We start from the raw sequence: 288,358 nt of genomic DNA on the forward strand, positions 1-288,358 counted from the left end.
AATAGTAAGAGTAATAGAAGTTCAATTCTTCTATCCAGTCATTCATTCATTCCACCATTTCTTTCAACATATATTTATCAAGACCCTGCTTCATGTCAAGTGCTGTTCTAGACACTAGTAACACAGCTATGAACAAATTTGCTGACTATATGGAACTAACAACCTAGTGGGGACCAGAGCAAATACATAAATAGATAAATGACAATCATAGTTCAGATAAATGACAGTTGTACGTTCTGCAAAGAAACATAAAGCAGGGTAAATGGCCAGAGAGTGAAGGTGGTTCCATTTCGGACATGGTGAACAGAAAACTTCTCTAAGGAGGTAACTAATTAGGGACCTGAAAGGACGAGGGAGTAAAAAATTCAATTTCCTGGGCCAGTGCTTTCCCAGCAGTGGAAACTGCAATTGCAAAGCCCTAAGGTTAAAGGGATACCTGTTGTGTTCTGGGCATGCCAAGAAGACCAGGGTAGCTGAAACAAGTGAGCAAATTCTACGGGTGTGGTAGGAGATTAGGCTGGTGGTGGATGGGGCACCTGGAACCTGGGATGCTAGAAAGCACAGAGCTGACAACAAAGTTAATTTCACTAAATATTAAACTGCTGAGCATACACATTATTGAAGGATAACATGTGCTACAACACTATTTTGAGAAAGAAAAACAGGAATAATGGGGGTACCAGTGAGAGGAGAGAAGGAGGGAAGATTAAGAATGTACAGTCCTTGGAATCGTCTGGGGCTCTTTGCTCCGCAGTTATTGCAGCTCTTGCCTGCCAGCCATGGATCAGCTAGTCAGCAGGCAGACCAAAACAAAGGTCTGTGAGGCCTTGGGTCTCCGCTTTCCATACGGGCAACATGCCACGCTTCACAGAGGTGGTCCTGACCTGGCATTTCCCATCCTAGGACTTTATCATATGGAGATCCTCTCATGAAACATCACTTTTCTTCAAATCACTTCTAAGCCTTCATTGGTTGAGACTGGTGTTCAAAAATGATAATCAAAAGTTTTTGTTGTTTTATTTTTAAATACTTTTATTGAGAAATATCCACACATGTACAGTCCAACCATATTATATGATCAGTGGCTCACAATATCATTACACAGTTGTTTATTCACCACTATGGTCACTTTTAGAAGATTTACAACACTGAGGAAAAGAAATAAAAAGAAAAAAAGGAACACACACATCCTACCCCCCTTACCCCTCCCTCTCATTGACCCACAATATTTCAATCTACCCAACTTTTTACCCTTTATCTCCGCCTATTATTTATTAATTTTTGTCCTTTTTTTAAACTCATCTGTCCATATCCTGGATAAAAGAAGCAGATTATCAAGGTTGTGTCTTAGTGGCTGTGGATATAAAACTATCCCCATCCTTCCACCACAAGGGAGCATGGTGCCATAGCTTTTTATGCCTTAGCTTAGACTCATTTAACTTTATGGTAGACTCAAACAATGGGCCACCTCTGTAATTAGAAAGGAGCACACTTCCTGGACCCATCCACAAATGAAGTCTTTTGTTTTCATTCACCTGACATGTGGCTGAATCATAGTTTCTGCCCAGCAAGCTGCTTATTTACCTGGATCCATAGATGACAACTGCCTGAATACAATACAGTACAAGCTGGGCAGGAGAGTCAAAGCTCTGGATTGTGAGATTGGTGTTCTGGGAGGAAGGAGTGTTGAATTCACCTTAAATTCTGCCTCACCGAGACCACCTCCAAAATGCTAATTCTGAAAAACTGTTAAACCCAAATTAAGATTTGACCAGACTAATGAAGTCTGGGAAGTTACAAATATTGGTCTGTTGATAGAGATTGTCCAACCTGTTTTGTTTTTTTAAATTATTATTTATAGATTGTGTAACAGTGTGTGGCAGTGTTTTATTGAAACCAGCACTTCCTGACTGGTAATAAAAATACTGTGCCCTAATAGCAAAGCCAGGCATGGTTCCAAACATTATTGTGTCAACACTCTAAAATTCTATGGAAAAGTGTTCTAGGCCCATAACTGGTGGTTCAATTAGATTCGAGATAGAAAAAATAACCTGAAAAGGCCAAGTGAAGATAGGATCTCTCTGTGTTCCCAACAAGTCCTCTACTGCTACTTTGGACTTACACCTGTGGGTCAGCATGACTGTCACACCTCTCAGGCTCTAAGCATCCTCCTGGGAGGGACTATTTGTTCAAAGAGGAGGAGTTTTTCTTTTTTTTTATAGCTGTCTGTCAAAGGGCTTTGTCTTCTGGTTGAAAAAAATCGGATTTCCTTATTTCCTTGATAAAATTAAACCTGTATTATTTTCATTGACAGTAACTTTAAAGTTACACAGAGGCCTCTCTGCTGTCTGCATTCTATGCAGCAGTTTCAGGCTGAGGAGACTGTACAGGTGTCAGACACATGCGAGAAAGATCCTGCTTGTGCTGACTATTGACCTGCTTGAGCTTACATCACACTTTACAAAAATAAAATCTTAAAAGTGAATTGGTCCATGGATGGATTTCATATCCTCTTTGGGGCACTACGTCATTAATTGCACATCAGTCAACATATATAAATGAGCCATATGAGGAAAATACTAAGACAAAGGCTGTGGGGGGAAACAAACAAACAAACAGAAGTTCCCTGCCTCTTTAAAAAAAAATTTATTAATAAAATTGATCAACATACAATGTGAACATTCTTAACATATGAACAGTCCATGCTTGGTGTGTAATCAGTGGCTCACAATATCATCATCACATAGTTGTATATTCATCACCATGAGCATTTCTCAGAACATTTACATCACTTCAGAAAAAGAAATAAAAAGAAAAAGCTCATACACACCCCTTTCCCCTCCCTCTCCATGACCACTAGTATTTCCTTCTACTCAATTTATTTTAACATTTGTTCCCCTTATTATTTATTTATTTTCAATCCATATGTTTTACTCATCTGTCTATACTGTAGATGAAAGGAGCATCAGAGGGCCACGGTGGCTCAGCAGGTAAGAATGCTTGCCTGCCATGCCCGAGGACCCGGGTTCGATTCCCGGTGCCTGCCCATGTAAAAAAAATGGAGCATCAGAACAAGGTTAGAAGTTCCTGTCCTAAGGAGCCTGGTCTAATAGTTCAATTAAGTAAGTTATTTGTATGAAGAAAGTGAACAGTACAAAGCAGTGTTTGATGAGGTGCCTAGTGAGCTGTCAACCCTCAGCGCCTAGGAGACCATGGGAGATGGAAAGTGTCATGGAGAATGCACCTGTCAGAGGGAGGGGCAAGCAAGGAACCAATGCTGAAGAACAAAGAACACAGGATAGAGGATATCTAAGAGAGGTTATTTTTACTTGCGCATACTCATATGTTCCATCGGCAAAAGATATTGGGGTTTTATCATTGTTGTTGTTCTTGTTTGGTTTGGTTTTGCAATTTTCTTGTGGTAACATATTTCCCATTTTAGCCACTTAAATGTGAACTTCAGTAGCATTAGTTCCATTCAGTGTTGTGCCTCCATCACCACCATCCATTCATCACCCAAACTTTTGTGTCACCCCAGACAGGAACTCGACCCATTAAGCAGTAACTCCCCATTCTCTCCCACCCCCAGGTGGCATCTAGTCTACTTTCTGTCTCTGTGGATTTTCTGGAAAGATATTGTGTGGGTGGCATGATGCAGACACATGCACCATGGTCTTTTAAGCAGTAAGTGAGGGCATTGAGACCACACACACAGTTAGGCAAGCAGTGCCCTCACCAAAGGCACTGTCCACAAAGGGGTGAAGCCAGGAGGGGATGAGGTCCAGCCCGAGCCTTGCTGAATTTGCATCTTGGTGCTAAGCCATTCTGCCCAGAATGAGGGGCACCTTTTCTCTGCCCGGCACCTTTGAGCAGAGCTAAATCCAAGCACAGGGGCACCTTTACTGAGAAATTGTCATAGGAGTGATGCCAGACAGCCCTGGAAGTCCTCAGAGAAAGTGACACTTCACCAAGGGCTGGTGCTGTGAGGGTGCTTGACTCAGTCACAGGAAAGAATTCAAGGATGAGTCAGTGTGTACAGCCAAATAATTTAATAAACTCGATGCTGGAGAGCCCGGGGAGTTCTCAGAGAAGTGGAGACCTCGACCAGGGGCTGACGCCTTGAAGGCTCTTGACTCAGCTGCAGAAAAGAACTCAAGGATAGTCGATGTGTACAGCCAAAGATTCCGAAGGCAAGTCAGTGTGTATAGCTCAGAAATTTAATGGGTGGCAAAAGTACACCTTCAAAGGGAGTGAGTGTGAGCATTCCGCAAAGGAGGAGAGGCAATCTGAGGTTGGGATTCCTGCATTATGAGGACTTAGAGGGGCCCTTCCCTCTCTGGTTATGCTAATAAGGCACTGATGAGCTGTCCTTTACATTGGTTCTTCTCAGATGCTGAACTGAGTGAGGGCTGGGTGTGCTCACACCAAAAGGAGCTTCTTGTTATGGGCCTTAGGGTCACTTCCACTCTCTGCTTCCCTATGCACCCCCCACTCTCCTTTCCCCACACCACCCAGCTCCTTTCCTGCCTCAGGAGTGCTTCACTCTTTGTACACAGAGGTGCTGTATATGACAGCTACAACTCTGCCTATAAACTGTAATCTGACACTGAATAAGTCAGCCAATATCTGAATAAGTGCAGCTGAGATGGATTATTGAAGTTCCATAATGAGTCTCCCTACATAAAGATGAGCTCTTAAGTAGATTCCTGCCTATTGATTTTGAAGATTAAGCATGGGGTCTGTGTGTGTGTATGTGTGTGTGTTTGGGAGGAGGGAGAAAGTAGAAATGCAGTAGAAGATCTTTCAACAGTTCTAAATTTTTGATTCCAAAAACTAAAAAGCTTGATGCTAAGTTTTAATAAAGTTCTCTTTATTTTAAACCACAGCAGTGTTTTCCTAATATTTCAAGGCATTCCATGTTTTTTTGCCACATAATGCAATTCAATTATGGACTGAGTCCTCTAATGTACTCTGGTGCTTTAAGTACTGATGAGCAGAACTGAAGAAGGCCAGGCCTCTGTCCTCAGACATTTATCTACTTAGGAAAAGAGAAATGCTAACCATAAAAGGAGAGCATTGGCCTTTCATAGGGTTGATTCATTATTGGATACCTTGTCAGGTATATTCTTGATTTTGACACAGTAAGTCTCCAAGTGTTACCTGGAATTTTCATAGGCTGGCTAAGTGGTAAGCAAACAACCACAAATGCTTACACTAACATAACATTTCCCACCTTTGTGGTCATTTTCAGGTGAATTAGGATTAAAATTAATCAGTTACAGCGATGCCATTTTAATGTCTTGCTTTGTACTCAGTCACCATGGGGTTTTCACATCCGCAAAGGAGGAGAGGCAATCTGAGGTTGGGATTCCTGCATTATGAGGTATATATTTTGTGAGTTTTTTGCTGTGTGGGCTGACACCAAAGAAGGTCTGACCCATGGATAACACACTTTGTCTCCCCTCACCACGTTCCTTCCTTCCTCTGCCTTCCATGTTGGAAATGGCTAAAGGCCTCTGTTGTGAGAGGTCTGCCACTGCCAATTGAGGGAATGCACCACAAAGCCACCCTGTCTGCCTCTGTTCATTAGCCATTCAATGTACACACCCTCTTGCCTCTCCTTTCTATTCCCTCTTTCATCAACTTCAGCCTCATTGTGATCAAAGCTATTGATCACAACTGTATACAATTACTACCTTGGACCTTGTGGTCAGTATGAAGGTGAGTAAGACTCCCTCCCCATCCTAGAGCTGTCAAGTTGAAGAGCTAATAAGGAGGATGGATGGATGGATGGAGAGAGATGGAGATTGGGAGAGCTAGTATAGATTATGGGTTATAGTTGCTAAGTGTGCCCAAAGATAGACAGAAATGAATTTGAATCCCAGCTCAGGCAGAAACTAGCTCCATGACCTTCTGAGAGCTTCAGATCCCTCATCTGCAAAATGGAGGTAATAATGCCTTCCTAGCTTGGGTTGCTGTGGATATTAGAGACTGGGTATTTAAACTGCACAGCATAGTGCTTGGTTAAAACAACAAAGAGGGACTCAGATAACTACCACAAAAGGTAGTAAGTGACATAAGAGAAGTACAAACACAGAGTTGTGGGGTTTCCCAGCAGGAAGGCTCACACCTGGCAGGAGGCTGCATGTGAGTAAGTGCTGGAGCCTCCCAGCCTCCAGGTAATCCACCACCCCAGCACATGGCTAGGCAGGGCAGGCAGGGCCCACGGGGTACAGACTGGGTGGCCAGGCAAAGAGGAACCCAGCAAGTCCTGGCACAGAGGGACTTTTACAGTGAAGCAGGCCTGACCTACAGCTCCTGCCCTCATAGCCTTTACCCAAGAGGGGTCAGAATGGGGACTTGGAAAGGGCACAGCTGTCAACATTGACTTAGCCTGCTGGTGAAGGTTGAAGATCATCCCACTCTCCAGAAAGTGTGGTTCCTTCATCATTTTTCTTCACCCCCAGTCTGGATGTCTAAGGTGAAGAGTTTTTCCTTCTTCTCCAGCTCCAAGGCTGAGAATGGTGTGGAGGAGAAAAAGAAGGCCAGCAGGTCATGAGCAGCCCAGTCTCCAACCCTGTCCAGCGAGGCTGAGTCTCCAGACCAGAAAAGAATCATTTCCTGAGGTGAGTCCCCATGTTAACCCTCTTTGTTCTTTTTCCCTTTTGAAATAAAACAGGTTGCTGGGAGGACATGTTTTATGGTGGTTGTTAAGACTAGGAAGCTACTATAGGCAAAAAATACATACCCCTAAGAAAGAAGAGGGAGTGTTTTCATTGACACCCATGGACTAGAGCTTGAATTCCTCTCACCTCTCCATGGCAGCATCTTTTTGTTTCCTGCCCTAGGCTTCTGCAAGAATGTTGGCCCTTTCTTAAAGCACTCATTTTGCCCACTCTTAGTCAAAGATTTGCAAAGTGCTGGGAAGGCTGGCCGGTTTGCTAAAGGGGCCTTCCTGGGTTGGGGTGCCTGCTCAGCCTTGGGGCATGCACCCCTGGCATCTCACTTTCCTGGCAGCCATTCAAGCAGTGCAGAAGCTGTCCCAGTCTTGAAAGGAGACCCATAGGGCTGGTGTTGGAAAGGAAGGTAGATTTAGTTGTAGAAGTGTGTGGGGCCATGGGGGAAGGAGTGGATTATTTTTAAAAATTATTTGTCTTTTATTAACATATATTTTATATTCACATACCATGTGATCATGGAAGGAGTGGTTTTGAGGTGTGTAGCTCTAGTACCCTCACTCTAGGAAGCAACAATTAGGTGCTTTCTTCCACATGAAAGGAAGAAGTAGAGACTTAAAGTCACTTTTCAGCCCTTGAGAGAGAGTGGTTAAACCAATGGTCAGTTAGGGGTAAATGTCACACTTTATCTATACCGAGTAGAGAGTGATTGCCCTCCTTCACCCATTATGAGGGCCATTAGAGGGGTTACCTTCTATTTCTTTTGGCCTTTGTTAAGGGATTGATTAAATGATTCCTGTTCTTCTCTTCTTTCCTGGCTATTCAGCTTATACCTTCTTTCCAAATCTATCCTTCTTTCAGGACCAAGTGTCTTCCCCCAAGCTTTTCTTTTCTGACTGCAACTCCCAACCATGTCCCCATCTTCTCTGCATGCCTGTTCTGTGGCATTTTGCCCACAGCCATTCCCCCACCCCCAGAGTAGTTTCCTATCAGAGCATCCTGCCTCACGCACCAAGTCATTGTCTCCACCAAGGCCCAAAGCTTGTTGTTTCTTTTGTCTTCCACCACTGTTGACTCGCTACAGCAGGCACTTTAAAAGCACTGTTGGTTTTATCCCAGCTTCCCTGGACTTTGGATGAGGTTTTATGTGCTCATTGCCAGGGCTGGCTTCATGAATGTGTGATCTGTGCAATAGCCTGGGACCCTGTGCTTGGTTTAATGCTCTGCTGTCACTGTCTTGAAATTCTGCATAGTTTGAAAATAAGGGGACTTACATTTTTATCTTGCACTGGACTCCCAGTGCAAGAGCTGATAATCACCTTAGAAAGTGAGAATAGCATGGGAAGAACTGAAAAAATCAATACTGTATAAATAAGCAACCACCCCCATCCAGAGGTCAGTGCTATGCAGACAACCTCCTGTAATGCTTATGCCTATTGAAATTATCAAGGTGGAAACACCCTATTTATCACATTTGTTTATACCCGTGGATTCTCAGAAGTTTTAATCATTTTCTCAGCAATTCCACTAGCATTTATCAACTTGAATCAGTAAAGATGATAAATTCAGATTAGTGAATGATAGAAATAATGTGTACTTTGAATTTTTAAAACAAATTTTATTTTCAAGTAGAGTATAGATGTTTACTGATTTTCAAAAAAAATCCCTGGAGTTTAAAGGGAATTTGTATCTGTGAATAGGTTAACTAGTCTATAGCTGAATCAAAATTCACTTACCATGAAATGCTGAGAGGTATTTTGTGATTTTTAGCTCCACAGAGTTGGGAACTGTTGGGGATTGGAGGGGCCTAGACATCACAGCGTTCTTCATTTCACAGCTGGGAAAACCAGAGCCTAAATTCTCCCAAACTTCAGTTATTCCAATTCCTCAGCCATGTCTGTAGACCATCTGAACTACTTCAGATTCTTCTTAAATGTTTTAAAGCTGAGACTCATTCTGCGGAGTAATTTGAAATCATGGATTTCATATACCATTTCCCCCAGTAAACAATAAAAACAAGTACATAATTATGTAATAAAACTTGTCCACCTATACACCGCTAAAAATCATGCATGCATTCCACTTTGAAATGACTTTTTTCACTGTAGGGCAGAATTCATACATCTGAGATAGAGGGTCGGAGCTGGAATCACCTTAGGAAGAAGTCCCGGTGCTCTGCCCTGTCCCTAAGGAACAAAGGATGATTCACTTCCAGACAGGCTCCTCTTTTCTTCCTATTTTCATGTCTACCTTTTCCCCAGTCTGAGACGGGTCTTGTTGTCATTGTTGCTATGGTATTTTTGTTGTAGTTGATACGTTTTTGTTTTTTTTCTGAGATATTTTTGTCTCTCTTTTCATCCTACCCAATTCCAGCTCATCCTGTAGACCCAGCATATTAAACACACACTGATTTCTTCTCTTACCTCTTGTTAGACTTGCTATCTCTATATCTTCTCCTAACTCCCATTGTTTTGCTGCTGAACCATGTACTACCTCTTTAAAAATATCTCTGATGAGCACCCAGACTCCTAAAGGATGAAGATTCTCTTGGATACCCCTGAGGCATTTAACACAATGCCTCACTCTACTTACACTTGTTAAAAATTAATAAAATTATGAAACAAAAATATCTTTGATTGAGCTAGAGCTGCAATTTTATTTAATAATTTTCCTCCTTTACTCCTCTTTACACTGATTAAAATAGTTTCAAAATGATAAAATTACTTTCACAGCTTGGTGGTTATTTCTCCTTTCCATAATTTACTGTTTCTGCAGTTTGAGATTAGAGCCTGCTGAAGTCATTCCCACTTCCTAAATATCTGCTACACCCTTAGAGTATTATGAATGATTATTGATGTCTAGAGGAGTAAAACAAATGTCAGGATTTCTCATGAGATGGTGTAGTAATCAAGGTTTACTACAATAAAACTCTAATGAAGTGGCATAAAATGTTTCATCTTATAGAGTCCCTGGATTTTCTTTTTTCAGGTCAAAATCCAGTTTTGATGGTGCCTCTTTAGTCAGTGATAAGAATGACTGTAAAGCAGAAAGCAAAAATGACTTCAAAACTGAAAGGAAAAAATCTTTGTCTTCCACCCAGGTAATTTGGGAATGCAGTATCTCAGGGTGACAGATGTATTGGGGCCAATGGGAAAAAAGAGCCCCCAAGTATGCAGCTTTCTTCTGATCAGAACTAATCAAAGCATTGGTTTTAAATTATATAGAGGAACAGATAGGCTGCAGTTCTTTTCATCACTATATCAATACTGTATTTCACACCTGACCTTTCAACACACATTGAGTGCTGTGTTAGGCAGTGACCCCTGGCTTCCACAAGTACCCACAGAGCAGGGACAAGCACAGAAAGCCACCTGCCTTGCTTGGGCAGTCATGACTGTCCTCCAGAAGTAATTCTGGTTCTGTTCTGAAATAAGGCTCAGTTCTCTGTCACAGAACATGATGCATTTAGCGGAGCCAGGTATATATATATATATAGTTTTTGACACTTCACCCCTAAATACTTGAACACATGTCTCCTGAGAAGTAGAACTAAAACTGTTGACCCCCAACAACCCCTTCCAACATGAAAAAGTTAGAATCGGCATATCCCAAATAACCCCCCCAAAATTGGAAAATGATCAAAAGTGGTGGTGGAGTTATACAGAGAAAGTCAGGTTTAACAAATGAGTATGAGTACTGAATCATTAAACTGATATTTCTTTTAGCCTCCAGTACCTTAGAGCAGTTAGAAATAAAAACCTAAACTTATGAAATTGTAACCCATACTAACCTCTGAAATCTGTTCTACAATTAATTGTTGCAAGGAACTTTGATGTTTATTGCTTTTATGTATATATGTTATTTAGAGAGAAGAAGGAGTACAATAGAGAAGATAGGATTTTACAAGTGAGTATGACTGCTAAATCATTGTATTAATATTTCTGTTGTCTCCAGTTCTTGGAGCATCTAGAAGAAAAAACAAAAAATTATGGACCTGTCACCCATACCAAAGTTTAAAATCTGTTCTATAATTACTTGTTAAAATATACTTGGAAATTTACTGTTTTTTTTCGTATATATGTTATATTTCAAACACACACAAAAAATAGAAAAAACTATTGATACCCCCAAGAAATTTAAATAATAAAAGTGCAGAAAATATTATTACTAGAAATTCCATATTCAGTTTTCACAGTACTCCCATTAATGAACATTCTTTTAAAAAGTTTCTTTTCTTATTCAGGATCTAATCAAGAGTCATATACCACATTTATTTGTGAGGTCTAAATTTAAATCAGTCCCCTACCTTTTTTGCCTTTCATTATATTGATATTTTTGAAAAGTCCATAGGCTGGGATTTTTTTTCACTCCCTATTTTTTGTATTTATTTTTTTCTGTGTTTCAACAAATTAATCACCCCACATGCATGGCAATAATATTTACAGAGTCTGAACGCCACAGCTCTGTTTTCATTGCTTCCCAGAAGATAAATGGTGTTCAGCAAAATGTGGAAAAAATGGTTATACCTGTCATCTTTCCCAAATATGCTTTCTTCTTTTTTATCAGATTTAATCAATGTTTGTATATGTATTTTCTCTCTTTGAGTAAAGAAAGAGTAAATTTTTGTGACTCCAGTAGTTCACTATAGGCTGGGATAATTTTAAATTAACTATGTATCCAACTCTTGCTATAGCCATTGAAGTAAGAATCTCAGTACAGCCCTCATAGAATACTTAGCTTTAATCAAGGTGACTTTGTGGGGGTAGAATGTACTCCTAGAAGCAGATGAAGTAACTTCCTTTATAAGGCATTTAGCTATAAAATAGCTGATCTGTGGGGGACTTCTCTTGTCTTAAAGACCTGGCCTGTAGCTGTTCTTTACGGCAATTAGTAGGGCCAGTTTAACCATGGAGACTTCTTCCAATTTGAATTATAAAGGCATATTTGTGCCTACCTGTTTGCTCTCCTTATGAGACTTTTTTCATCAAAAGCCTTCTATGAGGCAAAGAGGTCCTGTGAAAGGAGAACTCAGAGTCTTCTCTTAATAGCTGTGTGTCCTTTAAGAAACAATCTCCTTGAAGCATCATGTCCTTATCCATGGGATGAGGACATCAGGTTCACAGTGTTATTGTGAGGGACAGTATCTGTGAAAGCATTTTACAAACTGTAAATTGCTGCCTACACATAGCTGCTGTGAATTGTAGAAGCAGATGCCTCAAGAATGACACAGTATTTCAGACTCATGGGCCCTGTCCTTGAATTAACTCATTAACTCAGCTGGAGAGTTAAGTTGTGTGATTTTCCACTTGTCTTGATGGTCCTCTACCCCTGACACTAGCTAAGGAAAAACATTCATAAGAATAGTAAGGCTGTAAGTTTTTTAGAACAGCACCTCACTTAAACTGATGGCACCCCCATGAGATAGGTACTATTTTGTCCTCTGGCACAGAAGAGAAACCTTAGTCCAGGTCATACACTGAGTGGTAGAACAAGATTTAACCTCAGGTCCATCGGACCACAAAGCTTTCAACCACTATCAGTCTCCACATCTGACTCACCTGTGTCACTGGTCCCCTGAGCTGCAGCTCCTTCCCTTGTGAGACTCCTTGGAATTTCATCTCATATCTTAGGGATGTTCTTATCCTATTACCTCAACAGAAGTTGACTACCAGCTGCATCCTTATTACAAATTTATACTCAACAGTGACTTACTACCCTGGTTGGGAGATGAAACTTTTGTGCTCTGCCTTCAACTGGTTTCATTTAAGGGTTGTATGGGAGATCAGATGAGAGAGAAGGAATTCATGAAGATAGTATTAAGAGAGGGGAAATGTCTTATTTAATTGAAATTGAAATTGAAAAGTGTGATGTTTCACCCAAAACAGTGAGAGCAGTGATGCCTGTGTTTTCTCATTGCAGTACAAGGCAAATATGCACTTTCACAAGTTGTTTCTCCATGTCTCAATGGAGTAACCACTGAGGCAAAGTAAGTTCTGACCTGTTCTTATTTTTTCATCCATATATTTGAAAAGATGCTGATTAGTTTTGGGGGAAAGAGGAGATGTGGTCTGGGGACTTAAATCCCAAGGGGAATGGGTTTCTGCAAGTCATGGTGTAAAAATAATGCCAGCTTCACTCAGCTCTCCCCGAGGGCCTTAAAGGGTGAGAGTAGAATGGGAAACTGAATCTCTCCATGGTATGGGGTAATAAAAGATGATCCCAGAATGAGGTCCTTGCCTGCCATAGTCTCTGCTGAGATGAAAGTGATTGGATTCAAGGTAACAATCTTGGGGCAAAAGAGGTCACTAGAAGAAAACTAAAAGGCAACACAAATCTAAGTTGGCGGATGTGTGGAGTACCTGTAATATGCAGTGTGATGATCACACCCATTCACCTTCTCCAGCTCACCAGGTAAGCTCCTCCTCCCCTGACCAGTGGTTTGGAGAGGGTGGCCACATTCGGCTCTAGCCTTTCTCAGCACACAGAGGTTCAGGCAAGATGCTGGATTCCTCTCCTGACCTCCAGAGAGGAAGGTGGGGGCCAAGTGCTCTTCCCCCAGGAAGACCACGTGTTTACAAAAGGAGTCAAAGGCAAGAATTCCAGGGAGGGAGGGGCAGAAGCACTAATTCTAGCACATACCTTCCTATGGAGAGGAAATTTTTGGGAAAAACCACTTGTGATCTCTTATAAGGGATGGTAGACTTGCCTTTCCATGTTGATTTCCATTTGTATCCTAAAGTTTGTACAACTTTGATTTAAACAGCAAATAAACTCTAGTCCTAGCCACTGTCCTCCACAAAAGATGACTGTGAAAGAGGTGACAGAATTTAAAAAATATATATGTGTATTATCTAATCCCATCCCTAGAGTTATCAAATATATATATATATTTTATAAAAATAAACAAATATATATATATAATTTTTGTTTTAAAAGAAATTCTAAATGATGTTATACCTGTAAATATTTTCCCAGGCTTTACCTGTGCTCTTCAGAAAGAAATACTGTACCAAGGAAAGCTCTTTGTATCAGAAAACTGGATTTGTTTTTATTCCAAGGTCTTTGGAAAAGACACTAAGGTAGGTATAATTGTTTTAAAAAAGAAAGAAAAGAAGAAAGCTAACCCTGCAATTTTGTCTTGTGAATATTAATTATTTTTGATTCAGTGATATTTTTGCAAATTTAATCATTATGTAAAGTTTCCTTTGTCATTAAGTTCCAAATTTTACAAGTTCTAAATGTCTGCAGATGATACTAACTCCTCTTTTTTCCTTAAATGTCACTATTTCATTTATTTCCTTATACACATATATGTGTTCCTCTTCTACAACCATATTTTAAATGTTTTTATCCCAATATTCACAAAGACCACTCAAAATTTTTCCAAGGGAGGGCATACCATAATTTGTTTCAAAGGCCTGCAACAAAACCAAAGAAAGTCTTTGACATAAATATTAATTTTTACATCTTATTTATGCCGGTTAACATCAAAGATGCCTAGGAAAAGGAATGTATACATAAGCTATTAGTGTACAATCACCAGCTATTAGTGTACAATGAAATGAGCAGGAATTGGACATATAAGGCCTCACCTGGGAAAGTTGCATACCCACAATCACTTGTGGGTATCTTTTCATTAAGCACATCTTTCGGGGAGTGGAGTTCCATGACACTTTGAGTCATTAGGGTGAAGAGCCTGAAAGAATTGGCAGTCTTCCTGAGGTACTGTCTTCTAAAATGAGAGCCTCAGAATAATGGCATAAGAAGTAAAAAGATGATTTCATCCCACTGATGTTCTTTTCTTTCAAGCTTTGACATCACATCAGAGTTTTTTCAGGCCACCACAAGAGGGAGTCAGAGAAACTTCTTTGGTTTCTGGGACCTCAGTGAGTTTCCAGTCATTCTTATTCATGGTTATGAATAAGCAATATCTATACTCATGAAGCAGCTGACAAAAGAGTGATAGGTTTTATTTAAATATTCTCACTAAGAAGCTTAGCCTGTCTATAGGGATGCTTAATAGTTACTTCCACAGGTCTTCTTTTGTTGCTCAGATGTGGCCTCTCTCTCTCTCTCTTTCATTCTGCAAATGAAACCATTGCTTTCCCCCTCACTGGGACATGACACCCAGGGGTGAAAGTCTCCCTGGAAATGTGGGAGATGACTCCCAGGGATGAGCCTGACCCTGGCACTGTAGGATCAACAATGCCTTCCTGTCCAAAAGGGGGAAAAGAAGTGTAACTAATAAGGTATCCGTGGCTGAGAGAGTTCAAATGGAGTTGAGAGGATGCTCTGGAGGTCACTCTACTTTTTATTAACTTTTTTCTTTTTAATATAACAACAAACAAACAAAAACATTCTTAACATATGGTCATTCCATTCTACATATATAATCAGTAATTCACAATATCATCACATAGTTGCATATTCATCATCATGATCATTTCTTAGAAAATTTGCATCAATTCTGAAAAAGAGATAAAAAGACAACAGAAAAAAATTCATACATACCATACCCCTTACCCTTCCCTTTCATTGATCACTAGCATTTCAGTCTAAGTTTATTTTAACATTTGTTCCCCCTATTATTTATTTTTATGTTGTTTGTTTTACTCATCTGTTGATAAGGTAGAAAAAAGGAGCATCAGACACAAGGTCTTCACAATCAGAGTCACACTGTGAAAGCTATATCATTATACAATCATCTTCAAGAAATGTGGCCACCAGAGCACAGCTCCACATGTTCAGGCAGTTCCCTCCAACCTCTCCACTACACCTAAACTAAAAAGGTGATATCTACATTATGCATAAGAATAACCTCCGGGATAACCTCTGTTTGGAATCTCTCAGCCACTGACACTTTATTTTGTCCCATTTCACTCTTCCCCCTTTTGGTCAAGAAGGTTTTCTTAATCCCTTGATGCTGACTCCCAGCTCATTCTAGGATTTCTGTCCCACATTACCAGGAAAGTCTGCACCCCTGGGAGTCTTGTCCCACATAGACAGATAGAGGGCAGTGAGTTTGCTTTTTATGTTGGCAGGAGAGAGAGGCCACATCTGAGCAACAAAAGAGGTTCTCTTGGTGGTGACTCTTAGGCCTAATTTTAAGTAGGCTTGACCTATCCTTTGTGGGGTTAAATTTCAGATGAACAACCCCCAAGACTGGGGGTTCAGCCTATAGCTTTGGTTGTCTGCACTGCTTGTGAGAATATCAAGAATTCTCTAACTGAGGAAGTTGAATTTTCCCCCTTTCTCACCATTCTGCCAAGGGGACTTTGCAAATACTTTTTTTACTTACTGTTCAAATCACTCTGGGATTTATTGGGCATCACTCTGGACAAGCATACAAAATCTTATGCCCTATTCAAGGTTCCATGTACTTATGGTGTTCAATTAAGCTGTCCACATAAGTTATATCAGGAAATGCACTAGTCAAAATATAAATTTTGTACCAAAAAAACATTTTTTGCTTTAGTCTCACACATAAGTAAAAATTTTAAAATATTAATTACCATCTATTTTCTTATGCCCTACTTATGCAGTAATGACCTTCCTTTGTTCTTCTTCATGCAAAAATATTTTTAAATTTGTACATTTAGTCACTATCATTGTACACCCTAAGCATTCCTAGATTATATCATCTCAGTCTTTATCATCTTGCTTTCTTTCTAATTTCATTTGTTCCCCCAGCCCTCCTCCCTCAATCGTTCCCACATTCAGCTTCATTCAGTGTTCTAACATAATTGTATTAATGTTAGATAGTATTGTGCTATCCATTTCTGAGTTTTTGTATTCAGTCCAGTTGCATAATCTGTATTCCTTCAGCTCCATGGAGGTCACTCTTACACAAGCTTCAGTTAGACATTGCTACCTACCATAACTTGCCAAACCCCAACCAAAACCATTCATGCCAATCCTAAAGAACACCTAGCACATTATATAAGATTTCAGGAAAACTTTCCAGAAACCTACAACCTCCAGATGGGCCCCTAGACTAGACAAGTCCTGAAATGCAGAGGGATCAGCCCTTCCAGAACATCAGCTAGTTCCATCCCCCGTCCCACATTATTGACAGCCCCTTCCAACATGAAAAAGTTAGAATGGGCATAGCCCAAATACCCCTAAGGAGTGGGATAGAAAGATTAAAGGTGATGGTGGAGTTACCCAGAGAAGGTAGGGTTTAAGGAGTATGATTGCTAAATCATTAAATTGGTATTTCTTTTAGTCTCCAGTATCTTAGAGCAGCTAGAAGTAAAATTGTAGAATTGTAACCCTTACCAAATTCTGAAATCTCTTCTACAACTAAGTGTTGTGATGTGCTTTGAAACTTACTGCTTTTTTGTATATATGTTACTTTTCACACACACACACACACACACACACACACACACACACACACACACACACACACACACAAAGTCTCAAAAGGCTTCCTAGAAGAGTATATATATATTCTCCCTAAAGCAACAGGCAATCTTATAAAGACCATTTAACAAATATAATAGGAAGATCTTTATTTTGGTGATGTTAGGTAAACAGGCTAGTATACCATTCTTTAGATCACACAGTCATTTTATAATGTTCCTTTATAATATAGGGTTTTGTTTATATAAATAATCTTAGATTTTTTATCTGAATCTGTGTAATGCAAAGCAATATTAAACAGCATCCCACCAGATTTCTAGACTTCTGAATTATAAGAACTGGTTTGTGGAATGGAAAGGGGAATGGGTAGTACTGATTTCCAGAGCAGTGTGATAAATGCTCAAGAATTCAGAGAGAGCCAGCACATCTGATCAAAATAACAGAGGCTGAAAAACATTAGACAAAATTAATCTCTGTTAAGGGATGGGAGAATTTACAAGGGTGGTAAATGAAATTTTATACTAATATGATTTTAGGAAGAGTTTCAAAATTCTACTTGTACCTGAGAATTGATATACAGAAACACTAAAGAGTGACCCTGTTGTTTTTAAAGGGATGGACACATTAGGATTGCTTTTACATGTACTTTATCTAATCTATAAAGATAAAAGTTTGAAAATTAGCAGTACATATGAAGATAAGAATCAGGTATGTTTCTCCGTTCTAAGGATGAAAGAAATCTGGGCTTCAGATCTGAGTCCAACATGAACCAATATGAACTGACAGAACCAAAACAAATTGCTCCAGGAAAGGGAATATTTTAAGCATGCTTTAATTTAATCAGGACTCTTTAGTCAGCCTGTTGGCATTTTCAGATGCTAGTAAAATTAGCATATGTGTCTCACATTCAAACTGAATTCAAACTGAAAATGATTTTTGTCTCATTTTGCAAATGTTATTTGTAATTATGAACTCAGAAGCGATTGATTGAAAACTTCTCTGGGTGTTCCATGCCTTAGATTATGACAAATCCATATAGTATAGTCCCTTGTCACTCCCTACATGCTTGTGTTGCTGCTCAGAAATAAAATGAGACTCATTTTTATATCATCTATCTTGGTATATCCTTAAGTTATATTTTTCCAAAGTAATCCCAACTTGCAACCTCTGAATCACCCTCTCTTTTTTTTTTGCATGAGCTGGCATCAGGAATCGAACCCAGGTCTCCAGCATGGCAGGCGAGACCTGCCTGCTGAGCCACTGTGGCCCTCTGAATCACTGCTTCCACTGCAAAACTTGGGGGTATAGATTTATTTGGCAAAATAGTCGGTTTGGATCAGCACCTCTTTCTTCCATAGTATTCCTCTCCGGAACTTTTGAGGGCCAGTAGAATAATGTCATCTTATGAATGAAAGTATTCACAATTAAAAGCTCATTTTTCTTCCTTCCAGCTGGGGTACCAATAAATAAGGCTTTATTCTTCCCTACTGTCTTTGTTGATCTCTTTCAGAATATGTGAAGCATTTTTACAAAATAAATGTTCAAGTGAGTATGTGTACCTAGGGAGAAAGTCAGATCATTTTCTTTTTACTATGGGTGAATGCGTTTTAATTTGTAAGCTGCTGGAATGCAATATATCAGAACTGGAATGGCTTTAAAAGGGAGAATTTAGTGAGTTACAAGTTTACAGTTCTAAGCCTATAAAAATGTCCAAGCTAAGGCATCCATGGAAGGGGGGATACTTTAATTCAAGGAAGGCTGATGCATCAGGAACACCTCTGTTGGCTTGGTAGTCCCATGGCTGGCATCTGCTGGTCCCTTGCTCCTGGGCTCTTTTGCTTTCAGCTCTGTTCCTGTGGGGCTTCCTCATTTTCTTCTCCAGGGTTGGCTTTCATCTCTTGGCTTCCCTTGGTTCTGTCCATGTTCTAGCTTGTTTATCATCTCATGATGATGTCTGCTGGGCTCCAAGCATCTCCAAACATCTGTGTCTCTGTTCTCCAAGTGTCGGCATCTGTGCCAGCTCTCTGTGTGTCTGTCAGCACTCTCAGATCTCTGTCATTTCTGAGGTTTCTCTGAAATGTTTCTCCTTTAATAGACTCCAGAAAAATAATCAAGACCCACCTAAAATGGGTGGAATCACATCTGCGTGAAGATAATCTAATAAAAAGTTTCTGCCCTGCATATTGAATCAGGATTAAAAGAAATGGCTGCTCCCACAAAATTGGATCAGGATTAAAACATGGCTTTTCTGCTGTATTATGTAATACTTTCAAACCGTCACAGTATGTGACTCTACTTTTAGGGACTGAAATGATGTGATCCATTTTTCTTTGTGATCAGATCTGATTGGAGGGATATAGCATAAAAGTAGCAGGAACATCTATTTGTTGTGACATCTTGTGGCACACTGTATTGAACAGGACTCACATTTGGGACCAGATGATTCAAATTCCATCTTTAATAAGAAGTAGAAAGAGGGAATTTGAATCATATATGTATGATTCATACATATACATATGATTGATACATATATATTCATATATGTATGATCCATATATGTATAGAATTTGAATCATATATGTATAGGCTTGAGGAAGTCAAGCCTATACATATAAACATTACCTTATCTCTTATAATATCTCCTTTATAGGATTTTCATAATTAAATGACATTCTCCTCCAGTAAACAGGTGTCAATAATGGTAATTTCTACCATTATCATTGTTGTTGTGCTTTCTTGTTTGAACCTGAAAAAAATTGAAGATTTTTTTTGTCACCTATCCTCATTTTATGAGATAAATGAGATGAATGAATTTTTTGAGTGCTGGTTTTTTTTTCCATATATTACCTCATTTCATCCATGCAAAACCCTGGGAAGTAGGTAAGACGATCTCCACATTACCAATCAGGAAACTGAGGTGGAGGTAGAAAAGGTTATACGATTGAGTGGGTCACATAGATAGTAACAGAACTGAGCTGAGAATTTGGTCCCAAACTTTCTGTCCAGTGATCACTGCACCCATGCGTTTCATCGTTTTTCCCACCCACCGTGCCTGAGGAGAGACGAAAGTGAATGTGTGAGGATTAGCCCAAGTGGATGACCACAGGAGGAAATTTCTTTAGAGCCTTGGGCTAATCTTTAAAGCAAGTGGAGGGCCACCATGTGGCTCTGTGTCAGAGTTCCTGCCTGCCAGATAGGAGACCCGGGTTTGATTTCCGGTGCCTACCCGTGCAAAAAAAAAAAAAACAAAAGGAAATTTGGCACTGCTATTTCTAGTTTGTTTAAAGATAAGGGTTTCCAGTCAAGGCCGTCAGTAGCATTGATGATCTAGATTTATCCTCTGGCTTTGTCAAGACCAATTTGAGGAGCATGGCAACATAAGCCATGCTGCTTTCTGAGACTCACACTTCCTGGGAGCTGGAGAGCTTGCTGCCAGTTTTGATTGATTGCTTTGTCTTTTTTTTCCCTTTAACTGTCACCTGAAAACTTACAGTACTGTTCTGCATGTGTGTTTCAGATCTCAGTTCTGGCTTTCTTGATAACCCAAATAAAGAAAACCACAACTGCCCTTCTGGTGCCAAGTGCCCTGGTTATAGCAACAGTTACAGACAGGGTGAGTACACAGCAGCGTGACGATGACTGTGTTTTGTTTCCCTGCTCCAGGCTGTGTTCACCCAGGGGCTGGGTGCCAAGGACTGGGACCCTGAACCACAAATACAACAGTAAATATCATCATCTCATGTGGTGCATCAGGAGATAAAAAGGCATACAGAGCCTTTACAGATGTAGGTAATGGTTCCCCTTACAAAGAGGTTTGTTCTAATTTCATTGTTGCCAATTTAGAATTTCCTGCTGACTTAATTATACTTGCCTGCCCAAGGTTGAAAACAATTATTCGTTTCCAACTTCCTCTTCCCTAACATGTTTGGTCAAGCTAAATGGACATATACAGTTCCTTTAATATTAAAAACAGCAAACCATCACCTTGTTGCCAGGATGAAGCAGGATAATTCTGAAAAGCCCCTGGGTGGATGTGACCAGCCTCCCCAGAGCTGTCCCGGATGTGTAAAGCCTGAGCTTGCTCTGCAGTTGCACCTGCGGGGCCTGTTTCTTGTCCTTCTTTGCTATTGGGTTGCATTAGCTCTTTTCCATGTGGAAATTCTGGAGCTACTCCAAACATGGCCAACCAGAAGTAAATTGCACTGAGAGAAGTATTTGTTTTAGCATGGCAAGGGAGTGTGAATTAATTTGGGTTACTAATTTTTCACTTGATTTTTTAAAAATATATTTTACCTACTATCTCTATGAAAACATAAAAGCTACAATCCCCTTCTAAGTGTATTTCTTAGAAATGGATCATTTGTGAAGGAAAGGATGGAAAAGGAAGGAAAAAAGAAGCAATGAGCTAGGAAACATATCAATATGTATTTTGCAGTTTGCTTTTTAACACCAGCTAACAAGCATTCAACCCTTACTCCTTGCTAGGTACTAGCTAAATGCTTTACTTACATTTTCATATTAATTCTATATACTAGGAGGAAAAAGTATTGCTAAGAAAACTGGAGCTAAAAGTGGCTAAACAATTTGCCCCATATCACCAAGTTAGTAAATGTCAGAGCCAAAATTTGCAATCAAGTCTGTGCAGAGCCAGAACACATGATGTTAATAACTTTGGAATACAATATTTGCTTAGAAATTATATCTAGCTTTCTCACTGGTGAATGAGAGTGAAAATCATAAACTTAGAGAAAGGTCTGAAAAGAGTATGGCTCAACTAGATTGAGAGAGAATGATTACTATATTTTCTGAACTCATATTTCTAAGCTTCCCTAAGACAGATGAATGTTGTTTATGGTAGAATCATTTTTCCATATTTCATGAGTCTCCAAATTATGTGTCTAGCTCTGATTTTACTCATTTCCCATAGCTTATTTATAAGCATCTACTAGAAAATCTCCATATATGAGCAATAAAGTATCTGGAAGTTGCTTGAAAAAGAACAAACTTTATTAGAGCCACTGGGAATTGTTCAGTGGAGATCTAGGTGAGAACAGAGAAAGTGGACCCTTGGGAATTCTTAAATACCTTTAAAAAAAGTAGGGGACAATGGGGAGAAACTTTAAGGTTTCTAGCAAATATCTTTTCATGCCCAATCCTTTTTCCTGTCTGTGCTTGTTTGGGGTGCTAATGTCAGAATATTGGAAACTTCCTTTGCCTTATATTTCTTAATTGCTTATATTGAGTCTGAGGGTTTTATGGCCATTGTGGAAAAGTATATTTGCTTTATTCCAGGAATGGAAAAAAAACTTGAGTGTTGGGTTAAGAGGAATGAAAATATAGACCCAGAGAATGATTTACATCATTTGAAAATGAAAAAAATATATATGTATGTATAGTTTCTGAACTCTTCTAGTCAGGCAGAATCTATAAACAATCATTTTGTTTGTTTTTCAGTACATATTTGTCTCCCTACTCTCCTGAGATTCAACTTATAAACTACTAAAATCTGTGTGTGAACACTTAGACGTGAGTATGACCTCCCTAAGCCTTAGTTACTGTCTCTCTTCTGTATTTTTTATGGTTTAGCAGTTGATCAGGTTTTTCTTTTTTCATTAATTTCAGAATACAAGTGTTGGCAACAGTCGCAATCCATCTTCTGCTGAAAACAGTTTCTGGGCGGGTTGTCCTTCATCTCTTCCTCTGGTGAGTTGTCAGTATAACTAGCTAAACACCAAAGAAAGGAAATGTGTCCCACAATTTGTCTTCTTTTTATATACTGTGACCAGGGATGCAGGAGGAATTTAGGATCATAATATTTGAAGCAGAGTTGAAGAAACAAGGCATTTCAGTAAAAAAAGAGAAGGGAACCCTAGAAGGCCATAAACTTTTTTTTAAAAGTCTTTGAAGGGTTGCCCTGCAAAAGAAAAGAAGCATGACAGTGGCCTGTCTTGGCAAGTTGCTGGTCATGAGGTGTTCCTAAACTTGCTCTGTTTGCTTGTCAGTATTGTTAGAAGGATTCACAAATCTATTTGGGGTCAGGCAAGATTCATCCCACCAGTGGTTGAATGTCTTCCATGTTAAGGCACTGGGCTAATGCAAACTATAAAGATACCAGGAAAAATCAAAAGCAGTTTTTGTTGTCAAAGACTTTACAGCTTGTTAAAGGAAATGGAGCACACCCAGAAATAACTGTAAAAGAAGAAAACTTTAATGCCTAAGCATGCAATACCCTTCTATTTTATTCTTTAGAGTAAATCTCTAGTACAGTAGGAAGTAACTTCCCATTTGTATAATATTTGAAACTATACTGGTATAACATTATCCCAAAAGATTTCTAGCTGTTTTATTCAGTAAATTATTCCCAATTTGATTATTGTTAAATGTTGACAGCCATATAAGCCCATAGTTTCAACAACTCCTACAGATTTTTTTTCAGAACTTAAAAAGTAGTAAATTGAAAACATATTGTTTCCTGGAGGTCATTTTTATACATTATATAGATAACCCATTTTAGTTTATTGTGTATTGGAGTGGCTGGAGGGAAGTGCCTGAAACTGCAGCTGTATTGCAGTAGCTTTGATTCTTGAAGATGATTGTAGAACTATATTGCTTTTGCAGTGTGCCCATGTGATTGTGAAAATCTTGTAGCCAGTGCTCCCTTTATCCAGGGTATGGATAGATGAGTAAACAAACAAAGACCCTTCATCCAGGGTATGGACAGATGAGTAAAAATAAATAAATAAATATAGTAAAAAAAAAAAAAGAAGGAAAACATATTACTTTAGTTTTCCTGGCTGCTCTAGCAAATACCTTGCAGTGGATTGGCTTGAACAATGGAAATGTAATGGCTCATCATTCTGAGGCTAAGAGAAGTCCAAATCGAGACTCATCAAGGCACTGCCTAATTCCCAAAGACTGGCATCTGGGGCTGGCTGTTGATGATTTGTGTTCCTTAGCTCCTCTTTCACATGCTTGCCTCTCCCAGCCTCGCTTTTCTCTTCCAGGTCCCACTGACTGTCAGCTCCTGGCCGTTTCTCCTGTGGCTCTTTCTGTCTGAATTTCATTCTGCTTATAGAGGACTCCTGTAGCAGGATTAAGGCCCATCCTGACTGGCCACCCTTTAACTGAAGTAACCTCATCAAAAAGCCCTTCTTGCAGCAAAAGATGCCCCCTAGGGGTGACTCTTAGGCATTATTGGTTGTCACCCCTGGAGAACCTCTTTGTTGCTCAGATGTGGCTTCTCTCTCTAAGCCAACTGGGCAGGTGAACTCACTGCCCTCCACCCTATGCAGCACATGCCTCCCAGGGGCACAAATCTCCCTGGTGGTGTGGGACAGGACATCTAGGATAAGCTGGGGCCAGACATCATGGCATTGAGAAAGCCTTCTTAGCCAGAAAAGGGGAGACAGAAATGAGACAAAATAAATTTTCAGGGGCTGAGAGGTTATCTTGGAGATTATTCTTATGCATTATATAGACATCCCTTTTCAGTTTATGGTGTATTGGAGAGGCTGGAAGGAAGTACCTGAAACTGTTGAGCTGTGTGCCAGTAGCCTTGATTCTTGAAGAAGATTGTGTAACTGTATAGCTTTTACAATGTGATTGTGTGATTATGAAAACCTATGTCTATGCTTATTTTTTCCAGGATATGGGCACATGAGTAAAAAAAAAAGGAAAAATAAATAGATAAATAATAAAGAGGAATAAGGTATAAAAAACAATTTGGGTTGATTGAAATACTAGTGGTCAATGAGGGGGAGGAGTAATGGGTATGGACTGTATGAGGTTTTTATTTTATTTCCTTTTCTGGAGTGATGCAAATATTCTAAAAAGGATTATGGTGATGAATACATGGCCATGTTGTGATATTGTGAGCACTGATTGTATACCATGTATGGAATGTATGTATGTGAAGATTTCTCAATGAAAATACTTTTTAAAAATGTCCTGCTTACAATGGGCCCACACCTACAGGAATGGACTAAGTTTAAGAACATATTTTTCTGAGGTACATAGCTCCAAACCACCATATGTATGCATAAATTTTACAAGAATATTCACAGTAGCAGTATTTAAAAAAAGAAAGAAAGAAATCTAAACAGTCCAACTATCATCAATCTGGTGAATAGGTACACAAAATGTGTGTAACCATGCAATAGATTATTCAACAATGAAAAGGAATAATGTACTGATATATGCTACATCATAAATAAACCTTGAAAATACTTTACTAACTGAAAGAAGCCAGTCACAAAAACCACATATTGTATGATTCCATTTGTATGAAATGTCCTAAATATGTAAATCTGTAGAGACAGGAAATTGATTAGTGGTGCCAGGGGCTGGAGGAGAAAGAAATTGAGAGTGACTACTAATGAATAAGGGTTTCCTTTTGAGGGTAATTGAAATATTCTGGAATATACAGTGGTGATGGTTGTATAACATTGTGAATATAGTAAAAATGACTGAGTTGTATACTTTAAAATGGTGAATTTTATGGTATGTCCATTTTATCTCAATTTAAAGAGATAGCTACCTTAAAAAAAAAGGCAGCTGGGAAGCTGTACAATAAGGAGTTAAATACATGTGATTCAGAATCCAACAAACCTGGCTTCAAATCTAGGCTCCACCCAGATAAGCTATGTCAACAGGCAAGCTCTTCAACTGTGTGGCTGTGAAAATTAAATGCAATAATGTACGTAAGGAGCTATGTGTACTCCCCGATACATGATGGACTTTCAAGAACTCATTTAATGGAATTAAATGAAAAAATCTTTAATTTTTCCATCTTTAATTTTCCATTAAATGGAAAAATCTTTAATGTTTCATATTTCCTTCTCCTATACATTTTTTCCAACCAAACTGCTCTATTTTAAGCTAGTGGGGAATATACTATTGAATTACAGAATGCTTGTCATTAAAAAACATGGAAAATTGGCTTACCAAGGTCTTTTATTTAGAAGAAAGCTGTACCTTCTAATATTGATCTGTACATTATATTCCCCTATTTTTTCCTACAAATATGTAGGTAATTATGGCTCATCTTCTTCAAAATATTAGGTTCAAATTAATTTTATGGCATAGAACTTCAGTGTATTTTATCTGAATGAATAATCTTAGCTGATCAAAAGTCAGCTAGTTCAAGTTAAAAGATAGACAATTGGACATTTTATCTTTGATAAGGCAGTCAAGCCAACTCACCTGGGACAGAACAGTCTCTTCATTAAATGGTGCCTAGAGAACTGGATATCCATATGCAAAAGAATGAAAGAAGACCATATCTCACACCCTATACAAAAGTTATCTCAAAATGGATCAAAGAGCTAAACATTAGGTCTAAGACCATAAAACAGTTAGAGGAAAATGTAGGGAGACATCTTATGAATCTTACAATTGGAGGCAGTTCTACGGACCTTAAACCTAAAGCAAGAGCACTGAAGAAGGAAATAAATAAATGGGAACTCCTCAAAATTAAACACTTTTGTGCATCAAAGAACTTCATCAAGAAAGTAGAAAGACAGCCTACACAATGGGAATCAATATTTGGAAACGACATATCAGAGAAAGGTCTAGTATCCAGAATTTATAAACAGATTGTTAAACTCAACAACAAAAAGACAGCCAACCCAATTACAAAATGGGAAAAAGACTTGAATAGACACTTCTCAGAGGAGGAAATACAAATGGCCAAAAGGCACATGAAGAGATGCTCAATGTCCCTGGCCATTAGAGAAATGCAAATCAAAACCACAATGAGATCTCATCTCACACCCACCAGAATGGCCATTATCAACAAAACAGAAAATGACAAGTTCTGGAGAGGATGCGGTGAAAGAGGCACACTTATCCACTGTTGGTGGGAATGTCAAATGGTGCAACCACTGTGGAAGGCAGTTTGGTGGCTCCTCAAAAAACTGAATATAGAATTGCCATACGACCCAGCAATACCATTGCTGGGAATCTACTCAAAGGAATTAAGGGCAAAAACTCAAACGGACATTTGCACACCAATGTTTATAGCAGCGTTATTTACAATTGCAAAGAGATGGAAACAGCCAAAATGTCCATCAACAGACGAGTGGCTAAACAAACTGTGGTATATACATATGATGGAATATTATGCAGCTTTAAGGCAGGATAAACTTATGAAGCATGTTATAACATGGATGGACCTAGAGAACATTATGCTGAGTGAGTCTAGCCAAAAACTAAAAGACAAATACTGTGTGGTCCCAATGATGTGAATCGACACTCGAGAATAAACTTGGAATATGTCATTGGTAACAGAGTTCAGCAGGAGTTAGAAACAGGGTAAGATAATGGGTAATTGGAACTGATGGGATACAGACTGTGCAATAGGACTAGATACAAAAACTCAAAAATGGACAGCACAATAATACCTAATTGTAAAGTAATCATGTTAAAACACTGAATGAAGCTGAATCCGAGCTATAGGTTTTTGTTTTGTTTTGTTTTGTTTTGTTTTGTTCTTACTATTATTACTTTTATTTTTTTTCTCTATATTAACATTCTATATCTTTTTCGGTTATATTGCTAGTTCTTCTAAACCGATGCAAATGTACTAAGAAACGATGATCATGCATCTATGTGATGATGTTAAGAATTACTGATTGCATATGTAGAATGTTATGATTTCTAAAAAAAAAAAAAATGGACAGCACAATACTACCTAATTGTAATGTAATTATGTTAAAACACTGAATGAAGCTGCATCTGAGCTATAGTTTTTTTTTCTTATATATTTTTGTATTTTTTATTTTTATTTTTATTTTTTCTCTATATTATCATTTTATTTCTTTTTCTGTTGTCCTGCTATTTCTTTTTCTAAATCTATGCAAATGTACTAAGAAATGATGATCATACATCTATGTGATGATATTAAGAATTACCGATTGCATATGTAGAATGGAATGATTTCTAAATGTTGTGTTAGTTAATTTTTTTACTTAATAAAAAAATGTTGAAAAAAGGATCAGACATTGAGTAGAAACAGGAATGAACTGATCTGGATAGGACTATGGTAAATCAGAGTACAGGGTAAAGAATAATATCATCCATAATTTAAAACTTCAACTTCGTGTGAAACTGAAGAGATAGATGTTTATTTGGTGCAAAATTTATATTTTGGGTAGCACATTACCTAATTTAACTTGTACATTCAGTTTACTTGAACACCATAAATACATGGAATCTTGAAAAGGGCATGAGATCTTGTTGGTTTGTCCACGTTATTGTTTACCCCAATATATTCCAGAGTAACTTGGGCAGAGAATAAAAAATATTTGCAAAGTCCCCTTGGGGTACTAGGGAGAAAAGAAGAAATATTCAACTTCCCCATTTAGAGAATTCCTAATATTCTTGCAAGCAGTGGGGACAACCAATTCAATAGGCTGAACTCTTGATCTTGGGAGTTGCCCCTATGAAGCTTATTCCTGCAGAAGAGAAGCTAAACCTATTTATAATTATGCCTAAGGGTCACCCCCAGAGAACCTCTTCTGTTGCCCAGATGTGGCCTCCTTCTCTAAGCTAACTCAGCAGGTGAGCTCACTATCCTCCCCTCTATGTGGGACATGACTCCCAGTGGTGTAAATCTCCTTGGCAAACTGGGACAAAAATACCACAATGAACTGGGACCCAGCATCATGGGATTGAGAAAACCTTCTTCACCAAAAGGGGGAAAAGAGAAATGAGACAAAATAAAGTTTCAGTGATTGAGAGATTTCAGAGTTGAGAGGTTATCCTGGAGGTTATTCTTATGCATTATATAGATATTCCCTTTTTAGTTTATGGTGTATTAGAGAGGCTGGAGGGAAGTGCCTGAAACTGTTTAGCTGTGTTCCAGTAGCCTTGATTCTTGAAGATCATTGTATCACAATATAGCTTTTACAATGCGACTGTGTGTTCATGAAAGACTTGTGTCTGATGCTTCTTTTATCCAAGGTATGGACAGATAAGTAAAGAAATATGGATAAAAATAAATAAATAATAAGTGGGGATAAAAAATTTAAAAGTTGGGTTTGAAATACTTGTGGTCAATGAGAGGGAGGGGTAAGGAGTATGGGATGTGAGTTTTTTCTTTGTATTTCTTTTTCTGGAGTGAGTATGGGATGTGTTTTTTCTTTTTATTTCTTTTTCTGGAGTGATGTAAATGTTCTCAAAAGTGATGAATACACAACTATGTGATGATATTGTTAGCCATTGATTGTACACCATGTATGGACAGTGTATGTGTGATGATTTCTCAATAAAAATATTAATATGATCTTAGCTCCAACTGTCCCATTTGTCCAAAATTATCTCTTCCAGCTCCCATTCTTCCCTAACTGAAAGGTAACCTGAAGTCCTTATGTTCAAGCTTTCCTTTACCTTCATAACCATCCCTCTCTTTGCCAATCTTATTCCTCTTACCAAATTCTTCTCTTATATCCAAAATAATCTGAAACTCTTCCCCCACCTCTCAACCCCCACCCTCTCCAGCTCCCTCTGAAATCCGCTCCTGAGCACAAAGCTGTCATTTACTGTCTAACCCTCCCCAGACCCTCCTACCACCATGCAAAGGCCGGTACTGAAAGCATAATCCATGGACATGTCCCATTTATTTTAGGAAATATGTCCCAAATTGACAAAAAACTATGTCTGTTTTCCACCAACCCCATTCAATATATTAAAGAATTTACATTACCTGGCAAGATGTCCACATAATTCTTACCTTCATTTTGCTTCCAGAGGAGAGGGAATCTGGCAGGTGATACAACAACATGCAGATACCCTATACACCATAACCAGCACCAAACTGCCCAGAGAATGAGCAATACTCTGAATAGACCCCAATTAGCAATATCAAATTAATCACCCTGACATAAAAAAATGTAATCACTTCCAAACCTGCATCCTTGCAGGGCTTGAAAAAGCCTCCCTAAAAAATGACTAATTTTAACAAACTGAAGTCCTGTTTCATTTCTCAGGCTATCTCAGATACAAGAGACAAACTTGAAAAGTTTGAAAAGGGTCCCACATCCCACAACTGGATGTGATGGCTGCCACCTTTAAGGTTTTTAAAAAACTGGGTGGAAATTATAAAGGAAGAAAAAAACAAAAACAAAAAACTAAGCTTCAAATGAGAGGTACGGCCCTTTCAGGTTAGCCAAACAGGTCACCTGTCTCCCTGCTGACCCCTGCTTCCAATGCAACTCTACAAGACACTGGGCAAAGCCCTGCTCCAATCCCAAACCACCCACCAGGACTTGCCCACTAAATGGTCAAGCAGGTCACTGGAAAATGGACTGTCCCCAAGCCCCTCAGCTTTGCAAACATCCTCCTAAGCTGCAGCTGCTGTTGACCTCCTAGGCACCCTCAACAAGGGCTGATGCCCCATCACCATCAATGGCCAGGAGCCTCGGGTTACTCTTCTCCTCAAAGGTAAGACTGTCACCTTTCTGTTGGACACAGGGGCCACATATTCAACTCTTAAGGCTTATTCTGACCAGACTAATGGATGAGCCATTCAGGTCAGGGGTAGAAGGAACCCCCTTTACACCTAGGTGCACCCCACCCCTTCACACACTCCTTTCTAGTCAGACCACAGTGCCATACCCACCTACTTGGTGGGGATATTCTCACCACCCTACATTCCACCATCCACATACCCCCATCACACACCCAGCTGCCAGCCGGTCTCTTCCTCCTCCTAGTTCTCATACCCCAAGTCCCTCACTCAACAACCCACCTTTCTCAGCCTGTTTGAGCCTATGTAGGAACATCCTTTCCTCTTAAGCAACCTACCTTCCCCTGAGCTCCCCCACAGGAGCTTACTTTCCCACGCTCTCTCAATTAAGAACCCTTCTCCCCCAACATGCAGAAGACAGGGCACAAATAAGGGATCTTAGAGACCTCAATACACAAGGGATAAAATTAGCTGTTCTAGTTTGCTAGCTGCCAGAATGCAAAATACCAGAAACAGAATGGCTTTTGAAAAGGGGAATTTCATAAGTTGCTACTTTACAGTTCTAGGGCCAAGAAAAGTCCCAATTAAAACAAGTCTTTACAAATGTCCACACAAAGGCATCCAGGGAAAGATACCTTGGTTCAAGAAGGCTGATGAAGTTCAGGGTTTCTCTCTCAAGTAAGAAGGCACATGGTGAACACAGTCAGGGATTTTCTGTCAGCTGGAAGGGCACATGGTGAACACGGCATCATCTGCTAGCTTTCTCTCCTGGCTTCCAGTTTCATAAAGCTCCCCGGGAGGTGTTTTCCTTCTTCATCTTCAAAGGTTGCTGGCTGGTGGACTCTCTGCTTCATGATGCTGCTATTCTCTGCTTCCTCTGAATTTCCTTCTATCTCCAAAATGTTTCCTCTTTATAAGACTCCAGAAACTAATCAAGGCCACCCAAATGGGTGGAGACACATCTCCCATAATCCAGTTTAACAACCCTCTTGATTGAATCACATAAGAAAAGGTTGCCTTCACAAAATGGGATTAGGATTAAAACATGGCTTTTTGGGTGGGCCACAGTGGCTCAGCAGGCAGGAAGGCTTGCCTGCAATGCCAGAGGACCCAGGTTCGATTCCTGGTGCCTGCCCATGTAAAAAACAAAAAACAAACAAACAAAAAACATGGCTTTTCAAGGGTACATACATCCTTTCAAACCAGCACATTAGCTATACCCAAATCTCAGGACTTAAACAAAGCCTTTAAGGTGTCTCAAGGAAGACAGAACTCCCTCTGCTTACCAGCAAAGGTTGAGAGACCAGGTAAGGAAATAAGTCAGGAATAAACCCTAATAGTCCTGTGGACCCAGCAATGCTAAACGTTAGCTGTGGGTGAAAGGGTCTTAGCCTGACATTCAGAAAAAAACCAGAAAGTAGAGGGGTGGAGAGATAAACAACTGGAGAGGTTTTTAAGAGAGTCTCAGAAAGTGTCTGTGAGACAGGAAGAGGAAACACAGATGAAGACAGGCAGAGGCGAGATAGAAAAAAGTTTGGGCCAAAGAGTGTAAAGGATAAAGAAGGACACAAGACTCAGCAGGGTGTTATCACGTCATTTGAACAGAAACTTGGTCATTTCAAAATACCACCACCTTTCAAGTGGCATTCAAATCAACACCAGAAAACCATTTATACTCAACCCGTATTTGGAACGATTCAGGCATTAACAAACCCTCCCTATGCATATAATTAGTAAAAATTACAGTGAAAATATCCTGTATTTTAACAGCTCTTATAAACAAACTGATTTAGTCAATGCCTTTTTCCCTTATAACACCATTACTAATTTTGTTTTTAATTCTTCTCTTTGGCCCTTATCTCTTACAGCCCCTCTCCCAGTTTACATACTGAACCATCTGGACAACAATGCAAGAATGCATAGGTGATGTCTCTCAATGTGAGAAAGACCAAAGACAGCGTGTACTCCTATCCCACAATTTGTCCAGTCCTGCTCCATGATGAGTACTTCTGTCAACCACCACTCCCTCAAGATAACTGCACCCCATTTTCAGCTGGAAACAGCTACAGAAGACAGACATCACCCCCATTCCCCTTATTACCAAAAAAGACCGGAATGTTAGGCCTGGAGTACAGGACCCCTTCCCCCCATAATGTGACCCAGCAAACACTTCAATCAGTTCTCCCACCCTAGCCTGCACCTTCCATGCTCCAGCAACTGCCCTCTTACAATAACTCCCATTACTCAACCTACACACACACACACTGCAGAAGACAGCTACAAGCTGCATGCTTCTGGCAGTGCTTAAATTTTAACTTTACCAGTAAAGTTAAACTAACTCCTAACTTAACCCCCTAATTCTGAAAACTAGATAATAGAACCTTAACTAATCCTTGCATCCAACCCCCAACCGTAAGCCATAAAAACCCTATCCCCTGCCACCTTGGCATGGCTGTTACCTCTCTTGAAATGCTGTTTCTCCCTGAAATAAAGCCTTTGCCTGAACTCTTCATTCTGTCTTGTTTCTGGTGCATTTGCCTTTCACTAACCAATTTTGAATTTTTCCCTTATTGGCTAATTTAAAAAAACTGATATCTTCTTTTTCCACTAAGCAATGCATGATTTAGGTCCCTTTCTAATTGGCAATACTATAAGGGAGTAAAATGCATTGCTTATTTTAGACATATTCTAGATGAGAGGTGGGGGTAATTTTAGGAAATAGTGTTAGAGATTGCTAATTTCCCCCCAATACCCATTCTTTCTTCTCTGAGCATGCTAGAACTATAACTGAGAGTTAAGAAATAACAGTTGATTATAATTACTCAAGCATTATTTAGATGTTTTTTTTTCTTACCTTCTAGTATATTGTAGAATAGCCAAAAGGAAATATCTGAAATTACCTAAACTCACTCAATTGCAAATTGTGAAATCCTCTTGATTGACCCCACCTTACCCCCTCCCCATCCTGTTTTACAACTTTAGAGTCTTATAATCACAAAGACAAAAACCCCCTGATGTTAATGAAGGAACTAGAATCAGCCCAGAAGTAACCACTGACCTGTGATTGTAATGGTTAGCTTAGATCTAGCCTAGCTGTACTCCTTCACATCTGTAAATTGCAGTTGCAATTTACAACTTGCAGTTTACAAATTGCAGTTCTGTAGTTGTAATTGTAATGGTAGTGACTCCATCTCCCTTTGTTTGAATCCATAAATTATCCTCAACTACTTAGATTTTTAGGCTAAGAGGCCATCTGATCTGCTTTGTGCTTAGCAATAGACATTTCTTCCTTTTGAAACCCTGATGTCTCAGGAATTGGTCATTTGAGTGCATGGGGCAGAGAAGCCCCAACTCTTTACTGGATACATGGCTCCCAAGAATAAAGTTTCCTTCCCCAGCCTGCCCTTAGGCTGTATATGCTACATGAGTAAAGTCTGCAGAGTGAGTGAGTGGAGTTGACAGGTACAACCTCTGGGTCACTCTCTCAAGTGGAAAGGGTGTGCCTACACTAAGTGATGGCTGAAATGTGGATGGGGCAGTGAGTCATCTTTGACTCCAGGGAATAGCAGAGAGGAACCCTGAAGCCAAGACACCAAGGAGTTACCACATCAACCCTGACCACTTACACCTGCACTATTAAATGGGGGCTAAACCACTTTGTTTATCCTCTGTTAGAGCAGCTACAATAACATCCTAAACAAAACAGTGCCCTTCACTCTTCCAGGTAGAAAGTCTGTCTTAGCCAAAAAGGGGTAGTTTGATGCATTCTTAATTCACCAGAATCTAAAGAATAAAACCATAGACTCCTTGGGCTGGATGAGACTTATAGTGTCACTTAGCCCAGATGAAGGGAAGAAAAAAGCTGGAAAAAAATGATAAGAGCTGTGGCTAACCTGTGGTCAATTGGAGAGCACAGCCTCCACTTTAAGGAATTAAAGTTCAAGGTTTAACTTTAAATTTAACTCTTTCAGGAGTTGACTCCTAAAAGAAATTAGTACTCTGGACAATTTTGCACCATGCACCAATTTTTTACTTCAGATTTGGCTCAACCCATTCTTTTGTAGGGTCAAGTTACTTCTCTAAGACCTTTCTGTGCCTTAGAAACAAAGCTGTGGCTAGGACACTTTGGTAGTTAGATTCAGTTGTCAACTTGACCAAGTGAGGGTGCCTAGTTAAATTGCTGTGGACATGAGCAAATGGCACGTGAACCTCATCTGTTGCTGATTACATCAGAAATTTACCAAGACCCACCCAAATGGGTGGAGACATGTCACCTAATCCAGTTTAACAACCGCTCTTTACCAAATCACATCTCCAGGGAGATGATCTGATTATAGTTTCAAACATACAGTATTGAATGGGGATTATTCTGCCTTTATGAAATGGGATTTAGATTGAAATATGGATTTTCTAGGGGACATACATCCTTCCAAACCAGCACAGATCTAAAGCCATGAGATGGTTGGAAAGGGCATCCCCCTGCAGGAGCAGCTGTGCTTGAGGTGGCAGAGTCTGAGTTGGGTGATGAAGACATCCACATGAGATGAGACCAGCACCTTCAGAACCATAATGAGGTAAGGAAGTCATCCTGGGTGGGGGCAGAGATGGAGATTGGTAAGATCCAGAGGGCTCCATCAACAGGAACATGCATTAAAGGTAATGGAAGGCAGGTTTCTTACAATCAGAGACAAGAGTTGCAAATTCTGAAAGGGAAAAAACTAAAATGAATCTTGTGATGTTGGATTTGACTTGGAAGTTTTGATGTGACTTCATGGTTGTCAGTATAAACAGGTGGATTTAGAAATAAATCTCAATGTATATATATTTTTGTACTTCCTAGTTCCATCCACTGCAAGAGCCTCAGAGCAGTCACATCCCCACCTCAATATTTATACCCTGAAACAGACTTTGGCTTCTAAATGTGAGTCTCTACTAAAAGGAACCAGGGATCCTTGGAAAAGTGGCTGATTCCAGGACTGGGGCAGGGAAAGTAAGGTGAGCCTGAAACATCTTATGCCAGAAAGCAAAGAAGTGCTCATAGAGGATGGGGACACATCACAGATATAAGGAAGCCAGCCTGAAGGGGGTACTGCTGGCCAAAATCAAGGACTTTAAAATTTATTTTGAGCAGCAAACTAAATAATGTAATAAACAGATTATAATGTGTTGGATAAAATAGAACATAAGTACAAACATATATATGTGAATAAATGGAAAATATGAGGGGAAGAGGACACATAAATAGCTTCAAAGTACCTCCCCACAAAAGACATATTAATTTTCAAAGAGAAAAAGAATAAGTTCACAGTGAAGAAGGCTGGCATTCACCACCTTAATCAAATGTCAGAGTTAACATCACCAGCAATGGGAGAAATAGAAATTATGCACCACCAGATGGGATGTCAGAGAAGAACACAGCATCATTTCTAATATTGTTGCCAGATTTCAGTTTCCAGGTTCTTGGCTACACTGTGAGAAGGAATTCAAGGGCACAGCACAGATAGAGCAAGTAGGTAGAAAAGTTATTGAGTATACTTGTGAGAGAACATGCAGGCCCTTCTGCAAGATGATAGAAGAGAGGGGAGAGGCCAGAGGCTGTGGTAATATGGGGCCATTTGCTCTTCTAGGTTAGCTTTACTTAATCCCCACCACTTTTTTCATTAAAAATTATTTTAAACATAACAACATACAAAGATGAACATTCTTACCGTATGATCACTCCATTCTTGGTATATAATCAATAACTCACAATATCATCACATAGTTGTGTATTCATTACTATGATAATTTATAACATTTGCATCAATTCAGAAAAAGAAATAAAAAAACTCATACATACCATACCCCTTACCCCTCCCTCTCATTGACTGCTAGTATTTCCATCTATGTGATATATTTTAGTCTTTGTTTCCCCTATTTTTTTCTATACCCCTTATCACTCCCTTTCATTGATCACTAGCATTTCAATCTACTAAATTTATTTTAACATTTGTTCCCCCTATTTGTTATTTTTATTTACTCATCTGTCCATACTGTAGACAAAAGGAGCATCAGACACAAGGTTTTCATGATCACAGTTACACTGTGAAAGCTATATCATTATACAATCATCTTCAAGAAACATGGCTACTGGAACACAGTTCTACATTTTCAGGCACTTCCCTCCGGCTTCTCCAATATACCTTAACTAAAAAGGGGATATCTATATTATGCATAAGAATATCCTCCTGGATAAAACTCTCAACTTTGTTTGGAACCTCTCAGCCACTAACACTATATTTTGTCTCATTTCTCTCTTCCCCCTTTCGGTTGAGAAGGTTTTCTCAATCCCTTGATGCTGAGTCTCAGCTCATTCTAGGATTTCTGCCCCACATTGCCAGGAAGGTCCACACCCCTGGGAGTCATGTCCCATGTAGAGAAGGGGAGGGCAGGGAGTTTGCTTGCCCTTTTGGCTGAGAGAGAACACATCTGAGCAACAAAAAAGGTTCTCTGGGGGGACTCTCAGGCCCAATCTTAAGTAGGCTTAGCCTATCCTTTTCCCCACCCCTTTTTTATTCCTGCCCTCCCCTCTCTCCAGGGTGGTACCTTGTTCCCTGTTCTAGTTTGCCTCATTAAAGTGCTGCTTAAGATGCAGATCTTAAGATGTGAATCTAATTGTGAGGAAACATCACTTCCAGGGAAACTCCACAAAAGAAATGGCTGTCAAGGTCATGAAAATTAATAAAGGACTGAAAAAAGTTCCAGACAAAGGTAACTAAAGAGATTTGATAACAAAGATCTTTTTTTTTTCTCCCATAAGCTTTTTTTTGGGGGGTCCCTGGTCTAGGAATTGAACCCAGGTCTCCCATATGTAAGGTGAGCATTCTACCACTGAACCACCCATGCACCCTCTCCCATAAACTTTTTTAAAAAATATTTTATTGACAGATCTTCACACACATACAGTCCATATGTAGTGTACAATCAATGACTCACAATATCATCACATAGTTGTGTATTCATCACCATGATCATTTTTAAAACATTTATATCACTTCAAAAAAAGAAAAGGAAAAGATAAAAAACTCATACACCCCAAACCCTGTACCCTCCCTCTCATTGATCATTAGTTTTTCAATCTACCCAACTTATTTTACCCCTTAGCCCCATTTTTATTTACTTATTCTTTATCCATTTTTTTACTCATCTGTCCATACCTTGGATAAAAGGAGCATCAGACATAATTTTTCACAATCACACGGTCACACTGTGAAAGTTATGTCTTTATACAATCAGCTTCAAGAATCAAGGCTACTGGACCACAGCTCAGCAGTTTCAGGTACTTCCCTCCAGCCACTCCAATACACCATAAATTAAAAAGGGATATCTGTATAGTGCTTAAGAATAAGCTCCAGGATAACATTTCAACTCAACACAGATCCTTTTGCTATAAAAGACATTCTCCAGACAAATGGTGAAAGTTGAATGGGATCTGAGTGTTAGATATGAGTAATGTATCAATGTGAATTTCCTGATTTTGATGGTGTACTGTGGTTAGGCAGGAAAATGCCCTTTTTTGTGGGAAATACACTAAAGTATTTGGAGGGTGATGGGACATTACATAAACAACATATTTTCAAATGGTTCCATTGGAAAAAGTTCTTTATAGTGCATTTGCAACTTTTCCTTAAGTTTGTGATTATATCAAAAATAAAAAAATTAAAGAAAAAATAGCATTTGAGAGAGGCAGGCATGACAGCAGGGTAAGACAAGAGTGCTGCAGTTTCTGAAGGCAGGATTCACATTCACAGGAGCTCAGGAACCAGGTTGCCTGGGCTCAAATTCCAGCTCCATCCTTTATCCACTGAGAGGCTTGACAAACATCATGTTACTCAACCTCTCTGTATCTCAGTTTTCCTCATCATTAAAATAAGAATCATAATAGTACCAACTTCATAGGAATAATAATATTTTTAAAAATCTTTAAATTGATAATTTTCACACACATACAGTTCATACATGCATGCATGGTGTACAATCAGTGGCTCACAATAGCATCACACAGTTGTGTATTCATCACCATGATCGTTTTTTAGAACATTTGCATCATGCCAGCAAAAGAAACAAAACAAAAAAAATACCAACTCATACATACCATTCCCTTCACCCCCCTCTCACTGACCATTAGTATTTCCATCTACCCTGTTTATTTTATCCTCTGTCCCTATTGCTTATTTACTTTTATCCATATATTTTCTACTCATCTGTCCATATTCTGGATAAAAAGAGCATCAGACGCAAGGTTTTCACAGTCACACATTTACATTGTGTGCTATATCATTATTGTGTGTTATATCGCTATACAATCCTCTTCAAGCATCAAGGCTACTGGAACACAGTTTAGCAGTTTCAGGTACTTTCCTCCAGCCACTCCAACACACCTAATGGTATTTTGAGAATTAAATGGGTTTACAAATTGTAAGTGCCTGGAGTACTCACCACACAAGTGTTAAGTAACAAAATACACCACCTCCCAGTTCTTCAAAATGGAGCAACCACAGGCAAGCTCCCCGAGGGCAAAAGGCAGGGATGAAGATTAAAGCAAGTTCATTACATTTCTCAATTTAACAGAAAAGATGCTAAGCTGCAATTATGGCCACTTTTTTTCTCTTTGACATTTTGGGGCTCACATTTTACCCCAGGAGTGTGATCATGTTCAGCTCAGGTGGTCTGTGTGGTTGCAGAAGGGCAGTGGGGAAGGAGGGTTCCCAACACTGTGGGAGGGTGAGGCTGAGTGAGCACCTCTGTCTGCTCAAGCCATGCTGACCTCCCGGTTGCCCAGCCCTGCCACCATTCCCTGTCAACCTGGGGTGCTGACTCTGACCAACAGTGACACCTAAAAGGCAACCCCTCAAAGGCAATGGGCAATGTGACAATATCCAACCCCCGAGACCAGATTTATAGATTCTTGGATTTGGCAAATAGCAAACATCGAGCAATTGGTGGATCCCGTCTCGTATCTGCAAACTAATCCATCTTGGAATATAGATGGCCTCCACATGAGTCATTTCCACCCAGAGGAGGGGGAGCGGGGATTCAATTTCATTTATGACAACTAAAACCATAAAATATGTAAGAATAAACTTAGCAAAAATTTTAAGACACTGCATGAAGTAAATTACACCATTTTGCAAGGAACCACAAAGATTTGAATAAATCAAGATACATGCCATATGCTGAGATTAAATTAAAAAGCCTGAGTCTCCAGAACAACTACTAAATAGCTAGAAACAGTACAGAACAGCTCCCAGAGCCACGACAGAGACCAGACACACAGTGTACCCCAGTCTGGAACAGTTGGACCGGCTAAGAGACTCCGCTGTGGTGAGGTACCCAAGCGGCACGTGCTTCCCCGGGCTGTGGCAGCTGGTGACTGGAGACCCTCCCTCCCTCCTTCCCGGTCCAGCTGGGAGCCTCGGATCGGCGGTTCCCCAAGCCGCGGTGGCTGGTGACAGGCGCCCCTCCCAAACACGCAGCTTCCTGGGCTGGCTGGGAGCCTCAGATCAGCGGTTCCCCAAGCTGCGGCGGCCAGCGACTGGAGCCCCTCCCATGCATGCAGCTTTCCAGGCTGGCTGGGAGCCTCAGATTGGCAGTTCCCCAAGCCACGGCGGCCAGCGCCCCTCCCCCACAGGCGACTTCCCGGAGGGAAAGGAAGGAGTCTCCAACAGTAGTAGAGACTGAGCCCAACCTAACACAAATACTGGCATTAATGAACAACTTCTGACTACTAAAAATAGGCCCTCAGCTCAGGCGAAACTGATCAAGGTGGAAGTCACCGATTGGGCTAACTGAAAAAGAGGAAAGGGGGCAAAACAGAGCCTTCTGTGGCTCTTTCTACAGAGGCTTGGTTTCCTCTGGGCTCAGCACTGGGATTACACAGGTTGCAACTGCCCCAAATGCAGAAACAGGCTGCTTTCAGGGCTCTTTACCACCTGAACCTTCCCTGCAGGAGGGGTGAAACACAACTCAGGTGGAATCCCTCTCTCAGGGAATTCAGATCCCAGGACTTCACAATTTGAAGCCATTAAAACCAACCTACAACCTTTCCTTGGTCTCCACCACACACCCAGCAGTGAGAGTCTTCCAAAGTTAAAGCAGCCACAACATCTTTTGCTGGTGGGACCCGCAGACAGACAAGCACCACATACTGGGCAAGATAAGAAAAACAGAACCCAGAGACTTCACAGGAAAGTCTTTCAACCTGCTGGGTCCCACACTCAGGGAAATCTGATTAAATGCCCAGATGCCAGCAAAAAATAACAAATCACACCAGGAAAATTGAAGCTATGACCCAGTCAAAGGAACAAACCAATAGCTCAAATGAGATACAGGAGCTGAGACAACTAATTCTGAATATACGAACAGAAATGGAAAACCTCTTCAAAAACCAAATCAATAAATTGAGGGAGGACATGAAGAAGACATGGGATGAACAAAAAGAAGAAATGGAAAGCCTGAAAAAACAAATCACAGAACTTATGGGAATGAAAGATACAGTAGAAGAGATGAAAAAAAAAATGGAAACCTACAATGGTAGATTTCAAGAGACAGAGGTTAGAGTTAGTGAACTGGAGGATGGAACATCTGAAATCCAAAAAGAAACAGAAACTATAGGAAAAAGAATGGAAAAATTTGAGCAGGGGCTCAGGGAATTGAATGATAATATGAAGCACACAAATATACATGTTGTGGGTGTCCCAGAATGAGAAGAGAAGGGAAAAGGAGGAGAAAAACTAATGGAAGAAATTATCACTGAAAATTTCCGAATTCTTATGAAAGACCTAAAATTACAGATCCAAGAAGTGCAGTGCACCACAAAGAGAATAGATCCAAATAGGCGTTCTCCAAGACACTTACAGTTAGAATGTCAGAGGTCAAAGAGAAAGAGAGGATCTTGAAAGCAGTAAGAGAAAAACAATCCATCACATACAAGGGAAACCCAATAAGACTATGTGTAGATTTCTCAGCAGAAACCATGGAAGCAAGAAGACAGTGGGATGATATACTTAAATTACTAAAAGAGAAAAACTGCCAACCAAGACTTCTATATCCAGCAAAATTGTCCTTCAAAAATGAGGGAGAAATTAAAATACTTTCAGACAAAAAGTCACTGAGAGAATCTGTGACCAAGAGACCAGCTCTACAAGAAATACTAAAGGGAGCACTAGAGTCAGATACAAAAAGACAGAAGAGAGAGGTATGGAGAAGAGTGTAGAAAGAAGGAAAATCAGACATGATATATATAATACAAAAGGCAAAATAGTAGAGGAAAGTATTACTCAAACAGTAATAACACTAAATGTTAATGGACTGAATTCCCCAATCAAAAGACATAGACTGGCAGAATGGATTAAAAAACAGGATCCTTCTATATGCTGTCTACAGGAAGCACATCTTAGACCCAAAGATAAACACAGGTTGAAAGTGAAAGGTTGGGAAAAGATATTTCATGCAAAAAACAACCAGAAAAGAGCAGGAGTAGCTATACTAATATCCAATAAATTAGACTTCAAATGTAAAACAGTTAAAAGAGACAAAGAAGGACACTATCTACTAATAAAAGGAACAATTAAACAAGAAGACATAACAATCATAAATATTTATGCACCAAATCAGAATGCCCCAAAATACGTGAGGAATACACTGCAATTACTGAAAAGGGAAATAGACATATTTACCATAATAGTTGGAGACTTCAATTTGCCACTGTCATCAATGGACAGAACATCTAGACAGAGGATCAGTAAAGAAACAGAGAATCTGAATGTTACTATAAATGAGCTAGACTTAACAGACATTTATAGGACATTACACCCCACAACAGCAGGATACACCTTTTTCTCAAGTGCTTATGGATCATTCTCAAAGATAGACCATATGCTGGGTCACAAAGCAAGTCTCAACATATTTAAAAAGATTGAAATCATACACAACACTTTCTCAGATCATAAAGGAATGAAGTTGGAAATCAATAATAGGCAGAGTGCCAGAAAATTCACAAATACGTGGAGGCTCAACAACACACTCTTAAAGAACCAGTAGGTCAAGAAAGAAATTACAAGAGAAATTAGTAAATATCTCGAGGCGAATGAAAATGAAAACACAACATATCAAAACCTATGGGATGCAGCAAAGGCAGTGCTAAGAGGGAAATTTATTGCCCCAAATGCCTATATCAGAAAAGAAGAAAGGGCAAAAATTCGGGAATTAACTGTCCACTTGGAAGAACTGGAGAAAGAACAGCAAACTAACCCCAAAGCAAGCAAAAGGAAAGAAATAACAAAGATTAGAGCAGAAATGAATGAAATTGAGGACATGAAAACAATAGAGAAAATCAATAAGACCAGAAGTTGGTTCTATGAGAAAATCAATAAGATTGATGGGCCCTTAGCAAGATTGACAAAAAGAAGAAGAGAGAGAATGCAAATAAATAAGATAAGAAATGGAAGAGGAGACATAACCACTGACCTCACAGAAATAAAGGAGTTAATAACAGGATACTATGAACAACTTTATGCTAATAAATACAACAATGTAGATGAAATGGACAAGTTCCTAGAAAGGCATGAACAACCAACTTTGACTCAAGAAGAAATAGATAACCTCAACAAACCAATCACAAGTAAAGAAATTGAATCAGTCATTCAAAAGCTTCCCAAAAAGAAAAGTCCAGGACCAGATGGCTTCACATGTGAATTCTACCAGACATTCCAGGAAGAATTAGTACCAACTCTGCTCAAACTTTTCAAAAAATCGAAGTGGAGGGAAAGCTACCTAATTCATTCCATGAAGCCAACATTACCCACATACCAAAACCGGCAAAGATATTACAAAAAAAGAAAAAGAAACCAATCTCTCTAATGAATATAGATGCAAAAATCCTCAACAAAATTCTAGCAAATCAAATCCAGCAACACATTAAAAGAATTATACATCATGACCAAGTAGGATTCATCCCAGGTACACAAGGATGGTTCAACATAAGAAAATCAATTAATGTAATACACCATATCAACAAATCAAAGCAGAAAAATCACATGATCATCTCAATTGATGCAGAGAAGGCATTTGACATGATTCAACATACTTTCTTATTGAAACACTTCAAAGGATAGAAATACAAGGGAACTTACTTAAAATGATAGAGAGAATATATGAAAAATCCACAGCTAATATCATCCTCAATGGGGAAAAATTGAAAACTTTCCCCCTAAGATCAGGAACAAGACAAGGATGTCCATTATCACCACTATTATTCAACATCATGTTGGAAGTTATAGCCAGAGCAATTAGACAAGAAAAAGAAATACAAGGCATCAAAATTGGAAAGGAAGAAGTAAAACTATCACTGTTTGCAGACGATATGATACTATACACCGAAAACCCTGAAAAATCCACAACAAAACTAATACAGCTAATAAATGAGTACAGCAAAGTAGCAGGTTAGAAGATCAACATTCAAAAATCTGTAGTGTTTCTATACACTAGTAATGAACAAGCTGAGGGGGAAATCAAGAAACAAATTCCATTTACAATTGCAACTAAAAGAATAAAATACCTAGGAATAAATTTAACTAAAGAGACAAAAGACCTATACAAAGAAAACTACAAAAAAACTGTTAAAAGAAATCACAGAAGACCTAAATAGATGGAAGGGCATACTGTATTCATGGATTGGAAGACTAAATATAGTTAAAATGTCAATTCTACGTAAATTGATTTAAAGATTCAATGCAATACCAATCAAAATCCCAACAACTTATTTTCAGAAATAGAAAAACCAATAAGCAAATTTATCTGGAAAGGCAGGGTACCCCGAATTTCTAAAAGTACCTTGAGGAAAAAAAAACGAAGCTGGAGGTCTCACGCTACTGGACTTTAAGGCATATTATGAAGCCACAGTGGTCAAAACAGCATGGCATTGGCATAAAGATAGATCTATCGACCAATGGAATCGAATAGAGTGCTCAGATATAGACCCTCTCATCTATGGACATTTGATCTTTGATAAGGCAGTCAAGCCAACTCACCTGGGACAGAACAGTCTCTTCAGTAAATGGTGCCTAGAGAACTGGATATCCATATGCAAAAGAATGAAAGAGGACCCGTATCTCACACCCTATACAAAATTTAACTCAAAATGGATTAAAGATCTAATCCATATGGTCTATGACCATAAAACATTTAGAGGAAAATATAGGGAGATTTCTTATGAATCTTTCAATTGGAGGTGGTTTTATGGACCTTAAAACTAAATCAAGAGCACTGAAGAAAGAAAGAAAAAATTGGGAGCTCCTCAAAATTAAACACTTTTGTGCATCAAAGAACTTCATCAAGAAAGTAGAAAGACAGCCTACACAATGGGAGACAATATTTGGAAATGACATATCAGATAAAGGTCTAGTATCCAGAATTTATAAAGAGATTGTTCAACTCAACAACAAAAAGACAGTCAACCCAATTACAAAATGGGAAAAAGACTTGAACAGACACCTATCAGAAGAGGAAATACAAATGGCCAAAAGGCACATGAAGAGATGCTCAATGTCCCTGGCCATTAGAGAAATGCAAATCAAAACCACAATGAGATATCATCTCACACCCACCAGAATGGCCATTATGAACAAAACAAAAAATGACAAGTGCTGGAGATGATGTGGAGAAAGAGGCACACTTATCCACTGTTGGTGGGAATGTCAAATGGTGCAACAACTGTGGAAGGCAGTTTGGCGATTCCTCAAAAAGCTGAATATAGAATTGCTATATGACCCAGCAATACCATTGCTAGGTATCTACTCAGAGGACTTAAGGGCAAAGACACAAACGGACATTTGCACACCAATGTTTATAGCAGCATTATTTACAATTGCAAAGAGATGGAAACAGCCAAAATGTCCATCAACAGACGAGTGGCTAAACAAACTGTGGTATATACATACAATGGAATATTATGCAGCTCTAAGACAGAATAAACTTATGAAGCATGTAATAATATGGATGGACCTAGAGGACATTAAGCTGAGTGAGACTAGCCAAAAACTAAAGGACAAATACTGTATGGTCCCACTGATGTGAACTGACATTAGAGAATAAACTTGGAATATGTCATTGGTAACAGAGACCATCAGGAGTTAGAAATAGGGTAAGATAATGGGTAATTGAGGCTGAAGGGATATGGACTGTGCAACAGGACTGGATATAAAAACTCAAAAATGGATAGCACAATACTACCTAATTGTAATGTAATTATGTTAAAACACTGAATGAAGCTGTATCTGAGCTATAGTTTTTTGTTTTTTTAATACATGTCTTGTATTTTTTATTTTTATTTTTTTCTCTATATTATCACTTTATTTCTTTTTCTGTTGTCTTGCTATTTCTTTTTCTAAATTGATGCAAATGTACTAAGAAATGATGATCATACATCTATGTGATGATAGTAAGAATTACTGATTGCATATGTAGAATGGAATGATTTCTAAATGCTGTGTTAGTTAATTTTTTTAATTAATAAAAAAGTCAGTAGTGTTGCTATACACTAGTAGTGAGCAATCTGAGGAATAAATCAAGAAAAAAATTCCATTAGCAATTGCAACTAAAGCAATAAAATATTTTGAAATAAATTTAACTAAGGATATAAAGACCCATATACAGAAAACTACAAGAAATTGCTAAAGGAAATAATAAAAAACCTAAATGAGTGGGAGGGCATACCACATTCATGAATTGGAAGACTAAATATAGTTAAGATGTCAATTCTGCCCAAATTAATTTATAGCCTGAATGCAATACCAATTAAAATCCAAAAAACTTACTTTGCAGAAATACAAAAACCAATAGCCACATTGATTTGGAAGGGCAGGGTGTCACTTTTGTGGCTCAGATGTGGCACTTTTCCGTGAGCCAGCATGGCAAGTGAACTCATTGCCCTACCGCTGTATGCGGGCCATGACTCCCATGGTGGTACACTTCCCTGGCACTGGGACAGAAATCCCAGGAGGAGCTAGGACCCAGCATCAAGGGATTGATGAAACCTTCTTGACCAAAAGGGGAAAAGAAAAACGAGACTATATTAGTGTCAGAGAAAATAAACTTTAAATCTATAAAAAAAGTCTGAGTATTATAAATTAGTCCTTTCCTAATTTATTTATAGATTTTACGTGATTCCAATAAAAACCCTAAAGAACTCTCCTTTTCAAAAACATGAATATGGTTCTAAATTTTATTTAGGAAAACAAAACATTTTAAACTGCAAAACTAATGTGGAGAAACCCTAATAACAAGAGCCAATTATGGAGTCCTTTCCATGGGCCAGGTACTTTGGTGAGATCATAATTTTCTCTTTCATCTTTACAGCTGTGTGGGACAGGAATTATGGCCATCCCTATACAACGGAAGTGCATCGTTTCAGCTAAGCAGCCTGCACTTTTCAAACCTTTGATGGTATCACTCCAATCCCACAATTTCCCTTAGGGGAATTATCCCCCCAGATTTCAGTATTAGGACTATTAACCAACAAACTCTCCTACCCAAGGAGTAGTTAAATGATGTAGCTGGTAAATGACCCTTACTTGGCCAATTTTTTCCCCTGGAATTTGAATTTTGAGTAGAGAAACAAAACACCTGAAAACGTGACACTCACTCATTCCAATAGTGGTGCCCGACCAAGACAGTTGATTATTTCCTGCTACATTTAGTTAGAACCCTGGAGCTAAGGAGCGGAGGAAGGAAGGCTAAGAACCAGGGAACCGTAATAGGATGCCACTTCCACTTGCAGACTTGGAGTGGAGTTAGCAGAGTCCCGCCAGAGTTGCGGACGTGGGGCCATGTGGCAGGGGCCATCATGGTGGGGAAGAATAACCACTGAGGTCACTATGAGGAGCTGGCAGAGAGGGAGAGAGACGAGTGCCTTAACCTCCCTGTCTGGCTCGCATCTGCTGCTGCCTGTGGAGCACAATCCCTAGCCAGGGAACAAAGGGAGCCCAGGAGGAGCAGGCGGTGGAGCACACAGACTGGGAAAGTCGGAGGAACGTGTGCAGTGCCTGGCTCCGGCCAGATGGTGGCGCCGCCCAGCGCCTTCTGGGTAAAGGGGCGCGGTGCGGGCGCTGGGTGAAGTGCCGGGGAGATGGGCGCTGGTTGCGGGCGCTGGGTGAAGTGCCGGGGAGATGGGCGCAGTGCGGGGGCGAGACTCGGGGACCCGGGACGTCTCCACGCTGTGGCTTCCCGCAGCCGTCACCACCAGCTCGGCAGCTCCCCAATGTGAAATCAGGAGGGATTTTTTTTTAATTTAAAATTTTAAAGTTACCTACTAAACACCCATTCTCAGGACGCTTCTGGAGGACATGCTCAAGCATAAGTATAAACGGCATGAAATAGGAAATAAAGGACCAGGAAACAAGAGGCTCTAATATAGAGGAGCAGAAGAGATCAATGACACTTGTGCCCTAGAAAGCAGTCAGTCAAATTGAAGCAATAGGCTAAAAGGCACGTGGAGAGAGGGAACCAGGAAAGGCAGGCAAACAAAGTGAAACTGGTGCCTGAGTCACTGGAAAATACTGATAGACACAGGACAGAGATCACCAAGAATTGGGGGGAAATTAGTAGCGGATACACAGGACTACGTTTATATGGAATATCCAGGATAGGAACATCCATAGACAGAGAACAGATTGGTGGTTGCCCCAGCCTGGGGAGGACTGGGTACCGGGTTTCCTCTTGGGATGATGAGTGTCCTGAATCTACGCAGTGGTGCTGGCTATACAACTTTGTGCATGTACTAAATGCCACTGCATGCTGAGATCTAAATGAAACGTAAGGTAATTCATTGAATTCATTGTGACTTTATGGGAGGAAAGGAGGCAGGGAAGGTTTACAGGGCAGGTGGCATTTTTGTGCTAAGCTTCAAAAGGCACAGGGTGTGGGAACTTGTCACTCATGGATTCCCCAGGATTCAATCCCTTTTCATAACAGCATTCTGATTTCCTTTGAGAGAACTGCCTGTCTTCTCGTATCCACAATGGGGCTTGGGGATTGTTAGCAGTAGTGGCCAGGATCCAGGATCCAGGAAGAGAGGGGCCGGACAGTCCCCAGATGCACAGCATGACCAGTAAACAGCAATACAAAACTCTCAACAACCTACAAACACATATGAATTTCAACTTCGGTGGGTAAAAATATGAATAAGCCACTTTTATTAGGGTAGTAAAAAAAAACAGGAAAATTTAAAGGCAAAAGCTTTTCATAAACATTATGACAAAAAAAGTCTGAGTCATCCTTGTTGTTAGTAGCATAAGTATAGGAAAATCATGAATGAGTTGGAGTCAGCTGTACGTGGCCCTAAGGTTAGAGCTTTCAATCACCTTCTCTACACAGTGCACTAGAGATATTATTCCAAACCAGCCACATTATCTTGTCTTTAATACTCAGGAAGGACAGTCTCCTTAAATGCCTAATTGGATATAGATTATAAATATAAAAATTAAAACACCAATGCAGCCTATATTCTGGAAGATTCATCTAAAAAGAAAATGCTGGGAAAAAATAAAATAAATACATATGTATCTTTTGAAACTTAAAAAATATATCCTAAATGTAAAATGTCAGGAATATATTTTGAAACTTTAAAAAAATTCTGGACTTAAAATGTCAGGAATATATTTTGAAACTTTAAAAAAAATATTCTAAATATAAATGTCAGGAATATATTTCAAAACTTTCTTTAAAAAATAATATGTTGGGGAAATAAGATATAAGAAAACAGGTAGATCAAAATAATTTTGTACAATTTTCCAAGCATGATTATGACTCCTAAAAATGTTTTATTTTTTCCCCACAGAATTATACTAATTAAAACAGGATTAGAAAAAAAAACAGGGTTAGAATACTTAAACATTGTGACTAAAAAAGGATTATTGGAAAGCCATAGCATAACTTTAAAACTGCATGGTTTTAACTGTGTATTTTTTAAAGGACATCTATAATTCAATATAGAATAATGTACTCAATTTTGAACTTTATGGAGGCAAATTTGGCTTTCAATAGTTTTATTTTATGAGGTATTTGTAACGTCCTTAGTTCAATTTGAGGGATTAAACAACCATGCACGCTGTATGCTGAGCAGACAGGGTGAGAAGAATTAGGAATTCTCCACATACTTTTGTTTCACTTTTCATCAAAGTTACACATTCTCTTGGTTTAAAGAAGCCAATAGTTTTACAAATCTTGTTCTGAAAAAATAGCCATCCCTCAGCTCCACATTTCCCATTTACCCTTCCCCAAAGACGATGATTCTTTTGGAATTTATCTCTATGTTCCTAAGGCTAGGTTGGTACTTCTTGCTTTTGTAACTTTAGACATAATTGATTTTCCACTATAGAAAATAAAGAACTGTCTTTCACCTGCCCTCACCACTGCCTTCCTGAGTTTCTATTAAAATCCTCTCTATAGGAAAATCAGTATTTGGCTTAACAGTCAATGGAGACATCAGTAGGCGTAGCTGAACACTATTTGCAGCTGGGCCGTAGAATCTATTATGAATACTTTTCCTTCCCTGGTTACATTTTTGATTGCCTAGTTTTTTTTTTCATTTTCTTGCTTCTCTGTGTCATAATTTAACCCAATCTCTTTGCCAGTTGTCCAAATCTCTCCAAATATTCTGATGCATTAGGTAGTCTACAAATTTCATCTTTTCTGTAGGCTTCTCCCCGATCCAGTTGGCAGCGGGTTTGTAATTGGGGGAAAGTCCACTGCCAGGGAGAAAGAAGAACTCCAAACATCAGGGTGGTGGCAGGGGGCCCAGAGCTGGATCTGTCTGAAGGCTCCTCTGGGCAGTTTCTCAATGGGCAGAAGCAAGACTTGGCAAAGGAAACTCTCTTCCACAAACTGAAGCTATTCTCTGGGAACAACCCCAAGGGCAACTTCAGAAACCAAACAGCAAAAGAAAATGGTCTAAAGAGGAAGGCACAAGCAGGTCAGAGGCACTTTCATTAGACTTTGGCACCAGCAGCTTCTGGCTCAGGGTCCTCATCAGGTGGGAGGTTCTTTTACAAGAGAAAGATCTACATCTATGCACCCATCTCTCCCATGATGACACAAGCCAACAGGAGCAAAAGGTGGCACAGCTGTGGATGAAAACTCCTAGTCATTTTAGACAAAGCAAACTATTCTACATGCGTATTTTGTGCTGTGCTCTTTGGGATACAAGGAATATCCCCAACACAGGTCACATCCTTTCCAATATATGCCAGAGGCAGGTCATATGAATCAATACTCACCACAAGAATTCTTTAATCTCTCAGAGACGTTCCTGCAACCATCAAGAACACTTCTATTTTCTTTTCTATTCTGTTCTGGATTTTCCACAATCTCTACCATCACCTGAACTTTTTTTCTAATTAGAAAATAATGATAAAGTTTATAAAAACCATGAATAACAATAACCAGTGACATAAAAATCCAATCTCTCTCTTACAAAATATGGCTATGTTATGATAATTTTATTTCTATTTTTAAAAAAATGAGTGTCTTGATTTAGTCAGGGCCTGGTGGGTATAGGGAATTAGGCACTGTTTGCATTCAAAATGATGATTTATTCAGGGTAAGTCTTAATTTTACTTGTCTTCTTCATAAGGAATAGCTGCAGGAATGCCTAAAAGCCTTGAAATAATATGAATCTCAAATATTTTCACTGAAACTTAATTCCTTGGGCCAGAGGAAAGTCTTTATTGTAGTTGTTGGTATTAGCGGGAAGGAAATGAACAAAATTAAATGAATGTGAATACATACATAATATAGAATATTTTCATGCTATTAAAAATGTAGCAGATCTGTATATGTTAACAAGGTAGAATATCCAAGTTACAAGTTGGTGAAGAAGAAAATTAGAATACAAAAAATGGATCCTCTCTTATAACAAGAGAAAGAGGGAGAAAGGCAAAGCAGAGAGGCTGGAGGGAACTGCCTGAAAATGTAGAGCTGTGTTCCAGTAGCCATGTTTCTTGAAGATGATTGTATAATGATACAGCTTTCACAATGTGACTGTGTGATTGTGAAAACCTTGTGTCTGATGCTCCTTTTAGCTACCTTATAGACAGATGAGTAAAAAATATGGATTATAAATAAATAAATTTAGTGGATTGAAAAAAAAAGAGGGAGAAAGAAAAAAATGCATATTATACATGTTATTCCATTTTATTTGGGCCCAAGAATATGGGGGCTGTAATTTTCTCTCGATAATTTGTGTTGAATCATCTGAAAAATACAGATATTTCCACCTTGATAGAAATAAAGTAAGAAACTATAATAAGTTAGAAAAAAAGGCTTTCTTATTAACTAGTCACCTGGTTTTTCTTCTGAGAGGAAAAATGTCCCCATCTAAATCTGAAAGGCCACAGCTAAATACGTTGGCTACTCTAGATCTCAATTCAGAAGAAAAGTAAAAGGCATATATCTGATTCAAAGAGCAGGAAGCAGGAAAAGAAAGTGCATGGGCTTGAGACTTAACAAGCCACAGCAGCTCAAAGACACATCAGTAATTCCTGACAGAGATAAAGCAGCTGAGGCCATAAGGAACCAGGGCTGAGAAACCCACCCGAGGTCATGGGGCTGGTGAGAAGGAGTACATAGGATGTGTACCCCGTGTCTCCTCAACCAGTGTCCCTGTTGCAGCATAATACTTCCTGGACCTGGCTCCTTATACTCTGTTTTAGTATACTTGGATAAAAGCTATTTCTTCCTAAGGGGCAGGACAAGCAGAAACAAAAAGTAAAAGGAACAATTCCTAGTTTGAATCTCCTTGAAGCAGGCTCCCTAGCCAGCTCTTCATTGCAGCTGAATGAGCTAATCCACTTTTAAGGGAAATGTTCACTGTTCTAGAGCTGGTATGCATCATTTCCTCCTCCCTCCATCTCCTACTGCTAATAAAGTTTGCAAGGGTGCTAACTGCACCCAAAGAGAAAATCAAAGGGTCGGCTTCTTTTGCTTTCTCCTGACAGGCTGACCTTCAGGTGTCTTGCTCCTATGCCATCTCCTGAATATAAATACCAACTAGAGACTTTCCTAGTCCAAGACAATGGGCACTAGCTGAAGTTAGATGAGAAGGATAGGAAAATAACAGTACAAAATGGAGCCTCTGAGAAAAGACAGCTGTGGAATGACATAAAAATAAAACCAAGTGATGGGATCTGTCCTATAACTACTTGTTGAACAGTGCTTTGAAAACTATTGTTTTTTTCTTTGCTTTTATATAGGTTATACTATGCAATAAAAAGTTTAAAAAAATCAAGTGAAAGGACATGAAAAAGGAACAAGAAGTAGCAGAGTATAAAAGCATATTCCCAATGGTTTTCAGCCCAAACCCATCTTCCCAAGGCCTTTTTTTTTCTCTGCCAGGCCCTGCCCAGCATGCTGGGGATGAACAGAGAACTTCTGAGGTTTTCTTCTTACCAAGTAGATCTTCTCATGTACTGTTTCCAGGCGTCGCTGCCAGACTCCCTGCCACCACCAGTATGCTTTTTGCCTCCTAAAGAAATACAAAATTATTTCACATCTTTTGAGCAGTTTCTTTCTGTATTGTCTCCTACTCTGTAATCATCAAAATGAAGATATTAAAAGGAGTCCAGAAAAGAGTGAACTATGGACTTCAGTTAATAAAATAATTGTAATAATTTGTTCCTCCACACTATGAAAAATGCTAATAATAGAGAAAACTGTGGGGTGTGGGGAGTATATAGGAATTTTGTATAATTTGTCTGTAAGTTTTTAACTGCTTTAAAAAATGAAGTTTAAAAAAATGGGAATAAGGGATAAAAAAATTGGGTAGATGGAAATATTAGTGGTAAATGAGTGGGAAGGGTAAGGGGTATGGGATGTATGAGTATTTTTTCTTTGTTTCTTTATATTTCTTTTGCAGGAGTGATGCAAATGTTCTAAAAATAGTCATGGTGATGAATACACAACCATGTGATGATATTGTGAGCCACTGAGTGTACACCATGTACAGACTGCATGTGTGTGAAGATTTGCCAATAAAAAATATATATTTTAAATTTCTAATAACCACATTAAAAAGTAAAAATAAATAGGTGAAATTCAAAAACCAACCAACCAAACAAAAACCCAGACTTACCCTGACCAGTAACTATATTCATTTTCCCAATGTACATTTAGATCCCAGGACCTTCTCTGTGAAACCCTGCCTTACCCTAATCACTCACTGATTCCTGGGTGCTTTCTCAGAAAGCAGCACTGTGCATAAGCATGACTGTGGGGAATCAAGAAGAGACAAGCCAGTCAAGGAAAGGAGACATGTACAAACAGCTCTGTCTCACCTTTGGTTATAGGAGAATTGTAGGGGGTATGGATAAAATGCTATAAAAGCTTCCTGGGGGAAGAAGCCACTCCTAGCTTAGTGCAAGTCACACACACACCCCTCTAGCACCAGCAGTAATTTAGTACTTATTATATGCTGGGCACTGGGCTAGTTTATACAAATTTTTTTCAGTATCCCCTCCCCTTAGAATTAACTCAAATTCAATCCCTGAAGCTGCACTTTAGAAAATCCCAGATATCTCAGCAGAATTCAAAGATTTTCCCTTCATTGTGATCTTGTAATCAACTGTTCATTAACTTCAATAGATAATCAGTGAATGCAAATTATGAGGGAGGATGAATTATTCAAACTGGGAGCTCTGAGCTGGGGGATGGGAAAGTGAGAATGTGTGAGTATGTGTGAGGTGGAAAGAGAAACTTATAGGAAAATCAGAGAACAACAGTTGCCTTTGTTTAAAAGTCACTGCCCCACATCACCCAAAAAGGGTATCTAGGCACACCAGGTTTCCCCCAGATTGACTGTGACCAGCAGTCTCCAAGTAGCAAAGGTGATCCCTATACCCTTAGGGGAAAAATGAGCTAGGCTCTGGGTGTATTCGTTCCATTTTATTATCATTCTTTATGTGCATGTCTGCCTTCTCCAAATACAGAGAAGCATGTTATTCAGCTTGGCAGCCACCCTGGTACAATGCCAGGTATTACATGGGGACTTAAGACCTATTTGTTGAATGGACAGTTAGCTAGGACAGACTGAGACCACAGAAGCAGCTTTAAGGTTCCCAGCATGGCCAACTGTAACATTGACCAAAACACTTGAAAGAGAAATCTATGTCATCAAAGCAGCCAATGTGGCATCTGAAAAGTAAACGGAATTCCAGGTTTAAGATGATGGAGTGAAGATTTTTTCCCCTTATCTCAAAAATCAACTCAATATCACTTGTCATTGGGAAAATGCAAATCAAAAACACAATGATATAATACTTGAAACTCACTATGATGGTTACTATTAAAATAAAAACAAAAACAAAATAGTTAAGGGTGGGTGAGGATCTGGAGAAACAGGAGCCTTACACATTGCTGGTGGCATTATAAATGGTGCAGGTACTGCAGAAGTCAGTTTACAGTTTCTTAGAAAATTAAAAATAGAATTACCATGAGTCAGCAGTCTCACTTTTTGATATATGTCCCAAAGAATGAAAGCAGGGCTTGAACAGAAATCTGCACACCAATGTTCACAGCAGCATGTACACAATGGCTGAAAGGTGGAAGCACTCTACATGTCCATCAACAGATGAATGGACACACAAAATGTGGATTTATCCACAAGGGTCACTCAGCTGTGAAAAAGAATTAAGTTCTGGTGCATCTTACAATATGGATGGTCCCTGAAGACATCATGGCAAGTGAAAAAAGCCAAACAAAAAAGAGAAACAGACAAATATTGTGTGATCTTGATTAAATGAAATACCTAGAAGAAGCAAATTTCACACAGACAGATAGTAGATTATAGGTTACAGTGGCTGGGGTAAAGATAAGCAGTTATCATGTAACGGGTACAGAGTTTCTCTTTGACATGATGAAAAAGTTAGGGTGATGGATTTGGTGATGGTACCACAATATTATGAATGTAATTGTTTCTGAATTGTACATTTGAAGGTGATTAAAATGAGAACTTCCAAGTTGTGTCTGTTACTACAAAAAAAAGTTTAAAACTCTAACTGAAGAAGGATTTGAACAGTGAAGAAAAAAGTATTTGCAAAGTCCCCTTGGGAGAATAGTGAGAAAGGGGGAAAATTCAACTTCCCCAACTGGAGAATTCCTGATATTCTCACAAGCAGTGGGGACAACCAAAGCAACAGGCTGAGCCCCCAATCTTGGGGTTTGTTCATATGAAACTTAACCCCACAAAGGATAGGCTAAGTCTACTTAAAATTAGGCCTAAGAGTCACCCCCAAGAAAACCTCTTTTGTTGCTCAGATGTGGTCTCTCTCAACACAGCAAGCAAACTCATGGCCTTCTCCCTCTCTACGCGGGACATGACTCTCAGGGGTGTGAACCATCCTGGCAACATGGGACAGAAATCCTAGAATGAGCTGGGACTCAGCACCAAGGGATTGAGAAAACCCCTAGAATGAGCTGAGACTCAGCATCAAGGGATTGAGAAAACCTTCTCTACCAAAAGGGGGAAGAGTGAAATGAGACAAAATAAAGTGTCAATGGCTGAGAGATTCCAGACAGAGTTGAGAGGTTATCCTGGAGTTTATTCTTATGCATTAAAAGATATCACCTTGTTAGTCAAGTTGTAATGGAGAGGCTGGAGGGAAGTGCCTGAAAATGAATGTAGAGCTGTGTTCCAGTAGCCATGTTTCTTGAAGATGATTGTATAATGATATAGCTTTCACGATGTGACTGTGTGATTGTGAAAACCTTGTGTCTGATGCTCCTTTTATCTACCTTATCAGCAGATGAGTAAAACATATGGAATAAAAATAAATAATAGGGGGAACAAATGTTAAAATAAATTTAGACTGAAACGTTAGTGATCAATGAAAGGGTGGGGTAAGGATTATGGTATGTATGATTTTTTTTCTATTGTCTTTTTATTTTTTTTCTGAATTGATGTAAATGTTCTAAGAAATGATCATGATGATGAATATGCAACTATGTGATGATATTGTGAATTATTGATTATATATGTAGAAAAGAATGATCATAAGTTCAGAATGTTTGTGTTGTTTGTTGTTATATTTTTTAACAAATTAAAAAATAAAAAAGAATAGAAACCTCTGGATGATGAAATATAACTTTACTTTCTAACTTAATGCTTATGTATATATTCTAATTTCTAAACATACACTGCTTTTATGCTAAAATATTTTAAAAGTTATTTTAATGTTCTTAGAAGTTTAAAAGAAGATATTGATTCCATAAAACAAAAAGATACTATTTAAAAGTGTACCATCCCAAGACCTTGATTTTGGGGCTTGCTCTTATGGAACTTATTTCTATAGCAAAGAAGCTAACCCTACCTATACTTATGCCTAAAAGTTGCTTCTGGAAAACCTCTTTTGTTGCTCATATGTGGCCTCTCCCTCTTTAAGCCCAACTTTGTAAGTAAAATCATCCCCCTCCCACTACATGGGGTGTGTCATCCAGGGGTGAAAGTCTCCCTGCCAATATGGGACATGACTCCCAGGGATGAGCCTGGCCTTGGCACTGCGGAATCGACAATGCCTACAAGACCAAAGGGGGGAAAGAAAGGTGACAGAATAATGTATCGGTGGATAAAAGTTTTCAGATAGATTCAAGAGGCTATTCTGGAGGGTACTTTATGCAAGCTTCAGCAAGATATTGCTAATTATGCCAAGCCCCAAACAGCATTATTCCTGAAAACCCTAAAGAATGCCCAAGGCTGTTTCTGAGACTCTATAAAAGCTTCATTCACTAAGTTTATTATTCAGAAACTTAAAATCAACAGAGAAGCCCTGAATTTCAGAATTACCAGCTACTCCTAGAGCATCAACCAGTCCTATCCCCACACCCCATAATGACGACACCCCTTTTCAACATGAAGAAGTTAGGACGGTCATTGTTCAAATATCCTTAAACATTGGGAGAATGATCAAGGAAGAAATTCCAATAGAGAAGGCAGGATTTAACAAACGAGTATGACTACTGAATCATCATGTTGATATTTCTTTTAGTCTCTAGTATCTTAGAGCAGCTAGGAGGAAATACCTGAAATTGTGGAATTGTAACCCATACCACACTTAGAAATATGTTACAATATACTCTGAAATTTATTGCTTTTTTGTATATACATTTCACAATAAACAATGTTAAACCAAACAGAAAGTGTGCCATTAAAGCACAAGAAATAGGCTTGTATTGGTATTGGTTCTAATGATGGCAGAGGATAAAAAAAAGCACTCAACATAAGCGTTAGAAGAAAAATGTGAGGAAATCTACCATGTAAAATAACAAAAAGTTTACAAAGAGATGGAAAATAGGCAATCAATCATTTGAGAGATGACAGTCAACTAATAAGATTACTAGAAATGAAAATAGAATAGTAGGGAAAAAAGTCTAAGAAATATTACAAAAAGAAAACAATGAGTCCCAAGATTGAAAGGACCATTTGATAGTGGTGATGGATAAACAAATCTGAATATTCTAAAAAAACACTGAATTGTACACTTTAAAAGGGTGAACTCTGTTGTATGTGACATATCAAGCGAAGCTGTTATAAAAAAAGAGGAAAATTCAAAGGACTGGCCAACTGATTATCAAACCACAAAAATTTTTTTTAATCTCCACTGAGACATACACTTGTGAAATTTCAAAGTGTCAGCTATAAATAGTAGCCAAAAAATATTTGAGATAAGAAAGGGTCATAAATCAAAATAGACTGAGTCCATTCCAGTAGCAATACTGAAAACCAGAAGATAAATGATTAATGTCTTGAAAATCCTGAGGGAAAATTCATTACAAACTGTAATGTAATGAAAACAGAGGGTCTGAGGAAGGCCTGCTTGTAAGGCTGGTCCTTGGCTGGCAGCTGGGACTTGACTGGTAAACAGTTCCCTATCTGATACAAAACTCTCCTTAAATGATAAGAGGGTGACTCGGCCTCAACAACACTTGTACAGGCAATGGGATTCATTCTGAACACCTGCTTTCCCTTTGGGAATCTGGAATTCTGGTATGTGCTAGGCAGAGGGGTGCCGTATGACCAGCCCCCAATAAAAGCACTGAGTAGCTGGTGAACTTTCCTAGACAGCATTTCACACTTGTTATCACAATCCTTTCTTAGATGAATTCAGCACATCCTGTGTGACTCCATTGGGAGAGGACTTTCAGGAGCTAGGGGCTGGTTTCCTTTGGACCTCACTTCAGGAGAGGATATCATACCATATTGGGAAGATAAAGGGAAAAGGAGGGTTCAAGAAGGCTAATCTATCATATCAGAAGGTCAACAGAGAATGTCTAAAGTTGTCAAATCAAGAGACAGCAGTTAAAACACACTATTTAGAAAAACTGAGGTAAATTCAAAGGTAAGTTTTCCTTCTTTCAGTAAGAAAAGTCTGAAAGGAATTGCCTCGGAAAAGAAGGAGGAGGAAGAAAGCATGGGAACTGCTCTTTCCTTTATAAGGTTTTTTTTTAAAAACTGAAAAATTTTGAAAGCATAAATGAAAGCACGTACGGGCTGGAAAATGGAATAAAACAGCAGACAGACACTCAACTTGCAGGGCAAGGCTTGTCAGGGGCAATGAACAGTAATTGCACCATTTGGTCTAATTATTTAGACCACATGCTAATCATTTAAACTTTCACGGGTATTAATGTGTGCTTATTTTGCTTTTCTCTCTCTCTTTATATAAAAAAAACAAAAAAAAAGTCATCTGTTCTTGGTATATTTTCTAACACCTTTGAAAAGTGAAGCTTAATACATGACTGGAAGGTTTTTTTCCCAGCTATTACTAAATTTATCACTAAATTTAAGCATTAAGAATCCAAAGTTTATTAAGAGAACACAGGAACAGGGTCCAGAGAAAATAAGCATTTTGCATCTCCTCTAGGAAAAATAATGTTTAACACTTACTGTGCCCACTTAGCAAAAGAAAAGTCAGAATATTTCACGTGAAGTTTTCTAGCTTTAAAACAGTGGTTCTTAATCATTTGTAGGTCTTGGGCCCTCTGCCAGAAACAGATGATGGCACCATTTCAGGGGTTCACAAAGCTCAGGCTAGTGGCACTGCACTTACATGCTGCAGCATCTGGCTAAGGGCAATGAGATGTCACCGGACAGTTTTAAGCATGAGAGTGAATCACCTAACTATATTTAAGAAGTCACTCTGGTTACTGTAGTAGGCTAAAGTGGAAGCAGAAAAATGAGTTAGGGGTCTCTGGTAGCCCTCCCTGAGAGAGGATGGAAATGGCTTGGAAAAGAAGGAATAACTAATCAAATCTCACCTATCTAAACATCAGTCAGTGGACGAGCTCTTCCAGGCCCACCCACCAGCCCACACCAAGCACTGAGGCTCTTATCCTAGGAGCAGAAGGTAGGACACCCCAAAGGCCCAACATGCTGTACAGATGCCCTTGAGTTTCTCGGGGGGTGGGGGGTGACATCTTAGGAGATCAGAAACTCTAGTACCACCAGCTGTCAACAGGGAAAATTTTTTAAAACAGAGCCAGATACTCACAGTCCCATTGGTTCCTGACACATATCTGTGCATAGGCCTTTTTTAGTCTATTTACAACTTCATCATGGATGCTTTTGTGTAAAAACTAAGTGGGAAAAAAAGAAAAAAACAAAACATTCAGGGGAATAGTAAAATTAATAAGATTTTTGGAAGTGTACAATTATTATTAATGGTTCTGAACATGTGATTTCTGAAAACACAAGCAGTGTGTTTTTTTAAATTATGTAATTTTTAATTTAATATTAACTGTCATGAAGGTAATAATTTCCTGTGACTAGAAGTTAGAATAAAATCATAAGCCACATTTTGATCACTGTTCTGAGGGATATTTGGCTAAGCTTCACAAATCAATTATTCCTGTTTCTGTTCTAGAAATGTGGCTTCTTAATTAGCAGAGAACTGCAAGATACTTATCTCAGAATATAACTGTGTGAGCCACACAGTTTTATCACTTAATGTTTAACAACAAACATAAAGCAGGTCCTTGCATATTCATGGAAGACACAAAGGAAAAATAAATAAATATTGGCTGAATACAGAAATGGTTTGCTTTCATATTTTACCATATGATTAATGGCATGCAATCTTTCAGAGCATTCCTGTTTTCTTTTTAGTGTCGATGGCATAAATGTTTAAGTTGGACTAACAATCAGTTGTAAGCATTTTATAAACATCTGATCACAGATTTTTTGAGAATTGCAACTATGATAAATATGGGAAAGGTAAAGTCTGAATTATTTATGCTTTCCCTTATTCCAGTTAATTTAGATTGTTAACTTTATTCATAAGGAATTTTCTCATGATGTTGGAGAGCAATTCAACTTTAACCTTTTTTCTTTATTAGTTAGAGGAAGAAAAATCAACTTCAATAATAAAATCTGGCAAATACAGTCAAATATTGAACCTAGTTAAACCCTGATTATAGTACATACAAATTTTCAGTTCCATAAAGGGGCCATGAAAATCAAGGTTGAATTCCATAAAACTGAATTCCAGCTAAATCTAATGGTGGAGAAGAAACTGTACAAACCCTTGCACGATGAAGCTAAACCACATCTCCTTACAGACACTTAAAAATTAATCTTTTTCTTTGCATGTATATGTAAATCCTTTTTTATTTGTACAAAAATGGGGATGCTATTTGACATATTGTTTGTAGTCATATTTTTTAGCACACAAAAAATCCACATCAGTTAATGTAATTCTACATCATCATTCTTAAATGCTCTGTGGTATGCCACAGGTATTTATGTAAGCCATCCTTTGCTTGTCAAGCATTAATTGCTTCACTGTTTTGTAATTACAGACAATGTTTCAATAAACATCACTGCACATACAGAAAAAAATCTGTCATATCTATGTATGCATACTATATACTTATAGACAAATTAAAACCTTTATAATGTTTTAATCTTGAAAATATTTTTATATGGAAGCCTATGTTGTCATTTTAGCTAATAGTTTTATATCTTTTAATATGTTTAGCTTGTTTTATTCCTGTGTGGCTTTGGATTTTGCCTATATTGTCCTAGGATTAAGACTGAGAGGTAGGGGAAGGGAGGGTCCTGGTTGATTACAACATCTGCCATGAGAATAGTAGAGTTATGTATCTCCCAATCACATCTAGAAAATACATTTTTCTAGCAGTACTTCTATGACACCTCTATAGTAATAGAACTTGTTAAAAAATGATGTTTTAAGAGCAGGACAGTTGCATGTGCCTACACAGCACACTTACCAGCCGCCTACATCTCTGGCCAGCTGTCCCCACAGCTGCAAAGAGAGCTGATGGAACAACCAAGCCAAGGTCTGCTTCCACAAAAGCTTTGAGAAGCACAAACACACACCAGTCAGCATGGTAAAGTAAGGAGACAAGGCACTTGCTAGCCAGTATAAAATGATGCCTTTACAGAGTGTGATAAGCAAACATAAAAACTATCCCTGTAAAAACCCTTGTTAATATTGCAGAGATACATATATTCATTAGAGGAAAAAGCATACTTTTTATGAGAATAAAGCCATGAGCTCTATGCTCTTTTCCCAAGTACAGATGCAAATGGAGGCTCTCACTCCTATGACCTCTTCATCTTCCATCTCTCCCCATTTCTGGCACTGGCTGGGCCTCCACTGTATCCTCATCAGTTTCTTCTCCAAGGATCTTCAGACTCTCTGTCAGCTTTATTAGCACCACTCTCGATCTCCTGGCCTGTTATGAAGCCAGCTTCTCTGAGTCTGCTGATAAATTAGAGAGAGCAACACAACCCTTCTGACTACCTCCCCCATCAACCCATGCTCTCTAGCAATTTCTATGCCCTCAGTTGCTTTGGTGGATTCCCTCGAATGGCTCTTGTCGCCACCCTGCAGAAGCTTTCCTAGATCTTCCAACACATCAAGCTCTCTACTCCTGCACCAGAGGACAGCATTGTACTTCATAGAAAACCTCCAAGTGATCACACAAAAGGCCCTTCATGCTTCCTTGGCCCCTCTGAAGACATTAACGTAAGATCACTTCCAAATATCTCTGATTTTTGTCTATTTCCTCCTCTTTTGTCCTCAGAAGAAAAAAATCAGCATAGTCTTTCCAAGATTAACCCTTTCCACTTTTATGCCTCCCAGAAATTTACAGCTGCAATTTTCTCCTGTGTCTTCAATTTTTCCCCATTTCCAATTACAACAGCTCCCTCATACTAGCATGATGGTTAAGGATGTGGTCCATGCAATCAATCAGACCAGGGTTCTTACCCAGCTCCACCATTCTTCATTCAGTTGTGTTATTGGAACTTTTTATTTTTTTACACATGGGCAGGCACCAGGAATTGAATCCAGGTCTCCAGCACAGCAGGCAAGAACTCTGCCACTGAGCCACAATGGTCTGCCCTATTTTAACTTTTTAAGCCTCAGTTTGTATAATGGGGTAATAATGCCTGGGTACTAATGGACTGTAGTAAGGATGTGAGGAGAGACCTCTGGCTCTGGTGTCTGGCTGCTGTGGCACCAGCCTCCTCTCACCTCAGCCACTCAATCTCTTTAAGCTGTGTAGTCTTACCTTTCATGGTATCTACCTCAGGAGACTGGGAGAATTCAATGAAATAAAGCATATTAAAAAAAGATTAGCACAATACAGGCACTTCCAGGTGCTAATTAAATGTTACCTGTGTGTATTTTTTTTTTTGCATGGGCAGGCACCAGGAATTGAACCTGGGTCTCTGGCATATCAAGTGAGAACTCTGCCTGCTGAACCACTTTGGCCTTCCCCTGTGTGCATTATTTAATTAACTAAAGCCCTTACTTTATTTGGATTGCTTTAGTTTTTCCTTAACATCCTTTTTCTGGCCCAGGACCCCATCCAGGATACATTCCAATTAGTTGTCACATCTCTTTAGGCTTCTTGGGGCTGTGACAGTTTCTCGGTCTCTCCTTAGTTTGGATGACCTGTGTGGTTTGAGGAGTGCTGGTCATGTATATTGAAGGAGGTCCAGCTGTCAGAATTTGTCTGTTTTTCTCACAATTAGACTGGGGTTCATAGGCTTAGGGGAGTGTACTGGTTTGAATCTGTGGTGGACCCCAGAAAAGCCATGTCCACTGATCTTCATTCAATACTGCTGGGTGTGAGCTTTTTGATTGTTTCCATGGAGGTGTGACCCACCCAATTGTGGATGGTAATTTTTGATTAGGTGGTTTCCATGGAGATGTGTCTCCACCCATTCAAGGTGGGGGTGCTCACTGGAGCCCTTTAAGTGGGAACTATTTTGGAAAAAGCTTCAGAACCAGCAAAGCCAATGGAATGGACAGAGCATGGGGGAAGCTGCTGAAGAGAAAGCAAGGAGATTTCACCATGTGCCTTTCCAGCTGAGAGAAACCTGGAACTTTATTGGCCCTCTTGAACCAAAGTATCTTTTCCTGGTTGCCTAAGGTTGGATATTTTTATAGTCTTGCCTTAATTGGACATTTTTACTTCCTCAGAACTGTAATAAATAAACTTAATAAATTCTCTTTTTAAAAGTGGGTCCATTTCTGGTATATTACATTCTGGCAGCTTTTACAAACTAAAATAGAGAGGAAGACTACAGAGGTAAAGTACCATCACCTACATTGTTTAATGAACTCTCTCTAACCAGATGAGGAGTTCATCGGAAACAATCCCTTCAATACATGCATTTTAAACCCTGAGCATCCATCACATATATAATGAATATTTAAACATAATGATGATGATGGCAAAGCAGGGATTGGTAGCAAGTCTGGCTTTTCCTCAGAAAACTCAAGCTTCTATTAAGTCTCAACCTACTTATATTCATTACATTATCCAAAAGTTAAGTTGTTCAACTATTTGTGTGCATGTGCCAAATTCAAACAATGAAAGAGAGAATCAAGTCATCTCTAAGTCTACAGATAAGGGGCTAAAAGTACTTTAATAAGGAGGTTTTCCTTCCAAATATAAAAGCACTAGATATGCCACTACAGAAAAACTAGTATTTTGAAATCCAAAGGATCAGCAAGTTGCATGAGTTATTTATTCTACAGAAACATAAGGCCAGATTATAGAAAACAAGAGAAGGGAATAACAAAGAAAAGAGATCACACTACAGTGAAAGCCTCATACACAGGTTCTAGGCTTCCAGTAAGTAACATTTTCCGCATATAAAAACAACTTACTTTTCTAGTTAATCTTGCTTTCAAACAAAGCTTTGGCCTGATCTTCAGGGAAATTCCTAAACATGGGGCTTATGTTTCAGGCACACACAGCATAGAATGTCTTACAAACATTAAAGGGACAAGCTCCTAAACAACTTCTAAATATTTGTGATGACCATGAAGATATATTTAACAGAAAACAAGGCAAAGCAAAAAAACACAGGCAGCCTTACCAATAATGGCATTGTTTCCTCCAAGCTCTAACAAACTTTAAAAATATATAAACACAAATTAATGCCTACTATAATATTTAAAGTGCCTCCATAGATAGTCTCAAAGTATAGCCTATCCCTAATTATTTTTGTTTCAAAATTATTTTAAAATTTATTTTCTGACTTAAAAAGTAGCATGAGTAATGCATCGATGTCAAATTTCCTGATTTTGATCATTGTACTGTGGTCCTATAAGAGAATATGCTTGTTCTTAATATATATATATATATATATATATATATATATATATATATATATGTTAGTTAGATTCAGTTGTCAACTTGGCCAGGTGAGCATACCTAATCTTGTTGCTGCGGACATAAGCCAACGGTATGTGAACCTCATCTGTTGCCAATTACATCTGCAGTTGGCTAGGAGGCGTGTCTGCTGCAATGAGTGACGTTTGACTTAATTGGCTGGTGCTTAAATGAGAGATTGAAACATAGCACAGCCTAGCAGCTTGGCATTCCTCATCTCAGTACTTGCAGCTCAGCCCAGGCCCTTGGAGATGGAGAAAGAAATCACCCCGGGGAAAGTTGTTGGAACCCAGGGTCCTGGAGAGAAGGCCAGCAGAGACCATCCTGTGCCTTCCACGTAAGAAAGAACCTCAGTGGAAAGTTAGCTGCTTTTCCTCTGAAGAACCAACAAAATAAATCCCCTTTTATTAAAAGCCAATCCATCTCTGGTGTGTTGTATTCCGGCAGCTAGCAAACTAGAACAGATTTGGTACCGGAGAGTGGGGTGCTGCTGCGGTTTGCAAATGCCAGATATGTTTGAACGGTGTTTTGGATGGCTAAGGGGAAGACTTTGGAGGAACTGTGAAGAGATTGATGGAGAAGTCCTGGAGGGCTTGAAGAGACTGTTGGTGTAAATGAAACCACCGCCAATCTTGACAAAGGAGGACACAAAAGGGAGAGATTGGAGTTTGCAGAGTGAGAACCGTGGAAGTTCGGGTCTGAAGCCAAGAAACCTCGGCCAGGAGAGTGGACCCACCTGTATGTGTGGAGAGGGTGAGTTTACCCTGAAGGGCAAGGATGAGTCTCCCCTCTCATTGCAGTGGAATAGTTGTGCAGCCTCGGGCCTTGGAAAAGGCATAGCACGCTCCTTGGGGGACTGGGAGAGCCTGGCTGCCACCATGTGGAGGGGTTGAGCGTGCGCCCCAGAAATGGCAGAGAGCCCAGGGGTGGCCCTGATGCCTGGAGAGAGTGGAGCCCAGAGGTGGTCTCCTCGATGTTCCCCGAGGTTGATTTGGAAAGAGGCCGGCCACTGCATAGGCCCTTGGAAGGGGTGGGACTGCCGCTTTCTACAGCCAAAGGATAAATGACTTTCAGACTTGGAAATCCAATGGTGTTTGCCTGCAGATCTTCCTTCCAATTTCTCCCTATGGAAATGACAATCTATATCCTGTGAATACCCTCCTTTGCATCTTGGCACTAGACAACTTGTTTTGAGATTCACAGGTCCACAGCAAGAACAGAATTTTTGCATCTGTTTAAGGTGATGCTTGAAGTTGCCAAGTTGACAAGGGGTGGACATGTGTTAGTTAGATTCAGTTGTCAACTTGGCCAGGTGAGCATACCTAATCTTGTTGCTGCGGACATAAGCCAACAGTACGTGAACCTCATCTGTTGCCAATTACATCTGCAGTCGGCTAGGAGGCGTGCCTGCTGCAATGAGTGGTGTTTGACTTAATTGGCTGGTGCTTAAATGAGAGATCGCAACATAGCACAGCCTAGCAGCTTGGCATTCCTCATCTCAGCACTTGCAGCTCAGCCCAGGCCCTTGGAGATGGAGAAAGAAATCACTCCGGGGAAAGTTGTTGGAACCCAGGGTCCTGGAGAGAAGGCCAGCAGAGACCATCCTGTGCCTTCCACGTAAGAAAGAACCTCAGTGGAAAGTTAGCTGCTTTTCCTCTGAAGAACCAACAAAATAAATCCCCTTTTATTAAAAGCCAATCCATCTCTGGTGTGTTGCATTCCGGCAGCTAGCAAACTAGAACAATATATACCCTGAAATATGTGGTATTAAATCTTAATATATATATATATATACCCTGAAATATCTGGTATTAAATCTTAAAATATATATATACCCTGAAATATGTGGTATTAAAGAGACACAATCTTAGATCTATACTATACATATATAATATATACAAATAGCCAAAAAACACATGAAAAGATGTTCAACATCATTAGCCTTTAGGGAAATACTAATAAAACCATAATGAGATACCATTTCACACCCAGAAGGATGGCAATGTAAAAAATGGTATAAATGTTGGAGAGAATATGTAGAAATAAGAATACTCATTCACTATTGATAGGAATGTAAAATGGTGCAGCTACTGTGGAAGACAGTTTGGCAGTTCCTCAGAAAATTAAGTATGAAATTACCATATAACCCAGCAATGCCACTTCTAGGCATATACCTAAAAGACTTAAACAGATATTTGCATGCTGATGTTCATAACAGCATTATTCACAACTACCAAAAGATGGAAGCAACCTGAGTATATATTAACAGATGACAAATAAGCAAAATGTGGTGTATATGTATAATGGAATATTATGTAGCCATGAAAAGGAACAAAGTTCTGACACATGCGACAACATGGATGAACACTGAAGACAGCATGTTCAGTGAAATAAAACACATACAACATGACAAATATTGTGTGATTTCACCAATTTGCAATAATCAAGCTAAACAAATTCATAGAATCAGAAAGTAGAACACAGGTTACCAGGGGCAGGGGTGGGGACTGGGAATGGGGTATTATTGCTAATGATTAAGAAAATTTGTTTGGGGCAATGGGAAAGTTTTGGTAGTGGATGGGGGGTAAGTGAATGTGGCTGAAAATGAAAATTTTGGATTGTATATATATAGTACTAGAAAAAAAATTTTAAGTCACACACAGAACTCTGTAACACAAACAGTGAACCCTAATGTAAGCTATGGACCACAGTTAAAAGTATAATTATGATAATATCAGTTTATCAATTGTAACAAAGGTACCCCACTAATGCAAGGTGTTAATAATAGGAAAACCTATGTGCGTGTGGTTGGTGTATTTGTGAATTTTGTATTTTCTGCTTGATTTTTCTATAGATCTATGACTTCTCTAAAAGAAGACCTTTCCCAATTTTTACTTGGATTATTCATCTTTATATTGTTGCACTGTAACAGTTCTTTGTATACTCTGGAAATTTGACTCTTATTAGATATGCTCTACAATTCTTTTCTCCCATTCTATAGGTTTTCTTTTCATTTTCTTAATAGTAGACTTTAAAGCATGAGTTTTAGTTTTAATGAAGTTTGGTTCATCTATTTCTCTTTTGTAGCTTGTGATTTTGGTGTCACATCTAAGAATCCATTGCCTAACTGAAGGTCACAAAAATTTCCTGCTATATTTTCTTCTAGGGTTTTATAATTTTAGGTTTTTTATTTAAGTCTTTGACTTATTAATTTTGAGTTAAATTTTTGTGTATGTTGTGAGGAAGAAATCCAACTTTATTCTTTGGCAATGGGTATCCAGTTGTCCTAGCACTGTTTGCTTAAAGATTATTCTTTCTCCCATTTAAATGTCTTGGCACCCTTACCAAAAACCAATCAGCAAAAAAAAAAAAAAAAAAAAAAAAAGACAAACAAAAAACAAGCAAAAAGCACAATTAGCCATAAATGTAAAAGTTTAATGTCTGGACTCTCAATTCTATTTAATTGGCTCATATGTCTTATCTTTATACCAGTACCACACTGTCTTTATTATAGCTTTGGAGTAAGTATGCTCTTTTTCAAGAATGTTTTGGCTATCCTGAGTTCATGGCATTTCCATATGAATTTTAGGATCAGCTTGTAAATTGCTGAAAAAATGGCAGCTGTTTTGATAGGGATTGCATTAAATCTTGATATCATTTAAAAACCATTACCTTATTAACAATATTAAATCTTGTAATTCATGACAAAGTCTTTCCATTTATTTAGGTCTTTAAGTTATTTCAATGATGCTTTGTAATACTCTGTATGCAAGACCTGCACTTCTTTTATTAACTGTATTAAATGTATTCAATACTTAAATGGAATTGTTCTCTAAATTTCATTTTCAGATTGCTCATTGCCAGTGTGCAAAGATACAATTAATTTTGTGTGGTGATTTTGCATCATACACTTTTGCTGAATTATTTGTTAGCTCTAATGGGTTTGGTGTTTTTTTTTTTGTATGCTGTATGGCGGGGGTCACATTTCATTCTTTTTCCATGTGAGTATCCCATTACTGCAGCACCATTTGCTGAATTTTTGTTTGCGTGTTTGTTTTGTTTTTTGGGGGAAGTACATGGGCCAGGAATTGAACCCAGGTCTCCTGCATGGCAGGCAAATAGTCTACCACTGAACTGTTCTTGCACTCCCCACCAATGGTTTTAAAAGCAATGCCTATATAGCAAATGGCCAGCAGATTAACCAGTTAAAACTCATCTTGCGTTTCATTTACAGTCTAAATTCTAAATAGATATTCTAAACAGCCAAAAATATTATTTTTGAAAAGTACAGTATACAAAGCTATGTCTACACAGCACTTTTCAGACATATACACATGAAATATGAATGAGAGAAGAGCAGATTTAAGTCTTCTATTCCACATTCACTCTAGAGCCTTTACTCACTGGTCCTGTTTAAACTGTGATTTTTCCTTTTTTAATTTGCCAAACAAGTCTGACTGAATTTAATATATGTATTTGATAGATACTAATATATTCACTTGGAGGGAAAGATTCCATTCTTTTCCATATTATGTAATATGTCCTTAATATTAATCTGCTATTAACTTCACTCTTGGGACATTCCAAAACATGGCTGGTAACTCCACTGAAAGGAACAAGAAGTAAAAACTCCAACTTCTAGATTCCACACCTAGACTTCTCAAGGAACTAAAAGCCTCATTAGAAAACCAACACTCACCGAACCACTCTTGCACCATGAGGGCCACCTGTTTCCCCACCTGTGTGCTCCCAGTGAAGGAAAGCAGGTTCACGTGCTCATCTTTGGCCATTGCTGTGTTGGGGGTTAAAAGACACAGTCACCCCATTAGAGGAACCCAGCAATGACAGCACCTGCAAGTACCTAGCAAGAAACACTAACATGGCCTCTTGAAAGGGCAGTCAGTCAAAGCTGCAAGGCAGTCCACCCCAGGGGTGCAAAGGAAGACCTGCATGAAAAACAATAGAGGCTAACTCATTCTGTGAGTTCTTGGTAAATGGAAATCACCTGATAGGAAGTTTCTCAGTTAAGGAAGAAAGTCCTCCCTACACTAAGTGGGTGACTGGATAACATAATCATAGCATCTCCTTGTTTTTCATAAATAATGAGCATTCCAGTTATTTTGCATGCTCCTAACCTATTGAATAATTCCTTTAAGAATTAAAAAATATAGGGAAACCTCCTAAGGTATCCCTCATGGAAGGTGACTTACAAGGCAGTGCCAGGACTTTCCAGTTGTTTCTAAGGAACACAGGTCATATACTACTGATTTGATCCTCTCTGCTTGGCTTCAAAGGGCCCAGTGTGGGCCAGGTAGGGCCATCTCCAGGGTGTGTAAGGCAGGGCTGGGACAGCCTGATGAAACGACCCAAGAAGGTGTCCCAGGTTCAGCACAGAAAACATGGGCATGGGCACTCTGGGTGGTTTTGACTGCATTCCTGGGTACCACTGAAACAATTATTTGAGCTATTCCAAGGCCAATGCAAAGGACTGGATGCCAAAATATAAGAATACAGCAGGTCAAAGATAGAATATCAATGCTTTAAATGACATTTTGGTTATACTTCACGATATACTGTGTATGCAGGAGCTGTACTTTCCAATATTTTCTCATTCACATGGAAACATGGACCAATTTATTGCTGTACCTTTCTGAGAGTACCTAGTAAACCCAGCGGTATGGTGAAAGTGTTTGAAGGACACTAATATTTAAAAATCCTCTCAACCCCCCACCCCAGAATGAATCATAAGTTTCAACTCCTATGAAACCACACCCAATTAAGGTTTAAGCTGGTAATGATGACTTCAATTTTCATCAGAACAATTACTGTCAGTTTCAGCTTAAAAAAGAGGCAGTATGCTAGTGAAAGAAGCCAGACACAAATATCCTGAGTAAGCAAAATCCATCAAGACAGAAAGTAGATTACCGATGCCAAAGGATGGGGGAAGGGAAGAATGGGGGAAGTGACTCCTAAAGGATATGGGGTATTTTTAGGGCTGACAAAAGTGTTCTGGACAGTGGAAGCCAAGATGGCAGCTTAGCAAGGTGTGGAATTTAGTTAGTCCTCCAGAGCAAGTAGCAAATAGCCAGGAACAGTACAGAACAACTTCTGAGGCCACGTCAGTGACTGGAATCACAATGTACCCCAGTCTGGACCAGCTGGACTGGCTGCAAGAAACCCCTGAACCGTGAGTTCCCCAAGACACAGAGGTCTGCACCCCTCCCCCACAGGCTGCTTCCCAGAGGGCAAAGAAAAGAGACTTTACCAGCAGCAGGGGCTGAGCATAACCAAACGCCAATTGTGAAATTAATTTACAAATCCTGACTACTAAAAATAGGCCCCCAGCTCAGCTGAACCTCGAGTAAAAGCAGAGGTCGCTGGTTTTTGCCCCAGTGAAAAGGTGGCAGGGCAACAGAAAAAGAGTAAAGAAGAAAAACAGAGGTTTTTGTGGATTTGAAAAGGTCTGGGTCCTGCAGCAAAGGAGGGGGCACATAGGACCTGGAGATACACAGAGCAACATACCAACTTAAGCTCTTGATATGCAAACCTGAGGAACAGGCTCCTGCTCTGAAAATGATTTTTCTTTTTCTCTTTTGCTGCTGTGTTTCTATGGATTGATTATACTTTGGATACAGCAGCAAGGTTTCTTGGGCTCCACTGTCCCAGGCATAGGAAGAATTGAACTTGTTTGAGTGTTTGTCTGGAATCTGTGCCTACCCTAGGAAAGGGGTGGGGCCCAACTCAAGTAGAATCCCTCCTTCAAGGAATTCAGACCCCAGGGTCTGGAACAGGGAAATTATTAAACCCAGCCTACACCTTCTCCTCTGTCTCCACCATGCCCCAGCAGGGAGAGTCTGTTGGAGTTAAAGGTACCACATCACCTTATGCTGGTAGGACCCGCAGACAGAAAAGCACCACATACTGGGGAGGATAAGAAAAACGGAGAGTCCAGAGACTTCATAGGAAAGACTTTCAACCTGCTGGGTCTCACCCTCAGAGAAAATGATGCAGGTGACTCTTTCCTCCTGAAACAGTTTGATCTGGGAAAATCTAATACCTAAGTAGACCCTCCTAGGGGGTGGGGGAAAGGCACCATACAGGCAGAGCAAGAAACAAACAAACAAACAAAAAACAAGAACTGAAAATTTCTGATCTATAAAACAAAACCTAAGCTAGAGGACTAGAATAAGCTGAACTGAATGTCAAAGAACAGACAGACAACAAAGTCATCCAGCAAGAATATCCTAGGGAAAAAAAAGTAGAAACAATCTGCACAGTAAGCTAATTAAGGTAATTAAATGCCTAGATGCCAGCAAAAAATAACAAATCATACTAGGAAAATTGAAGAAATGGCCCAGTCAAGGGAACAAACCAACAATTCAAATGACATACAGGAGTTGAAACAATTAATTCAGAATGTTCGAACAGACATGGAAAACCTCATAAAAAATCACATCAATGAATTGAGGGAGGCTATAAAGAAGGCAAGGAATGAACAAAAAGAAGATCGAAAGTCTGAAAAAGCAAATCACAGAACTTATGGGAATGAAAGGCAAGGTAGAAAAGATGAAAAAAACAATGGAAACCTACAATGTCAGATTTCAAGAGGCAGAAGATAGGATTAGTGAATTGGAGGACGGGCCATCTGAAATCCAACAAGCAAAAGAAAATAGAGGGAAAAGAATGGAAAAATATGAGCAGGGACTCAGGGAATTGAATGGCAACATGAAGTGCACGAATATACATGTTGTGGGCATCGCAGAAGGGGAAGAGAAGGGAGAAGGAGGAGAAAAACTAATGGAGGAAATTATCACTGAAAATTTCCCAACCCTTATGAAAGACTTAAAATAACATATATAAGAAGTGCAGCATACCCAAAAGAGAACAGATCCTAATAGACGTACTCCATGACACTTACTAATCAGAATGTCAGATGTCAAAGAGAAAGAGAGAATCTTGAAAGCAGTAAGAGAAAAACAATCCATCACATACAAGGGAAGCCCAATAGGACCAAGTGTAGATTTCTCAGTAGAAACCATAGAGGTGAGAAGACAGTGGGGTGATATATTTAAATTACTAAAAGAGAAAAACTGCCAACCAAGAATTCTATATCCAGCAAAACAGTACTTCAAAAATGAGGGGGAAATTAAAATATTTTCAGACAAAAGTTCACTGAGAGAACTTGTGACCAAGAGACTGGCTCTGCAAGAAATACTAAAGGGAGCACTACAGACAGATATGAAAAGACAGGGGAGAGAGTTGTGGAGAAGAGTGTAGAAAGGAAGACTATGAGCAAAGGTAAAAAGAAGAAAAATTAGATATGACATATAAAATCCAAAAGGCAAAATGGTAGACGAAAGTACTGCCCGTACAGTAATAACACTAAATGTTAATGGATTAAACTTCCCAATCAAAAGACACAGACTGGCAGGATGGATTAAAACAGGACCCATCTATATGCTGTTTACAGGAAACACATCTTAGATTCAAGGATAAACACAGGTTGAAAGCAAAAGGTTGGTAAAAGATATTCCATGAAAAAAACAATCAGAAAAAAGCAGGAGTACCTATACTAATATACAACAAATTAGACTTCAACTTTAAAACAGTTAAAAAAGACACTATGTATTAACAAAACGAACAATTCAACAAGAAAATATAACAATCATAAATATTTATGCACCAAGCCAGAATGCTCCAAAATATATGAGGCAAACACTGAAAAGAGAAATTGACATATCTGCCATAATAGTTGGAGACTTCAATTCCTCACTCTCATCAACGGACAGAACATCTAGACAGAGGATCAATAAAGAAACAGAGAATTTGAATAATACAATAAATGAGCTAGACTTAACAGACATTTATAGAACATTATACACAAAGCAGGATACACCTTTTTATCAAGTGTTCATGGATCATTCTCAAGGATAGACCATATGCTGGGTCATAAAGCGGGTCTCAATAAATTTAGAAAACTGAAATCATACAAAACACTTTCTCAGATCATGAAGGAATGAAGCTGGAAATAAGTAGTAGGCAGAGTGCCAGAAAATTCACAAATATATGGAGGCTCAACAACACACTCTTAAACAACCAGTGGGTCAAGGAAGAAATTACAAGAGAAATCAGTAAATATCTCAAGCCAAATGAAAATGAAAACACAACATATCAAAGCTAATGGGATGCAACAAAGGCAGTGCTAAGAGGGAAATTTATTGCCCTAAATGCATTTATCAAAAAAGAAGAAAGGGCAAAAATTGAGGAATTAACAGTCCACTTGGAAGAGCTAGAGAAAGAACAGCAAATTAATCCCAAAGCATGCAAAAGGAAAGAAATAATGATTACAGCAGAAATAAATGAAATTGAGAGCATGAAAATAGTCAAGAAAAATCAATAAAACCAGAAGTTGGTTCTATGAGAAAATCAATAAGATTGGTGGACCCTTAGTGAGTTTGACAAAAAGAAGAGAGAGAGGATGCAAACAAATTAAATCAGAAATGGAAGAGGAGACATAATGACTGACCCCACAGAAATAAAGGAAGTAATGAGAGGATTCTATGAACAACTTTATGCTAATAACATAGACAATGTAGATGAAATGGACAACTTCCTAGAAAGGCATGAACAGCCAACCTTGACTCGAGAGGAGACAGACGATCTCAACAAACTAATCACAAGTAAAGAAACTGAATCAGTCATTAAGAAGTTCCCCCAAAAGAAAAGTACAGCACGAGGTGACTTCACATGTGAATTCTACCAAACATTCAAGAAAGAATTAGCACTAATTCTGCCCAAACTCTTAAAAAAATTGAAAAAGAGGGAAAGCTAACTCATTCTATGGAGTCAACATCACCCTCATACCAAAGCCAGACAAAGATATTACAAGAAAAGAAAACTACAGACCAATCTCTGTAATGAATATAAATGCAAAAATTCTCAACAAGACTCTTACAAATCGAATCCAGCAGCACATTAAAAAAATTATACACTATGACCAAGTAGGATTAATCCCAGATATGCAAGGATGGTTCAACACAAGAAAATCAATTAATATAATACACCATATCAACAAATCAAAGCAGAAAAACCACATGATCATCTCGATTGATGCAGAAAAGGCATTTGACAAAATTCAACATCCTTTCTTGTTGAAAACACTTCAAAGGATAGGAATAAAAGGGAATGTCCTCAACATAATAAAGGGAATGTATGAAAAACCCACAGCTAACATCATCCTCAATGGGGAAAAATTGAAAACTTTCCCCCTAAGATCAGGAACGAGACAAGGATGTCCACTATCACTACTGTTATTCAACATTGTGTTGGACATTCTAGCCAGAACAATTAGAAAAGAAAAAAAAATACAAGGCATCAAAACTGGAAAGGAATAAGTAAAACTCTCACTGTTTGCAGATGATATGATACTATATGTCAAAAACCCTGAAAAATCCACAGCAAAACTATTAGAGCTAATAAGTGAATACAATAAAGTAGCAGGTTTCAAGATCAACACTCAAAAATCTGTAGGCGTGATTTCCCGAGCAGCGGCAGCTGGGTGGTCGGAACTACTCCCTCCCTCCTTCCCGGGTCGACTGAGAGTCTTGGAGAGGCAAGTTTCCCAAGCCGAGGCGGCCGGCGCCCCTCTTTTGCGGGCGGCTTCAAGTCTCGGCTTCGAGTCCGTGGCTACGAGTCTCGGATCAGAGGATTATCCAAGCCGCGGTGCCCCCCCCCGCGGGAAGATTCCTGATCCGGTGGGGAATTCTCCAGGCCGCAGCAGCCAGTGAACGACGCCCCTCCCCTGCGGGCGTCTTCCTGGTCCGGTGGCAAATTCCCCGGGCCCGCTGTGCCCGGCGACCAGCCACAGGGTCCCCTCAAGCCACAGCAGCTGATGCCCCCACCACGCACGGCACCTGAACCAACGGAGAGAATTGGATCGGAAATCCCCAGGCCACGGAGATCGGTGACCGGGGGGTTCCATTCCAAACACTTGAGACAAACGTGTGCCACGAGCGCCACCTACTGGGCAGGATAAGAAAAACAGAACCCAGAGATTTCACAGGAAAATTTTACAACCTTGTTGGGTCCGACACCCAGGGAAATCTGACTAAATGCCCAGACGCCAGCAGCAGAAGATAACTGTCCACGCTCAGAAGACTGAGAATATGGCCCAGTCAAAGGAAAAAACCAATAGTTCAAATGAGATACAAGAGCTGAGATAACTAATGCTGAATATACTAACAGAAATGGAAAACCTCTTCAAAAATGAAATCAATAAATTGAGGGAGGACATGAAGAGGACATGGGCTGAACATAAAGAAGAAATAGAAACACTGAAAAAACAAATCACAGAACATATGGAAGTGAAGGATAAAGTAGAAAAGATGGAAAAAACAATGGATACCTACAATGATAGATTTAAAGAGACAGAAGATAGAATTAGTGATTTGGAGGATGGAACATCTGAATTCCAAAAAGAAACAGAAACTATCGGGAAAAGAATGGAAAAACTTGAACAGGGTATCAGGGAACTCAAGGACAATATGAACTGCACAAATATACGTGTTGTGGGTGTCCCAGAAGGAGAAGAGAAGGGGAAAGAAGGAGAAAAACTAATGGAAGAAATTATCACTGAAAATTTCCCAACTTTTATGAAAGACATAAAATTACAGACCCAAGAAGTGCAGTGCACCCTAAAGAGATTAGACCCAAATAGGCGTTCTCCAAGACACTTACTAGTTAGAATGTCAGAGGTCAAAGAGAAAGAGAGGATCTTGAAAGCAGCAAGAGAAAAACAATCCATCACATACAAGGGAAACCCAATAAGACTATGTGTAGATTTCTCAGCAGAAACCATGGAAGCTAGAAGACAGTGGGATGATATATTTAAATTACTAAAACAGAAAAACTGCCAACCAAGACTCCTATATCCAGCAAAATTATCCTTCAAAAATGAGGGAGAAATTAAAACATTCTCAGAAAAAAAGTCACTGAGAGAATTTGTGACCAAGAGACCAGCTCTGCAAGAAATACTAAAGGGAGCACTAGAGTCAGATTCAAAAAGACAGAAGAGAGAGGTATGGAGAAGAGTGTAGAAAGAAGGAAAATCAGATATGATATATATAATACAAAAGGCAAAATGTTAGAGGAAAATATTATCCAAACAGTAATAACACTAAATGTCAATGGACTGAATTCCCCAATCAAAAGACATAGATTGGCAGAATGGATTAAAAAACAGGATCCTTCTATATGCTGTCTACAGGAAACACATCTTAGAACCAAAGATAAACATAGGTTGAAAGTGAAAGGTTGGGGAAAGATATTTCATGCAAATAACAACCAGAAAAGAGCAGGAGTGGCTATACTAATATCCAACAAATTGGACTTCAAATGTAAAACAGTTAAAAGAGACAAAGAAGGACACTATCTACTAATAAAAGGAACAATTAAACAAGAAGACATAACAATCATAAATATTTATGCACCAAACCAGAATGCCCCAAAATACATGAGGAATACACTGCAAACACTGAAAAGGGAAATAGACTCATATACCATAATAGTTGCAGACTTCAATTCACCACTCTCAGCAATGGACAGAACATCTAGACAGAGGATCAATAAAGAAATAGAGAATCTGAATATTACTATAAATGAGCTAGACTTAACAGACATTTATAGGACATTACATCCCACAACAGCAGGATACACCTTTTTCTCAAGTGCTCATGGATCATTCTAAAAGATAGACCATATGCTGGATCACAAAGCAAGTCTTAACAAATTTAAAAAGATTGAAATCATACACAAACTTTCTCGGATCACAAAGGAATGAAGTTGGAAATCAATAATAGGCGGAGTGCCAGAAAATTCACAAATACGTGGAGGCTCAACAACACACTCCTAAACAACGAGTGGGTCAAAGAAGAAATTGCTAGAGAAATTAGCAAATACCTCGAGGCGAATGAAAATGAAAACACAACATATCAAAACTTATGGGATGCATCAAAGGCCGTGCTAAGAGGGAAATTTATTGCCCTAAATGCCTATATCAGAAAAGAAGAAAAGGCAAAACTGCAGGAATTAACTATCCATTTGGAAGAACTGGAGAAAGAACAGCAAACTAATCCCAAAGCAAGCAAAAGGAAAGAAATGACAAAGATTAGAGCAGAAATAAATGAAATTGAAAACATGAAAACAATAGAGAAAATCAATAAGACCAGAAGTTGGTTCTATGAGAAAATCAATAAGATTGATGGGCCCTTAGCAAGATTGACAAAAAGAAAAAGAGAGAAGATGCAAATAAATAAGATCAGAAATGGAAGAGGAGACATAACTACTGACCTCACAGAAATAAAGGAGGTAATAACAGGATACTATGAACAACTTTACGCTAATAAATACAACAATTTAGAGGAAATGGACGGGTTCCTGGGAAGACATGAACAATCAACTTTGACTCAAGAAGACATAGATGACCTCCACAAACCAATCACAAGTAAAGAAATTGAATTAGTCATTCAAAAGCATTCTAAAAAGAAAAGTCCAGGACCAGACGGCTTCACATCTGAATTCTATCAAACATTCCAGAAAGAATTAGTACCAACTCTCCTCAAACTCTTCAAAAAAATCGAAGCGGAGGGAAAACTACCTAATTCATTCTATGAAGCCAACATCACCCTCATACCAAAACCAGGCAAAGATATTACAAAAAAAGAAAACTACAGGCCAATCTCTCTAATGAATATAGATGCAAAAATCCTCAATAAAATTCTAGCAAATCGTATGCAACAACACATTAAAAGAATTATACATCATGACCAAGTAGGATTCATCCCAGGTATGCAAGGATGGTTCAACATAAGAAATTCAATTAATGTAATACACCATATCAACAAATCAAAGCAGAAAAATCACATGATCATCTCAATTGATGCAGAGAAGGCATTTGACAAGATTCAATATCCTTTCCTGTTGAAAACACTTCAAAGGATAGGAATACAAGGGAACTTCCTTAAAATGATAGAGGGAATGTATGAAAAACCCACAGCTAATATCATCCTCAATGGGGAAAAACTGAAAACTTTCCCCCTAAGATCAGGAACAAGACAAGGATGTCCACTATCACCACTATTATTCAACATTGTGTTGGAGGTTCTAGCCAGAGCAATTAGACAAGAAAAAGAAATACAAGGCATCAAAATTGGAAAGGAAGAAGTAAAACTATCACTGTTTGCAGACGATATGATACTATACGTCGAAAACCCGGAAAAATCCACAACAAAACTACTAGAGCTAATAAATGAGTACAGCAAAGTAGCAGGTTACAAGATCAACATTCAAAAATCTGTAGCATTTCTATACACTAGCAATGAACAAGCAGAGGGGGAATTCAAGAAATGAATCCTATTTACAATTGCAACTAAAAGAATAAAATACCTAGGAATAAATTTAACTAAAGAGACAAAAAACCTATATAAAGAAAACTACAAAAAACTGTTAAAAGAAATCACAGAAGACCTAAACAGATGGAAGGGCATACCGTGTTCATGGATTGGAAGACTAAATATAGTTAAGATGTCAATCCTACCTAAATTGATTTACAGATTTAATGCAATACCAATCAAAATCCCAACAACTTATTTTTCAGAAATAGAAAAACCAATAAGAAAATTTATCTGGAAGGGCAGGGTGCCCCGAATTGCTAAAAACATCTTGAGGAAAAAAACGAAGCTGGAGGTCCTGCACTGCCTGACTTTAAGGCATATTATGAAGCCACAGTGGTCAAAACAGCATGGTATTGGCATAAAGATAGATATATCGACCAATGAAATCAAATAGAGTGCTCAGATATAGACCCTCTCATCTATGGACATTTGATCTTTGATAAGGCAGTCAAGCCAACTCACCTGGGACAGAACAGTCTCTTCAATAAATGGTGCCTAGAGAACTGGATATCCATATGCAAAAGAATGAAAGAAGACCATATCTCACACCCTATACAAAAGTTATCTCAAAATGGATCAAAGAGCTAAACATTAGGTCTAAGACCATAAAACAGTTAGAGGAAAATGTAGGGAGATATCTTATGAATCTTATAATTGGAGGCAGTTTTATGGACCTTAAACCTAAAGCAAGAGCACTGAAGAAGGAAATAAATAAATGGGAACTCCTCAAAATTAAACACTTTTGTGCATCAAAGAACTTCATCAAGAAAGTAGAAAGACAGCCTTCACAATGGGAGACAATATTTGGAAATGATATATCAGATAAAGGTCTAGTATCCAGAATTTATAAAGAGATTGTTCATCTCAACAACAAAAAGACAGCCAACCCAATTACAAAATGGGGAAAAGACTTGAACAGACACCTCTCAGAAGAGGAAATACAAATGGCCAAAAGGCACATGAAGAGATGCTCAATGTCCCTGGCCATTAGAGAAATGCAAATCAAAACCACAATGAGATATCATCTCACACCCACCAGAATGGCCATTATCAACAAAACAGGAAATGACAAGTGCTGGAGAGGATGCGGTGAAAGAGGCACACTTATCCACTGTTGGTGGGAATGTCAAATGGTGCAACCACTGTGGAAGGCAGTTTGGCGGTTCCTCAAATAGCTGAATATAGAATTGCCATACGACCCAGCAATACCATTGCTGGGAATCTACCCAAAGGACTTAAGGGCAAAAACTCAAACGGACATTTGCACACCAATGTTTATAGCAGCGTTATTTACAATTGCAAAGAGATGGAAACAGCCAAAATGTCCATCAACAGATGAGTGGCTAAACAAACTGTGGTATATACATACGATGGAATATTATGCAGCTTTCAGGCAGGATAAACTTATGAAGCCTGTAATAACATGGATGGACCTAGAGAACATTATGCTGAGTGAGTCGAGCCAAAACCTAAAAGACAAATACTGTATGGTCCCAATGATGTGAATCGACACTCGAGAATAAACTTGGAATATGTCATTGGTAACAGAGTTCAGCAGGAGTTAGAAACAGGGTAAGATAATGGGTAATTGGAGCTGATGGGATACAGACTGTGCAATAGGACTAGATACAAAAACTCAAAAATGGACAGCACAATAATACCTAATTGTAAAGTAATCATGTTAAAACACTGAATGAAGCTGAATCCGAGCTATAGGTTTTTGTTTTGTTTTGTTTTGTTTTGTTTTGTTCTTACTACTATTACTTTTATTTTTTTTCTCTATATTAACATCATATATCTTTTTCGGTTATATTGCTAGTTCTTCTAAACCAATGCAAATGTACTAAGAAACAATGATCATGCATCTATGTGATGATGTTAAGAATTACTGATTGCATATGTAGAATGGTATGATTTCTATAAAAAAAAAATGGACAGCACAATACTACCTAATTGTAATGTAATTATGTTAAAACACTGAATGAAGCTGCATCTGAGCTATAGTTTTTTTATTTTTATTTATTTTATTTTTTTCTTATATATTTTTGTATTTTTTATTTTTATTTTTATTTTTTCTCTATATTATCATTTTATTTCTTTTTCTGTTGTCCTGCTATTTCTTTTTGTAAATCGATGCATATGTACTAAGAAATGATGATCATACATCTATGTGATGATATGAAGAATTACTGATTGCATATGTAGAATGGAATGATTTCTAAATGCTGTGTTAGTTAATTTTTTTTTAATTAATAAAAAAAATCTGTAGTGCTTCTATACACTTAGTAATGAACAATCTGAGGGGGAAATCAAGAAAAAACTCCCTTTACAATTTCAACCAAAATAACAAAATATTTAGGAATAAATTTAAGTAAAGATACAAAAGAAAACTACAACAAATTGTTCAAAGAAATCACAGAAGTCCTAAATACATGGAAGGGCATACCATGTTCATGGATTGGAAGACTAAATATAGTTAAGATGTCAATTCTACAGATTCAATGCAACACCAATTAAAATCCCCAAAATTTACTTTTCAGAAAAAGAAAAACCAATGACCAAATTTATCTGGCGAGGCAGGATGCCCCAAATAGCTAAAAATATCCTGACAAAGAAAAATGAAGTTGGAGGCCTCATGTTACCTGACTTTAAGGCATATTATGAAGGTACAGTGGTCAAAACAGGCATAAAGATAGATATACCGACCAATGGAATTGAATAGAGTGTTAAGATATAGACCCTCTCATCTATGGACAATTGAACCTTGATAAATTGTTGGCTGTAAAGCCAACCCACCTGGGACAGAACAGTCTCTTCAATAAATGGTGCCTAGAGAACTGGATATCCACATGCAAAAGAATGAAAGAGGATCCATATCTCACACCCTATACAAAAATTAACTTAAAATGGATCAAAGACCTAAACATTAGAGCTAAAACCATAAAACTTTTAGAAGAAAATGCAGGGAAATATCTTATCAATCTTATAACAGGGGGCAGTTTCCTAGACCTTACACCCAAAACATGAGCATTGAAGAAAGAAAGAAAGAAATGGGAACTCCTCAAAATTAAACACTTTTGTGCATCAAAGATCTTCATCAAGAAAGTAAAAAAACAGCCTACAGACAGCCTACACAATGGGAGACAATATTTGGAAATGATATATCAGAATATATGTATAAAAATATATAAAGAGATTGTTCAGCTCAACAACAAAAAGACAGACAATCCAATTACAAAATGGGCAAAAGACTTGAACAGACACTTCTCAGAAGAGAAAATACAAATGGCCAAAGACACATGAAAAGATGCTCAACTTCCCTGGCTATTAGGGAAATGCAAATAAAAACTGCAATGAGGTATCATCTCACACCCACCAGAATGGCCATTATCAATAAAACAGAAAACAACAAGTGCTGGAGAAGATGTTGAGAAAGAGGCACACTTATCCACTGTTGGTGGGAATGTTAAATGGTACAACCACTGTAGAAGGCAGTTTGGTGGTTCTTCAGGAAGCTAAGTATAGAATTGCCATATGATCTGGCAATAGCATTGCTAGGTATGAGGGCAAGAACACAAATGGACATTTGTACACCAATGTTTATAGCAGCATTATTTACAATTGCCAAGAAATGGAAACAACCAAAATGTCCATCAACAGATAAGTGACTAAACAAGCTGTGGTATATACATACAATGGAATATTATGCAGCTGTAAGACAGAATAAAGTCATGAAGCAGATAACAACATGGATGGACCTTAAAGACATTATGCTGAGTGAGATTAGCTAGAAACAAAAGGACAAATACGGTATGGTCTCACTGATATGAACTAACATTAGCAAATGAACTTGGAAAATTTCAATTGGTAACAGCGACCATCAGGAGATAGAAATAGGGTAGATACTGGGTAATTGAAGCTAAAGGAATACTGATTGTGCAACAGGACTGACTGTAAAAATTCAGAAATGGATAGCACAATACTACCTAACTGTAATACAATAATGTTAGAACACTGAATGAAGCTGTATGTGAAAATGATAGAGGGTGGAGGCCTGGGGGTACAAATGAAATCAGAAGGAAAGATAGGCAATGAAACCTGAGATGGTATAATCTAGGAATACTTAGAGTGTATAATGATAGTGGCTAAATGTGCAAATTAAAAATGTTTCTTCATGAGGAAGTACAAAGGAATGTCAATAATGCAAAGTGTTGAAAATAGATGGTAATTAATATTTTAAAACTTTATCATATGTGTGAGACAAGCAAAAAATGTTTATTTGGTACAAAGTTTACATTTCGACTAGTGCATTTTCTAATATAACCTATGTGGACAGCTTAATCGAATACCATAGTACTTGGAACCATGCATAGGGCATGAGATTTTATAGGTTTGTCCAGAGTGATGCCCAGATAAATCCCAGAGCAATTTGAACAGTGAATAGGGAAGTATTTGCAGAGTTCCCTAGAGGGAATGGTGAGAAAGGTGGAAAATTCAACTTCCCCCAGTGGAGAATTCTTGATATTCTCACAGGCAGTGGTGACAGCCAAAGCAATATGCTGAGCCTCTAATCTTGGGGTTTGTTCATATGAAACTTAATCCTGGAAAGGATAGGCTAAGCCTACTTAAAATTAAGCCTAAGAGTCACCCCCAAGAGAACCTCTTCTGTTGCTCAGATGTGGCCTCTCTTTCTCAGCCAACACAGCAAGCAAACCCACTGTCCTCTCCCTCTCTACATGGGACATGACTCCCAGGGGTGTGGACTTTCCTGGCAACATGGGGCAGAAATCCTAGAATGAGCTGAGACTCAGCATCAAGGGATTGAGAAAATCTTCTCGACCAAAAGGGGTAAGAGTGAAATGAGGCAAAATAAATTGCCAGTGGCTGAGAGATTCCAAACAGAGTTGAGAGGTTACCCTGGAGGTTATTCTTATGCATTAGATAGATATCACCTGTTTAGTTAAGGTGTAATGGAAAGGCTGGCAGGAACTGCCTGAAAACATGGAGCTGTGCTCCAGTGGCCATGTTTCTTAAAGATAATTGTATGATGATATGGCTGTCACAGTGTGACTGTGTGGTTATGAGAGCCTTGTGTCTGATGCTCCTTTAATCTACCTTATCGATGGACAAATAAAAAATCCATTTTAATATGGATTAAAAATAAATAAATAATAGGAGGAACAAATGTTAAAATAAATTTAGTAGATTGAAATGCTGGTGACTGGTGAAGGCGAGTGGTAAGAGGTATGGTATGTATGAATTTTTTTCTGTTTTCTTTTTATTGCTTTTTCTGAATTGATGCAGATGCTCTAAGAAATTATCATGATGATGAATATACAACTATGTGATGATAGTGTGAGTTATTGATTATATAACAAGAATGGAATGATCATATGACAAAAATGTTTGTGTTTGTATGTGGTTATGTATCATAAATAAAAAATAAAATTTTAAAAAGATTTTAAAAAAGAGTTCTGGAATTAAGTCAGTGGTAATGGTTGCACAACCCCATGAATATATTAAATTGCATACTTTAAAAACATGGATATTATGGTATGCAAATTATCTCAAGTGACAAAAATTGAACCTGTGTTCCCAGGATTTCCTTTTATGATCAGCTGAAAAACTCAGACAATATGCAAAGTTCTCAGTTAAATTTACTTACTTACAAATCAAATCCACAGCTTCAATTTATAAGTAAATACCTTTGTAAATCAAGTATCAGGAAGTCATGCACTACCTATCATTACAGCAGTTTATTATTTTAGGATATAAAATTACCTTACAAACAGTAGCTCTGGGCAAGTAAAAAGATAATCTCTACCTATCTTCCAACAGATGGCATGCATTCATAAAAACAGAGACCAAAGAGGTCCATAATATCAGTGAGTCCAAAGGACCATTCTCATCTCCTCAGCTGTATGGGGTTTTGTTACTCTAGCAAAGGTGATTTTAGCTGATCAACCTGGATCCTTCAACTGAATTTATGCTCAGCCTTTTTACTTACCCAATATCTGCTCCACCACAAGTCAAGAAACAAATTGCCCTTGGCAGTTTGTTGTCCTCCAGAACCTTTGCAATTATCCTAGAAAGAAAAAAAAATATTAAGTAAGAAAACAGCATAAGCTCATAAGCAATTTTTGAGAAAAACATGAATAAATTTTAGCTACCAACTTTCCTTTTCAACTCCCATCCCTCAAATATTCAGATCTGGAGTTCTCCTCATATATTATAAATGGGGCTCCCAAACACTTATCAGCAAAGCTTTTTTTCTAAAAAATGCTTAAGAGAAAAAAAAATCCAACACATAAAGAGATAAAAGAGAGCAAGCATCTGTCAGGCAGTTCAAATGACCATTGTTTTCAAGTACCTTCTGCCAAGCTATGAAGATGAAGATCTATCCAGCTTAAGATGGCAGGCTCATCACAGGGCTTTCATTTCTCCCACCAGAGACTCACGAAAATGATGGTCAAGAAATAAAAAGGAACGAAGACCAGAAAGATGAAGAAAATGAGAAATAATCCCCTATCAGCAAATGAAAGATTTCAATGTAACCACAAGGCAGTGCTCAGAGAAAGAAGTGCTAAAGGAGAAAGCAAGGAGTTCTCCTCTCCCAAATCTAGAGTAAATGCTGGGAGAAGCCTGAACCTCGGGATTCAGGACTATTGGCCTCACACCAAACAATTTCAGTCATCAAACACCAGGACCCTCCAGGCTAACACATTGTGGACAAGCAAAGCTTTCTTAATCATGCTGTGACCGTTCAAATGAAAGCAAGGAGAACTCCTTGCTTTCTCCTTTAGCACTTCTTTCTCTGAGCACTGCCTTGTGGTTACATTGAAATCTTTCATTTGCTGATAGGGGATTATTTCTCATTTTCTTCATCTTTCTGGTCTTCGTTCCTTTTTATTTCTACCTGAATCTGATTTGGGGTTGTAAAAAAGGCTCAGTTCTTGTCTTCCTCTGAATCAAAGGTTTTTCCATGCATTTTGCACTTCCAAAAGGAGCAGCTACCTAACCAGCACAAAGTTTCTTCTCCTTATTCATCCCAACTTGCTAGCTAGTTTCTCATTTGTTTAATTTAAATTTAAAAGGATGCATTTATATACCTATTCACATAGAAAAGATCATCATCGTATCTCAGCAAAATACAATAGTTCCATATTGATACATTGTTATCTAATAAACAGCCTATATTCAAAGTTCCCTCCAATTGTCCCAAAATATGTCTTCTTTAGCTGTTTTCTTCTTTCCCTCCAATCCAGGACCCAATCCAGGATCATGCATTGCAGTTGTCATGTCTGAGGTCAGATTTCTGGTTGTACAATTCTTTCCAGGGACATCAGGAGTAGGTATTATCTGCACAAGTAGATCACATGCTCCTTAAGGGCAGTGGTTTTGCTTTATTCATGGGAATAAATGAAATTTTCTCCCCTACTGCATGAGAACCTGACCTTGGGTTAAATTCCAGCTCTGTTTCCCCAGGTTACAGGATAAAAGTCTGAATGTTACTTAGACAACATAGCTCATAGTTAAAATGACCCTGCTCCAGAACTGTGAGACAATAAATTTCTGTCATTTTAAGCCAAAAGTGAAAAAAAAAGAGTCCTGACTTGTCAACTGCCGATGGAGTGGGATAACTGTCCATCAACTATAAAACCTAATTGGAATGCCATGCTTTTTGGACTTCCTTTAGTGCACTAACTCTTGAAACTGCATGTCCTTTATGGGCAGCTGCAAGCTACACCTATCCAATTGCTACAAGATATTCAGGCCACAAAGTGACCATTTCATGAGCCCAAATATTTACTTGGATTTAAGAAAACTCCTGGTGGGCATTGCAGTTCTCTGGTTAATTTCAGCAAAATTTAGCATCACATATAGTATTTTATTTATTGACTTCCATTATAAAATCAGATGATTTCTTCAATGATCAGAAAAATATCATGCCCCAGAGAAGCTAAGAAAGGACCTCACAGATGCTTAGAGAGAGAAAATCCCTGGAATCAGAAGCTGAAAGCAACAAACTGGGAGTAAGAGCAGCAGACGCAGCCACATGTCTTCTAAACTGACAAAAGTGTTCCATATTGTGGCAGCCTTTCTTCAGAGTCTAGGTACCGTCTTGTTGATGCCTTAATTCAGCTATTTTCATGGCCTTAGAACTAAATTTGTGGACTGATAGATCCACAAACCAAATTTTAGCAAACCAAACAGTATCCAACAACCCTATCAAAATATGACTCATTCATTTCCATTAATCCAGAAAATAACTCCTCTACCTTCAATCGATACCCATATCCTCACCATAGTCAGCCATCCTCTGTCCTGATTTCTATCAGCAAATATCATTTTGGCAACTTCTTGTAACTCATAAAAATGAATAACAGTATGGACTCTTTCTTGCCTGGAACTTTAGCTCAAGTTAACGTTTTGAAATTTGTTAATGCTGTCATGTGGATCAATGGTTCCATCTTCTTTTATCACAGAGTTCCTTGACAGTACATAAGTGTGTTACAAAATGTTTATCAGCTTTCCTCTCAGTGAAATTTTGGGTTGCTTCAAGTTTAGAGGCATTATGAATAAAGAGATGTTATGAATATCTGTGTTAAAACAAGAAAGGAAAAAAAATCTGCCAGCGTATATTAAACTCCTGTTCTGTTATTTAAAAAAAATAAAAAAGCTTATCTCTTTTTAAAATTGTCTGAGGATCTTTCATCATTTTTACATGTTTGTGTATCAGAGTCCTGTTTAATTTGAATATCCCTGTATTAGAAAATATCATTTCCTCAATATCACATATTTCTTTCAAGTAAGCACTGATTCCCTCTCTCACTTTCAGCCCGCGTTTCAATTCCTAAATAAGCTGACACTAAGGACCCCCTTGCACTAGACTCCACCACAAGTTCCCTACTAATAATCCTCAAATCAGTTAACACAGATCGTGCAACCAATGGAAGCATCAAAGGCTCACACCATAACTCCACAGGGGAGGACACCCGCTTCAACCTATTCTCTACGCTCTGAAATCATAAATTAGTCACACTGGTTTTACAACCTAATCAGAGCTGTCAAAGTCTAAAAATTTAATAAATGACTAAAACAACAATTTTTTAACCCAAAGATGCAATACATGTTAGTGTTAGAAGAATCAGTACTTAGTACAAGAATAATCAATCCTTTCTGTTTTACAATAAGTCCATGTTTCAAGCAAAAGCAATACGTGTATTAGCTAAGTACAAACCTAACCTCAACACCAATAGCATGCCCTTCAACAAAAATGTCTATAAGAGTTCAAGACTTCTACTAGTAACTGGCATGTTTCTAAATAATTAAATTAATTGAGATAGCTATGAAAGAGCTCTGTAAACTACAAAGCAATATAAAAATGTTGTTATGACAACCAAAAGAGACAGAGGTTATGTAAATTCCAAGCTTAAAAATACATATTACAAGTTCACTTTGGGTAAAATTTCACTGCCTATCAATCACCCTTTCAAGATTATTCCATACCCAGTTAAAAGATATGTTACACATACTTACTTTGTGACAGCTACACTAATGAGGGAAGTTGTTGGAACACCTTCCCTTGAGTATAAAAAAAAAGAAAGAAAGCAATGTAATTTAGTGGAAATTATACTTTTTATTATCAGGCAGGCCTTTATGAGAATAAAAAGCACTGTCCAATTAAACAAATAACAAATGAGCCTACTGACAAACAGAAATCTATCCTAAGTTTGGTGTATCTGGGACTTAAGGGACCACAAACCTTTTGCCTGATGATTATAAAAATGTCACCAAACAATTTTGAACCTTTCTGCTGCACTGATCATAGGGAGCTGTTACTAACTCCTTCCAAGTATGAGATCTGATTGCAACAGAAATCTACCAAATCTTCACTGAAAATCTAAGGAGAACTGTAGTTAGCCTTTTTGGATTTGAATGCTGAAAAGCATGGTGCCCTTTGACTACATCATGCCAAATTCTAAATTCTCCCAGTGATGCCTTGCTACTTGTGTGGAAGGTCTCTGAGTACATTCTTTAAGTACAGATCTTTTTTTTTTTTTTTTTTTTTTTTTTTTTCTTTGTGTTTTTTTTTTTCCCTTTTTTTTTATTAATTAAAAAAAGAATTAACAAAACAATTAGAAATCATTCCAATCTACATGTACAATCAGTAATTCTTAATAACATCACATAGTTGCATATTCATCATTTCTTAGTACATTTGCATCGATTTAGAAAAAGAAATAAAAAGACAACAGAATAAGAATTAAAACGATAATAGAAAGAAAAAAAAACAAAAAAAACAAAAACAAAAAACCTATACCTCACATGCAGCTTCATTCAGTGTTTTAACATAATTGCATTACAATTGGGTAGTATTGTGCTGTCCATTTCTGAGTTTTTATATCCAGTCCCGTTGTACAGTCTGTATCCCTTCATCTCCAATTATCCCTTCTCTTTTTTTTTTTTTTTAATTAACGGAAAAAAAGAAATTAACCCAACATTTAGAGATCATACCATTCTACACATGCAATCATTAATTCTTAACATCATCACATAGATGCATGATCATCATTTCTTAGTACATTTGCATTGGTTTAGAAGAACTAGCAACATAACCGAAAAAGATATAGAATGTTAATATAGAGAAAAAAATAAAAGTAATAATAGTAAAATCAAAACAAAACAAAACAAAACAAAAACCTATAGCTCAGATGCAGCTTCATTCAGTGTTTTAACATGATTACTTTACAATTAGGTATTATTGTGCTGTCCATTTTTGAGTTTTTGTATCTAGTCCTGTTGCACAGTCTGTATCCCTTCAGCTTCAATTACCCATTGTCTTACCCTGTTTCTAACTCCTGCTGAACTCTGTTACCAATGACATATTTCAAGTCTATTCTCGAATGTCCGTTCACATCAGTGGGACCATACAGTATTTGTCCTTTAGTTTTTGGCTGGATTCACTCACCATAATATTCTCTAGGTCCATCCATGTTATTACATGGTTCATAAGTTTATCTTGTCTTAAAGCTGCATAATATTCCATCGTATGTATATACCACAGTTTGTTTAGCCACTCTTCTGTTGATGGAGATTTTGGCTGTTTCCATCTCTTTGCAATTGTAAATAACGCTGCTATAAACATTGGTGTGCAAATGTCCGTTTGTGTCTTTGCCCTTAAGTCCTTTGAGTAGATACCTAGCAATGGTATTGCTGGGTCGTATGGCAATTCTATATTCAGCTTTTTGAGGAACCGCCAAACTGCCTTCCACAGTGGTTGCACCCTTTGACATTCCCACCAACAGTGGATAAGTGTGCCTCTTTCTCCGCATCCTCTCCAGCACTTGTCATTTTCTGTTTTGTTGATAATGGCCATTCTGGTGGGTGTGAGATGATATCTCATTGTGGTTTTGATTTGCATTTCTCTAATGGCCAGGGACATTGAGCATCTCTTCATGTGCCTCTTGGCCATCCGTATTTCCTCTTCTGAGAGGTGTCTGTTCAAGTCTTTTTCCCATTTTGTAATTGGGTTGGCTGTCTTTTTGTTGTTGAGATGAACAATCTCTTTATAAATTCTGGATACTAGACCTTTATCTGATATATCATTTCCAAATATTGTCTCCCATTGTGAAGGCTGTCTTTCTACTTTCTTGATGAAGTTCTTTGATGCACAAAAGTGTTTAATTTTGAGGAGTTCCCATTTATTTATTTCCTTCTTCAGTGCTCTTGCTTTAGGTTTAAGGTCCATAAAACCACCTCCAGTTGTAAGATCCATAAGATATCTCCCAACATTTTCCTCTAACTGTTTTATGGTCTTAGACCTAATGTTTAGATCTTTGATCCATTTTGAGTTAACTTTTGTATAGGGTGTGAGAGATGGGTCTTCTTTCATTCTTTTGCATATGGATATCCAGTTCTCTAGGCACCATTTATTGAAGAGACTGCTCTGTCCCAGGTGAGTTGGCTTGACTGCCTTATCAAAGATCAAATGTCCATAGATGAGAGGGTCTATATCTGAGCACTCTATTCGATTCCATTGGTCGATATATCTATCTTTATGCCAATACCATGCTGTTTTGACCACTGTGGCTTCATAATATGCCTTAAAGTCAGGCAGCGCGAGACCTCCAGCTTCGTTTTTTTTCCTCAAGATGTTTTTAGCAATTCGGGGCACCCTGCCCTTCCAGATAAATTTGCTTATTGGTTTTTCTATTTCTGAAAAATAAGTTGTTGGGATTTTGATTGGTATTGCATTGAATCTGTAAATCAATTTAGGTAGGATTGACATCTTAACTATATTTAGTCTTCCAATCCATGAACACGGTATGCCCTTCCATCTATTTAGGTCTTCTGTGATTTCTTTTAGCAGTTTTTTGTAGTTTTCTTTATATAGGTTTTTTGTCTCTTTAGTTAAATTTATTCCTAGGTATTTTATTCTTTTAGTTGCAATTGTAAATGGGATTCGTTTCTTGATTTCCCCCTCAGCTTGTTCATTACTAGTGTATAGAAATGCTACAGATTTTTGAATGTTGATCTTGTAACCTGCTACTTTGCTGTACTCATTTATTAGCTCTAGTAGTTTTGTTGTGGATTTTTCCGGGTTTTCGATGTATAGTATCATATCGTCTGCAAACAGTGATAGTTTTACTTCTTCCTTTCCAATTTTGATGCCTTGTATTTCTTTTTCTTGTCTAATTGCTCTGGCTAGAACCTCCAACACAATGTTGAATAATAGTGGTGATAGTGGACATCCTTGTCTTGTTCCTGATCTTAGGGGGAAAGTTTTCAATTTTTCCCCATTGAGGATGATATTAGCTGTGGGTTTTTCATATATTCCCTCTATCATTTTAAGGAAGTTCCCTTGTATTCCTATCTTTTGAAGTGTTTTCAACAGGAAAGGATGTTGAATCTTGTCGAATGCCTTCTCTGCATCAATTGAGATGATCATGTGATTTTTCTGCTTTGATTTGTTGATATGGTGTATTACATTAATTGATTTTCTTATGTTGAACCATCCTTGCATACCTGGGATGAATCCTACTTGGTCACGATGTATAATTCTTTTAATGTGTTGTTGGATACGATTTGCTAGAATTTTATTGAGGATTTTTGCATCTGTATTCATTAGAGAGATTGGTCTGTAGTTTTCTTTTTTTGTAATATCTTTGCCTGGTTTTGGTATGAGGGTGATGTTGGCTTCATAGAATGAATTAGGTAGTTTTCCCTCCACTTCGATTTTTTTGAAGAGTTTGAAGAGAATTGGTACTAATTCTTTCTGGAACGTTTGGTAGAATTCACATGTGAAGCCATCTGGTCCTGGACTTTTCTTTTTAGGAAGCTTTTGAATGACTAATTCAATTTCTTTACTTGTGATTGGTTTGTGGAGGTCATCTATGTCTTCTTGAGTCAAAGTTGGTTGTTCATGTCTTTCCAGGAACCCGTCCATTTCCTCTAAATTGTTGTATTTATTAGCGTAAAGTTGTTCATAGTATCCTGTTATTACCTCCTTTATTTCTGTGAGGTCAGTAGTTATGTCTCCTCTTCCATTTCTGATCTTATTTATTTGCATCCTCTCTCTTCTTCTTTTTGTCAATCTTGCTAAGGGCCCATCAATCTTATTGATTTTCTCATAGAACCAACTTCTGGCCTTATTGATTTTCTCTATTGTTTTCATGTTTTCAATTTCATTTATTTGTGCTCTAATCTTTGTTATTTCTTTCCTTTTGCTTGCTTTGGGGTTAGCTTGCTGTTCTTTCTCCAGTTCTTCCAAATGGATAGTTAATTCCTGATTTTTTGCCTTTTCTTCTTTTCTGATATAGGCATTTAGAGCAATAAATTTCCCTCTTAGCACTGCCTTTGCTGCGTCCCATAAGTTTTGATATGTTGTGTTTTCATTTTCATTCGCCTCGAGGTATTTGCTAATTTCTCTTGCAATTTCTTCTTTGACCCAGTCGTTGTTTAGGAGTGTGTTGTTGAGCCTCCACGTATTTGTGAATTTTCTGGCACTCTGCCTATTATTGATTTCCAACATCATTCCTTTATGGTCCGAGAAAGTGTTGTGTAAGATTTCAATCTTTTTAAATTTGTTGAGACTTGCTTTGTGACCCAGCATATGGTCTATCTTTGAGAATGATCCATGAGCACTTGAGAAAAAGGTGTATCCTGCTGTTGTGGGATGTAATGTCCTATAAATGTCTATTAAGTCTAGTTCATTTATAGTAATATTCAGATTCTCTATTTCTTTGTTGATCCTCTGTCTAGATGTTCTGTCCCTTGATGAGAGTGGTGAGTTGAAGTCTCCAACTATTATGGTATATGAGTCTATTTCCCTTTTCAGTGTTTGCAGTATATTCCTCACGTATTTTGGGGCATTCTGATTCGGTGCGTAAATATTTATGATTGTTATGTCTTCTTGTTTAATTGTTCCTTTTATTAGTATATAGTGTCCTTCTTTGTCTCTTTTAACTGTTTTACATATGAAGTCTAATTTGTTGGATATTAGTATAGCCACTCCTGCTCTTTTCTGGTTGTTATTTGCATGAAATATCTTTTCCCAACCTTTCACTTTCAACCTATATTTATCTTTGGGTCTAAGATGTGTTTCCTGTAGACAGCATATCGAAGGATCCTGTTTTTTAATCCATTCTGCCAATCTATGTCTTTTGATTGGGGAATTCAGTCCATTGACATTTAGTGTTATTACTGTTTGGATAATATTTTCCTCTAACATTTTGCCTTTTGTATTATATATATCATATCTGATTTTCCTTCTTTCTACACTCTTTTCCATATCTCTCTCTTCTGTCTTTTTGTATCTGACTCTAGTGCTCCCTTTAGTATTTCTTGCAGAGCTGGTCTCTTGGTCACAAATTCTTTCAGTGACTTTTTGTCTGAGAATGTTTTAATTTCTCCCTCATTTTTGAAGGATAATTTTGCTGGATATAGGAGTCTTGGTTGGCAGTTTTTCTCTTTTAGTATTTTAAATATATCATCCCACTGTCTTCTAGCTTCCATGGTTTCTGCTGAGAAATCTACACAAAGTCTTATTGGGTTTCCCTTGTATGTAATGGATTGTTTTTCTCTTGCTGCTTTCAAGATCTTCTCTTTCTCTTTGACCTCTGACATTCTAACTAGTAAGTGTCTTGGAGAACGCCTATTTGGGTCTAATCTCTTTGGGGTGCGCTGCACTTCTTGTATCTGTAATTTTAGGTCTTTCATAAGAGTTGGGAAATTTTCAGTGAAAATTTCTTCCATTAGTTTTTCTCCTCCTTTTCCCTTCTCTTCTCCTTCTGGGACACCCACAACACGTATATTTGTGCGGTTCATATTGTCCTTGAGTTCCCTGATACCCTGTTCAAATTTCTCCATTCTTTTCCCTATAGTTTCTGTTTCTTTTTGGAATTCAGATGTTCCATCCTCCAAATCACTAATTCTATCTTCTGTCTCTTTAAATCTATCATTGTAACTATCCATTATTTTTTCTATGTTTGCTACTTTATCCTTCACTTCCATAAGTTCTGCGATTTGTTTTTTCAGTTTTTCTATTTCTTCTTTATGTTCAGCCCATGTCCTCTTCATGTCCTCCCTCAATTTATCGATTTCATTTTTGAAGAGGTTTTCCATTTCTGTTCGTATATTCAGGATTAGTTGTCTCAGCTCTTGTGTCTCATTTGAGCTATTGGTTTGTTCCTTTGACTGAGCCATATTCTCAATCTTTTGAGCGTGGACAGTTATCTTCTGCTGCTGGCGTCTGGGCATTTATTCAGATTTTTCTTGGTGTTGGACCCAGCAAGGTTGTAATATTTTTCTGTGAAATCTCTGGGTTCTGTTTTTCTTATCCTGCCCAGTAGGTGGCGCTCGTGGCACACGTTTGTCTGCGGGTCCCACCAGTAAAAGGTGCTGTGGGACTTTAAACTTTGGAAAACTCTCGCCGTCCTGGGGGTTCGCTAGCCGAAGCGGCTTGAGCCGGCCCTCGGTCCGAACGCAGGGAGGGTTGCTGGTCGCCGCAGCCCGGGAAAGAGCCCGTCCGAATTTCCTAGTCGGCCCTGGGCAACAAGCGTGGCGGGAGGGCGCCAGCGGCAGCGGCCCGCCCGAGAGAGTGCACGTTCCCCGGGAGTCACGGGTTTGGAAGTGGCCTCCCCCACCCGTCACCATTCTCCGCGGCCTGGGGGTTTCCGATCCAATTCTCTCAGTTGGTCCGGGGGCTGCGCGTGGTGTGGGCGCCAGCCGTCTTTGTTTCAGGGGACCGCCTCTCCAATTCTCCCAGCCGGCCCGGGAAGGGGGAAGGGAGTAACTCCGGCCGCTTGCCACCCCGCCCGGTAAGGCCCGCGCGCCTCGGCGATCTCACCCGAGCTGCTTCTCTCAGCCAGCCAGCCATTCCAGGATGGGGTACGCTGTCTTTTTTATCTCTGTTGTGGCTTTGGGCGCTTTCTGTATCGTTTCTACTCCCCTAGTAGGTGTCCTGGAGAAGAAACTAAGATCCGCGCGTCTTACTAAGCCGCCATCTTCCAGGAAGTCTCCTAAGTATAGATCTTAAGATCACTGAACAACTAGTAGAATAGATGGAAAAAGGGCCAGAGCCAACTAGCCTGGTTTTCCTTATCTAAGTTTTTTGACTGAGCATGAAAGTTAAAAACAAGTAACTCTTTACTCATCAATAAAAGAAACATTTTCCCAGCAAATATTTTATAGACCTAAAAATTTAAAGAGTCAATGGGAACACTGGCCAAGTGCCTCAGCATCACTTTGTGATTCACTGTTTTCAAAAATAAAAAAGCCACACCTTAAAAAGCCAAATTTTGTGAATTTTGTTTACGTTTTTTCTTTTTAAGTTTTCTGTTTAGGGGGAAAACAAGGAATAATGCTGTGTTAAAAATAAGTCATTATGCCCCAGAATCCATAAATACCAGTCTCTCAAATAATGACGACCAATTTCATTCTGCTACCCCATCACATGGTCAACCATTTTCAGCATGAAGAATTTAGATCAGGTGTTGCCCAGCATCCTTCAAGACTGCAGAATTAATAAATGATTATGCTTACTGAATCATTGCTTTGATGCATTTTCTTTCTATTCCCTGAAATTGCTGAAGTTTGAATCTCAGGTCTATATCTAATTACTATTGTAACAGTTATTCTAGTCTAGCCTGAGCTCTGTTTATATTTACTATTATAACATCCCCCTTGTTTGAATCCATAAAAACCTTTAATTCCTTAGACTTGGAGACACAGATTTTGGGGCCAATAGGCCACCTTATCTCCTGTTCCACACATAGCAATAAACTATTTCTCCCTTTGAAAAAAAAAGCCATTATTACCAATGGTAAAAATCAGCATTTCATACTGAGTGGGTTTGACTTAATATGTTACCTGAGAGTGTAGAATAAGTAGAAAATATTTCAATATGTTTGACTTTCAGTAGTGCCTGGAAATGGGCACTTTTATCACTTTTTACTAGTGGATGAGAAAGCGAGCAAGTCTTAGCAGAGGCAGGCATTCCCACAGATCACTGCAATGGCATTATTCCAACCATATTTTGCCACAGGGAAGTTGAATGCAGTGATGATTCCAACCAGGCCTAAGGGATTCCATGTTCAATGAGCATGTGGCCAGGTCCTATGGATGGGGGAAGGCACAGGGGATGCTCAGAGGTGAGCTAATAAGAACAGTCTGCATCTTTCATTTTCAGGGCAAAAGTACACTGGACCAGTGGGGATTCCAGATGCCTTTTAATGGATCATACTGCACGGCTGTGTGAAATTGGGATGTTAATTAACCTGTGACAAAAGCTGCTATTGCTACACTACTTTATAACCCATAATTATATTCATTTCCCTTTGATTCTCATAGGAATACTCTATTCAACAGGTCGGTATCAGTTCCATCTTAGAAACAAGGAAACTTCAGAGAGGTGATGGAGGTGCCCAAGGTTATGTCACCACAAAGGTAGAATATGAGCAAGAGCACAGGAGTTGTGACACACAGCCTGCTCTTGTTTTGCCCAATGAAGCCTTGGGTCAATCATTACAAATGCCAGACAAGGTGGCTCATTGGTAGGGTTAAAAAAAAGATCTAATAATTACGTAGTTGTTGAATGGATGACCTGCAGAAACCTTTACAATCGCTATAGGAAAACTGAAAATATAAATTAAAAATACAAAGAGGGTGGTGCAATGGTGGCTCAGTAGCAGAATTCTCACCTGCAATGCCGGAGACCTGGGTTCAATTCCCAGTGCCTTCCCATGCAGGCAAAAACAAACAAACAAGTAAATAATATACAAAGAAATGTTACAACCACAGTCACCCATAATTTGCATAAGGGGCTTATTTTAATCAAAGGCAGCTTGAGCAACTAAGAACCAGAGCCAGGGGTGGGAAAAAAGCACAAACCATAAACTAAGTGGAAAGATGGCACCCTCAGCTATCAATCTTTTGGGGTGAACTCACACTGCTGGCTAGGAACAGGGCACACAGCCCCTCATTCCTTGGTCCTCCTTTGGCCTAGGCTTCCTAATTTGCTGTGATGATGTGCTACCACATCTTCCTGACAGGGGCCTGTCCACCTCTCATCCCCTCACTTCTATGCCCTTTCCCACACACCATGAATGCAGATATCACACTACCACTCCCTGGTGTACAAGACTTTGGTGTCGCAGCCACCACTGCAGCTGCCTTCAGGATAAAGCGGCATGCCTTGACAGGAAATTATCCCTTCCTGAGAGTCCTGCTGCACTCTACATGGTACCCAGCCCCTTCTACCACATCCTTCAGCTGTTCTGAAACAATGAATTTCTTTAAAAAGCCACTCACCCCCATCTTAAGCCTTCAAACAGGCTCCTCTCCTTAAAACTACCCCAGCCCCAGCACTCCACCCCTCTTCCTTGCCATCCTCAAGGCCCACACTTAGATTACCCTCTCAGAGGCCTGATCCCAAGGCTGGGACAGGGACTCTCCAACACGTGTTCTCCACTGCACCCTCCACACCCATCCTGGTACTTGCCAGGCTCCATGAGAATTACCTGTTTACTTCTCTGACTCCCACTCTAACATGCAAGTTCCTGGAGAGCAGGGACAATGCCTTATTGATCAAGATTATTTCCTGGTGCCTGGAAGACACAAAATAAGCATTTATTACACTGATGAAGTAAAAGTTATCCCAAAACCTCTGCGTAGATGAATGGTCTACTTTTTAGAAACATGTGTAAACAAATGAAAAAGATGTTAATTGATGAAGCAGACATCAAGGCAAGTGTACATCAAAGAAGCTGCTATCTCATCCATGTATACACCCCCAAACTGGCAGATCACTAGCTTTTTTTTTATTATTAATTAAAAAAAAGAAATTAACACAACACTTAGAAATCATTCCATTCTACATATGCAATCAGTAATTCTTAATATCATCACATAGATGTATGATCATCATTTCTTAGTACATTTGCATCGATTTAGGAAAAGAACTAGCAAAACAACAGAAAAAGATATAGAATGTTAGTATAGAGAAAAAAATAAAAATAATAATAATAAAAAATAAAAAAATATATATATATAAAAGGAAAAAGGAAAAAAAACAAAAGACACAGACAAACAAACAAACAAAAAAAACTATAGCTCAGATGCAGCTTCACTCAGTGTTTTAACATATTTACATTACAATTAGGTATTATTGTGCTGTCCATTTTTGAGTTTTTGTATCTAGTCCCATTGCACAGTCTGTATCCCTTCAGCTCCAATTACCCATTATCTTACCCTGTTTCTAACTCCTGCTGGTCTCTGTTACCAATGACATATTCCAAGTTTATTCTTGAATGTTGGTTCACATCAGTGGGACCATACAGTATTTGTCCTTTAGTTTTTGGCTAGACTAACTCAGCATAATGTTCTCTAGGTCCATCCATGTTATTACACACTTCATAAGTTTATTCTGTCTTAAAGTTGCATAATATTCCATTGTATGTATATACCACAGTTTGTTTAGCCACTCTTCTGTTGATGGACATTTTGGCTGTTTCTATCTCTTTGCAATTGTAAATAATGATGCTATAAACATTGGTGTGCAAATGTCCGTTTGTGTCTTTGCCCTTAAGTCCTTTGAGTAGATACCCAGCAATGGTATTGCTGGATCGTATGGCAATTCTATATTCAGTTTTTTGAGGAGCCACCAAACTGCCTTCCACAGTGGTTGCACCATTTGACATTCCCACAAACAGTAGATAAGTGTGCCTCTTTCTCCGCATCCTCTCCAGCACTTGTCATTTTCTGTTTTGTTGATAATGGCCATTCTGGTGGGTGTGAGATGATATCTCATTGTGGTTTTGATTTGCATTTCTCTAATGGCCAGGGACATTGAGCATCTCTTCATGTGCCTTTTGGCCATTTGTATTTCCTCTTCTGAGAGGTGTCTGTTCAAGTCTTTTTCCCAGTTCACTAGCTTTTTTAACCAGGAGAAACTATAGAAAGTGTACAACAATATAAAATGAATTAAGATTGGATAATGGATGGGAGGCATGAGTATTTTCTTTTTCTCTTTATCTCTTTCTCTGAAGTGATACAGATGTTCTAAAAATGATCATGGTGATGAGTACACAGCTATGGGATGATGTTGTGAGCCACTGATTGGAACCATGTATGGACTGTATGTGTGTGAAGATTTGTCAATAAAAATATTTTTCAAAAAAAGATGGGATAATGCTGATATCTATCTAATTAAGGACATAAATTTAATTTAGACCCCTCCAACTCTCTGAATAAGTAGGGGATTTGTACGCCATTCTAAGAAAAATAACATGGTCTTTCTTAAAAAATCTTTTTCCTGATTATAAATGCAATATAAATATCAACAAGAAAATTTTCATAAATACAAGGAAGAAGATAATAACAACCATCAATAATCTGCCACACAGAGACAATCACTTTTACTAGTTTTTTATCACACTTCCATCCATTTTTTTTCCAAGTAAGTGAATGGAGTAATTTATTTTTCTCCAACAATATTATAAACATTACAAATCCTATAAGCTCCTACCCTCATCATGAAACCTCAAAGTATAAGGCTGGGCCTTGCAGCATACTTTGTAAGAGCAAAAGATTGAAAACACACTAAATATGCATCATTTGAGAGCTGCCTTGATAAATTATTGTATCCATAAAACAAAATATTAGGCAACCACATGCACACAAAAGATTTTGCCTATCTAGACTAAAATCTGTGAGTGGATATATAAAACCACATCTACAGAAAGGAGCCAGAGAGGCAAGAGGGGAACTCTTAATTCTTTACTCTTTTATTTCTTTTGAATTTTGTAATAGGAATATGTCACCTCTTCAAAAAGTTAACCCCTTAGATTATTTAAAAATAAGTAAATTCAACCTAACCACTGAAGTGTGGGGCTGTGGAGGAGGGCTCATGGCATAATTTGTAATACCTGCCAACAGTCTTTCATAATCAGCTTAACTCTTCCCTTTATCATTGCAAATTAGATAATTTGTTTTCAGTGGGTGCCAGAATGATCAGTTTACCCATACAGCTTTGTCACATTTGAGGTTATTTATTTATATTAGATTTCTGAAAGTAGTAATGCTAAGTCAAAGGATATTAAAATTAAGGTTCTTTGAGTATATTTCCAAACTGTTTTCATGTAGGTTGTACCAATGCACACTGGAACAGTACCTGTAAAAGTGTACCTGCCTCTCTCACTCATATACTTACCAAAGTAAGTTTTATCTTTAAAAATAAAAGTATTCTTTTTGTTTTTAACTTTTTTAATTGTATAATATAACATATATACAAAGCAAAGAAAGAAAAAAGCAGTAGTTCTCAAAGCACTCTTTAACAAGCAGTTACAGGACAGATCCTAGCATTTGTCATGACTACCATATGATCCTCTCAGATTTTTCCTTCTAGCTGCTCCAGAATATTGGAGGCTGGTAGTAATAAATACTTTTTTTTATCATCACAACCGATTTTTTTCTTTTTTCTTTTTGAAAAATAACATATATTCAAAAAAGCAATAAATTTCAAAGCACAGTACCACATTAGTTGTAGAAAAGATTTCAGAGTTTGGTATGGGTTACAATTCCATAATTTTAGGTTTTTACTTCTAGATGCTCTATGATACTGGAGACTGAAAGAAATATCAATATAGTGATTCAACATTCGCACTCATTTGTTAAACCCTACCTTCTCTGTATAATTCCACCATAACCTTTCATCCTTTTCCCTTTCCTTAGGGGTATTTGGGCTATGCCCATTCTGACTTTTTCATATTGGAAGGGTCTGTCACTAATATGGGGTAAAGAGGTGGAACTCCCTGATGTTCTGGAGAGGCTGGGCTAGGTTTCAGGACTTACAGAAAAGTGCTCTTGATCTGATGTTTTCTCCTGTTTTAATCTACATTTCTTAGTAGAGGTTAAGTATATTTTCATATATTTCTAAACCACCTGCAATTCCTCTTCTGCAAGCTGTTTGCAGTTGGAGAATTTTCTGATAGCTGTCTATGTAAGAGGACTACACTCTTAGCTAATCTGAGGCCATCACTTACTTTCAGAAGGCAGGATAGATCCCCCATCATCCATGACAAGGCAACAGCAAAATCACAAATATCCACATACTCTTGAACTTCTCCCACACCTTCTACTAAGATTTTCCCAATCTCTAAAGACACCTAAAATACAAAAATTGAAGCAGCACTTTTTAAAATAGAAATCATACTTTAGACATTAAAATGAAAATACGTAAAACATATTCTGTCCATTTTATGAAGACAAACTGTAGAAAGCTTGTTCTTCTTAAAACCCAAGAATACCTTTCATGCTTTTCTGACCACCTTGTTAATCTTTACTCTAAAAAAAACATTTTTGAAATTCATAAATTGCATGGCTTAAAAAAATTACAATCTTGTGGGCGGGCCACGGTGGCTCAGTAGGTGGAGTTCTCATCTGCCATACCACAGACCTGGGTTCAAGTCCTAGTGCCTTAAATCACAGTCTTGGTACTGCAGGCACCCTTGGAGCCAGCTTGGCTTGTGAGCCATGCTGAGCAGTTACCAGCAACCAAGCCAGGTGGGGCCCCAAGGCCCCCGAGCTGTGGTGCGTGCAGGGCAAATTGGCCTATGGAGAAGGAGGTGGCACTGCGCTCTCTGCCCACTCCACTCCCACTCCCTTAGTTCCTGGACACCAGCAGCTATGGACACAGGCCCCACTGTCAACTCTCCCACCTCAACACTAGCAATCAATGCCTTTCTACTCTGGAGAAAGTTTTTCAGAACCTAAGAGAAGAACAGAGCTGTCACCAGCAGTGGAGACATTGAGACTGCCCTTAACCAGCGTGGAGCCTGTCCCTGGGGAAGCCACCCTCACTCCTCTGCACTCACAGCACCTGGCTCTCCAGCTTCCTCCTGGATAAAGAAGGACAAGCCTACCTTTACCTTCCATCTCAAGTCAGAATAATATGTGAGCCTGTCTTAAAAGACTTGGACCATAAAACTTGAGAGTATGAGCAAATTCTCAATATCAAACTAGCAGAATATGAATCTTTTGTGAAATTCATACATGACCAGATTATGCGACTGTGAGCCAAGGCAAACAAGCTATGTGTCCTGAAGGTTTCTTGCATATCTGAGTACCAATTATGACCTCAAGAGATGGCTGCAATACATTTTTTGCAAGTGGCTTGATATCACATTTCAGTACCAACTTCATGTCCTGAGAACACTTAACCATTTCTGTAGGTCCATTTTATACAGCTTGAAAGACCTTCAGAAGTGTGTCTTTGTTTCTTGCTCACCAAAAAGAGCTGTGCCCTACTGTAATAGATTTTCCAAACAAAAAATTCAGAGCAATGTTTCTTAAAAGGCTATGAAGATAAAATTCAGGTGGAGTAGGAGACCTCAGTAGCACTCAGCAAACAGAGTTTCCCTAAGCACAGTGTGTAAGAAGCATGCATGTGAGAGGGCATGTATGTGCACGTATGTATATTTTAAATGATTTGTTGTGCAATTTTTTTTATCTTGGGAGTTCTGAGTGAATTTAATGCACAATTATGGTTAAAAACATCTGCCTGATCTACAGAAGATCATTCATGCTTTGTGACCACACAGGTCATAACAGTGGATTGTTTCACATGTCAGTATTATTGTTAACAGAGGGACTGTTTCAAGGCACAGAACAGGAGTCACAAGCTAGGAAGGATACTAGATGTGATTATGATGACACAGTAAAGGTCTGTGGTCCAGGTCGACAAACGCATGGTGAGGAATCAGAACAAACTGGAGCATGGGCCATTTGACACATGACTCTGCCTAGCTGGGTTAGGAAAATACTTTGCCTGCAAGCCTTACAACATCCACGAGGAGTCTGTGCTCCCCTCAGTCACACAAAGAGCTCCCTGGACACTGAGCCTCTCCAGGATAGGCTCTGTCCTGGGGCAGGAGCATCAGGGTTTCCCACAGCACAGCACAGGCGAGCATGCAGGCTGGGCCAGGCCCCAGTGGCACTGTTGCTGCAGCAGGATCTGGGTCCTTTCGTCAGGTTTCCTCCCCCTTTTTTTGCATGCTATACAGTGGGGTTGCATCTCATTCTTTTTCATTGTGAGTATCCCACCATTGCTACACCATTTGTTGAATTTTTGTTTTTGTTTGTTTGTTTGTTTGCTTGGAGAAGTGCATGGGCCAGGAATCGAACCCAGGTCTCCTGCATGGCAGGCGAGAATTCTACCACTGAACCACCCTTGTACCCCCGTCCCCAAATTCTCTGTATAGGTGTCTACCTTCAACTGCTTGAAATTTGTTTTGGAAACCCCTTGCCTGAGGTTGCTTACAGGCTGCTCTTTATTTCATTTCCAAGGCTCAGGAACACAAAGCAGCCTCTCTTTTGAGGAGGTGGAAGTTAAGTATGTGTTCATTTTTTACTGGACTCCTCCAGGACCACATTTTATAAACTGCTTTATTTCATTTACTGTTGTTTCTGGAAAGAAATGTTATATTAAAAGTATTTTCAACTCTTTCTCCCCCCGCAGCAGCCGACCTGCCCGCCCTTCTTCTCCCCTCTCTTTCTCCGCCGGCCCGCCGCGCGGCGCCCACGCCCCGCAGCAGCCGACCCGCCCGCCCCCTCCTCCCCCTCCTGCTCCGGCCGCTCTCCAACCCCGCCTTCACCGGCTCCTCCACCACCAGCCTCTACAGCCTTGCCGCCCTCACCTTTCCTCCTCCAGGGCAGCTACTGGGGGAGTGGAAATAATACAGAGCAGCTCCCGGAGCCACGAGGGAGATCAGAGGGACGGCGTACCCCATCCTGGAACGGCTGACTATCTGGGAGAACCAGCTCCAGTGAGATCACCAAGGGGCTCGGGCTTTCCTGGGTGGGACGGCAAGCGACCGGAGTCCCTCCCTTCCACCTTCCCAGGCCAGCTGGTAGAATTGGACAGGCGGTCCCCTTAGGCCGCGGCGGCTGGTGCCCCCACCACACGAGGCCCCCCGGAACAACTGAGATAGTTGGGTCGGAAATCCCCAGACTGCGGAGAACAGTGACCGGGGGATCCCTTCCAAACACGTGACTCCCCCGTCGGCTGGGAATAGTGCACTCTCCCGGGCTGCGACAGCTGGCGCCCTCCCGCCACGCTTGGTGCCCCGGGCCGACTAGCTAATTCGGCCGGACGCTCTCCCGTGCTGCGGCGGCCGGCGACCCTCCCCGCGTTCGGAGCCCCGGGCCGGCTGGCATTCTTCCGGGACGCTTCAGCTGCCGAACCTCCCCTACGGCGAGAATTTTCCAGAGTTAAAGGACCCACAGCAACTTTAACTGGTGGAACCCGTAGACAAACGTGTGCCACGAGCGCCACCTACTGGGAAGGATAAGAAAAACAGAACCCAGAGATTGCACAGAAAAATCTTTCAACCTGTGGGGTCGAACACCCAGGGAAATCTGACTAAATGCCCAGACGCCAGCAGAAGATAATGGATCACGCTCAGAAAATTGAACATATGGCCCAGTCAAACGAAGAAACCAATAGTTCAAATGAGATACAGGAGCTGAAACAACTAATGCTGAATATACGAACAGAAATGGAAAACCTCTTCAAAAACGAAATCGATAAATTGAGGGAGGACATGAAGAAGACATGGGCTGAACATAAAGAAGAAACAGAAAAACTGAAAAAACAAATCACAGAACTTATGGAAGTGAAAGATAAAGTAGAAAAGATGGAAAAAACAATGGATACCTACAACGACAGATTTAAAGAAACAGAAGATAGAATTAGTGATTTGGAGGATGAAACATCTGAATTCCAAAAACAAACAGAAACTATCCGGAAAAGAATGGAAAAATTTGAACAAGGTATCAGGGAACTCAAGGACAATGTGAACCGTACAAATATACGTGTAGTGGGTATCCCAGAAGGAGAAGAGAAGGGAAAAGGAGGAGAAAAACTAATGGAAGAAATTATCACTGAAAATTTCCCAACTCTTATGAAAGACATAAAATTACAGATCCAAGAAGTGCAGCGCACCCCAAAGAGATTAGACACAAATAGGCGTTCCCCAAGACACTTACTAGTTAGAATGTCAGAGGTCAAAGAGAAAGAGAGGATCTTGAAAGCAGCGAGAGAAAAACAATCCGTCACATACAAGGGAAACCCAATAAGACTATGTGTAGATTTCTCAGCAGAAACCATGGAAGCTAGAAGACAGTGGGATGATATATTTAAATTACTAAAAGAGAAAAACTGCCAGCCAAGACTCCTATATCCAGCAAAATTGTCCTTCAAAAATGAGGGAGAAATTAAAACATTCTCAGACAAAAAGTCACTAAGAGAATTTGTGACCAAGAGACCAGCTCTGCAAGAAATACTAAAGGGAGCACTAGAGTCAGAACCGAAAAGACAGAAGAGAGAGACATGGAGAAAAGTTTAGAAAGAAGGAAAGTCAGGTATGATATATATAATACAAAAGGCAAATTGGTAGAGGAAAATATTATCCAAACAGTAATAACTCTAAATGTCAATGGACTGAATTCACCAATTAAAAGACATAGACTGGCAGAATGGATTAAAAAACAGGATCCTTCTATATGCTGTCTACAGGAAACACATCTTAGACCCAAAGATAAATATAGGTTGAAAGTGAAAGGTTGGGAAAAGATATTTCATGCAAATAACAACCAGAAAAGAGCAGGAGTGGCTATACTAATATCCAACAAGTTAGACTTCAAATGTAAAACAGTTAAAAGAGACAAAGAAGGACACTATATACTATTAAAAGGAACAATTAAGCAAGAAGACATAACAATCATAAATATTTACGCACCGAACCAGAATGCCCCAAAATACGTGAGGAATACACTGCAAACACTGAAAAGGGAAACAGACACACATACCATAATAGTTGGAGACTTCAATTCACCACTCTCATCAATGGACAGAACATCTACACAGAGGATCAATAAAGAAATAGAGAACCTGAATATTACTATAAATGAGCTTGACTTAAGAGACATTTATAGGACATTACATCCCACAACAGCAGGATACACCTTTTTTTCAAGTGCTCATGGATCATTCTCAAAGATAGACCATATGCTGGATCACAAAGCAAGTCTTAACAAATTTAAAAAGATTGAAATCATACACAACACTTTCTCGGATCATAAAGGAATGAAGTTGGAAATCAATAATAGGCGGAGTGCCAGAAAATTCATAAATACATGGAGGCTCAACAACACACTCTTAAACAACAAGTGGGTCAAAGAAGAAATTGCAAGAGAAATTAGTAAATACCTAGAGGCAAATGAAAATGAAGACACAACATATCAAAACTTATGGGACGCAGCAAAGGCAGTGCTAAGAGGGAAATTTATTGCCCTAAATGCCTTTATCAGAAAAGAAGAAAAGGCAAAAATGCAGGAATTAACTATCCATTTGGAAGAACTGGAGAAAGAACAGCAAACTAATCCCAAAGCAAGCAAAAGGAAAGAAATAACAAAGATTAGAGCAGAAATAAATGAAATTGAAAACATGAAAACAATAGAGAAAATCAATAAAACCAGAAGTTGGTTCTATGAGAAAATCAACAAGATTGATGGGCCCTTAGCAAGATTGACAAAAAGAAGAAGAGAGAGGATGCAAATAAATAAGATTAGAAATGAAAGAGGAGACATAACTACTGACCTCACAGAAATAAAGGAGGTAATAACAGGATACTATGAACAACTTTACGCTAATAAATACAACAATTTAGATGAAATGGACAGGTTCCTGGAAAGACATGAACAACCAACTTTGACTCAAGAAGAAATAGATGACCTCAACAAACCAATCACAAGTAAAGAGATTGAATTAGTTATTCAAAAGCTCCCTCAAAAGAAAAGTCCAGGACCAGACGGCTTCACATGTGAATTCTATCAAACATTCCAGAAAGAATTAGTACCTACTCTCCTCAAACTGTTCAACATAATCGAAGTGGAGGGAAAACTACCTAATTCATTCTATGAAGCCAACATCACCCTCATACCAAAACCAGGCAAAGATATTACAAAAAAAGAAAACTACAGACCAATCTCTCTAATGAATACAGATGCAAAAATTCTCAATAAAATTCTAGCAAATCGTATCCAACAACACATTAAAAGAATTATACATCATGACCAAGTAGGATTCATCCCGGGTATGCAAGGATGGTTCAACATAAGAAAATCAATTAATGTAATACACCATATCAACAAATCAAAGCAGAAAAATCACATGATCATCTCAATTGATGCAGAGAAGGCATTTGACAAGATTCAACATCCTTTCCTGCTGAAAACACTTCAAAAGATAGGAATACAAGGGAACTTCCTTAAAATGATAGAGGGAATATATGAAAAACCCACAGCTAATATCATCCTCAATGGGGAAAAATTGAAAACTTTCCCCCTAAGATCAGGAACAAGACAAGTATGTCCACTATCACCACTATTATTCAACATTGTGTTGGAAGTTCTAGCCAGAACAATTAGGCAAGAAAAAGAAACACAAGGCATCAAAATAGGAAAGGAAGAAGTAAAATATCATTGTTTGCAGACGATATGATACTATATGTAGAAAACCCAGAAAAATCCACAACAAAATTACTAGAGCTAATAAATGAGTACAGCAAAGTAGCAGGCTACAAGATCAACATTCAAAATTCTGTAGCTTTTCTATACACTAGTAATGAACAAGCTGAGGCGGAAATCAAGAAACGAATCCCATTTACAATCACAACTAAAAGAATAAAATACCAAGGAATAAATTTAACCAAAGAGACAAAAAACCTATATAAAGAAAACTACAAAAAACTGTTAAAAGAAATCACAGAAGACCTAAATAGATGGAAGGGCATACCGTGTTCATGGATTGGAAGACTAAATATAGTCAAGATGTCAATCCTACCTAAATTGATTTACAGATTCAATGCAATACCAATCAAAATCCCATCAACTTATTTTTCAGAAATAGAAAAACCAATAAGCAAATTTATCTGGAAGGGCAGGGTGCCCCGAATTGCTAAAAACATCTTGAGGAAAAAAAACGAAGCTGGAGGTCTCGTGCTGCCTGACTTTAAGGCATATGATGAAGCCACAGTGGTCAAAACAGCATGGTATTGGCATAAAGATAGATATATCGACCAATGGAATCGAATAGAGTGCTCAGATATAGACCCTCTCATCTACGGACATTTGATCTTTGATAAGGCAGTCAAGCCAACTCACCTGGGACAGAACAGTCTCTTCAATAAATGGTGCCTAGAGAACTGGATATCCATATGCAAAAGAATGAAAGAAGACCCATCTCTCACACCCTATACAAAAGTTAATTCAAAATGGATCAAAGATCTAAACATTAGGTCTAAGACCATAAAACAGCTAGAGGAAAATGTTGGGAGATATCTTATGGATCTTACAACTGGAGGTGGTTTTATGGACCTTAAACCTAAAGCAAGAACACTGAAGAAGGAAATAAATAAATGGGAGCTCCTCAAAATTAAACACTTTTGTGCATCAAAGAACTTCATCAAGAAAGTAGAAAGACAGCCTACACAATGGGAGACAATATTTGGAAACGACATATCAGATAAAGGTCTAGTATCCAGAATTTATAAAGAGATTGTTCAACTCAACAACAAAAAGACAGCTAACCCAATTACAAAATGGGAAAAAGACTTAAACAGACACCTACCAGAAGAAGAAATACGGATGGCCAAGAGGCACATGAAGAGATGCTCAATGTCCCTGGCCATTAGAGAAATGCAAATCAAAACCACAATGAGATATCATCTCACACCCACCAGAATGGCCATTATCAACAAAACAGAAAATGACAAGTGCTGGAGAGGATGTGGAGAAAGAGGCACACTTATTCACTGTTGGTGGGAATGTCAAAGGGTGCAACCACTGTGGAAGGCAGTTTGGCGGTTCCTCAAAAAGCTGAATATAGAATTGCCATACGACCCAGCAATACCATTCCTAGGTATCTACTCAAAGGACTTAAGGGCAAAGACACAAACGGACATTTGCACACCAATGTTTATAGCAGCGTTATTTACAATTGCAAAGAGATGGAAACAGCCAAAATCTCCATCAACAGAAGAGTGGCTAAACAAACTGTGGTATATACATACGATGGAATATTATGCAGCTTTAAGACAAGATAAACTTATGAACCATGTAATAACATGGATGGACCTAGAGAATATTATGCTGAGTGAATCCAGCCAAAAACTAAAGGACAAATACTGTATGGTCCCACTGATGTGAAAGGACATTCGAGAATAAACTTGAAATATGTCATTGGTAACTGAGTTCAGCAGGAGTTAGAAACAGGGTAAGACAATGGGTAATTGAAGCTGAAGGGATACAGACTGTGCAACAGGACTAGATACAAAAACTCAAAAATGGACAGCACAATAATACCTAATTGTAAAGTAATAATGTTAAAATACTGAATGAAGCTGCATCTGAGCTATAGGGTTTTTTTTGTTTTTGTTTGCTTGTTGGTTTGTTTGTTGTTGTTGTTTTTTACTATTATTACTACTTTTATTTTTTTTCTTTATATTAACATTTTATATCTTTTTCTGTTGTGTTGCTAGTTCCTCTAAACCGATGCAAATGTACTAAGAAACAATGATCATGCATCTATGTGATGATGTTAAGAATTACTGAGTGCATATGTAGAATGGTATGATTTCTAAATGTTGTGTCAATTTATTTTTTTTTTCTTTTTGTTAATAAAAAAATAAAAAAAAATTTAAAAAAGTATTTTCATTTAATATAGAGTATTTTATTTAATTAGGGCTTATTTTGAAAAATTCTGAATTCAATTCAGATGTAGGCCAATAGCTTCCAAGGTAAAGTAATATTCACAGACAGCATTCTGATCAGCTGGCTCAGAGAAATTTCTCAGATATTCGCATTCAATGATTCCTTATTAATGAATGTCTCTGACTTACATCTAACCAAAAACTGCAACATGATTCTTTACACATTTTCATTACATAGTGCTAATATATAGGTGCAAACAAATGCCTGAACTATTTTTTTTTAAAAAAACACAATCTCATACACAGAAATGCATGCCAGGCTTATTCTCTGGCAAAGGATCATGCATTTACAATGAAAATACTCACCAAGTTTCCTAGCACTTGGATCTTCTCCCTCAATGCCTCACCAATCTGCCTTACTACATCTCCTCTCTTGGGAGCTGGAATCTAAAAAAAGGATGGGATTTTATCATTTGATTCAAAATACAAGCTCGTGTATATGACAGTTGACATAAATGTGCACTATGAGATGAAATACCACATCAAAGGAGAATTCCTAGATCACAATGAGACTCTGAGATATGGCAAGTCCCAAAACCAGTAACAGGATCCCAGAAAGTGTCCAGATGATAGGTTCATGATGGGCAAGGGATCATGCCAAGTAGAGAGAAATTCAGGAATTAAATATAACATTTTGGGATGACTCCAGAAAGCCCATTACCTTAAAATACCTGTGGGCCTCTATGGTTCTCAGAAATCTTTTCTTATGGGCCAAACCGGTTTCATTACCAAGTGTTTGATTAAGCTGTTATCAACTGGAATTTAATAATCCACTGAAATCACCACATTCACTCACCAAATATTTTCAGAGCACAATTTATGTGATGGAAAAAACTGTTAGGCAGTGGGGTTAAAACAAGAAAGGAGGCATGGCCCTTGCCTTTGTGAAGCTACTATCTGCCCGGAGAAAAAGACAAAGAATTAAAAAGGACACAAACAATTACAGATTACCCTAAGACCATAAAGACAAAGGATGTAAACAAACAACTGAGACAGAGAAAACACATTGAAGGTAGGCAGATACATTGCTTTATCTACAGTGTTGTTAGGGAACATCTCTAAAGAGGTGAGATTTAAACTGAAACCTGAAAAACTGGAAAAGTCAGCCATAGGAATGTTATTCACTGGCAAAACAATGAACATGTAAGAGCGATCCAGGCAGGGTAACAGTTTGCTGTATTTGAAGGGTTGGCTAGGATGGTCAGCAGCTCACACTAGAGGCAAAAGATGAGGCTGGATGACGGATCCCAGAATTTGTAGTAAGGATTAGGAATCAGTTTTCCAAGACCACTGAGAAGTCTTCCACGGATGTTTAAGCAGTGTAACATTATTTACTTTGGCTTTTTAAAATCATTATCTGAGGGAACGCGAGCACTGCTACCTTTCCTTCACTGCGGGTTTCTCCAGGGCGCGTGGCCGGGCCGCTCTCCGGGCCTCCCCCAGACACTCTCCCTTCGCCCCAGAAGTCTGAGAGCGAGCGCGGGGGGGGGGGGGGGGGGGGGGGGGGGGGCGGACGCCTGGCGCGGGGGCGGGCACCAGGGCCCCTCCGCCACGGGCCTGCGCCGCCAGAGCCGCAAGCCGGAAACCCCCCGGAGGCGCCGGGAGAGCGCGACCCCTGGCACCCCGTGGCGGGCCGCCCCCTCAGGCACTTCCTCCCGTCCGCGTGGTGTGCGGAGACATCGGATTCTGAAGGAGATCCAGAAGCTTCAGAAGAGCACAGATCTGTTGATAAGGAAGTGGCCCTTCAGCCTTCTGGTAAGAGAAATATGTGCTATATTCTCTTGCGGTGTGGACTTGAACTGGCAAGGCCAGGCTCTGTTGGCCCTATAAGAGGATGTGCAACTGGCCAGAAGGATCTGAGGAATTGAAGCTGGTCTTGGCTGAGCTCCTGTGGCCAGCGTCTCTAGTAAGCCTTTCCTGCTCACCCAGAGAACAAGTGTTTGTTTTGGAGGAAAAATACCTAGCTTCTCATCACTGGAGATAGAGTTTCTCAGAAGGAATTTTCCTTCTCCATCCTTAGTCCCTGGTTGTTTTGCCTTCCCTCTGTTCTTGGGGTTGAAATACAAAATATTTGAGGTTTAATATTCTAGTTCCTTCCACTGAATGGCTATCAATGTTATATTCAGAAATTCTAACCTGTAGAAGTTAACATTTTGTTCTTACTTTTAAATCAAGATGTACAAAAATTTATACTTTGAAATTTTTTATAACTGGAGAGATAATAGAAATAATTTTTAATTAAAAAACAAAATGGATTCTTAGAGTATACACAGATTATACTTTTTTAGTATGTGCTAACATTAAGTTCTATATTTGCATATTACCTTTTCAAATTTAACAAAAAAATTGAGGAATGTTTGTGCCTCCAATGGAGTGAATATGAACAGAAAAAAACTTTGCCTTATTGCATCTGGAAGCAGCTTAAAAGATTTGAGAAATGAGAAATGCCACCCAAAGATTTTAGATTTTGTCTGTGCTAAAAGTGATTAGTGATGGATACTACTGCTTATAATGTGTCAGTTAGCTGAATTCAGACACGAGTACTGTTTTTGACTGAACAAATTTTAACCCTTTAAAGAAACCTGTTATTTTTCCACATCAACTCATATTTATGCAAATATCAAAATAAAGCATATTTGTCCATGGGAAAAAAATCATTATCTGAAAGGTACAGAATAAATTGGAAGGGGAGAGAAAAGAAGCTGGGAGACCAGTTAAGAATGTAGTATAGTAGTCTGGGTGAAAGAATATGGTGAATTAATAAAATAGTAGTGGTAGCAAGGAAGACAAAAAGTGGAGCCAGAATTTATTTTGGAAGAACTGGCAGAACACACTAAGGAGACAGATGTGGATTATGAGAGAAATGAAGAATTAAGGATGGCTGCCAGGTCACTCACTGGCTTAATAGTCAGGTAGGAGGATATACAGCTATTGGGATAAAGAAGATTTGGGGGCAGGTGTCAGGGAATTTTGCAGGGGATAAAAACTATAGGCTAGGGCCTACAAATTTGAGATATTTGTGATTCATGAATGGGGATGCCAAATAGGGGTATGGATGGGTAAGGGAGATGGGAGCTCACAGGAAAGCCTAGATTAGAGAAAGAAAACTGAACTGGTTTATAGCAAATTGTTAACAATTAAGGCCCTAGAAACAGCAGGACTGAGATAAAAAAAAGTCCAAGAATGCAGCCCACAGAAACACCAATATTTAGCAACCATGATGAGAAGATAGAAGGGGAGGCCAAGGAAATGTCAGTGAGGAAGAGGAAACCCTGGAAGGAAAGGTATTACAGCAGCCAAGAGCTACTGCATTTTAATAAGGAAAAGAAACATACTGAAAAGTCATGGAGATATTGTGCAGGATATGAAAAAAGAGAATGGCCATCAGTTTCAGGAACATAGAGATTACTGATTGTATGGGTTGACTGTGTCCCCCCAAAAGTTATTCAGGTCCTAACCCCCATTACTTCACAATATGACCTTATTTGCAAGTAGGGTCATTATAGATGCATTCAGTTAAAATTAGGGCATCCATTCACTGCCCTCCCACCTCTACGTGGGACATGACTCCCAGGAGTATAAACCTCCCTGGCAATGTGGGACAGAGCTCCCAGGATGAACCAGGACCAGCAACAAGGGATTGAGAAAGCCTTCTTGACCAAAATGGGGAAGAGAGAAATGAGACAAGACAAAGTGTCAGTGGATGAGAGATTTCAAACAGAGTCGAGAGGTTATCCTGGAAGTTGTTTTTATGCATTATATGGATATCTCTTTTTAGATTGTGGTGCATTGGAGTGACTAGGAGGAAGTGACTGAAACTGCTGAGCTGTGTTCCCACAGTCTTGTTTCTTGAAGACAATTTTATAATGATATAGCTTTTACAATTTGGGTGTGTGATTGTGAAATCTTTGTGTTTAATCCTTCTTTTAGAGTACAGACAGATGAGTAAAAAATATGGATAAAAAATAATAGGGGGTACAAAGGTTAAAATAAATTAGGTATATGAAAATACTAGTGGTCAGTGAGACAGAGGGGTAGGGAGTATGGGATGTATGAGTTTTTTTTCTTTTTTCTTTTTTCTGGAGTGATGCAAATGTTCTAAGAATCAGTATGGTGATGAATACACAACTATGTGATGACACTGTGAGCCACTGTTTGTAACCATGTATGGACTGTCTGTGTGAAGATCTGTCAATAATAATTAAAAGAAAAGAAAATGAGGTCATCCTAGAATATGATGGGCCCTTCATACAGAATAAATGGTGTCCTTATAAGAAAGAAGAGGCAGAGAGGGACATGGAGCAGGCAGCCATGGAGGATAGAGGCACGGAGGATGGAGGCAGCAATTAGAGCGATACATCTACAAGCCAAGGGACACCACAGACTGCCAGTGGACACCAGGAGTTTCCAAAGGGAGTATGGCCCTGCAGACACCCCGGCTTCAGACTTTTAGCCTCCAAAAGTGAGACAAGGGGTGCATTATTTCAAGCTACCTAGACTGCCTCATTTGTGATACATTGTTACTGCAGGAAGCTGAATCATTGCTGATCTTAACTAACAGTTTCAGTGAAAGGGAGGGGTAGCAGAGCAGAGGGAACCGGCTTAAGTCACTGAAGAAATCAGAAGTAAATTCAGTCCTTGCAGAGCGGAACTCTCCCTGGCATCACGGAGCGATGTCCGGTTGCTGCACGGTGATTTGCTGTAAGAACCAGCGTGGACGGAACCGGAAAGCCCGGAAGCTGACTTTTTACCCGTTCCGTCTGCATGACAAAGAAAGACCTGAAAAATGGCTTAAGAATATGAAATGTAATTCATGGGTTGACAGTCAATACCAGTTCCTATATAGTGACCATTTTACTCCTGATTGCCTTGATGTCAGATGGGTTATTCAATATTTGAAACAAACTGCAATTCCAAGAACATTTTCTTTCCCAGAAGACAATCAGGTTCTGCAGACAGGCTGAAGGGATTCACATGTCGAGCATAGCAGCAGATTGTCAGACAGAGGTGATCAGGTGGAGGGGGTAGAGGGAAAGAAAATTGTTGTGAAAACAAATACTGAATAAAAAAGAAAAATGTGTGCTTTTACCAAAAGAATATTTTTAGACAATTTTAAATAAACAGTTATGAAGCATAGCTTAAACAAAAGATAATACAAGCACAAGTTATTATAAATAACTTGATAACTTAATGACTAAGACTCTTTACTGGTTTTCTGAAATTTCCCCTTGTATACTGAGTATGCTTAATGTTTTTTAAATAGCACTTTAAGATATAATTGTGCTGTTACATATTTAGAACATTTAAAAATTTTTTTTTGTTTTTGTTTTTTTGTTTTTACTTTTTATTGTATAGTACAATGTATATACAAAGCAAAGAAATAAAAAAGTAGTAATTTTCAGACCACTCTTCAACAAGTAGTTACATGACAGATCACGGAGATTATCATGGGCTACCATATGATCCTCTCAGATTAAAAAAATATTTTTATTGAGAGTTATCCACACACATACAGTAAAACAATATTGTACAATCAGTGGCTCACAATATCATCACATAGTTGACTACTCTTCACCAGGTTCATTCTTACATTTGCATCACTCCAAAAAAAGAAGAAAAGAAAAGAACTCATGCATCCCATGCCCCTTCCCCTCCTTCTCATTGACCCACACTATTTCAATCTACCCAGTTTTTACTCTTTATCTTCCCTCTTATTTATTTATTTATTTATTTATTTATTTATTTATTTATTTATTTATTTATTTTACACAGGCAGGCACTGGGAATCAAACCTGGGTCTCTCCAGGATGGCAGGCAAGAACTCTGCAAGTGAGCCACCATGGCCTGCCTTACTTATTATTATTTTCTTTTTATCCTTTAAATGTTTTCATCTGTTCATACCCTGGGTAAAAGAAACATCAGACACAAGGCTTTCACAGTCATGCAGTCACACTGCAAAAGCTATATAATTGAGGACTTCCAGGAAGATGGCCTAACAGAGCAGCTCGAAATCAGCCCTACTCCACGGAAAAATTAGCAAAGGGATAGGAGGGCAACTGAGGCAGCAATTTGGAAGTGTGGCTGACCTGGAAGAACCTTCTGCACCACATGCAACAGCCTTGGTTGCAGAGGCCCAGGAACTGAGAGGCAGAAAGGTGGACCCTGGCATGGAGTTGTGGAGCCCGCAGGAGTGCAGGGACAGGAAGCCAGGACTAGGAAATAAGCCAGGCCACATTCCTTAGGTGTGCTACCCTCACCAGTACAGCCCTGTAACCAGCACGCACCCCACACCCCATGCACCCGTACCCCTCACCGGTTCCTATTCCCCACACTCCAGGCACCCCCACCCCACCAGTCCCCAGTGCATGTTCCTGCCCTACACCCCCACCCCAAGTGCAGCCCAGCCCACCTCTCCTGCACCCCTCCCGAGCACTACCTCCCGTCCCTGTTCTCTGCAGGCTGCTACCAGCGCATAAAGGCTGCAGGCACTAACCTCCATACCTAGGCTACCACTGTCTCCTGTCCATAGTGTCATACAGCCTCACCCTGTCCTCCCGAGCTCTGTGCATCCATTTACAGCACTCCTAGGCCCATGCACATGCACAGGCCCCATTCATATCATTCCTCTCTGGGAACCTCACTTTACAGCAGTCCTAGAACTGTGCATGCACACAGCCCTCAGTCTCACTTTCAAGCTCTGAAAAAGTGCTGACCTGCGCAGCCGGGTCACATCTGCCCCCAGTCCATGAAAGCATAATACCTGTTGCCATAGCTCTGTACATACACGGAAAGGGGCCCATGCCTTACACCAGCACACACCGGGGTTATGCTCCCCAGACTGGTGCACCCAAACAGTTACATCCTCCCTGGCTACTGGGCGCCCATGTTCACAAGCATCAGCATAACATCCACAACTCACGCCCATACCTGCCCTGAAAGAAATCACCATACTGAGTGCTCCACCCATACCCTGCTCCCTGCTGCACAACCACCCACAAACACAAGGCCTTAGACTACTGAAAAATCAACTCTCAAAGTAAATCAGTCAAGATATTTATATGTCATGAAGACAGCAGAAGATCCCTAAGCACATCACAAGGCAGACAGATATAGCCCTGCCTAATGACCAAATTAAAGCACTAGAGGAGATACAGACATTGGAACAACTAATCAAAGATGTTCATACAACTCTATTTAATGAAGTGGGATAGAAAATGACATAAAGGAGATCAAGAAGACAGAAGAAGAGCACAAAGAGGAATTTGAAAGAATAAATAGAAAAATAGTGGAAATTGCAGAGTTTAATTAGAGACTCTAATTAAAATAAAAAACATACTAGAGGCACACAACATCAGATTTGAAGAGACAGAAGTAAGAATAAGTGATGTAGAGGACAGGATTGACTTTGAAGACTCAAAACAGCAAACGGCAAAAATGATGGAAAAAACTTAATGAGAACTCAGAGAAATGACAGACAAAATAAAAAGCACACAAATATAAGAATCACTGGTGTCCCAGAAGGAGAAGAGAGGAGTAAAGGGCTAGGAAGAGGAGTTGAGGATAAAATGGGGGAAACCTCCCAACCCTCATACAGGACATAAATATACAAGTCAAAGAAGATCAAAGGACTCCAAACAAAATAAATCTAAATAGCCATTGTCCAGGACAAATACTAATCAGTCTGTCAAATGTTGAAGAGAAGCAGAAAATCCTGAAAGTGGAAGGAAGAAAACAATCTACTACATACAAGGGAAACCAAATAAGACTGAGTTCAGAATACTCAACTAGCACCCTGGAGGCGAGAAGGCAGTGGTGTGATATATTAAAGACCCTGAAAGAGAAAGACTTCCACCCCAGACCAACGTTCAGGGGTCGCTTCCAGCAACCTGCCCCCACCTTCCAGACAGACTTACGCCGCTCTAGTCACCACGCACACCCCACGGACGCACCGCTGCCGGGGTGCAGCTTCTCCGCAGCACCGCCCCCACACGGCCAGCGCCCCCTGCCACTTGGTTCCCCGGGCTGGGCTCAGCACACTTCGGGGCCAGGCTCTATCTGGGACCTTGGAAACGGCTCAGCAGGAAACCTATCCCTGAAGCGCGGATGTCCCACCCGACAGGACACCAAGCAGGACTTCACAAACACTCCTGACTTTGGCCCTGCGCCTCCGGTCCTCCAAGGAGTCGGGGAGACCTCGCGGCTCTGCGGACCTCAGCGCTGGCAGGAATGCCCAGCCGGCGCCCCGGGTGTCGGCTAGCCACTTGCGCTCTGGGTGTTGCAGGTCGGGCTGGACGTCGGGCGGCATCATTCCCTGACAGCGGAGATCGATGCCTTCCTGCTGGGCACGCCGATCAACCTGTGCCTGCCAGAAGCCTGGGAGCGTTGGAGCGGTGGGGCACCAGACCCTCCCTGGGGTTCCCTGACCCACAGTTGCTGCCACCGCCGCGTCATCGTCCGGGGGCTGGGCAGTGCGCGGGGCCTCCTGCTCAGCTCCACCTCCCACGTACCCTCCCCCCCGACTGGATGCCACAGACCTTTGTGACGCAGGGGCTGCGATACCTGTGATTTTTATTTTTTCTTTTCTTGTTTCATTTTCTTGTTTCAAGTACTGAAAGACACCAAACAAGTGCACACCTTCCTATTTTGAGCATTCTGTTCGCGTATAGAATGAGTAATTCAGAATTTCATCACACAGTCGCATGTGCATCATTATGATAGTTTCTTGGAACCTTTGCATCTGTTTAGGAGGAGAAATAAAAAGTTAACAGAAAAAAAAATATGCGTACCAGACCCCTTACCCTTACCTTTCTTTGATCATTTGCACTTCCAACTAAATTTATTTTCACATTTGATCTCCCTCTTACTCGTTTTTATTCCATATGTTCTACCTGTCTCTTGACGAGCTAGAGAAAAGGAGCATCATACACAGGGACTGGCCCTTGGCTGCGAGAAGTCGAGGCACGTTGGAGCGGTGGGGCACCAGACATTCCCTGGGGTTCCCTGACCCGCAGTTGCCCACACCGCCAGGTCAGCCAGGAGCCTGGGTAGTGGGTGGGCCCTCCTGCTCCACTCCACCTCCCGCGGCACCTCCCCCGGCTGAGGGCTACAGATTTTGTGACGCAGGGGCTGTGACGCCTGTGAGCTTTCCTTTTTTTTTCTTGTTTCAGTTTTTTTTTCCAAAACCTATAAGCAGCAAACAAACACAAACATTCCTGTTTCGATCATTCCATTTAATGTGTATAATGAGAAATTCTCAATATCATCACATAGTTGCCCATTCATCATCATGATCATTTTTTGGAACATTTACACCTGTTCAGAAGAAGAAGAAAAAAGAAAACAGACCAAAAAATGATACATACCATCCCCCTGATCCCTCCCTTTCATTGATCACAAGTATTTCCAACTGAAATTTATTTTAACATTTGGTCCCCCTATTATTCATTTTTATTCCACGTGTCCTTCCTGTATGCTGGCAAGGTAGATCAACGAAGCATCAGACACAAGGTTTTCACACGCACACGGTCATACTGTGAAAGCTGTGCCACGATACAATCATCTTCAAGAAACATGGCTACTGGAGCACAGCTCTACATTTTCAGGCACTTCCCTCCAGCCCCTGCACTACATCCTGCCAGTCAGCATCTTTCGTGGGTCACAGGGGCCTCCCCTCTCTCAGCCAACTCAGCTGGTGATCTCACTCCTCCCCTCCCACCATTTAGGACCTGCCCCCAGGGGTGCAAATCTCCCTGGAAACATGGGACACAACCCACCGGACAAGCCGGTACCCAGCATCAAGGGAATGAGAAAGCCTGCATCACCCAAGGGGGTAGAGAGAAATGAGACAAAAGAAGGTTTCCGTGGCCAAGAGTATTCATGCCTTCCTGATGTTATCCTGCTGGTGGCTTTCAATGGACATCCAATTTTCACTGATGGTGGAGTGGAGCGGCTGAAGGGAATTACCTGAAAGAGTTGAGCCCTGTTCCCCAAGCCTTGATTCTCGAATACAATCACCAAAACGTTCAACTTTCACAATGGGACTGTGGTCTTGGAAATCCGTCGTGTTTTTTTTTTTCTTTCTTCCTTTCTTTTTTTTTTTTCTGTTCCTATCGTCCTGGGAATGGTTCCATGGACAAAGGGGTGTGGAGAAAGAATCATAAAGTAATAGAGAGCAGGAAGGGTGAAGCAAATTGTGTACTGCATATAGCAGTGGTGATTGGGAAGGAGGGAGAAAGGGCATGACTTGTATGAGTTCTTTTCTTATTATGAATTCTTCTCCTGTCTACCAAATAATCACTGTCCTTCTTCCACACCGGTGTGATGATACTACAAGCCTTTATTATGCGCCTGGATGTATTGCTCTTTGGTCAATGCTATGGACGAAAATGATTTTCAATAACCTTAGAGGGAGGGCAGTCGATATATACAGATCAATTCCAAAGTTGCCGAGGTCCCCGGACTGGAACCCTCAGCCCAGGTGTTGCCAATTTGCAATCATTGGATTCCTCTCCCGGGCAGTACTGGTAGTGAGTTGTATGTCACTACCGATTGAATCAAGAAGCCTGAAAAAAGATGCAAACTGCAGGCAGTCTCCCATCCAAGTCCGAAGCGCGCCTGAGCCTGCTTAGCTTCACCGCTCAACCGGGAGCATGCGCACTGAAACAATTTAGGAACTTCGCGGAGAGGTCCCCCACTGGCAGTCCCAAGAGCCGAGGCTGGGGAGGGCTGCGCTGCCCCGCCGGTATTGTGGCGAAGGCCCCTCCTCAATCTGCTGTCCGGCTCCTGACCGCAGGGTGCTGCTGCCCGCCAACCGGTGCCACCATCGCCCTCGCTCGGTCCCCCGCCCGCAGCCAGCTACATCGGGCATGGTAAGGGCGCTGTGCCTGCCCACCCTGCATGCCGCCCGACTCTCCGGGGTCCCTTCCAGCAACCTGCCCCCGCCTTCCAGACTGACCCCAGCCGCTCCCGCCACCACAAACACCCCACGGACGCACCGCTGCCATTCCCCGGGCTGGGCGCAGCACACTTCGGGGCCAGGCTCCATCTGGGACCTTGGAAGCAGCTCAGCAGGAAACCTGTCCCTGAAGCGCGGACGTCCCACCCGACAGGACACCAAGCGGGACTTCACAAACACTCCTGACTTTGGCCCTGCACCTCCGGTCCTCCAAGGAGTCGGGGAGACCTCGCGGCTCTGCGGACCTCAGCGCTGGCAGGAATGCCCAGCCGGCGCCCCGGGTGTCGGCTAGCCACTTGCGCTCTGGGTGTTGCAGGTCGGGCTGGACGTCGGGCGGCATCATTCCCTGACAGCGGAGATCGATGCCTTCCTGCTGGGCACGCCGATCAACCTGTGCCTGCCAGAAACCTGGGAGCGTTGGAGCGGTGGGGCACCAGACCCTCCCTGGGGTTCCCTGACCCACAGTTGCCGCCACCGCCGCGTCATCGTCTGGGGGCTGGGCAGTGCGCGGGGCCTCCTGCTCAGCTCCACCTCCCGCGGCACCTCCCCCGGCTGAGGGCTACAGATCTTTGTGAGGCAGGGGCTGTGGCGCCTGTAAGTTTTTCTTTTTTTTTTTCTTGTTTCAGTTTTTTTTCCCAAAACCTATAAGCACCAAGCAAACACAAACATTCCTATTTCGATCATTCCATTTAATGTGTATAATGAGAAATTCTCAATATCATCACATAGTTGCCCATTCATCATCATGATCATTTCTTGGAACATTTACACCTGTTCAGAAGAAAAAGAAAAAAGAAAACAGACCAAAAATGATACATACCATCCCCCTGATCCCTCCCTTTCATTGATCACAAGTATTTCCAGCTTAAACTTATTTTAACATTTGGCCCCCCTATTATTCATTTTTATTCCACGTGTTCTTCCTGTATGCTGGCAAGGTAGATCAACAAAGCATCGGACACAAGGTTTCACACTCACACAGTCATACTTTGAAAGCTGTGTCACTATACAATCATCTTCAAGAAACATGGCTACTGGAGCACCGCTCTACATTTTTTCTACAGCAGAGACCTTTCTGTTTTAGATCTCTATTGCAAGCATTTTAAAAATGGAGTTTATTTATTGACTGAAATCACTAGCACAGATTCCTCCAATTATTAATAATTATTTCTTATTACTGTAGAAGAGTCAGCCAAACTAACAGAAATTATCCATAATTTTCCATTGTCAAAGTTCACTCATAACATTGGGCTCCTGAAGTGAATCCCCAGGAGTACTTGAAAAATTATATAATTGTCTACAAAGTGTGCTGACACCACTAAAGCAAATGGTTTTCCATTGCCCTTGTCAGTCTTGACCTCTGAGTACAAGTAATTGTGAAGTAGGTGGTGGCAGCCACTTCCTCTCTAATGGCAAGGGTAACTGCTGCGAGACTGGAGGGCGCTTCTGCCAGTTCCAGGTGATTAATTCCCTGAAACAGAAGAAGCTATAGCATCTAGAGAGATGGGTCCACAGACAACACCACAACAGAAAGAGGACATGGGAGAGTCAGCGCTGGACTTGAGGCAGAGGTGATGGGTGTAGTGCGCCCAGCACCCCAGGACAGCTGTTTGCACCACGCCCATTCCGTTGCCTTGGAATTGGGCTGCAGAAATTGGAGAGGAAGGTCCCTCTGCCAGAAGGCTGTCACAGGGGTGTCTGAAAGTCCCTGAAGGCCCCTGTGGCTAGAAGATGGTATGACGTGATGGAGCCTGGCAAACATCTGAGAGCAAATGGACACACTTAGGCATCAGGAGTAGGCCTAGGGAGAAGAGGTTTGGGAGGCATAAGCAGAGAGTGGAGAATTCATATAGGTTTATTTTTTTTAAGGCAGAACTTAGTAAACTTTTATTTAAAAATACCTTTCCACTCATGACAACATCTGCAACTCACACTGAGTTCAGTAATTTCCATGGTCAGTTGGGTGATTATAATGTCACAGGAACTGAGAGCTAATGTGCACCATTCTATACCATTAATAATAATGAGAAGAAAAACAATAACCACTGTGAATGTACAGCTGCACAGTTCACAGAGCACTTTTATGTTAGGTCTATCATTTGAGTCACAATAATCAGTGAAGAAAATCTGTTTAGAAATAAAGAAATGGTATGAGTTGCTAAAGCTCAGTGCAGACTTTAATCAAATTGATCACATTTGGTTTTTTTACTATTAAGACCTAGAAAGTTTCCTTTCACCTCCCACAATGCCTTTTTAGAAAAACTATTTTGAAATAATTTAAAGATTACAAGTTAAAAATAAATAAGGTCAAACCAATATAGAGAACTCCAGTCTCCCCCTACCCACTTACCAAGATTTATCAACTTTTAACACTTTGCCACATCTGGTATATCATCCAGTCTATATTTATTTGTCTTTTATCTACTTATTCATCTAATTTCTAAACAACTGACAGTAAGTGGCATATAGCATGCTGCCTGAACAGTTAGTACTTTCACGTACATTTCTAAGAATAACGATATTCACTTCTGGAACTTTACTAAGTGCAGTTACCGAATTCAAGTGCTTTAAACTTGATGTAAAGCAACCAGCCTACACTCCAGTTTTTTCCAATTCTCAGTTATGTCCTTTTGGGCTTTTCCTCTTCCGTTATTAGATCCAGTCCAGATCCTGTACCACATTTAATTGTCCTTGTCTCTTTGTCTGTGCAGGCATATACTCCACCTAGCTTTGCCCCTCCCCACCCCTCTTGGGTACCTAACAGGGGCAGAAGACTGCACCCCTCCTAGGGCTCACTGAAGAGCCTGGGGAAGGGAGGGGCCCCACAGACAGCAGACACCAGAGCCCAGGCTTAGGCAGGAACATTTCCTATGTGGACTATGGAAAGCCTCACTGTGCTTTTATTAATGTAATTTATAAATTTATAAACTTTTGGGGTTATTTGTCAAATTTGGGAAGTCTTTTATCGAGTTGCTTTCATATGCAAGTGGTAAGATTAGGAGGAGTTTTCTGCAGGCTAGCTTCTGGATGCTTGTGTTTCTCCACCAGTAGCCCTACACTTCTGGTGTTGTCATTGTGGTGGATGTCAGTTATCACCCTGTCAACTCTGACTTTGCCATGCTAGTGTCCTAATGATGTGTGAGCTGGTGTAGTCAACCAGGGTGAGGGGCTGGGTATGGGGGAGTATTCATGAAGGTGACTCCTAGGCTGGCATGTCAGCAGTCATTTCACAGGAAGGGAAGTTGGAGTGGAAAGATAGAACAGTCTTAATCAATGCCAGTCAAAATATTATACTCTTGGGAATTTTAGGAAAATGTTTGTCCAGATGAACACATGGGGAGAAATCCTTGCAAAGTCTTGGAAGAGGTCCATGTAAGTAAGTGTGATCAAAGCTTCCCCTGTAAGATCCACTGGGAATCCATCTAGCTCAAAAAGGAATGGTACTGGAGAGAGTGGCAAAGGACATGGGGAGGTGAGTCTTTGCCTTTGACCCAAACAAGGTATACTTTTTCTTCTTGAATAGAGGTAGGATCCAAAGAAAACAACAGAAAAGCAAATGCTTTATTGCTCCCTGTTTTAAAAGTAGCAGCTATTCTTGGCAGTCCATATAAAGACAGATGCACCTGGGCCTTTCCCCAAATATGTGTACATGAACTCTCTGCAACGTTCTTTTTCTTTCTTTTTTTTTGTATTGCAAGAACTTGAGGAGTCACCTAGGGTTGGGAAGGCCTGCAAGTGAGCATGAGGGCTCTTTCCAGGGCTGATGGAAATGTTCTAAAGTTGGATTATTCTGATGGTTCCACAACTTGGTAAATTTATTAAAAATCATTGAACACTTAAATGGGTGAATTTTATGACATGAAAGTTACACCTCAATAAAGCTCAGTAAGGCTGTTAATAATAATTGAGGAGATGGTTATTCCAATGCCACCATTCATTGTTTCTCTTAGTGTAGCTCAGGAACCCCAAAGGCTGACATGTGGAAATGCAGTTTCCAGGGTCCCCCTGCCTTGCTGAACCAGACCCCTGGCAGGCAAGTCTCCGAAGGCCCCAGGAGCCCCTCCACATGCCTACACATGCACCAGCATCTGAGAACCGGCTGTGTCCTGTTGAGTCGGCCAAGGTGGCCACCAACCAGCAGGCCTGGGGCTGTGTTCAGCACCAAGGTCATTCCAGCATCTTGGTCCCCCATCTGATTCCTGGACTTTTATGGGGGCAATGCTAAGGTGAGGCAAGCCAAGTGCCTGCCCCCACAGGTAATAGGTGCTCCTTTTGCTGGTGAGTGGGAAGCTCCTTAAATTTTGCATGTGAGGCAGTTGCTCTTGCTGGTCCTTAGCCCTTGGATGTGTCTGCACAGCTGTGTTCCCACTGCACCTGCCCTCCTTCACAGCTATCCTGATAGGTCCTGGTCAATGCTTCCTTGGCAATGTGGGTCTGCCACAGGAGACAAAAACAAGGACCCATCCTATTATTTAATTTTTGTGCATGATATATGGCAGGGTCACATTTAATTATTTTCCCATGTGAGTATCTCATTATTGTAGCACTATTTGTTGAATTTGCTTTTTGCTTGCTTTGCTTATTTGTTTTGTTTTTGGGGAAGTGCATGGACTGGGAATTGAACTCAGTCTCTGGCATGGCAAGCGAGATTTCTACCACTGAACTACCCCTGCACCCCCAGAGCCACCCCATTTTAATTAGCATTACCAATTTATCAACATTTGCCTTTCAAAATTAGCAAGGAGGAAGAGGAGCCAACCCCGTTGGGAACAGTTTCAGGGCATCCAGCACTTTCTCCCAGACTCTGGAGGCTGCTGGCCCCTGCCAAGCTGACACTGTCAGCTCCAATTGACTGAATAGTTTACAATAAAGAGTTCAGACAAGATGGAGGGGAACTTAATTTATCCTCTTGCTGAAACATTTCATTAGATCAAGGGTCTCCTTTCCTCTCACCCTGCCAAGAACCTGAAGTGAGTTGGCTGTGACAGGAGGAGACCTCTAGTGGGCCAGATGCCATCAGCCTCTCTGCACCCAGGGTGGTGGGAGACAGGTGGCCAGACAGGACCTGCCAGCCTGCCCCCCACCTCTACCCCCAGCTCCCCCCATAGCCAGGCATGTCTGCACTATCGCCCCCACTTTGCTGGCTTAGAATTCTAAGGTACTCAGTGGACAAAGTGGAGCTTGTGGAGCATTAGATGAAATGGGGAATGGAGTGGGATGAGGAGGGGGGAGAGCATTTGCTTCTCCCTGGGGGCCTCGGCAGCTACTCCTTCTGCATCCTGATGAAGCCGCTGGTCTCCAGGTGAAGTCCCGGTGGCAAAGGCTCTAACTTCCTCAAACTCGGTTTCAAAGACCCCTGCCCATGGCATGGGTGGCCCCTGAGAACACCATTGAGTGAAATAAGTCAGACAGAGAAGGGCAGATACTGTGTGAGCTCACTGACATGAACTAGCTGCAATGTGTAAACTCACAGACATATAATCTAGAATACAGGCTACCAGGATATAGAATGAGGCCAAAGAATGGGGAGTGGGCGCTTAATATGTGCCGAATGTTTAACGAGGGTGAACTTGACCATTTGGAAATGGACGGAGGTGATGGCCGCAGGAGATTGTGAGAATAACGAACAGTGCTGAGTGGCAGGTGGGTGCAGTGGAAGGGGGCTCAGAGTCAGGTGTGTCTCAGAGGGAAAGCTGGAGGCTGAGACATGGGATAACATGGTGAATCATGTGGTGGGCAATGCCCATGGTCAACTGTACAAGTATAAAAAGCTCTTTCATGAACTAACACAAGCGTATGACACTATTAGGGGTTAATAATAGAGGGGTGTATGGGACAAAATTGCCCATTGCCAACTATGGACTATAGTTAGCTAATATCTTCATTTTCTCTCAACAGTAACCAATGTGCCACCCCAATGCTATGTGTCAACAATAGTGGGGGATAAGGGACATGGGAAGATTTGGGTTTTCTTTTTATGCTTTTCAGAAGTAAAGTTCCTAAAATTGATCATGGAATGTCTGCACAACCGTGTGACAACACCCTGAGCCAATGAATATATTTCAGATGGTTTGTGGGTGTGTGTGAATATATCTCAATAAAATAGCCAAATAACCCCTTCTGCCACCAGTGGTGAGCAGCGACCTCAGGCTGGCTCTCCTGCTTAGCAGAGGGGAACCTGCTGCCCCTTGCTCAGGTGAGCCTCTGTGAAGCATGTAAAAGGTCTCGTCCCTGGGGACAGAGGGCCCGGGAAAGGGCCATGTCCTCTCCTTTAGGTTTGGGTATGATCTGGGGGGGGGGGGGAGTGGCTTGGCCTCTCAGGTCCTGGGTGTAAGGCAGGGACAGTGACCCCAGTCAGCTGGCCAAGCAGCAAGAGGACACATACAGCCACCCAGGGGGTCTCCTTCCAAGTCCCTGCTCAGGGATGTAGGCACAGGCTTGGCTCTGAAGTCAGAAACCCGTGGACTGGAATTTCATCTCTCACTGGCAGCACTGCCTGCTGCCTGTCATTTAAACTCCCCAGCCTTCCTCTTCCCACTGGACACATGGGGAGGGAGCGGGGTGCATGGGGCACCATGAGAGCACAATCAGGCAGTGCCCACTGGGCAGCACGGTGGTAAATGGCCCAAGTCACGACTTTTATTTGTGTTGCCACCACTACTCCTAAATTCCAGTTCTGGGTGGGTGCTGAGGCCTCGGCATGCACAAGCAATACCGTCATTAGCAATGATGAGCTCTCTGTGCCGTACACATGCAGACAAGGGCACAGAGGTAAGGACCCCGTGTTCCAAGGAACCACAGGGACCACACCACCAGGGCACCCCTGAGAAACGCAGACATTGCTCCAGACCCTGAACCAGGAATGCAGGGCAGTGTCTAGTGTCTGGAGACTGGACATCCCCCAGAGCCTAGCCCCTTGCTCCACTTGCCTCTCTGCCCCTAGCACATGATGGAAAGGTGCCCAGGGATCATGGGAGAGTGGAGTGATGTGCTGGCTGGCATGTGCCTGGTCCCCAGGCAGAAAGGAGCAGTTAGGACCCTGCAGGAGATGGACAGAATGGAAGGGAGAGGAGGGGAAGGGGAAGGAGGAGGAGAAGGAAGGGGTGAAAGGAGAAGGGGAAGAGAAGGGGAAGGATGAGAAGAAGGAAGAGGAGGAGAAGACCCTCCCTGCCTCACCCCAGTGTTCAGTGAAATGAGAGCACACAGAGGTCCCCCTGCCCTGGTGGTGCAGTGGCATTCCCGAAGGTAAGATGAGGTGCCAGCCGAGTACTGGAAAACCACCGTGGGGTTTCCATGTAGGAACCACAGCTGCACTTCTTGCCTTTTTCCCCCTTCCTTTCATTCATTTTTTTCTTCTGCCAGCAGGTGAATGTCTAAGATTGTTAATAACAGGGAAATAATGGGAAAAGCAAAAATATTCATCATTAGGGGAATAAATAAACTCTGGACAGCAATTAATATGAACAGACTAGATCTATATATAGAAATATAGATGAACCTCAAAAACTTAACAGTCTACTGAATAAAACAAGGTACAGATGGCTTTAGGCAGCATGATAGAATTTGTGTAAATTTCAACACACACACACAACAATACCAAATAAAAGTCATGGGTTGGATACACATCAAAATTATTATACACATGTCCACAGCAGAGAGAGGGTGGAAAAAGAAAATAAGCTCTAGCAATAAAAAGAAGTTAACTTTGACATATTTGTAATGTTTTGCTTTATTAAAAATCTTTGAGGCTTATCTTGCTCTGATCTAGATGGCAGGGTGAAATGCTTCAGGGCTCCGTCCACCATGAAAGTTTTGAACAACCAGCAATAACTAGCAGAAACATCTTGCTCAAAGTTCCAGAAAACAGATAAAGGACTGTAGTCACAGGGTGGACACCAAATCAAGAAAAAAGGCTACCTAAAAGTGGTAGGATCTCATGGCATCATGGTTGGTCCCATCCACAGTTCAGTGCAGAGCTGGCCCCATCCCAGAACAGATCCCTGGTTCCAGTTCAGAGTGATTAGAGCAAACCTGTGCACATACTGGGAATGAGTATGTCTTGTTGACCTTCTGGGGGCAGCCTGAGGGACTCACCATCCCTGAATTAGCACTGCATATAGAAGACTCAGGGAGCTCTCCTACAGAACACTGTTGGGGAGCAGTCAAATTGTGCTGCCTGGGGCAAGATCATTCCAACTGTAGGACATACAGTGCAGTGCCCAGGATCATGAGGAAGCTGTTTCCTAAGGAAACATGAACATTCTTATCTCAGTAAATGGGAGAATTTTCTGGGCAACACGTACATCCCCAAGGCAAGACAGATATGCAGAAAGGATCAGGTAAGTGCCTACACTTTGGCCTGGAGCCATTCTAAACACTCATTGTATGGATAAGCCCTGAAAGAGAGCACTCATACAGGTCAGTCTGCAAGGACTGGGAAAAGTGTTTTTGTTTCTGTTTTTTGTTAGTTGTGACATTCAGTAAATCCCTGTCACCACAGTGGCTTTTCTTGATGCAAGATTAAGGGACAGAAGCCTAAGAGTCTAAATTTCAGCAATAACACATTAAAATACCAAAATGTCCATATTTCAATAAAAGAATATAAAACATGAAAAGAAACAGGAAATTATGGTCCAGGCAAAAGATAACTGAGTTTGTCACCACTAGACTGGCCCTACAAAAGAGGCTAAAGAGAGTCCTGCAGGTTGAAAAGAAAGGACAATATACAATAGATCAAAGCTGCATGAAGAAATAAAGATCTCTGGTAAGGGTAGCACGGGGGTAAGTGTAGGTGTCAGTACTGCATTTTTGTTTATAATTCCACTTCTTTACTTCCTACAGGACCTAAAAGGCAATTCATGAGATACAATGATAAATCAGTGGTTTTGGGCTCACAATGTATAGAGATGTAATTTGTGACCAGAACTATTTGAAGGTGGGGTGTGGGATAATAGGGGTAAAAGAATATTGTTTACACTGCTGAAATTAACTTGGTATCAAAGCAAACAGGAATGTTACATATTCAGGGTGCTAAATTTAAGTCCCATGGTAAATACAAAGAAAATATTAGAGAATATGCACACTTAGAATGACAGAAATGAGATTACAGGCTACCAAGGGGGAATGGGGAGTTAGGGCAAAACGGGTTTCAGTTGCAGAGATGGGGAAGTCTTAGAAATGGAAGGTGGTGAGGGGACTGCTCCCCTGACTGTGATTAATTCCTGAATGCACACTCGAGTGTGCCTGAGACAGAAAGGTTCATTTTGTTTACATGTCCCTACAATAACAAATAGAAAGTGCAAGTAAAGAGATAATCACAATTGAAAGCAGGACACAACCCTGCATGGGTTCTAACAAGGAAGGAGAGAAGGCTCAAAAGGACATTATGAGACAACTGTGACATGGACAATAAGCTTTATATCAATGTTAAATTTCTTGAGCTTGATAATTTATTTAAGGTGGCTACATAAGTGAATACATTTGTCCTTAGACTTGTGCACAGCAGTGTTAAGTGTTCAAAGAGCATGACGTATAAAACCTACTTGCAGGTATTCAGAAAGTGGACTGATAAATAAATAAACAGGTAGATGGCTGGTTAGGTAGATGGACTGATGCAATGATGCACAGATAGAATGATAGGGCAAATGTGTCAAAATGTCAAAATTGGTGGATCTGTGTATTGAGCGGGACAGGGGTATGTTGGAGTTCTCTGTATGGCATTTGTATTATTTTTAAAATTGTCCTGTAGGTTTGATAAGTATTTCAAATGAAAAACTTTGATGCTAACTAAGTAAATGACAAATATAAAACAAAGGCTGAGTTTTATGCTGCCATTTTTACTATAACAGGTGTTATTATAGAAGTGAGAAGTTACTTCAACTGGATGATAACCACTGCAGGGCAGTGCCATTCATTTTCCAACTGTGCAGTATTCTTTTACTGAGAGAAAGAAAGATGCTTTTTTATTTTTGCTTAAAGGAAATACTACTTAAAAATCTATGTGTTTTGAAATTCAATTTTCAAAGCATTATCCAATTTTCTAAAACCAAGTTAAATCAGTAGGCATTTCTAACTCCATTCCTTGAAACATGTTCTGACACCCTCTCCTTCCAAGATTCTGCAAGCAGCATTTTGGTCAATATCATTTTATTTCAGAATTTAAAAATGTGTACATTTTGCATTATCAATGCAGCTTAATTTATCTAATATCAAAAGTTACAATTTTTCTAGGGTCTGGGATGTATCTAAGGAGTTTCATGTAGGATGATAAATACCACACAGATCATTATCCTAATATAGAATATTAAAATTTTTCTTTAATGATAAAACAAAAATGCAATAATAAAATCATAAAACAGAGAAGTTTGCAGAATTATATTTTCTTTCCTTATAACTGGCATTTGCATGGTATATATTTTCTATCCTTTGAGTTTTAACCTGTCTGTGTGTCTTTAAGTTTAAACTGCATCTCTCACAAACATCTGGTTTGGCTTTTAGCTTTTGAATCTAGTCCAACAACCTCTTGCTTTTAATTTGGAATATTTTTTCTGTTTATATTTAGTATAGTTATTCATATGGTTGGGTTCGAGTCTACTATCTCACTTTTTGCTTCCTATTTCCTTCATCTGATCTGTTCCTATTTTATCTTTTCCTGCTTTCTTTTAACATTTTGGCATATTTTATTAAGATATCTTCACATACCATATATTCATCCAAAGTATACAATGTCTCACAGTATCATCACCTAGTTGTGCAATCATCACACTCAATTTTAGACCATTTTCCTTGCTCCAAAGAGACAAGTAGTAAATACACATACGAAAAGGAAACCCAAAACATCCCATATCCCTTACCTCCCCCCCACTTACTGACTCCTAGTATTGGTGCAGTTCATCTGTTACTGCTGATGAAAGAATGTTAAGGAATTACTGTTAAGTATGGTCTGTAGCTTGCAATGCATAATTCCAGCCATCCCCCCCTCCACCAACATATCACTCTGCTATTAACTCTTTGTATAAGGGTTGTACCTTTGTAGTAGTTAATGAAGTAAATGATTTATATTCACATTGTTAATCAGTGACATGTATGATTTTAAGTGACCCCTTGCAACCAAATTCTGCCATTAAATGGCACTATTACTTATAATCCCAGTAATGAGCTACCATCACTTCTATCCATTCCCAAACTTAAATAAATTCAACCACGTTAACAAAGCTGCATGTATTAGGTAGCCACTCCCCCTTCTCTAGTTTCTGCCTATCTCTAGGTACCCTATATTCTATGTTTTAAAACTCTGAGTTTACATATTCTAGTTAGCTCATATTAGTGAAATCATACAATATCTGTCCTTTTGTGTCTGACTCATTTCACTTAGCATTATGTCCTGAGAGTTCACCCGTGTTTTCTCATGTGTCAGGACCTCATTTCTTCTTACTGCTGCATTCTGTATTCCATTGTGTGTATGTACCACATTTTGTTTATTCAGTTATCTGTTAATGGGCACTTGAATTGGTTCCATCTGTTGGCAAGTGTGGAAAATGCTGCTATGAACATTAGTGTACAAATGTCTGTTCATGTTCTGCTTTCAGATCTACTGGGTATATGATGAGTAGCAGTATTGTCAGGTTGTAGGGCAACTCAGCATTTAGTTTTTGGAGGAACAGCCAAACTGTCTTCCATAGCAGCTGCACCATTTTACATTTCTACCAGCAGTAAATAAGTATTCTATTTCACTACATCCTCTCCAACATTTGTAGTTTCCTGTTTGTATAATGGCAGTCTTTCTTATAGGTGTGAGATGATTGCTTTGTCTCATTGTGGTTTTGACTTGCATTTCCCTAATAGCTAATGAAGATGAACATCTTTTCATGTGTTTGGTAACCATTTGTATTTCCTCTTGAGAAAAAAGTGTCTATTCATATCTTTTTCTCATTTTAAATTGGGTTGTTAGTTCTTTTATTGATGAGTTGTAGGATTTCTTTATATACACCAGGTATCAAATCTTTATCAGATATATGGTTACCAAATATTCTCTCCCTTTGAGTTGGCAAATGTTCAATCTTGAGGAGTTCCCACTTACCTTATTTTTTTCTTTTCCTGCTTGTGCTTTGGATGTAAGGTCCAAAAAGCAACCTCCTATCACTAGGTCTTGAAAATATGTCCATATATTTTTTTCTAGGATTTCATGATATTGGCTATTGTATTTAGGTCTTCAATCTACTTTGAGTTAATTTTGGTATAGAGTGTGAGGTAGGGGGTCCTCTTCCAGTCTTTTGGATATGGATATTCAGTTCTCCCATTTATTGAAGAGACTGTTCTGTCCCAATTTAGTGGATTTGGGGGCCTTGTCAAAAATCAATTGGTCATAGATCCTAGGGTCTATTCCTGAAATCTTAATTTGATTTGATTGGTCAATATGTCTACCTTTTTGCCAATACCAAGCTGTTTTGATCACTGTGGCTTTAATAAGCATTGAAGTCACAAAGTGTAAGTTGTTCCACAATGTTCTTCTTTTCTTAGGATGTTTTTTGCTATTTGAGGACCCTTTCCATTTCAAATAAATTTGATAACAAACTTCACCAAGTCTGCAAAATAAGTTGGAATTTTGATTAGCGTATTGCATTGAATCTATAGATCAATTTGGGTAGAATTTACATCTTAACATTGAGATTTCTTATCTCTTTTTCTTGCCTAAGCTACATAGAACTTTTAGCACAATGTTGAATAACAGTGGTGACAGTAGACATACTTATCTCATTCTTGGTCTTAGGAGGAAGGCTTTCAGTCTCAATATTAGCTGTGGGTTTTTACATTTGCACCTAATCATATTGAGAAAGTTTTCTTTGATTCCTACCTTTTGAAGTGTTTTTATCAAGAAAGAATGCTGAAATTTGTCAAATGACTTTTCAGCATCAATCTAGATGATCATGTGATTTTTCTTTTTCTATTTGTTGATGTGTTGTATTACATTAATTGATTTTCTTGTGTTGAACCACCTTGTATGCTTGGAACAAACCGCACTTGATCATGTTGTATAATTATTTTAATATGCTGGTGAATCTGATCTGCAAGAATTCAGTTCAGAATTTTTACATCTATGTTCATTAAAGAGGTTGGCCTTTCTTGTATCTTTATCGGGTTTTGGTATTAGAGTGTTATCATCTTAGAATGAGTTAGGTAGTGTTCTTTTTTCTTTAATTTTTTTGAAAAGTCTGAAAAGGATTGCTGCTTGATCATTTTGGAATTTCTGATAAAATTTCCCTGTGAAGCCACCTGGCCCTCGGGCATTGCAGGGGGGTTTTTGATTACTGATCGAATCTCTTTACTTGAGATGGGTTTGTTGAGGTCTTCTATATCTTCTCAAGTCAGTATTGGTTATTCCTGTGTTTCTAGGAAATAATCCATTTCATCTAATATGTCTAGTGTGTTGGCATACAGTTGTTCATAGTATTCTCTTATGACATTTTTGCTTTCTTTGGGGTCAATGGTAATGATCCCCTCTCAATTCTGATGTGTGACTTTTCTCTTTTTGACTTTGTCAGTCTAGCTAAGGATTTGTTAATCTTGATGATGTTCTCAAAGAATCAATGTTTTATTGATCTTTCTATTTTTCTTGTTGTCATTTTCCAATTTGTTTATTTCCACCTTAATCTTTGTTATTTCTTTTTTTCTACTTGCTTTAGGGTTAGTTTGCTGCTTTTTCTGTAATTTCTTCAGTAGTTCAGTTAGGTCTTTGGTTTTAGCTCTTTTGTCCTTTTAATGTAGGTGCTTATTGCTATAAATTCCCCTCTCAGCACCACCTTTGCTGCATCCCATAGGTTTTGGCATGTTATATTCTTGTTTTTATTCAGCTCCAGATATTTACTGACTTCTCTTGAAATTTCTTCTTTGACCCACTGATTGTTTAATACCATGTTGTTTAGCCTTAAAATATTTTTGAAAGTTCTGGTTCTTTAATGGTTATTGATTTCCAGCTTCATTCCATTATGATTAGAGAAAGTGCTTTGAATAATTTTAAAAATTATTAAAACCTGTTTTGAGCCCCAGAATATGGTCTGTCCTGGAGAATTTTCCATAAGCACTTGAGAAGAATGTATTTCCTAGTGTTCTGGGGTACAACAATCTATATACGTCTATTAGGTCTAATTCATTTATCATATCATTTAGGTTCTCTATTTCCTTATTGATCATCTGTCTGGTTGTTTTATCTAATGTAGAGAGCAGTGCGTTAACGTTTCCCTCTATTATTGCAGTTACATCTATTCCTCCTATCAATTTAGCCAGTGTTTGCCTCACACACTTTGGAACACCTTGATTGGGTGCATAAACATTTATGCTTGTTATTTCTTCTTGGTGAATCACCCTTTTGTTAATATCTAGTGTTCTTGTCTCTTATGACATCTTTTCATTTAAAGTCTCTTTTCTTTCAATATTATTATGGCTACCTAGCTTTCTTATGTTACCACTTGCATGGAAAATAATTTTCCATCCTTTTAGTTTCAATCTATTTGTATCTTTGGATCTAAGATGAATCTCCTGTAAACAGCAAAGAGGTGCATTATATTTTAAAGTCCACTCTGCCAATTCATGTCTTTTAACTGGGGAGTTTAATCTGAAAATATTCAAAGTTATTACTGTAAAGTCATTTCTTGATTCAATAATCCTATACTTTGGTTTTTATTTGTCAAATCTGTCTTTTTCTTTCTCTCCTTTTATTCTTTAAGTAACCTTTAGTGATACTGTTCAATTCTGTACCCTACTCCAGACCTCCCTCTTGTCTTTTTTTTCAGCTGAGAACTCCCTTTAGTATTTCTTGCAGGGCAGGCTCTTGTTAACAAGTTCTCTCAACATTTGTTTACCTATGAAAATTTTAAACTCTACATTTTTGAAGGACAGCTTTGCTGGGTAAAGAATTTTTGGCTGACAATTTTTCTCTTTCAGAATCTTAAATATATCGTACCACACTGCCTTATCACCTCCATGGTGCCTGATGAGCAGTCAGAGGTTAGTCTGATGTCTCCCCTTATATGTGATGAATAGCTTTTCTCTTACTGCTCTCCAGAATCTTCTTTTCTTCAGCATTTGACAGTCAGAACAGCATGTGTCTTGGAGTAGGTCTATTTGGATTTATTCTATTCAGAGTTCATTGGGCTTCTTTTATTGGCATATATATATATATGTCTTCTTAATGGTTGGGAAGTTATCCAAAATTATCTCCTCAAATAATTTTCATAGCCCTTTACTCTTTTCTTCTTCTGGGACACTAATGATTTTTATATGTGTGAGCTTTGTGTTGTCAGTCATTTCCCTGAGATCCAATTCAACTTTCCCCATCTTTTCCAATGTTTGGTCTTTTGTGTGTTCAAATTCAGTTGCTTTGTCCTCTAGTTCACTTATTCTTTCTTCTGCCTCTTTGAATCTGGTCTTCTATATCTCTCATTTCCTGTAAGGTTGGTTATTTTTCTATTTATTCTTTCAAATTCTTCTTTATGCTATTCTAGTGTCTTCTTAATGTCCTGTATCTTTTTAGTTAGCTCCTCAAAGTTATTCAGGAGATTTGTGTGAATGTCTGTCATTATTTGCTCCAAACTCTGTCTCCCCTGGGTTTTTAATTTGGTTACTTGGTATGGTCATTTATTTTTGCTACTTCATATGCTTGGTGCTTTCTTTCATTTTTTTGGTTCCTTCACATTTGATTATACTTATGTGGTTATTATGGAAGTTGATTTCCCTAGCTTGTCTTAAGATTTTGTAGTTGCTTGGGTTTGTATTGCAGGTCTCCTTTCACACTTGGTTTGTCAGTAATTCCCAGCTAAAGGCCTAATGCAGGGAGAGTACAACCCTTTTTTGGAAAGGTGCTAGTGGCTAGGCAGAAAATCAGCTTTCCAGTCACCATCTCAGTCTTTCCAACAGACAGCACTCTTGGGCCATCTCTTCCCCACAAGTCTGCTTCTCCCCAGCTGTGGCAGCTTACAGGGCTAGGACTCAGACCAAGCAACAATCCAGTCAAGTCCAGAAGTATCCATGCACACTAGAAGTCACTGGCTCCTGGGGTAGGGGGGAACCTGCGTGGGGGTACAAAGGATCTGGAGATTCTCAGGTTCCCATGTGGACAAACTTTGGGCTGCAGGACTGAGAGGTTCAACTGACCCAGCCTGCAGCTGGCCCAGGAGTGCTCTGCTTTTCACTGCTGGCATGACCCAGGCTGATGTGTACCCATGGGCCTCGGGGGTGAGGGAAGGTCAGCTGGCATTGCAATGCAGCTCCCTCATCCTTACTCTGCTGTGTAAGCAGTGAGCACCCCAGGCACGCATGGAGAAAGAAAGGGGTCAGTGGGGCCCACAGGGTCTCCCTCACTAGCCAACTATCAGACTGGCACTACTCTGTGACTTCTCTGCTCCCAAGAGGAGGGTCCTTATTCTCCCCTAAACCAGGTACCCACAGTGACCTGCCTCAGGGATGGAGGGGTGTAGGCACTGGGCACTGCAGTAAGGTCTCTGGTTGTGGATACAATGAGTGTGCTGGCTCCTGGGTTCCTATGCAGGAACTCCAGGCTGTGGGACTGAGAGGGTTGACTTCCCCAACTGGCCACGGATGTGGGAGTTTGCTTACTCCTCAGCCATCCGATCCACCTAGCATGCAGAGGTGGGCTCCAAGGGTGGTCCTGATTGCTCATACTTACCCTGACCTCCAGTTGCAGACTCTGCTTTTTCAACCAGGACCTCTGTATATAATGCAGTAGTCCCTCTCTGGTCACTTGAAGCCTCAAACTGCTGCCCCAGTCATTCTCTGCCTTTCCTTTAGTTGCTCTAAAGTGGAGGAGTGAACTCTGCTTTTCCTTTACTGCCATCTTCTCACTCCTACTTTCTTTTACCATAAGATATTTTTTAGTATTCCATTGTAATTCTCCATTAGCTTGTCAGCTATAATTCATCATCTTATTACCTTATCCTATCTTGTAATCTTATCTTACTTTAGTGGAGGTTAGTCTATGGATTGCAATATTCATCATAACTCATCACAATGTACCTTTAATTAATATTATATCATTAACATAAAATGTGAGAAATGGACACAAATACATGTCTATTCACTTCCCTCCTACCCTTTATGATATTGTTATCATGCATTTTACATCTTTATGTTGTAAACTCCACAATACATTGTTTTGATTTTTATTTAAGCAGTCAGTTGTCTATATTAAAAGTCAAGGAATGAAAAAAAAATCATTTATATTTACTCACATAGTTACAAATCTGTTGTTCTCAATTCATCTTTGTTTAGATCAAAATTTATATCTAGTGTCATTTCAGTCTGGCTTGAAGAGCATCCCTGAATGTTTACTGTGGAGCAGCTCTTCTGGACAACAATCTTTCATCACTAAAGTTATCTCAAAATATATTTATTCTGCCTCCACTTTAGAAGGATAGTTTGGCTAGATACAGAATTCTAAACTGATTCTTTTTTTTTATCCAGTATTTAAAAATGTCTTTCTGCCTTCTGTTTTGCATTGTTTTGGATGAGAAATCAGTGGAAAGTGTTATAGTTTTTCTTCTATTATTTGATGTGTCTTTTTTTCCTGGATGTGACTAAAATTGCCTCTTTATCTCTGCTTTTTGACAATTTGCCTATTCACAATACTCAGTCATTGCTGTGTGATGTAAGTGGGTATGTGCATGTGTGTGTGCTTATCATGCTTGGGGTTCACTGAATTTCTTGGATCTATAGGTTATTTTTCCTTCAATCTGGAAAAAAATTGAGTGCCATTTCTTTTAACTTATTTATTTATTTATTACTGATATACATTAAATATTCACATACCATATAATCATCCAAAGTGCACAATCAGTGGTTCACAATCGTCATATAGCTGTACATTTATCATCACAATTGATTTTTTCTTTCTTGTGAAAAATAGCATATATAAAAAAGCAATACATTTCAAAGCACATGGCAACAGTTAGCTGTAGAACAAATTTCAGAATTTGGTATGGGTTACAATTCCACATTTTTAGGTTTTTACTACTTTTAGATGCTCCAAGACACTGGAGAGTAAAAGAAATATCAATGTAATGATTCCATAATCACACTCATTTGTTAAACCCGACCTTCTATGGATAATTCCACCATCACCTTTGACCTTTTCCCCACCCTTTAGGGGTATTTGGGTTATGCCCATTCTAACTTTTTTCAATAATATGGTATAGGGGGATGGCACCAGCTGATGTTCTTGAGAGGCCAGCCCCTCTGCATTTCAGGACTTATCTGGTCTAGGGACCCATTGATTATCATTTCTTGGAAAGTTTTTTCTCATCAAATTTCTCTCCTTTTGTGATTCCATTGTGATATGTTGGATCATTTAATATTGTGCCATGAGACCATGTCTCTGTTTACATTTTCCAGTCATTTTCCCTCTGTGCTTTTGATTGCTATTTCTTTTTCTTCTGAAATCATTGACTTTTTTTCCTTCTGCAGTGCTCATTCTGCTGTTAAGTACACCCACTGAGTATTTCATTTACAGATATTTTATTTTTAAATTATAGCATTACCATTTTCCACTTTGTAATTTCCATTTCTCCACTGAGAAGTTTCATTTGTATGCTTGTTATTTTCACCTTTATTTTAAATACTTGAACATATATATAGCACCTATTTTAAACTCTTCATTTAGTAATGCTAGCATCTGTATCATCTTTGAGTGAGTCTACATTGAATTTCATTCTGTGTACAGGTCACATTTTCCTGTTTCTCTATATGTATAGCAATTTTTTATTGTAGATTGGACACTTCAATGTATTGTAATGAGTCTAGTTTATGTGGTCTTCCTTCACAGAGCAGTGAGTTTTTGTCTGGTAGGCAGTTTATTGGTAGATAAGTTTTATCCTGCAGAGTTTTGATTTTAGACTTTGTTAAGAAAGATCAAGGGTAACTTTAACTCTAGGGACTGAGTAGCTTTACTCTGAAGGCACTGCCATTATTGGTCTCAATTTACCATTTTTGGTGGTCAGAGATGTCTCCGCCCTGGCTGGTGGAACTCCAATGTCCCACAGGCTTGAAGATACCTGACTTATGCTCAGAAAGATTCTCTTCCAGAAATCGCAGCCTCTTCCCCTGTGCACCTGCAGCCTGGCCTTCATCTAAAACTTCCATGAGACCTAGGCAGATATCTGTAACTCTTTCTCTACCAAGTTTCCTCCTTCCTTTCTGGTACCCTGCTCCACAAATCTCAGGCATGCCAGCATTCCCAAATGACTTCTGTTTCCTCCACCCAGGGAGGCCACTGTTCTGGGTTTGTGCTCTTAGTTCCCTGTGCTGTATTTTGGAGGGTGCTCTAAGAGAGAATGCCTTGGTAGATTTGAATATCACTTCATTTGCCTTCCTTTTCTCAGGATTATGTCTGTTATTCAATGCCTGAAAACAGGTGGGGATGGGTGGAGGGTTAGTCTAATATCTATCACTCTGAGGTGGCCAGACCTGAAAGTTTGGCTTATTTCTGAAACTCATTTCCTGGAAGCTGCTGGAACCTCATGTCTGCTCTCTGCTCACAAGTCTGTCTCCAACTACCATTAGAATCATGTAACACTGACACTTGTCATGCATCATGAGGCCAGGGTAAAGTTCTTTACAGTCAGTTACTGGGCACATAATACATCACTTCTTAGAACAAAAAAAAAAACACATTACATTAAGAACATATTTATCATTTAATAAATATTTACTAAGTATCTATTATTTTACAGGAACTATTTTTGTCCTATGGACATAATGGAAATTGAGACAGATAAGATGGAAGATAGATGATAAGTAATTGTAAAATAAACTAGAATAATTCAGAGTGATGAAGGCTATAAATAGAACAGAGTAGACTGGTGGGGAGATGGTTATTTTTGAATGAGTGGTCATTAGAAGCCTCTTTGTGAGGGGTGCTTGAGCAAGATAAGGGGCTTTGACCAGAGGGATTTTTCCCCATCCACCAAGGGACATTCGGCAATGTCTGGAGACAGTTTTGATTACAGCAAATGAGTGCTCCTGGCACCTCATGGGTGAAGGCCAGGGATGCTGCTCAACATCCTACAATGCCAGGGCAGACCCACAACAGAAAAGCATTGGGCCCAAAATGTAAGTAATGCTGAGGCTGGAAAACAGGGAAAGAGCCTCCTAAATAATGCTGGTACTTGTGATCATTTTAGCATGCATGAAGTCTGTTTCCATGTAATACTGTTACAGGCAGTATTCTGATGAACTCTGAGTTTAAAGGAAAAAAATAAAAACTGGGTATATCCAGGTTTTTCTGAAATCTTGGCTTTAATGTCATACATCCCATTCGATACTAATGGATTGAAATTGACCAAGTTGTTACATAACGTGTAAGAATTATCCAGTCATCAAATAGGTGAAATATTAGTTAAGAATTGTCTATGAGCCCAAGACATTTGCAGGGTTTTATGGTGAAACAAGTACTCTATGCATCGTTGCTGTTCCCCCAGCACAGGAGTCTCCCCAGACCTTCTGACACTCCAGCAACCAAAGGTTAGCCCCAGCAGGAACCTTCTGCCACCCACTCCTGCCCCCATGTTTGTGCTTGGATTGGCCACATCTTATCCCTTGGTAAATGAGTTCAGTCTTGTCTCTGTTGGCCAGCCTCTAACCCCCTCTCCCACCACACTGCCCAAGCTCTCTGTCATCCAGCTACACAGAACTTTTCTTGAAGTTCACTAAAGGCCCAGGTGTCCGTCCTTCTGGTTGGCATTATCTGGTTTGAAGCTGTCATGTACCCCAGAACAGCCACACTCTTTAATCCTCATTTAATACTGTTTCCAAGGAGATGTGACCCACCCAGTTGTTGGTGGTAGCTTTTTGATTAGGTGGTTTTCATGGAGATGTGTCTCCACCTATTCAAGGTAGGGATGCTCACTGGAACACTTTAAGAGGGAACCATTTTGGAAAAAGCCCAGAACTGACAGAGCCCACAGAGCCAAAGACCTTTAGAGATGAAGAAGGAAAACACCTCCAGGGAAGTCTTATGAAACGAGGAGAGAAAGCTAGCAGACGTCATTATATACCATCCCAGCTGTGAGAAATGTCCAGAAGCCAGAGACCCAGCAGATGTCAGCCAGGTGCCTTCTTTGCTGACAGAGGGGTTCTGGATAGCATCAGCCTTTCTTGAGTGAAGGTAACCTCTTATCGGTACCTTAATTTGTGTGTTTCATGGTCTTAGAACTGTAAACTTGCAACTTAATAAATTTCTTTTTTAAAAGCCATTCCATTTCTGGTGTATTGCATTCCAGCAGCTTAAAAACTAAAATAGCCACCATAACACATGGTTTACCTCAAAGTCCAGAAAGGCTGCTGGAGCTCCACCCATCAGATCTCCTTTGCAGACTGGAAGAAGGAGGAAGGGCAAAAAGGCAGCAACCCCAGGGTATCTCATTGGGTGAGATGTAGTCACATGGCACATTTCAAGTCATGGGAGTTTGAGGAAGATGGTCTTTTATTACAGGGGCAATTTGCTCAGTTAAAAAAATTACAGTGTTAATACATCAAGGAAAAGAGAGTGGAGTTTGGGTCAGGCAGCCAGCAATCTTTGTAACAGCATGGAAAACACCCAGGCCCTGGCACATTAATTATCATGTATATTTGTTTATGATCCCTTCATGACTGTGCCATCAATGCCTGCCTTACTTGTGAGACTGGCATCCCTGGGAGGGAAGGGCCTGGGAAGACCTGTCATTGCCTGGGAAGACTAGTCATTGCAGAGTCCTCAGCTCCCAGCATGGCCTGAGGAGGATACACTCTTGAGTGGAAACGTGGGGTTCCTGTGGGCTCTGTGGAACTCGCCACACAGCTCTGTGAAGGTAGAACACTGTCTGGGTGTTTGTGCAAAGCCCCTGGGGTTTCCTCATGGGCAGGTGCAGCCAAAGCCCCTTGAGGCTTCTGGAGAAGCTCTCCTGGAGTTTGTGATGCAGCCAATACGGGTGGAGCTGGGCAGATCCATCCATTCAGGAAAACAAAGGAGCCAGACAGCCTGGGTGACCAACATATTTACTGAAGGCCATGTCTAGCCCTGTGCTGACCCATCCTGGCTACAGCCACCTGTCTGCTGTGGGTATTCATGGGGAGCATAAATCAAATCTGAATAATGTGAGAGGAGGAGGAATAGCAACTGGGTGAGGAAGCAGCAGTGATTAGTTGAGGTTGAACAGAAGTTTCAAGTTTAAGTCTGAGTAACCCACTACCTAAGAGCTCCACGGTGCAGGTGGGGCCAGGAAGTGGTTTTCAAGAAACATCACACAGCTTTGTCTAAGATACGTATATGATGTAGCTGCCAGAAAATTATCCAATGGTTACTGGCTGCATTAATGGAAGCATAAGCATGGGAAGGTTGGAGGGGATGGGTACACTGGACTTCAGTGCACAACTACCTCCCATGAAGAAGAGAACTGGGCAGCGTCCAAAGGGGCTGGTCAGGATGGGGGTGTGGAACAGGTAGTGCCTTACAGCAGACCTGAGAGGCACAAGGCTGGGCGGCAAGATGCTTCAGGAAACAGTGCTCAGCTTGATGCATGGACCAAAGATTAGGAGGTATGTGGCCTGGAGGGATATGGCACATACCCATGCACCGGGGTGCTTGTTGCTTATTCAGAGTGCCCTCCCCACCCACAGTCGGAGGTGGAAAAGCAGCCTCTGCCCTCAAACATTTGTTCAACTGACTGTGCATTGCAGACGGTCTTCCTGGCCTGGAGGGAAACAAGGAGACACTCACCCTCAGCCCCTCCTTGGAGACCTGTGCTGCACGTGCAAGCTTGAGCAAGGCCCTGAGAAGTCCTGCAGGAGACACCTAGCTGCCAGTTAACTCAGCTGCCCCAAACATATCTGACTGAACCCTCTTTATGCCAGGAGCTCTGATGATATCTCCCAGCATAGTGATGGTAGTATCCATTTGGGACAGAGTTTTATGCATCAAGTCAGGGTTTGGGGGGGCCACTAAAATATCCTTCTCAATGTAGAAAGTCCCCGACTGGGCTCCTGCCACCCTTACAGTAAACAGGCCAGCCTGCTGCAAAGCAGATGTCTCAGCCCTCTTCTAGGTCTGTCTGCTGCATTCCCATTTGGGAAAATAACCCAAAGATGGTGGAGGTAAAAGAACCTGAAGATGGTGGAGAGAAAATAGTTGCATCTCTCCTGCTTGACCATAAACTCCAGTAGGCTGGAGCACATGGCTCAGCCTCCACACCAAGCAGGGTACATGGACTATAGATGATATTTTTAAAAAGATTTGTTTAAGAAAAAAAGAAATAAGAAAAGGCAGAAGGGGGGTTAGTGCCTTGCTGGCTGCTTGGAATGTTGAAGAATTATCAGCTTCAGGGATGATTCTTTATATGTTCACCCCTCCACCCAACTTGTGACTGAGATTGGTAGGAATTCCATCAAAGAGATTGCCAAAGCCTCCTTTCCAAATGGGAGAATATTCTAGAAAAGAGGCTTTACCGAGGTAAGGGCATGGCTCTGTGTGAATGTTTTCCAGCAACGCTCTGGTGTGCTGTGCTAGGTCCCAGGAGGACCCAGGCAATTTAAAGAGGCAATTGCTTCTCAGGCTCACCCTGCAAAATTGGAACTAACAGAGTCTCCATCATGGGGACTCTGGGGAACTGGATGTAATCCAAGAAAGACTTATTCTGGACAACATCAATATTTGTCCCATTAAAAAGCATAGTATAAAAATCAGTTACATTGCTGACAATGTCACCCTGGCCCCGGTGGGAAAATCCTTCATTTCAAAGCCTGGTCACCCTCTCCATGGCAAACAGAGGTGCAAAGAGCTTTACACAGAAACCATGCACCTGGACATGACTGCCTGCCAGGGCTTTGTTTGGAAATTTTGAAATGACAGTGTGTTTTTTTCTCTCCTACATTTAAGTCTTCCACTGATACCCACCAATGCAAATCACCCTCTTACATTCTCCCACAAAACTCAATTGCCAATTTGTCTTTTTATTGCTTTCACTTAAAGTGATTTGCCTTTAAATAATTTACAATGAATTGTTCATTTTACTGCCACAGAAAGCAATTGGTTCATCCAGGGAGTTACTAAAGTTTGTGATTAATGCCATAGAACTTGCATTTTCCACTTAAGGACAGAGCAGCTGTGTCCTCGGGGGAGTGCTCAGATCCGTGCAGACCCCACCATGTGGTACGGCCTGGGCAGTCTCCCCTTGTTGTGGGTGGGGCTGCAGCCACGACTCTGTAGGAGCCTGAGTGTGCAGTGGGAGCCCAGCAACTCCCAGCCAGACACTAATGAGCTATACCCGCCTCTCTGGCCCTGGTGCTCAGCCTTAATGGAGATGGATTTTGGTTTTGTGATTCCTCATGGTAAATGTGAATGCACTCGCGTGGAAGGGGGCACAGCAGAGCTGTCCAAACCAGCTTTTCCTATTCCCCACTCATCCTCCACTGTCACCCCTTCCAGAGTTGCCTGGCTCCCACCCTAAAGCTGCTGCTCCCTGAAAGTCCTTCTACATGGATCCCAACGGGGAGGCTATCTCCTTGAATGCTGTCAAACTCTGCTACTTTCCAATGGAGCCAGGAGCTGGCTGTCCTTGCCTCCAAGCCAAGGAACTCAAAGCCCCAGGAAACAGGGGAGAATGGGATGTGGGTCTGCAGTGCTCGTCGGGCTTGGAGCGAGGAAACTGAAAACACCCAGCACCCTGCATCATTGCTGGGGGCATGTGGATGTGCACTCATCTTCTCAATCATGACTTGACTTCAAGGACAACAGGAGTTCTTTTAGGTTCTCGCAGGGCACGGGGTGGGGTGGGGGATTTTGAGGGCAAACATAGTGTGGGAATTTCTGGTCAAGGCACCGGCCATTCATTCATCCACTGACAGGGACCCTTATGCCAAGCAGAAATATAATATAAAAAAGCACAATGAAGAATTTAATTGCCAATTAGAGACAGTGGTTTCCAGTCTGCCATCTTGGTACCAGCACTGATGGAGAGAACATTGACCATGATTCTGCAAGTGTGCAATTTGGAGGAAATGTCTTCTGGGGCCAGGCTGCCCCATGGACACTGAAACACTTCAAAAGCACAATGCATTATTTAGTGTCATAAAAAGCAAGACTGAAGTTTTATCATAAAACTTGTGTCTGCCTAAAAGAACCTGGCTGGGTGAATCAATAAACAAGGGAACTGCCTTTTGGGAAGGGCCTTTTTATTGTTTTTGTATTGTTATCAGAATAATGCTCAAAGAAAGAAAGGTGGCCTCTGAAGGCAAGACAGGGGCATCTCAGGTGCCAAGAGGGAAGAGGTGGGTGAGGTTCGTGTCTTCACCTGGATAAGCTGAGGTTTATTTAAGCCTGCAGGCATTCTGTACAAGAGGAGTGGGCCCCTCCAGAGGTGGCCAAATGAAAACAAGACAGAGGCCTTTGGAAGCAGCACCCTAGCCTGGTGCTGCACCCTAGCCTGAGTGTGACTCCAGGAATCCTCCCCATCATCATCATCCCACTGAATCTGCAAACAGATTCCATGCAGTGATATCACAGCCCCATATGACACATGAGAAGACCAAGACCACAATTCACACTGGAAAACCTCTTCTCCCTGCTTGCCAGTGGACATGGTGGGCTGCACCAGAGGGCAAGTGGGCATGGCAGGCAGTCCATTTCTTCATCCTGGGACATCACAGAATGCTGCAGTTTTCAAGGAGAAATCTGGGTCAAGCCCTCAGGTCTGCTGCCCCACCAAGTTCGGACTTCAGAATGAGACAGTTCTGGTTTGAGACCTCAGCTCCTGCATGCTCGCTGGGTTTCTGTAACTTCCTTGAGCTCTCTTACCTAATTAGAGGATGTAAAAAACCCTAATTTCAGTGATAGCAATTAAAAGAGATGGAGTATGCGGAGTTCCTCTAGCCATGCAGGCCCCCAGGGCTAAAGAAGCCACTCATGCTGCCAGCAGGTCCTGCAGCCTGGAATGAAGTCTGTGGCTCTGAGACCAGTGCCACCCCACCTAAGTTAGGCAGCTGAGCCCCACTTCTCAGAGGGAGCTGGGCCTGCTACACCCCTTTCTCCTATTTCAGGGCACACTTCACAAATGTATTCATTTTCCATTTGCTTACTGACTGTCAGAATCATTAGATTTCCATTTTCATGAATGAGGGACAAGGCAGATCAATAACAGGTATTCCATAGCATTAGTTGAATGAATGAATGGATGAATGAATAACCTATGCATTAATGAATGAGCAAATGAATGCGTGCTTGCATGAAAAATACTGACCTTACTTCAGATCGCATGCTGTAGATGCAGCTGGGAGTAAAATACCAAAACCAGTAAATATCATATATGGGACAAAGGTGAATTTCAAGGCATCATCAGGTCCCCGGGAACGGAGACAGAATGCACCTGACCTGGGGGTGTGTGCAGGATGTCAGCGGAGCAGTTCCAGAAGTGGAAGGAAATGCTAGGGGAGAAGGCCTGAAGCTTCCCGAGGCAAGTGCTTCCCATTCCCGTGCTTTGTTCACTCTCCTCTGCCTGAAGGGAAGGGGCAGGGGCTCCTTCACTGATTTACACTGGGTCACTGAAGGGGAGATGGGGTACATGACCCCCTGTCCCTAGCTTGGCACTCCACTCCATGGCCAGCAACAGCTTTGACAGCACAGCGCATATCCAGAAACCACAGGGAAAATTAGCACAAGAAACAGTGCCAGATATTTTGACAATTCTGCAGCATCCTCAGCCTAAAGAGGCATCAACCAGAAACTCTTGGTGGTTTGTTACTAATGATCATTTAATACTGTTTGGTATCAGTTCTGTGTACACACATCCAAACAGAGTAAATTGCATGTGGGTGTTTACATTCAAGGAGAGTTTCTGTGTTATAATTGATAGAACTTTAATTTCCATGTGGTTCCAAGAGTTAACATGCAAATGGCTCTCTTCAGTATTACCAAGCCTTAGTTGTTTTTAGGGAAGCAAAATGTTTTACTTTGGCCCCCAGGCTGAAATGGAATTAAAAGCAGATCCAGATGGGACCAGCATTGGTAAAGCTGTGAGGAGCCAGCCCGGGTGGGTTGGCCTCAACTTCCCCTTCTGCTCCCTTCCTTGGGTCCAGGGTGCCCTGACCCCACACCCACAGTGCAGGTGGGGAGGCCCCAGCTCGGCACTGCTGCATCTCTGTGTAGGCTTCAGGGTGAACAGCCATCAACACAGGCACTTACCAGACACGAGGACACTGCCTCCTGCAGCAGGGGAGCTAAGTATGCTGTAGGAAGAAGACATAGGGGGGCAAGGGGGTGGGTAGATATCTTGCCTAACCCCTCTGAATTTGCCCAGATCAGGGGGATGTGAGGCATGGGCACAGCGCTCCCCAAACCCAGAGTCCCTGACCCTGGGTGATATGGTTAACTGTGCCAGGACCCAGTTCTACAGAGTGGGGAAAGCAGGAATTCCCCGGCACTGCTACTGTAAAGGTGAATGCTGAGTGTCCTGGTTAGCCATCCAGCCCCACAGAGGTCATGTGGCAATTCCTGGGGACATTTTAGATCATCACAATTGGGGTCGGGGGGACAACATTCCCAGCATCTGTTGGGCAGAGACCAGGTCGTTGCCAAGACCCTACTGTGCATGGGACAGTCACCCTCCTCTGCTCAGCACCAGATGCCAGCATTAGGGAGGTCGAGAAGCCCTGGAGGGTTCAAACACTTGGCCCCCATGAGTTACAACGGGAAGGCCCACACACTGGGGCACGCTCCTAGGCTGGCCTCATAGCCCCCAACAGACTTATCCATCTGCCTGCCTGAGCTGAGCAGATATCCGCAAGCGAAGCTGCTGCTCCAGAAGGGGGCCCACACACCGGCTTCCCGCACTCACCCACCCTGGGGCTGCAGTCACAGCCGGGCACTTGCCATGGGCTGTGGCCATCCTGGGCAGGGCCTGGGCCTCTGTGCTATGCCCACAGACCTGAGCTCAGGGCTCCCCAGGACGAGTGCTCTCACCCGCCCACAGCTGAGGAAAGGGAGGCTGGGAGGTCATGCGAGGGCCCAGAGCAGTCAGGCAGACCTCGGATTGGCTGGCTGTGCACTCTCAAGCCTTTGACTCTCAGCCCCACTGCACTGTCACTTCCCAGATGTACAACTGAGCCTAAGCCCTGAGCCTGAAAGAGAAGATCTCCCATATTTTCAGGTAAGAAATCATGACCACAAGGACCCTCCCACCCCTCCCAGCACACCCAAGGCCCTTGAGGTGCTGGTGGAGGTGGCGGGGGTTCCCCAGAGTCGCCTCTGGTGCCACCTCCCACAGTGGAAACCAGGCAGAGGGGGAGCTGGGCCCTCTCCTCAATGCACGCATGGGGCAGGGCGCTGCCTATAGAAACCCCCAGAGCCACCCGGCAGGTCATGGGAGGGTGGGGGTGCCCCTGACAGCCACCTCACTGGAAAGGGAGGGGCTCTGTGTGCCATGGGCATGGAGTGTGGGCAGCACAGCCATCTGCCTTGGTGCAGGAGAACCTGGAAAGCTGCCCGAATGGCTGCAGAGGATGAAGAGAAACTCAGGCCAGGAGCAGCCCGACATGACTTGGAGTTCAGCCCGTGCCCGGGCAGGGCCACCCAGGGTTCAGGAGTTGGCATTGCACCAGGTGGGGGTTTGGCTGCCCCGCAGTCACTGGACAGAAGAGATCTGGGACACTGAGGGTGCTGCATCACTTGCTACTTCAAAAGACAGACAGGAGAAAAGAGGAAGAGAGCAAGCAGGAACAGCACAAGCTTCTTTCATCTGCCAGTGGCTTGATCCTGACCCCAGGTAGCTTAGAATTTTTGAGAATGCAACAGAAATACAAATTAACTGGGTTGGTCAATGAGGTAAATTTTATCACTTTTTTAAAAACCAGGAAAGACCAAGCTTTGGGGTCAGGCAGGCCACTAAGCTCAACCTCCTACTGGCTCAGAGAACTGTATGTGAGCTACTTCAACCTTGGAGCCTCCATGTTTTCATCAGTGAAATGGGTCCAACAGTGTGTGCTACTGCAATGGTGCGTGCTGCTGCAATGGTATGTGCTGCTGCAGTGGCGGGTGCTGATGCATGGGTGGTTGTTTCTGCAGTGATGGGCAGTGCTGCAAGGGAAGGGCAGGATGCTGACTGAGTTTTTCCTTCATGGAGGCTCTGCCACCTCCACTGCTTGAACAGCTGAAGGGCTTTGCTGAACGTGGCCTGGGAAGAGGCAGCAAACAGGTGGGGCTCGGGATGTTTTCTGTTGGGTTTTGTTTTCTTCCCCCAAAAGTCTATGCATAAGGGGACAGAGAAGTCCAAGACAAATGTCTCCGTGGCTGCAGGTTTCTCCGTGGCTGCAGGTGGTGGAGGGCTGAAAGTCTAACCCAGCACTCTCTAGAACAACTAAAATGCCAGCTGCATGTGTATCTTAAATTTCCTGATAGATAAAAAGAAAGATAAAATAGATAAAAAGAAAGAGGTGAAATTCATTTTCATGACATTTTATCAATCCAGTATACCCAAAATACTATCACTTCAGCATGGCATCAATATAAAAAACATTGGGTGCATATTCATTTTTTTGGACTTAGTCTTTAACATCTGGGTGCATGCCACACTTACAGCACATCTCAATTCAGACCAGCTGTGTCTCAGGGGCCCGAGGCCCCATGCTGGATGGGGCCAGCTGGGAGAGGGGCTGGCCCTGCCTGCGAGCCACTGCACAAAGGGCCCAGGACAGGGCTGTGCAGTGGGAAGGCCTGAGTTAGCTCTGCTCTCACCTCGGCTCTCACCCAGGTGTGTACAGAGGATCTTGTGTGGATGCCCTTGATCTGGGCAAAAGTCACATAAAGTAGTTTAATTCTTTATATAAAGCATTTAAAGTTTTAACATATCTACAGTGAACTTTAATGGGATCCCATAAAAACCAAGCAGGCCTTGGAACTAGCTGAAACAGTCAGTGAATGACCTTGGTGCTTTTAATTAAATACAGAGTGAACATTCCAGAATGTGAGCACTTTATGGGGCCAGCCACTGGGAGGGGTCTGGGGTATGCTGGGTGGGATGAGGCAAGTGAATGGATGCTCCTGCTGCCCCACGGATTCCTGGGTTTCCTGGGACCAGCTCTTTCCTTCGTGGGGGTTCGAGCAAGTACCCCAGGCAGTGGCCAAAGAATGTTGCAAATTAATAAATCAATTACTAATTTATTAATAATTAATGAAGATTCTAGATATTGTGTATGATATGTAAAGCAAAGAAATACAGTCCCAGTTAATAAATCTTGGGGGAAAATAACAGAGATAGGCTTTAAATAATTTAGTATATCATCTCCATATATAGAACCATAGATAATATACTATTCACTGCATCATACAGCCATGTATGATGACATTGGGACTCAAGCACTCTTGAAAATGATATTATCTTGTGCATTGAATATTTTTTTCACATTAATGTATGGTCTTTACAAGTCTTGCCTTCCCTGTGACCTCAGAGTCCAAAGACAGCATTAGAATAGTCTCTTGAATCACCTGTAAGACATGAGTTCAAGTGAGCTCGAGGTGTGTGTGTGTGTGTGCATGTGTTTGTGTGCATGTGTGTGTGTGTGTGTGTGTGTGTGTACATGCAGGGGCTTGGAGGGTGCTTGTGGGGACTGGCTGGTGGTTAGCTCTCAACAGACTTCGCAAATGGCTTATTTAATTCCAGAACCCACCCTGAGCTATAAAGATGGCCAGCCACCCCCAGGCCTTGGGGGAATCTGGCTCAGCCAGCTCCACATGCATCCTCAGCCCTGCACGTTCCGCCATGTGGCCATGATAGTACAGCAGTGCTGACCAAAAGTGCTCCTCACACCCCAAACCTTTGTAGGCCCCTGGGCAGGGACGCTGCCCAGTTCCTAGGGTCAGGAACATCTCTTCCTACTCTCCTTTACACGCTTGTCCCCAGAACCATGTATTATAATTTCACGTGAACTTGCATCATCTCCCCTGCTGGATTAGAAGATTTTTAAATACAGGGCTGGTTCCTCACCCCTCCAACTCCCAGAAACACCCAGCAGAGAGAGCTTAGTGAGGAAGCAACTCAAAAGCATTTGCTGGGAGACTGAATCTGACTTCCTGTAGCTGCTGGCATTGCTGCCTACCTCTTGGCAGCCTCATTTCCTTTCCAACTGTGTGGCCTTCCTTCTGCTTTTCTCCTTTCCTTTCTTTCTTCCTTTGCTTTGCAAGAAACCACAAAGGAAGTCTCAATTAACTGTCAAGTTTGGGGAAGATGTTCCAGCTAGCCAAATGAATGAATGAGTGAAGTTACTGGAGCAGTAATCAGCAAACATTTTTTCTGGTTGCTGTGAAAATCCTCATTGCTGGATGAATTTCTAAATATAGAAGCGCCTGTCTGTCTTAGGAAGAGTAGTATAACAAGCACATTTAACTTGTCCTTGATGGCTGGAAACTGTCATAGGATTTCCATTTCACAGGCGACTCCCAGCTGTCCCCACCCCTCGGGGACTTCTGTGCCCACCTTCTCTAAACATCTTCTCACAAAGGGCTATGTGCAGTCACTTATATCTCCCATGCAAGCTTAGGCCAACAGTTCATTCTTCCACTTTCATCTAAAGCTTTTAAAATGTGGAGGAGCATGTGTCAAATCAAAGGCCAGGACATTCTATAAAATTTACTTTAAAAAAACCACAAAAGTAGTGGCAGATATTGCCTATCCCAACATGTCCCCTCCTCCTTCCTACTCCTTGGAGAACAAGCACTGATGCTGTCGGTTCATCAGATGACTTAGAGGGGCTGGAGAATGGCCCCTCCCAGGGGGTAATGTATCTTGATTAAACTGAGCCCCTTAGTACTTATCCATCTTGGAGTTCCTAAGACAAATGGCATGCTGCCACACAAGTGGGGCTGAGGCATAAGGAGAAGTTGTCTCAGTGGCTCCTGGAAAGACTTTGCCTCTTTATCCATGCCTTGGGGCACCACACCTAAAGATGCAATGCTGTGAGCTGTGGCAGCCATCTGTGTCTATGAGCAGCAGGTCTGGGACCTGATGCCGGGGGGGAGGCAGAACAGAAAGGTGGAACTGCTTTGTCCCCCATATAGCATTGATCTCTAGGTGAGAAATCCCAGTATCTCCAACATTTTCCATCTTGGTTGAAGTTGTGAGGTTAGTCTTTCTGTGACTTAAAATGGAAATCTTAACTGATATGTAGAACTCCTACTGCTGTGTAGCTTCCCAGTAGGAGGCAGTAGAGAAAAAAAGAGAAAAAACAATCTGGTGAATGGAATAATCTAAGGGGTCTGGCACTGTCTAGTCATAACTTTAATTTATATTTGTGTTTTTTGTTCTTTTTATTTCTGGGGGAATGTGGCAGCCATGACCCGTAACCTGCAGGTGCTCTCCCACCCTGACTGTCTTAGCCCACATCTGTCTTAACCTCTTTTTCCTATTCCTAGAAGCTCCTATTAACTGTCATGCCTGGATCCTGTGTGCATGCTTCCAAGTGCCCAGACCTACGCATTCATCAAAACATGGGAACTACCTCAGACTGGAAAGTTCTGGAAACTCTGCATACACATGGCAGTACGGTTGCAGCTGGCCATGTGTGCAGGTCCCTCTTACCAAAGATAGGTGGCCTGTCCTGGTAACTCTGGGGAAATCCAACCAGCCATAAATAATATTTCTTTCCCTTTTGCCCTCCAGTTTCAAATAAAAAAATACATACAGTAAATTCACTCTTGTGGGTGTACATTTCTGTGGGTTTATAAACAGGCACAGATTCTAACTGCCACCCTCACAGCCAAGATGCAAAACAATTCTAACTCCCCTGTGCTCCTATTTGCATCCAGTCATCTATGGCATTCTCAGGTTCTATTCGTACCCCTTTGCTTTTTCAAGAATGTTCTCTCTACTGGATTTCCAATACGCAATCTTTTGCCTCTGCTTCCTTCTACTTACTGGGCTGCACTTGAAATGCCTCCATGGGGTTGAGTGTGTATCAACAGCTGTCCTTTTAATTGCTGAGCAGGGTTCCACTCTATGGATGCACCATGGTGGTCCAGTTAGTCCTTGGGGGAATTTGGATGATTTCCAGTTTGAGTGAGAATGGATAATACTGCTAGAAATATTAATGCACAGATTTCATGGTAACTTAAATCTTCATCTCTCTAGGGTAATACCTAGCAGTTAGTACCTGGGTTACAGGGTAAATCATATGCTTAGGGTTTTTGTGAAACTGCCAACAACTTTCCAGATTGGTTGAATCATTGTGTATTCCCACCTACCATAACTAATTGTCCCTACAGTCCCCCATCCTTGCCAGTGCTTGACATGGTCAGGATTTTTCAGTGTTTCCATTCTAAAGGTGTGAATGGCACCTCATTGTGGTTTTCACTTGCATTTCCCCATGGGCATCTTGCCATGTGCTTTTATGCTATCTATATACCTTCTGTGTTATGCGAAGTGTCTATTCAAATGTCCTCCAGCTCTGATCTTCTCATCACCTTCTATCTCTCAGAGCTAAAATCTTGATGATGACCTCAATTCTCTTTTAACTCAGAGCTTAGCCTTCACTCTTTACCAAACTCATTTGGTGGCTTTCTGAAATTACTCATCTTGTCTGTGCTTACACTCTGGAGATGACACCTGTAGATCCCAATAAAATCTGTTTCAGTGAAAAGGACTACTTGAATGCATCTGGAAATTTCTACAGTGTCAAAGCTAAGTTAGAAGGCATTGAGAGGCCACAAGAAGAGGACAAAAGCATGGATGAGACTGCCAGACACACTCCAAATTGGGAGAGATGGTTCTAGGGCAGGTGCACCCTCTGATGATGCAGTCAGCACCTGCCCAGAGCCTGGAACTGGGGTTGTCATGGCGATGAGAAGCCTGGCCCTGGGAGACCATTCTGAAAAGGTTGCAGTGGGGAAAATTCTTTTTTTTTGGTTTTGTTCTAACCTGCATAAGCTTTTGCCAGATTGGGTCGACCTTAAGAGAGCTGCCTACCTGCCTGATGAGAAGAAAAAATTGTTATTTAAAAGCAAATAAAAGTGATTACATCTGCTTATTCATTTTAGGAAAGTGGTCAAATTCATGTCAGCTGCAGATTTTTTTTTAATTTAGGAAAAATTGTAAATGGACCTTTGGACTATGAAAGGAAAGGGCCCAGGGATGTCTCAATGGGAGAGGTCGAGATGAAAGTTAATTGCTCTGTTTAAAAGTAATGCACATTTTCAAATACCACAGGCAGCCTAGAATAAATGAGTAGGGCATTCAAGAACTAGGAAAAGGAGAAGATGCTGGAAAAACTTGAGAGAGAAGGTGAAGGCCAGTCCCACCCTATGGCAGCAGGAAGGGCCTTAAGGGAGAGGAGGGTGGGAAGTGCTTGGGGTGGGGAAGACACCCTGAGAACGGCACTGGTGTCATGGCTCAGACTGGGACTACACTTTCACAGCTCTACCCTCACCTATCTCAGACCATCATGACATGGTTAGGGTTTCGAGAATGAATGAGAAAGTGGAAGAAGGGTGGAAACGGAGCAGCAGGTTCAGGAGCTAAGGTGAGAGGGAACCAGGAACTAAGCAGAGATGGAGAAAAGCTGTGACAGAAGTCCAGCCTTGTTCCCAAAGGCTGAGACAAGCTGAACTTCAGTCATGGGCTCAGTGGCTGGAGGTGCAGGCATCCAAGAAAAAAGGAAATGGTTCTGCAGAAAGCAGGTGGCTTGGGGCATTGCATGATGGCAATGGGTCACAATCCAATCTCCGCCTCTCCCAAGATTCTGCAACCAGGCTGGTCTCTGTCTTCCCCTCCACCTCACAGGTCCCTCTATGAGATAATAGCTTCCGAGCAGTGTGATGATCCAAGTTATTGCCCAGACCAGGACTCTCTATCTAGGAAAGTCAGCACTGTTAATAACTATGCACAAACCAGGGCAACTCCAGGCTGAACCTCCTTGTCAGTGGCGCTAATAATGTAAAATCTTAAATGTAGCCTTTCCTGAAATCCTTGAAGAACATTGGGTAGGACACTGAGCTCCTTACTACTTGGGAACAGTAAGGAGCAGGGTGATCGAGCCCCTGGCCCCACCTCACAGACCCCAGAAGTAGCAGTGCTGGGACACCAACAGCCTGGCTCCAAACCCCAGCTCTTTGCATCATGCCAGGTTGCTGGTGGCTGCTGGAGGCAGGAAGGGTTCGGGGATCACAAGAAGGAACCAGAGATACAGAGAGCTCATGAAATTCTCCTGGACCCCCAAACTCATTTTGCACCATCTTTTGTATGCACCTCCCACACTTTCCATGCCCCTACACACACACACATACACACACACACACACACACACACACACATGCTTACAGGGCCATGCCCAAATTCTACACTTCCATTTGAATAAGAAGGAAACTGTCTTTCTCTGCAGCCACCCACCATCTCTTTGACCTGCCTCATGATTTATGGCATGTGCTAGCACAATATCTGTGTGCATCACTGGCAGAAACCTAATAGATGAGAGAATTGTCAAAAATGATTCTGGGTGTGTCACAGGGTGTATTTTAAAGTCAAAGCAAAAGAGAGAGAAGCATTGCTTTGAAATAAAATGCTCTCATGTCATAATGTGTAATATTTCCCCAAGAAATAATCTCCCTTGTTTTTCCATCTGAGATTTTGGTAATAAATCTCAGGTGACCAGGCAGTTCTTAACAAATAAGATGTAGAAAGACTACTCATTTCTAATATCTGAATACAAGAATGCAATTTAAAGTTTCCCAAGAGGGCAGGCTCTAGGTCTCTGTGCATTCCAGGTTTTGGAAAATAGATGTATTTGGAAGGGCCTCAGTCACACTCCTTGGTGGGATGAAGGTGCTGGGGGCTTGGAGAGGGTGCGAGGAGGCAGGCAGGGGCTGGGGCATGTGACAGGGACAGTCTGACAGGTAGGCACTCAGAAACCAGGACAGCACAGCTCTATACCTGCACCCAAAGCAGTGGCAGCCTCAGGCTCACAGTCCCCCTGCTTCACGTTGATGAGGCTGGGTTGCAAGGACTGGGCTCTCTCCTAAGCCCAGGGTGGGCATCTACAGATGACAAATACTGTGTATTAAGTTGGGATAAGGTGACTTGATTGGGCAGCCAAGGTCATCTGTCATGAGTAAAAAGTGCAAGCTAGGGGCTTTTCCATAAGAGAGGCACCTTTGTGCAAGTGGCTTTTTCCATCTGGAAGTAGCAGGGATAGAATCAGGAAGGATGGCTCCGTGCACCCTTACCCAGAGCCAAGCCGAGGTCCAGAGATCATCACAAAGTCAAATGGTTGGTGATGGGGGGGCTTCATATCATCCCCGAGGTTTCCACTGCCCATGTCTCTGTAGGGTGGGGCTCCCTGGATCCCACCACTTCACCCACATGGGGCAGTCACCCCACCTCTTCTACTCACCTCTGCACTGCTCCTTGCTGCCTGGCACAGGCCCTCTGAGGCACAGAAATCTGCTGGGGCTGGGAGCCCTGCTGTCCAAGGGCCAGTTCCCTTCATCTGTCCCAAAGCCCTTCTCTCCCCTCTCTCTGGCCCTTGAAGCCCTGATAGAGGGAATTCTGGTCACCACTCCCCAGGGAGCCACCCACCCACCCCCAGAGCTTACTGATTGGAGAATCCATACAACTGGGCTCAGAAGTACTTCTCAGCCTTGGCAAACTGCTCCTAAAGATGGAGGGTAAGGGAAGCCAGTGTGGACAATAGGTGATGATGGGGGCAAGTGCAGCCCACTGGACAAAGTTAGACTGTGTTCACAGCCCAGATGAAGACTCCCTAAAAATGTTCTGAGATGGGGCTGTGATGCTTTAAGATCTACTGACAGGAGATGGGAATCAGAAAGGTTAAGTAGCTTGACCAGAGTCACTTAGCAGGGCCAGGAGAAGAAGCCACATCTCTTTGACCTCAGATCCCACAGCCCATCCAAACATCCCAGACAATGCAGAAACATCCTGAACACAAAGGACAGCACTGCTCCTGGGAAGGAAGTGACACCTTGTCACAAGTTCCTCCCACAGCTCATGAAGAAATGAGATGTGTCCCAGGATCCAACCAGGCCATGAGACTGGGACCCCATTAGGAGGCAGTCTGCTGGGCCCTCCAGGGATGGCCATGGCCCTAAGGCTACAGGAGATGACCCCATGGGTGCCCCTGGCCCACTCCAGTGTACCCTGAGCACCAACATGTGCTGGGGACTCCTGGAAGGTGGGGTCCCTTCTTGTTCACCCAACCTCGGGACTCTCCGCTCAGCACAGTGTGGACCGGCTGTTTGTGGGCTCACTCAGCTGCCAATGAAAAGAAAAGGGGGCACCAACTGCTTAAGGTAAGGAAAAGGTGGGTTGGGGACTGTAAGTTCAAGTCACCAAGGGGTTCTTGGGTCTCAAACAATGTCACAGCCATGGTGGCCTCTCCCTTCTGGCCACAGCTTCATTCCTGGCCCCCAGATAGGCTGGGCAGCATGGTGCCCCCGTGACCTGGGAAATGTCCCACTGAGAAGGCCCGAGACATCCCCAGCACGTGGATCCCATTGGCCAGCCCATGCAAAACTCCAGTTGTGTCTCATTGGCTCTGACATGATCACATGGTCAGCCCTGGCCTATCAGTGGCCAGAGGGTGGGAGGCTGCAGTCAGGGCTTGTGTCACATGACCACGGGGTTGGGCACGGCCTCAGCTCCCAGAGATGCACGTGCATGAGAACCCTGAGGGACACCAAGACCAGGAGCTCCGCGGGGGAGAAGCAGCAGTGAGTCCTGGTAAGCGCTCACAGTGGGCAGCCTGACTGCACAGGCCAGGGGTCGGGAGGGCAGGGTGGCTGCCTCTCAGGCTGAGTAACTGAGTCTTATGGAAGAAGGCAGAGTGGGAGCCACAGCCAGGCTTCTGCTTCTGCAGGAGGGAAGGAGAGCCCCTCCTGATCCCTGGCCTGGGCAGGACATGGGCCACGTGAGCTTCCCCCCCTGGCTTTTCTAGCGGCCCTAGAACACTCCTTCCTGCTCCTAGTGGTTGACCCAGGAAGCGAGTTCTTTGCATCTTGGTGAAGAGCTCATTTCACATGCATATAGTAATGCAGTGGTTTTGTAATGTAGGTAATCCATGAATATTAAAAATAAAATGTTTGATCAATGAAGCAATTGTTCACAGCAGAATAGTTCTGGCTTCAGCCAGCCCAACTCTCACAGCTTAATTATTATCATCAGAGTGTGGTTTCCAGGAGGATAAGGATATTTTGACTCACATTGATCTGCCAGCATTCCAGTCATTTAGGGATGAATATTTGCCCATCACCTTTCTGTTCTGTATTGGGAACATGTCAGAACCATCTAATATTGATAAGTTGGTAAGCTAAAAATGCCAGTGATGAGATGATTGATCACTGCATATTAACTAAGGTTATTAGAAAAGGAAAATATGATACTTCCATTGCTTCCTCGCAGCACTCAATTTAACGATCTATCTTCCTTTCCCTTATATTTCTTCTTGTAGGCCAGTCCCCCAACCTCCACCCCCCCAATTAATTACAGTCCATTAGATGAAGAACAAAATGGCTTTCACAGTGTACCTGAAGAGACCTCCCTTCAGTGTGAAAATCACAGGCAGGTTAATTCTGGAAGATTTAGTTCCTGGAGGCAGGGATACTTTGGAGCAAAGGATAAGAGACCCAGCACATCCCTACACAGCTTGCTGTAGGAATTAGACTGGCCAGGAAAAGAGCCCTCTCTTCTGGGCACTCCCACAGGAGCCTGGTTTCTGAACACTGTTGTCCTTTGTGTCCTTGGGAGGGAGGAAGGACAAGGAGAGAAGAGGTGGCTGGTCCCACATGGTTTTAGCAAAGAAAGGTCATGGAGTAGGTTCCATGACCTTACACATTTCTCTCGGTTTGTGTGATTGAGTTTTCTGGGCCCTGGAGCAAGGACAGGCAGTCAAATACTCACATGTTGGGTAAGCAGAGGATGGAGGACAAAGACTCCATTTCAAGTTACTCCCCCAAATTTCTTCTACTTGGGCTGTGTTTCCCTGGTTACCCTTGGATGTAGCTCCATCCTGTGTTCTAGGAATACTCACTCGAAACAGTATGGAGACTCCACAGAAACTTCATGCAGAATTCATTTCTTTCTGCCATACATTGTATGCACAGAGCTGCAGGGGGTCTGTGGGCATCAGGAGCCCTGTGTACCTGACCAAGAGTGGCCTGGAGTAGTGAATATGGGAGTAACACTGGAATCAGGCTTGCTGTCCCTGAATCTGGGCAAGTCACTTAATGTCTCTAAACCTCAGTTTCCCCAGCTGTGAAATGGAGATAGGAACAATCCATTTCCTCCTGGCTTGTGCAGAGTTGAAGGAAAGCCCAGAAAAGTGCCTTGTACATGGTAGCTGCTCAGTATATTAAACTCAGTTTGGTGCCTAAACTCAATCTGTTGGGAAGACAAGCCCCATACCAGTGGGTATGATGCAAAGTAGGAATTGTGGAGCCACGAGAGGCTCAGGTAACTCCTTCTAGGAAGGTAAGTAGTGTTGGCGGCAGCAGCCCTGGGAATTGTTAGAAATGCACATTGTTGGGCTCCTGGAAGCCCCCCCAAAGAGCCTGAATTCAGCATCTTCAGCAGGGGATGCTGATGCTGACACAAGTTTACCACCTTCTGTCACAGTGGGGTCCTGGAAATGGCAAAGAGGGAATCCCTGCATCTTGCCTGACAAGCATGAAGGGAACATTGAAAGGCTGAGAAGTTCAGAGAGGGAGCAGACAGGCTTGTCCTTGAAGTTCTGATGGGTCTCTTGGAAAGTCATTGACCTTTGGGGCCTCCTGGAGCCCTCCCATCCCCCAGGTGGGCGTGATTGCCTCCCGAACCACACTTGTCAGTCTCTGCAACAGGACTACAAGTTCTTTTGGGGCAGGTTCAAGGGCTGTATTTGTTTCCTGTAGCTGCTGTAACATCTTGCTACAAATCTAGCAGCTTAAACTATGCACATTTGTTATCTTACAGCTGTGGGAGTCCTAAATGGGTTTCAGTAGGCTAAAACCCTGGTGTTGACAGGTCTGATTCCTGCTGGAGATTCTGAGGATGATCTGCCTCCTTGTATTTGTTTTTCCTTCTAAAGGCTGCCTGCATTCCTTGTTTCTGGGCCTCCTTCCTTTATCTTCAGAGCTGGCAATGCTGAGCCAAGTCTCTCTGTGCTGCCTCTCTCTCTCTCTCTCTCTCTCTCTCTCTCTCTCTCTCTCTCTCTCTCTCTCTCTCATGCTGGCCACTTTCACCTTTAAGAGTCCATGTGATTGCATCAGCAACCAGATAACCCAGGAGAATAGGCCTTCTCCAGCAGGTTGGTCAATTAGCTGTCTTTCCATCTGCAGTTGTCCTTTCCTTTGCCATGAAGCCTGATGTACTCCCAGGTTCCAGAGGCAAGGACATGGGGTCCTGACAACAGGACCCTTTTCTCATGGTTTGTCAGCCTGGCACTTGCAACATTGGCCTGTGTGGGAGAGCCAGCACTTGAGAGTCAGGTGGATCCAGCTCAGGGCCTCGTATTTCTGTTGTCCTTGCTGGATGACTTTGGGTGAGTTTGAAGATCCTCCTGAGCTGCCTCTGTCTCACCTGTAGAACAGTGGTTGTATGATATGTGAGGCTCCCTGTGGCTGCCCTGGAACATGATTAGGTCTTAGTCAATGTCCACTCTTGTACTTCTCTTTAGAGTTGGAAGGGAAGTTAGGACCCATCTGCTTGACTCTCACTCCATGGGCAACTCCTCTCTGGCTTACCTCTCCCAGATAGCCACAGTGGATTGCGCTCTTTGCTATTCAGCAGCCTCCCCTGGCCTCCAGACACTCTGCCCACATGTCCCTGGGAAACCAGCCATCCCCATCTCAGGCACAGGGTAAGGGCCTAAGTCAACTTTTGTCAATCAGCAGATCCCAAACCTCCAGCTGAGATGATTTGGTTACAGATGGGATCAAATTCCATCAGAGCCAGGGAAGCATGGAGGGCATTTGGAGGGGTTTCTGGGAAAGGGAAACTTTCTCCCGCTGCTGAGAGTATGATGTGAATATATTGATGCAGCCACTTTTGCATCAGCAGGGAAGCATCTGAGTCTGCTACAGATGCAGTGTGGGTGGAGGGTGCTGCACATGAAGCTGAGCATGGAAAAGGAGGGGAGGAGAGACAATGAGAAATCAGTCTTTGGAGGCAGTTGTTTGAGCCTCTGGATCAAGCCTCATCTGAAGTCAGACCGCACTAGACTTTTAATTTATGTGAGCTAACTGCCATGGAATTCTCTTTATTTAAGAAAACAAAAGCACCTGGTCTTTAGCCTCTTCTTGATCTCCTCCAGAGATGGAACACTCAGTACTTAAGCACTGTGGACAAAAATTGAAGCTGTTGACATCAATTCAGGTAAACCTGACCCATATCACTGAACTCATTTTCTAAAAGTTTTTGCCTCTAAAGCAAAACAAAAAAAAAATCAGCCAGTCATGAATGTAACATGAGCCTAAGTGTCATCTTCTGCTGATCTGAAACACTAAAGTGCCTTTTGGAAGTTTGTGTTTTTAACAGTTCCACACAGAGCGGGCTGCATAGTGGCCCCCGAACACCTGGCTACGTTCTAACCCCATACCTGTGCACATGGCCTTGCTTGGCTGTACGAAGCCATGCCCTTTGCCTGTGTTTGCAGGGAGAAACAGCCTCCTTTTGAGGCAATCTCAGCCTTCCCAGCCAGTCACTGTCCTTCCCTTAGTCTCCTCTCCTCTGACTGACACATGTCCAGTTTCTTTAAGCAGTCCCCATTTATCTGGTTTTAGATCCCCCTGTCACTGCAGTCAGACTCCTCCAAATCCCTCTTCTTTTCCACTTTCCTTTTAAACGGTGACATTCCAAACAATGCCTGTTGGGACATGAACTCACCTCCAAATGTGGTCTGCCCAAAGCCTATGCAGTGAGACACTCTGAGGCTTAAGATGCAAGCCCTATCAACATCCTATGGTGCCTTGTTGTAAAGTCATGATTTGGGGCTGGTGGGATATTGGGGTGGGGTGCCACCAGAGTGAAAGGAATTCTGCCCTTTTGATTCTATATAATGGAAACTGTTGAGGTCCCTTGGCAGGTATAGGCACATACCTCATGGTCTCATGGCTCCTGCTCAGCTCTAGTAGGCAGCCCGTGATGGTGACCTCATTGCCGGGTCAGCAGAGTGCACGGTCAGCTAGGCGTCCACTTGGTGCCTCAGCATGTGTCCACCTGGCCACCTCTAGCATGGAAGGTGCCTTTGTCTTGCCACTGAGTGTTCCCTGAACCAGGCCCTGTGTGAGGGCCACTGTGACTGGCTTAGAAGGCTGAGATTCCCTCAAAAGGAGGCTGTCTCTCCTTGTAAATGCTGGCAAGGGACATGGCTTCATGCAGCCAAGCAAGACCACATTCACACAGGGTTAGAACGTGGCCAGCTGTTCAGGGGCCACTGTGCAGCCTGCTCTGTATGGAACTGATAAAAACACTAACTTCCAAAAAGCACTGCCCTCATGCTGGGCACTGTGCCAAGTATTCACTCATTTGACTCAGTGGCCTCCTTGCTGCCTTCCCTCCACCAAGAGTTGTGCTGGACTTACCACAGAAGGGCAGAAGAAGAATGGAAGATTTAGCTTCTTTAAAATTTAAAAATTTAGTTTCCTGACAGAAATAGAAACTGGGGGTCAGAGAGTGTAAGAGCAGCAGGTGATAAACCCCAGAATGCAGATCCAGTTTGTCTGGCTCTGCAGGTCATGCTCCCAAATGCCCTGCAACCACCACTTTTGCAGAAGGGACTGAGGCTCAATGCCTTGCCCCAGATCATGAGGCTGAGAAGTGGCTGAGCAGCACCAAAATCCCATAGCTTCCTATCCAGGACTTTGGCTGCTGCAAGATGCTGCCTCCTCAGGGTCCAGAGGTGCAAGATGCTGGTTTATGATTTAGGAAATTGTCTCTTCTGTCACCTGTGTGGCTGGATAGATCACCAAATCCCCTGGACATTGGGTTTGGACATGTAACTTGTGTTGACCGAGCCAAGCCTGAGAGGCATCAAATGCTCCTTTTGAGCCCTTGATGCTTCTGCTATTGCCTCCAAAACTATTCCCAGGCAGCTGCTGACTCAGCGGTGATGGGGGGCACATGGAGAAGATCTCAGCTCAGCCTCTGTGGCCTGGAGTCAGGGTAGGGAGACCAGAGTCCAACCTGGCCCAGCTAGGGTGCCAGGCAAATAACTGCTAAGTGGGAAGTCAGTGCTTGGTGTTTGAAGCCCCTAGGTGATGGAGATGTTTGTTACACAGCATTACCATAGCAGAGGCTGACTGTTGCAGGTTGGTCTAAGTGTGGATGGCTGACAAATAGGCACTATTTCTAAAAGAAAGCATTGATAGAGGATTCCATGGCCCAGAAAGACAGCACCTCATCCAGTCCACCCTAGATTTCTTCATGCCACCTGGCAACCAATGCTCCAGCAAGCTCAGCAAGATTTCAAGGGAAATTTGAATTTTGGATTGGACAAAAGATAGCACAAAGGTTAGTGTGAGGTGTTTTGAATAATACAGCATGATCTCCAAAATTGCACTTTGTAAATTTTCTTAACTTTTTTTTAAGGTGTCCATTTATGTCTAATGCATGTGAGCTTGTTCTTGTCCTGGCAGTCTCATATGTCACTGTGGGAAAATGTCCCACTGACATGTAAATCCATTTACAGCCCAGGCCTTCTATTCCAGTCAGCTTCCACTAAAGACTTTGTTCCTAAAATTAGCTTTAGTGTATGGGTTAATTTTGTTTATGGGTGACAGCTAATCTGCTTTCTCCTTGTAATAAAATAATCAAAATATTTCTGGTCTCCCAGTTGTATTTCGTTCAGGGTAATCCTTTCATTAAAAGTTATTTAATATTTTCTGCACTATCTGCTATATTTCAACATTTGGATTTTCCCTGCTCTTTTTCTCTTCTGTCATGTTTCTCATTGAATCCCCCTTTTTGTTCCTTTGTAATTCTGGCTTTTTTCCCCTAGAACAAGCTTTGACTTTACAATCCTGAGAACCATTTATTTGGAATAAGAGCATCTGTAATGTCCCACATTTGTTGGCTATTGGATTACTTCTTAGGTTTTCTTTTAATTATTTAGAATGATTGTTTATGAACAAGGTCTTGTGTTTCATCAGGGTTGGTCTCCTCTTCCTGTCTGTTCTTCCCATGAGATGATAATCTTCTGATAACATAATCATGACCATAGCAACTGGAGGCAAGGTCACAAACAGGATATGGACTTGAAGGGCCCCAGATCTGCATCTCTAACTCACTCCTTAAGCACCAGGTGTCCCAGTTGACTCCACTTGGTATCACCACATGCCAGAGGCACCAAACGCTTCATGACTGGTTCCCAAGCTGAGAACAAAGAGTTGGGGAAAATAATTATGAAATCTGAACCTCATTCTGGTCCATCAGCATTGAACACACACGCACCCAGTGAAGTGGGTAGCTTTCCAGTCTGGGTAATTTCGTTTTGCCCTCTCCTCCTGCACCTCCCCTGGCCCTCCCCTGGCAGGGTGTGGCTTTTAACCCATGGACAAAGGAGTCCTTGGCTACAGGTGGGCAGCAGCAGAGATCCTATGGGCCAGAAGCTCCTCCTAATTGTGGGCTAGTGGGGTGCTGGAAAGCCAGGGATGTGCAGATACCACAGCTGATCCCACTCAAAGGCCAGAAAAGAGAAGAAAATGCAGCCCATCAGGCCTCAGCAGATGATGGTTTTGGAGCCACAAGTCCGAGCTCTGGCATTAGGCTGGGCTGGGTTCCATCTTCTGCTTCTGATCTGTGATGAGTCCCTCACTCAGTTGGACCCTCGGTCTGTGCCTCTGTAAAGATTGGAAATTATCATCTTTATGGGCAGGACTGAACTGTGTGGCAGATTGGCAAGGCCAGAAAAAGAAGTCCCAGAGTAGAGACGGTGGTGGGTGGGTGGGCCCAGAGGGGTGGGGTAGGAGTGCTCTCCAGGCCCTGGCCAGTGGCTGCAGGTACAATCACCTGCCTGCTGCACCACTGACAAGCCATCCTTCAGGGGTCTCCATGGAGCTCTGGGTCACATGGCTCGGTGTAGCAGAGGCTGCCTGAACACCCAGGCTGCCCAGCTCAGGCATTATGCACCGGCCAGAAAGTCCAACCACACCTGAGGGCTGGGCAGCCCCTGAGCCATGCAGAAAGGATCATTGGTGAGGGAATGGGGGCACAGTCCCTTTTACCATCCCACTTACTGCAACAAGACTTCCTGCCTGTCAACAATGTCTCACTTCTCCTGTCCATGGGGGCCACAGTGGCACAGATCATGGGTACCAGTGACATGAGGCTGTGCAAGTACCACCCCCTCCAATAACTGCGGGGGCCTCACATTCAACCCCATGTAGGATCCAGGGATATAGTGAGAGGTGCTTCAACAGTGCTTCCCACAGCCCCCCACCATGCAGAAGACCCCCATCAGCACTTCATATACGTTTATAGGATTTTTTTATCTAAATGTTTAATATCATAGGAGAAGCTTGGCACACAGAGGAAATTTTTTATTTCAACTGAAGAAATTCTCTCTTTTAAGTGAAAGTAAATACTAATGAGGATATCCCCAGAGAGGTTAAAAATAAAGATGGATGAAGCAGGTCCCAAGTTGGCCAAATCTAGCAGTTTTCAGTCAGAGGCAGCAGCGTGTCACAATGAAGTGCCACCACTTCCTAAGGTGATGGTGGGCAGATGATATATGGGCAGAGACAGATAAATTTCTCATGAAAATGACCTGCAAGTTCACAGCTCCCTGGGAGTGGGGACGAGGGGCATGGGCAATGGGAGGGTGGGGGTCCCCAGAGCTCAGAGGCCAGGTGGGCTCTGAGGAGGAGTCCCTCTTGCACCTTTCTTCAAGATTCTGTTATTAATGTCACCTTTGTATTATATATATAATGTATGTATATATATTATACATTAATAACATAACACGACATTAATAACATAGTAAGACACCAAGGCCTTGTTCCCTTAATTGCCATTTGTAGGGAGGGGCTGCTGCCCATGAAGACAAATTGTTCAGACTCTGAAATGAAGGAAAGTGAAGCAATTAACATCTTGGCAGTGTGCAGAATTAATCACATGTGACCATTTTTATTTAGGTTTGCCCCAAATTCAAGACTGAAAGGCACTTATTCACACAAAGAGGCATCTCTGAACGGCAAACACTCAATTATTTCAGTGTTTACTGTTGAGAAACTGCAGCTTCTGCTTCTGATCTGTGATGAGTCCCTCACTCAGTTGGAAAATGTACTTTCATTGAAAAATGTACTTTCATTGAAAAATGTACTTTCAAGGGATACATTGGAAAGGGCTTATAAAAATGAAGTTTGTCTGCAGTTTCCAAGACATGTCCTCTTTGTTTTTGAATCAGCACCTATTGTCTTCAGAATTAGACCAGTGTTTCTACCTTTCCAGAATGGTGCACAATAGCAGCACTTGCGGCCAGCTCTGCGGGCCCTCACACCACCCTCAGCCAACCAGGGGCTCCAGAGGTGGGGATGAAGTGAAAGGGCAGGTGAAGTGTTTGGCATGGCTCCCAGTTGGTAGGTCTTCCTCCCAGTAATGTTGGGGTCAGGTGGGTGTGTTGATATCTTGATCAGTGGCCTCCCTGTACCCCTCTCTTTGTCCTCTGTCTTGGGACTTTGTGTCCCTCCCAGTCTGGCTCTGGGCTCAACAGGTGAATTCTTTGACCAGTGGAGTATTAGCAAAAGTGATGGAAGCAGAGACTGGAAAAAACACTTAGTATTCCCACTCATCCTCCTTGCCTGCTACCACACCATGAGGACAGGTTCAGGGTACCCCATCAGAAAAATAGGAGCAATGACTGGAGGAGAAGAGAGGCAAGCCAGCACAAGCAATCCTTGACCAGCAGCTGCCAGCTGACTAAGAGACTGGAAAAAACACTTAGTATTCCCACTCATCCTCCTTGCCTGCTACCATACCATGAGGACAGGTTCAGGGTACCCCATCAGAAAAATAGGAGCAATAACTGGAGGAGAAGAGAGGCAAGCCAGCACAAGCCATCCTTGACCAGCAGCTGCCAGCTGACTACAGACGGGATGAGCCCACCCAGCCAGGGCAGCTGAGCCTGGCTCAGAGCAGCAGAACTGCCCAGCCCACTCATGAACTGGTGAGAACCTCCAAAAAAGGTAGCTCCTTTAAGGCATTGTGTGGCGGGTTGGTTTGTTACACAGCATGATTGTAAGGGTAGCAGATACAAACATGGTAAGCATCAGAGTTCAGGAAGCACCTGTGATATACGGGGCATGGTGCCAAGGTGTAATTGTTATTCCCGTTTTTACCATAAGGGTATGTGCCTTACATAGATAGAGTTTAATAAGCACAAGAAGCTGAGTTTGAGCTCAGAGTAGTCTGTCAGTAAAGGCCCTCTTATTTCCTCAAGCCACCTGTCTCAACGTTGACAGGCTGCCATGAATCCTTGGCTTTGACACTCTCTCCACACATAAATAGGTCATTGAGTCACCATCCATTTGAATACCAGCAGAGCTATCTTGGTGGGCAAAAGTCTCAACAGCCTCTGAGCCTATGGATAGTGTGTTTGTCGTGTTGTTTTCCACCAGAGATGCTGTATGAATGGAATGCAACTTTAATGTCTAAAAATAGACAGATGGGCTTGGAGTTCCCACTTGCAGCTGTGCAATGATGTTTCATCCCCTAGCTCTTCATCCCAGTATGTTTTTTGATGGGGTCGCTATCAACAGCCTGCACAGGCTGAATGCCAACCCCCATGGCTCATCCTTAGGTCCTGGGTCCCAGGGTGGGGAGAGTGTCATCACTCTGCAGCAAGTCTCCTGGTTGAGCCATCACCTTCTGGCAGAAATGGGACATACCTGTGATGGCTCCAGCTCCTCTAGCTCCTTCCCTTCTGAATATCCCCCTGGGTGAAGGCTGCCATTTTTAGCCAGATGCAGGGATACCTCATTCCACCATATTCCCTCCTGTACCACTGCCACAAAGCCCACACTAGGGCCAGTCACTCATCTGTTGTCTTTACCACCAAATTCTTAGCATCAGGCATGGTCTTAAATAGGAACCAGACAGATGTGTCACTGGATATCTTAAAACACAGGTATACAGGGAATTTTTTAAGCAAACCATAATGGCCCCAACACAAACTTTGTTTGTTTATAACCATGCTTTGCAGCTGCAGTTGCCTATTAGAGTCAACTGGGGGATTCTGAAATAATACAGATGCTCAGGCCACACATGGACCAATGAAAAAGACCTCTGGGCTGGGCCTGGGGAGAGATTTTTCTATTTACACTCTCTAGGAGAACCTTGGGTGTAGCCAGGGTTGACATCTCTCCCTGCCAACTCTGAGTTAGCCAACTCCCTTCTAACACTCATAATCTGAAGTCCTGTCCCCAGAGCACCTTTGTGATATTCACAGAAGAGGGTTCAGAAAAGCTTCCTGTGAAGTAAAGCCTGCCCATCCTGTACCCCTGCTGCAGAGGGCTACAGGTATCTGTGTCCTCTGTGCCACTATTCTGGCTCTGAGGGCCTGCAGGGTGGGCCATAGCTGGGGCCATTGGGCGTGCTTGGGTCGGGCTTCCCAACCATCTCTCATCTGGGGCTGACACATGGACGAGGTCCCCACTGGCCCACTGGAGTTTGCCTCCAGGGTGCTTGGATCATCCACTCTGAAGCACGAGGCAGGTGTCCAGCAGGAGATGGGGCCTGGGGCCTGGCCCTGCCACCTGTTGGAAAGTTGCAGGCCTCTTAATCTCTGCATAAGCCCACAGCTGGGAGAATTTATCTGACTTGGACAGGATGTGAACTATTAATGTTGTCCCTTTCAGGGGCAACAGTTAATGAAGCATACAACTCACAGCAGCTTTTATGTGTCAGATCAACACTAGTGAGCAAGGCAGAGAGACTAAGCCAAGCCCTGATGTGAAGTACAATCAACTTCATGTAAATTAGGGAATAGAAGAATTGGTGGGGTTTTTAGTGCAGATTCACAATGTGAAATCAGCCTGACTCTGAAATGCTTGTGACTGAGGCAGAGACAACGGCATCCTTGACCAAAGGGAGTGTCCTTGACCGATGGAAGTGTCCTTGACCAAGAAGCTAGAGATGCCACCAAGGTGTCTGGTAAGTGTGATCGGAGTAGCAGGGCCACCCATTCCTGTGCCTTGGACCATCAGGCTGGACGTGCGGGCTTCTCTGTTGAGCCACACGGAATTGTCAATGTGCAAATATTGTACACAACAAAGAAACAACAGTTCCATGCTTTAACCTGATCACTGGGCATGGATTGCCTGTCATTCTGGCAATATCTCTGTTGAGGTACAAGAAAAAGATGCTTGAGTGTCAAGAGACCTGACTTGTAGGTGAGGCTCTGCCACATGCTGCCTGTGGCACCATTTTGCCACCAACAAGCCCTGACTCAGGTTCTTCCTCTCATCCTTGGCTTCCACCTTCATGGAAGGAGGTTGTCAGGCTGCAAAAATGAAAATAACCCACATTTTTCATTGCTTATGATGTTAGGGAAATGTGCTAAATGCTGCATTATTTAAAAGACATATAACAACCCTTCACAATTGTACAACATAGCAATTATTGTTAGTCTGGTAATCAGAGCAGCATGTTGGGCCCAGAAAGCTGAAGTCTGTGCATCTCTGTGGGGAACCCAGAGCAAAAGTGAAGGGGCCGGATCTGCCTGGGGTCTGTGAGTGGAAAATGCCTGCCAGCTCTAAGATTTGATGGCTCTCCCTTTGACATCCATCATTTCACAGCCTGTTCACCACAGACCTCCCACCTTCCATGGCATTTGTAGAAAGTAGCATCTAACCTATCTCCTGCCCCACAAATCCTGTCTCTCTCACCAGGCATTCATGTAGGGAGCCTCACTCTATTATACCCAGAATTTTCCTTGTTTTGCTCTTTGATTTTAATTTCAACTTGTCCACTGGGTATGGTCAGTTAACACTTAACATTCCTGACTCCTCCTAGAGTGCCCTGAGCTGCTGAAGTTGAAAAGCTAAAAGCTATGTTTCCCAAAATCCTGGGTGGAGCAGGCTGCTGAGATGACCTCACCTCCTGGCATTCACACCTTGGGAAGTCCCCACCTCCTTGAATGTGGGTTATTCTAGTGACTGCCTTCCAACCAACAGGACATGGCTGAGGTGATGAGGTATTGCTTCCTCTAAGACTTCAAGAAGTTGCAGCCTCCACCTTGCTGGCAACTCTGCTGCCATCTCAGCTGCAGGTTAATCAAGTCAGCAACCATGCAAGGGGCTAATCAGCTGGGAACCAGCCTGGGCAAAGCAGCCCTTGAAGAAGATCTTTCCCCCATTGAGCTCTCAGTAGGATCCCAACCCCAGCCAGTGCCTTGGTTGCAGCCTTGGGGGAGACCTTAAAGCAGAGATTCCAGCCCAGCCCATCTGGTCTCGACCCATGGAAATCATGAGGTAACAGCAATGCACTACGTTTGTGGCCAGTTGTTACACAGCAATAGATAATGATGTGTTTAGAGTTCCAGATAAGCTTTAGTTCTGCCAACCAAATGCTCTCACCTGTGACATGGAAGACAGAAGGGAAGCCATCCTCTGGCTTCCTCTGGCTGCTTTCTGCCAGTGTCTTGTCAGGCCACCAGCTCCCCAGGTGCATAGAGGCCATCCCAATGACAGCAGCAGCCAGGAAGCTGTCTGTGCATCTTCATAGTTGTGTCAGTGACAGCAGATTCCTGAGCCCAGTTTTCTAACAATTTCCATGTGTCACTAGGATCAGTAGTTTGGTGGCAGTCCCTGGTGCCCTACCTTTTTGATGTTGGTAAAGGTGATAGCTGCCTGGCAGGTCATTTCTGCAGAATGAGCTCTCTCGGTAAGCTGGCAGGTCTGCAGATCTCTACATCCCAGATCTCCTACCCCTCCAGCAATTCTGCAAGCTCCTTCTTCCCTCTCTTAGGGCACTTCCTATGAAAATTCCTTCAGTAGTTTCCATTTCCTGCACTGAACCCAACTGATCCATCTGCATCTGGATCATTTCCTGGAAAGCGAAGAAAGCCCTTCAATTTTCTCACCATGTACCTAAATGCTTCTCCTCCATTCAAATTCAATATACTTTGAATCTTGGCCAAACATGAATTAGACTACATAATCCTACCTCAAGTGCATATGGGACTTTGTAGTTTAGCAATCTCTCCTCCAGAAATCACTTCTTTCACACCTCACAAAAGCTCCCTGAAGTGGGTGCACACACCCTGTTCTGTAGGCAGTAGGTGCACTGGCAAGTCAGTGAGTGATGGAGCCAGGACTCCATCCAGTCTCTACACCAGCTTTAGAACTTGCCTGCGCATCATGGCACATCCTGCAATTTATCGCTCTTGTAACTTCATGAACTATTCCACACTTAATCCCTCCAGCTTCTACAAACATGAACCACAAGGTGAAAATGGTTTTACTTCTTAGACATTATTCTCTAATGTTCATTCAATATATAATTGGCTGTCCAGTGGATAAGGTGTGGCTGTGTGAGAACCAGTTCTTCCATTTGTGAATTTTCCAAAGACGTTGGGGTCCATGGTTGCAAGACCAGGGCAAGGCCTGAAGCCCCTCAATCAGGGGACAGCAAGGCTTGAAAGACCCCATGCCCCCCTCACCCAGCCTGTACCCAGCTCCGAATGCCCCTTCCTAGTATGGCCTCCTTCTTCCTCTTTTAGGGGTGCCATCCTCTCCTCTGCCCCATGTCCAGTGTCTGGGCTCACCTTGAGGAGTGCCTTTCCTTATTCACCCACCTGCACAGGTGCTTTTCTCTGTGTTGCACAAAGACACTGTATTGTCTGAGGGCAGCCCCACCTACAATGTAGGACACAGCTGTGAAAAAGATAATTTGGCAAACCTAGGGATGTGTGGCTACCAACCAGAAGCCTTCCCAAGATAGTGCAGTTACCTTCAAGCACTTCAAAACATGCACACTCTGCAGAGAATTTATTCTTAGCCTGTGTTCTGGGGACAAGTGAGTGGAAATGGCTGGGAGGCAGTGATGAGGGGAATGCCCCATGACTCAACTTCCTGAGGGTGCCTTCTCCAAGAGTAATAAGCCCTTTATTTCCAGAGGTGACCAGGCAAAGCTGAGTAGTCACATGCTCATCCAGTAAGAAACACGTATGAGCCAAGCAGCACCTCAGCAGATGTTGTGGGGTCCCCTCTGCCCCTTCTAGAGGTGTCTAGCACCCCTTTTCCAGCCTAGTTCAGGAGAACAGTGAGTAGGAACTCATTCAAAGGTGATTGACTTCATCTCCAACCTCACTGAATGTTGCAGGGCATAACTACTAGGTATGGAAGGCCTGGCCCCTGGGCCGGGCTGCCTCTGAGCCTGTTCCACAAGAGGAGGCTGCTGGCACAGGAGTCCTGTAGGCTTATGATCAGGCAAAATAGCAAATAGCAAAGATGGAAAAGAGATTCACTTTGAAAGTCCATGCTACCAAATGCATCAGAATTTCTCCTGAACATTTTTTTAAGCTACTACAGTGTCGCTGGGTTTTTGAACACCTTACCATCTGATTTGGACATGGAGGAAGAGACCCAAAATGGTCTTGAAATAAAAATCTCCTGTTGTCTCCCAGAGTCCTGCACTCAGTGCCAACAGAGGAGCCTAATTAGGTGCTGAAGCTAACTGCTCCCATTGTAGCTGCTGCTATAGCTTCCTGGAAGGGAAGGGAGATGAGGTGCATTGGGAGCTGTGGGAGAAGCAGGACCTGGGAAAGGAAGAGACACAGGTGGGGGCCATGCTCAGGAGGGAAAGCTGCTCAACTAATTCCTCTGAGCCTCTCCATACTGGGCCAGCCTGGGAGAGGAAGGTGCTTATCTGAAGATGCCAGGGATGGGAAATTTCATTGAAAGTGGTGGGAGGGAACAGGGCTCTGGATGGCAGGGGGACTTTGATCTCTGACCAAAGAGAACTACAAAAGAACCTTTGTGTTAACATGCCCTAGAAGCCAAGAACCAGGAAAAGAAGCTCTGCCTTTGCAGGGTGAGCCCCTGATCCCTCCCAGCAGAGGCCACAGAGAGCTGTCATCAAAGGACCACCATGCATACTAGCAGCATACAGGGAACCCAGACTGCGCCCCCAAGGGACAGCTTGCCTTGTAACAGCTCCTCCCAGGCATGTGGGCTGGGTTCCCCATCGCCCATTGCTGGTTCCACGTGCTTGGTTCTGGGTTTTCTGGAAATCTCACTCCATCTGCAAATGGGCTGTGATCAGCAGGGTTTGGAGTCTGAGGCAAACTGGCATGTGATTCTTGATAAGAAGAAACATGTATTTATTGCAGAATGAAGCCTCCCAAAGTCATAACTGACACTTTTCTGTCCCTCACACCCCAAATCCGATTTAGCAGCAAATCTGGTCAGACTAGTTGTGAAGTATATCAAGGTCTGAACACTCCTTGGTTTTCACTACTGCTGCTTGTGTTATTAACTCAGACAGCTTTGGGACCTTCCTGGGCCCAAATTAATCCCTTATGTCTTTGTGTATTCTCCCTCCGTTATATAAATATAGAAATAAGGACCCAGAGACACACATATACACATGGAGGTCATATTTTTATGAGTGCATTGGCATAAGGACAGCATAATCCAGGATGGACTCTATCCTTATGTTTCTTTTGATTTCAAAGTAAATTTCAATGTCCTCACAGTCTCCTAAGAGTCTGGTCTGGGCCACGGTATCCACTGTGGCTAAGACAGAAGCCAACCCCTCTTCAGGGGCTACCCCCATGGCCACCTGGTTCTGCCCTGCACACAAGCAAGCATGTGTTCTCCTTATGAAGCCCATTTGATCCTCTGGAAACAGCAGTCCTTTGCACAAACATGTCATTCATTCCTCTGCTCAAAACCCTCCAGTGGCTTCCACCAGGCTCACAATCAATGTCAAAGCCTTTGTATAACTAAAGGGCCCTGTCCTGACCCTCAGGGACTGCTCTGGTGCTGTTCTCTGTCTGTCCCATGGCCCACTCCAGTCTGGCCACACCTGCCTCTTTGCTGCTCATGAGGACACCAACCATTCTGTCATCCCCAGGATCTTTGCACTTGCTGTTCCCTTAGAAAAAAAAAGTTTTCCCATCCATATTCCTCACTGCAGTCTGTGTCTGAGATGCCTGCCTTTCCTAAGCACTGCATCAGAGGTCTCCTCATTGGCCCCCTCACACCCAGCACCTTTGCTTACCTCATGCATCTTCTGAACCCCTTCCACCACTTTATGTAGGGTCTCTTTCCCAACTTGAATTTAGGTAGAGACACAGACTATCTCCCAAGTTCCTAGAACAACGTCTGATATGTCAATAGATTCCAAACAATGCCTGGTTGATACAATTTTTAAATAAATTGCTGCATACCCTGAGTTGTATGCAAGATTTCCATTGAAAAAATGGATACGTGTTTTGAGGTATGAATATTAATGTATAATAGGATAAAGCAAACAATTCTTTGACTAGACATTGATTGGGAAGTATCAGGTTCCCCTTTGAAGTCCCACAAAAGGGTCTGGCCCTACAAGTGGTGATTTTACATCTGTGGACAAATAATTATGGACTTAACAAACTCTGAGTAGTCTCTCCCTAAACATTTCCCAGAAGCCTGGCTGTCATGTATGACATGGAACTGAAGCTCCTAAAGAGGCATTTTGGCTCCTGAGGAAGCTGACAGTGCTTTGCTGTGTCTCCCTGAGTTAGTCTACCTTGAAGGTGTTGAGCTATGATTGGCAATTTCTGTGATTCATGTTTGCCCCAGGGAAGGCAATAAAATGGGCCAATGCTCTTTCCTTCTTTTGCGGCACTCATGGAACAGCCTTAGAAACTCTGTGCATATTACCCCTTCAAATAAAAAGGAACAACCAAACCACTTGTATATTTGAAAAGAGAAGAATTCCTTGTTTTAATTTGTAAAAGCTGTTGGAATGCAATATACCAGAAACAGAATGGCTTTTTAAAAAGGAAATTTGCTAAGTTACAAGTTTATAGAAGGCCATAAAAATACCGAACTAAGATATTCAGGGAAAGATACTTGATTCAAGAAAGGCTGATGGGCCCAGAAGGCACCCATGGCAGTGTCTGCTGGCTTTCTCTCCTGGCTTCTCATTTCATAAGGATTCCCCAGGGAGTGTTCTCTTTCTGCATCTCCAAAGATCTCTGGTTGTGTGGCTCTCTCAGCTCTAAAGTTTTTTCCAAAATAGTTCCCTTTAAAAGGATCCAGCAAGCAACCCCACTTTGAATGGATGGAGACATCTCCGTGAAAACCACCCAGTCAAAAATTAGCATCTACAATTTGTTGGTTACATCTCCATAGAAACAGTCCAAGAGATCTCAACTAGCAGTGTTGAATGAGAATTAAAGAACAGAGCTTTTCTGGGGTATGGAACAAATTCAATGGCACACTCCATGAACTAAAGAACAAACTTCTGTGTGAGGATCAGCTGAACATGATTCTGTGCTGTTTGGGGCTTAGAACAATAGAATTGTCCTTGAACTGGTTCAGGTCTCTAGATAGGCTGAGTGCTCTGCCCTGTGACTCCCCTAAAAGAAAGAAAATTAGTCCTAGCCTAGAGAAGGGGGTTCTCTGTTTAGATCATCTCCTATTCACCTGATCAGTGATGGAGGTGTTCCCCACCCTATATAATACTACATGACTCCCAATTCTGGACTGATAAGGTGGACAGCAGTTTATTACTCACATGGACTCACAGTTTGGGGAAGTGGACACTGTACCCCATACAGAGCCTCCCAGGGTTCTAGTTGGGAGCAGAGTGGACCTGCTGGGGCCATAGGAGGCAGAGGTTGCAGTGACATGGGGTGGGGTGACTCCTGGTTCCTGCAGGAGGATGTGATTGGCTGTTTGAACAATTCTGTAGACTGGCAGATGGGTGAAACCAGTTAGGTTGAGGACTGGGTGGGGTGTACCTGGCTGAGCTGTAAGGGGCACTAGCCTGGGGGGACCCTTTTCCACTGGATTGAGTGGGGAGCACATACCTAGAAAGAGAAAGGGAACTTGCAGTTGGGTGTTTGGGGCCCCATCAGGCTCAAAAATGGCAAGGAGCACTTCCATATTGCATCTTAATTTCAGGACTTACAGTTCACCCTTTCATTTGGCCAACGACCTAAATCAGTTACTAATCTGCTTGTAGGCAAATGATAGTTGGTCTCCATTTTTTAATTGAGGTATAACTTACAGAGAATAAAGTGCATAGATCTTAAGAATTCAACTCAATGAAGAATTCTAATTATCCACCATGTAACTGTCACCCACATCAAGATACACAGCATTTCCAGGACCCTAGAAGTCTCCTTTGTGTTCCTGCACTTGCAATGCCTGACTGTTTGGGGTCTTGTCACCACAGATTGCCACTGCTTGTTCTTGACCTTCATACCAAAGGAGTGACACAGTATGTGCTCCTTCTCATCTGGCTTCTTTGGCTCAACTTCCTTTAGATATAACCATGTCATTGCAATGCTCAGAAGTTCATTCTTTTTTGTTCCTTGTACATATATTTGAGGTTTTGACAAGTAAATTAATTTGTTTGAAGTGGTGTTAACAGTAGTGCCTGGACCTGGTGAAAACCATGGTTCAATAGATGAGAAACTCAAGTCAGAGCAAAAGGTGTCCCTAAAGGAGGCTCCTGGTTGTCAAGAATTGAACCCATTAAGTCCCTAAATCAGAGCAGAATTTCTAGCTGAAAGGAGGTGTGAGTATGAGGAATAATAGAAAGCACCCCATAAATATCCAAAAACTAAAGCAAGTGCTGGACAGGAGATGGATCACCCTCCCTGTGACCTTGAATACATAGGAAAGGTCAAGGTAGATATGGCAAGTTGAGATGAGGATAAGGAAGTACTGATGAGAATGTTGTCAGTTTGCTTTCCAGATGCCACTGAAGGAGGGGTAGTGGGGTTTAAGGCACTGTGTGGTAAGTGCATCATCGGGTTGCAGAGCCCCATATTCCATTACCACAGTGCACTACCAAGGAAGGACTTTTCTGTTACTTCGGATGACAGAGGAACATCTACCCTTCTGTGCATCATTTTGCAGCAAAAAGGATCCATAAAATGCTGCTCTTTGGTATGAGAGGACGCTGCAGGTTTTTATTCCTAATTCTGTGGTCTCGCCCATCCTGAAGCCACCTCCTGCTGCCCAGCACCCCCACCCGCTGACTCACCGCACACTGCTGGTGCCAGGGGGACAGCTGCATCCTCTGGATGAAAAGTCTCCACGTCAGTCACTCTTGGATTCTTACCACTCAAACCCGCTTGTTGCCTGGTAACAATTTTCATGACTGAATTAAAAGGGGAGGTCTGAAAAGAGGATTGCTTAAAACCTGCCAGCAATTATAGGGAAGGCAGACCGCTTCTTCCATTTCAGAAACCAGTGCACAAGTGGCTCTTTCTATTCAGTTAGTGTTTTATTATTATTTAAATCGGTTCCCACTCTACTTGAAGCCAGGCTTTGTGTCAACACTAATTCCACAGCCCTTGTCTCTGAGCCTCTTCACAGAAGGAATGACAGGCGCTAAAGAGAAAAGGTTCTTTCTAACTGCCTTTTGACTTCTCTTGGCCTCGGAGTTTGGGGTGAACAGGAAAAGCAGTGATTCTGTAACCAGATCACAGCCAGGAGAAAAAGTGATTTTATGCCCCACTTCCTCCAAGAAGCCACCCCCAGAGCCATTTCTCCTTATTCATTGTCATTCCAAACAAGCAAAAGCTCAACCTCTGATGGGCTGACTTGGGAGTGAATGTCACGTGCTCAACTGTGCATTCCCTGAGGACAGGGTTTGGGCAGTGTTTTTTCACCAACCCATGTGGCTGTGCTAAGCACACACAGTGCATGGAGAGGCCAGACTGGGCAGGGGTTCCCAGGTACCTTGCCCATGGATACCTGTTTCTACTTGCCCTAATTCCTCAGAGGATTTTGTGACATCCTTTTATGACACCCACAGAATCAGGGCTGTGGTAGTTAGATTCAGTTGTCAATTTGGCCAGGTGAAGGCACCTAGTTCTGTTGCTGTGGCCATGAGCCAATGGTCCGTGAACCTCATCTGTTGCTGATTTACATCTGCAGTTGGGTAGGAGGCGTGCCTGCTGTAATGAATGACTTTTGACTTAATTGACCAGTGCTTAAATGAGAAAGTGCAAGGTAGCACAGCCTAAGCAGCTCAGCATTCCTCATCTCAGCACTCACAGCTCAGCCCAGGCCTTTGAAGATGCAGGAAGAAGTCACCCCAGGGAGAGTTGTTGGAACCCAGGGGCCTGGAGAGAAGGCCAGCAGGAACGATCCTGTGCCTTCCCAAATAAGAAAGAACCTCAGTGGAAAGTTAGCTGTGTTTCCTCTGAAGAACTAACAAAATAAATTCCCTTTTATTAAAAGACAATCCATCTCTGGTGTGTTGCATTCCAGTAGCTAGCAAACTAGAACAAGGGCTAAGCCATGTTCTGGACACTTGGAAACACCGAGACCAGGGGAGGGTCCTTTAAATGCCCAGCCATGTGATTTGCAGTGGCAGAGGAGGGCAGCAACTCCTCTCCCTCCTGCTGGAGCAACTCCCCATAGCTGGGCCTGCACAGAAGCTGCTCCTGGGTGCTTTGCTTCCTCCAGGTTTTCTCACCTCTCAGGTCTCGCAGGCAGGAGCCTTTTGATCCCATCAGTGGGGGAGGGTCACACAGAAGAGAGGGGGATCCAAGCTGCCTGGGGTCCTTCCAGCATCTGGCCATCAGGGAACTTGTATTGGGTGCAAACTCCATGAATCCCTTGTCAGCTTCAGCATGGCCCAGCAGTGAAACTCCCCAAAGGAAAGGAAATGGGGTATCCTGGGCAGGGGCCTCTTTTTCATTATGGGGTGACCTAACATGCAGTCTCCAAAGGAGCATCTACTTTGTTTTCAAATGCAAAAAAATAAAGAAAGAAAACAAAATGCTTTTATCAGGAGGGGTGGGTTGCAGAGTGAGCAGGATAACACAGGTCTCTTTTAACCAGCTTTACAATAAAGCTCAACCTCTCAGCAGCTGCCCCACACTCCATCCCTGGAATCTTGGGTAGATAGTGGTTTCTCCCTGACATTGTCCAGTTGTAGTGGTCTGTGGGGTGCTGGTTAGTCTCAGGACAAAGCCAGCAGCCTGCGTCAGCCAATGGTTGGCACACTTACTGCTGGACTGAAGGGCTGAGCTTAAAGGCACACAAGGGGAACTTGACTAACATGTGTGCAGTGAATGAATGCAACTGATACATGCAGAGAATGTAGGCAGTGAATGCACAGGTAATGCCGGTCGCCAACACCTGCTCCCTGCCTGTGTCTGCACCACGATTACTTTATAAGGTGGACACCCACCTATGACACTAATAACAGCACCACCAACTTAGAGTGTGATATGCAGGCCACTCCCCCTCCCCCACTTCTGAAAGGACTTGAGCAGAGAGCAAAATGGAACAGAAGCTGCCAGGGGAGGCAAGAGGAGATGAGGCACGTGGCCACTTGATCTCAACAGATGACTACTGTGAGAGCAAAAGTGCCCCAAGTCTTCTGGCAGCTATCATACACATTGTTTTTGTTTTCAGACACAAGGAAGCGTTTGTGGAGACTAAGTATTCCAGGGAACTAAACTCAAACAAGAAGGATTTCTTCTGTTTGCACAGGATTAGTGCAGTATTGAAAAATCGGCATTGCTGGCAGGAGCATCTGGCTACAGGGTGACACCAGAAATAACAGCTCAGCCCCACACATCTGGAAAGAGTCTGCCCAGAAGTGGTCCATCCATTTCAAAAGCAGTTTTATCAGGTTTATGCACAGCAGTAGGTACTTTTGATGCCTGAAACAGGACTTGGCACTTGCTAGGTAGCCAGTAAATATTTATCAAATGAATAAAAATCAATAGATCCATCATAGCAAGGGATGAGTCCCGTGGCTTTCAGAGCTTATCACAGGGCTTTGTCCAGAGTGGATGGTCATTAAATATGGAATGATGGGTGCAATTAGTAGCCATGGGGAATGCTAGTGGCTGTGACCCATTGAGAGAAAATTCTATTCCAGTCCTGGTCCTAAGTGCCTACACTAGTTTGAAATTATGTACTCCAGAAAAACCATGCTCCTCTAATCCTGATTCAAGACTGTAGGGTGGAAACCTCTGATTAGATAGTTTCTACAGAAACTGACCCATTCAATTGTGAGTGTGATCTTTTGATTAGATGGCGATATGACTGCCATTCAAGGTGGATCTTGATTAGTTTACTGGAGTCCTTTAAAAGAGGAAACATCTTGGAGAAAGCTCAGAGGTGACAGCAATGCAGATATTTGGAGATGCTTGGAGTGCCAACAAAGAGAGCCAATGCATAGACAGGGATGTTTGGAGATGTGAAGCCCAGCAGACATCCCCATGTGCCTTCCTGTGAGATGTTAAGCAAGCCAGAACCCAAAGCAGTGTCCCAGAGGAGCTTTCTGAATGACCCAGACTCTTAGAGAACGAACCTCTTGCATCAGAAGCTGGAAGCAATGGAACCAGGAACAAGGATCGGCAGATGACAGCCACATGCCTTCCTATGTAACAGACATAGGCCCCCTGTGGGGGCCCAAAAGTCTGTTCACAGTGTGGAAATGGCTGGCTGCTGGGGAACACCTGGGGGAGGGGCTGGGTTTACACTGTGAAGCCCTGAAGGTCAAAAGCAGACTTTGGGAATATTCCCCTGGACCCTTCAGAGTGGCTGCTGGTTAGCCAGGGGCTACCTCATGGTGTCCTGTGTTGGTGAGGGTCAGCAGGTGGCATCCACATGGCCTGTGTTCTCCTGACCCCTCAGGCTTGGAATGCTCTATGCTATGGTTCATACAGAAAACCAAAGATTGCACATCCAGTGAAAAGTGCATTTTAGACCAAGCAGGCAGTCTGGCATTTTTTCAGAGTGGGGAGGGGATTGTGAGTCATGGGAATGCAGTAGGGGTCATCACTGTGCATGTCCAGCCTCGTGATTTCCATCAGCTGGCTGCAGCTGCAGGCTGAGCCACGGTGCCTGGGCACCCTGGGGACCCTGGGGTTCCTGGAAGACTGGCAGCCTGTCCACCATGCGTCGAAGGTGGACTGGATGGCTGGTGGTTCCCAATGGCAGCAAGGCCTGGGAGGGGAGTCAGCTCTGCACAAGAGAGGGCGGAGGAGTCAGTGGTACAAGATTTACCCAGGATGTGGGTTTGGACTACAGCTTCACAAGCTCTGTGACCTGGGGCAGGTTTCCTGCCCTTTCTGTGCCCCAGATTCTCTCTCTCTGAAAGGGGGGTGGCGCAGCACCCACACCACCGGCTGCCAGAGGATGAAATGTGTTCATGTGAGCACTTAGAGTGGCACCTGGCATGCAGTAGGCAGCATGTGCTCATCTGTCATTATCCCCATGTTGAAACTGCTGTGGCTGGCAAACAGTCATGCAGGAGTTGTTCACTTTCCTGAGAAAGAGGAAAACAAAATTGTTTTCCACTGAAGCATTCAGAGGAAATAGCCTTGCCAGTGCCAGTGGTCAGCAACATTGGGGTTAATAACCATGTTTAGAGTGAAGCTTCATACATACATGAATGTACATGCACTTATCCTGAGTGCACCTGTGTCTGTGGGGTGTGTCTGTGGGTGTGCATGCATGTGTGAGTGTTTGAGTGTTTAAGTGCATGCATGTGTGTCTGTGTGTGCATGTGTGTGTGAGTGTGTGTATAAGTGCATGCATGCATGTCTGTGGGTATGCTTCTGTGTGCATGCACGCATGTGTATATGTGAGTGCATGCATATATGAATGTCTCTGTGAATGTGTCTATGTGCGTGTGTGTTTAATGCATGCATGCATGTGTCTATGTGTGTTTTTGTATAAGTGCATACATGCATGTGAATGTCTGTAGGTGTGTTTCTGTGTGTGCATGTGTGTGAGTGTGTGCATAAATGCATGCATGCATGTGTGTATCTGTTTGTGGGGTTGTGCATAAGCGTGTGCATACATGCATGTGAATGCCTGTGGGTGTGTGTCTGTGTGTCTCTGTGTGCACGTGTGTGACTGTGTTTAAGTGTATGCATGCATGAGTGTGCCTGTGTGTAGGGGTTGTGTATAAGTGTGTGCATGCACATGAATGTCTGTGGGTATGTGTCTGTGGATGTGTCTCTGTGTGCATGTGTATGAGTGTGTATAAGTGCGTGCATGCATGCATGTGTGTGTCTGTGGTCTATGTCTATGTGTCTGTGGGTGCATCTCTGTGCATGGGGGGGCTCTTTCCTCTATTCCATATCAAACAGAATATGCAACGTTGTGTAAGGTGCCTGCTGTGTGGTGCTGGGAGACCCAAGCCCCAGGGTTGGTTGTGCCACTTGTCTGTAATACTTGCATCCATTCCATACCTCGGAGTCTTGTGTTCCTTGTGTGTGAATTGGAGAGATGTGGTTGAGCCAGTGGTGCCCAAATATAGCTGTGCCCAGATTCCCTGTGGAGGTTTTTGGCATTTGGAATCCTGGAATCCACCTCTGGGACATCTGGAAGAGTTGTCTGTGGCTGGGTTTAGGAACCACTGGATTTGCAAGGTCATAGGAACTTTCCAGCAATAGCATTTTGTGATAGCGATTCTGGGACCCAAAGCTGGGAGGATAACAGCTGGTGCTGTCCAAGAACTCATCCTGAGCCCAGTGCTCTTTCCAAGGGGGCTAATTTAATCTGTACCAGAACCTGGGATACAGGTTCCTCTACTGTCCCTGCTTTGCATGCAGATAGGAGACTGGTGTTTGCAGAGATTAGTGCTGTGTATTTGGCCAAGGGGGTCAGTCCAGGCCCTGCCCAAGGCACCCTGGGTCTGGGATCTCCTGGGAAGACACATGCTGCTGGCAGAGAATAGCCCAGTGAGTCTGACCCCTGTTGATGGAGGATGTTCGGCCAGTGGTTTTCAGTCTGGGCTCACCTTTCAGCAAGTGGTAGAGCTTTAAACAAAACACAAATGCTGCTACCCAGACCACAAAGTCAGAGCCAGGCCTGCTGCTCTGGAGATGTGCTTGTGGAATGTCCTCAGGCTTGGCAGGGCTGGAAAATCATAACCAAACACGCAGAAAAGTGACACACCAGGTAGCTGTGTCAAAGCTAAAATCAGTCTGTAGGCAAGAAAATATACCTGTGTGAATCTGCAAATGACTCCTGCCTTACCTGGGTTAAAGCACATGAGTGTTTGGTTATCAAAGGGTTAAAACAACAACTATTTTCAGGAAGCACCTTAAAGCTCTTCACATCTTGACTTAAAACTTTCAATATTTTCTGTAAGTAAAACTCTGAAATGCAACTCTGTAAGTAAAAAACTGAAATGAAAACATACTGAATGACTTTACAGAGAAGCATTTTGCTGGTCTGTGAATGGGAGGTACAACCATTTGATTTCATTTTCAAATATAATTAAATAAGTCATGGTTCATTCATGCTATGAAAACAAAACTACCCTTAACCCTGCCAGAGCAGCCTGAATCACAGACTCCCAGGGAAGGAAATTCTGAGAGACAGCTGAGGAAGGAGTCAGTGAGCTTGAAGAAAAAGTCAATAGAAACTTACCAAATTAAAATGCAAAGAAAAAAATAATGATAGACAAAAACAAAGACTAGAATGTCCAAGAACTGTGGGGCAATTTTAAAAAGTATAATGTTTATGTTACTGGAGTACCAGAAAGGGAAGAAAGAGTAAATGGAGCAGAAGAAATATTTAAAGTAAAATGTGTGAGAATATTCCGAAGTTAATGAACAGACACCCAACCCCAGATCCAGAAAGTGCCAAGAATGACAAATGCAAATCAGAAACCTACACCGGGAGCATGTGTTTAAATGGCACAAAATATAAAACAAAGTCTTGAAAGAAGCCAGAGAAAGAAAATCTGTTTTATCTATTGAGGACAAGGATAAGAATTACATTGGATGTTTAGTCAGAAAAGAATTCTATGAACAAGTCTAGGCTCAGAAATTTCATAACCTAGACAAAATGGACAGATTCCTTGAAAGACACAAATGATTGAAACCACATAAGGATAACAGGTCACTTGAGTATATAAATTTTATAAAATATAAATTTCATATTTATATTTTATATTTATATTAAAAAATTCTAATACATCAGTAATAACCTTCCAAAATGATGAACACCAGGCCCAGATACTTTCATTTGCTCTACTAAATATTTAAGGAAGAAATGAAACCATTCTCCCCAGTCTCTTCCTGAAACAGAGCAAAGCACTTCCTAACTCATTCTGTGAAGAGGGCATTACCCTAATTCCCAATCCAGATAAAAACATTGCAAGAAAGGAAAACTATAGGCCTGTATCTCTTAGGCATGTAAATGCAAGTCTGCAACAAAATACTAGCAAATCAAATCTAACAATGTGTAAATAATTATAGCTACAATCAAATGGGATTTATTCCAAAGCTGGTTCAATGTTTGAAAACCAATCAGTATTATCCAGCACATCAAGAGGCTAAAGCAGAAACACATATGACTACATAAATTAATACAGAAAAAGCATTTGACAAAATCCAACACCAATTCATGATAAAAGTAAAAACTCTTGGCAAGTTAAGAATAGAGAGCCACCTCATGCTGGTGGTGAGAATCTGGGTGCATTTCCCCTAGCTTGGGAGAAAGTCACTTAGCACAATTACTGGAACTTGTACTGTATGACAAGACAAGAAATGGCCAAGAAAGAAGAAAAGCAAGAAAAAGTAATACAAGTATACAGATTGGGAAGGAAAATAAAAGACTGTCTTTAATCAAAGATGACATGTGTGTCAATGTAGAAAATCCTGGAGAATCTACAAAAACCTCCTGAGGTAACAGAGTTGTAAGTTGTAAGATCACTCCTGAGTTTATAGCAAGATTGCATGATACAAAGTTAATATACTAAAGTCAATTGGTTTCCCATACACCAGCAACAAACAATTGAAATTTGAAACTTAAAAAAATCAACATTTACAGTAGCTTCAGAAACATTGAAGTGCTTAGGTGTATATCTAACAAAATATGTACAGGTTCTCTAAGAAAAGACCAAACTACAAAACCATGATGAAAGAAACCAAGGAAGGTCTAAATTAATGGAGTGATATTTTGTCTCCATGGAATGGAAAACTCAATATTGTCAAGATGTCAATACTTTCCAGCTTGAGCTATAAATTCAATGCAATCCCAATCCAAACTCCAGCAACCCATTCTGTAAAAATCAGCAAGTTGATCATAAAGCTTTAAGGAAAGGTAAAACAGCTGACACAATACTGAAGAGAAAGCTGGGGACTGACTCTCCCTGCCTTAAGATCACTGTAAAGACACAGTAACCAGGGCAGCAGGGTTTGGGTGAAAAACTAGACCCCAAGGCCACAGGGGATTCTGTAAGTTGTCTCACACTGATAGAGTCCATTCACCTTTGACAAAGGAGCAAAGGTGAATCCATGTAGAAAATTACCCCACTGTCTTTTCAACCAACGATGCTGAAACCCGTGGGTGCCCATAAGCCAGGATATGGAGCTGCCCAGAAGGTTACCACAAGCCCAAAGAGGCTTGTTCCCCATGGGCCATACTTACCATGGATCATGCTTGTCATGTCTCAGGTTTGCCATACTGCACATTCACTGTGGATCACACTCACTGTGGGTCACTTGCTATGGCTCACACTTGCTGTGAGTCACACTCACCATAGTTCACACTTGTCATGGGTCACACACCATGGTTTACACTTGCCGTGGGTCACACTTGCCATAGTTTGCACTTGCTGTGGGCCACACTCACCATGGGTCACACTCACCATAGTTCAGACTTACCATAGTTCACACTCACCATGGGTCACACTTGCCATCTTGCTGTGGGTCACAATCCACATGGTTTACACTCATTGTGGGTCACACTCACCATGGAACACACTAGCCGTCTGCCGGCATTGGTTTCCCATGGAGCCTACATCTTCTCTTATGCAAGAAAGAGGAGGGGACGAGGGGTGAGGGGAGGCCATGCCCCTCGGTCCAGTGCTGGTTGTGCATTTGGAGCCATGGGCCTGGCTGCTCCATCACCTAGTCCCCTAGCGTGGGTGTGGAAGATAGGCTCTGTCCACTCTCTGGGGCCCAGCTCTGGGAAGGGATGTGCCCACAGTGCATGTCCTCTGACTGAACGGGGCTGCGAGGGCCCTTAGTGTGGAGTGAGAGGGCTTCCTGGAGGAGGTAATGGCAGCCATATAAGAGCAGGTGAAGAGAGCGGGAGCTCCTCAGGGCCACGGAGGCACAGGGCCAGAGGCCCAGGGAAGTTGCCCAGGCCAGGAGCTAAGTAGGGATAGCCCACGAGGCCCTGTCAAGGGTTTGCACTTTGGCCTGAGGACACAAGGGTCCCAGGTGGATCAGGGCAGCTGGGAGGGACCAGCAGTGGGAGGCCAGGAGGCCGTGAGTACCAAGTGTGGGGCTCCCCCTGGTGCAGGGTGGCCTGGATCTCATGGGGCACACTCCCCTTAGCCTGGGCTGCAGTGCCACCAAGCCCAGTGGCAGCCTCCTCTTTTGAAGAATTCTGCTGCATATAGCAAGCACGGGGAGACACCTCAAGGCTTGCTGTCCATAGGCAAAGCCTTGGTGCTTGATGCAGTGGGAAATCTCAGGGAGGGGATGATGCCATTTTCAGTTTCTGGAATTTTCCATCCATGCACCTGGGAAAGGAAAACAGCCACCAGGAAGGTCCAGGAATGAATGAGCTCCCTGACAGAACTGCACATGAGGGCAGAGCCTGGCGGGTCTCCTGGCATTGTGGAGGACCCACAGGTGATCCGTTTGGAGCCCTCACCTGTCTTTCCCTAAATGAGTGACCCTTCTTCTTTACCAGGTCCACCTTTAGTCTCAGTCTGAGTGAATCCATTTACTGAGATCCCAATCACAGAATTGGACTGTTTCCTGGAAGCTCCCAATCCAGGCCAAACCCCATCTACCTCAGAGCCTCCTCCCAGATCACTCATCTGAAGCTCAAATCCTACAATATTTTCTAATACCCTCCTCCTGGGATGCCCCACTGTGGTGAGCCCACTCCCTTGCAGCCAACTTGTAGCCCATATGGGGGTGGCCCTGGGGGTCGCTGGCCCAGTGGAGGCCACAGAAGGGAGCCATGGCCACTGTTTCCTTCTTCAGGGGCAACTGCATGGCCCAAAGATATATGCCCTACAGGTTCCTTGCAAACGTCCAAGTGGCTTGATCAGCTCCGGCAGCATGGCCCATGGGGGAAGGGAGGGAAGATTATTGGGGTGGGAGGAGAGGAGAGACATGGTGGAGTGGGAGGAAGAGGTGATAAGAGAGAGGGGGAGAGGCTGACAGAAGCATAGACATGAAGGGAGGAGTGGAGATAGAGGCAAAGGGGAGGAAGGACGGTGAAGTGGGGACAGAGAGGTGGGGAAGGAGAGGGCTATGAAGGGAAGGGAAGGAGAGAGGTGAGGATGAAAGGAGAGTTGGTAGAGAGAGAATAGATAAGGGGAGAGAAAAAACGAGTGAGAAGGAATAGAGGTAAAGGAAGAGGGTGAGAGGGAGACAGAGTGCATGCATTCTCAGAACCCTGGGAAAGGGAAAGGGGCTAAGGGCAGGGGTGCTGGGACCTCTGGGGATGCAGGGAGCCCTTTGCTGGGTTTCTCCACCTGGGCCAGCCTTCCCAGACTTGGCCAAGTGCCCGCTAACACAGCCAGTGAAGACGGTCCTTGCTTGACATCAGTACCAAGGAACAGGAGAGCAGCCTCCAATTGGCTGAGACCTAGCCTTGTGAAGTCTCTTCAACATCCAGGTTCATAACTGGTGCCCCTTGCAGAGCAGTTTTCATGTCATTGTCACAGTCATGCAAATAGTCATGTCTTTGAGAATGGAAACCCTGGAAAGCTTTCACAGAATGAGGAGAATGCAGTCCTTTCCCAACTTGTTGCATCTGTGTTGACTCAATCATTAAGTCTCACAATTAATCCATCTTCTGAGCAAACATTTTGAACCTGCTGAAAATGTTTGTGTGCTGCTAGGAGCAGGAATTATGTATCTACAGAGCTGCTAGTTGTGCTACTTTTAATACAAAAGGAAAACAGTGAATCAATGTGCATTCAATAAACCCTTCTTGTCATGAGAGACTTCTTGCTTTGAAAAGAGCCTCACAGCTGGCTCTGATACCCCAAAACCCTTTGAAAGCTGCAAATTTATGAAGCCCAAAAGAGAGTATGAACATGAACTGCCTTACCCAAGTTGTGAAACACTTAGCACTAAACAAATCCTCTTTCTCATAACTGTTACCACAAACAATGTGATTAAATATAACAAGGAATATATAAAGAACTGGAGGAAAGCCAAGCAAGGAACAGGCAGATTTGGTTAATACAAAACACTCATATTCCACTCAAGCCCATTCCACTGAAACAGTTACCCTCAAGTTTTGAGTACAAACTTGCTCCTTGTGCTTGAATTGAGGTGACAATGGATGTATTTTGATGGGTGAATTTACAAAGGGAACATCTAAGCATATGTCACATTGGTGTGGAAAAAAGAGTGGGCACAGGAGACCGGGATATCACACTGACTTCTAGTGATCTGATTTGTGGACTCCCCAACAGCTGCAAAGGATCTGAAGGATTTGGGTCACAGTATCTTCTAATATGGGGGGGAAAGACCTTATAAAACACTCCACTTGCCCAGTTTAATGTATAATTAAATCATGTGTCTAGACAGTGCAAATGAGTTTATTTGGGAGCAAGAGTAGAGGGAGGGTGGGAGAGGAAGGGAGAGGAGGGAAAGAGAGAAAGGGAGGGAGAGAAAAAGAGAGGGGGCAAAGAGAGAGGGAGGGGGACAGGGGAGAGGAGTCAGCTAAGACCCAAAGGCATAGTTTAGAATAGAATTTCCTTATTTCCCCATAAATAAGTTACATGCAAGTTGTGTTTTTTTGTAGCAAAGGCATAAATTTGCACTTAAGCTTTTTAGCACATTGGTTCTCTTGAAAATTCATCTCCATAAAAGAATACGAATGGGTATAATATCAAAACATGTGAAGAGATATTTAGAATTGCTGTTTTAATTCCAAAGCCTTGTCAGAACATCCTGTCTGCACTTACCCCCACTGATAGCCTAAAAATCCCACTTTAACTTGTTTCCACAGGCCCTGATGGCTGTGCCACCATGCCCATTGAGAATTGTATCATGCCAAATTAGAAAGCATAATTTGCTAACACTTGGTTCTTTTGTATTGCATCCAAATTTCATATTAAACAGCTTGCACCTCAGAAAGCATTATTGGGCTTACATTTCTGGAAGTATTTTTCACTATTCATATTTAAATTGCATTCCTTTGAGGAGGAGATAAAGACTGGAAAATTTTATCAAGACACATCACATAGGTAGTGAAAAATTTCAGCCTTTTATTATGGAAGGTACAAGACATTGCAACCGTAACTAAAATCCTTAAATTACCCGAGGCTTAGGTACGACATATTTAATAATGGAAGTAATTGGGTGTTAAGCACAATGAACTGACTATGTGAAAGCTTCCCTGTTTAATCAGATTGCACAGATGACTGTCTCTGAGAAGGTAGGACCATTTTGCTGTACACTGTACAAAAGGGGTCTCAGGTGTGACAGGGCACATCACCTGCCCCACAGTGACTCTGACCCAGAGCATGGCAGGCAATGTATGAATTTCTTTCCTGAAAATAACTCACACTGGGAAAAGGGAACAAAACACCAAACAGTTGTGCAATTATAGAAAGGATACTTTAAAGTTGGAGTGCATTTTTTAAGCTGTAAAAGTGTAACTTTCCATTCTTAGAAAAGTGACAACTAAGAATGAACTCATTTTGTTAAAAGATCATATTTAAAAGCAGTTGAAACAGTCACCATAAAAATAAATGAAAATTGTAGCAAGAATAAGAATCCTTTCTTGCAAGCTTCACCTTGGGATAGTGAGTACATAGATCTTGGGGTTTGCTAGGTTTGGAAGCTCAGGAGATGATTCTAGAATCCTTTATGGACCTGCATAAGGACAGTAGTTACTAATTTGTTTGAGTGCTTACAAGGTACCCCCTGCTGTAAGGCTGGACCCTCAGGCTTGAATGTAGTGGAAATCCCCTGGACACCTTGAAGATGTGGTCTCTGGTCCTAAGGAACCTCTGGTGATGCAGGACCAGCTTTGTCTCTGGACCCTGCTTTGGGGACCCACAATTTAAGGGCTTTAAGAACAGTATCTCCTATAAACCTCCCAAGACTCATTGAGGAGGGGGCTATTATTGCTCCCATTTTCAAAATATGAAAGCTGAGGTTCAGAGTGGTCCCAAGTTAGCCAATGATGGGGCCCAGTTTTGACCCAGACGCCCAGCTCTGGAGGTTGCACTTAGCTCAGGGACCTGCCCCTTTCATCCTGGGTGTGACCTGTCTGACCTCTCTGGACCAGGCAATGCCTCGCAGCCCATGCACCCTCACCTGCTCTCCTCTGTGGGCAGTCCAGCAGCCCCACACTTGACCTTTGAGGAGCAAAGTGGCCTTCAGTCCTTCTCCTAGGCTCTCCATCTGGCACGTGGGGAACTTGTGGCTGGCTGGGGAGGAAGGAAGGGGCTCTTTATGTCCACACATAGAGACTTCCTTCATCCTGTGATTTTCCAAATGCTGTCATTCCCATTCTTAAAGGCTATGATCCTCAGATTTGAATCATTCCAGAGATTGGATGGTTTGAAACAGAGAAAGATGAAATAGGAAGATGCTCAAACATGGATATTTCACCAACTCGACCCATTATCTTGGCTCCTGGCTCCTGGGAAAATGTGCTGAGATACCACGGTGTTGGTGCAGAAGCCATTGCTGGCTGGGGTGGGGGCTCCCCTCTCCCCTCATCCCCAGCAGACGAGTGCAGAAGACCAACTCATCAGAAGCCTCAAACATCGTGGCTTGCAGCCTGGAGCTTGCAAAGTCACCCACCCCTGCCATGCTGCTGGATTTCAGAAGATAACTGAGCCCCTTCCCCTCAACCCAGTGAGGGCTCCTCCTGTCTTGGGTCAACACCAATGCCTCTATCTTCCAAACCTTGGGGCAGAGACATGGTCCATGTCACCTCTGGGAATGGCATCCACCCTGTCCATTTGTGAAACCAAAGCCTGGGGACACAGACCTCCCAGATTCCCAGCAGAGGAATCACCTGGGGATAACAAGTGAAAAGCGAACATTTTTATTAAGTAGCATTTAAGTGCAGACTGAAAGATAAAGAAAATTTGTCGTGGAGATGGACATGGGGGTGTCTTCTGGAAGGGACCAGCCACCCTGGGGTTTGCTTTTGGAGGGTTTCTCCTGGGAGGCTGCAGTGGCAGATAATTCCTCCAAGGCAACAGATCTAAAGCACTTAAGTGCAGCTAAAAGGATGACATATGGATGCAATTGTTTGTTATGGGACTTTGTGGAGAGACAGGAGGACTAAGAGGGCAAGGTTAAATTTACAACAAAAAAAAAAGAAAGAGAAAAAAAGGAAAAGAAAAATCAAAGAAATTGGTCCTGTAAAGCTCATCCATAAAAAAAATTGCAGCCTCTGAGAGCAAGTACAGCCCTATTGAGAAGCATTTTACTGGTATTTAGAACAAAGCCAGGGTTATAGTTGGGTTCTTATCAACTTGACCAGGTGACAGTGCCCAGTTGTTGGTCAAGCCACTGCAAGGACATTTCATAGCTGCAAAAACATTTCATGGCTGGTTAATGAACCAGAAGGCTGGTGTATTAAATCTTCAGCAGGTGGCTGGATCCATGGCTGATTGCATCTGCATTGGCCAAGGGGAGTGTCTCCCCCAATTAGTGATGTATAATCTAATCAGTTGAAGGATAAAGAGGAGAAGTCAGAAGAGGGTCTTTCTCCACTTCAGCCAGCCAGCCTCTCCTGGGGAAGTCACTGAAGATGTTCATTGGAGTTCTCAGCTCATGGTCTGCCCTATGGAATTGGACTCATGCATCCTCACAGTTGCATAAGACACTTTTATAAAATCTCATATTTACAGACATCTGTTGGTTCTGTTTCCCTAGAGAATCTGACTAATAGAGTCAGGAACAACAGATCTGCTAAATCTGCAGTGATTGGGCTTCATACATGGCCCAGTGGCTGAGGATATGAAATGCCATGGACTCCTCCTGGGAAATTTCCCATTTCAGAGCACAGGCATTTAGAGTTGCAGAAACCAGGTGATTTCTATGAAATCACAGTGGTGAGGCAGATGCCAATGGGAAATTTAACTTTTCTCCTTTTTAGTAGATTGTTGATCACACCTCGACATCACTTAGACACCGTTATTGTCACTGATCTTGTGGTCCAATGTTGACCATCAAGAAAGTCAGAATAAGATGTGGTGCAGATCTCCGGGTTTGAACAGCTTTGCTCACAGGGCTTTGACTGCTGGTTTCCTTGGCACATGGAGCTCTGCTTCTGGAGCACCCACCTCCATGCCAATGGGGACACCATATTGCTCTCAGCCACTGGCTCCTGACATGAGAGATGAGATAACTCTCAATAAACCAGTCTTCTGTTAAAGGCTGTGTCCTCTGCTCTGCCAGGAGAAGCCCAGATTTTGTCCCTCAAATCTGTCCGCTGTCCCCACTTTTATTTCTCCACTGGCTGTACTAGTTCCAGCTGACCCTCGGCTCCCCATGTGAGTCCAATAAGCCAAACCCAGATAAATTGGCTGACCACTTTCCTCCAGGCAAACTGTTTTGCTATTCTCTGAATAGCATATCTATGTCTGAGTTATTTTTCAACCTGCCTGCAAGGTGGGGCTGATGGTAGGACCTTATAGCATTGTTTTGAGAAGGAAATGAGCTCCATCAAGTTACAGCTGAGGAATAAGACTTGGGTCCAGCCAATTTGGTGGTAGAGGGGAACTGGTGTGCATGTGTTTCTAATAGTGCAGACCCAAATTCTGCATTTAAAATGCCCCAGATCATAGAATTGGTGCTGTCAGATTGCTTGCAAAATATTCTATTTTTGTTTTAATTTCATTAAAAAATTACTCTCTCTGATGAAATCCAAAATAAAGATTACAGGAAAGAATGAAGCATGTTTTAAATTATTAAAAAATGTCTATTTTCTATGGATGACCACTCTATATGTGTATGCAACTGTAAGGTCAGGCAAGAATGGCCTTACTTCATCCTTTTCTTCATTCAGCATGTCCCCAGCCTGCAGGGAACGGTAGAGCGGGAACCACACTCTAGCAGCTGGCTCTCTGCTCTTGATAAGTATGCATTTGGTTCTTGAGAAACCACCAGTCGCTTTCCACGGCAGCTGGACCATTTTAGCTCCCATCGGTAATGGTGGAGTGACCCAGTTTCTCCACAGCTGTCCCAATACATGGTGCCCTCACTATTTCCTTTCTTTCTGCCATTCTGACATGTGTGTAGTATAACTCCCTGTGGTTGGAACCTACCTTTCCCCAGTGGCTGATGATGTTAAGCATCATTCATGTCATTGTTAGTTATCTGCACACCCTCTTCTGTGACATGTCCCATCGCATCTTTTCCACTTTTTCCAACTGGACACTTGCTTTTTGTTTTTGCTCTTCAGTTTTGTAAGTTATTTATATATTCTAGATACAAGTCCTTAGTCAGATGTGATTTGCACATATTTTCTCCCATCCTGCAGCTTGTCTTTCCATCCACTTAATAGGGTCTTTCTCAGAAGGTTTTAGTTTTGATGAGGTGCAGTTTATTCTTTTCTGAATTGTGCTTTGGTGTCAAGTCTGAGAACTCTTTGCTGAGCCCTAGGTCCTGAGGATTTTCTCTTATTTTTTTTTCCTTGATGTTGTACAGTTTGGCAGTGTTCATTTACATCCATGGTCCATTCTGAGTTAATTTCTGCATAAGATGAGTGGTCTAGTTAGAGATTCATTTTTCTGTCCTTGGAGTTGAGCCACAGTATCACTTATTGAAAAGCCCCTGCTTCCTCTGTGTATGGCTTTTGTGCCTTTCTCAGCAATAAGCAAGGCAGATGTGTGCAGGGCTGTTTCTGGTTCCCTATTCTGGCCATTGATCCTTGTCCCTTCCCCTCAGCCAAAGCCATGTGGCCTTGACTCTGGAATCTTTGCCATAAATCTTAATCTGGCTGAGTGATTTCTACCACTGTCTCCTTCTTAATCAATGTTGGATTTACTATTCTAGTTTCTGCTTTTTATGTTTTTTAAATGCTGAAGAACTTTTCCTAGCATAAAGAGCTGTCATGAAAAATTAAATAAAATAGTTCAATATCTAAAACAAAACAACCAGCCTTCAGCATTTAGTGGTACTGGCGGGGGGACTAGGGGGCTCCCAGGACACAAGAGTGTGTGAAGGCAGATGAGGTCCCAGGGTGGTGGGTGCTGAGGCTAGCATTGGCCATGGTGTATTGGCTGCTTTGGTGGCCCAGATCCATGGTGTGAGGGCCATGGTGAATGGAGCATGAGGCCAGCAGTGGGAACTGACACCCTCTCAAAGAGGAATGGAGGGAGCCTCAGTTCACCAGGGGGCCCTGAAGGTGGCTGTCTGTCCTGCCCCACACCGTTCCAGATGGAGGGAAATCCCAGGACAAAGGGAGCCTGAGAATCCCTGGCCCCAAGCTCCTCTGAGGCAGACTTGGGGCTCACCAAGTTTTTCTAGCTATTGTCTATTATCTTTTTAATGTATGTTGTAGCTTTAGTCATGTCTCCATTTTAATTTTTAATATTATTAATGATTTTATTCTTTTTTTCTATATTGGTCTTGCTCTTTCTGTTCATAGAATGAAGTTCCCCACTCCCCTTTTTAGAAATATTAGGCAAATGGAAAAATGCCTAGGAAAAATGTGTTTTGTGAAAACGAAGTCAAAGAGATGCAAAGTAAGACTGTGGTGAAATCTAATTACACATCCTCTTCCCCGACAAAAGTCAGTGAGAGAATTTCCGATGGACTGTGCAGGAAAGGCATTTCAATGTGATGTTGGTGGGAATAGATCATTTTGAAGATGATTTGGGATCGGTAAGGGAGAAGCATCTGCATTCTGACCCAGGAACTCCATTCCTAGATGGGTTCTGAGAGGGACACTTGCTCATGCCTAGCGGTGGCCACAACCGTCTTGTCTGAAACAGCAAGAAGCTGGGGAGGGCTCCACGTTCCTCAGCAGCAAAGTGAATGAATAAACCTCGTGTCTGCAGGGCCACTGCGGAGCCAGGACGTCCAGCTCTGTGGGAAGCCACCAGAAAGGGCGCTAGTGAAACAGGGAGGGAAGAAATCAACAACAGGGCTTATGAAGTGGGAAGTTCAATAATGTGCTAGGCTACAATAAAGAAGGGATCTTCAGGAGACAGCAAAATCAACGGGGGAAATAGAAGCACTCTGGAGGTGTGATCTGCTGCCCTCAGCTCTGGCAGGAAAGCCCAGCCAGCGCCCCAGGTGTTGGTGAGTTGGTTGTGCTCTGGCTCTTGGGTGTCGGGCAGGATGTCCACCATCATCGTTCCCTGGTAGCGGAGATGGATGCCTTCATGCTCACCATGCGATTGGCCTCCGCCTGCCAGAAGCCCCCACCCATTGTAGCGGCAGTGCAGCACAACCTCCCTTGGGTTCCCTGACCTGCAGTTGCCACCAGCGCCCCGGTGGTGGCGGGTGGAGGGGGGGCTCGGCAGCAGGTGGGGCCTCCCGCTTAGCAACACCTCCCATGGCCCCACCCCCGGTTGACTGCCACAGACCTTTGTGACGCAGGGGCTGTGGCCCCCGCGGTTTCATTTCTTGTGCATTTTTTCAGTATTTTTTTTTAATACCAAGAAACGTCTTTTAACTTGATCACTCTTTTCTTTATGTATACAATCGGTAATTCATAATGCCACCACTTAGTTGCATACTCATCATCACGATGCCAGAGTGTGTCCTATCACTCGCCAACACTTTATCTTCCCGTTCGGCACCTGCGGGGCACCTGCAACACGTCTCTGCTGCCACCCACCATGTTCACTTACTGTGGGATGACTCTGAGGTGAGGGATGTGGCATTCACACCCGGATCATAAGATGGATGCTGTCAATATTCTCTGGGTTACAGACCTCTGAGTGTGTCTTGGGACCGTGACAGATAGTCCCCTGACACGACTGGATTCATGGTGGGGCAGGCATAGAAGGATGGCCGCCAAGAGCGCTGAGAGCGATATTCGACTGGGCGGGGCCCCCAATTAGGACCGGACTTTCACCAGCACCCAAAGGGCAACCAGTGGCACCCTACAAACAGGGGCGCATCGTAGAGGGACCAAGAGCCACTAGTTGGGGGGCCCAGGCAAACATCTATGCGTTCAGGCCTCCGGGAATACAGACATACTGCCTCACCGTCCTGTGTCCCCAAGACCCGAGGGTGGTCCCCTGTGGCCTTGGACGCCAGTTGTCCTCATGCTACCCTACACACCTCTGGCGTGGCACTCTGCGTGACCTCACCGACACGCTCATCTCACCGTGAAGACTGCCAGCCTACCCAATTCATCAAGGCCCATGGCGCACTTGTCCACCCCAGGTCCATGAGGGATCATGCGGCCGAGAGTGAAGCTCACTGTGCCGTGGCTGCCTTAGGTCCATGGGGAGCCAAACTCGGGTCATTGGGCCCCATAGGAGGAGAATGCGAGGCCTCCGTGTGGAGAGGTGAGAGGCAGGGAGCCATGAGGGCGGGGACCCGGGCTCACCAGTAGGTCTTGAAGAAGCTCTGGTATGCAGGCAGGCACCAGGAAAACACACACGTGTCCTCACGGTCCCATTGGACAGCCCTGCAGTGCCTGGAATTCCGACTGGCCCCGGATGCCCCTCCTACAACCCGTGGCCCGACCCCACCATCTTGGGGTTCCATTCAACCCTGGTCTCCCCCACCACATTCACAAGTCCACACACAACATTGGAAAACCCAGGGCACTCACCAGGAACCTTCCAGGGTGAAGTGGTCTGACCCATGCCCACAACACCGTCACCAGCTGCGGTCGGGGCCAGGAGTGTGGCCGGAGAGCCGCTCGGGCTGAGGGAGTGTGGTTCGGGGCCCCCCTTCCTCACCAGGGGCACACGCACGCACTTGCAAACCCCCAACGCTGGACGCCGACCCAGCCTGTTGGGTTAGATTGAAATGCTAGTGATCAATGAAAAGGAGAGGTAAGGGGTATGGTATGTACAAATTTTTTCCTATTATCTCTTTATTTCTTTTTCTGAATTGATAGAAATATTCTAAGAAATGATCATGATGATGAATATGCAACTATTTGATAATACTGTGAATTATTGATCATATATGTAGAACGGAATGATCATACATTAAGAATGTTTGTTATTATAGTTTTAAAGAAAAATTTAAATTAATTTTAAAAATGGGTTTTTATGATGGGTTTTCTACTCTGACTGGACTCAAAGGCACTAAAGACTCTGATTTCCATAATCGGAATGATACTGCCAATCCAGGGGGTGAGTCAGCAAAAGAGACAGTCAAAATATCACCATTCAATTCTTCCAATGCTTCACTTCTATGAAGCCAGATTCTGGGGAATAATGTTTTTGACACCACTACAGAGTTTTGTGGAAATAGGAGGCATAGAGATGTTTACTGGTTGTTGTTGGATGCACCATATACATTAATGAGTGAAAAGAATGGGCTTAAGGCTACAAATGAGAAGCTTACAGGCCATCTGACAGACATAAAAGTTTTTATGCATGTTCTGAAGGAAAATCTTATTTCTTGTAGCTGTAGACCTGAGATCTCTGAAAATCAGATTCAGAATCTTTTTGTTAGAGTAACAACTTTGCAACATTAACTGAAATCTCAGTCTTGTATAGTGTCTGCTGTTAAAGTGAGGGCATTGATTTGTACATAATTGGACCCTGAGAAATGGGATGGTGACATATGGATTGATAATGATGTTGGTGGAGAGATTGAAACCCTAGGTCATGCTGATTCTTCTCCAGATAACCCTGTAATAGTCTGCCTGAGGACATAGCTGCCTCACCTCCAGCCTGCCCTGAGGAGTTGGTCACCCAACTTCCACCTGAAAGGATTAACTCTAAAGTGATTAATCTTGTTTCACCAGGTGAAAGTAAAATGAATGCCCTGAGCAAATGGCTTAGAAGATATTTCTAATTCCATTCATGACCCACACCCACCACCCCTCATTTCTTCCAGACCTATAACTAGACTAAATTCCCAGCAGGCTCCAAAAGGTGAGGTACAAAGTATTATCCATAATGAGGTATATTATACTACAAAAGAATTGTGTAAGTTCTCCAATTTATATAAACAGAAATCAGGAGAATATGTGTGGCAATGGAGTTTAATGGTGTGGGAAAATGGTAGGAAGAATATAACGCTGGATCAGGTTGAATTTATTGATAAGGGTCCACTAAGCAGAGATTCTGCATTCAGTGTGATAGCTAGAGGGGCTGGGAAAGGCATTAGCAGTTTGTTTGGGTGGTTGGCTGAAATATGGATCAAAAGGTGACTGACATTACCTGCACTTGAAATGCCAGAACTGCCCTAGTATAATGTAGATAAATGGATCCAGAGGCTTAGAGAGATTGAAATCTTAGAACAGATTTATCAGGCAAAGCCTGCTCTTAACACCCCAGGAATGTCCAGAAGATATACCTTTTACAGGAACTGTGAGAAATAAAATGTGAGACTAGTGCCAACATCTCTGAAGAGCTCTGTAGTTGCACTTCTCTGTAGGCCCGATATTACTGTGGAAACTGCTGTTACTGAGCTGGAATCCTTAAACACAATGGAATAACTGGATCTCATAGTTGGCAGAACCTAAGTGGCAGCACTTAATCACCAAAGACAAGGTGGACATAGTTATCATAATAGACAGCAGAGTGAAAACAGGAGTCAAAATAATCTGACTCACAGAGACTTGTGATATTGGCTAGTAAATTATGGGGTGCCTAGAAATACAACAGAAGGGCAGTCTATTAAATTCTTGTTTGAACTGTATAAACAAAAGAGTTCTAGATCAAGTGAATAGTAGTCTAACTTGAATTACAAAAGCACAGAATCACAACATCTTAATCAGTTTCCAGACTTGAGAGTGTTTACAGACCCAGAACCCCTTGAATGAGTGGGAGGCCAGGTCCTTTTGGGGAGTATCTGCCACAAATTTATACTGTTAATATTCCTGCAAGCCTTCACCAAGGAGATGGATAGGCTTTCACCAGGGTAACTGTGCATCATGGAAAAGTAAATGATAATATATTTGGGGGATTAGTAGACACTGGTTCAGAAGTGACATTAATACAAAACATCACCCTTGTCCCTCAGTCAGAGTGGGGGCTAATGGAGGCCAGGTGGTTAATGGAATTTTAGCTCAGGTCCATCTCACAGTGGGTCCAGTGGGCCCCTGGACCCATTCTGTAATAATTCCCAGTTCCAGAATGTATAATTGGAATAGACATACTGAGCAACTGGAAGAATCCCCACATTTGCCATCTAACTCATGGAGTGCAGGCTATTATGGTGGGAAAGTCCAAGTGGAAGCCATTAGAACTGACCCTACCTAGAAAAATAGTAAATCAGAAGCAATAATGGATTCCTGGAGGGATTGCAGAGATTGTTCTCACTCTTAAGCACTTGAAAGATACAGGGGTGGTGATTCCCACCACATCCCCATTCAACTCTCCTATTTGGCCTGTGTAGAAAACAGATGGGTCTTGGAGGATGACAGTGGATTATCATAAACTCAACCAGGTGATAACTCCAATTGCAGCTGCTGTTCCAGATGTGACATCATTACTTGAGCAAATTGATACATCCCCTGGTACCTAGAAGGCAGCTATTGATCTGTCAAATGCTTTTTTTCTCAATAGCTCTTAATAAGGACCACCAGAAACAGTTTCTTTCATCTGGCAAGGTCAGCGGTATACTTTCACTGTCTTACCTCAGGGGTATATCAACTCTCCAGCCCTATGTCATAATCTTGTCTGCAGGGACCTTGATTGTTTCTCCCCCGCCCACAAGATATCACACTGGTCCATTATATTGATGATATTATGTTAACTGGGCCTAGTGAGCAAGAAGTAGCAACTACTCTAGACTTATTGGTAAAGCATTTATGTGTCAGAGTATGGGAGATAAATCTAAGAAAAAAATACAGGGGTCTTCAACCTCAATGAAATCTCCAGGAGTCCAGTGGTGTGGGGCATGTTGAAACATCCCTTCTAAGGTGAAGGATAAGTTGCTGCATCTGGCTCCCCCTGTGATCATAAAAGAGGCATAATACCTAGTTGGTCTGTTTGGATTTTGGTGACAACATATACCTCATTTGGGTGTGCTACTCCAGTCCATTTATCAAGAAACCTGAAAAGCTGCTAATTTTGAGTGGGGGCTTGAACAAGAGGAGGCTCTGTGACAGGCCCAGGTTGCTGTACATACTGCTGTGTCACTGAGACCATATGATCCAGCAGATCCTATGGTGCTGAAAGTGTCAGTGGCAAATAGAGATGTTGTCTGGAGCCTTTGGCAGGCCTCTATAGAAGAATCACAATGCAGACCAATAGGATTTGGGATCAAAGTCTTACCATTTGCTGCAGATAACTATTCTCTTTTTGAGAAACAGCTTTTGGCCTGCTACTGGGCCTTTGTAGAGACTGAACACATGACCATGGCCCACCAAGTTACCATGAGACCTGAGTTGTATATCATGAACTGGGTGCCATCTGACCCAACAACTCATAAAGTTGGGCATGTGCAGCAGCACTACATCACAAAATGGAAATAGTATATATAAGATAGGGTCAGAGCAGGTGCTGAAAGCCCAAGTAAGTTACATGAAGGAGTGGCCCAAATGCCCATGGCCTCCACTCCTGTCATATTACCTTCTCTTTTCCAGACCAGAGCTATGCTCTCTTGGGGAGTTCCTTACAGTGAATTGATTGAGGAAGACAAAATTTGGGCCTGGTTTACAAATGATTTGGCATGATATGCATGTACCAACCAAAAGTGGACAATTGCAGCACTCTAATCCCTTTATGGGGTATCCTTGAAGGACAGTAGTGAGGGGAAATCTTCACAATGGGCAGAACTTTGAGCAGTGCACCTGGTTGCTCATTTTGCTTGGAAGGAGAACTGGCCAGAGGTGTGTCTGTATACTGACTCATTGACTGTTGCTAATGATTTGGTTGGGTGGTCAGGGACTGGGAAAGACCATAATTGGAAAATTCATGACAAAGTGGGCTGGAGAAGAGGTAAGTGGATAGATCTTTCTGTGTGGGCTGAAAAACATGAAGACATTTGTGTCCCATGTGAATGCACACCAGAGGGTGACTTCATCAGAAGAAGGTTTAATAATTGAGTGGATAAGATGACCTGTTCTGTGGACAACAGTCATCCCCAGAAACTCCTGTCATTGACCAATGGGCTCATGAACAAAATTGTCATGGTAGTAGGGATGGAGGTTATGCATGGACTTCCACTCACCAAGAATGACTTGGCTACAGCCACGGTTGAGTGCCCAATCTTTTACTGAAATCTTTTCTCACATGTATCTATGTTTTTCAGCAATAATGTTCCATCATACACATAAAAATATAGGGTTATACTATATTATTATATAACAATTTGTGAATCAAAGTTTCTGTCACTATAAGACTTCAATTTGTGAACCTTTTAACAAATGTTTCCATTCTCAAGCTCTCATCACCTTTCCTCCATAATTTGATCATACAGTAAAGCCAGAGCAAAATACATCAGTTCTTCAGGGTGACTGTGTGTTCTAGTTTAAGCATGGATGTTTGATTTGATAAAAAACAGAACCTGTTAAAGATGTTGGTCTGGAACAGAATATAATCAACACTTGCTCTATTCAAATGACTAAGATTACAGTCACTGATGAGAAATGTTTCAAGAAAATCTAGTTTAAAGGATTCATGGTTCATTTTGCCTTAAGACTGCTAGATAGGAGGCTCTCATCTATGACCAGGGCTAAGTATAGAAATTTTGAGTAAATGCCATACTAAGACAAGAGGGAAACCAAGCCTGTGTCTTAGTGGGAAACCAAATCCTGAATGGAGGGTTGGGAAGATTAATGAGACACAATTTACGAAGTGTCAAGTGAAAATTTGGAAGATGTAGAAATTGAAGGAGGAAATGTAAGGTTGTCTTACATTCTCAATAGATGGAATCTTACTGTTTTAGGAATAATGTTAAGGAATTAGATCTTTATTTGCATAATTCATCAACAGTCTCTCAAAGGGACTAATTGCCATCTGATTATTCCTGCTACTTTAAAATACAACCCCATAAAAGGAAGCATGTATGTTTCTCCTAAGAATGAATGTAAGTAATATTTAGATCTGATGTGTGAGTATACAAAGGCTTAATCTGCACATTCAATTCAGTCAAGGTATTAGGAATTATTTAATTGAGCAAAGTGAGCTCAGTCATGGTTGAAAGATTGATTATGTGAGCTCAATCATTGTTGAAAGGTCAGTTAGGAAGTATGTGCTTTGTTGGGTTCTTTTCATCCTTTAACAGTCTTAATTCTAGCAGCAAGTATTATTAGATTTTAAAAATGAGGTTCCATGAAGTTATATAAAAATCTCAAATCTTATAGGCTCAGACTTTTCTATTCTTTGTACTTTACAATATTGTTTTCTAGCATGATGAGAAAACACCAAAACACAAAACTGATCCTAGACAACATTGTAAATATCACCCTGAGGTTTTCTTCCCTATTTTGTTGGCATCTACTTTCTTCCCTTCAGCTCTCCCTTGACTTCAGTTTCCCAGTTTACTCATACTCTATTGATTCTCCTTCTATCAGGAATAGCATTTGATAATCTCATTGCCACAGATATATTACCCTTTGTAAACATGGATATTTCAAAAGTGGAATATAATGGGTTCAAAGAATAAATTATTTGTGATTTAATTTCAAAGAAAGCAACACAAGTTGGAGTGATGTTTGGAGGATAATATGCAATTCATCCACAGAGGTGACTTTTGATCCTCTATTTGGGCATCAGAGTCACACATTGAAGAGCTAAATACTGTTTATTTAGGGATTTTCAAATGGTTATCATATACAGTGCTTATATATATATTGCTAGAAAATGTAATGAAACATAGCTCTGTGGTCAATAAAGTTTGGAAATTCTATTCTATCAAAGAAATATTTTTCCATGCCTGCATGTGCCAGGCAGTTTTAGGGACTGGGTGTACCATGTTGAAGAATACAGGCAAAGGTCATGTTTGCAAGTAAATTAAGGTCTGATGCGGATAATAAATAAGTAAAAAAAGAAAAGAAGAATACAATTTTGTCAGTGATAAGTTGATGAAAAAAGCCTGATACAGAAAAGAAAAACTGGATTTTTATGTGTTTGGATTTTGTGTTTGAAACACTGCTAAAATTTTAAGTAGACTGAGGTTTAAATGATGGCATGTCTTTCCTTTTTTTATACAAGTAAGTTAATCTATGTATTTGTAATGCAGATGAGGTCTCCTGCAAGAGGGTAAAAATTTTACTGTTTCTACATATACAGTACAGACTATATATAAACAACACAAATAACCATATAGTATATCTGTGGTATTAAAATGTCTGACAAGGTTAGCTAGGGCAGATATCTAAAAGAAATTACTTAGGGTATGATAATATAAAAATGGATGTGAAAAACTGCCTGACTCCTGTCTAAATGGTTAGGTGAGAAGGTGGACTAACTTCCTCCAAAAGGTTAGTAAAGATGATCCACTTTCAAAGGTTGGCTTATCAGCTATGAGGTTTATACTCTGTAAATTTGAGAACTTCCCACTCCAGAGCATAGGGTGTAGGGTCATATATGCCAAAGAACTGATTATAAACTGTGAAATATGCTGTAACAGCAAGACATCATTTTATTATTGAAGTTAGAAAAGAATGAAGGTTATATACCCCAGTATTTTTTAATTAGAAACACATTGCTTGAGAATATTATTTGTTGCAAATAAGAGACTATAGACATATTTTTCAGGCTGAGATACATGCTTTTTAATCCTTAAAAAACACATCTAACCTCAAAAAAACATAACTAACCTGCAACCAAATAGATATAATTTTAATAATAGTCAATGGGTGACATGAACACCAGACAAGGTGATTGAAGAACTCAGTCCTGCTACTTGCTAGGTGGCCAGAATAAGTTGTATTGCTTTTTCTTCATCCATAGTATCAGGTGGATAGATCACTGTGTGTTTATTCTGCTTATAAAAGGACGGAATTTGTTTCTGGGACAACTAATTAAATGTTATGGTTTGATTTTGTTTGTGAATCATCAGCTTGGCTTGGCTCTAGTGCAGCCTGGCCCTTGGGATAAAACTATCACTGCAGGTTTGGATGGGAATTCATAGGCATGCTGATTAGCTCCTCAGTCAGTAGAGATCCAACCTCAAAGGGATGCAATTGGAATGATGCAACTTGAACAATTTCAACAGTTTTGAAAAATGACACTGCCCACTTAGTTAGGTCCATTACCCAATGGAGAACATCTTTTTAATGATGTTTCTTTTATGGTGTGGACTGGAAACTGTTTTCAAATTAAGCTCAAAGTAGAGACAAATGGCAGTCACAGTACTAAGAATGATTTTGTAGATGAATAACCTGGCTTGGTTTTTTTAGCAATCTTACCTATTCAGATGGTATTTAGTTTCCCTTGCCAACTATAAAGGCTTACCTTAGGACACTTAAAGAAGCTGTTTTAAATTTCTCTTTAAAATCACTAGAAACTCTAGTCTTATCAAAATAACTTCTCATTAAATGATTGGATGAGTTGGCCCCTGTGTAGGCCCTGATTTACTCACATTCACACTTGGAATAACCAAGTTTAAACTAATCTGTCATGATTCCTAGTTATTCTGAAAAAGAAACTTTGTGTGACTAAATTCTAGGTGGAGACAGACATTTAGTTACCCTGATGTGATCTTAGAAAATTTATCTGCACACTCTTCTACCTTCTACCTCCTGGTACCATTTGGTGACTCTGGGTTTTTGGAGTTCACAGAAATGAATCCAGATTGAGCATTGGAGGTGGATTTAAAGCTTACTTAAATATTAAACAGCCTGTTATTAATTTAAGCTGTTATTTTGAAATTGTTAAAATAATTGAATTAAATAAACAAATGGACAATTATATGATAATTCAAAATAATTGAAGTATTTTATCTGTTTATACAAATTGGGTTACATGATGGGGATCCTTGAGCTATTAGCAATTTTTAGCTTAATTTGCTTTCACCTCTTTTGACAAACTAACCCCAAAAAGTGTCTTTTGGCCTCCATCCAGATCATTAAATTGATCAAATAAAAGTGCTTATATGTTTTAGAGATGTATTCTAAGTAAGGGGAGGGTATACATCCATGTTATAGCATGAAAAAATGAAAGCTCATAAAGTCCACACACATAACCTTTAGAAGTGGGTGGAAACTTTAGAAAATAAACACTTTCACCCTTTCCCTGTTGGACCAGTGGAAAGGACTTGGTGTTGGGACCAGAGGTTCAGTGTTAAAATCTCAGAACCTCCATCTCTTATTTGTTTAACCTTAGACTCCCAAAGTATGAGTTTCCAAGGTGTAAAATGGAGATAATATGATCCAACATGGACTATTTCCTAGGTATAGGAACTGAGCAATTTCTCCTCTTCCATTATTTATTAGTAATAATGAGAAGATTGTGGTGGGTATTGTCACTTCTATAAGCTCCAGCTTTCATTTTTAAATCATGGATGATTACCATCTTACCAATTTTTTTGGGCAAGGGCAGGCACAAGTAATCCAACCTGGGTCTCCAGCATGGCAGGCAAGAACTCTGCCACTGTGCCACCATTGCCTGCCCTCAAATTTTGACCTTTCATCTACCCTACAATGAAACTTTGACTATTTTAAAGTACTTAATAATTCATTTCTAACTCAATTATAAATTTTAAGGAGATTTTCCTGCTCCTTTCCAATCTTTTCACATTATCTGTCTGTTATCACAGGCAGGCCAGGTTGTTAATGGCTTTGCCCCATCAACAGGAGGTTATTTCCTTCTAGGAATGAGTTAAAGAAATTCTTATCTGGTATCATTGGCTTAACTGTTGCATGAATATGTGAATCAAAGACTTTAAATACTACAAAATAAAACTATTATGGCCAGAATGTGATGACCAATACAGATTCAGATCTGATCCAGATCCAAACCTCTCATTATGGAGTGTGATTATTCTTGTCAAGCAGAAAAGGAAGCATAATAATCAGCACAAAAAATTTCTGGCACTGAATAACATATACCCAACTCTTTTTGTTCCAACAAAAGTTAAGGTCGATGAACAGAATGTTTCAAATTTTTCCCAATAGCTATTGTTTTAACTTCCCATTTTATTTTCGTTATCGATTTTGCTTAAGCATGGTAAAATTCATCCTAATTTTATGGTCTCTTCAGCAATGTAGCTGTTTTGCTTAGATTAAGTGGGCTTTCTATAGTTAATGTACTCATTTAAAGAATTTTCAGAACATTACCAAATTCAAAAGTGATCATTTTGATAACACCTCTGTATATCCAAAAGAATATGACACAGATCTGATTTTACACTTAAAGTAAAATATATTAACTCCCAAATGAGATCAAGTCACAACTTTGCTCAAAATCTTGTAATTGTTCTCCATTTCATTGGAGGAAAACCCAAAGTTCTCACTGTGGCCTCCATGACTTTCAGTGTTCTGGCTCAGAGTGACTTCCCTGACCTCTTCTCCCCTCTCTCACTCTGCTCCAGCTGGGCTCCCTCCTCTTCTGTGTACACAGAAAAACATCTGCTGCCTCACAGCCTCATGAATCTGCCTTGTCTTGAATCCTTATTCTTCATGTTTCAGCTAATTCTCTTCTGTCCTTCTTACTGAATCCTATTCTGCCTATTCACACCTGCCCTTCACCTACTCTTTATTTTTCTGTAGCACTTACTGCCCTCTGTTATACAATATAAATTATATAATTTATTTACTTATTTTGCTTTTTGTCTGCTTCCTCTAATAGACCATAAATTATGAGGCAGGGAAATTTTTTTTCTTTGATTCATTCATGTTTCACTAACACCTTGAGCAGCCTGGATGTGAACTAAATAAATATCTTTTGAACAACTGGACAAATAAGGTATTCCCCATATTCAAATTTCAATATATCTCTAATATTAAGGCACTCAAATATTAAGTTTAGCTAAATGAATGTGATTAGACCCCAGATCTTGGTAATAACTATAATCCATGCTTTGACTTAATACAGAAGAGATATTTCAAACAAATTCTATATACTATTGAATTTCCCATGTATACTGAAAATTAAAAGTGAATAAAGCCATTTTTCTCTATCCAGTCTTCTTTACTTTCCTCATTCTACATTCCTTCTCCCAAACAATGGATAAAAAATAATGTTACTTTCAGAGATGTGATTTTTATTCTGAAGGTATTTTTGATACAACTAAAATTGTCTATGAACATGATTGTTCATATTACTAGTTAGGCTTGAATTCAGCTAGAGTTTCTGAATTATTCAGTGGACCTCATGGTATTAAGATGCAACTTTAATGATCATAGTACAATTATATGCATGAAGGAGATAGATCAGCACCCCAAATAATCGAAACCTCAATTGTCATATGCCCCCAATTCTATAGTTCTCATGTTTCAATGATCACACTTAACCACTTCAATGAAATGTTGACTGTACTTTGGCTGAACTGGGATTCTAGTAAGGCAATCCAGTCATTCAGAGTACAATGAATATTTAATGAATTTTCATGATCAATTAATCTCAGAGCTTGAAAGAAACTCAAAGGATTATTCACTCAGCTTCTTGCCCTTGGGTAGTTCAATGAGCTCCTCGAAAATTGATTTCTGTAAATGTGCTGGTTTGAATCTGTTATGTAGCCCAGAAAAGCCATGTTTTAATCCTGATGCAATTTGTGGGAGAAGCCATTTCTTTTAATCCTTATTCAGCCCTGTAGGTTGAAAACTTTTATCTAGATTATCTCCACGGTGATGTGATATAGGCAATTGTGGGTCTGACCTAGGATTAGATGGAGATGTGACTTCACCCATTCCAAGTTGGTGATTAGTTTTCTGGAATCCTTCAAAACAGGAAATGCTTTGAAGAGAAACATAAGAGCTAACAGAAACAACAGAAATGACAGAGCCTAGAGAAATGACAGAAACATCTGAGCTGACAGAAATTTCTCAGCAGAGCTGTCACAGATGTGGACACACAGGGAACAGAGACATGGATGTTTGGAAATGCTTGGAGCTCAGCAGATGTTACCATGAGCTTTTAAGCAAACCTGACCATGGAGAGGTAAATGTCAGCCATGTGACTACCCAGCTGACAAACCCATGAATCTTCCTTGAATTAAGGTAACCTGTTGATGGCACTTTAATTTGGACACTTTACCTCCCTTCGAATTGTAAACTTGTAACTTATTAAATTCCCCTTATAAAAGCTATTCCATTCATGTATATTGCATTCCAGCAGCTAGCAAACTAATGCAGCGAATTTCCCCACCTTCACTTGGAAACTATCCTTTCTGACTTAATGCTCTCTCTACCTTTTCCTCATTTTACTATTACTCATTATAGACCTAGTTTTCTGCTTTGTTAATTGTCCAACAATGAAATTTACAAAACTTGTTTTTGGAGCCAGTGCAGGCACTTAAGGTGTGAATTGATATCCTCCTCTTCTGCTTCACAGATTCTCTTTTCTAGGATGCAATACTCATGGATGGTTGGGAATTGATGTTTTATAGGAGATATAGTGTGGATGCTAGAGAGAACAGCTATCTAGTAACAGTTTGTCCTAGTTGTAGTCCAAAATCGCTCAACAAAATTCTCTATATTAAAATTCAAATGTTAGGGCAGGCCACAGTGGCTCAGCAGGTGGAGTTCTCATCTGTCATGTCAGAGACCTGGTTTCATTTACCAGTACCTGCTCATGTTAAATAAAAAAAAATCAAGTGTTGTATATAAGAGAACAAGACATCACCATGCTTACTTTGCAAGAAAATATACAGATCACAAGTGCTATTACAGGTAGCCACAAAAATGAAAATAAAACCCCCATCTTCAGAGTTCACAACCTAGTAGTTTATGTTTCAAAAACCCAGTAACAAATTCAGAACTTTTGTGAGTTCTCAGTATTTGAAAAGATTGAATAAATGTCTTTCAACTGGGAGTGCAAGCTGTTTTACATGAATACCCCAGAAAAGTCTATGTTCTTTTACTCCATTGCTGTGGGTGCAAAGCTATTGTAGGTAGGGCCTTTTGGGTATATTATTTCAATTGAGATATGACCAGCCAATTCAGGTTGGTTCTTATTCCTTTTCATGGAGTCCTTTATGAGAAGATAAAAGAGATAAATGCCAAGGAGAACTTAGAGAAAGTCCTGGAGATGTTGAGAGAAAAGGACACACATACAGAAGCTGAAGCCAGCAGCAGAAGGCAACAAAACCCAGGAAAGAAGGATCAGCAGGCACTAAGTACATGACTTCCAATGTGACAGATGTGTCCCAGATACCAGCAGCAACAAGATATATTCAGAGAAAGTATTCTCCTTGTGATGCCTTATTTGGACTTTTCATGGTCTTAGAATTGTAACTTGTGAGATAAATCCCCATTATTAAAAGCCAGAACATTTCTGGTATACTTCATTTCAGCAGTTTTAGCAAACTGAAATACTTTTTAATATTAAATTTTAAATCCATACAAAGTCTGTGGAGATAACTCTTCATCTTCACTCTTATTACTCCCATCCCTTTTCATTTGATGTTCTGTACCCACAGAATCTAACAATATACAGAATTTCCTACATTCTCTATCTCTAGTCTGAACAATTCCATTTAACATCTTGTTTTCCTTGTTCTCACCTCCAGATACTGCTTATATTTACATTAGGTTTTCTCTCATATAATTCTCATGCCAATATATGTGGAGGTGACATTTTGTTTTATCTGTTAAAACAATTAACATTTGTTATAGGAAACTCCCCATAATGACAATTTCAGGCCAGATGGCTCTAAAGGTCAAGTCTTCCAAGAATTTAAAGATGAAATACACCATTCTCATCCAAAGTTTTCTAGAAAGAAAAGGTAATGAGGAAATGGTTTTCAGCAAATTCTCCATATCCAAAATATCAGTAGGCTATTAAAACAAGCTTAATCATTGGAAGGTGATGACTCCATTAGTTATCAGGTAAATGTCAGTTTAAACCTCAGGTGATATACACCTATACATATCTGTGAGCTCACCAGGAAACTCAAATGAGAAAGGTAGGGCAATGTTAATGATTGATGAATATGTAGAGCAACTGTATCTGTCATACATTGCTTGTTGAGATTTAAATCATTAAGGCCACTTTGAAAAGCTCTTGGATTTATCTTCTAAAATTTAAAATATACTTATCCATGACAGAGCAATTTCATTGCTAGTTGTATGCAATGTAGGAGCATATATATGTTCAAACAAAAGTAGGTTTAAAAAAACTGGAAACAACTCAAATGTTCATATTTAGTAGAGTGAAGATACATCAAGGAAATTAATATAATAAGCTCTATACATAACAATGAAATGAAATAAACTTCATCTGCACAGTGACATGGATAAGCTACACAAATATATTGAGTGAAAGAAGCCATAATCAAAGTGAATGTATTACCTGTTTTTCATGTGTAAATATCAAAGAGGGGTTAAGTTTAAAGTCACGGATTTAAAAATAAGGAAAGTTTTTCTCTTCTTGAGACATTACTAGAAGGAAGCAATAGAACGTTTTAGGGTTTCAAATTATGGCTGTAATATTTCTTGATTTTGGTGTTTGTTCCCTGGGTATAAGCACACTTACTTTGTGAAATTTCTTTTGCATTTTTCTATGCATATGTTGAAAGTGGATGAAAAATTGCATTTAATAAACATAGATGAATATTAAAAACATAACAGAGAGCTATTCAAAACATCTTCTGTTTCATTTTTTTGCTATCACAATGACAAAACAGTGTTTCTCTACTTATGACAGAATAAGAAAATTGCAGATGTAATCTGGTCAATCATAAAAGTCATTGATATCAAGTGAAGGATATATATGCTATAACTTTTTATTGTATATAATATATATACAAAGCAAAGAAATAAAAAAGCAATGGCTTTGAAAGCAGGCTTCAAAAAGTGGTTACAGTATAGATCCCAGAGTTTGTCATGTGCTACTGTATGATTCTCTCATATTTTTCCTTCTAGCTTCTCCAGAAAAAGAGGCTAGAGGGCTTAAACACTTTTTTATCATCCTAATCAACTTTTTTCCTTATTTTATTGTGAACAGTAACATATATACAAAAAAGCTATAAATTTCTAAGCACAGCACTACAATTAGTTGTAGATCAAATTTCAGACTTTGACATGGGTTACAATTACAAAATTTTAGGTTTTTACTTCTTGCTGCTCTAAAACACTGGAGACTAAAAGAGATATCGATTTAAAGATTCAGCAGTCATATTCATTTGTTAAGTCCTATCTTCTATGTATAATTCCACTATTACCTTTGATCTTCCATACCTCTCTTTGGTGTTGTTTGGATTATGGCAATTCTATATTTTTTATATTGGGTGTATCTGTCACTAGTATGGGGTAGGGAGATGGAACTATCTGATTTTCTGGGAGGATGAGCTATGTTATAACATTTTGTGCTATATTATGGCTTCTCAATATTTTAGAAACATAAAATTAGAGGTGGTATAGCAATGATAGACTCAAAAGGCATCTTATCTTATTGTAATATTTAATAACATATTTATAATTGCTGATATTTTTTCATGTTTATAAGCCCTTTAAATATATTGATTTTATATTTAATATAAAAATATACCCCTGGAGTTTCATCAAAAATATATCCCTGGAGCAATTAATGCACCAGAATTTTTCACAATTTGGAGAAATAATGGAAATTTGAGTCTTTCTAGACAAAGAATACTTACTTGTTTGGTTCAATTCCTATGATAGTGTAGCACATGCAATTGTTTCTATTAGTGGTACTTCAATTGAAAGTCATGTTTTGAAATGTTATTGGTGCAAGGAAACTCTTGATATGATAAATCCTGTGTAACAGCAAAATCAAATTGGATATACTCAAGCTTCAATGGCCAGTGGTATGGAAATGCACAAGAAATTGGCCACTATGCCTAATGGTTGGCAAGTTCCTGCATATACAGTGTATGGCCACATGTGAAACCCAGCAGAGATTTAATCAGGCAAAGTCTTCAGCACTGTTGATGGGACCAAATTGCAGCATGCAGCTGCCTCAAGGGTAGAACACTAGCCTGTTGTTTAAATACCATATAGGTTATTGAGTGGCAGGGTATGAAACTTTGTGAGAAAGGACTCCAGAATCAAAAGCCAGTAGCTCACAAAAAATGTAGTAAAGCCATTGTTTGTTTAAAAATTTATAAAATAAGTCAGTGGCAATGTCAGATACAATGTATTTATTTAAAAGATTCATTTAATTATGAAATTACTTCTCATCCACACTGTTTTAAAAAGAAACAAGATGCCAAATGTCTGCCAATTTTTGTAAATCCTTGTTTCAAATACAAATGCAGGGATTTCTGCCACTTTTTAAAAATTTAGAGGCAGAAAATTGAACAATGTTGAACTTTTCTCCTCTAAACTAGAGTGAAGTTCTAGTTTGCATTCCTGATGAGTTAAAACATGTAATATAAAGATGCAAAAAGAAAAAAAAGACTGTGCAGAGTCTAGAAGTCTTTGTAATCTTCAGCTTTTGCACAATTCCATTTTAGATTTTTAAAAAATAGGCATTGTTTGAGCTGTCCCATCTCTACCATTATCACTTTGGGGTTTTTAAATGTAAACTATTAGCTTACATCATTTTTGTATCTACATTTTTTCATAAATTTGTCTTGTCTTATTAAAGTTCTATAAAATTTACTTAAAAAGCAAAATTCGCATTCACTTAAATTGAAAACTTTTCTCAATGGGATTGCATACATTTTACATTTTATGAGAGGAGGTGCCTCAAGAATTCCATTGGATTTGTTTAAAAGGATTTTTAAATTCTGTGATTAATTTTGCTGTACAGTGAGAAATATAAAAGCAAACTTGTTAATCAAGAAAATCTCTGAAATTTGATAAGTTCTTATGAACTCATGTTAATTTCATGTGTCAATTTTTGCATTTACATGTATTATTTCATTATGTAAAATGTCTTAGAAATTTAACATTTTGCACAGTAAGCAATCTTTCTCTTTTCCTTCTTAAAGGTATTGTGCAGAGGTGTGTATTATTAAGGTTCTCAAGAAAAACAAAATCAACAGGGAACACTTACAAATATAAAATTTATAAAAGTGCCAAACATAACCATGGAAATGCAGAGTCCAAAATCCACAGGGCAGACTGTGAAGCCAATGATTCTGATGGAGGGTCTAGATGAACTCCACAGGAGAGTCTTGCCAGCCAAAGCAGGAAGAGAACTTGTCTCTCCTGAATCCTGCTTAGAAGCTTTCCATTGATTAGGTTAAGCATAACTCGTTGCAGAAGACACTCCCCTTGACTAATTACAAACGGAATCAGCTGAGGATGCAGCTCATGTGACCATGATTTAAATCTGTGAAATGTCCTCATTGCAACAAACAGGCCAACACTTGCCCAAACAAACAGGTACCACCACTTGGACAAGTTGACACATGAACCTGACCATGACAGTCCACCCCTTGTAGACTTGTCAACTACACATATCACCTTAAAGCATACCTAATTTCTAAATCAGAAACAATAAAATGCAAATTTTTCTTTCACCTAACAGTACTCAACTGTCCTGCATATAACTAACTGGAAACACATTAAATCTCTCCAGAATAGGGTACAAGCCCATGGGTAATATCATTCTCAAACTTGATATCTTACAACTTAAATAGTATAACAGGAATAAAACAGCATTGCAGTCCTTACTTCTGTAACTGATCATGTGGTTGTAGTTCATATTTATCACTACCTTCTTCCACTACTCATTCCATGTTCCTTTTACCCTCAGACAGCACTTCAGCTGGCTGTGGTTCTTTGCCTGGTGGGGTGAGCCAAACCTTCATTCCTGAAGTTTCAGAGCCATTGGTAGTCCTGCCTGGATTGAGCTGTTGTGCTTTTCCATTGATTTTAATAATAGGTCATGGTAATACTAAAAGACACCATAGGGGATCTCCTATATTCCAAGAAAACTGTTCTTTATCTTCATCGTGCAGTTGCAGTCCTATTTCCCCCTGATAGTCATGGTCAATCAACCCAGGCAATAATGTAATCCCTTCTTGGCTTATTGATCCAGGGGCATGAGTAGCCCAAAGTGACCAGGTGGCAGTCTTAGATTCCAGTTCAATGGAATCACTATTGTTTCTCCTGGTGGAAACACTCCCCCTTTTGGAAGTAAAACATGTAAACCAGCAAAGCTCAGTGTCACAGGGACAGGAAGCAAAAATTTTCCTAGTGGATCACTAGGGGTAATAGTGAGTGGTTTCACTCTCATTTCCACCCCTTGGTTCCTGGACCCATGGATACTTGCTATGGGAGAAACAGCACCATACAGTGGACACCGATTCAGAGTATACACAGCTTCCTGGAGAACATTACACCACCCTTCAAGATATTGCCACCTAGTTGGCACCATAATTGAATTTTCAAAAGGCCATTCCACCGTTATATTCCAGTTAGAGCAAATTGCTGCACCTTCCATGAAAGGAGTGGTCCAATGTAATCAACATGCCACCATGTAGCTGGCTGGTCACCTCAGGGAATATTGCTGTATTGGGGGCTAACTGTGGGTCTCTGTTGATGGCAGATTGGGCACTCAGCAGTGGCTGTAGCCAAGTCAACTTTGGTGAGTGGAAGTCCATATTGCTGAACCCATGCATAACCTCCATCTCTACCACTGTGACCACTTTGTTCATGAGCCCATTGGGCAATGACAAGGAGTTGCTGGTGAAAGAGGCTGACTGGTATCCACAGAATGAGTCATCTTATCCACTTGATTATTAAAACCTTCCTCTGCTGAAGTCACCCTCTGGTGTGCATTTGCATGGGACACAAATATGTTCATGTTTTTAGCCCACTCAGAAAAGTTATCCACATACTTCTTCTCCAGACCTCTTTGCCACCAATTTTCCAGTATGGTCTTTCCAAGTCCCTGACCATCCTGCCAAACCATTAGCAACAGCCCATGAGTCAATATACAAATGCGCCTCTGGCCAGTTCTCTGTCCAAGAAAAATGAACAACTAGGTGCATTGCTCGAAGTTCTGCCAACTGGGAGGATTTTCCCTCACCACTATCTTTCAATGACACCTCAGAAAAGGGTTGTAGTGATGAAACTGTCCATTTTTGTGTTGTACCTGCATATTGTACTGAACTGTCTGTAAACTAGGCCTGAATTTTCTCTTCCTCAGTCAATTCACTGTCAGTAACTCCCCAAGAGGCCATAGCTCTGGTCTGGGAAACAGAAGGTAATGCAGCAGGAGTGGAGACCATGGGCATTTGGGAAACTTCTTCATGCAAATTACTTGTGCCTTCAGGACCTGCTCTGGCCCTATCTCGGATATACCATTTCCATTTTACAATAGAGTGCTGCTGCACATGCCCAACTTTATGGCTTGGTGGGTCAGACAACACCCAGCTTATGATAAGTAACTCAGTTCTCATGGTAATTTGGTGGCCCATGGTTAAGTGTTCAGTCTCTACTAAGGCCCAGTAGCAGGCCAAAAGCTGTTTCTGAAAAGGAGAGTAGTTATCTGCAGCAGATGGTAAGCCTTTGCTCCAAAATCCTAAGTGTCTGCATTGTGATTCTCCTATAGGCTCCTGACAAAGACTCTAGACAGCATCTCTATTTGCCACTCACACTTCCAGCACCATTGAATCTGCTGGATCCTAAGGCCCAAGTGGCAGAGCAACTTGTACAGCAGCCTGGACCTGTCACAGAGCCTCCTCTTGTTCAGGTCCCCACTTGAAATTAGCAGCTTTTCTTGTCACTCAGTAAATAGACCAGAGTAGCACACCCAAATGAGGAATATGTTGTTGCCAAAATCCAGAGACCAGCAAGGCAGTGCACCTCTTTTCGGGTCATAGGAGGAGCAGGATGCAGCAACTTATCCTTCACCTTAGAAGGGATATCCCAACATGTCCCATGTGCCAGTCTGAATCTGTGGTGGACCCTAAAAAAGTCATGCCCTTTAATCCTAATTCAATATTGCTGGGTGGGAACATTTGGTTTGTTTTCATGAAGGCATGACCACTCAATTGTGGATAGTACCTTTTGATTAGATTATTTCAATGGAGGTGTATCTCCTTCCACTGAAGGTGCAGTTGCTTACTGGAATCCTTTAAAAGAGGAAGCATTTTTGAGAGAGTCTTTTTTGGTAGAGCCAGGAGAAAGCCAGTAGACACCACCATGTTTGCAATGTGCCCTTCCAGCGGAAAGGGAAATGTTGAATGTCTTCGGCCTTCTTAAACCAAGGTATCTTTCCCAGGATGCCTTTAATTGAATATTTCTGTAGCTTTGTTTTAATTGGGACATTTTCTCAGCCTTAGAAGTGTAAACTAGCAACTTATTAAGTTCTACTTTTTAAAAGCCATTTTGTTTCTTGTATATTGTGTTCTGGAAGCTAGTAAACTAGAACACCCCACACAACTGGACACCTAGAAATTTCGCTGAGGTGGAAGGCCCCTGTATTTTTGTTGGATTTATCTCCCATCCTCTGACACACAAATGCCTTTTTAGTAAGTCTCTAGTAGTTGCTACTTCTTGCTCACTAGGTCCAATCAACATGATATCATCAATGTAATGGACCAGTGTGATGTCTTGTGGGAAGCAGAAACGATCAAGGTCTCTGTGAACAAGATTATGACATAGGGCTGGAGAGTTGATATACCCCTGAGTTAGGACAGTGAAAGTATATTGCTGACCTTGCCAGCTGAAAGCAAACTGTTTCTGGTGGTCCTTACTAATAGCTATTGAGAAAAAACATTTGCCAGATCAATAGCTGCATACCAGGTACCAGGGGATGTATTGATTTGCTCAAGCAATGATACCACATCCTGAAGAGCAGCTGCAATTGAAAGTTACCACCTGCTTGAGCTTACAATAATCCACTGCCATCCACTGTCATCCTCTAAGACCCATCTGTTTTCTGCACAGGCCAAATGGGAGAGTTGAATGGGGTTGTTGTGGGAATAACCACCCCTGCAACCTTCAAGTCCTTAAGAGTGGCAGTAATCTCTGCAACCCCTCCAGGAATCCAGTATTGATTCTGATCTGCTATTTTGCTTGGTAGGGGCAGTTCTAGTGGCTTCCATTTGGCCTGTCCCAAACATAATAGCCCTCACTGCATGAGTTAGAGAACCAATGTGGGGATTCTGTCAGTTCCTCAGTATGTCTATTGTGATTATACATTGTGGAACTGGGGAAATAACAACAGAATGGGTCTGGAGGCCCACTGGACCCACTGTGAGATGGACTTGACCTAAAACTCCATTGATCTCCTGGCCTTCATAAGCCCCCACACTGACTGGTGGACCAGAGTGACATTTTGTGTCCCCTGGAATTAATGTCACTTCTAAACCAATGTCTAATCATCTCCCAAATATCTGATCATTTCCTTTTCCCCAATGCATAGTTACCCTGGTAAAAGGCCATTTGTCTTCTTGGGGAAGGCCTGGAGGAAGATTAATAGTATAAATCTGTGGCAGTGTAACAGGGTTTTCCCCCCAAAGGAAACTGGCCTCCCCTTCATTCAAGGAGCTCTGGGTCTGTAAACTGTTTCAAGTCTGGAAATTGATTAAGGGGCCATGACTCTGTGTTTTTTTGTAATTCAGGTTAGGCTTCTGTTCATTTGACCTATAGCTCTTTTCTTTATACAGCTCAAACAAGAATTAAGCAGACTGCTCTTCTATTGTATTTCTAGGTATCCCATGATTTACTAGCTAATGCCACAAATTTCTGTGAGTCATATAATTTTGACTCCTGCTTTGAGTTTGCTGTCTATTATAATAGCCACAACTACCCTGTCTTTGTCAATTAAGTGCTGCCACCTGGCTTCTCTTAAATTGAGATCCAGTCATCCCCATTGCGTTTAAGGATTCCAGCTCAGTGACAGCAGTTACTGCAGCAATATCCAACCTACAGAGAGGTGTAACTACAGAGCTCTTCAGGGATGATGGCGCTAGTCTCACAATTTTTTTTTCTTACTATTCTGGTAAAAGGTGCATCCTCCAGACATTCCTGGGGTGTAAGAGGACACTGCATAATAAATCCACTCTAACATTTGAATCTCTCTAAGCACCTGGATCCCCTCATCTACATTACACCAAGGCAGTTCTGGCATTTCAATGGCAGGTAATGCCAGCCACCTTTTGATCCATGTTTCAACCAACCATCCAAACCAACTGTTAATACCTTTTCTAACCTCTTGATCTATAACATTGAATGAAGAATCTCTGCTTAGTGGGCACATATCAATAAATTCAACCTGATACAGCCTTTTATTCCTCCCATCATTATTCCACACCCTTAAAATCCATTGCCACACATATTCCCTTGATTTCTGTCTATATAAGTTGGAAAATTCATTCAGTTCTTTTGCAGTATAGTGCACCTCCTCATATGTATGTGACACTTTGTACCTCACCTCTAGGGACCTGTTGGGACTTTAGTCTAGTTATAGGTCTGGATGAAATGAGGGGGGGTGGAATTGGTCCTGAAAAGAATTAGAAATATCTTCCAAGCCATTTGCTTCAGGGAATTCATTTCAGTTTCATTTAGTGAAACAGGATTAATCACACTAGGGCTAATCCCTTCAGGAGGAGGTTGGGTGGTCAACTCCTCCATGCAGCCTAGAAGTGGGGCAGCTATGTCCTCAGGGCAGACTATAACAAGATTATGTAGAGAAGACTCAGCATGACCTAAGTTTTCAACATCACCCCCAACACCATCCCATTTTCCAAGGTCCCACTGCTTTCCAATCAATGCCCTCACTTTAATGGCAGACACCATGCAACATTGAGATTTCAGTTTATGTTGCAAAGTTGCTAGGCTAACAATAAGATTTGGAGTCTGATTTTCAGAGATCTCAAGTCTGTGGCTACAGGAAATAAGATTTTCCTTCAGGATACTCATAGAAGCTTTTACATTTGACAGGTGGTCTTTAAGCTTCTTGTTTGAAGCCTTAACCCCATCCCTTTCACTCCTAATCTATCCAGTGTATTTAAGAACAACCAGCCAACATCTCTATGCCTCTTATTTCCACAAAACTCTGTAAAGGTGTCAGAAGCATTATCCCTCAGAGACTCTTTCATATAAGTGAAGCATTAGGAGAATTGAATGGTAATATTTTGACTATCTCTTTTGCCAACTTCCTCCTTAGATTGGGAGTGTCATTCTGATTATGGGAATCAGAGTCCTTAGTGCCTTTGAGCCCAGTTGGGGTAGAAAACCATTCATAAAAAACCCATTTTTAAGATTCTGTTTCTTAAGGACCAGTCCTTGTACCAATTTGTATTGATCAGGATTCTCTAGAGAAACAATCAACAGGGAACACTCGCAAATATGAAATTTATAAAAGTGTCTCACATGACTAGAGGAATGCAAAGTCCAAAATCCACAGGGAAGGCCATGAAGCTGGTGATTCCAATGGGGGTCTGGATGAACTCCACAGGAGAGGCTCACCAGCCAAAGCAGCAAGAGAGCCTGTCTCTTCTGAATCCTCCTTAAAAGGCTTCCAGTGATTTGATTAAGCATCACTCATTGCAGAAGACACTTCCCTTGGCTGATTATAAATGGAATCAGTTTTGGATACAGCTGATGTGATCATGATTTAATTCTATTAAATGTTCTTATTGCAATAGACAGGCCAGCACAGGCCCAACCAGACAAACAGGTACCACGACTTGCCCAAATTGACACATGAACCTGACCATGACAAGTTGACATGAGATTTATAGGATTTTATGTTGTTTACATGTGACTATCAAATACATATTTTGGTAGTCTTTGAATAAAAAGCCATCTGCTCTAGTTTTTTGAGAATTTTGAAAAACAAAGTTGTAATGGAAAATATTTGCTGTGTTTTAGTTAGATCTGCTCAAAAAAAAGAGTAAATCAACAATTCTACAATGTACAAATGAAAGCTGTGAAACTGTACAAAATCCTGCGACAGGCTTGAGCTTCATTGCAAACCCCAAAATTATCATGAAGAACAAGGCTGGCAAAGCATTTTTAAAGTGTTCAGAGGCCAAAACCAAACAAAAAACTTAAAATCCTACCTCCTTAAACAGCTTTCAAAGAGGTAAATCTTCAGTGCAATTATTATTTTGATTATTTTGATACCTGTTTTCCTGGATTTCCCAATTTTATTTTAGGGGGTGGCTCCAAGCATTAAGAGGTTTAATCTTTGATGGCATGTTCTAGATTTGAAATTTCTAGTGCATTTCTGAGTCTTTTAGAAGAGCTGAGGGAGATTATGTTTTGTTTTCAGTTGTGCTCACAGATTTTCCTCAGCTCACAAAAGGAGAAGGGTCCCCAGTATACATATTTTGTATGGTAGATTGTTTTAAAAATCTTACATTTTCCTGATCTTTAGCTACCAGGTAGGAGCAGATGATGCTAATCTTGTCTCTAAGCCAATACACTTCTAAAACAGAGCCCAAGAAAGACAGCTCATAAGTGAATAATTCTGGAGCTCAATTCTATGCAGTTATAATGATGTTTAATGATGTTCACATTAATACTGTGTACTTTTAAATTTGTTACATTAAAAGTTGCTTATGGAAGATGAATAAGTTTTTAAATATATGGAAATATTATTTTCTCTTTAACTTCTGCACATTGGGGCATGCAACCAAAAGCAACTTAAATGAAGTACTCTAAAACTATAAAATATCAGTTAGTTATATTTAGATCTTTTTCTGGCTTATATTCCTGCTTTAAGACCTTTATTATTTTTGGACCCTGAAAGTCCATATGATGTTCAGAAAATAAAATAGTTTTGACTAAGAGAAAATAATGAAGTTCTTAAAACAGGAACATAAGCCAGAAAAAGATCTAAATAAGTTTATGCATTCCTGGTAATAAATTTAACATTTTCCCTTAACTGAAAAGGGTTGCAACCAGAGGACATAAATATTTATTTTTATGTTTGTATATAATTAACAATAAAGTGTTACAATTTCTGATAATACAGGGGTTCTTGGGGAAATTTGTAAAATTATATTGAAATCACTGAATTTTGTGGATCTGTGGTGTCTTTCCCAGTACCTCCCTTAACTTCTCCACGGTTAGGTGTAGAGCCATCCTGTCACTACTTTGTGATTCCCTGACTGTTCCAGAGAAAGAAGAGTAACTCTTATGTACATACTAGAGGTTCTGTGTGTTAGTGATAGTCTGTCAGGTGGCAACCTGAAAGACTGAATGGGGAAAAGTCCTGTCTGATTCTCCCAGAACTTTTCTTTCAGGCAGAAGCAGTTTGTGGCTAGATAAAGCAGAGTAAGAAACAATTAATTCAATATGGCTGGGGCAAAGTATCACCAACTTTGTGACATATGATAGAGGACCATGATGCAGGGGAAATTTTATTTCATAGGGAGAGGAAGGGAAGTTCACGTTCCTGCAAATGTAGAGGACTCCTAAAGATGTGAGCAAGTGCATTCACAGGACAAGTGTCAGGATCAGAAAAGACAAAAAGGTCCAACAAATTCACACTGGGCTGATCCTCCTGAAAGAAGGACTGAACACAGAAAGAGTGTACCAGCCAAATGAAGGCAATCTGCAAGATCTGTGAAAAGTATTTTCTTGCTTTGGTTTGTTTGTTTTTGGGAGCTCTTGGCACTCAAGGAAGACTCTGTAATATATTATCAAGATACTAATTTAAGGAACAGACAACTTGGAGACCAAATCTCATAGCTAATATTTTTAAATATTAAAATATCATGGTTTTCCACTTCACACTTTTGTCCCATATGAGAGACTGTGCAGGCCTCAGGTTATTTGGACAATTTAAACAAAAATATGAATATCAGATCAAATCATACAATTTAAATCAACCGTATGAATGTCAAAATTAAAAAAAGAAAAATTGAAGAGATCCCTATATGTCCTGTTTTCTCAGTTTGACCATATGGTAGATACTGTGGCTTTTAAGACTATGAAGATTAGCGGGCAGGCCTTCATTATATTTAAGGAACTAGGCTCTCTACAAATGCTTTGTGTGAGTTACAAAAACTTGCCTTTTATGGTAAACCAATGCAAAACTGGTATGCAAAAATAAATTCTGATATAATGTCTAAAATGAATGGCACATTTGCTGACAAAGAAAAGGAAAAAGCCAAAACCATGAAACAGATGTCAACAACAGCAAAGAGCCTGTTCTGGGAACACCAAATTCAACTGATACATAAGGAAATACAGGCAAAAATCCTCAGGTTCCTTATTATCTCCAAATTATATTTTATTCCTTAATAACCAGAAAAGATTAGCAAGATGATGTTATCCATGCTGTTTTCTTAGTTCCCTGGTTTTAAGGAAGTCCATTTGGTACCTGGAAGACATGATGTTGTTTTTGTGAATTTAAAAATGACAGACAGGCTGGTGCTGCCAGGAGTGCACTACAGGATTTAAGATCAAACATTCCATGCCATGAAGATTATATATGCAAAAAAATGACATTTGGGATAGTTTTCTTTAAAGGGCTTAGTACTATTTATAGTACTTGTTTTGGTAAAATTTTGGTCAGGCCAATTTTAATACTTGAGGACAGGACATTAGAGAAAGCAAAATTTTTGTGAAGGACTTAAAAATTATCCAGACTTTGTTTTGCCTTAGTGAGAAGAGAAATACAAAGGGGTTAATTTTGTAAAATAGACTTTTATTTGTATTTAAAGAAAACATATATGCATTGTGTAAAGAAATATTACTCGACAAGCAAAGGAATAGTAAGTGATGACACATTGAGAGAAACAAGATAAAAACTCAAAAGCCACAAAGGAAGAAGATGACCCTTTGAACATTGTTTTGGCTTGCTAAAGCTGTCTAAATGGAATATACCAGAAATATGTTGGCTTTGATTCTGGACGTTTATTAAATTACAATTTACAATTGTTAGGCCATGAAAATGTCTAACTCAAGGCATTGACCAGACAATACGGAGACCCTGAAACAGTATTTTAGTAAATGTTTTTAAACAGGGAAATTGGAAATTAAGAGACTAAGAAGTTTATAGGGCCAGAACTCACATCTACCATACATATATCACTTCTGTTCTTTAGCTAGTTTAAAATATTTTCACACCTCTAGAAGAAATGGACTTAAGCAAATTACATGGAAAAGGGAATGTATTTCCTTACCTGCAATTCAAAGTGAGCTGTAGTTTAACTAACTGGACCCAAAGATAGTTTTTGCCCTCACAAGTGAGTGGCTTATTGGACAATCCTTCAGAATTGGGTTGAAAGTAAGGTTTTCCATGGAGTTGCTGAGGCTGGAAGTTTCCTTAGAAATTTTAAATATTTGTGGGAATTGCTATAAATATGCAATGCAGTAAAAATACAAACATTAAACTCATACTTTTGCAAATGAGAATCTGTGAGAATGGATCTGATGTCAGAGGCATTTCTGTCTCACAGCAGAGGAATACTTTCTCCCATAAATTCTTTTTATTTATTTGAGTTTTTGCATTGAATTGAGAGTCTTTTATTTTGTCTTTCACACACACCCTCCTATGCCAGAGACAATGATTTTTCATCTAACACTTTGCCTCTTGGGAGAGGCCTTGTGAATCAGGGCACAGGGAAGAAAATCCCAACTCCCCAAAACATTCTATGGTAGAAGATATCACTGAATTGCAATGAATGGTTTTCTTCTTATAACCTAACCCAAGCCATATACTGATCAGGTCAAGATTAGTGAATGCAAAGTAATGTCAAAATTAAGAAATGTTTTTCAAGAGAAGAAATCTCCAAATTTAACATTTTATTGAATAATATAAGAATGTTGTATTTCAATTATTGAGATGTAAAATCTATACATATATATCATATATATGCATACAAGTTAAAAAATAAAGTATCCAATATAATCTCTAGATTTCATTTGAAGTAAAATTTCAAGACATTAAAGTGACTTGCTCAGGGTCATACAGCAAAATCAGTAGTTCTCAGTCATTGTCAGGGAAAAAATTCAACTAGTTTTGTGCTTTCATTTCTTAAAAATTATCTAGATCCCAAACGGGAAGATCCTATGCAGAAATAAGGACTATTAACATTTTTAAAAAAAAGTTTCCATGTGATCACAACCTGTGGGAAACATCTGGAACCACTGAATTATAATATTCATAGAATTTAAAAATATAAGTAGTAGTGAAGAATAGAAGCCCAGTCTTCTTGCTAAGTGACAACTTTCTCTATTTTCAAATGGGCCATTTTCAGCTGAGTCTTTTCTATATCTACTATAACCTTGTACCTTGCTAGCAGTGTGAATGAGTTCCTTTTGTTTGAGTTAATGTAGGATGTTATAAAGGATGAAATAATGTTCATGGTCTTCCAGGTTTCACTTTCTTGCAACTCTGTTGGCAAATTTCCTTATTGTTATGACCATAAGAAACAGCCAGATACTTGGGAGCACCACACATTTCTTCCAATTCTAATTCTACTTTGTTGATGCCTGTTTCTCCACAACCACAGCTCTGTGATTGATTATACATCCTGTGTGTGGGTAGAAAATCATTCCCTATAATGAATGCATGATCCAGATCTTTTCACTTCACTTTTGTGGGTGGATAGAGGTTTCACTGCTCATACACATATCCTTTGGTCATTCTGCTGCTATTTTATGCCCCTGCAGTACACAATAATCATGAGTCAATGTCTCTGTAGTATATTGGGGAACCTGGCCTGGGAAGGATCTTGGATCCATTCTCCAGTGCAGATTATTTTAGCTTTGAAATTACACTTCTTTGGCTCTGATATCATTGGTTACTACTTCTGTGATGTGCAACAATTGTTAAAACTTGTTCCATAGACACCTATGTTGTAAATCTACTCAGGCTTTAAAAGAAGAGAATGCTATAATACTGATAATCTCTTATGTTCTTTTCCTCTATCCTCTAAGAAACCAGTGTGCAAAAGGAAAAAGGAGGGTGGGCAATGGTGACTCTGGCAGAATTCTTGCCTTCCATGCTAGAGACCTGGGTTCAATTTCTGGAGCCTGTCCAGGCCAATAAAAAAAGGAGAGAGAAAGCCCTCTTCACCTGCTCCTCCCACATAATTGTGGTACAGTATAACTCTGTTCCTTTTATATTCACCTATGTTCACCCTCCAACTATATTTCTAATGGAACAAGATAGCATTTTACACAATAGTTTTACACCTTGGGGCATTGTTGCTCAATCTTCTTATTTACACTTTGAGTAATGCAGAATTTAGAAATGCCATTAAAAAATTATGGTGCAAAAATTTGTGAGTTGAAGTAACAGAGTGAAAGACTCCACTTGAAGATACTGTTTTAAACAAACTTGATTGATTGAAAAGAGAAAATGTGCGGAAAATGTAATCCTCTCTCTGCAAGCTGCTTGAGAAAGTAGGAAAAGTAAGCACAGAGCACAGAATCCCTGTTAACTTTTTAGGCAAATTCACATTAATGACAGTTCATCAAGGGCAGCAAGATTTGAGGGAGCTTAAACTCATTCATAGTTCAAAACCCACTCTTCTGGCTCAAAGTCACTCTAAAAATTTTTTGAGCCATTAGTGCCATAAATATCAGGTTATTGATACCTTATTTGAAACTTTTTCCCTTTTTGGGACATCTGCAATGTGAAATTTCAGTCTTCTGTTAATATACAAGGAGGAGACTTACAGAATTTTTTTCAAAAAGAATAATTTGAATTTTAATAAATATTCACTAAATTGAGGCATAACCTTTCTCAATGTACACTAATGCATTTTTCTTATTATGTTAGTCATTATTCATTCATAATATTGAGTTTATAGTCTTTTTGTAATTTGTCAGGGGACACAGCACAAAAATCATATTTGGTAAATAAATGATAATTTTAGAATATTATGAGACTATAATATAAATCAGTCCTTCAGGGATGAGATAATCTATAATGAAACACAAGGCAGAAAAATAACTTTGCAATACAATATAAGATGACATTATGATGTATCCAAAGAAAAATATATTAAGAAAGTTAATACAGAACAGAGTAAAACAAAGACACAAAATTTCTCACTAGGTATTGCTTGCAAACTTTTAACAGGGACATGGTTAAACAATTATTCTGTAAGATCCACAGGCCAGTTGGCCTGGAAGATACACTTATGTATTAGCACAGATATTTTGGGCTATTGTTACTTGAGGTGATAGCTAATATTGCTTGGTCAAATTCTGCTTTGTCAAGCAACCTTAATATGGTAATTGGGTTTCCTATAGAGAGATTTATCCCTGGATTGAGGGGTTTGGTACAATTGCCAGGAGAGGTATTTTGTGTCTTAGAATTATATTTTTATGGCAGCTCATAATGCTTACATTTTGGTCCAGGGATTGTTAATTAATGAATTTGGGCAATTCAGGCCAGACAAAGAGGGAGTGGGCAATAAAAGCCCATATTTGAGAACTGAAAAAATAAAGATTATTTTCTTATATATCTGAAGATTAAAATCTAAAAGACTATGGTGGTAAAACTCATACAACACTACTTGAAAAGCTCTGCATGAGCATGGTTCCTTGGGAGCAACACCACTGATGGACCTTCAAAACCCTTATAATGAAATATCTGAATATTTTCATAAAGCCTATATTCTTCACTGAAAACCTCTCAAATGGCAAGTTCTACTGATGATGAAGAAAAACTGTCCTTGTCTGTGACTTAAAATATCAAGAAGCTTCTTGACTTGCCACAACTTTGGCATTAATATTATTGACATACTTTAACATTGCTGTAAAGAGCAAAGGGGATCTTATTATTTGGAGAAAAGATATAGCTACATGATTCTATTATCAGATAATGAGTGCTACTATGGAGGCAACAATTTCTGCCATCCTATGTTGGGATTATAAGAAGTAAGCAGACATGAACTTGGTAAATGAGGAAAGCAACTTAGCCACGGAATTTTACTTAGTAACAAGGGAGAAATGGTAATAGACATGAGATGATAGAGGTGAAAAACTGTTTCATCTTGTATTGTATGAAACTCCTCAGTGCACAAACAACTTTGGAAGGTCATTGATGGTCAGGAAAGTTTCTATCCCCCATTAATTAAGATTAGTTGAAATTCCTTTTGGAGACTGATTTTTTTCTGGCAGCAAAATTCAGAGACACTATCATACCATTTGTTATGTACAGGGAATTTCTTACTAGAAATTGTACATAGGGGCTAGGAAGTAAGCCAAGCCATGTTCCTGGACATCAGTGTGGCCTTGCAACCAGCAACTCACCCACACCTGACACATCTGAACTCTATCACCTACCCCCCTTCCCCACACTGCAAGAACCCCACCTTACCAAATCCCCACATGTGTACTCACCCCACACACTCACATCAAATGCATGCATGCCTGACCAAGACCAACCCACCTCTCCTGTGCAAGCACAGTCTCAGCCTGCCCACCCTGAATCCAATCTCCCATTTTCTTCCCCTGCAGGTTGTCACCAGCACATAAGGGCTGCAGGTACCTACCACTATACCTAAGATACACTGGTCATCAGCCAATACAGATATGCAACCCCACCCTGCCCCTCCTGAGGTGTACAACAGTTTGCAAACTTCTGAGATCTGCACATACACCTGGCCCATAGTCATATCCCCAGCTCTGGGCAGGCACTGACATGTGCAGCTGGATCACAGCCACTCCAGCCCACACAGGCACAATATGGACCTATTGTCTTGAGCTCTGGGCATGTGCACAAAGGACCCTACACCCAAAACCAGTGCACATAAAGGCTCTCCCCAAAGACCTGTGCCCTGTACAGCCACACCTTCCCTGCAATTGGATGCCCAAGCTCACAGACACCAGCAGAGAATCCCCAAACTGTGCCTATATCTGTGCTGCAATGGTTCACTGCATTGTTGTGCCCCAACTCACACTTTGCATCCTGTTTCACATACAACCTGCAAACAAAAGCTTTAGACTACTGAAGGAAATCAATTTCTAAAATAAAGCAGTCAAGCTACTTACTTGCCATGAAGACAGCAGAAGATCACTAAGCAAAACATGATGCAGACAGATATAGCCCAGCCTAATGACCAAATGAAAACACCAGATGACACACACACAGGCACAACTAATCAAAGATGTACACATGACACTACTAAATAAAACAAAATGGATGGTTAATGACATAAAGGAGATCAAGAAGACACTAAAAGGGCATAAAGAGGAATTTGAAAAATAAATAAAATATAGCAGATATCACAGAGATTAAAGGTTCTGTTCACCAAATAAATATCACACTGGATACACACAACAGCAGATTTGAAGAAGCAGAAGAAAGAATAAGCTAACTAGTGGACAGGACAACTGATTTCAAACACTCAAAAGAGCAGGTGACAAAAAGGATGGAAAAATTTGAATTGAATCTCAGAGAAATGATGGAGAAAACAAACTGCACATACATAAGAATCATTGGAGTCCAAGAAGGAGAAGATATTAGTAAAGGGTTAGGAAGATTGGTTGAAGATACAATGGGCAAAAACTTACCAACCCCTATAAAGGACATTAATAAGTAAGTCAAAGAAGCTCAACAAAATCCACATAAAATAAATACAAATAGGTCTTCCCCAAGGCAAATACCAATCAGTCTGTCAAATGAAGAGAAGCAGAAATCTTGAAAGTGGCAAGAAAAAAGACAATTCACTATATACAAGGTTAATCACACAAGACAGGGTTCAGACTACTCAACTGGTACTATGAAGGGAAGAAGGCAGTGGTAAGATATATTTAAAATCCTGAAAAGAAACACTTCCAGCCAAGAATTCTGTGCCCTGCCAAACTGTCCTTCAAAACTGAAGGAGAAATTAAAGTACTCACAGATGAACAAATCCTGAAAGAATTTGTCAGCAAGAGCCCGGCCCTACAAGAAACATGAAAGAGAATTCTGCCAGTTGAAAAAAAAAAGACAGAAAAGGGAGGCCTTTTTTTTCCAGGTAACTTAAAGGATAAAAAGAGAAAGAGGGAAAAGAATACGTAGATCTGACAAATAAATTCAGAGGAATAATGGGGTGGACTCAAGAAGTGCCTTATCAGTAATAGCTGAATTTTAACAGACTAAACTTACCAAATAAATATATGTAATAAGAGAATGGACTAAGAAATATAATTCAGCTGTGTGCTGCTTGCCAGAGACACAACTTCGACACAAGGATGCACAAGATTGAAACTGAAAGGATAGAAAAAGATGTTCCACACAATTTGTAACCAAAAGAAAGCAGGAGTAGCTATACTAATACTGAACAAAAAGACTTTAATGTAAATATATTATATGAGACAAAGGAGAACACTGTATATTAATAAAAGGGACAGTTCACTGAGAGGAAATAACAATCATAAATGGTTTTGCTCCCTATCAGGGAATGTCAAAGTACATGAGACAGACATTGTCAAAACAGAGGGAGTGATAGATGTGTCAAAAACAATACTAAGAGACTTCAAAACACCACTCTTCTCTATAAATAGAACAACCAGACAGAAGATCAATTAGGAAATAGAGAAATAAAAAACTTGATAAATGAATTAGATTTAACAGACATATACAGGCCATTACCCCCAAAATCCCAGGATATACATTCTTCTCTAGTGCTCATGAAACATTCTTCAAGATAGAACATATTCTGGGGCACTAAAAAGGCCTTTATAAATTTAAAAATATTGAAATGTTTCAAAGCAGTTTCTTCTATCACAATGAAATGAAGCTGGATAACAATTACTACCAAAGAATCAAAACTCTTACAAATATACAGAGATTAAATAACACACCCTTAACCAGTGGGTCAAAAACAAATTGCTAGATAAATCAGTAGCTGTCTGGAGATAAATGAAAATGGGAAGACAACATATCAGAACTTAGGGTATTTGGCAAAGGCTGCACTGAGTGGGCAATTTGTTGCCCTAAATATTTATATTAAAAAACAAGGAAGAGCAAAAATTAAGGACTTAACTGCTAACTTAGAGGAACTTGAGAAGGAAACAGAAAACTAACCTAAAGCAAAGAAAAGAACATAAATAACAAAGATTAAAGCAGAATTAAATGAATGGGAGAACAAAAGAGCCAAAAAGGAATCAATAAAGCCAAAAGTTGGTTCCTTGAGAAAAATCAATAAAATAGTTAGGCCACCAGCAAAAATGACAAAGAAAAAAGGAGAGAGGATACAAATAAATGAAATCCAAAATAAGAAGGGGTGCATTACCCAGACTCTGAAGAGATTAAAGAAATCATATGATGAATCCATGAAAGAACTATATGCCAATAAAATATGCAAACAAGCTACACTGACTGAGGAAGCAATAGATGATTTGAACAAAGCAATCACAAGTTCAGAGATTCAATTAGTCATCAAAAATCTTCCTTCAAAGAAAAGCCCAGGGCCAGATGGCATCACAGGGAATTTTATCAAATATTTCAGAAAGAATTAATATCAATCCTTCTTAAACTTTTCCAAAAACTTAAGAGGAAAGGAACACTATGTAACTCATTTTATGACACTAATATCATTCTAATACTAAAACTACAAGCTTATTTCCCTTATGAACATAGATGTAAAATTTCTCAACAAAATACTAGTAAATCTAATCCAACAATATATTAAAAGAATTATCCCAAGTGGGGTTCCTACCAGGAATGCAAGAATGGTTCAACACAAGAAAATCAATTAATGAAATAAAGCACATTAACAAATTAAAAGGGAAAAACCACATGATCATCTCAATTGATGCTGAAAAAGTATATAACAAAATTCGACATCCATCTACATCAAAAGATAGCAATCAAAGGTAACTTCTTCAGTATATTAATGGGCATATATGAAAAGCTGATAGCCAACAACATATTTAATGCAGAGAGAATAAAAGGAGCTTTCCCAATAAGATTGGGAAAAAGAAAACAATGCCCTCTTTCACCACTATTATTCAACATTATACTAGAAATTCTAGCAAGAGCAAACAGAAAGGAAAAATAAAGAAAAGACATCCAAATTGGAAAGAGAGAAGTAAAACTTTCATTATTGTATATGACATGATACTGTACTTGGAAAATCCTGAGTAATCTACAACAAAGTTACTTGAGCTAATAAACAAATTCAGCAAGGGAGTGGGATATAAAACTAACGTACAAAATCCGTACTATTTCTATACACAAAGACTTAACTATAGAGTCAGTTAAGGATAAAAATTCATTAAAAATGGCAACTAAAAGAATCAAATATCTAGGAATGAACTTAACTAAGGATATAAAGGATTTGTATTCAGAAACTATATAATATTGCTAAAAGATATCAAAGGAGATCTAAATGGGTGGAAAGCACTCCCTGCCTATGGATAAGAAGGTTAAACATAGTTAAGATGTCAATTCCACCAAAATTGATATAAAGATTCTATGTAGTGGGCAGACCATGGTGGCTCAGCAGGCAAGAATGCTTGTCTTCCATGCCAGAGGACCCAGGTTTGGTTCCCGGTGCCTGCCCATGTAAAAATAAAAAATAAAAATAAAAATAAAAATAAAAAGATTCTATGTAGTACCAATCAAAATTTCAACATTCTACTTTGAAGACTTGGCAATGCTAATTACCAATGTCATATGAAAGGGAAAGAGCCTTAAATTAGCTAAAAACATCCAAAAAGGGGGAGAATTAAGTAGGATGATTAACACTTCCTGACTTTAAATGCTATTATAAAGCCACAGGGGTCAAAACCCATGGTACTGGTACAAACATAGAAGTATTGCCAAATGGAATTAAATCAAGAGTGCAAAAATAGACCACCAAATCTATTGTCAACTATTTTTCAACAAGGCTCCAAACCCACTGAACTGTACAAAATAGTCTATTCTATCAATGGCCTTTGAATATCTGGAAATGAATTCCCAAAAGAGTAAAAGAGGACCCTTACCTTAAACTCTATACAAAAATTAAATCAAAATCGATCAAACACCTAAAACCACCATAAAGTTCCTAGAAGAAATGTAAGGAAATGTCTTTGAGACCTAATAATGGGAGGTGGCTTCTTAAACACTACAACCAAAGCACAAGCAATAAAAGAAAAAGATAGATAATAAGAAATACCTCAAAATCAAATACTTCATTACCTCAAAAGACTTTGTCAAAAAGGTGAAGAGGCGGCTAATTCAATCAGAGAAAATGTTTGGAAATCACATATTGGACAAATGTTTGGTATTCTGTATACATAAAGAAATCATACAACTCAACAAGAAAGGAACAAACAAACAAATTATAAAATGGTCTGAAGGCATGAATAGGTATTTTTTTGAACAGCAAATACAGATGACTCAAAAGTACATGAAGAGGGTGGGCCACGGTGGCTCAGCAGGCAAGAATGCTTGCTTGCCATGCCAGAGGACCCAGGTTCGATTCCCAGTGCCTGCCCATGTTAAAAAAAAAAAAGTACATGAAGAAGGCAGACAATGGTGGTTCAGTGGCAAGGTTCTTGCCTGCCAGGCCAGAGACCCGAGTTCATTCCTAGCTGCCCATGTAAAAAAAAATACATGAAGAGTTGTTCATTTTCATATGCTAAAAGGGAAATGCAGATCAAGAACACAATGAGATACCACCTCACACCTAAAAGAATGGCTGCTATTAAACAAACAGGAAACTACAACGTTGGAGAGGATGTGGAGAAACTGGGACACTTATGCAGCACTGGTGGGGAGGCATAAAGGTGAAGCTGCTGCAGAAGACAGTTTAGCGATTCCTTTGGAAAACAAATATTGAGTTGCCCTATGACCCAGCAATAGCTGGTATATAACAAGAAGAGCTGAAAATAGTGACACAGACATTTGCACACTGATGTTCATAGTAGCATTATTAAGAATCACCAAAAGATGGAAACTAATCAAATGCCTATCATCAGATGAGTGGATTAACCAAAGATGATATATACATATGATGAATACTATGCATCAGTAAGACAAAATGATGTCCTGAAGCACATGACAAGATGGATGAGCCTTGATGACATAATGCTGATTTTGTATCTGAAATAAGCCAGATACTAAAGGATAGATACTGCATGACTACATTTTTAAGACCATGGCAAAGGTAAAATTGGAGGCTTATAAAACAGAATATAGGGTCCTTAGAGATATATAGAAGTTAGAGATGGGTGAATGATTACCTTATGAAGTTGAACTCAAATGTCAGGGAATAGATAGAAGTGAAGGCAGTTCTCTAGTGGGTCTATAAGTAATATTACATATTGAAGGTGAACATGATTGAAAGGGGTTGATTAGACCTATATGTCCCACTGATTAATATTAGAAACATAAATAAGTTTTTGCAAAAATTGCTCCAAAGTATGACTTGCGTACAAAGAGTCCAGGGTATGGGTAGAAAACTGCTATTACATACTATAGGTATATTTAACAGGAAAACATCAATAGTACCACAGCAGCACCAGGAGTAAATAATGGGGGAGGAACAAGGGTTATGCAGAGGTTTAGATTTCCTATTTGGTGAGGGTGTGTTTATTCATTATATTTATCTTAGGAACAATGAAATTACCTAAAATTGAGAGTGTCGATGAACCATCAACACTAATGAATGCAGGTGGCTGAAGGAGGCAATGACTGAAAAGAAGATAGGTGAATGTTGGTGAATACATTTTATCTAATATTTTGTGTCTACAGAAAGGAGTGATGTTGCAAGGTATGCAATTACATGAATGAATCTGTGGGACACTTGGTGGAGCAAAATAAGCCAGAAATGAAAGAACAATTATTGTATGGTCTCCTTTAGAAAATGCTTATTAGAAAACAGGGGCTTAGATGGTGAGCTCTTATAGGAGACACATTTAGACTGGAGTAGTAATTATTATTTCTGGATTTTTAGAGACTTTTACATATATAAAAATGTTGGAATTAAGAGATAATAATGAAACCATTCAGGTCAGGATTAAGATAATTCAGAACAGAGGGTTAAGGGAGACATTGTCTATATTTTAGGACCGCACCTACATTTTGTCCAGAATATAAATTTTCTGAAGCATATACTCTAACTCAATTTGTCTGGATAGCTCATTTGGTCAATCAAAACAGAGGGAGCTTAGAATAAGAATGAAGACCTTTAATACCTTATAGTTTAGTGTAATGCATTGACACATCCTAGAATATATTAAGAAGATAATAAAAAAATATTGGCATAGTCCCTTGATGGATGGGAGAAAAATATGGAAATATTAAGTTTTACTGCTGGGGAATCCCCTGATACTATGTCAAACATTATGAACACCCAAATCAAGAGGCCAAGCTCTTGATCTTCAGGCTTACTCTTGTGAAGCTTATGTACATAGGCAGATGTTTAACCTACCTAAAGATATAACTAAGAGTTACTTTTGAAGGAACTCTTGTTTCTGAGATGTGTCTTCATTCTTTATAAGCCCAATTTTCTAAGTGAAATCATTGCCTTTCCCCCATTGAGACATGACATCTAGGGGTGAAAGTCTCCCTGGCATATCCCTGGGAGATGACCCCCAGGGATGAGTACAGCCCTGGCCCTGTGGTATCAACAATTCCATCCTGAACAAAAGGGGTAAAAGAAGTGTACCTAATGAAGTTTCAATGACTGAGAGAGTTCAGAGTTGAGAGGCTATTCTGGAGGTCACTGTTATGCAAGCTTCAGTTAGACATTGCTACCTATGATAATTTGCCAAACCCAAACCAAAACTATTCCAGCTGATCTTAAAGAACACCCATGGCAATATATAAGATTCTACAAAATTTCTATGCACAAGGGTAACTTTCCAGAAACCTACAACCCCCAGATGTGTCCCCGGATCAGATAAGTCCTGAAACCTAGAGGGCCCAGCCTCTCCAGAGTATCAGGTAGTCCCAACTCCCTATCCCATATTATTGACAGCCTCTTCCAACATGAGAAATTTGGAATAGCTATATCCCAGATACCCCTAAAAAAGTGGGATAGAAAGAGCAAAGATAATGGTGGAGTTATATAGGGTAGGTGGGGTTTAACAAATGAATATGATTGCTGAATCATTAACTTGGTATTTCTCTTAGTCTCTAGTATCTTAGAACTGCCAGATATAAAAATCTAAAATTACAGAATTGTAACCCATAATAAACTCTGAAGTCTGTTCTATAACTAGTTGTTCTGCTGTGCTTTGAAACTCATGCTTTTTTTGTATATATGTTATTTTTCACAAAGAAAAAATAGTTGATTGGATTGATAAAGAAATATTTATTCCTTCTAGCCTCCTCTGTTCTGCAACAGCTAAAAAGAAAAATCTGAGATAATGGTATGGTGGCCCATGATAAACTCTGGGATCTGTCCTGTAACCACTTGTGGAAGAGTGCTTTGAGCGTACTACTTTTTTCACTCTTTGCTGTGTATATATGTTGTACTATACAATAAAAAGTTTAAAAATATGCAAAACACCAGAGGTTGAAGCTCATCAAAATGGTTACATAAGGGAAGTCTCAGAAATTGCCTGCAAGATTTGCATTGTATTATTGCTGTACCCAGGGACTCTGCTTGGGAGGTCACAGAACCAAGAAACTCTCTGTTACTCTTGAAGTGGGGTACACAGTTTAGTGGACATCTAGCATTCTCTGACACAGATTTATCACAACAAGACTGTCCACAGAAGCACTTTTTATTCAAAACTTGCTTATATTTGACAAATATTTATTGATTTCTCATTATGTGCCATGTACTATTCTACCTTGTCATATGAGTTCACAACCTAATGGGTTATGCTATTTCAAAAAGTCTTGTAGCAATGAAGGTCTTTCTTTTTTTTAATTTTCCAAGATATGAAGAATTCGATTGAACATTTCTTAAACCATAAACTTATTTTTTTCATTTATGAGAATGTTTAAATTGGTCCTTTTTCCCCTACTGATCTTTAAATCCCATTTTGATCTTAACTTTCTTCCCTGCACATTCTCTTTCATTATACTTCTGGATCTTGAGTCAAAAACAAGTAGAATTCCCTCTACATTCTCAATCACTTGTGAGTACATTCCATTTATCTACTTGCTTTCCTGATCCTCTCTGGATATTAATTCCATTTGAGTAGATGTTATTTTCTCTCTTAAAGTACTCATGTCAAAGGGCCTAGAGAAGAGGTTTTCATTATGATTGTTCTTCATTGTTACTTAACCTCAGCCAAAAGATGTCACTTTTAGCCCTTCTTTGTCAGTCATCTACTGTTTACCAAGTTACTTCAACTTGAAGGTTTTGACTCCAAAAATGCAAATAAAGCATGTGTCTGCATAATTCTTTTTTTATTAACATTTTAAATTGTGAAATCAAGCATATATACAAAAAAGGAGTAAATTTCAAAGTACATTTGAACAAGTAGCTATAGAGCAAATTTCAATGTGTGCTATGGGCTGTAGTTCCACAATTTCATGCATTTCTTTCTAGGTATTCTAAGACAGTGGACACTAAAAAAAGTCTGAGTAATGATTCTGTAGTCACACTTTTTTGTTAAATCCTGTCTTTTCTGTTACAACTCCTCCTTGACCTTTGATCCTTCTCCCAATCTTTAGGGACATTTGGTCTGAGAAATTTTTTGTATGATTTCAATCTTTTTAAATTTTTGAAACTTGTGTCATGACCAAGCATATTGTCTATCCTTGAGCATGATCCATGAGCACTTGAGAAAAATCTGTATCCTGCTGTTATGTGGTGTAATGTTCTGTAGTTACCTGTTAAGTCTAGTTCATTGATCATATTATTCAAATTCTCTGCTTCTTTATTGTCAGGGTGTTCTATCCATTGATGACAGCAGGGAATTGAAATTTCCAACAATTATGGTACAGGTGTCTATTTCTCCCTTCAGTGTTGTCAGTGTTTGCCTCATTTATTGTGGACCACTCTAGCTTGGTGCATGTTCTAGTTTGCTAGCTGCCAGAATGCAATATACCAGAAATAGATTGGCTTCTAAAAAGGGGAATTTAATAAGTTGCTAGTTTACAGTTCTAAGGCCAGGAAAATGCCCCAATTAAAGCAAGCCTATAGAAATGTCCTGTAAAAGGCATCCATCCAGGGAGAGATACCTTGGTTCAAGAAAGCTGATGAAGTTCAGGGTTTCTCTCTCAAGTGAGAAGGCACATGGTGAACATAGTCATGGCTTCTCTCTCAGCTGGAGGGGCACATGGCAAACATCATGTCATCTGCTACCTTTCTCTCCTGGCTTCCAGTTTCATGAAGCTCCCTGGGAGGCATTTTCCTTCTTCATCTCCAAAGGTCACTGGCTCATGGACTCTCTGTTTCATGGTGTTCTGACATTCTCTGCTCTCTTCAAATCTCTCATTCTCCAGAATGTTTCCTCTTTTATAGGACTCCAGAAACTTATCAAAACCCATCCAAATGGGTAGAGACATGTGGTCACCTAATGCAGTTTAACAACCACTCTTGATTAAATCACATCTCCAGGGAGATTATCTAATTACAGTTTCAAGCATACAGCATTGAATGGGGATTATTCTGCCTTTACAAAACGGAATTTAGAATAAAATAAAAAACTAGGGGACATACACATTATTTCAAACAAACACAGTGCATAAATATTTTTTTATTGTTATGTCTTCTTGTTGAATTGTTCTTTTTATTGATACATAGTGTCTCTTTTAAGTCTAATTTTTTGGACATTTATATAGCTATTCTTGCTCTTTTCTGATTGTTGTTTACATGTAATATCTTTTCCCAACCTTTTATTCCAACTTATTTTTGCCCTTGGATGCCTTAGCATAATTCTTGATTTTGATGTCAACAGAAATCATCTTTCCAATATACTGTATTATTAGTTAACTTATTGACCAATTCTTTTCCAAGAATCTCTAATCTATCTTAGATGCTCACTCACCTAATCATGACTTATACCTATATCTTGTCACTACCTTTCTATACTCTCAATTTCATACCTACTTATCTTCTACCCCACCTCCATTATTTCCAGTTTGCGTGCTCTATAGGCCAACTTTAACAATTCTTTGCTCCAGTGTGATATAAAAAAACACTGATCCTACAATATTTTCAAATGACACTAAATATACTCTTGCCTAAGAAACTGCCCAAGTTGTTTATTGCCTCTTAATTATTCTTCCTTCAGATATATGTCTGGTTTAAAATCTCACTTGACTTGGTTTATTATTTAATTGTTTAAAGCTTTTCAATATGCTTTCCCCAGCTACCTTACAGAATTTCAATCCCCACTCACTACATTTTGTATCCTCTATTACACCATTCTTTCTAAATTTTTCTCCCTAAAAATTTTAATTATCTAATATTTCATAAAGTTTATTTATGTATTTTGTTTATGTCCCAATTCAAAATTATAATTCATATGAGGATATATATATATATGTATAGTTTGTTATAGTTTAAATGCTTTACTATATGTCTCCAACACTTAGATTACTGCCTAGCACACAGTAAGTAGTGAGTGAGTAATTTATAGAATTAATAAATGAATCAAGCTAAATATTCATAAATGCACTTCTGCTCCTGAGAGAGATCCACTAATTCTTGATCAACAGTGCGCTTGTTGTGATCAACTAAAAAAGCCAGATGAAATGGAGAAATAAACTGGATGAAGAGATCACAATCCTGCTACAGTAAGCAAAACTTAAAGGATAAAAGACCAGAGACAGAAAACTACAGTGATGTCAGTTGAATTCTGTGGTGACTTCTGCCTTGGGGGCTGTTCTAGTTTGCCAGCTGTTGGAATGCAGCACACCAGAGATGGATTGGCTTTTAATAAAAGGGGATTTATTTTGTTAGTTCTCCAGAGGAAAGGCAGCTAACTTTCCACTGAGGTTCTTTCTTATGTGGAAGGCACAGGATGGTCTCTGCTGGTCTTCTCTCCAGGCCCCTGGGTTCTAACAACTTTCCCCGGGGTGACTTCCTTCTGCATCTCCAAAGGCCTGGGCTGAGCTGCGAGTGCTGGGATGAGGAATGCCGAGCTGCTAGGCTGTGCTACATTGTACTCTCTCATTTAAGCACCAGCCAATTAAGTCAAACATCACTCATTGCAGCAGACATGTCTCCTAGCCAACTGAAGATATAATTAGCAACAGATGAGGTTCACGTACCATTGGTTTATGTCTGCAGCAACAAAACTAGCTATGCTTACCTGGCCAAGTTGACAACTGAATCTAACTAATGCAGGGGCATTTGTTATTTCTGAGTGAAAAGAGAAGACTGAGAATCTGGGCTCTGTAGTACTGGAGGGTCCCTGTTGCAGTGCAGAGACATCAGCTGAGCTTTTGGAGGATATACGGAGAACCTCAATCATACAGTGTTGCTTTCCTTCAGGACATTTCCTCAATTGTAAAGTCTATATGGGGTGATATACTAAACCCTTATGAATTAAATATTTTGAAAACAGAAATGAGTTTTCAACAGTCTCAGAAGACAATGATTTTCCTGTGAAAAGGAAGAGGGGAAGAGCAGATGGCTTTAAGAGGAAATTTCTTGAATGGTGAGAAAATTACTTATTTTTGTAATATTCTTTATTCATTAAGAAAAGTGTTGTCTGATGTGTGGAGTTGAAACTATTATGTGTCCCAGAAAAGCCACGTTTTAACCTTAATCCAATCTTGTGAGGCCAGATACATTGTTAAGCATGGAAAACTTTGATTAGTTTACTTCCACGTAGATGTGGCAAAACCAGTTGTGGGTGTGACCTTTTGATTAGACAGAAATGTAGCTCTGCCCATTCTAGGTAGGTCTTGATAAGTTTGCTAGAATCCTTTCAAAGAACAAACATTTTGGAGAAAGCTCAGAGCCCTCAGAGATGACAGAGCCAAGATGAGACCCATGTATTTGGAGATACAGAAAAAAAGTTCATAGGGAAGCTGTTTGAAACCAGAAGTCAAAGACCAATATATGCACTTGGCATGTGCTTTCTTAGCTGACAGAGGTGTTCTTGAGTCAAGTAATCTTACTCTAGATGCTTCAGTTTGGACATTTTTGTGGCCCTAGAAAGGTAAACTTGCAACTTAATAAATTTTGATTTTAAAAGCCATTCTGTTTCTGGCATACTGCATTCCAACAGCTTTAGCAAACCGTCTGTTCTCCAGGGCAGTTAGTAAATAGCCAAGAACTCTCTGAAACATCTGTTGTTTGTGGGACTTTGAAGACTAGGTCTACATTGTGTACCAACCAGGATGAGTGAAAATGAGAGACTGAGAAATTGCAGTTTTAAGTAAATCCTCCTATACTGTTGAGGCTGGTGCCCCTCCCCCACTGCCACAGCAGACTGACTCAAGAGTCACTTTAGAGGGAAACAACTCTTTCTTCTAGTAGCAAGGATGGGGAGGTCATCCAGGCAGCAATAGTGGATTTGATTAATGAAATTGGAATGCTGCATACCAGGTCTCTACAAAGATAAATTTGCAATGCAATCAAAACAGAAGCCAAGAGTTCTGTTTTAGCCCCACAGATGGACCAATTAAGCATTACCTACCATTATCTAACCCATCTCATCCCAGTCCCTGGTAACCTGTATTCTAGTTTCAGATATCAAATTTGCTCAATTTAATTTTCCATGCCAGCAATATCATACAATATTTGTCCTTTTGTGACTGGCTCATTTCACTCAACATAATGTCATCAAGTTTCATCCACATTGTCACATGTACCAAAACTACATGTTTTTTTGCAACTGAATAATATTCCATTGTATGTGTACCGTGTAGAGAGCACATTTTCTTTACCCCTATTCATATATTGATTGGCACTTGGGTTGTTTCCATATTTTAGCAATTGTAAATAATGCCACTTTGAACAACTGGATGAAAATATCTGGTCAAGTCCTTGTACTCAATTGTTTTGGGTACATACCTACAACTGATAATGCCAGGTGATATGGTTAATTCTGACTCAATCTTGCCACTCTCTACCTGGATCATTATTTTCTATCTACTGTTGCATTTTATATTGCCTTGAAAATGTCCAGAGTTTCACTGTGTATTTTCTTTACTCAGAAGATTCATCACATGAAGTTTTCCTTTTGATAATTTTCATCAATTATCAGTGCTTGTCATTATCATTAATCTTCTTATTAATACAATGGGTCACAACAAAATTCATAATCAGAAGGAAATCAGATTATCTGCTTATAGAATCCTTCTCTGACTACAGAGTATAAAATAATGTCCAGAAATAATCACACCACTTCTTTTCCACTAACTGCTCTATTGATCTCTCTCAGACATTTTTGTTTAACTGCTTTAAAATTGCCTCATTTACAACCATTTCTGTTTGGGTGATAAAAACAAAATGTGTATAAAGCACGTCTTGGATCATCTGATGAGCAATGTACATCTAGATGTTGCCACATAATTTCATTACCAAATAATGATTGCTACTATGCAGACATCAACTACTAATATTCTCTGCTACAGGTATAAGAAGTAAGTGGACATGAACTTGGTAAGTGAGGAAAGAATTTGTGTCAAGTATATATCAAATGGCTATGGATAACGTGGCAATAGCTTTACAGTAGTTTCAGTAGAAAACATAGGTAATAACACTGATGTGCCAAACTCAAAATTACCTTTGCTAACTTTCTGTGGAATATTCATGTGTCCATTTTACTATTGCATCATAAATTAACTATATTAATAGTTATGCAATATTACATTATTAATTTTAATGTATATGATATTATCACAGTTTTGTTTGTGAATTTGTTTCATTTTTATATTCCTCTGTCTTATAAGTTACTGATAACTCATTATATTTATAAATATATATATATTTGAGAAACATTATGCTGTAAATCATTCATACCCAAACAGGGATTCATGAGATTCTTTTCCTTTAAAAGAGTTTTATAAAATATTGAAAACTAAGAAAATCTGTTTTATGCTTTGGAAAATAAAAGTAAGTATATTAGGGTGGTGCAATGATGGCTCTGTGGGAGAATTCTCACCTGCCATGCTGGAGACCCAGGTTCAATTCCTTGTGCCTGCCCATGAAAAAAAATAAAACTAAAACAGTAAGTGTAATGGAAAACCCATTTCCTTAATTAAACTGTGCATGCACATAGGAAAATAAAAAATGAAATGCAAGGCTTAAAGTTTATGTTAATGTTCTGGGAGTGGGCAGATTTTCTAGACCAGTAAATTAGAATTGCCTTCACCCCAGTAATCACTGAAATGTTTTGAATTCATCTGTAAAAGAGCTTTTCTTCAATCAAAAAGTAAAAGCTTCCTATGGTAATTTTTGGTTTTGAGGACTGTTCAGCTTTCTCATATACCAACTAGGGTGAGCATGAAGAGAATCAAAAATACTCAAGATTCTTGTCCCTAGTATTCACACCAATACAATCCCCTTCCTTTGAATGAGGGTGGGACTATGCTTTTCTTCTAATCAGTAGAATAAAGTAAATTTAGGACTCACTTTTATAACTGTATTACCTAAGATCATAATTTCTGTCTTGCTCACAGTCTCCATGCCTTGCTGGTTTTGATGAAGGAAACTTCCAGGCTGTGACCTGCCCTTTAGAGATACAAACATAACAAGGAACTGGGGGTGGTCTCTAGCCAACACCCTCTAAGAACTGAGGTCATCAGTCCAACAACATACAGTACAATGAGTTTTGACAAAACCACATGAACTTAGGAACAGATGCTTTTCCAGTTAAGCCTTAAGATTTGATGACAGCTATGGCTGACACCTTGATTGTAGCATTCTGACAGACCATAGAGCCATAGAGGCACCCAATTCTTTATGGATTGAGTTGTGTCCATGCCCCTTACCCACAGAAACTGTGAGATAATATAAGAATCATTTCAAGCTACTGAATTTGTAGAAGTTTTTATATAACAATAGATAACTAGTAATGTACATATTTATGCTTCCTTTGTCATTTCATATTCCCACCAAATTACTAATCTCATATTCTGGTTTATATTCCAGGACTTTCTTCATTTTGTCAAAATGAGAAGACTATGTGAGGAAGTCCATCTGTGGGTATTAACAGATTCCAACTTGTCCTACAAATCTGAAGATGTTATCACATCTGAAGTTATTCATGCTGAATGAGGGAATATGTGGGCTTTTCTCCTCATCTATCTAATTTGATGTACTTCAAACTATAATGCTATATGTTATTATGGTCAATAAAACTATATCATTAGTGAAAAATATATAAAATATTCAGGAAGGAATTTCAACCTTGACTGTGACTGTGCCAATTTGAAAGGATGTATGCTCCCTAGAATAGCCATGTTTTAATCCTAATTTGATTTTGTAAAGGCAGCTGTTTCTTCTAATTGTTATTCAGTACTGTATGCCTGAAACTATAATTAGATCACCTCCCTGGAGATGTGACTCAATCAAGGGTGGTTTTTAAGTGGATTAGGTAGAGCTGTGCCTCCACCCATTCAGGTGGGTCTTGATTAGTTTACTGGAATCCTATAAAAAAGAAACATTTTGGAGAATGTGGGAGATTCTGAGAGAGCAGAATGGCATAGCCACAAGAAGCAGAAAGTCCATCAGCCAGTGACCCTTGAAGATGAAGAAGAAAAATGTCTCCTGGAGAACTTTGTGAAACAGGAAGCCAGGACAGAAAGCTAGCAGATGATGCCATGTTTGCCACATTCCCTTCCAGCTGAGAGAGACACCCTGATTATGTTCACCATGTGCCTTTCCATTTGAGAGAAAAACCCTGAGCTTCATCAGCCTTCTTGAATCAAACTAGCAAACTAGAACATGATCTACAATAATGGAAATCCAAGTACCCTCTCATGAATACACTATTGTTACATAAAGAGGAGTGTGATCTCATACATGTTTGAATTATTTATTATTTTAAAGTACTATTAGGAAGCCATAAAAGAAAGACCCAATGATAGAGTTGTTTAAAACATAGGAAGTTTATAGTTGGATGTGGTAGACTCACATAAATGGTCCAGATGGACAGGGCAGTATATCTCTCCTCTTTATTCATGGATGCAGCTTACTTTCTTGCATTTTATTGGTCCTGCCTAATGCTTTCATATTAAATAAGCAATCCATGTGTTAGCTCATTGTTGGAATTACCTGGGAGCTTGTCATAAATACAGAAATCTGGATTGCCCCAGAACTAATGAATCATAATTTGAAATTTAACCCTAGGTTACTCAATGTAGACCATAATTAGTAAAGAATTTTCACAGGGCTCTGTTACTTACAGTTGTGACACCACCAGCCTGGTTTCAGGTAACAAGAAAAAGAAATAACCTTGAAGGAGTACACATTCCACAATTTAGATTTCATGCTGGAAGTTATGTATATGCCTTCTGCCTACACCAAATCAATAAGAACTTACAGAATTTAACTTAATAGCAAAGAGGGATGGAGTATTTTGAAATTTATGCATGCATGTTCCTGGTGCTAGGTTCCTCTGTCAGAGACTTCTAGAAATCCACTAGCAAGTGGGCTTTGATGATGTTTTCCATTAACGGAATGAGTTCAAAGTGAACCTCAAGACAAAACATTTGAGTTTGAAGCTCATCAAATAGAAATATGGGAGAATCTAGAAATTTGCTCACAGGATTTTTATCTCATGGTTGCTCCACCCAGAAGCTCTGCTTGGAATGCCATGGACTCAGGTAATACTCTATTGCTGCTGAAGAGGGACATGAATTTTAATGGGCAACTAGCATTCTCTGACCTCAGCATCTGACATCAAGAACACCCACAGATGCATTTTTTTCCTCAAAATTCATTTCAGTTTGTCATATATTTACTGACTCCTAATTATGTGTCAACTAATTTTCATTTTTTTCTTCTGAGCTCAGATCCTAGTTGATTATGCTATTTGAAACAAGTTTAGTAGCAAATACAGGACTTTTGTGAGTTCACAAATCTTGAAGAGTTTGAATAAGTGTTTCTCAAATTAGGGATACTCTTTCATTTATGAGAATGTTTAAATGTGTAATTTTTCCATTACTTCACTGTCAAGCCCCTTTTGAATGTAACTCGCATTCCTGAACATTCTATTTCATTGTACTTCTGGATCTAAGGTCCCTAATAGGTAGAATTCCAAACATTATCAACCTTTTGAAAGAAAATTCCATTTTTCTGCTGCTTTCTTGGTTCTCCATGGGTACCATTTCCACTTAAATTGATGACATTTTCTCCTACCATTCTCATGCCAAAGGACATGGAATAGAAGTTTCTGTTATGATAGTTTCTCATTGCTACTTAATCTCAAACAAATTATACCATCTTCAGCCCTTCTTTGTTAGTCATATAATGTTTACCAGGTCATTCCACTTCATTCCTTGAAGTTGTTGACTCCTGTATTGCTGTAACTCTAATATGTTTATGCCATAATTCTTGACTATTTTAACATCCACAAAGGTAATTCTTCCAATAATGCAGTCTTAATTTACTGATTACACAATAGTCTTCCAAGAACATTTAATCTATCTTAGATGCTCATTAACATAGTTATATGCTACACCTTATAATTACCTTTCTAAGATCTCAATTTTATGCCCACTAATCTCCAACCACACCTCTATTTCTAGTTTACAAGTACTGGAGCTCAAGTCTAACAATTCCTAGATGCCACTGTGATAACAAAACCATTGATTCTGCCAAATTCTTACATGACAAGAAGCGTGCTTTTGCCTCAGACACTGCAAAATTTGTTCCCTGTGTCATAGTTATTCTTAGTTCAGTTATCTGTCTGGCTTAAAACCTCATTTCACTTGCTTCATAATTGAATTGTGTCTTTTCAATATGCTTTCCCTGTAAATCTTACAGAATTGCATCCCTCACTCATTAACATTTTGCACCACTATTAAGTTGTGCCTAAAAATGCTCTCATTGTGAACAGAAAATCCAAATAAAATAGAGAAATCAACTGGGTGAAGAAATCAGATTCCAGCTGCTGTGATCAAAACTGAAAATAAGACTCCAGAGGCACAAGCCCTTAGATGAGGTGATCTGAATTTAAATTCAGTGGCCATTTTTATCTTGGGGGAATTTGTTCATTCTGGACAAGAACAGAAGGATGAGAATTTGGGTTCTGGAAAGGGAGAAGATAGCAGAGACTTTAGAGGAGTTTTGGAGAGCCCTATTCATGTAGTGTTGTATTTCTTCATGACATTTTGATGATTTTAGGGTCTGATTGGGGGTGGAAAGCTAAAATCTTATGAGGTAAATCTCTGAAATACAGAGATGATTTTTTAACAATCTCACAAAACAATGATTATCTTGTTAGACTAGTGAGGATGAGAGGTCCAGAAGAAACTATCAGGTTCTCAGTTGCAAGAGCTGGGGGTGAACAAAAGATAGACTTTAATCAATGTAACCCAGCCTTGATGAATAAAATATTAATTTTGATTATCTGTTTAGAAGTAAGAAATGTGGAGTCTATTTGGAGCATAATATTTTTAAGTGAATGACAACAGTGATGTGGCATATATCTGTGGTTGGCAGATAAAGAACTGCTAAGATTAAAACTTCTTAATGGTATATATGACAGAAGAGAATGAAAGTCAAATTCTTAAATTTTCTTCTAACTCTCTGAAGACAACATAACAAACTCAGAGAATTTAAAAGGAAGAAAATAGTAAGGAGAGCAAATCACAGAAATAGAAAACAAACATGAAGAGAAAATGTACAAAGCCAAGGCTTGATTCCCTGAATAGGTGCATAAAATTGATAAATACCTACCAATAGTGAGCAAAATATAATACACAGAGAAGCACAAATTACCAATATCAGTAAATAAAAGTGGACACAACTTTATTCCAAATATATATTAAAAGGAAAGGTGTTTTTGACAAATTTACATAAAAAATTTTACAATTTAGAAGAAATGGATTAGTATAGTGATAAATAATATTTCTGCAAACAGAAGTAAGAGCAAATAGAGTACCTGAACATGCCATTGTTTTGATGTTTTCCTGGTTCTCCTCTCTGGATGCTGTTACTTCTTAGGTGGAGGTTGTTTTCTCTCCTACAGTCTTTCAGCTGTCATGCCAATAGTCCTGGAGATGATAACTTTATGTCTAATAAAGCAACCACATCAGTTATTAAAGTCCTCTCTTCTAAGACAATTTCAGGCCAGGTGACTTAAAGAATCATTTCTCCCAATCATTTAAAGAAGAAATAAACAAATCTCATTCCATCTCATCTTGAGAAAAACTAAAAGAGAAATGTTCCCCAGTCAAATCTCCATATCAAAGTAAAACCGATAGATGATTAAAAGTAACTTAATCATTGATAGTTTATTCCTTCATCAGTTATCAGAGTAAAGGAAAAATAAGTGTTGGGGGATACCACTATACACATGTATATACTCACTAAGATAACTCAAATGGAAAGGTGAAAATTATTGATGAGACTGTAGAGCAACTGGAACTCTGAAACATTGCTTGTAGAGATTTAAATAAGTACACTGACTTATAACATCTCTTTCAAATTACCTAAGAAAGCTGAATATACATATATCCTATGAGCCAGCAAATTGATTGCTACTTGTATTCAATTGAGAAATATGTAGAGTATATATCGTGAGAGTTAGATTCAGTTGTCAACTTGGCCAGGTGAAGGCACCTAGTTCTGTTGTTGCAGACATGAGCCAATGGTATGTGAACCTCATCTGTGCTGATTATATCTGCAGTCAGCTAGGAGACATGCCTGCTGCAATGAATGATGTTTGATTTAATTGGCTGGTGCTTAAATGAGAGAGCTACACATAGCACAGCCCAAGCAGCTCAGCATACCTCATCTCAGTACTCCTCAGTCCAGGGCCTTGGAGATGCAGGAAGAAATCACCCTGGGGAAAGTTGTTGGAACCCAGAGGCCTGGAGAGAAGGCCAGCAGAGACCACCAAATATATAGTAGTGCCTTCCCATGTAAGAAAGAACCTCAGTTGAAAGTTAGCTGCCTTTTCTCTGAAAAGCTAACAAAATAAATCCCCTTTTATTAAAATCCAATCCATCTATTGTGTATTGCATCCCAGCAACTAGCAAACTAAAACATATATATAATCAATGAATAGCCTACATAAGAAAAAAATTGGAAACAAACAAGAAATTATGTTACATCCATACAATGAATATTATGGAAGAATGAAACTTGATAAGCTGCAAGTAGCAATAACATGGAAATAATTACACAAATGTACTGTGAATGAAATTATCCATACACAAAATGAATATAGAACCTGATTTCAATTTTATGAATATCAAAGAGAGAAAAAATTAAGCCATAGGTTTCAAAATCAGTATTGTAGTCACCATTGAGAAGACAAAACACATATTAGGACTTTAATATTCTGACTGTAATAAATTTTAATCTTGGTACTATTTACCTGGCAGTGTTCACTTTGTGTGCCCTGGTGTGTTTCATTTATTTGCAAAGATTTTCTATGTGCTTTTTCTGTATATATGTAACAAATTGTTTCACTTTGTTAGAGCTTCCAAAATGCAACATACCAGAAATGGGTTGGCTTTTATGATGGGGATTCACTAACTTAAAATTTACAATTTTAAGCTGTGACAATATTAACTTAAGACATAAAAAGAACAATAACTGAACTCTGAAGGCAAGATGTCCGTATTTGGGTTTCCTCTGACATAGTGGAGCACATGGTAATATCTGTTGCTCCTTCTTTCCCATGTTTTATTGCTTCAGCTTCTGGCTTCTCCATCTGTGACTTTTTCTCTCAGTTTCTCTGGGTGCTTGTCTGAATTTCATTTCTTTTAAAGGACTTCAGTAAAATGCTAAAGACCCACTTTGGGGCAATTCCTCAATTGAAACAACCTAATCAAAGGTCTCATCTATTATAGGTCTCTAATCAAAGGAATGGATTAAAAGAACATGATATTTTCTGGGGCACATGACTGTTTCAAACCACCACACTCCACCCTCTAGGCTCCTAAAAGACCCTACTCCAAGGAAAAGTTAGAGATGGGGCAGGAGGGCAACTGAAACAGCAATTCTAGAGTGCAAGTGATCTGGGAAAGTCTTCTGTAGCATATAAAGAGGACGTGGTTGCAAAACTGAAGAACTGAGAAGCAGAGAACTGGAGACCATCTGGCTGGTGCAAACAGCCTAATGCAGAAGCCCAGAGCCTTCAGGAGTGCATGGATAGAGAAACAGGGACTAAGAAGTAAGCCAAGCCACCGTCCTTGACTGCACTACCCTCACCAGTGCAGTCCTGCAGCCTCCAACTCACTGCACGCCCCACACACCTGAACACTTTCAGCCACCTCCATTCCCCACACTTCAAATGCCCACACAACACCAACCACTCATGTGCATACTGATCCCACACATTCACCCCAAGTACAGCCTAATTCACCTCCTCTGAACCCCTCCTGAACACTACCTCCACCACCATGCTCCCTGCAGGCTGTCATCAGATCATAAAGTCTGCCAGGGCTTACATCAATACCCAGGCCATACCCACTCCTGCCCACACAGTCACACAGCCCTACACCCCCTGAGCTCTGCACATGGGTACACCAATCTATGGCACTCCTAAACCTGCATATGCACACAACCCCTAGTCACACCCCTTGGCTCTAGGAAAGTGCAGATCTGTGCAGCCAGGTCAACTCTGCTCCCAGCCCATGCAGGCATAATGCCAAACACTGCCATAGCTTAGGCTACCTATAGTTATTCCTCAGAGTTACTTCTGGAGGACCAATTTTGTTGGTCAATCTCTTTAAACCTAACTCTACAAGTGAAATCTTTGCCATCCCCCTCTATGGGGGACATGACATCCAGGAATGAAAGCCTCCCTGGTGGTATGGGAGATGACTCCAAAGTGTGAGTCAAGCCCTTGTACTGGGGGACCAACAATTCCGTCCTGACCAAAAGGGGGAAAAGAAGTATAACTGATAAAGTATCAGTGGCAAAGAGATTTCAAATAGAGTCAAGAGGCTACTCTGGAGTTTGCTCTCATGCAAACTTCAGTTATACATTGCTACCTATTATAACTTGCCAAATCACAACCAAAACCATTCCTGCCAATCCTAAAGATCACCCATGGCAATATATTAAATTCTATAAAGTTTCCATGCACTAGAGTAACTTTCCAGAAACTTAAAAATTTCCAGATATGTCCCGGGACCTGTTAAGTCCTGAAACCTAGAGGGCCCATCCTCTCCAGAATATCAGCTAGTTCCATCTCCCTATCCCATATTATTGACAGCCCCTTCCAACATGAAAAAGTTAGAATGGGCAATCCACAGTGACTCAGTAGGCACTGTTCTCACCTGTCATGCCAGAGACTGGGTTTGATTCTCAGTGCCTATCAAGGCACACACACACACACACACACACACACACACACAAAAGTTAGAATGGCCATAATCCAAATACCACTAAAGAGTGGAGTAGAAAGATCAAAGACAATTGTGGAGTTATATAGAGAAGATAGGATTTAACAAATGAATATGATTGCTGGTCCATTAAATTAATATCTCTTTTAGTCTCCAGGTACTTCCAGGAGCTAGGAGTAATAACCAAAAATTGTAGAATTATAACGCTTGCCAAATTTTGAAAACTGTTCTTTTCTACAAATAATTATGGTGCTATGCTTGGAAATTTATTGCTTTTTTGTGTATATGTTATTTTTCACAAGAAAGAACAAAGTCAATTGAGATGATAAGAGTATTTACTCCTGGCCTGCAATGTTCTACAATATCTTCATTGTGGTGGTGATTACATGGGTTTATATATTTGTAAAATCTCATCAAACTGTATGTTTGAAAATTGTGCATTTTGTTGTTTAAATTATACCTAAAGATGCTGATTTACATGGGGACATTAATAAACTTGCCAAAGTCCCAGAATTGAAGTGATGGTGTCAGAATTTAATGACATCACTTATATTTACCAGGATTTAGTGTTTTGCCTAACAAGGGCTTTGATAACTTTTAGTAGTATACACCATCAATATGGATTTGAAAGTATTCCTTTCCATAGAGTGTGGTGTGTGGGAACAATGGAGGCAGAGATGTGGTGTCATGAGTGCAGCTCACTGAAATGAAGAATCCCTCAAGATGCAAGAGGAGGGGAGGAGTATTCTGAGGACAAAGTCGGCCTTTGATAATCCTGCTTGGGCTTAATTGACTCCATGGTTTTCCTATGTTTCTGACTGTTTATGAAACAGCAAATTGAGCAAACCCTACAAGGATTGGAGGGTATGAGTATAAATCTTGGACCTCTGAAAGGAATTTCTGAGCATTGGAGAACTTTTGTGAAATCCCTATAAATATCTGCTGGAAGGAAAAGGAATGCTTATTTCATTTGTTCTGTTAGGGAAAGATTTGGGGTAATAGAGCTGGCTTTAGAGATGTTCCTGCGAAGGAATAATTGGGATATTTTCTTCTTTCTAGAAATGTCTGAAAGCAGAAGTAAAAACTTACTTTCCCCCTAGTGATAGCAAAGACATTTTTATAGGGCTTAACTCAGGATTTCTGGGAAGGGCTGGCTCTCTGTGGGCATCTTCCCTCCCCATAGCTCCTGAAACATAAAGCAATAGTGCCTCTTTCTGAAGCATAATTTGCTTGTTGCAAATGCACTTTACATGATTTATCTTCAAAGCAAACCAGAATTAGAAAGAATAACTGTGCTCTTAATTGAATGTCATCTATTTGCATACAAAAAGAAAGGCACATTTATAAACCCAAATGAAATGTTTCTCAAATTGAGGAAAAAGTTTTGCAGAATTTTCCATCATCTAGTTTTGTCTCCTGAGGGATCAGAAATTCTGAGATCATTTCTCCTAGTGTGAATACTCTAATGTTTCCTGGCCTCTCAAATTTCACTGAGCTTTACTTGATGCAGACCTATATCAGACCAATTTTTATTAAAAAGGGATCAAAGAGAAGGAGGCAAGGTATAGCCCAGAAAACATCTATATATTTTTTTGTAAAGGGTAAGATCAGGAAAGGGAGAGGGATACATAGTTGGATACTAATGCTGGATGTCCAGAATGCACTGAAACACATACATATGGCAAAAAGTACTCAAAGTACATTTGATCCTTAACATCATTCTTTGATCATCTTTACATGTTGTATTTTTTCTGTCCTATCTCCTGATTCTTTGTCTTCTCTGGCTCTTGTTTACAGTCACATTTTACCTTCTGTCTTTCACTTCTTACATCATTTGATAATCACCATAACCCACTATTACTTTTCAAATATACATATAAAGTGATGATTTATGTCAAGGTACTGAAAGTGTCAATGACTTCCTTCTTTACATGTTTATGATTCTTGATTTTCTGTTACTTCTAACTGAATAGTTAGTGCCTCATGCCCTGTATGGCTCTGTGAGGTGGGGTGTTGGGAAGGTTGCCATGGATCATGAAGGCTTGAGATGTGGCCTTAGAACTACTGTGATGTTTGTTACCAAACTCAGCCTCCTACCATAGCCTGAAGTGCACAAAAGAGAAAAACACTCTCTTGCTTTACTTACTTTAATATATGCTGTAGACCAAATGAGCAAAAATGAGAAGTTACAAATAGAGGTTATGTTACTTAATTTAACACATTGTTTTATTGCTGAATAGTGGTAGGCCAGTGGCCAGAGAGCTGTCTGCTGAAATCAAGGAGGGTTTCTCTGGGGAGTGGCAGTACTAACTGGGTATTCTTTCTACAGGTACAAAGGAAGTTGAGGTGATAGGAGAGGGAAGGGCATTCAGCTTCTGTGAAATGTGGAAAAATTCAGGGATTGAGCCTGAGTGGTTGAGTACAAGTGTAACCCTTGCCTGTTGAATGCTTTAGAAGAAGCATCTGTAGGAAAAGTGGAAAGAAAGATGAACACAAGTAATTAAGGGTTCTAAAAGTCATAGAAAGTATCCCAGGCAGAAAGAAGTTAGAGTATTTCACAGATGAAATAAACAGAAGGAAACAATAGACAATAACAAGTGAGGAAGAAAGAAAAATGATAAAGATAAGTGATTATTTTGCCCAGGGGAGATTAAAAATTTTATCTTCCTTGTATTTCAGGACTCATTTTCTTCTCTGATCATATTTGCTGGAAGAAATGAAGCTTTAAGATATTTCTATGTCATGTATCTCAAGTGGCATAGCTTCCTCTTCTCTCCTGTTTGTTTCAGGTGTCAGGAAGGAAGATATAAAAATATTTATATTTCTAATATGAACTCTAGCTTATTTTTCTGATTTTTTAGAATTACTGAAGAATCAGAAATTCATCTGTTTCTCAAATTTCAGTCTCTTAATTTTATAGTAGAATATTTCAAAATGTTTATTTCTATTTCAAATTTAACTGAATCTATATATTGCATACATATACATCACTTTATAACCTCATAATCAAGCAATGGCAGGGCATATCAGGATTTTATTGTGCTGGGCAGCAGCAATAGTATATGTGATATTGGCTAATGAGAAAAGAAAAAGATAAAATTCATAAGCAGAAGAAGAATTTTAGTCAACTGAAGATAAAATCTCACCACATAGCCCCAAAGTATTCTCAATAGTTTAGATATTGTATAAAAACTAATGATATAGTAAATATTTAAATTTTTAAGAGGACATCTGCCAAAGCTGCCAATATTACTTCACAGCTGCCAATTTTGCTTCATATCCACTTCAAATGAAAACTCACAATTTTCCTAATATTATGTCTTAGTTTTCTATTTTTTAACATTTGAATATAATCCCATACAGAACATTTTTAAGTATAATTGGTTCTTCATTTTTTGCATGCACAGGCATCAGGAGTTGAACCCAGGTCTGCAGCATGGCAGGTGAAAATTCTGCCACTGAGCCACTATCACATTGTCCTATAATTTGTTCTTATATAGGTAATACATTATCAAAATCAAACTTTAATTTTTGTTTCCCAGTGATCCTTCAAGCATAATAGAATAGAAGAAAGTCTACATTTGTCCTGGAATAAAATCTCATAAAGCTTCATGAATTTTCTTGAACCAGACTTATTTCACATCTACCATATTAAGTCAAAGTTTCTGTTTCAATGCATTGCTTTATAAGATATGTTAAATTATGAATAATTGTATCATAGGGGATTTCAAGACTATTTATTTTAATTTAAAATGTTTGTACATTACTTGGAATATCAGGTAGGACATGAGATTTTGTTGGTTTGTCCAGAGTGATGCCCCAATGAATCCCAGAGTGATTTGATCAGTGACTGGAAAAGTATTTGCAAGCCCCCTTTGGGGAATGGTGAGAGTGGGGAGAAATTCAACTTCCACAAGTTGAATTCTTGATATTCTCACAAACAGTGTGGACAACCAAAGCTATAGGCTGAGCCCCCAGTCTTGGGGTTTGTTCATATGAAACTTAACCCCACAAAATATAGGTCAAGTCTACTTAAAATTTAGGCCTAAGAGTCACCACCAAGAGAACCTCTTTTGTTGCTCAGATGTGGCCTCTCTCTCCAGGCAACATGATGAGCAGTCTCACCACCCTTCCCCTCTCTGTGTGGGACATGACTCCCAGGGGTGTGGACCTTCCCAGCAAGGTGGGACAGAGATCCTGGAATGAGTTGAGACTCAGCATCAAGGGACTGAGAAAAAACCTAGAATGAGCTGAGAATTAACATCAAGGGATTGAGAGAACCTTCTCGACAAAAGGGGTAAGAGTGAAATGAGGCTAAGTGTCAGTGGCTGAGAGATTCCAAACAGAGTTGAGAGGTTATCCTGGAAGTTATTCTTATGCATTAAGTAGATATCACCTTGTTGTTCAAGATGTAGTGGAGAGGCTGGAGGGAACTGCCTGAAAATGTGGAGCTGTGTTCCAGTAGCCATGTTTCTAGATGATGATTGAACAATGATATAGCTTTCACAATGAGACTCTGTGAATGTGAAAACCTTGTGTCTGATGCTCCTTTTAGCTACTATATCAACAGAAGAGTAGAACATATAGAATAAAAATAAATAATAGGGGGAACAAATGTTAAAATAAATTTAGTTTGAAATGCTAGTGGTAAATGAAAGCTAGGGGTAAGGGGTATGGTATGTATAACCTTTTTTTTCTCTGTTATCATTTTATTTCTTTTTCTGTTGTCTTTTTATTTCTTTTTCTAAATCGATGCAAATGTTCTAAGAAATGATGAATATGCAACTGTGTGATGATATTAAGAATTACTGATTGTATATGTAGAATGGAATGATATCTTAATGTTTTGTTTGTTAATTTTTTTAATTAATAAAAAAAGTTTTAAAAAATGTTTGTACATTACTCCAACTGTAGAATCATTAGTTTGCACAAATAAAAGAAACTTTTTCAGGTAAAACAACTTCTAAAATTATATTTTATCCCTAAACATGGAAAATTTCAAAGGTAATTCTATCTATGAGATGTGATAATGTAGTTCCGGTGATGATGTGCAAAGCCTGAGCTTTTGAAACTGAAATAGGGAAAGTGCAGCAGAGGAACTACCAAAGGCATATTAAATGAGAGAAGAATAGGAGACCTGAAATTCAACCTCTGATTTAGTACAACCCTAGTGATATTATAAGCCACCCAAGACATCTATTATGAAATCCCTTTTGACTTATATGGTCAGAGAAATTACTTTCAGTTACCTCACCTCTCTATTCATGTCTGAGTCTTTGTGCACAAAAAGATGCACACTTCCCTTGAAAAAATCAAAAGTTTTTTTAAAAAATTTTTTAATGTTTAAAGAATTTTAGCAACTATTGCTGCACATAACCTCAATAACCATGTAAATAAGGGGTTATTTGGGAACCAAAAGGATGATAACCATCTATAGGCTTCACTGGAATCCTTTGGGGTCTCTCTCCACAACACATTATACAATGAGTCTGAAGGAGAGGATCAGACTGTAGCACAGGAAACAGACAGTGAGTGTTTGAAGAAATTGGACTGAGCAAGGAATTGCAATTGGTCTTCTATGCTAAATATTCCCTGGGCCTGCAGTTTACCATGCAGTAGAGAAGTAGTAGGTATATTTCACTGAAAATACATGTGTTAATAAAAAATTTAATTGTTCAATTCTAAACAAAGGCTATTCTGTAATAAGATGATTTCAAGCCCTGTAATAGGAGGAAGATAAAATCTATGATGATATCAAATACTCTCAGTCATTTAGAATCCTTTAATCTTAAACAGTCTTTTGGATGCAAATAGTTGTGGAAAGGCTTACAATTAGAAAGTACCAAATCTCACTCAGATCCTATAATTTTATATTTCTCTCATTTTTTCCTAACAATAAAAGAACAGCATATAAAGGGGAGACATTTTTCCCAAAATAAGATACATTTGTACTCAATTGTATTTTTCAGATCCAGTTTTTCCCTGAGATAAAATACTACATCTTTAGATGAATATTTAATTTTTATAATCTGCTTCCAAGACATGCATTTCCTCACCTTTGTGAAAGTCTAGCAAGTTTGTTTGGCTCATGTATCTTTGGAATGATTTGAGTGAAGGAAATATATATGTAGGGGAATAATTTGAAATCTCATATTAATTATTGAATATTCTGTACAATATCATTGGCCAAAAACTTGTTAAAATAATAAATAAGGTGAAGTTCCTACATATAGGATCAGATTTTACAAAATGATGATTTAACAACAAACCAAGATATTGACATTGACACAATATATTAATATTACTTACATTTCCCTATTTTTTTCTTGCACTTGTGTGATTATATTTAGTTATATGCAGTTTTGCCACATTTTGTGGGTCTACCACAGTCACGGTAGTGCACAGTTTTAACACCACAGGAGTACCTACTGCTGCTCTTTCATATTCAAACATACATACCCATCCCCTGAACAAATAATCTGTGTCCATTTCTACACTTTTGTTATTTTAAAACTTTTATGTAATTGGAAGCATACAGTAAGGGAACTTTTATGATTGGCCTTTATCTATCAACATAATGCCTTGGGGATTCATTCAAGTTGTTGATTATTGAATTGCCAATAGTTTGTTCCTTCTTTATAGGGGGGATGTAATTATTGATATTCTTATTATAGAAGTAGTTTTCTGGAAAAGTTATGCATAAATATCACTAACAGATAATGAACACATTGCATTAGTGGAGTAGCTTTGTTATAATTGACAAAACAATATTATAATAATTCTAATATTACCTATAATCCATAATTTACATTAGGCTTCACTGTTTTCATTGTATGGATTATGGTTCTTTCTTTTTAACATTAAAAAATATTCTTAACCAAAAATTTCCTCATATAATTACTTTCAAACGATTAACTCAGTGCTGATAATTCCATTCATAATTTTGTGATACTGCTGCAAACTTCTATTAATCAAATTTTCTATCACCTCAAACAGAAACTTTGAACCATTTGAACCCATTCTCTACCCCTGGCCCAACCCCTGATAAACTATTTTCAAGTTTCTGACTCTAAGAATTTGCTTATTTGGCTTATGTCATAGCAGCAAGATCATACAATATTTGTTATTTTGTGTCTGACTTATTTCACACAACATGGTGTCTTCCAGATTAATCCATATTTTCACATGTTAGAACTATATTCCTTTCTGTGGCTGAACAATATTCCATTGAATGTATATTGCACATTTTGCTTATCCACTCACATATTGATGGATACTTGGGTTGTTTCCATATTTTGACAATTGCCAATAATGCCTATGAATATCTATGTGCAAATATCCATTGAGTCCTTGCATTAATTTTTTTCAGTATATACCTACAAATAGTATTGCCAGGTCTAACAGAGATACTGACCCAATCTAGCCTTTCTACTTAGATCGTGATTTTCATGTACTCTGGTCTTTAATAGTTCCTTGAAAATACTGAGGCAGTTATTCTAGAATTTCTCTGTATTTTCTCTATCAGAAGATTCATTATATGAAGACTTCCTTCTTATCATTTTCATCAATTATCAGTGCTTGTTATTATAATCAATTTTATTGATGAATACATTTGATCACTTTTCACAAGAAATCAAAACAAAATTCAAAATCATTTTGAGAGGTTATATGCTTGTAGAATCCCTCTGAATATAGAATATGCAGTACTGTAGCAGAAATAATCACAGAACTTATTTTCCATTAATTGGTCTAAGGATAACTCTCTGATATTTTTGTTTAATTTTATTCTTAGTGAATGTCTTGTCTTCCCCTTAATGACCAAAATTTGGCTATTTCAAAACTAAAACAGTTAATTCTATAATCATTCAACAGAAACTTAATAAGTGCCAGGCCTGAATAAAACAAAAATACTTCCCCACAGCCTTTCAGTCTAGAGGGAAAAATATAAAGCAACAAAGGTAGACTCAGGAAGAGAGATGAGTATGTACAAAGGCATTGAGCTGAGAAAGGGCTTATCTATCTCTTGGGACATGTGAAAATAACAATATAGCAGGAACATATTGAAAGAGGGGTTAAAGGGCTCAACACGTGGTTGGAGATGTAGTGACATTAACCAGATAAATAAAGGAATTTTAGGACAAGGTTAAGGTTTTGTAAAGTCAATTGGAAACCAAAGGAAGAGTTTAAAACAGGAGAATATCATAACTGCAAATACCATTAATCATAAATCACGTTAATATATTAAATGATCCTCCTGGATTCTATCAGAAAATGGACAGTTTTATTTCTCCTAAAACTTTAACAGTATAACTTCTCTTTAAGGAAAACATTTGATGTTTTCAGTATGACAGTTACTTGTTGACCTAAGAATCTTGCTTCATCCAAAGTCTCTTCATGGCATTTTTCACTTCCACATTCCTCAGAGTATATATCATGGGGTTTAACATGGATTATTAACAATGGTGAAGGTCATGACCATGACCTTCTTTATGGAGTAAGTGGTCACAGGCCTCATGTACCTGAAGATATATGGCACAAAGGACAAGAAAGTAATGGTGAGGTGAGAGTCACAGGTGAAGAGGGCTTTGTGCTGACCTTCAGAGGGGTCAGAGGATAACTATGTAGGTATCAGTGAGCATAAAAAAATGGTCACATATTATACCACCATCGAGGGTGATAAGGAGGTCCAGGGTGTGGGTATCATGCAGGCCACTTTCAACAATGGAAATAAATCACATATAGAGTGATCAATGACATTGGGACCACAGACAGGTGTTTGGTACATAAAGAAAAGTTATTTCATTCTGTACATAGTTCCCCCACACAGGCTGCTCCCAGCAGCAAACAATATACCCAGGGACTCAAGATGTTCTGGTAGTGCAGGGGCTCACAGATGACCATGTTGTGGTTATAGACCATAATAAGAAGAAGATGATTCACACACTAACAAAGAAATGTTCTGCAAAGAGCTGAGTCATGCAACCTTCAAGAGATGGTTGTCCTTTCTGAGAGGGAGTCCACACCATCTTGGGGACAATGATGGAAGAGTAGGTAACATCCATGAGGGAGAAGGAAGTGAGGAAAAATACACATAGGTGAACTCAGGTTGCAACTTATTTGTGATCACAGTTACCACAATGAGTAGGTTTCCCATCACTGTGGCCACATACATGATTAGAAACACAACTGATAATATTTTCCACAGCTCTGGATTCTTTGTAATACCCCAAAGAATGAATTCTGTCCCATTGTTTTGATTTTCCATTTTTTCAGGTGCTAGTATGACATGATATGAGTTTAGTTGATAACATATAATAACATATGACTTAGAATAGTGATTATTTGGCTACATTTCTTTCTAGGAACTCAGTAATTCCTAAATTTTATTCATTAATTCAACCACTATCCAAGCTTTTACCTTTTAGTATTTATTAAGCTTAAAAGACATAATTCACAAAGCATTTTCTCCTCTTTTTTTCAAATGATTTATTCCATTTGAAATAAGTTTTTCTTTCTAATTCTCCCTTTACGAATGCTATTATTAACAGGCAACTTTACTGAGTATCTACCAGGATCCAGGCACCAGACTGTCCCTATGATTAACTCTATTTTACAGATGAAGAATTGAATCCTATAGAGTTTAATACACTTAACAAAGCTTGCACATCTGTTACGTAGTGAAGACAGAATATAGACAATATTGTCTGTCTACAGAATAAGTGCCCTTAAATATCAATAATGTTTCTCCAGTAGTTGTTATGAGTTTATTATTTACCAAGCACTATGCTAATAATGTTACAATTGTCCCATTTTATCTTCAAAACCATCTGGTGAAGTTGGCTCATTTTCCAAACAATATAGTATTTATTCAAGAAAACAGTAGTTATTTTATGATTTGGTACTTTACTTCTACTAAATGGTCAAAATACACCTGAAACCAATGATTATATAATTGTTGATTAATATGTTCCTCAATGATGAAGATTACAAGCCATGAAAAACTAACAAAAACCAAGATCTTCAATATATCCAGACCTGAATCAACCCAAGTCATTCCTTTTAATTGCCATCATTCCCTAAACAGATGTAGAATACAGGAGCAAAATAATTACAGCTATTAAACAATTAGCTTTTAAGTTCACTATGTTGGTGGTCATGGTGTTAAGTGTGATACCTGTTTTATCACATGTAGTACTTATAGTCACTTATAAATTAGGCACTGTTACTCTTCCCCTTTTAAAAAAGAGAAAACAGGCCTAGAGAAGTCAAATGCCTTGTTTAATATTATGCAGCTAGTGTGTTTGGGTACTGAGACTTTGATTGCACTGTGAAGAGTCTTAACCACCTTGTGCTACACCTGCAGAGAAGGACAGTGTACATGGTGTTTCAGAGAAGTTTCTACTGCAACCAAGATGAGATTCTACAATGAAAACCTAGTTTAAATTGCTGGTGGCTTTTATGTGAGGCTGGCTCCCATATGGTAGGAATTTTGCAAAGAGTGTAGCTTCCAGTTGACTTTCAGATTATATCACTCTGTGAATGCAGAGAGATCACACTTGCTTTTCCCCAACCCCAACCCTCAGCTGCACCTTTACATAAAGTGGAGAAAGGCCAGAGAAGATTATGGAAGTGTCATGATATTCATATAACTCACCCATCCTAGCCCTGGCATTGAGGTGTTTCTTGCAGAGGCAATTGAAAGTATAGGAAAGGAAATGTGAGGTAGATTTGTTTCAGGATTGTGTCACTAACTTAATCTGTTATTTGTGCATGTAACCATCATCTCTGTGCCTCACTTTCCCCATCTTCAGAGTGATTATGATTCACTAGAAGAATAGCACCCTAAGGCCTTCAGCTATCTTCAAACCCAAAAAGCTTTTATTTGCATTATTTGCTTATGCCTCTGGATGTGATTTCCTTAGGGGTTGGTTCATTTCCTAGTAGAAAAGAGAGAGAGAAAAATAGTTTGATACCCACAGCTCTAGATGATATCTAATGCCCTACCAGTCCTTGTGTTGGACCTTAGAGTGAGTCCTTATTGATGCAAGGCCAAATTAAAGATTTCCATCTGATATTCCACTCTCCTCACCAGCCCCATCCCTCCTTACACATTCAACTGTATTTCTCAGTTCTCTTTTTACTTATTCCATTGTCTATGCCACCTGCTTCCAACCAGAATCACACCCAGTTTCATTTCATGGAAAGCTTTTTACTGGAATCATATACAGCAAACTTATCTCAAATTCAAAGACATGTAACTTGCTTGCTTTGTTATATCATCTTCCCCAAACCTCCATTTATGTATACTAAAGATGGATTGTATAGTGTATAAATTAAACTCTTTAAAATGAATAGAAGTAGGGAGCAAAAGGATATAGGATATTTCAAGTTTATTTTTAATTTTTATTTCTATTTTTGGATTAATGAAAATGTCATAGAATTAATTGTGGAGATGAAAGTTCATCTGTAGGAAGACACTCTGAGCCACTGATTGCATAATTTGGATGGATTGTATTGCATGTGAATATATCTCAATAAAATTGCATTTATAAAATAAGGAAAATTGAACAGTCTGTGCAAGTATTTCATGAATATAAGCATAGAAAATTTAAAAATGAAACTTAGGCTTTTAGTCTAAGGCTTGAGCTCTTCTATTGTGGGTTACATGAAAAAAAGAGTGATTTGGGGAAAAAGAAAAGAGTGAGTTGGCACAAATATAAAATTTAGAGATCAGAAAGAACTGTGAAATTCAATGCCTAATTGGACAAGGCACTGGTGTAAAAAGAGGTAAAAGGAAACAGACAGTAAACTCTAAACCAATGATCCTTGCCCTAAGTCTCCACAGTATATATTTGGGAGGGCAGGCCCTGATGTGAGTGGAATGGGGAGTGTAACTATTTCATCCATTCAAATTTTGCATCCAGCTCAGTGGTTTCTTGCTTATGAGTTGAGAATAAGGTACTATGAATTGCATTACTTCAGGGTTAATTGATTTTGATATGACACTCCAAATATCCCAAATGTTAGGTCACTGTAGTGTGGATTATGCATAGTTAGGGCTTAAAGCAGGGATTTATGTCAGGCATCTTTGGAGAAAGTTCTCATTTTTGCTTTGAGCTGGCCACAGTTACTAGGGTGCTATTTATTGGATGTTGTTCATTTCAAACACATCTTTCTTTATTTTTTTCAACATTCTAGGCACGTGAGAGTTATAGAATTAGATTGAAATATATTTAGGTCACCTGGTAGGAAAATAATTTTCAGGGTTGTTTTATGTTTGCTCACTATTCAAAGTGAGCAATAAAAAATAATTACTTACTGTCAATAGAAGAAGTGATTATAGAAACTGCAAAAAGTGAGTGGCTGAAAAAGGCAGGAAGATTCTCTTTTAGCATGATGGAAATAACTACATTTTGATTGTGGTGGTGAATACATGAATTTATACATTTATAAAAATTCACCTGACTATAGGAATGCATCTAATGCTTAAACATTATGTAATTTTGTTGAAATTATATCTGAAGTAGTTGATCTACAAATGCATACATTTAATTTTACTTTCCATTTTCTTCTTTCCTTTCTTAATCTAAGAACAAACTGCATTTGTTTTAGAAATTACAGAAATTTTAATAAACATATTTGATTAAAATCATTTACATTATGACACGTAGGACCAACAACCATTATTCTAATTAACATTAATAGAAAATTAGGGGAATTTAATAAACTTGTCAAAGTTCCAGAACTTACGTGATAGTGTCAGAATTAAATGATATCACATTCATTTTTCATGATTCCAAGTTTTTCTTTACCAGTCTTGGTAAGTTTAATGTCTCTCCCTTGTTAGGAGATTGATAGTATCTTTCTCTTGAGCAGGGTATATAGGTGAAGTGGAGGCAAAGATTTGGTGACATGAGTGCCACCTCACTGAAATGGAATATGTCCTTCAGGGTACTGAAGAGGAGAGGAGTATTCTGTAGATAAAAATCTGTGTTTGGAGAGTCTTGCCTGGAATTAATTGGCTCTGTGCTTTGTTTTCCTTCTAACTTTGTGAAATAGCTCATTGAGCAAATCCTCCAGGGATGGAAGAGAAAGAGTGTCAGTCTTGGCCCTCTGGAGTCTTAAAAGAAGTTCTGAACTTTTGTGAACTTTTGTAAAATCCCTATATATATATATGCAGTGGGAAAAGAAGAAGTGTTTAATTCATCTGTTCTGTAAGGGAGTAGTTTTGGGTAATAAAGTTGGTAGTAAAGATATGTTTACCAAAGTATACCTGTAATATCATCTATTTTTTCTAGAAATTTCTATAAGAAGACATACAAAGTTTACTTTTTCTTATTAGCATCACAGATTCTTTTAACAGTGCTAACTCAGGTTTTCTAGAAAAGGTTACCACGCTATAACTCCTGAAACATAAGGCAATAGTGATTCTTTCTGAAGTACAGTTTCCTTGTTGCAAATGCAGTTAACATGGTTTTATCATCAAAGTAAACCAGCATTGAAAAATAAAAACCTATGAGTTCTCTAATGGATATCATCTTTTTGGCATACAGGAAGAAAGGTAAGTTTATAAGAGCAATTGAATTGTTTCTTCTTTGTTGCCTCAAATTTAAGAAAAGGTTTTAGAGGAGTTGCCATCATGTACTTCCTGAGGAATCTGAAATTTCTGGGAAAATTTCTCACTGTGTTGTGATGATACTGATGTTTCAGTAACCCACAACTTTCACTTGCCTTTACTTGATTCAAAACTGTCTCAAACCAATTTTGATTTTAAAAGAGATGAAATGGAAGGAGAAAGAGGTACAACATTTGAAATGTGCAGATTCCTCATTTACTAAGGTTAAAGTCAAGATAAGGAGAGGCATCCATAGTTGGAGACTAACACTGGGTGTGCAGGTCCCACTGTCACACATGCACAAGGCCAAAAGCACTCAAAAATTATTTTCCAATAATGGTTCTTTCTCAGCTTTGTGCTCTGTGTTTTTTCTTGTCCCATATCCTGATTATTTGTCATTTCTGATTCTTGCTTACAGTGACACTTTTTTTACTTCTGGTTCTGACTCCTTTCATCATTCTCTTAACCACTATCCACACTAATACTTTTCAAATATACATTTAATATGCTGATTTTTATTCAGGTACTGACCACAACAAAGGTTTCCTTTTTTGCCTGTTTATATAATTGATTTTGTGTTACATCAGAGTCTGATGTCTTGAATGGCAGGGTGGGATGGGTGTTTAAAGGAAATGGCCTTAGTGCATGAAGGCTAGAATTGTGGTCCTGGAACCACTGTCATGGTTCACTGCCAACTGTCTCCACTATAGCCTGAGAGTGAACAAAAGATATAGTGTAGGCTTAAATGAACAAAATAGCTAAAGCAAAAGTGAACAGATATAATTAGGGATCATATTATTTTATTAAGCAGTTTTTGTTGCTGAACAGCAGTTGGCTGTAGGAAGAGAGATGTTTTGGGAAATTTAGGAAGGCTTCTCTGAGGAGTTCCAGAATTAACTGGGTACTGTTTCTAGAGGCAGAAATGGATATTTGAGTCTATAGCAGAGGAAAAGACAGTCAGGTACTGTGAACTGCGGAACTAATTCAAGAATTGATACTGAGTGTACTCAAGTGCAAGTGTAAGTTTTGGTTAGCATATGCTTAAGAAAAACACCTGGCAGAAAAATGAAAAGAACCTGATGACAAGGAATTAAGGGCTTTGACATTCATGGTCAAGATCCCAAACATTAAAGAAAAATAGGAGAGAAAGAGAGAAGTGAAAAGAGAGAATCACTGAATGAATGTTTAGTCTTCTTCCCTGGTTAGAAACTTAGAATAGATATCTCAAAAAAGACCTGTGTGGATCCATTACAAGAATTCCCAGTGATCATTTGTGAAAATGAGATTCATGAAACTTCAACTTAAATTTCTGATATGCATGGATTAATAATTCCCACAACAAAAGAAACATAACCATGGAATCCAAGGTTCTATTTTTCTTCCACTAAATTAAGTGACACATGCTATTTAAAACTTAATATGTACTAAATACTGTATGAAAAGAATTATCATGTTCTATGCTTTAGGAAAAACAAAATAATGCTCTTAAAGCTGAAGGGAGAGTTACTTTTGTTGAGCCCACTCATTTTTCAAGTAATGCCTTCAGACTTAGATATAAACTAATTTGACTAATTTCAGTAGTCTTATTAAAGAGAGACAAGGCCATTAAACTCTTGATCTCCTTATATTTTATGTCGTTCCATGGAGACTGAGAGTAAGCCCTTCTCATTCTTCTTCATGAAAGGAACTCTGAAGTCTAAAGACATTGATGAGTCAGATTTGGAGTTACTGTGGGGCCACTGTTTATTTTGTTGGAGCCACAAAGTCCACACTGGGCTCCAATTCCATGGAACTAAAAGACAGATGTCTTCAAGGGGGCCTGGCATCTTGTGGAGGCACATTATTACAGAAAATTTAAAAAGAAAACAGTACCAAATTCCATGAAGAAAATGGTAGCTAAATTCCATTTTAAAAATCTGCCTGCCTTTTATTTTTAGGTGCCAGTGAAATCTTAATAAAAGCTGCTTTCCCATTTTTGTGGCTCTGTATTTCCTGTATTGCCAATAGAAAAAGATCAACACTTTAAAATCTGGTTTTTTAAACTTTGCCTAGGAGGAAAGCTTATTTTCCCAAGATTTTCTATCACAACTCTTTAGTCTGGTGAACCTAGAGTTTTCATATTGATCCACATGATATGACATATTCTGTGGTATTTTCATTAAACTTTTTATTCAAACACCCTTATTCTTCTACTCTTTGCATAGCTGTTTCTCAAACTTTTAAAACCAAAGAAATGTTTATTGTACCATATTATTGACCACTGGTATTGACAACATTCTGAAATGGTTATTCTTTTTTAATTTTTTTCTTTATAAAAAAACTTTTAGAAAATTCCTTCCTAGCTTCTGGTCATCTTAAGAAAACTAGTCATTCATGAGTGGCATGATTTCCACCACTCAGTAAAGGAAATTAATTTCTAATATAGTTCTGCACCTTTATTATGGGCACAAGGACAATTTGAATTCATGTTTTCATAAATTTAAAAGACCACTTGGAAACTCAGCAGGAACCACTCATTGCAGAAATTGGGTACCTGGATTTCCTATATGTTTCACACATTTTAATTATTTAACCTTCAGAGTAACTCTGAAATATAGAGGATTTCATTATTTCTGATTTACAAGTGAATGAAATAAAGCCCAGAGATATCAAGAGACTATTTGAACATCACACTACTGAAGGATATTGCAACAAAGTTGACTCTTGGCAGTGTGGCTTCAGCCTCTGGGCACTGATCAGTGTGTCCACAAACTCTCATCATAGTTTTGAATGTTTACATCTCAGAGAGCCTGGTTTGGAAACTGACTCTGTCCCATTAAAGTTAAAGCTTATCTCTGACACAGCATTAATTCCTTACTGACCAATCTCTACTTCAGGAATTTGTACTCCTCTCTCTGCAGATGGCTTGTCCTCTCACATGTTGCCTCATAACATTAATGATTTTTTCTATATTAGTTTTAAAACTCATGTTAAGATGTTAAGAGGATTGGTTTTTTCACCATTCCTAACAATTACTACAGCTCATTTTGATGCAACATGTGAAACAAATGAGTGTCATGGAAATATGTAAGAAAACAGAACAAATATTATAATGCTGCATAATATGAAACAATGGACTAAGTAGAAACAGGAAAATTGACTGTATACATCATGAAACCAATCACAGTAAAAGAATTAAAACCACATAAAAAGTAATGCCATAATAATGAAAAAAGTAAAGACTAAGATATACATATTGTTTTTTATTAGTCAGATTTTTATTTCCTCAGTTACAGTGAATGTAACCTGAACAATATCTAGGAAACAGTGTAACTAGGATTTGAATTTAGATAATCTGGGTCCAGTTACTGAACACTTAATGAAGATACACCATAGCTATTTTGCTAAAATAGTATCTATCTTTGGTGTAGTTATGGGATTAATAAACATGTAATGATATAAGATAAATCATTCTCAGAGGGGAAATATTTTATGAAATAAATGCATAAAAGTGTTAAATTTGTAATAAAATATGAAATAAATATAAACATATAATTTCATTATTCTTAATCTAGTAAGATAATTGGATATCACAAGTAGCCTGTTCTTTGCATGCCTATCAATTTTTCTATACATCATCAGTATTGATACATGTGCCTGGTTTGTAAGTAAAAAATTAAAGAGATATATATACACAAAATGCTTACACAAAATTTATGGAGGATGTACAAGAAGCACAATAGTTATTATAGTTATTCTACCCAAGATGAAAAAAAGGTAGGTTTTAATAGATACACAAGTGAGTGAATTGAATTGAACATATTTTTTTCAGGAGGGATTTGTAACATTATTAGTGCTTAATTTTACTGGAAAAGGGTCCAGTTTAAATCACATACATACACTTCATGATAGATACAATACAAGTGTGGGTATCTGGGTATATGTGCATGTACAAATATTTTTTTATAAATCCTTAAGACTGAAAATATGATAGGGCTGATATTTCCACACAGTTTTTCATTTAAAGGCCAAGTTCCAAAGTGATTAACACTTGATCAAAGAAAGAATAAACTCTGTATTTTTTACTCTTGGTAGTAATAAAATTTTTCTTTTGGTGCCCAAATTCATTTACTTTAGTTCAATAAAATGAGGTTCTAAATCAATAGATGAATTTATAAGAGGCCGTGTCATTTTCAGGTTTATGGAGATTCCTGGGGAATACTGATACATACCAAAACCATTATGAATGAATAGTGTGTAGTAGAGCAGCATAAAGGAATTCAGAGTTTAGCCCACTGATCTTCCCAAGATGTCACTTCTTTTTTTTCTCTGCAGATTAAATCTTCTCAGCTGCATTCTACTTATAGCTGCTGATAAGGTGATGAATAAGAGTGTGGCAGGATTCATTCTGTTGGGGTTGACCCAGGATGCTGGAATGCAGAAAGAAATATTAGTGGTCTTCTTCATTCTATACTTTGCAACTCTTGTGGGAAACTTTCTCATTATGATAACTATTAAGGCAAGCAGGACACTGAGGAATACCATGTACTTCTTTCTCTTCTACCTGTCCTTGGCAGATGCTTGTTTATCTACAACTAAAGCCCCCAGGTTGATTGTTGATGCTCTTATTCAGAAAAGTATCATTTCCTACAAGGAGTGCATGACTCAGGTCTTTGCATTCCATTTCTTAGGGTCCATGGAGGTCTTTGTGCTTATTATCATGTCTGTTGACCATTATGTGGCCATTTGTAAGCCCCTGAGATATACAACTATCATGAGTCAGCATGTCTGTGCTTTGTTGGTGATTTTGGCTTGGGTGGGATCTTTTATCCATTCTTTAGGACAGATTTTCCTGATTTTAAGAGTGCTCTTCTGTGACTCCAATGTCATTGATCACTATTTCTGTGACTTTCAGCCCTTGTTGAAACTTTCCTGTATGGATACTTATGTGATAAATGTGATATTTGTGTCTACTAGTGGTGCTATATGTATGGTGAGTTTCATAATCTTGTTTATCTCATATGTACTTATTTTATATTCCCTGAGAAATCACAATGCAGAAGGAAGGTGGAAAGCTCTCTCAACCTGTACATCCCATTTTATTGTGGTCATAATATTTTTTGTGCCATGTATATTCATATACACATGACCACCAACCACATTTGCAGTGGACAAGATGGTAACAGTGTTTTATTCAATTGTGACACCCTTGCTTAACCCTCTGATCTATACATTGAGAAATGCAGAAGTGAAAATTGCAGTGAAAAGTTTATGGTGTAGCAAGTGAAAAATTCAGCTGGTGAATAAATTATGGAGAACCTAGTTTATATTTCCTTAACATTTTACTTTATGGCATATGGGTAGGAAATAACAAGACATAATTAACAATCTGTGCATGCCTCAAAACCAGTTTGAACACTCTGATGACTTAAATGAATTCTATCAACATTTGGGCATATTTGTATGGTAATTTAGTTTTCTGTTCATAAGTTTATTCAAAAGAAGTATTTTGATTCACAACAACTGATTCAATACGTATGTATACGTGCCCAACAAATATTTTGTCCAGATTTTATTCTAGTCCCTTACATAAGTTATCAGCATGAGCTAGTCTAGAAGAGACTGGAAACTGAAACAATCAAGTTGTTCTTTTGTCAACGTAAGGAGTAGAAAATATGGCCCTAGAAGATACTACTTTGGAAATTTTGCTTGAGCCTGCCTTACTGGGGATCCTACATGCATGGATATTAAACCATGGATATAAAAACATTTGGTAGATCCAATGCAATCTGAAAGAGTTTAACCATCATGTGGGTGGTGATGGACAGGCCTTGCATTTTGATGTCTTAACCAGTATCAGCCACTCAAGTGCCCTCATGATTCTTTCACATGGCTCTTCACAAAGGACTGAGTAAAGAAAAAGTGAGAACATTTGTCATCTGAGACAAGGAGAAGGAAGACTTAAAAACAATTAATGATGAAGAAAGAAAATTGTTAAACAGTGATAATTTTACCAGGGTAGAGGAGGAGCTTTTTATCTTCTTTATATTTCAGGGCTCATATTATGTCTATGCTATGTTCATATTTTCTGGAAGAAATGATGTTTCAAAATATCTTCTTTAGATATGTACCTGATACTTACCTAAAAGTTATCAGAAGGTATGAAATAAAGATTTTTGCTCCCAATAGAAACTCTAATCCTAGTTCTGATTTTTTGAAATTACAGAAGAATTGAAAATTCATCTCTAATGTTTCACAAACTTTGACCTTTTAGATTTATATGGGAATGTTTTAAAGTGTATATTTCTATTTTGAAGGTAACCTATTATACCCCACACATTCATACAAACACAAACACAACTTCATATAAGAATTTATGTTATTATTCCAATCACATTGGAACCAGGAAGTGCTACTATAACTGATAGTGGCTAATGAGAAGAGAACAAGATTAATTTCAGAAGTAAATGAAATATTTAATTCAATTGATGTCAAAATATCATTACATCACTCTAATAGACCCCTAATAATTAAGATACTGTGTAGAAAGCTGGTGATATCATAAATATTTGTCTTAAATAGGACATTTGCAAGAGCTCTCAGTGCCATATTCATAGCTGACAATTTTGTTTTGTATGCCTCCAAATGAACACTCACAACTTTCCAAATGTAAGACTTAAAGTTCTGTTTCTAAAACATTTGAATCTAGTCCCATAACAAATATATTTCAATGTAATTGTTTCTTTAGGAAGCCACACATAATCAAAACAAAGTTTTAATTTTTGATTCCTGGTGCTCCTTCAACCATTATACAGTGGAAGATAGTCCTTATCAGCCTCTGAATAAAAGATCAGGATGCTTCATTATTTAGGTGAGTCTGGTCAAAATTTCAGTTTCAACACATTGTTATATAAGAAATATTACATAATAATAGTTGCATCAGCAAAGGATCTCAAGATATTTATTTCAATTTTAAATGGGGTTGTGTATTACTCCAACTGCAGAGTCATGTGTTTTCACCCTTAAAAGAAACATTTGGGGTTAAAACCTCCTAAACATGGAAATTTTCAGTGTGAATTACACTATGAAATCTAATAATGGAGTTCCAGTGGTTTTGGGCAAAGAATGGCCTTTTGAAAGTGTAATAGGTAAAGAACAGAAAGGGAACCACCAGAAGCATAGAAAATAAGGGAAGGGAAGGAGGCCTGAAAATCAGTGTCTTATTGGTTAGCACACTAGGGATCTCTTAAATAATCCAAGACTTCTACTTATAAAAGGCACTTCATGTCTGAGGATCTAGTCCCCAAAAAAGAATCACAGTATTCTTGAGAGATTCATCACAAGATAAAAAATAAGGCTGTGTAGTGTTTAAAGAATTATAGTATCTACTACTACATATAACAACAGTGACCATGTAATTAAGGGGCTATTTGGGTCCCAAGAAGGTAACAACTATCTACAGTGCTCAGTAGGATAATGCAGGGGTCTCTCTTCACACTCCATGAGTCATAGAGACAGGATCAGACTTTAGCACTAGAGGTAGAGTGTCAGTGTTTGAAAAAGTTAGAGTCAGCTAAGGAACTACATCTAGTCTTCTACCTTAAACATTCCCTGGGCCCACAGTTTAGCCTGGCATAGAGATGTGCCAGATACTTTTGGCTGAAATTACATGCATTAATCAGAAATATCATATCAGGTCAACTCTGAGAAAAGGCCAGTCAATAATGAGATTATTTTAAGGATTTTAATAAGAAGAAACTAAATCTATGATAATTCCAAGTATTCTGAGTCATTTATAATCCTTTATCCTCAAACAGTCTTTTGGATGCAAATACCTGTGGAAATGATTACAGTTAGCAGGTACTAAATCACACTCAGATCCAATGAATTCACATTTCTTTCTTCTTTTAATAATAATATAAAAGCATATAAAGAGGAGACTTCTTTTCCCAAGTGGAGGTACATTTGCCCTCAATTGTTTTTTCATGCCCAACTTTCCCCCATGAAACAAAATAATAAATATTTACATGAGTATTTAAGATTTTGCAACCTGCCTCCCAGACACTTCTTTCATAAACTTTGTAAGTTACAGGTTTACTTCTTTGGATCATATATTTTTGGAATGGGTTGAGGTAAGAAAATAGGTATATAGAGGCAGCAGGTGAATGACTTGAAATCTGGTTCTAATTGTTGAACATTCTGTACAATCCTATCTGCCAAAAGCTTGTTAAAAATATTAATACTTAAGGTGACATTTCTACATATGAGGCCAGTCATTTGTGGTATTTTTTGTGGTGATGTTCTAAACCTGAGAAATATCAAGGGCTTTGAATTTTGCATGTGTGTGTGTGTGTAGTGTAAATTGATGAATCACTCTTATTATATAAGATTATTACATAAGATTATCATTTTTGTCTTGTTCACAATCTCTATGCTTTGCTGGCTTTGATGAAGCAAGCTGCCAGGCTATGAGCTGTCTTTGGACATACAAATAAAGCAAGAAATCCAAGTACAGCCTCTAGCCAATACCCAGTAAAACTGAGGCCACTAGTCCAACAATTTGTGATGAACTGAATTTTGTCAGCAACCACACAAGCTTGGGAGTAGATCCTTCTCCAGTTGAGCCTTGAGGTGTGATCACATTACTGGCTGACACCTTGATTGTAGCCTTGTGACAGGCCAAAGAGGCATCCATTGCTTCATGGATTTGAGTTGTGTTCATGTTCCTGATACACAGAAACTGTGATATAACATAAGAACAGTTTCAAGCCACTAAATTTGTAGTAATTTGAAATGCAGCGACAGATACTACTAATGTACATAACTGAGCCTCCTCTCTCATTACACAATCCCACCAATTACTAATCTCATGTTCTGGTTTATATTCCAGACACTTTTTATTTTATCAAAGTGAGAAACATAATGCAAGGAAGTCCATCTCTGGACATTAACAGACTCCAAATTGCCTTACAAATCTGAAGATCAGGTCCTTATCTGTAGCTTTTTTATGAGGAGTTAGGGAATTACTGATTACCTAACTTATATATCTAATTTGATGAAACTTCAAACTCCAGTGCTATACATTATTATGGTCAAGAAAACTGTATTATTAGTGGAAAATATGCATAGTAGTCAGAAAGGAATTTCATCTTTGTATGTGACTATAACAATGGGAAATCCAAGTACAGTCCCAGGAATACAATCTTATTACATAAAAAGGAGAGAGGTTTCATGCATGTTTGAGTGCTTATTATTTTAGAATACTATAAGGATTCTATAAAAGAATGACAGAGTGGTTTCAAATATAGGATGTTACTTGAATATGAAAGACTCATGTAAATGATCCAGATGGACAGGGCAAAATGTATCTCCCCTCTTCTTCATTCATGGATTCAGGTTCTTTTCTAACATTTTCTTGGTCCTGCCTAATGCTTTCATATTCAACATCTGATCCATGTGCTAGCATCATTGACCTTACCTGGGAGCTTGTCTTAAATGCAGAATTCTGGGCTTGCCCCAGAACTGATGAATCATAATTTGAATTTTAAACCTAGGTTATTCATATGTAGACCACTGTTTTTAAGGAATTTTCAAAGGGCTCTGTTATATACAATGGTGACACCACCTGCCTGGTTTCAGGTGGCAAGAGAAAGAAATAACCTTGGAGGAATACATATTCCACATTTTACATTTTGGCAGAAATATCCCTACAGCCTACCCACAAGAAATTACAAAGTTAAATATAGCAGCAAAGAGGACTGGGATATTTTGAGGAAAAAATGCATGTGAGCATGTTCCTGGTACAAGCTTCCTCTGTTGGAGAGTGTTAGAAATCCACTAGCATGTGTGCTTTGATGATTTTTCCATTAATGAAATTAGTTCAAATATACCAGCAAAACTCTTGAGCATCAGAACATTCTTGAGCATCAAAACACCTGACTTTGAAGCTCATCAAAATAGATATATGAGGGAAATTTATAAATGTATAAATTGCCTGCCATATTTGCATCTTATTGTTCCCCCAGGAGTTCTACTTGAGAGGCTATGGACTCAGGTTAATTTTGGTACTGCTGAAGAGGGATATGAATTTTAATGGATATCTAGTACTCTTTGACTTAGACATTTAGCAGCAGAATGTCCACAGATGGGTATTTTATTCAAAATTCATTTCAATTTGACAAATACTTAGTGACTCCTTATGATGTGCCAACAATTTTATCTTTGTCTTCTGAGCTCACATCCTAGTTCCCTATGCTGTTTTTAAAAGTGTAGTAGCAAATACCAGACTTTTGTGAGTTCCCAAGCGTTGGGTTTGAATGAATGTTTCTGAAACTAGAGGCTACTCTTTCATTTACAAGAATGTTTAAATTTGTACTTTTTTTGCTACTGCTCTGTAAAGCTATTTTTTTATCTTATTCTCATCCTTGCACATTCTCTATCATTATACTTATGGATCTCAGATCAATAATAAGTATAATTCCATACATTCTCAACCTCTTGTGTGAACATTCCATTTATCTGCTGCTTTCCTTGTTCTCCTGTCTGGATACTGCTTCCACTTAAATTGGAAATGTTCTCTCTCTTAAAGTTCTCATGTCAAAGGGCCTGAAGAAGAATTTTTATTATGAGTGTTTCTTATTGTTAACTAATTTCAGTTAAACTATGCAACTTTAAGCCCTTCTTTGTCAGTAATCTACTGTTTACCCAGTCATTCCATTTCATTCACTTAAAGTTTTGACTATTGGATTAATGTAACTACAACAAATCTCTGCCATAAGTCTTGGTGATTTTAACATCCATAAAGATGTTCTTTCAAATATGCTGCCATATTAATTTACTGATTACCCAATTCTATTCCAAGAATCTTTAATATATCTTAGATACTCAGTCCCATAGTCATAATCGAGATATTGTCATTACCCTTCTATAATCTAAATTTCATACACATTAATCTACAACCCCATATTCAGTTTACATGTACTATAATCCAACTCTAACAATTCCCAGATGTCACTGTGACAATCAAACCATTGATCCTAGCAAATTTTACATGACAATAAGCATGTAATTTCCTAAAACACGGCACAAGCTGCTCCCTTTGCCTTAATTATTCTTCTTTCAGTTATCCATCTCACTTAAAATCTCACTTCATTTCATTTACAATTGAATTGCAACTTTTCAATATGCTTTTCCTGGAAACCTTACAGAATTGCAATCATCACTCACTAACATTTGTGCCCCTGATTACTCCATCCCTGCTTAATTTTTCTCTCTAGCACTTATCATTACCCTACATGTCATAAATTTTAATCATTTATTTTGTTTAATATGTACGTAACACATGATTGTAATTCATGTGAGACTATATATGTATATGTGTGTTTAAGAAACTTTACTGTATATCCCCATAGGGCTTGGCTTATAGGAAGTAGACAATAATTTTGTTGAATTATAAATGAATCATACTAAAGATGCAAAAATAGACTTTTAGAGTCTGATTGGGGTGTGAAGTTAAATCTTAGATGATAAATTTCTGAAATGCAGAGATAACATTTTTTTAAGTCTCATGAAAGATTGATTATTCTGTGAGGGGTCCAGAACAATCCATCTGGTTTTTAGTTAAAAGAGCTGTGGATGAATAAAAGAGTTTAATGAGGCCTGTAACCCAGTGTTTCCTTATTAACTATTTAATTTGATTAAAATGATCATGCACCACTCTATCTGCTTAATAATAGAAAATATGAAGCCTATTTAGAGGATGATAATTTGAAGTGATTGATAAAAATGACATGGCATATACTTGTGGTTTGCAGATAAATTATAGCTGAAGTGACAACTTATCTTAGTGGCATAAAGAAAATAGTAAAGAGCACAAAACAAAGAAATAGAAAACAAATATGAAGAGAAAACATAAAAAGTTGAAATCTGGTTCTTAGATTAACTTTACAAAATGGTAAAACCTATCAAGACTGAGCAAGATAGAAGACACAGAGAAGCACAAACTACCAATATCACAAAGGACAAGGTGGACATCATTTTATTCCCAGCATATATTAAAAAGGAAAATGATATTAACAAACTTACACCAATAAATTTGTAAGTTTGTTAATATCATATTCCTTTTATAAGAAATGAATGAATATATTGATAAATAATATTTTACCCAACAGGGACAAGAGTAAATATAATGCCCACATCTTCCATTATTTTGTTGTTTTCTTGCTCTCCACACTGGATGCTGATGTTTCTTAAAGAGAAGCTATTATCTCTTCTACATTCCTTTAGCTGTCTTGCCAGTAGTCACGGACATGATTATTTTGTTATGTCCAGTAATGCAGTTACATCATTTATTGAAATCCTTCTTACCAAGACAATATCAGGCTATAAGGCCTCAGGAGTCATTTCTCTCAGTCATTTAAAGGGAAACAAGCCAACCTCATCTCAGATTTTCTAGAGAAAAAATAAAAGAAGAAAGGCTTCCTAGCAAAACCTCCATATCCAAAAAATCCAATAGATGATTAAAAGGTGCTTAGTCACTGAAACTTGATAGCTTCATTAGTTATCACAGCAAGGTAAATCTAAACCTTATGGAATCCTGTTGAATAACTGTATATACTCACAGGATAACACAAGTGAAAAAGACAGTGAAAATTATTGATTAGGAGGTAGAGCAACTATAACCTTTATTCATTGCTTATAGAGATTAAATCAATACATTTACCTATGAAAACATTTTGAGATTACCTAATAAAGCTGAATATTCACATAGCCCATTATCCAGAAATTGATTTAGGAAGGCTCTTTGAGATTACCTTTTGAAGACAAGGGTCATATCTCATGACCCAGAAAATTTGTTGCTACTTGTTGTGAAATATATATGAAATATATATGCTACTAATTGAGAAGTATATATAAAAAGCTCACATAAGGAAAAACTGGAAAAACAATAAATTGTGTTATGACCATACACTAAATATTATACAGTGTTGAAACTGCATAAGCTACATCTATAAATAAAATGGAAATAATTGCACAAAGTGTATTGTGAGTGAAAGAAGCTGTAGACAAAATGAATGCAAGATTTGGTTTCAATTATCCGAATGTCAACGAGAGAAAAATAAGCCATGGGTTTAAGAATCAGTACAATAGTTACCATTCAGGAGGCAAAACACATATTAGTACTTTAGGATGCTGGCTGTAATATATTTTAATCTTGGTGCTACTTACCTGGCAGTGTTCACTTTATGTGTCTTGGCATGTTACATTTATATGCATTGTTTCCTATGCTCATTTTCTATATATATGTAGAAAATTATTTTTGTTCACTAAAGCTGCCAAAATTCAATATAACAGAAGTGGCTTGCCTTTTGAAACAAGGATTTATCAACTTAGAATTTACAATTCTTAGGCTGTGAAAATGTCCTATGAAAATGCCCAACTCAAAAGGCATCTAAAGGACAATATTCTGAAAGTAGAATATCTGCCTCTGGGGTTCCTTGGACACATAACAAGGCAAAAAGTGATGTTTGCTGTTCCTTTTCTCCATATTTCATCTCAGATTCTCTTGTTGTTTCTGTGAAAATTCATCTCCCAAGGCAAATTGGTGTTCACTGGATAGCTTAAATCCAAATGGCCTCTTTACCTGATAAATAGCTAGCAGAAAATAAGCTCTGGGCTCTGGTTCTCTCTTGGGAGAGAGGCTTCCTTGCTTTCTCACTTTGTGTCAAAGGTTTTTTCTTCTTACACTGATTCTTTGCAGGACAAAGAATAACTGCTATATGTGGTGTCACCCACAAATGGTGCCCTGCATGAAAAAAAACATGGGATAAGACTTCACTTATAGATGTAGAGGTTTCAGCTATGGATATAGCACCAGGTGTGGAAGATTAGTATGTGTAGTGGAAGAGAATCATAGCTGCAGCATAGAAAGCAAAACCATTCATCCAAGGTAAGGGAGAGCAGCACTCACTTCAGATAGTTGCCCACATACTTAGTTCAGGCAAGGAATTTCCTTTTCACAACCCGTTCTTAGCAAGATAGGGATGGGGCTTTCCAAGGAACAAACTACATATATTAAAAAACTTCTAAAGTTATTAAAATATGCAGAATTCTCAGTAAAGAGGGAGAGCTTCTATCATTGTTACAAATAATCAAACTCACTGACCCCGGTTCCCTGATAGAGAGACCTTAGATTTGGAGTTCTGGGAACAAGTAGACAGGGTTTTAAAAGAAAAATATGGGCAGGGGGAGAAAACCCAAACATTCATTCTTGTCATGTGGGGACTTGGAAAAACTGCTTATGTCTTCTACACACTCCATACCATCCCATGTTTCCCTCTGAGGAGACAGAGTCAAAGCTACACCCTGCTCCACTTCCTATTGAGGAAAATTCAACAACCACCAACTCTCCTGATTTTCCTAGAAAATCTAGAAGAGCCACAACCAGCCACGGAAAAATAACTAAAGAAATCCATGGCTTCAGGACATAATCAAGCGTGACCTCAGCATGAATCCCTTACTTATGTAGTATTTTTTATGACTAAAAAGAAGTGTTAACAGAAATGAACTCCAAAGTTCCTTTACAAAGAGAATCATAGAATCTGTTGTGCACAATTATCATATGTGCTCATGGAATTCAAAAATTCTTGTTAAAACATTGTAACTCCTGCTTAACAGTCCTTTGTGTGACCTTGACATGAAATTTTTAAAATGTGATCTCCAACTGGAAGGACTTGCTTTCCCTCCAGAAGGAAAGATGACATTTAATAATGTCATCTAGGTCCCAGAAATTTCTTCTCAGTCCCTAGCCAATTCCAAGAGGACCATCTTGGGCCAGGTCATGTAAGTTAATTGGAATCTGGCCATAGTATAAATTGGACATCAGTAAAAAATACTCTAAGAATAAAATTTTAAATTACAATAGCGTCTTATAATTAAAATCATTTTGTAAAAAGTCACCAAAGAAATGAGGTGCCTCATATTTGAGCATTTTAAAAATTATATAGTGACCACAAAATAATGAAAAGGTACAATTAAAAAAATTTATTTATTAATTAAAAAAATAAGAACAAACAAAAACATTAACATATAATTCCATTCTACATATATATTCAGTAATTCTCAATATCATCACATAGTTGCATATTCATCATTTCTTACAACATTTGCATCAATTCAGAAAAAGAAATAAAAAGACAACCAAAAAAGAATTAAAATGATTACAGAAAAAAAGATTATACATACCATACCCCTTACCCCTCACTTTCATTTATCACTAGCATTTCTTACTAAATTTATTTTAACATTTGTTCCCCCTATTATTTATTTTTATTCCATATGTTCTACTCATCTGTTGACATGGTAGATAAAAGGAGCATCAGAAACAAGGGTTTCACAATCACACAGTCACATTGTGAAAGCTATATCATTATTCAATCATCATCAAGAAACATGGCTTAGAATACAGCTCTATATTTTCAGGCAGTTCCCTCCAGTCTCTCTACTACATCTTGATTAACAAGGGGATATCTACTTAATGAGTAAGAGTAGCCTCCAGGATAACCTCTCAACTCTGTTTGGAATCTCTCAGCCATTGACACTTTGTCTCATTTCACTCTTCCCAAAAGGTGTAATTTTTTAAAAAGTAAATATAATATTTATATGTGCCATCAATTCTTGTTAAAAATTTTATATTAATATTTCAAATATGAATTGATTAAGGCATTTTAAGTTTTAAAATTATTCTTTAATTTTGATGATAATTATATGTGATAAATGTTTGCTTAAAATCATTTTGATATGATGGATATAAAGGATGTGTTTTATTAAAATGAAAAAGAGAGTAGTTTTGTACTAAAATAAAATGAATGGCTGTTACAGAATGGGAAATGTTTAGGACAAAGCATGAATAGATATAACAAGTTGCCAAAGGTTTGTGGAAAAGGAAATTATGGTTCAAAGTTAAAAAAGACATGAGTCTATGCACAAAATTTTGGAAAACCTTAGTATCAAATAATATACTGGAGTAAGTCAAAAATTTGGCTTTCTCTCTGTTAAATAACTTTTTTTCTTGGACTTTTATTCTGTTCCAATGAAAATTTATAAAAGTATTTTCTAGATAATCAGTGCAGAAAGCAGAAAATCTGTGTTTTATCAAAACAACCTCTTTTACTTTATATTAGCTTTATCACATCCTTTGCTATGTAAGAAAAATGAATCATCTCACTGTTTAAAAAGGCTAAGTCATAAAGATCCCCAACTTCCCATTCAATTATTTTTATTTCCCACTACTTCAACCCCTATAGGATTATTAGGCTTATTGCTCCCTCATTTGGATTATTTAAAATAAATCCTTTTACCACAAATTTCCATACAAAACTTAAAAATATTGCAGTGCCCAGGACCTGATAAGCAAATTGTACAGAATCAACCATATATTTGCCAATACCCTAAAGCTATGGGAAAATATTTATTAACCCAATGGAATTTAACCACCCAGATGACACCTTTTCTCTAGGTGCCATTGCTCATATTCCTCCTCTGCCCTTACAGCGGCTAACTAACAAGCCTGTTTGGGTGGAGTGTGGCCACCAAAAGTGGAGAAGTTAATTCAAGCTTAACTGCTTGTTAAGGAACAACTCAAAGCTGGGCCTATAGAATGATTGAAAAGCCCCTGGGATACTCCTATTTTTGTAATTCCAAAGAAATCTGGATAATGGAGATCATTATGTGATTTATGGCAAATCAATGCTATATTACAGCCTATGGGTTCCATTCAGTGGAGACTCCCTAATCTACTATGATACCGACAGACTTTCCATGAGTCATAATGTATTTAAAAGATTCCTTTTTTTTTAAATATTTTATTAATCAAAAAAAAGAAAAGAAATTAACACAACATTTAGAAATCATTCCATTCTACACATGCACTCAGTAATTCTTAGTATCATCACATAGATGTATGATCATCATTTCTTAGTACATTTGCATCTTTTGATATGGGGCGGCAGTGGCAGCTGGAGGAGGCAGGCGCCGGTGAGCCGGCGGCCTCAGAAGCAGCAGCGGCAGTCCCCTGAGTCCTGTGAAGCAACCCTGTCTGCGCCTCTTTTGGCCCCTTGGAGAGGGCGGCCAAGACTCGGGCCGCTGAGCAGCCTCTCCACAGTCGACACAGCCCTTAGGACTACCGGACGATCCTTGCGCTCCTGCACTGGCTCCTCCATCTTTTTTTTTTTTAATTTTTTTATTAATCAAAAAAAAGAAAAGAAATTAACACAACATTTAGAAATCATTCCATTCTACACATGCACTCAGTAATTCTTAGTATCATCACATAGATGTATGATCATCATTTCTTATTATATTTGCATCGATTTAGGAAAAGAACTAGCAAAACAGCAGAAAAAGATATAGAATGTTAATATAGAGAAGAGAATTAAAATAATAATACTAATAAAATATATATATATATATAAAAAGGAAAAAGAAAAAAACAAAAACAAAAGATACAAACACACAAACAAACAAACAAAAACCATATTTCAGGTGCAGCTTCATTCAGTGTTCCAACCTAGTTACATTACACTTAGGTATTATTGTGCTGTCCATTTTTGAGTTTTTGTATCTAGTCCTGTTGCACAGTCTGTATCCCTTCAGCTCCAATTACCCATTATCTTATCCTGTTTCTAACTTCTGCTGGTCTCTGTTACCAATGATATATTCCAAGCTGATTCTCGAATGTCGGTTCACATCAGTGGGACCATACAGTATTTGTCCTTTAGTTTTTGGCTAGACTCACTCAGCATAATATTCTCTAGGTCCATCCATGTTATCACATGCTTCATAAGTTTAGTCTGTCTCAAAGCTGCATAATATTCCATTGTAGGTATATGCCACAGTTTGTTCAGCCACTCGTCTGTTGATGGACATTTTGGCTGTTTCCATCTCTTTGCAATTGTAGATAATGCTGCTATAAACACTGGTGTGCAAATGTCCGTCTGTGTCTTTGCCCTTAAGTCCTTTGAGTAGATACCTAGCAGTGGTATTGCTGGGTCGTAATCCATTCTGCCATTCTATGTCTTTTGATTGGGAAATTCAGTCCATTAACTTTTAGTGTTATTACTGTTTGGATAATATTTTCCTCTACCATTTTGCCTTTTGTATTATATATATCATATCTGATTTTCCTTCTTTCTACACTTTACTCCATACCTCTCTCTTCTGTCTTTTCGTATCTGACTCTAGTGCTCCCTTTAGTATTTCTTGCAGAGCTGGTCTCTTGGTCACAAATTCTCTCAGTCACTTTTTGTCTGAGAATGTTTTAATTTCTCCTTCATTTTTGAAGGACAATTTTGCTGGATATAGGAGTCTTGGTTGGCAGTTTTTCTCTTTTAGCAATTTAAATATATCATCCCACTGTCTTCTAGCTTCCATGGTTTCTGCTGAGAAATCTACACATAGTCTTATTGGGTTTCCCTTGTATGTGACAGATTGTTTTTCTCTTGCTGCTTTCAAGATCCTCTCTTTCTCTTTGACCTCTGACATTCTAACTAGTAAGTGTCTTGGAGAACGCCTATTTGGGTCTATTCTCTTTGGGGTGCGCTGCACTTCTTGGATCTGTATATTTAGGTCTTTCATAAGAGTTGGGAAATTTTCAGTGATAATTTCTTCCATTAGTTTTTATCCTCCTTTTCCCTTCTCTTCTCCTTCTGGGACACCCACAACACGTATATTTGTGCGCTTCATATTGTCATTCAGTTCCCTGATTCCCTGCTCCAGTTTTTCCATTCTTTTCCCTATAGTTTCTGTTTCTTTTTGGAATTCAGTTGTTCCATCCTCCAGTTCACTAATTGTAGCTTCTGTCTCTTTAGATCTACCATTGTAGGTATCCATTGTTTTTTCCATTTTTTCTTCTTTGTCCTTCACTCCCACAAGTTCTGTGATTTGTTTCTTCAGATTTTCTATTTCTTCTTTTTGTTCAGCCCATGTCTTCTTCATGTCCTCCCTCAATTTATTGATTTGGTTTTTGAAGAGTTTTTCCATTTCTGTTCGTATATTCAGCATTAGTTGTCTCAGCTCCTGTATCTCATTTGAACTATTGGTTTGTTCCTTCGATTGGGCCATATCTTCAATTTTCCAAGCGTCATCCATTATTTTCTGCTGGTGTCTGGGCATTTGATCAGATTTCCCTGGGTGTGGGACCCAGCTGGTTGAAAGGTTTTTCTGTGAAATCTCTGGGCCCTGTTTTTCTTTTCCTGCCCAGTAGGTGGCGCTCGTGGCGGTCGTTTGTCTGCGGGGCAGTCGGCCCAGGAAACCGCGCGTGGAGGCGGGGGTCGCTGGCCATGGCTTGGGGGAGTGCCGGTCCAAATTGCCCAGCTGGCCCGAGACGCCAAGCGTGACGGGAGGGCCCTGCTATCCAATGTTCCCAGTCAGACCGGGGAGCCACGTGCGTGGAGGGGACCCCAGTCGCCAGCCGCCCCAGCCGGGAAAACGTGCGCCCCTGGGGTATCTCACCGCAGTGGATTCTCCCTACCTGTTCAGCCGATCCAGAATGAGGTACGCTGTCTTTTTGGTCTCTGTCGTGACTCCGGGAGCTGTTTCATATTGTTTCTGTTTCTTTAGTTGCTTTTCTGGAGGAGGAACTAAGACCCGTGCGTCTTACTAAGCCACCATCTTCTCCGGAAGTCCTGGCTCCTCCATCTTGGCCTCGGCGGTGGCGGCTGCCGGGAGTATGTGCTGCCTTCTGGCAAAAGGAAGAAGGAGGAGACGATGAAGAAGTACCGATGGGCCTTGGCCCTGGTGTCCTGCCTCAATCTGTGCTCTTTGGTCTGGTGAAATCAAAAAGCTGCTGGGGGAGTGGAGACGATACAGAACAGCTCCCAGAGCCTCGACAGAGATCAAGAAGACAGCGCACCCTATCCTGGAATGGTGGACTGGCTGTGAGAACCCGCTCCGGTGAGATTGCCAAGGGGCACGGGCTTCCCCGGGCTGGGGCAGGGAGCAGCCAGAGTCCCTCCCTTCCTCCTTCCTGGGCCAGCTGGGGGAATAGGAAAGGCGGTCCCCTCGGGCCGTGGCGGCTGGTGCCCACCACACGCACGGCACCCCGGACCAACAGGGAGAATTGGATCGGAGATCCCCAGGCCACGGGGAATGGTGACTGGGGTCCCTTCCAAAACATGTGACTTCCCAGTCCAGCTAGGAATGGTAGACTCTCCCGGGCCGCGGTGGCTGGCACCCTCCCGCCATGCTTGGCACCCCGGACCTAGGAGATTCGGACGGGCGCTCTCCTGGGCTGCAGCAGCCAGCGATCCTCCCTGTGTTGGGATCCCCGGGCCAGCTGGCACTATTCCAGGCCACTTTGGCTGGCGAGGTTCCCCCACAGTGAGAGTTTTCCAGGGTTGGAAGAACCACAGAACCTTTTACTGGTGGGACCCGCAGACAAACGTGTGCCACGAGCGCCACCTACTGGACAGGATAAGAAAAACGGAACCCAGAGATTTCACAGAAAAATCTTTCAACCTGTTGGGTACAACACCCAGGGAAATCTGACTAAATGCCCAGACAGGAGCAGAAGATAATGGATCATGCTCAGAAAATTGAAAATATGGCCCAGTCAAAGGAACAAAGCAATAGTTCAAATGAGATACAGGAGCTGAGACAACTAATGCTGAATATATGAACAGAAATGGAAAACCTCTTCAAAAACGAAATCGACAAAATGAGGGAGGACATGAAGAAGACATGGGCTGAACAAAAAGAAGAAATAGAAAAACTGAAAAAACAAATCACAGAGCATATAGGAGAGAAGGACAAAGTAGAAAAGATGGAAAAACAATGGATACTTACAATGATAGATTTAAAGAGACAGAAGATAGAATTAGTGATTTGGAGGATGGAACATCTGAATTCCAAAAAGAAACAGAAACTATAGGGAAAATAATGGAAAAATTTGAACAGGGGATCAGGGAACTGAAGGACAATATGAACCACACAAATATACGTGTTGTGGGTGTCCCAGAAGGAGAAGAGAAGGGAAAAGGAGGATAAAAACTAATGGAAAAAATTATCACTGAAAATTTCCCAACTCTTATGAAATACCTAAAATTACAGATCCAAGAAGTGCAGCGCACCCCAAAGAGAATAGACCCAAATAGATGTTCTCCAAGACACTTACTAGTTAGAATGTCAGAGGTCAAAGAGAAAGAGAGGATCTTGAAAGCAGCAAGAGAAAAAAAATCCATCACATACAAGGGAAACCCAGTAAGACTATGTGTAGATTTCTCAGCTGAAACCATGGAAGCTAGAAGACAGTGGGATGATATATTTAAATTACTAAAAGAGAAAAACTGCCAACCAAGACTCCTATATCCAGCAAAATTGTCCTTCAAAAATGAGGGAGAAATTAAAACATTCTCAGACAAAAAGTCACTGAGAGAATTTGTGACCAAGAGACCAGCTCTGCAAGAAATACTAAAGGGAGCACTAGAGTCAGATACGAAAAGACAGAAGAGAGAGGTATGGAGAAGAGTGTAGAAAGAAGGAAAATCAGATATGATAGATATAATACAAAAGGCAAAATGGTAGAGGAAAATATTATCCAAACAGTAATAACACTAAATGTTAATGGACTGAATTCCCCAATCAAAAGACATAGACTGGCAGACGGGATTAAAAAACAGGATCCTTCTATATGCTGTCTACAGGAAACACATCTTAGACCCAAAGATAAACATAGGTTGAAAGTGAAAGGTTGGGAAAAGATATTTCATGCAAATAACAACCAGAAAAGAGCAGGAGCAGCTATACTAATATCCAACAAATTAGACTTCAAATGTAGAACAGTTAAAAGAGACAAAGAAGGACACTATATACTAATAAAAGGAACAATTAAACAAGAAGACATAACAATCATAAATATTTATGCACCAAACCTGAATGCCCCAAAATACATGAGGAATACACTGCAAACACTGAAAAGGGAAATAGACACATATACCATAAGAGCTGGAGACTTGAATTCACCACTCTCATCAATGGACAGAACATCTAGACAGAGGATCAATAAAGAAATAGAGAATCTGAATATTACTATAAATGAGCTAGATTTAACAGACATTTATAGGACATTACATCCCACAAAAGTAGGATACATATTTTTGTCAAGTGCTCATGGATCATTCTGAAAGATAGACCATATGCTGGGTCACAAAGCAAGTCTTAACACATTTAAAAAGATTAAAAACATACACAACACTTTCTCGGATCATAAA

At 40.1% G+C, this 288,358-nt stretch overlaps 2 protein-coding genes, 1 long non-coding RNA gene and 2 pseudogenes across 3 annotated transcripts; 4 read left to right on the forward strand and 1 right to left on the reverse strand.

Moving 5' to 3' along the window:
• Positions 1-4,165: 4,165 nt before the first annotated feature.
• LOC143672931 (uncharacterized) lies at positions 4,166-50,535 on the forward strand. Its single transcript, XM_077147358.1, is given in 12 exon segments — positions 4,166-4,190; positions 6,508-6,630; positions 7,504-7,546; positions 9,666-9,777; positions 12,597-12,663; positions 13,653-13,756; positions 20,560-20,655; positions 22,497-22,568; positions 22,665-22,745; positions 46,903-46,989; positions 47,515-47,805; positions 50,242-50,535. Coding segments are annotated over 12 exon segments (1,395 nt in total).
• Positions 50,536-52,899: 2,364 nt separating this feature from the next.
• Positions 52,900-119,330, reverse strand: LOC143672932 (alpha-aminoadipic semialdehyde dehydrogenase-like). The gene is given in 16 exon segments (XM_077147360.1): positions 52,900-53,065; positions 60,081-60,165; positions 61,819-61,904; positions 64,949-64,983; positions 69,940-70,036; positions 83,105-83,109; positions 85,702-85,779; positions 89,235-89,280; positions 97,183-97,290; positions 97,293-97,313; positions 102,239-102,265; positions 102,268-102,361; positions 111,332-111,412; positions 112,407-112,711; positions 115,678-115,785; positions 119,138-119,330. Coding segments are annotated over 16 exon segments (1,371 nt in total). The 3' UTR covers positions 52,900-53,063.
• A 78,633-nt stretch (positions 119,331-197,963) lies between these two features.
• LOC143672950 (uncharacterized) lies at positions 197,964-245,267 on the forward strand. Its single transcript, XR_013170110.1, has 3 exons — positions 197,964-198,616; positions 235,722-235,880; positions 245,124-245,267. It is a non-coding gene; the product is annotated as an uncharacterized LOC143672950 (long non-coding RNA).
• On the forward strand, positions 199,397-214,343 carry LOC143672919 (cytotoxic granule associated RNA binding protein TIA1 pseudogene; annotated as a pseudogene).
• Positions 245,268-270,474: 25,207 nt separating the features above from the next.
• Positions 270,475-271,380, forward strand: LOC143672946 (olfactory receptor 4C11-like; annotated as a pseudogene).
• The last annotated feature ends 16,978 nt before the right edge of the window (positions 271,381-288,358 follow it).

This window comes from Tamandua tetradactyla, assembly GCF_023851605.1.
Source record: "Tamandua tetradactyla isolate mTamTet1 chromosome 22 unlocalized genomic scaffold, mTamTet1.pri SUPER_22_unloc_2, whole genome shotgun sequence".
In the NCBI taxonomy this organism is placed as follows: Eukaryota; Metazoa; Chordata; class Mammalia; order Pilosa; family Myrmecophagidae; genus Tamandua; species Tamandua tetradactyla.